Source organism: Mugil cephalus, chromosome 3 (genome assembly GCF_022458985.1).
Source record: "Mugil cephalus isolate CIBA_MC_2020 chromosome 3, CIBA_Mcephalus_1.1, whole genome shotgun sequence".
Lineage (NCBI taxonomy): Eukaryota > Metazoa > Chordata > Actinopteri > Mugiliformes > Mugilidae > Mugil > Mugil cephalus.
The window spans coordinates 6244001-6532358 of NC_061772.1; the positions used below are offsets into that span (position 1 = coordinate 6244001).

At 40.6% G+C, this 288358-nt stretch overlaps 8 protein-coding genes across 9 annotated transcripts; 4 read left to right on the forward strand and 4 right to left on the reverse strand.

Moving 5' to 3' along the window:
* The first annotated feature begins 43557 nt into the window (after positions 1 to 43557).
* lmo1 (LIM domain only 1) lies at positions 43558 to 66375 on the forward strand. Its single transcript, XM_047581492.1, has 4 exons — positions 43558 to 44336; positions 57533 to 57746; positions 64279 to 64404; positions 65864 to 66375. The coding sequence occupies exons 1-4, from the start codon at positions 44315 to 44317 to the stop codon at positions 65967 to 65969; spliced, it is 468 nt and encodes a 155-aa protein (XP_047437448.1). The 5' UTR covers positions 43558 to 44314; the 3' UTR covers positions 65970 to 66375.
* A 26786-nt stretch (positions 66376 to 93161) lies between these two features.
* Positions 93162 to 100418, forward strand: ric3a (RIC3 acetylcholine receptor chaperone a). The gene is made up of 6 exons (XM_047581477.1): positions 93162 to 93338; positions 95400 to 95617; positions 95819 to 95894; positions 96198 to 96294; positions 96842 to 96999; positions 97150 to 100418. Exons 1-6 carry the CDS (start codon positions 93221 to 93223, stop codon positions 97971 to 97973), a joined length of 1491 nt encoding a protein of 496 aa, XP_047437433.1. The 5' UTR covers positions 93162 to 93220; the 3' UTR covers positions 97974 to 100418.
* A 133-nt stretch (positions 100419 to 100551) lies between these two features.
* Positions 100552 to 142871, reverse strand: tub (TUB bipartite transcription factor). 2 transcript variants are annotated; one of them, XM_047581475.1, is made up of 12 exons: positions 142558 to 142871; positions 112419 to 112470; positions 111068 to 111230; positions 110187 to 110324; positions 108831 to 108983; positions 107731 to 107852; positions 105308 to 105499; positions 105109 to 105221; positions 103833 to 103947; positions 103471 to 103569; positions 103171 to 103342; positions 100552 to 102521 (listed from the first exon to the last, which is right to left on the reverse strand). In XM_047581475.1, the coding sequence occupies exons 1-12, from the start codon at positions 142611 to 142613 to the stop codon at positions 102388 to 102390; spliced, it is 1509 nt and encodes a 502-aa protein (XP_047437431.1). In that variant the 5' UTR covers positions 142614 to 142871; the 3' UTR covers positions 100552 to 102387. The 2 variants fall into 2 exon arrangements, with proteins under 2 accessions (XP_047437431.1, XP_047437432.1); XM_047581476.1 differs by lacking the exon at positions 142558 to 142871 and adding an exon at positions 121177 to 121621.
* Positions 142872 to 144683: 1812 nt separating this feature from the next.
* On the reverse strand, positions 144684 to 171861 carry rras2 (RAS related 2). The gene is made up of 6 exons (XM_047580679.1): positions 171289 to 171861; positions 151167 to 151254; positions 150870 to 150972; positions 148961 to 149069; positions 147717 to 147835; positions 144684 to 146710 (listed from the first exon to the last, which is right to left on the reverse strand). Exons 1-6 carry the CDS (start codon positions 171388 to 171390, stop codon positions 146623 to 146625), a joined length of 609 nt encoding a protein of 202 aa, XP_047436635.1. The 5' UTR covers positions 171391 to 171861; the 3' UTR covers positions 144684 to 146622.
* A 2177-nt stretch (positions 171862 to 174038) lies between these two features.
* copb1 (COPI coat complex subunit beta 1) lies at positions 174039 to 182851 on the reverse strand. The gene is made up of 22 exons (XM_047581467.1): positions 182692 to 182851; positions 181001 to 181153; positions 180653 to 180882; positions 180266 to 180435; positions 179960 to 180074; positions 179778 to 179870; positions 179548 to 179685; positions 179315 to 179434; positions 178944 to 179051; positions 178686 to 178832; positions 178420 to 178565; positions 177516 to 177612; positions 177243 to 177403; positions 177019 to 177139; positions 176695 to 176922; positions 176043 to 176222; positions 175527 to 175671; positions 175281 to 175400; positions 175048 to 175193; positions 174870 to 174959; positions 174548 to 174703; positions 174039 to 174285 (listed from the first exon to the last, which is right to left on the reverse strand). The coding sequence occupies exons 2-22, from the start codon at positions 181089 to 181091 to the stop codon at positions 174226 to 174228; spliced, it is 2862 nt and encodes a 953-aa protein (XP_047437423.1). The 5' UTR covers positions 181092 to 181153; positions 182692 to 182851; the 3' UTR covers positions 174039 to 174225.
* A 2649-nt stretch (positions 182852 to 185500) lies between these two features.
* Positions 185501 to 229231, forward strand: pde3b (phosphodiesterase 3B). Its single transcript, XM_047580311.1, has 16 exons — positions 185501 to 186538; positions 216764 to 216814; positions 217577 to 217825; positions 218106 to 218263; positions 219362 to 219462; positions 219570 to 219795; positions 219907 to 219998; positions 220494 to 220657; positions 221204 to 221338; positions 221666 to 221777; positions 221979 to 222092; positions 222691 to 222890; positions 224192 to 224395; positions 224519 to 224680; positions 225149 to 225407; positions 225670 to 229231. Exons 1-16 carry the CDS (start codon positions 185651 to 185653, stop codon positions 225870 to 225872), a joined length of 3318 nt encoding a protein of 1105 aa, XP_047436267.1. The 5' UTR covers positions 185501 to 185650; the 3' UTR covers positions 225873 to 229231.
* A 1045-nt stretch (positions 229232 to 230276) lies between these two features.
* LOC125005498 (vitamin D 25-hydroxylase) lies at positions 230277 to 234079 on the reverse strand. The gene is made up of 5 exons (XM_047580869.1): positions 233770 to 234079; positions 233081 to 233222; positions 232333 to 232965; positions 231893 to 232222; positions 230277 to 231306 (listed from the first exon to the last, which is right to left on the reverse strand). The coding sequence occupies exons 1-5, from the start codon at positions 234004 to 234006 to the stop codon at positions 231089 to 231091; spliced, it is 1560 nt and encodes a 519-aa protein (XP_047436825.1). The 5' UTR covers positions 234007 to 234079; the 3' UTR covers positions 230277 to 231088.
* A 10201-nt stretch (positions 234080 to 244280) lies between these two features.
* Positions 244281 to 246248, forward strand: calca (calcitonin/calcitonin-related polypeptide, alpha). Its single transcript, XM_047580971.1, has 4 exons — positions 244281 to 244380; positions 244778 to 244869; positions 245126 to 245257; positions 245791 to 246248. Exons 2-4 carry the CDS (start codon positions 244790 to 244792, stop codon positions 245966 to 245968), a joined length of 390 nt encoding a protein of 129 aa, XP_047436927.1. The 5' UTR covers positions 244281 to 244380; positions 244778 to 244789; the 3' UTR covers positions 245969 to 246248.
* The last annotated feature ends 42110 nt before the right edge of the window (positions 246249 to 288358 follow it).

Here is a 288358-nt window from a genome sequence, read left to right on the forward strand (position 1 = left end):
AGCCTTGTACACACAAAAGACATAAAGCACTAAGACTTACTAAAGAGTAAGCACTGAAAAAAGTTCAATTGATGAAAATATAAAGGTATCGAGGACAACTGCCTCTGGTAACATCACAAACAAAAAGCAATTCTTTTTAGGTCAAGGGCAGCACAGGGAGTGGCTCAGTGGTGTACCGCGACAAGTACCGACATTGAAATTGAAGTAGAAGGAAAATATTAGTGCCTCGTAACCATGTAAATGTTTTGGGGGATCTGATATCTTAACAGATCATTTTATTTAGTGTCCATGTAAACAGAAAATTGAACATCATTTTAAAATGTCTTATCATGTCTTGTAAGAATGATTTCAGTTGAGTTGAAAATGTATGGTCCATGTCGACACTTCCAACCGTAGTTACAAGATATCTCCATGAAAAAAAAATAAAATAATTCAGACTCCTGTGGCGTTGGGCCCATTTTGCTCACTAGAGTGATATGAATGCTATAACATAATGCACTGATTCTGCATTAAAAGGGACTGACAGGTTTCCTATATTAAAGCCATGGACTGCATAAAGATGGGCAGCGGACCTGCTCCTCAAAGGTGAATTCAAAGCAAGTAGAGCTCCACCTGCTGACTGGCTGCAGTACAGGTCATAAGCTCCACCTCCTCCATGTTAATGGATGGGAATGGATCAAAATAAAACATTAAAATACATATCATTTTTTTCAAGGATACAGGATGTGAACTCACAATGACTACCAGTTGCCAAGGCAACAGGGATCCCGTAGTACTGTACGAGTATAAAAATAAATAAACAAATAAGTTCAGTGTATAATCCAAAATGTATTTGTAAGTGGAAGAGGTAGAGCAGAGTACAATATCAATTAAAACGAAAACGCGAGTGAGGCTGGCAGAAGTGTGGGCAGGTCATCGATATCGCAACTTTGCGTGGCTTCACTCCCGGACGGTACTGCACAGAAACAAGATGGCGCTACCCATATCCCTGGGAAAATAGAGTAAGTTTCGCCAAGGAAGTGGGGACGTGTTGTCCATATTTATATACAGTCTATGGTCCATAGATGCAAATATGTGAATACGTCTATTATTGGTTCTCCAATTTTGTCCACTACACTAACTCTTCCATTGAGATCTGGTTTCTCTTTGTTGGATACTTTCTGTACGTTTCTTAAGATTCTCATACATCCAGGTTTGTTAGGCGCATTGCAAACACTGTCCGTTGATGTGCGTCAAGCTTGGCGACCTGTTTATGGTGTAATATGGTGCAGAGAGGTCGACAGAATGAATGGTTACGATATCTAATAGGTAGATATTTCAATTTTCTACCGAACTGTATTGGTTTAAATGCTGTCCACAGGAAATCGCTGGTAATTAGTGATTTTACTGTTTCTACTCGGTAGTTTCATTAGAATTTCCAATTCAGTTATGTTTTATTAAATTATTTTATAGTGTAATAATAACACCATCAAGGAAAGCAATAACTTAAGTGCTGAAGTGCAATCTACATTCCATACTCAGGACTGTGCCCCTACTGTATATGCTTTGCTTTGCTTTGATCTAGTTAGTCTCCTAGGGATTGGTAATAGACCCATCACTATTGGAAAAAAAAGGAAATTGTAACACATTTCAATAAAAGTAATTGGTCCTCATGCAGACAAAAACAGCCACACATTTGCTGTCACTATGTATACGAATGTGAATGTAATTACCTTGCTTGTAGAGTCCGACTCCCTCCCACCCGCCCTCTCTCCCGCACTCTCAGATGATTACATTTTTGTGCCTGTGTTATCTGTAAGAAAAGTGTGCTGCTGTGCTGATTAACAAATATGTCTGTGATGAAGCTCACAATGTCCAGTTAAGTCTAGTCAGATATGGTGTATTTGAGCGCAGAGCCATGTCGGTGTGAGAACAGAGGAAAAATGCTAATCAGTTTGTTTTTTTTTTTTTTTTTACGGCTGGAGGGCCAGGTTTTGCTCTCATGTTATACATTCTGTGCCATTTTTCCTTTGCAGCATAGTTTAATACTGAACATCCACCATCACATCATTTCAACATTAGGATCAACCACCATTGGTAGACGTGTAGCAGCCTATCCAGAGCTACGCTGTGTGACTCTTATAACATAATTAGTCCATCTCTCTAGGTGGGTTTTGCAAGCTTTACCTATATGCCAAAGTAAAGTGCAGTCACTTTGATGATAAAAGGGCTAAAAAGGCAGCGATAAGGTGGAATGTTGAGCAGAGTGAGGCTGTGTGAGCCAGCCAGCGGAGGTCTAATTGGATGAAGGAACCCTGTTGAATGAGGCGTTCTTCCCTGAGAGTGCAAAGACATTATGAAAACCTCCCACGCTGCTTTCAGTTGATTCAATTAATTTATTTTTCTGTTAAACTGATGGAAATATTGCCTCTTTTCCAATAAAAGCCTGACAGCCACAGCACTGTGCCATGACTTGAAGTCCTCAGCTTTAGGGAATTAATTGCAAATGCATTTTGCTCCCATCACCAGTTGTGCCCTCAGTATGATCCCAAAAGGATGACCAGAAATCAGCCTGACACCATGGCGGCCCTGCCCAGGCTGAGTCTGTGGTCGAGTGATCTCATTCAGTGTCAGAATTCCCATCCTCCATGTTTGGTGCTGTGGCTTTTGTTTTGACCAGGCTGAGAGTGAGCCTTAACTGATCGCCATGCCTCAACGCAGCTGAGGAAAAACACTGGTTCAAACAATAGGCAGAGGATCAGAGAGGTGGGAGAGTGAATAATGTGTCAGGTGCTCCGAATGAATTAAAGTGCAGAGCAGGGCTGTGGAAATACCTCTGTGTGAGGCCCTAATCAGTTGCAAACAAGGGAGGGAGAGAAGAAAAAAAGCTTTCATTCCTGTAACTAATCATTTGCGGTTTCCCAATGCAGTCAGCCAACGCCAAAGGCAGAGACTAATAAACTGGAAGGCTGTGTAGATTTATAAATGATTAATTAAGGGGCCTCTCGCGGGAGCTACAGCAGCTATAAGCAAAAATATTAATTAGTTGAGATGAGACTTAAACTAACAGGAAAACATTCCAGCCATGTTGGAAAGCACAGGGTGGGGGCAGCTTGTTTGACTCTGGGCTGACAAAGAGGGCCCTCACTGCCGCACCATAGTGAGGAGAGGGAGGGGGGCTGTTTTGAATTTGGCTGGAGGATAATGAAGAGTTACACAGAGTGTCAGACAGAGAGACACACAGGTCCTTAGTATTGAGTTGTAAGGAGAGATGACTGAGTGACTGAGAGGGTTAGGATTGGATCTGAAATGAGTTCTCAACTGCCTCAAGTACCCCCACCACCACCACCCCACCACCCCGCCACCCACCCACACACACACACACACAGCTACATTACCATCTCTGGTTGCCTCTCTTCATGCCTGCCCTTCAGGGAGGTCTCTAAAGCCTCTGCTTCTGTTCATGAATGTCAAGATGCTGAGTTTAAAGTCTGGTAGATTAAATGGGAAGTATTGAGTTTATTCTGCTTCTAATGAAAGAACTAGGTAATTTCATGCAGGAGATGTCAATGTCACAATGCTTTCCAACTTTCAAAGAAGAGCCTTCTGATTTCCTGCAATCCACCAGGAACGCGGCCACTGATTTGACAATTTTCGATCACTGGAGCATCATCCAGGCAGGAAAGCGAAGACAGAAACACCGTTTAGTGGGGCTAAAACAACTATTTTATACGTCAAATCTGATGGCCAATCCAAGTCGCCAAGTGCTCCAAGTCAAACAAGATTATATCTGCCATCAACAGTATCCCTCTTGATGAATCATAACAGGCCTTGCTTGTTCTTGGCTACATCCATGTCAAAAAGATGAGAAAACCCCAAAAGAATTTTATTTTATTTTTTTTGTGAAAAACTAAATATCATACCATTTAAAATCACATATCAAATCTCTGACATAATATGTTCCCCCCACAAATCTTCAGTCTGAAAAACACTGCGGCTTGCCTCTGCATATTTACACATGCTGTACAGCACAAGACGGACCGATGAAAAGGAATATCTGCAGATGGCAAACACGCTTCTACGAGTGAAACTTTTTCCTCCCTCTGTCTAAAATTGCAGAGTAAAAACAAAACAATAAAATGTAAGCCGACTCAGCACTGGGAAGCCCACATGAAATACAATTACAGGAATGTGAATTCATTTGTAAAGGTCACGCGTTCTTTTTGGTCTCAGTGACGAGATGAAGAGAGTGAAAACCAGTGGAAGCCCGTGCCAACTCAAATACTATCACAGTCAGTAAAAACTGAACCAGAACTGTGGGATAAATATTTCAAGCAATAATTCACAAGACCTGAAATAATCAGGACATTATAGCGAGGCTGCTAGATGTAGCATCTGGATGTGATTAACAGTTACCTGACAACACTATGGATGAGTCAAACGTAATCCAGGATTCAGCCCTAAAGTGCTTACATGAAATATCCCAATATGTCAATCTTGACTTCAGTTTCATGTGCAGGTAAAAAAAAAAGAAAAAGAAAGAACCGGCCTCGACTGTTTTCATGTTTTCAGCTCAGAATCAGATGAAAAGACTCTGAGATGAAAAATTAGGGCCAAGTAGACACTTGAAGAGAGAGTCAGACATTCCTTTAAGCCATCATAATTGACTCACTGGAGGGCCGGGGCCCGGTGGTGGTGAGGTGCTTCAGAAGTCAATGTTCCCAGAATCCAGTGTCAAGGGTGAATACATGTTTTTAGAGTTCATAAATAAATATTTCATTCAACTGTCAATGGTATGGAACTAGTGGGAGAGAGCCCTTTCATGTCACTCTGGTTTTTGGATGGGTCGGCGGTATGTGTACGAGAAAATTGAGGCTACTAAAGGCTACCAGCAGGAATCAGCCAGAAAAGACTCCCATTTGAATGATAGGCAAAGAGTTGAACTGTGTTCTCTCTCCCTCCCTCCCTCCCTCCCTCCCTCTCTCTCTCTCTCTCTCTCCTGTTACGGCTGCAGAGGGTGTCCAGCAAAATTGGAGTGACGTTTGACAACAATTAGTGGTGAAGCTTTGAGCTGTGACAGGCAGTCGTACGTACAACTCAAAGCAAAATCTGGCCGTGAACTCCACAGAGGATCAGACCTCCACATATATCAGCCACATCACAACTCCACAAAGTACTGAGGCGCCAAGGCAATATTCAGAATCAGTATGAAGCGCAACATGGTAAACTTCCATCCACACAAATATACACATTCATCTGAAGCTTCACACTGACACTCCTGACTAAAAAAAACAAAATACATTTGGATAACAATGTCTATCAATACCTTACACAGCCATTATCAGCGTTACACATATTGTTTAATTGAGCATTTTCCGATCTGACAACCATATAATTAGAGTTTGGTAAAGTTCTTGTAGGAAAAACATAATTTGAGGATACACAAGCGGAGCATGCTCTTTCTCGAGGTGTTTGACACTTTGTTTTTAGGATGAGTCCTTTTGAGCCAATTCCCCAAGACAACATCCATTCAAGTGAAAAGCAGCATAGCAGTAATTATCTCGGTCATAAAGAAGAAAGTCAGATGGCATTTTGATCGAGCAGATGGATGGATCAACAATATATTGGACGTCAAACTCAGTCACTGCTGCTTTTTTCGTGTTTTGTTTTTTCTCAAGCCTGACCATGATCGTTCCATAACCATAACCATGTTTATTCTTGTCATCAATTTTAACCAGTCACATTGTTTCCCTAAATCTAACCTTATTGTTTTTGTGCCTCCAGCATGAAACCGAATTGGGTTTTTTTTTCCCGCTATGTGTCAGTTCAGACAAATTTAGTCACTTTTCTTGGGTCTCAATGCAGTTGCATTTTATCGTTTACTGGATGTTTTCTTGCAGACTAGTGTGTGTCTTTGTTGTTCACAAAGTGTCACATATGATGCTTTGTCATGACTATAGGTTGGGGCCAAACATCTGCGGACAGCTGAACACATAAAACATGACCATTAATATGACGCAGTCTCCACTATTTTAAGAGGGCTTCCCTAAGTATTTTGGATAACGGATTTACTAGCCCAGATTAATCAATTCAGTTCAGAAAACTGCAGAATCAACATATCACTTAACAAGAGATTAAAGGTCTAAAATTTGAACACCTGGCTAAAATCACCTAAATACATCTGGTCCATATCATTTTGGTCACACTGTGTACAAAGCTAGGCCAAACTAGGAAGCAGTTACTGTCTGAATTAGTTATTATGCTTTGTAGTACCAGAAGCCAATTCAATCAAAGCTGACTGTCAGCACCACATAAGGGCCTGGATTTATTTCTATTATTTGTGCAAGTTCACAAGGTTGCCGCAACCCCCCTGTATTTAAAAACACGCTCACAAAAGCGTGCTGATGCTGTGTTCGTGGCGTAAATACTTCTGTCTTGAATAAATTGAAGGTAGCAGCGATGACTTCAGGAGCTAAAAACAAATTTAGGCAATAATTGAAATGTAGCATAAAATTGCCCCTGCAAATAACCGTGAGCCATTACGTGAACACATTCTCTCCCTTTCACTAAGAAACCAGCCTGCAGTATGCACACATGAACACACACACACACACACACACACTGACAAGGACAGCCACACAAATGCACACACGCATACACAAGGTGGGAGAGTTCTTTGAGGGTTTCACAATAGCACATTTATCCGCAAAATTAAAAATGGTGATTGATCCGTGGAATATTAACGGTCAACAATGTTTTTCATTAAGTTGTGAAGGGGAGCGAGGGGAGGCATTCTGGTAGAAGAAAGAGAGCAGGAAGGAAAAGGAGCAAAAGCTTTATTTAATGCTGATCCTGTACTGTAAAAAGGCCCGAAGAGAAATGTAAATACTAGACTCCAATAACACGACGGCACACTAATCATATTTACAAACTATATTAAATCTACCCATTGTATTTGCTTTGCTGAGGATTGGCTACCATGTAATTGTCACTGTAACCAGTGTTGGCTTATGGGAAAATTTAACTGAAGTGATATAAGGTGACTGGTAGGATTATTATTACTTTATTATGACCCAGTATATGTTTATTAAAACAATTTGTCATGCAGAACAGGAGTGGGGAATGGAAACATTAAATCTTGCTCCACTCTGGCCGCAGAAATGAGTTACAATAAAATTAATGGTGAGGAGGCCCGGCCTGACACCAGAGTGGTACATAATAACCCACTGCTTCGTTTCATTTGCCGATCATTTCCTGTTGGACCCTCACCATTAAACATACGTGCTGGGGATTATTGAAATAGTCCTGCGACAGCCATTGTAGTGCAATGTGTGTCTGTGTGTGTGTCTGTCTGTGTGCAAGTGTTTGCTGTGTGTGTGTGTTTTGGCTGGAAATGCTGCTTTTATGTGGCTGGGCATTTGATCTTAAAAACACCGGCGTCATGGCAATATGCCACGGTGTGTTTGTATTTCTGGTTGCTTCGTCTGCTGTTATGAGACGAGAGATATTAAGACAGAGAGGCAGCTGGGATCTGAAGTCTTGGAAGGAGGTGTCATTTCACTGAGTGCCTGGGAGGAGCAAGATTAGTCTCTCATTTCTGTCTAAAACGACTTTGAGGCTATAGCTACAGGGATGCAGCACAAGTTTAGCCAAGGAGTTAAGTGCATTTACACTGAACACTGACCTTCATTCCCCTCATTCCCCTTGTGGTCTGGTATTTGTGAGGACTGCCATGTTACCATCTCCTTCATTATAAGGATGCTATCTCCACAGCAAAAAACAAGTACTACTCTGATTTGATAAAGTCGGGTGAAGGCAACATCAGAGCCCTTTTCTCCATGGTCAACAGGATTTTACGTCCAGTAGATATTAGTAGAACCAGCTCACCTCCATTCAAGTGTTCATTGCAAGAATTTCATGGCTTTCTTTAAAACTAAAATTGACACTATTCACCAGCAACTGAACTCCTAATCTTGCCCATCTTTCTCTGCTCTACCACCACCCCCACCCTCTTTTCTGTTGTCTAGTTTTATCCGCCAAGTGCTGCAGAAGTTTCTCAGATTGTTCATCAGTCCAAACCATCAACCTGTCAATTAGATCTTCTGCCAACCCATCTGGTAAAAGCATGCCTCCCTTCTCTGTCCTCTCTAGTAACCAACAGTATACATTCCTCCCTGATGTCTGACGATGTTTCATCATCTCTCAAAACTGCTGCAATTATCCCTGAATGAACTCAAAAAACACATTGCAAACCCCAATATGCAAAATAACTTCCATCCGATCTCAAACTTGCCATTTCTATCAAAAATGACTAATGACCTCCTCATAGCAGCTGATTCTGGACTTTTAGGTATTCTGATTTTCCTTGATCTGAGTGCAGCCTTCGACACAATCTCATACACCATCCTCCTTGAACAGCTTGCCTCCGTTGGCGTCACGGGCATCTGTCTCAGATGGTTCACATCATATCTCTCCCATGAATTTGTCCAGCTTAAACATTTCAGATCCTACCCCTCACCTGTCACCAGAGGAGTGCCCCATGCCTCCCTCCTGGGTCCACTACTGTTCATCATTTACCTTCTTCCACTTGGCAATAACACAATCTGTAAACACAAGGTAGATTTTCATCCCTACGCAGTTGACACTCAGCTCTACTTGTCAATGGAGGCGACATCCACTACTGCCGACTACTACCTGTCCTTTCCACCTGTCTAACAGAAATCAAATCCAGGTTCTCTAGAAACTTCCCACAAATGAACAGCAGTGAAACACAGGTGCTCCTCATCGGTTCTAAGTCCATTCCGGTCAATGTTAACAGTTTCTGATGACTACTGTACTTCCTTCCCCTCAGGTTAAGAGTCTGGATGCCATCCTTGACAGCACTCTAGTGGACCAAGTCACGTTGACTTGGTATGCTTCCTTCCATCTTGGCAACATCAATTGACTTCGCCCATCCCTCACACACAACACTGCCACCATTCTTATCCACGCCCTCGTCACCTCACTGTGACATCACTACTGTAACACCGTTCTTTTTGGTTTACCGTCAAAGTGTTTCCACATACTTCAACAGGTCCAAAGCCCTGCTGCCCATATCATCCCCTGAACTCATCACCATATCGCCCCAGTTCTTCAGTAACTCCACTGGCTTCCAAAAGAATCCCACACTGAATACAAGATCCTGCTACTTACCTTCAAGGCCCTTCACAACCAAGCTCCATCATTTCTATCTGAACTTCTCCAACTATAGACCCTCACATACTCTCAGATCCTTCTTTTGCAGTGTGAACACATTAAATATCCAAAACATACTTAGAATTATTGTGTAATGTGGTTTTGGGACAAGCAGGGTCGGGCCTGGTTGGTACTGGATGGGGGACGGCACAGCGGTCCGGGTTCGAGTCCAGCTCTGCATGTTCTCCCTGTGTTTCCCTGTGTCTGCAGTGGTGTACGACGCCTTTCACCCGATGACAGCTCCAGCAACCCCTGTGACCCTAGTGAGGATAAGCTAAGAAGATGAGATGAGATGGTTTTGGGACATAACTATGCTAAACCAGGAAATCAATGAGACACTGAAATATGTTAAAACAAATGGTCTCGTGAGCCAGGTGGCGATCCAAATTTAGCAGAAATTAATTTTCTGAGATTCTGCAAAAGAAAATGCTAATTAACGTCTATTTCCATCCACCATTGTTATGCAAATATTAGGGGTTGAGTACTGTGAGATAAACAGCTGGTGGCACTAACTGTGAGGTGCCATAAACCAAAGCAGATGACAGCCTGATGAGATGATGTAGTTAGAGCAGTTAGAGCAGTAATTCAACTTTAAATAAAAAAATGACCAAAATGATGTGGGAAAAAAAACCCACTGGACCACGACGATTTTTAATTGTTTAACGATTTTTAATCATTTGAAGCATGCCTTCTCAATACTTTACATCTGATATTTTGGTTTGGTCCATGCAGAACCACCAGGGCTCGAACACAAAGCCAACACTGTTAAAAAAATTATGTTTTACAGAAAAAACAACCACAACCTTGCACAAAAAATGTTGTTGACCGACTACTACTGCTAATTTCCCCATTCACAACTGTCATCTCAGTTTGCTGCCCTCACTTTGGCAAAATGCTGGCCAATTTAATTGATGAACCCAGGCCTGAGCATCCGATGCCTCTCATACTGTAACTGGCCAATGAACATATCTGCAAAATGTGTCTATGATCTGAAGTGAGTGTCATTCTGTGTGTGTTCAGAATTCTTTTAGTGAAACACTGAATTGTTTATTATTACAGTAGTAGGGCCCTTTATATGGTCTCATTCTCTCTCAGGAATTTCCAAGTAATATGGAGAAAATAACTGGTCACAGTAATAAGATAGGATCCCTCCCATGCCATTGAAAATAGCCTGATCAAATCTGGGGTCCATGAATCTCAGAGTATTGTGTTGTGTTTTTGAATTTACTGAACAGCCGTTATGCCAACAAAACCTCATTTCTAAGATGTGTTTCCTTATTACACAGGATACACAAATAAACCAATCCCATCCTCTAATTCCTCGATAATTAAAAAATAAGCCTGTGCTCACCATTACATGACTCTGTGTTCTGCGATGGGATCCAGGGCCTCAAACAACTCACACAGAGGAAGAAAATGAAACCTTCCGAGTTTGTGGCGTAAATCCCATCATCATAAAGGGTTTCATCAAAATAAAGTGATTTCCTTCCAAATCTTTATTTACCATGTGACTGGTTTTACATATCCAACCTCTTTTTAAAATTAATGTAGAAGACAATTTTGCAGAGGATTACCCACAGAGTATCGTAGGCAAGTTTCAGTCCAGTCAATGTTTATTTTTTGTTATGAGAGTTATGCTACAGTATCAGTATGAGAATAGTTTTTTCTAAGTTTGGGAACGTAGACAACTGAGCTTTTAGCTGTGAATCTACAATCTATTAAAAGCCAATGAGGCAGTGTGAAAGGGAATCTACACAGGATTATCAACCCAATCTGCAGCTTCATAGCAACTTTCCTTGTTTAAACATTTTTACCCTTTTGGCTTACTCTCACTGTTCTGATTGTAGTGTTTTTGGCTTTTGTCTAAAACACACTACACGGTACTTAGTCCGCACCAAGTGGAGCTTTGCATGTTCTCCTTGCACTTGCAGTTTCCCTCAGATATTCTGGCTTCCTCCCACAGTCCAAAGACATGCATGTTAGGTCCATTGGTGATTCTAAATTGGCCGTGAATGGTTGCCTGTCTCTGTGTTAATGGAATGGCAACCACGTGTACTCTGCCTCTCGCCCAGTGCCAGCTGGGATAAGCCCCCCTCTGTGGTATAAAGTGGGTATCGCTAATGGATGGAAGGCAGTCGCACAGACATACTGGGCTGCAATTGGCTGAAAACTGAACAGAGCTGCAAAATAAGAGTAGTGGTAGCACTAATTTTACGTAGAAGAAGAAGCAGACAAATGTAAGATCTGGCATCAATGGACAATGTTTGTGCGTTTCATAAACAAAATAACATTCAACATGTAAGTAGTTTTTCCAAAAGATTTTACTTGCAGATTGACAGGGATAATTACAAATACAGCAAATTTAATGTAATGAGGGTTTGTCGAATGATTAAAATAACACACCACTGAGTGCTGTACTGTAAGGCAAAAGCCATTTTCACATGTAACCCTTAATCTCCCTGGCCTGAACAGGCGCTTTCAGACATGCAGTACACTTCGCTGTTATGATTACAGCACTCTTTAAAGAACTCCAAATGTAAAGCTCTATTTATGTTCTCTTTATTAATCATAAATGATCCAGATCATTAAGAAGTCAATAATCTGAATGCTGAAATTACACTTTCTTACTTTGGTAGTGCCATTTCTGACAAAATTACTGTCAAAAAAAAAGTGGTGGTAATCAAATGGACAATTACTCTTTAAGTGAGGTTGCCCTGCTTATTCCTCATTTCCTAACATCAGTTCACTGCCCCCCCACCACACTATACAAAGCCTCTTATGACCACATTAATGCAACTAATTACCATGTCAATCACAAGTAATGCTTATTAATTGCCCCTCAGAAAGGGGATACATCAAATGGTGAGAAGTGCCTTCAAAAGCCCACTGAAAGGCTGACTGTAGGGTAGGTTATGAGAGAGAGAGAGTCGTGTTTCAGCCCTACTGCTGGCATTAGTCAATCTGCTGTCCAGATGTCTTCCACAGGTGACAGCTGCAATAGCCTAACAAGCAAATTAATCACGGAGCTTTTGTGGTGCTTCATTTTAGGGAAACTCATTTCGTTTCATAAAAGGCTTCATCTCGTGTGAAAAATGACAAATTGCGGCCATGGAGTGATGTGGAGGACCAAGCAGCCGGCTCTCATTTCTGTACTATGCCTGCAAGGTACTGAAGAATAGAGAGGCAGAGAGATAGAGCAAGGAGAGAACTGGGCCAGAACCGGCGACACAGTAATGAAGCCCAGCTCTCGCCCCCGTGGGCTCAAGTTCTGACGAGCCTCACAGGTGGCTCAGTCAGATTAAAACCCCGCTTGGGTATAAGGACCAGGTTTTGAATGAGGGGATACACTCCGTGGTCTGTCAGTCATTGTCCTCAAATTGCAACATGGAGGACATTTTGAAAAGCTGGCCCTAACAAGTGTTTGGTTGTGGGGAGTTTTCTTTGATTTTAACCCAGATAGCTTGTTGTACATTAATGCCTCTTTTGGTCATGTGGTAGCTTAGGAAGCACAATAGGGTTTTTTTTATGTTGTTTTATATTGTTCACAAACGTATACATCATGACTGTTATTCCAATAACAGCAGCAGCATCAGTCGTTCCAGTGCTAAAAAATAATATTTCTTCACATTAAGTGGCAATATCCTCTCATTTCCATGGGCGTAAGGACTCTTCTTTTAACACAGTGCTGTTTTCAGCCCTTTTCACACCAAAGTCCCAACCAAGGCTTGCATATTCATTACATTATATCATTTTATTTTAATTTTGGTTTCACATCACACTCAGGCAACATGAGAAGAGCGTGACTGGTTTGTGGACAGATGCGCGTCAGCGACATAGGCGTCTCCCTTATACCTGGAACATTTTTGCATTGTCACAAAATATTGGATGAGGTTGGTGAGGTTGACACAGCAGATGACTGTTCATGACCCATTTCTTTAACCTAATACACATTTCACATTAATAGTGGCAGACCAGACAGTGGTTTTAGAAGGCATTGACTGGTGATGTTATCCTGCTGACTATTCAGAAAGCAGGTTTATGTACTGTTTCAGAGCACGATTACAAATTGTATGTTGTGTAGTGTAATGTATTTGGACCTTGTTGAGTGCGAGTGGGTTTTGAAATAAACCCATTTAGCTGCACAAACAGGCTGACCTCAGGACAAACCTAAAGTGTACTCCACATTTGGATGCTTTTTTTTGTTTGTTTTCTGTTTTTAGTTTTTTTTTTTTATGACAGAACATTAGGAAGAATGTCACATCACAACTTAAAGGTATTTCAAAAAAAGTATTGAAAATTGAAAACTCACAATGGCCACACAGAACCAACAAATTAAACTTTTTGGATTTGAAAGCTCCAGAAAGCCATTAATACAAAAAGGAGATAAATCCTTGAAAGCCGTCCAACAAAAACTGTAATTATCATTGTCAGTAGAAAAGAAAAGAGCACAGGGAGGCAAGAGGATTACATTCCTTCAGAACAGAGGAATGTTCTGTGTTTATTTCTCTTCATTTGTTGAAAGAAATTCTGGGGTGACAGATGTCAGCAACACTTTATAATTTAGCATAATTATCATGTTCTTCCCTTTCTACTGGCACATATTGTATTCCACCTTCTATTCTCCAAATTCTCACTTCAACTCACTCTGGCTGAGTGGAAATTCATAGTCCCTCTCTTGAATGTTTGACCATGGCACCCGGAGGAAGCCTTTTGCTTAATGGATTAACAAAAGCAGATTCCTTGACAATACAAAGAATGTCTTGCAGTTTTCATTTAGTTTATCTCTGTTGAAGTCTTCAACAAACTTTCTCAGTCGGTTTGTACTTTGCTATTCAGAAACTTTTGACGAGAATTCCCAGTAGTTCTTTGGTGTAGATGCCACCGTAAAGAGTACAGCAGCTATTAATAAAAACCTTTCAGTTTTCTGTTAAAATTTCCATGTTACTGCTTCTGACTGTTTGGTCTTTTCTCCAGTTAAGAGTTATTTCATCAGAGATTTTGACTAATGGACTAATTCTCGCTAAAATATGGCGACCGAGAAAACATTAAGAAGGAAGTGTTCTCAATTAAGTTATTTTCATTCATTTTAAAGGTTGAATTGCAGTTAAATACTAAAAAGTTCAAGAAGGTAACAGTCAGCTAGTAAATGATGACCTGATCTGCCTTTGAGACTGTGCATCAGGGACCCCAGACCCTGACGGCCAGATGCAATCCCTCCACACAGAGCGAGATAGGGCCAACCTCTGACTCTACAATGTGGTCCCACTGGCAGATACGCTCTTATCAGGATAGGCCGTAGCATACATCTTCCCAAAACCAAACACAGATATAGACAAGGAGCCCTATATAGTGTGATTGGTGAAATCCTTAGCAAAGGTGACTGTTATGCATGATTCGCTGAAGTGTAGTCTAGATCAGACCGCTGTAGGCAAACAGTTGACAACACATGTTTGCTGGGTTTATCATTTTAGTTCAGGAATTAAGATTAAATGATATATTAAACTTTATGTGTCATGTCAACATGTCCTCATGTCAATATCAATTCATATTTTGCAAGAGCCAATAAGGAAACATTTTTAATAAGAGGTGCTCGACTAGCTTAGCATATGCTAAAACATTCCCCACATTACCACCACAGTGTCATTCTTCATGTATCCATTCATCACTCCATCCATTACCTATAACTACTCAATAACCCATAGAGATTTTCTGGGGACAGGAGCCTATCTAAACAGGCATGGGGCACGAGGGTCAGGCAGGTCACCTGTCCTTCACAGGGCTATATGGATTCAACAAAATCAATATAGCACATGAATTTGTCAGGTTGTGGTATAGCCAAGGTTTCCTGTTTTTAAAGAGAACTGGGTAAGCTGCATCTTCCTGTTCCAAGTGTTTCTGCTAAGCCAAGCTAATGCTTAAACCGTTGGTAAGAAAGTTAATTTATGATATTATCAAATGTTCTAAAGAACCAGTGTGTAACATTTAGTGGTTATTCAACTGAAATAACCCTTTCCATGACCGCACAATAATAGTTGTAAAATGAATGTTGAGAGGCCCTTTCTCCATTTCACCAGCGCTCAGTCTACCAGTCTAGTTACAGGTGAAACCACTAATGAAACTATAATCTGGACTATATTCATTTCTGCTGATCTCCCTATTTTATGATGGAGCAAGAAACCTCCTTTTTCTTGTTGATGTCAATTTCATGAGAATTTATTTTAGGTTTCACTTAAAGAAGAGATGAATTATCTTTGTCTTGTACTTATTTGGTTTAATTTGGTCTTGCTTATTAGCTCCATGGGTGTTTCTTGAACCGTGAGTCAGAGGTTGTCAGTATGTGTGTGAAGGGGTGGAGTGAGAAAGAATGGGAAGTAGACTCGTGTTGACTTGAAGATATGACAATACACCGAAACGCACACACTCACGCACACACTCGGACACTCAACACTCCCCTCCCCTGAGGGCCTATGAGCTAATTAGCTCCCAAAGAATTTATTTATCACAGATAAACTGTCAAACAATCTCACTGGCACATCCCCAATGGAAATAAGAACTACTCATTAGTTTGTTCAATTAAGCTTTCTTTTCCCACTTCAGCACACCCTTCCCACATCACCACTGCGGTGAGAATACACTTTTTGGTGCTGCAGAAGTTGCTCTGCTTAAGTAGATTTCCTATGTATATGCCACAGTTAAGGTGGAAGCATGTCAACACGCATATTCAGCGCAACAAGATAATACATCTGTACATCTGTATATAGGTGATTCTTTTCTTGTTTTAAATTTTAATGTGAGACATTTAAAGTAGCAACCATCTGCTGGTGGGTGTTGAATAAACTCATGAGGTGAACTCACGTCTCACTGCAAACTTTTTCCACACGAAGGCCTATTCAGGATTATTTTAAGCTGAATGAACTGAATTCATACTGTTGACTCTGCTGCATTTCATTTATGCAGCATGACAACAAGCTGGGACCGGGTGGATCCAACTTGGTGCCGTGACAACTTGGTGTCAATAGCCAATTATTCAGTGTGCTGAAATAGTACTTTTAAGCTTCCATCTGTTTGGTATTTGCAAAAACATTTCAGGTCGGATGGTTTGTGTTTGAACTGGAGACTGGGATATATAGCTTATCTTGAGATTTTATATTGCATTTAATGCGCTCCACATTAGTTTTAGCAGTGTCAATAAAATGTCTTTCTTTAATTTTTATGTAGCCTAGATTTGATATGTTTCTTTCACCATAGGCTCATTATTAATTCATGGATGCTAAATGGACACTTTTGTCCTCCTTTGTCATATGCTGCATCTTAGTGTTGAGTCAGTAAAATGCATCCATTGGCACTAATTTCATTAAATTGTTAAAAACATATTACATTATAAGCTCCACCTGTTTTGGAAAGCCAGAGAAATGTTTCGATGTAACATTTTCAGGTGTTGCCATCATTTTTAGGGTCGAACCCCTATCAAACGTAAAAATTATGCCCATTCCCATTGATTTCAGCTTTTGCCTCGTGCACCAAGATGCTCTGTAGCACAACAGTCATCAACATTGCATGGAGGCAAACTTCTCTGGCCTGCTGATGAATGCACTGAACTTGGACAGGGGTTTTACTTTCCTCAGGCCTGAGTATCTATCCCCTTAAGACAGTATTGCACAGACACCACGAAGGCAATATTTGGCCCATTCCATCACTCTAATTCACTCCCTGCACATCCATATTTCATTCAGCCTCGACTTTAATGAAAGTCATGGCAACTTCACCTCCACTGGAGTCTCAAAGCGCACACATTGAACAGGAAAAAAAATCATAAATAAGGACATTGGCCTTCATACAAAACAATATGAGAGGGAATGAGGCCCTAAAGTTGGGTGGAGAATGAGGGGGTGCGTAAAGATTCAGCTGCACTGTAGCCGGGGAGGCCATCTGCCTGGAAGAGTCTGGCTATCTCCCATCCCCAGTCACCGGTTTCCTCCATCCGACACCCCCCTCCCTCTCCTCTCCCTCCACTGCACAGGCAAGTGCCTGTTTATCCCGGTGCCCTTCAGAAGACATTAGTACAGGTCTCATGTGCAGTCTTGTTATCTTCCACTGGCCTGAATATGCTCAAATTTTAAGTAGAGTTTGTTGTGTTGACTTCGGCGTCTATATCCCCAGGAAGCAAACATGACATCCTCACTAAAAGGCTGCTGGGACACTGGGCTAGGGAATACGACTGTTACCTGCATATGGATTGCATTTACGGAGTCCCCTCCTGCTGGAAAGCACTGCTGAAAAGCACAGGGCCCTCTCCAGGTTAGATCTTTTGATTAAAAAATTGAAAAAGTAAGATTCTGCCACTCATTGGATTACTCTAACTTTAATCTGTCACCAGTAAATAAAGCAATGAAAAAAAAAAAAAAAGATAATGGGGCCTTTAACCAGTCAGTAACCATTCTTGCATACATCTGTAATACTGCTGACTATAAACACGGAGAAAAATATGCAGAGAAGCAAAATAATACAAAAAATGTATACAAAGAAGCCGAGGCACATTGTTTGTTGTGCATCACATTTTTATTCCCAGAAAATATATGAAGGCATCAGCGCCTACTCCTGTTATAATCTGGCCTTCTGAAAAGAATTGCAGCTGTCACAACACAGTGCAGACTGGCAATATATACAGTATAAATCCTTGAAAACCATGTATAAAGCTGCAACAACATCAACATCACATGGGTCCTTTGTAGATATGTAATGGTTGAACTCTGTTCAAGGTTTGCACACATGCACACAGGCCCAAACAGTATATCAACATATCTCCGCTTTCCTCTGAGCAAGTTGAACTGCAATATAGTTGACCCAAGTTTCTATGATGTATTGTAAATCTAATTAAGTTTGACAGTAAGACTCACGACGCTGTGAAGAACAACATCATTTGCCCCTTTAAACTAAAGGGATTTTAGAATCTTCTTTCTGGCCAAGACCTAAAAATATATTAAGTGTTTATGATGCAAGTAAATACAACACCAGGAGATGGTCAGGCTCGCTTAACGTAAAAAGAGAGAGAGAGAGAGAAAAGGGCATTTTGTTATTTTGGTAAACTGTGTCCAGGAAAACTAGTGGCGGCTAGTGGTTACAAGTCTTACCAGGCTTTATACCAAGCTAAGTTAATATCCTGGCTGTATGTTCTGGAAAAGATCACCCGAACAACACGGATCTGCAACGTTGTGCATTAGAGGTCACACCTATGAGGAACATCTAAAGCTTAAAGCTGAATCCTAGACAAGTGTGCAGTTCATCAAATGACCACTTGAGGCTGACTCTAAAAGAGTTCAACAGAGCTGTATATTATATCCATTTCACAATGAAAAAATCAGGTTTACACAGGATTTTCAGACACAGATTGGCCCGTCTTTGGTGTGCTTTCACATTGCCAGCAGGTCTGACCTCCTACTGTGAGAGCTACGTGCCTGTTTTCCCCTCCCTCCCATACATCATCGCGTCAACAGCGTCATCATGTAAATTGGCGGATTAAATGCGGCATTCCTGTTCACATCGAAGCCGGGGCGATAAAATCCCTGGCCGATTGCCGGGTCATTCGAAAAAGGGATTTGACCGTATGAGCTATCGCACTATGCTGATTGGTTCTGAGCTGGTCACGTGTTAGATGCAATGTTAGATACATCTAATCAATATTAACCCAAAGAGATGTGACAATAACAGAATTAAATTGGATTAAAAGTTAAATTATGCCACAGTGCTCAGCCTACGGCTCCAGCACAGGATCAGGAAAACACGGGGGAAACTCCACCGTCTCCCCAGTGAACAAAAACTGAGAAAGTTATGGGAACAGAAGATTAAAATGAAGAACTGGATGTGAACTAATTTCTCCCTGTTATGTGAAGTAAATGTCACTGACTCTCTTTGATGTTTGTTAAGATTTTATAGATAAAGTCACACCGTCATTAATGTGTACCTTGATCTCAAAAATGCCCAACACCACTTTACAAAGTTTGAAGTTAACTTAGCCTTATGTTAGCTAGTTATCTAGACTAAAGGCTTAGAAAAATAGCACCTATTGTCATACTTTGAAACCCACATGTGCATGTAATTTATGTCCATATATAGAAAGTCAAGTCAGTTTAATTGACACGTAACTTTGCCTCGGCTACTACCAAGTTGTTATTGCTAGCATGCTAATGTTATAATGATAATACTAAATAACAGTAAGACTAGTTGAGTTTTCATTATTTCTGAGTATTTATAATTTTCCTGAGTAAATTCAAACTTTTAACTGCATGGATGGACAGACTGAGGAGAAGGTAAACACAGCTCCATGACTCTTGAGGTGATTGGGCTACAAAGCATTTTATAAGCTCATTTAAGATATTTAAAGTAAGTAGAGGCTGGGATATTTAAATGATGCCTTTTTACATATTGACAGACGTTGGCAATAACATTTATAGGCCCATTAATGGTGAAAATAAGACATTTATTTCAACATAGCACATCCACCCCATAGGTTAGACTGTTGAATCTTCCCTCTGATGTGTCTAACATGGCGCCCATGATTTGAGTTGGTTGAGTTGACTCCCTCTAATATACGGTTCTGGTGTTCAACTTAAACACATTTACAGCCTGGTGTAACAACTATTTTGTGTGGGGAAGTGGGAAAGTCTTTAAGGTTTTAAAGCATATGCACAGTGAAGGCAATGAATGTACTGCACTGTGCCTACTAATATTTCTAAAACATGCACAAATTAGTGGTGTCCACTAACGGGTTCTCTCCTGCATGATACAGCAGGTATGAATTTGTACCATCCCAGCTGAGCTTAATATAGACTTTATCATTATTTCTCAAAGTGCAGCTGAAAACTTCCTCTCCTTGCATTTGTTGATACACATGTATCAACAAGGTTTAAAGTCAATAGTCTAAAAACAAATACAGACACAGATGAGTCTGCTATCCTATTACAGCCACTCAGAACAGCATGATGCTGAGAGAGATAAAGAACGAGCATTAAATGGGGCCAGCTCTCGCTCTCTCCTTTCTCCGCTTTCACCGGGAGCCAGCAGGGCTACGGGCCGAGATCACCCAAGGCCTGCTGAATTACACGAATAAACTGCTGACAAAGTAAAACATAAACACAGTTTGAGTGAGGATAAACTGTTTTCTGCAAATTAATACAAAAATAAATGCCACGCGAAAAACAACAAACATGACATTTAGATTTCTTTTTACATGTCTCAAAATTGTCATTAATTAAAAAAAATTAATTAAGCGTCACTATTTAAAGGTGGAGCCTATGCCAAACATGTAAAGCAATGAACTGTAAAATCACCGCACATATTATACAACCCGTAATGAAAACAGAAAGTGGAGACTGTTGTTAGTCTGTAGGTGAAGACTGACATGTCATGACAAAGTGTTTTCATTTGAATTGTGTAAAGAGGATAGTTGCAAATGAAACGAGGGAGGGAAACGCGCACTGCAAACATCCCCCGAAGCTGCGTCTTTAAAGTAGCCTGCTCAGCATAAGGTATTCACTTTGCAGATAAAGGCGTTCTCTCCGCTCATAATCAAAATATACAGTAATGCATCATTTTCTACCAGATAGCAAGAAAAGAATTAGCTCAAATTATTTTAAGTTTTTGTTAATTACTTTTGGAGCCTGAAGCAGCTTATGGCTCAGAATTGCCAGAAAGTTTAGAATCGCTCGGTCAAATTAGCTGACTTTAATTCAAGCACTTATCACACAACTCTAAAGCAGTGCTTTATGAAGCATCCCAGCCTTTATCTGTATGTACACCTCCAATGTGATCACATGGCTAAATGATATTTCTGCTAACACTCATCCCTTAAATTAAAAAAAGCAGTGGGCGTGCATTTCTGTGGGCATAATCTAATACTCCTGATCTCAATGGGGCATTTATGGAGGGTTTTATAACTCTAACTCTAATTATCTTAGCCCATTACAGTATATCAACTTTTAGCGTTCCATTGTATTCCCAATATGCATCAACTGGACAGATGCCTCTGTGGCGTAGAACACTTATCTCAGCTTAAGAGGAATAGAAGCTAAACGTTATGCGGTGCTTTATTTTATGCGACTGTAAACATGGTATACTGAAAACATCCCAGCCTGCTGTTTCATCAAACTCCTTACTTTCACTCAGTCAGCTAACAGGTGGACCAGAGCAGCTTGAGGATGGCCTTCCTGTCAAAAAAAGTGACAGCCAAGTTTTATCGTCCATCTGTGGCTCAGGGGTCACATTTGCATGCCAACACTGTAGATTAATACTTGTAAAAATGTACAGCTCTTATGCCACTGGATATTGGCAAAACTGCCCATTTAACATGTATTAGCAGTATATTAAGAACTTAATAAATGATTTACGGCAGGGAAATATTCGTGCAGACTGGTCATATATATTACAGCTTCAGGAAGGTCAGTGAGTAGTATCATACTCACTTGACTGTATAAAAAACACATAGTGTGCATTTTCCATATGCACATAAAAACAACTTATATCAACAGCACTGGGCTTGTTTCAAGCCCAGTGCTGGAAGACAGTAACACCCAAAGCAAACGTCCAAAGTCCTGATATCCAGTCTATTCCTCAGTTTAGTCTTTGTTCATTACAGGAAAATTCCCTTCACAGGAGCAGGATGCTGGAAATGGAAGTAATGTTTCAGTAATTTCCTTTCTGGATTTTCTGTCTTGACTTTGATTCAAAATGCCAGTAGAGATATTAGGCCTAACATACTTTTTAGACCGTCGTCATTTCAGGGGGATTTGAGGAATCATATGAGCTCCTCACGGCCTGGTAGCAAATGCTTCGCGGCACCTGTCTGTGTCCTGGTAAATGGTGATCTATGGTTCGTGTGACACTTAAAAGCAGCAGTGAGCAGATGACGTGATAGGTATAGCTGTCAGAGATCATGTGAAGCATTTATAATGGTGGATAGAAATGTGTAATCAGCTTTGAAGCATTCTGGTTCACATCTGCCTGTGAAAAGATTTAAATGTATCATATCCCAATTTAAATAAAGGTTTGTGAATTTATTTGTGTAATCACAGCTGTCTGTCATCAACATTAACATTTTGTGAGGGGTTGTCACGTGTTTCTAAATATATTATTAAAATATATTTATACGTGCATATCACTAGTGCTAGTGTGTTATTCTGAGCTCTAAAATATTTAGTATGCTACAAAAAAAAGCTAAATAGGAGGAACTTGCCTCTCTATATTTAAAGTACACATACGATAGTGATGGACCGTTATTGTTTTGTGAGAAGTATCCCCTCAAACATGGGCCCCCTCACCACAGCAGCCGGTAGCTCAGCCCCTGACAAAGCTGTTAATGTTCTGCAAAGAATGTGCAAATTGCAGAAACGAGTCCAAGTGTGGGCAGAAAACACTTCTGGTACTTAGAACCAGTGATGGAACAAATTTGGTCAAATTGGTAAAGTGCCCAAAGGGAGGAGGGAGATGTTCCACGGAAAACCAATTCCAAGCTTGGGTGAGCTCAGGATTGTTTGGAAACTCTCCAATCTGGGGGCCTGCATTGAATTGCGTGTCAGGCAGAGACTGTTAAATAAGATTAGAATAAGGACCAAGAGAGCAGCACAGGTACCTCACAGGACGGCTGTGTAATGTTAAATCACAGTTTCTTTTTAACAGCCGTACATCAGCGTCGGAAAAATGTTACACGAGGTTACATGTAAACTCACTGGACAGTTGCAGGAAACATGAGAGGTTTTTAGTGCATTATGAGCTCTGTTTGGAACGAGTCCTGTTTCCTGCTTTGATTTATTCCTCGTAGCACCAATTAGGCTATGCCCACTCCTGGAGGAGTTGAAAAGCTGACGATGGATATGTCATGGGAGGCTATGATCAAAGCAGAGAGAGGAACAGAGAGAGAGAAAAGAATCTTATTCAGTTCCATATTTATTAGGCCTTCAAGAGACTTGTATTACAGCTTGTAAACGCAGCCACTTCCAAAAAAATGCAGCTTAAATCATAAAAAAAAAAGCAGAATGAAGACCTTAGAATGAAATGAACAGACACATTAACATCTTTTGATGAGCATTCCAGCGGGCTAAAGTGACAGGGAGATCTTGAAGCCTGCGAAAGCTGACTGATCCCTCTCTCCCTTCCCATTTGGTTCAGTTCATCAAGGGCAGTGAATCATTATGCGAGAAACATTTGAAAGGGGTTATACTTACGGCCAGTTTCTATGTTTTACACTGAATGGCTTTGGACATAGTAATCACTGCAATAATGGCAGAGTGGGGTGGATTTGCTCTAATCACATCTTGTAATTTCAAGCGAATAAAATGCAATGGTGGAGGTGATGCTTTAGGATAAAACAGCACACATTCACTGGGATATTTCAGCGGTAACACAGGAACCGTAATGCATAAAACAACTGTGGGACATGTATGCTAATTAAAACCATAGATGTATTTGAAGTCACCAATGTTTTGACTATCATAGGAGTGAACACAGTACTTGTGAATAATTGCTGGTCCATCTCATGAATAAACCAAATTACTGCACCGGCAACCGGATCTTCATAAACAAGGTCTCCACAGCCTGCGTGTCTTGGTGTGAATCCATAGTGCATGTGTGTATGTATCCATTATCCTTCACAGCTTAAAGGTTTCTGAAGTCACACAATTTATGTATTGCTCTTCAGTTCCTGTTTTACAACCGCAATTTGATCCATATCGCGTAATTTGTGAATAATATACTACATTAAATACATTCAATGCATCCAAATACTGTATTTATTACTATGACATTTCATTATTTTAATTTAAAAAAAAAACTACAGAACTTTACCTGGAATTAGTGTGGGGTAAAATCACCCAACTACATTTTAAACCAGTTTCAGCTGATGGTCACTTTCTGATCACTCTGTCCCAGCAGAAACGAGCCACAAACACGGCGCTGACGTATTAACGTCACGTTAGCAAGCGCTTACTTACTTACACATCTAGCTATCACAGGGCAACATGAGGATTTGAAATGCGTTTCCGGCCACTTGGAAAGTCCTATTTTTATTCATGCTTTCCTGGGGGAAATCACTAAGTTCAATCTGCTGCTTGGTGCCAGGCAGATAGCACACAGTAGAATTTTAGGGATTTTACATAAAAATAGGCGATAAGACATTTGAGTGAAGCAAAGCAGTAAAGTTGCAGACCATAAAGTCAAAATAAAAAAAAATTAATAAATAAAAAAATTACCCACACCTGCACAGCTTACTACCAGAACCGACCAGCTCCAGGCGGATCCATTTCACAGCCAGCACTTGTGATTAGACATACAGGCTAAACGGCAGCTCAGCTTAAAGTTCTTCATTATGTCTTGGGCAATTTAAACAACTAACTATTCTCTTTGACAGAATCCATCACATACGTGCTATTCACTGAAATTCAATTGACCTTGAGGTTGCTGTACAGTAACAAAAAAAATCTTCCAGCATTGTCCCTGTTTTACGCCGGCTTCTCCGTGTTTGAATCAGAAATCCAGCAAAGCAAACGTCTATGTAACCGGCCTGTACTGATAAATTAAATTAGTATATATCTTGTAAGGTTGCACATCAATTCCCTGACCGTGTGCAGCGCTCTACTGCAGAGACAGGTGATAATTTTCCATGTGTTCGTGACAAAGACGCGACCCTTTTTACATCACTCTCGTTATTTGAACTATTGTTCACATAAAAACATCGATTAGTGCAGATTTAGATGTTGAAAACCACAACATTCTTCTAATCTGCAGGTTGCTGCTAGTGCTAAAGATGTAAACCCCACTTTTAACATTTACTATAAGGATTCCTCAAACTACGGAATGAAACTGGAATCCGCATTTAAAGTGGGACAATAGTTTTTGTTCATGTGAAGCCGGTTTATCACTAAACTCAAAGGTGTGGAATTAACAGGCCACCTTTCTTCCAATCGTTCTCAACTTAGTGCTGTTTGACTGAGACAGATGGGGAAGGTAAATCAAGGCAGCTGAGTGGAGAGCACTGCTGACAGCACATTAGAGCCTCTCTCAATGAACTGTCACAAGTGCACAGTGAAAGTAAAGTTTGATCATACGTGGCTGCTGTCCTGTCAGACATCCTTAAAAGCAAATGGGGCCTAAGTGCTGCGCAGCTCTGAATGAGCCACAGATGACAGTTGAAGCTGGTGCAAAGGGAGGGCATCAGCACTCTATCTTCCACCCTGCAAAAGGACAATGAGGTGAGAAGGACTCTGGCTGCATCTTGCGCCCTGCACCTTCAGTCTCGCAGTGAAACCATCTGACAAAGTGTCACTTTTCCACATCATCATTTGCATCGTTAAGAAGGGGGACTCAACTTTAATGCTACTTATGCAAAATAAAAAGGTTAGAAATCTGTGAAAACCTTACGTTATTGGTTGTATATTTATTCATAGTGTCCTATATGGATTAAAGTAAGTGACTGGGATTTTTTTCTTTTTTCTTATTCTCTTCCAAGTTGCCCCATCAGCTGACCTTACAGCTCATCCAATCTGTACGTCAGTCAGTGTGACAACAGCACATCATAATTACCCTCCTAGTCAACACAGAAGCCATTTCTTTCTTCTTCCTTCCTGATTCCCTCGTGTGCGTACATGTTTTGTCCAATATTTTCTCCTCTACCATCGCTATTGTGTATTTGTTCATTGAGCTTTACAAATACACATGACAAAAGGTCACGAAGAGCAACGCATGATGAAATGACTTTGGTTAATTAACTTACAGCTGTGGTGGAAAACCGCGGTAGAGGTCCTATCTTAATTCTGCCTCCTTAAAGCCACATCATTTCTCACCTGCCACCGGTTTCTGACACCTACATAACAGACCATATTTTAAGGGCACTGCAATACAATCGGTGACAAAATATGAGGAGCAATGAATAGCCACTGACTGATTGCTTTGCCAGAGTAAATTTCTCAACAGGGAAAGTCCAGACGTGATGTGTCTCACTCGCACACACGTGAAGGCGTCAGCTGGATTTCTTCCCTCATCCCACAACACGTAAAACATGCTACTGCACTTTAGAGGGAGTGAAAGAGGCTGGCAACTCAAACATACTTAAAATTTCAAACGGCATGTAATTCCAATTTTTAGTTAACTTTTATAATTGTAATTGGATCTTTGTGATGCTTTAGCCTTAGGCAATTTTAGTAACCACGTCGAAACTGCAGAGTGCAGGGAGTTAATGTGACCAAAAGTAGACACCCAAATCACATGCAAGGCTTAATGAACGTCTCTCAAAGCCACCCATTCAATTTGTGATTATTACTGATCATTCCGTAACACAGATGCAAAGTGCATAATCATTTGCAGGTTGAGAAGATAAAGCTTGATTGTAGCTTTTGAAACAACTGAGCCTTAATTTGTCTGCTGGGACTGTAACAGTAAACACACTGTGAGTGTTAGTGAGGGACTCACTGACATCTTTAATAAATAACTCACTTTGAATCAGCAGTGGTAAGAGGCTTTGTTCACCTCGGCCCAAACCTGCACTCCTACATCATATGCTACTTTCCTCTTCCATTAGTGTGTGTGTTGAGGCCCGTGCCCACTGTTTAGTCTGGCGCAGAGGTGCTTCTAGCTGTAGGAATCCGGTCTCCCACATATTATGAAACCCACTTTCGCCTGCTTCCCTGTGGGCCAGCGTACCTTATTTCTGATGCAAAAGAACACTCTCATAAGTGCCCTGCCAGAGAGCGGAAACACACAAACAAAGAAATACTCAGACATAGATTGAACTTTGTTGTTCACAACCGATTTGTTTGGTAGGTGGTAGTGGGCAAAGGGGCTGTTTTTCCCAAATGGAATGCTTTACACACGTAAAAAATTCATAACATGTATGAGTAAAACATGTACATTCAATGTGGTATCATCATTATGGCATTAAAAATGTAAACATTTCTAGCGGCCTTTCAGAGTCCCATTGTGAGAGCATTTCTTCTACGCTGGTGCTCTGGGTGTTGACCATTTACCACTGAAGTCAAAGCTGTCCTCGGGGGGTTTTTCCTTAACAAAGATGATAAGCTAAGGCTGCGCAACGGACAATAGTGGAGGAGCAAAAATGGTCCATAAGATGGTCCATCTCATTTCAGCTGAATGCTTTTAACATCACTGTTCCTTAGACACACATCTCCCATGTCTAAAAGTGGGGCTGGACCAGGAGAAACAGCCATTAAGAGCAATTCAACTGCATGAAAGTAGTGTCTGACAGGTCCGCTCTTAGTGACAGATGCCATTATAACCTGTAAAATGTGATACTGGCACTTTAGGGTTATATCATTTTACCCTTCAACTGTAGCAACCCATCTGCTCGATAATAAGGACACGCTCCTTTGTTTTAGGTCATCCAGCTAATGTGTTCTACATCTTCGCCAGTTGTTTTTTTTTTTTTAATCCACATCAAAGGGATTCCTTTAGGTTGAAATCTGATAACGACTAAGGTTTGTGTGTTACATAATTTTTTCGCATACATTTTAAAGTTATTATCCTCTCACAACAGATAAAATCAGTATGTCCCTGATTCTGAAAGCAGTAGAGTTTCTTAAGCTTTGAATACACGCTCCACTTTGGAGCTCCAGCTCCTCCAAACAAAAAGCTGTGGAGAAAAAAAAAAAAAAAAAAAAAGCTGTCATCGTCACCACAGTTCAGATGACAATTACGACGGCCCAGGTTTAATCATAGAATCGGGTAGTTCATTTTCTCAATGTCAACATGAAACCTTGTCAAAAAATGAATTCTGTCTTTCTCTCGGGAGATAAGCAGGCTCCAGTGCACCGGGCTCATTCAGAGGAAAAAAACTTGCAGGTCACAAGGCAGCGACTTGCATGTTTTCTTATTTTTTTTTCACCCGCTCTCTCTCTATCCTCCCCCTCTCCTTTTTTCTGAAAACCACCCAAGAAGAGATTAATCATGAAGGGAAAACTCAACTTCACCCTCTAGCTGCAGGTCACAGTTCTTATTTCGTGTGGAATTGGCTTTCGGAAAGCAGAAGGCCTGCCCGGGGGGCAGGGACCTGATATGAGAGGAATTTGAGAATGAAGCAGAGGGGATTGATTAGCCCACTTCATATCCCACACTCCGTAAGCACAGTCCAGCTGCAATCTAACACACCGCTGAGCTGAATAGACAAGAGAAATTGGATTCCTTCCTAATATTTAACCTTCAAGTCAGCTCTAACAGCTGTTGATGGGTTGCTCTCCCAGGTAGTTACAAGAGGACTTTTTACATGTTACATAGAGAGGGAATGGCAAAGTGGGAATGTGATGACTTTTCTGTAGGTTATTCAATTACAATGGTGCAAAGAGCAGCTAGGCCATTGAAGCACATCATCTGCATGCCACTGCACTCAGGGCTTTAATTTTACACCTCTACTTGTCTGAACAGGCTGAGCGTGTGTGGGCACACACATGCACAACACTCACATAGGCGCCGGCACACGTTCACACATGCACAGTGTAAAAGAGCAATTAATGCCATGGAAGTTGAGTGTGCAGCTAATGGACGGATCATATACTGCAATAATGACTTACTTTGATGTTGGTTGTCAAAGTAGACCTATTTTAGACTCGGAGGGAAAGATGCTTGAAAGTAGCCTAATGCTTCCATTCTTTTTATCTCTTTCCACAAGCAGATGTTAGAACAAAGAGCTATGGCATCGCTTCCTTACGCCCAGATCTCAAGAGTGACGAGCATTTAGATTTCGGGTTTTCTTGGTCTGCGCTCGATCCCAGATCAATGTATAAAGATGAAGCGTTGATGGATAAATGGCACAACTCAGCGACTCTGCAGCCATATTAGACGCCGATGAATATGTAGTGGCCTCATTTATAGGCCAGTTTGATCATATCCACCCACCATCTCTTGTGCCAGTCTTGGGGAAGTGTTGATAAGAGAGCAGGATGTCATCAGGCTCTTTTTCTCAAGTCATTAAGCCATACAGTTTATTCCAAGCAAAGTGTTGCCCATTTGAATGAGCACATTAGCGAGTGTCTTATGATAATTAAGTGCTTGAGTTGCAGAATTGCAGAATCGGATTCATTAGTGGAGTCACACATTTTTTATTAGCACCTTATTCTGTTCCAGGGCTGCAGCAGCAATGCCTGACGACATGCAGTTCTCGCCTTCCACACAATGAAGAGGAATTTAAGTGCTGAACTTCCATGATTAGAGAGATTCTAAAACTTCACATCATGGACTTGAAAGCAAATTTAGCTGATTTTTAAGTTCCGCACGAGAATTTAGGTCAATTTGCTAAAGCATACTTCAGGGCGTAGGAAAGCAATTCAATAAAGTAGTCTGGTACAAATCTATAGATAAATGATGCTTCATGTTCAATTACAGTGAGGATTTTATCTTAACTATTCAATGATTATGTCAGTTAGTCAACAGTATTTCTTAATTCATCAAGGCCCCTGGCCTAATATTAATCAGTATCTTAGCATTCATTGAATTAGCAGGAGGCAAGAACAGCAGCATTATACATGACTGATGATTTAGTTAAAGTAAAGCCATTAATAAATACACGTTCTACTGACGATGACTGTATATTATTTGAGAATGAACTCTGTTTCCTTAAATGGGTTCATAGCAGCGAACATAAAACGACGGTAAACAATCCGCTCTTCCTTGAATTTTGACACATTGACTACAAATAGCAGCACACCCAACCAATCCACTTGGGATCCGCGCAGGGACCATGAAACTATACTCACAACACAAATTAATTGGGGAAAAAATAACTAATTCTGACATTCCCCGAAGAGGGTCTTTCATCTTATAAATACTGGCTGCAAACGTGAGTATTTTTGCTTAAGTAACACAACAGTGCAGATGATAGGATTCGTTTGGCTCAGCCCCAGGGGCCCAGCATGACAAAGAACACTTGTTTAGCAACTGCATAACCAGGTCCCAACATGGGCCTGTGACTGCGCCCAGCCTCACCTAGAAACCTGCTCCATTTGCATTCTGCCTCTCTAGACACCAGGCGACACAATCTAAAGGGACGCAGCATCCCAGAGATACCATTGGAAGCTCACACATAAATTAGTCTTTATTCCCTCATCTCTCCTCCCTCTGTTCTCCCGCTGCTGCTCCCCCCCTCCTCCTCCTCCCATGGCTTCGTCATATCACGGTTCATGCAAAGGAGAAAGTGAAATCCAACTTTAAAGTTCCTCCAACTAATTACAATGTGTATTTGTTTTCCTGAGGGTACCATGTGTCCTGTTTAATATTAAAAATCAGTGTAAAATAAACTCCAGTCTGAATCCAAACCCGCAAACATGCTTTTTCTGCTTCGTATTGTATGATGCACAATAAACATTGTACCGCTGCCTTTTATATGTATTTCAGATTCGACGATTTTACTGCTCCACACATGCTGGTTGCATATTGTGCTCCAGACGCAATCATTTCCATGCGAATAGTTCACTTTTGGAACAACTCATTAATTATTTAAGCTGCGTCCTTTAATCAATCCAGCTGTCTAGAGAGACAGCTCGTGTGTACTTGAGCTAAATGGGAGCCAAATTATATCTCAAGTCTGCTTTCCTTCTTTTTAGCTCATGACCACAGTTAGCGGTTATTGCTAACACTGCAGAAATTTAGGGGTGACACAGCTCACTACCGTGCCTGAACACCTGTTATGTAGAAACAGTAGACTTACATGGTCCTCATGCTACTATACAACTTTAGGTGCTTTTGGACTCAACAGTTCAGGGGACTCTGAGTTTGACCACCCATTGGACATCATACTTTCAATGGACTGCATTTTCACGGCCAATGGGTACACTGAAGTGTGGCATGTGGCAATATGGTAAGTACTTCACAAAGCCGGGATTTGACTGATATTTTTATTTAATTTTTTAGGCCTGGTTGTTTCTAGCTAAGGTTCAGCTAAGGTTTTTTCAGCGTTTACACGTTGCTGTTTTTTTCTGAATGGGGGTGTTCATCCAGTCAACCAAAATGTATGTCTGAACCAAAAAACTTGCACGTTCTAAACTTGTCTTGGAAAGTACCCACAGAAGTAGGAGCTAAAAAATTCTAACTCTGGCTTCAAAGAACTAGGATAACAAAAAAAAAAAAATCCACTTTCTGTAATAGTTGTAGGAATTATGAAAACGGACCAATGGAGGTGTTACAATCTCTGGTCAATAAGTGACCCGAAAGTATGGTGTCGTTTCAGATGTGAAAATTGCAGTCAAGGCATGGAAGTTTCCTTCAGGAAAAGGCACTGAACTGTTTATTTTGTTCTTTAAAAAGGAGTCAAATACAGTGCTACACCACAATAAAAAAAATGATATGACATTTAGCATTTTTGTTTTAAGTCCCCAGCTGACTGAAAGTGTTCTTGACATGTTTTTGCCATGAATTTCAAACTACAATTTGCAGATAGATGTAAAAAGTCTTGTGTCTACACTTATTATTATGTAAAAGACTGAACATGTCCTGTATTTGCCCCAGAAAATAGCCATATATAGCCATTTTTGATAATTGGATCATTACAGAGTATAGTATATTATATATACACATATAATATTGGGAGCCCTGCGATAGGCTGGCGACTTGTCCAGGGTGTACCCCACCTATCGCCCGATGCCAGCTGGGATAGGCTCCAGCAACCCCCCCAACCCTTGTGCAGGATTAAGCGGTACGGAAGATGAGATGAGGTGAGATGAGTATATTGGTATACGACTCATGCTATGGCTATGGCCAGTCAACGGCTCTGAACCCAGTAGGGTTTTAAGAAGCGTTGTCAGACATCACAACATTGTCTGGCATTCAACACTCCAGTAGACAATAAACTACTCTGCCAGTCTATGGTAGAAGGACACGGTACTAAGAGATGTTAGAGATGTGGTTTTCTTTTCATTTGTCACCCAAGTGTACTTGTGTGGCTGCATTTGTGTGCTCAACACACTAATCGTGCACGTTTTGCAGGGACTGTGTTTTTGCATCAGCACCAGGAAGCTCTTGACAGCAAAGAACCCACAAGAACCCACAGAGCAGGGAAACTCCATCCATCTGAATCGGGAAAGGGAAGATAGAAGACCACAATGGCGTTTACTTTTTGAAACCCCACACCCTCCCAATTCTTGACTTTCCAGACAGCCGCGCTTTTGGCTGGCACATCATTTGCTATTGCCGCAAATGCGATCATTAATTTACTCTTCCCAGTGAAACTTCATATACCCATGACACATTTTTTTTTCTTTGTCTAATTAAATATAATTTTGAAGCTCTTTAAATCCAACTTCATCCAAATGCACAATCTAATTTTTCATTTGCTTTTGTACATGATATAAGACATCAAGTCAATAATTTATTAAATTACTTTCCCCATTCATTTTCTTCTATCTATAATTGATCTCTCCAGTTGAAATTCTGTTGTTCCTCTTACTCAGCCAGTCTGTGGAGAGTCTGCGTGACATCACTGTGAACAGGGCTTGTACCCCACCATACCCTCAGTGGAAAACACACACACACACACACACGTTTACGATTACAATATGTGTGTATAATGCAACACATTCCCAACTCTGTGTGTTTAACCATTCGATTCCTGCTCTTAAGATATATGTGCTTTATGTATGCGTTTATACACAATTCATTTTGTTATTGTATTATTGTTACATTATTTTTTTATCGACAAATATAATATTTATGGAATAATTTACTTAATGAAACTTGGTATCTGAATTTTTTTTTTTTTTAATTAATTACACTGTGGGATGGTACGTTGGAGTATTGAACCACATAAACCCATTAAGCATGTTTGAAGATGACAGCACGGAGCAACAAACAAATGAATGTAAATGAATGTGAATGATTTGAGTGGTTGCAAACAGTCACAGGTAACTATTAATTTAGTTTGAACGACCATTCCTCTCTACCACCACTGGCAGAGCTTTGTCAGTACAATGAACAGGATGAACGGCAACATCCTTGGATCCTACATAATTTCAACGTTAAAATGTGTTGAAGTGTCAGAAATGAAGTCTCCTCTGAGAGAAATCTATCAACCGCTATTCGATGAGGTTAATTCAACATTTCCGATATCTAGTCTGGCTATTTCCTGGTTCCCACAAAAACAGGGGTTTGCTTGCAGACTTGAAAGATTTATTCTTATGTTACAGCAGTACCTTGAAATGAAAAGTCCCTCAGTGTGACTTTCTAGAAAGAGGCAAATACAGCATGCTGCCCTTGAGCTATGGGTGCAGAGGTTCTTCTTCTAACCGAAATATCCTCAAGATTATTTTTGGCCTGGCCTCCAGAGTATTCCACACAGTATAGTTGATGCTACACCTCATTAACTAAGAAAACAAAGGAGAGCTTCAAATGGGTCCTCCAGCAGGTTCTTTAAAGGGGACTACATGGAGCTCATCTCTTCCATAAAGTAAATATCAGACCCTCCAAGGTGGCATGTACAACTCTGTCAATGGTTTTCTTAGGTCTCCGGTATATGAGGTGCACGTTTCAGTATATTGAGTCCCACATGTATGCATCACACCCGAACCATTTCCCCAGCAGTCGGCCAACTCTGGTCGGTAGGACGGATCCAAAAGTTCTCCCTTTTGGGAGAGTGTTCAAAGACAAGGTCCTGATAGAAAAGGGCTGAACTTAGTCCATTTTATTTGTGTGACCCCACATGATTCTCTCTAACTTCGCCCTGCAATTTCAGCCGCTTCAGGTGCTTCAGTGAATATTGTTTATCTTTGTTGCTGAAATGTGTTTCTTCCTTTTTGGAAACGCATAGAGTATATTTCAGCGTTACCAGTTAATGCTGGTGCTATGATGTGAGAGTGTCATGTTCTCCCCTAAGAGTCCATTCCTTCCAACTGAAGTTTTCGTCACATTGCTCCTGCATAAATTAACAAATCAAGAAACACCTCACCTATACATTTAGACAGATACACCTCACCTGTATAGGTGAGGTGTATCTTGATTTGGTGAGCATCCACATCCACACAAGTCAGTATGTTCACAGTGGCAACGTATCTTGTCTGCATGAAAGACCAGGGGGAGAACTGTGTGTGCCTTAGCAGGATTGAACTGTGATCCAAGAACCAGGTTGAGAAAACACAAGCTTTGGTGGCGATTTAAAAATCTGAATCTTATGTACCGAGTCACTGCCATTTACTGTATTACTTTAAGTGTAAAATGGCACACAAAAGTGATTTTAGACAAGTGCACATCTAGCCAAAGGTAGAGTGTGATAAATAAGCTAATTACCCCTCAATAGCTCTGCTGACAAGAAGAGAGCACGGTTCAGCAAAAGAGACAGACAGGGAATAGTCTCAGAAAATTGGACTATAATTAAATGTTTACATAATACAATGGTTCATTTTGATTAATTTTAAAATTCCACTGCTTCACTGAAACAATTTCCTGTCCCCAATTACAATTTTCTTTCTGCTGGCATTTACAATGCAATCTTCAGATCTTAGAGAATGTGTTTTTGATTTATTATTTCTTCATTAGTTTGTGTCAAAAAGAATGAGTTTATGAAGTAAGCGCTCAAATTATCAGGGCCTTTGACCTGCACAGCTGACTCATTAGCGCATGTCAAAGAAAAACTGAACATTTTTGACAACCCCTTACAGCAGGGGAAGATCAGAGGAAGAAATAGGTTGTTTCAATTTTCTCAAAATGGCTTTCTGTTATTGAAATGAATGGAAGGGACATCAAACATTCTTGGCTGCGCGGCTCTCAGAGGGAAGACAGACAAAATTATTTGATGCCATCTGAGGCTCACCAGTGGTGAGGATCACAATACAGCTAGCTGACACTCTGGTGATTATTCATGGCACTCACGCTTATTATTGTGGAGATACTGAACAATGGTTTTCTGTTGTGGGAAGTGAATAGTTAGAAGTACTAACCTCTGCCAAAACAATTGTCCAATGCATTTCTCTCAGCAGCGAAACAACAGAGGGCTGGAAGGATGCAGACATCTCGCTCTCCCTTGGGTGTAATCTGACTTAGATAAATATTTCCCATGCAGTCTGAACATCACACAAAACCACTGTGATGCTCTTGTGAGGCTTGCTGTGATTGCTTTACTCCACCGCAGAGATGGATTTTAGCCTTCAAGTGACTTTCACTTAAAATGGTCATTCTTCACTAAAATGCATACAGCCAGGTGGGACGCACAGATGAAAGTGAAGTGAAAATCTATTTAGAAAATCTATGAAAACCAAAGGTAAAGCATCTTCAGCAATTTCACAAATATATGAACAGATATGTTTCCTCCCACCATTCAGACACTGAAAGCAACGTGAAGACGACTTTTACTTTGTAAGACAGAGGTTTTTGTGTTCTCTTTTAAAACAAACAGCTGGACAACTGGAGTATTGGCACTGACACAAATGATATTGCTTTGTCTTTGAGGAGCACCGGTAAAGCTTTTCTTTGAATTTCTGCTTACCCCACAACAAACCGGCCCATGTAGCTCGTGTTTTACCATCACACACATCCATCACTAAGTCAGGAATCATATCAATACTTGCCCATTTTCCCATTTGGGGTGAGCTGAGTAGATCAATTCATTTAAAAGGAACCACGGCCAGACATCCGTTTTAGAGATTAGTGCATATATTGGCCAGTCATCTGATGGAGGGTTGAAGGTTCATTAAGTCAATGGAATCCTTAATCAATAGGCAAACTTTAAGTTCAGGCTTTTATGGAAGACTTTCCACAGCATATGTAGTTACACTGGTAAGGCATAAAGCACGAAAGAGCCTTGGTCTCGTATCACAATGTTTATATTGCATTTCCCGATGCTATGTGGGTTTTATAAACAGCTAGTCTCTCGCAAAAATGCTCAAGTTATGTGTAACAGGATACTTTAAGTCGGTATTTGGAAAATCGTGACATGCAATCTTGGAGAAAAGGTTTTATATAAATATGTTTCATAACCTTGGTGCTGCTGTGAGGCTGTAGACAATAATAATGATAATGACGAGTATTGATGGACAACAGCAACTCCAGTCTCAATGTCAAACAACTGTTGATGTTGGATAATCAAACACACATGATAAGCATCAGTCTCATGCCATCATATACTTACAGATGTGTCCGTACGGCAACGGGGGGAAAATTCACCAGGGCCCCTCGATTGCTGGGTTTATGTAAATCTGGCAACTCAAGTTTCTGTCTACAGTGCAGTGTATCCCTCTCCAGCTAAATCATGGGGCATACTCTGGCTGTGATTCTTAAGTGTCACTTGTGTCCACCTGAATTATTGTTTGTGTGTAATGCAGGGGAAGAACTGGGATGCAATGAGAAGTGGTTGTGCCCTCTGATTGATTGTTAAGTGTTGTCCAGGAGCCCATTGCCAGACTCCACTTAACGGCCTGCACAGCAGAAAGCAATCAGTGGCTGTTACTAAGGGTCTCGTGGGGATGGGCCCGGTCATGATTGATCTTCAGTGGATCTCTGAAGATGTCTAAGAGAACTGGGCTTCACCAGAGCCGCGCTCAGGTCAGAATGAATGCCCTCAGCCCTGAGTGTGTGGCATCACATCAACTGGAAACTTTGGTTAGTTCAACACAAACAAGCTGAAACTATTTTTTACTCATGTTCTTTCTTTCTTTTTTTCTTTTTTTTTTGGAGAAAATGAAACATCTTGGTAGGTCTGGTCATGAGTTTTACTGCCACATGAGACTTTTACTGACAGGAAAAATTAGGGGTATTTACATAAATCATTTATATGGTACAGCATGTCAAATGCTAATTACTGCATGAAGCAGTGTATTATAGTAAAATACTGAATCCCAGTGGATAAATCGCATGTCTCCGGGCGCTGTTGTACCTGAGGACACACACATGCACGCACACAGCCACCTCAGTAGTACCAGGCAGTGGAGCTGTCAGCTCTCCGGTGGGTGTGTCAATGTGTTCAGTGACCACAACGCCTGGTGTTAGTCTCATTACAGAGGGATCAAAGGGACATGAGCTTCATAGCAGCGGGGACTCTCCTCAGCCCCCTGAGAAGCATCTCCTCCTCTAATCTCAAAGGTCACATTTAGTCATTCAAATATAAAACAGCATCACATCACTCGTGGCCATGTTGCTGCTCGAGTCTCCTCCAGGTTCACATGAAAACGGTAAAATAAAGAAAGCAAAACTTGATGGTATATATTTATGTACAATCTGTACAGAAACTGCAATTTCAGTAACACTCTCCAATGAGGTGGCTTTCTTTTAACAATAAAACCCTTACATGGGAAGAATGAAACCTCACAACCATGAATTCAGGTATATCTTCCCACTTTCCTCTTCATCTTTCTTCATGCATTATCTTTGTTGCACGATTATTTTTATATACACTTATATATATAGACATTAAACCCTTGCGCGTGTGTGGATTGTGTACCACTGCAGACACACGGACACAAATGCCAATGCAGACAGCGCAGTTCTCTGACAATTAAAATCACACCAATGATTTTTGTCACAGAATACAGTTTTCATTCTTTAAGTGACACAGCGAGTGGACAATGATGGTGGCAGCTAATAACACTGCAGTGCCAACAGCAGTTCCTCGGGATCTGAGCAGCTGTTCTGCAGTCTATATTGGCCTGTTCTTCAAGTGCAGGGGAAAAAAAGAGCAACCTAGATGAGAATTTTGTGCTTCAGTGGCTATTGAAAGATGAGGCAATAAACTGCTAAACTTGAGTAATCACACACTCCCTCAGGAATTTCTCAAATGGGGATGGTCAAAAACCTTGAAATTTGAGCCCGTTGCACACGACCCAAGCTTTAACATTTGATGAGATTCATTATTGCAGAGAGCTGAATACAAGTGTCTTCTGATTACTGGGCCCACCATTAAAAGTTCCTACCAGTGTGCATTTCCATGCTAGAACGTCAATGGGATTAAAATCTCAATTCATTCCAGTCAATTCTCCAGTAACAAGATTTCATTAAAAGCAGGCAGGGAGGAAAATGGACTCGAAAGCACTGAAACAGCTGGACTATAAATTATAAAGATGTGCTTTCTGCTAACTGAACACACCTTCAGCTTGCAGATGCATTATTATTTAATGTTCAGAGGAGCTGGTTTTATGTAAATTTGAGTCTTCTATTCTCTTCAGCCCCCTTCTCAATGCCAGGTACTTCCAAACCAAGCAAAGGGAGAGATTATGCAAACCAATTAACATATGAAAATAACGTATTAATATACTGTCTCTGAACTGTATCCAATCAGTTCCTTTTCACTGGCGTGTGTACAAAACAATTAAAATTAAATTTATACTGCTCTTCCTTAACATATTCTGCAGAAAATGGAATCAGTGAGCAAATGCTGACAAAAGTTTTACTGGCCTGTGTTCTTCCTTAAAGGCACACTGACTTTAAGAATATTTATAAGAAGCCATGCTTATAAATTCCAGTCTTTGTTTCTCCCTAATGATGTGTGCATCTGAGACAAAGCAGTGAAATCCATAGCGGTAGCCAGGTGCTAATGAATGGCTTACATTATGCTGTCCACTAATTACTACTGCACCATAAATAAAACACAAGACAATCAATTAGTGGTAGACGTGTGTTTGTTAGTCACGGGTAGTTCCTCCAGGCCAAGGCTTTCCAACAGACCCGACTCTTCGGGGTGTTATTCTGAAACAGATAGGGCGAGTTCAGATAAATCATGTTTTGAATGTTAGCAAATGCACTTCTGGCAATCTGTTCATACAGATTACAAGTAAATCTACGGCTTCGCTCACGAGACGAGTAAAACGTTGTAATGCACATGGAGCAGCAAGTCCTTTCCGCCGAATTAGACAAAAGAAATCCAATGGGCAGCTGTCATCTCACCGCCTTTTAGTGTAGTTTTGCAAAAGGCTTTCTCCTCCACTTTGTACAAAGCTCCTCCAGTTTCCCAGACACCAACTGGCTGACGTATCACACTTGATTTGAACCAGAGCAGGGGAAATCAGAGTGCATTAACACTGCATGTAGAAGGCACTAACTGAATGATCCTAGCATTATGTGGCCTCTGGTCTGGCCTATCTACGTAGCTTGATGCATAATTTGAGCATTAATGTAATTTACATTTTAACACAGTCCCAAAAGTAAACTGATTAGTTGATAGTTATCTTCTAATGTGCCAAGAGGACCCACATGTCACTTGCATCCAGGCAGAGCGACAGGATTACACATGACAAGGTTGGCCTTGCAGGAACACAGAACAAAGACACAATGCCTGCCAGAAGGACAGACAACAGAGGGAGGTACCACGCACAAATACACACAAAAAGACATAAAGTCTTGCTCAAAATCTTGTGAGGTAAATGGCTGTCGTTCAGGTTTGCTAGTGTAGCAATTCTGTCTAACAGGATCCATCTTTCTTCTTTATTTTCAAGGACCTTTAAACAGATCATACCAATAAGGAGGGAGAATGGTAACAATAAATCTGGAGGATGTAACAATAGGCTCTCGGTTGTGTTTTCAGTCTTTAGGCCTCTTTGCAACACCATCAAATATGTGTTTTTGCAGAATTTCAAAGGTAGTTGACTCGCAGGACATGGTATTAATCAATCTAAACTTCAAATTAAAAAAGTAATTTAAAGTGTTTCTGAGCCATCAAACGTCTTTTATCTTTGTCTCAGCTGAGTTTCTCCTTTTTCATGGGACAAATTAGTGCCCCCCCAGATGACAGAAGCACTTTAAAAAAAAAAAAAAAAGAAAAGAAAAAAAAAGTGCAACACAGTTGCAGTCCCATGATGCAACGCTCCCAGTGGTTACATCTGCTCCATTCTTTCATCTTTCTCCATTGTTAGGTGGGAGCTGTCACATTAGGAGGAGAATCGTGGCTCCTTCCCACCCCCAAGTACCCCCTTTTTTCCCATTCCAGCAGTTGGCAGGGTGGCAGGCCCATACAAAGGAGCATGCACCAGGAGCGCAGAGGGGAGCACCGTTAGAGGAAAAACAGTTTGGGAATTAAGGTCATTAATTTTCCACTTTCAAGGGCTGCCACACAGACGGAGATAAAGTCAGCATAAATATTCTGCCGAAGTTTCTCCTGTTTTTCTCCTCTCCCCATTTTCATCGGCAGCCCATTTATCTCCATGCTGTCAATTAGAGGCAAAAGCAAAGAACTAATTAGGAACTGTGCAATTTTAATTAGCTGTTTTGATAATTAAACTAATTGGTTCCCTTGTGTTTCTGCAATGTGTGCTGGGAACTTTTTTGATATCTGGGCAGCAGATTTCCTATCCGCTGGTTAATTAGTCACTTTTGCATTAAAAAAGAGCCTTCCTTAATAGCCTTAATTTGCAGTTGAAAAGAGAATCTACCATCAATAATTTGTGTAATTGGTAACCGTTTGATTGTAATTTAGAGGCACGGCCGGACAGCTCGGCATGTCTAATTCCTAATGACTAGGATTAAAGTTGGATTAACTGTTTGGGAAAGGGATTCACTCTCCCCTCTTCCCTACCCACCAAATGACACCTTGTCTACATTTGATTGGTCATGAAATTCAAATTGACTAGATGAACAGCAGGGCTTATACAATTTCTATTAGTTTCTATATGCTGGGCCTGTCAGTTTACATCAAAAAAGATTCAGATAATTCCTATATTCCACCCTCTGTCTGGGGAGCCGCGCAAGGAAGAGGGAAAAAAAAAGTGGTTACAATTTATTATGTGATGTGTTAAACCTCTGCTATCAAAGCCATTTGTGTGCACCACTGAGGGGGAAACATGGCCAAGATCAGCCACTAGGAGGAGCAGAGCCGTAAGCCTCAGAGTAACACAGTGGAGTGGGACTGACTGTTAAATGAAACATTCATTTTCTGTCCTTTTCTTCCCAAACACAAACACTCTTACATTCTTAATTACTGACTAAATATCTGGCTTTTAGGTACACACCTACTAAAGTCAAGGCTGATAGTGACCAGTATAATGGGCACTGTACCACGACTTAGATACAGTATTTAGGGTATGGGAACACAAGAGGAAATCACACTGCAGGTGTTTGCATAATGGTAGAACGCATTTGAATATTGGCAGAAGCTGGGAAGCTTGGACTAAAAGCATATCACCCAGCATCTTAGCTATCCGGCACCATCTCTGTACTTTTACAACACAGAGCCCCGTCAGTAGTCTGATTAAAAAGCACCATTCATCCCACTTAGCCAGAATACAATTAAGGGACATGGCTTTAAAAGCCCAGCCCTGAAGCCTCTCCCCATCCCACATAAAAGGAGCACTCTCCACTGAGCCTTGCCTGTAAATATCATGTTTGATATGAGGTTTTAATCTGCTTAGCCATTCTGAACTATAGAATGGGCTCATCCTCTCTCTGAAACCCCTGTCCAATGGCTGTGTGCCTGAGGACGAATAGGAACACAACACTAGTGCGCTATCTGATTAGGTGGGGTTAATTACAGAGCACTGTTTTGTAGTGGCTGCATTTGAGAGCCGCCCATAAATAGATGGGCATGGCTAATGCATGCTCAGAAATGAATTTTAATTAACAGTGTATCAGAGAAGCCCACTCAGGAGCCTGTTTCTAGTAGTCACTGACCCAGCTGTTGGACGTGGAGTAGGGAAGGCTGCTGCAACCAAGACACTGTGAGGGGCTGAAGAGGTCAGCACGGCCTACATGGACCACGTATCACGGATCTCAACACCGCCAGTCCACGTCTCCACGTATGATCATTATACATGCTCTCCACACATGCTTCAGCAGGTCCAGCTGAGGATCAAATACCGAAGACTCCATCAGCTCGACATATAGACCAGATATGGTGGCGAGGTAATTGTGGTAAATTCACTGCTCCATCCATTATTGTCCCTCACACACACAGTTTTCATTTCCTCACTGAATGGTCTTCACATTCAAATGTCAAATGGCTATTTGAAGTCAAGGCCTGATGATACTGAACCATTCTTCCCCTTTCCTTTCCACTTTTCTGAGTGATCGGATTAATTATGTGTCACTCACTTTGCTAGAGGTCAGCAAACATACATTCTTGGTCATAAGTCATCAATCTATGTGACCGTGGAGATGAAAAGTCAAGCATGTCAGCCAGAGAGCTGTACAGAGAGGGATCAGCCCATTGATTTCAGGGCCAACCCAATCTCACCACAGCCTGCTGCCCTGAGAACTGAAATTATCCCTATGGGCTATGTACAGTGAGGTTTATGCCGTAGATTTGTAGCACATGATCACATTAGAAGGGCCAATAAAATGTTTACTTCAGATGCAGAGTTGGAAAATGATCAGACATGTGCGTGTGTGTGGTCCGCGCACTGTAGCAAGCGGCTGTGAAAACACGGCATTGTGGTTGAACTCAAATTAATTTACCTCCACTACAATTTGTACAAAGTCTGCGGATACAAGAAAATCTTCACAGATGTGGTCCCATTGCAGTGTATTTACGTATTTTACTGAAGGTCTTAATAGAGAATAATTATCACAATTATTTAAGCTGCCACAATCATTTGATTATGCAGAAGCTAATGATAATGTGCTTAGAGAAGGACTGTAATAACTGGTGCAAAATGTAACAGAAGGCAAGGACAGACTGAGCAAGCTCACACCACAGACAGCCTGCTGGCTGCTGACGAACCAGCATTATTGTAGCTATACTCCACTCCACTCTCCTAAATGGCTAATCTTTGTTGGATCTCACCCTTAATTGGTTAACAGTCTCCGCAGGGCAAGTGAAAGTGGTGCTATTTAAGGCTCCACCATGAAACAGCAACACTTTCATCTTGGCAATAACAGGCAACAATTATATTACCAGATTCGAAACTGAACCTTCTATCTACCCACTAATCAAAAACGCAGCCCATCTGTTGTGCAGTCTCTTTTGAAACGGCTGTTTATCTGCAGCCTGTATGATAACCATGTCTGGACACTAATTAACTGCTAAATAGACCACAATTAGATGTTATTTCTATTAAATTCTGTAGATAAAAAAAAGAAGTAAAGAGACGAAGAAAACAATAGGCGCATTTTATGTTTACCCAAACTGTACCAGGCACCGTCAGAGCAGCATCACTCACCCTCGATGTCTCTTTCTCTTTCTCTCTCTCTCTCTGTCTGGCACGCGCAAACGCACCAACACAACCTTGCGTGCATGCGCGCTCTCCCCTGCTCTCTGTCTTCTCTCACTATCGCGCACATTCAGACTGGCAGGCGCACCAGTCTCTCTCTCTCCCTCTCTCTCTCTCTCACACACACACACAAGCACACGCACACGCACACACACACACACACACACACATGCGCGCACACACACTTTCCCTTAGCTGTGCTTTTGTGTTTTGTCAGAATTAATGAGAAAAGTTCCCTTGCCCTAGGGGTAATTAGTGTCCTTGGAGTTAAATAAGCTAATACTTAGACACCTCTGGCACAAGCAATTATGTTTGTGTATTGAATAATTGATTCAAAGAGGGGGGAAGGGCTGCTAATCAGATCTGAGCATAATGAATTGATTTAATTAACAGGGGAATCCGAGGGTCTCTGGAAACTGCGCGCATTTATTCAGTAGCAGCAGAGGCGAGCGCGGCACATAAACTGGGAGAGAGGCGGCGCGAGTTTGCTTTCAGCAGTTGTCAGATTTGCAATTGGATTTGTTTGAATATAGTTGCTGTTTCGGAGCAAATGAGAACGGGAAAGAGAGAGTATTAACAGCGAGGGGAGCTCAGCCGTTCAGTCTGAGCGTCTGATCCGACCGTGTGTGCACAGTTCCAGATAGGCGACACTAGATTTATATCGGTTTTCATTGTTTTGCCCTTTTCTTTTTATTCGCATGGAATTTATCAAGAGCAACCAACGCCGCTTGATCGCCGTTTATTTGCGTTACAGTTCAGCCCGGATAGGGGGTTCTCGCCGTGTTTATCGCCGTATTCCGTGTGTGAATTATTATTGATAGGGGGGAGAAAACGTGCGGACGGCAATTCATCTTTCCAGGGTTTTGGTTTATCGAGGCGTAGGCTAGTCAACCGCGCGTTTCAAAGCCATTTCCAGGAGAAGGTCTGAGCAGACCGAGCGGTGCAGCCTGCTGGAGCCGAGGACGGACCGCCCGGGGAAGGACTCCTCGTTCCTCAGGACGATGGTGTTGGACAAGGAAGAGGGTGAGTAACATCTACAACCGTGTGATGCTGTAACCTGGGGAGTAGCACGGTAAACTACTGACATTTTTACACGTTAAGTGTTTCCCGTCGCCCCGGACCCTGCGCACCCGCAGCCTCCGCTTTACATCAGCCTTTTCAACCCTATTTAGTCACGACAGGGTCCGTGCTTTCGCGTCAATGTTGTGGCTGTTTTTTTTTCTTTTTCTTTTTTCCCTTTTCTCCAACAACGAACTTAAGCAGCTCCTCCGCGAATAGACTGCACAACCTGCAGTTTAGTTTGGAGGAGTTGCATGTTTATTTCGACCCGATTCGCCTTTTGATGTGTAACCCCAGAGTTTGAGGATAGTCCGCGGACTGCAGTGCATGTGCCTCCTCTTTTCTTCCCTCCTCTAAGTGCTTTTTGCGTCTGTGAAGTTGGCGAGGCAGCCTTTGACATCACCACGGGATGGGAGATGACAGCAGAGTGCTTTTAACTTGATTGCAAATTATGGATAGCGCCGTGCAACGTTCACTCACTTTCCATCCAAATAGGCCTACTTGCATTACTTATCTATTTCAATGTATTTAGGTTAATGGGTGAGGCAATCTAATTAATTTTAATTTAAATCAAACTCGCCTCTAATGACGTCCCATTTTGGATTAAACGATGTTGAGATGTGCAGTGCATTCATCACATTCAGGTCTAAATGGCTCCCGGTCTATATGCACAGAACACATTTGTACAACATGATAGGAATATTCAAATAGAGACTACTAACGGCAGAATACTAAAGGAATCGTGTGGTGTGAACTGAAGTAAATCTCGGATGTTTTTCTTCATTCTGGCACTTCTCAAAGAGTATTTTGGAGATTGATTTTCTAACAATATAGACCACCTGCTGGCATGCACAACCACAGCCTCCACCAACCACACACCACATTTCTTATTTTGTGTGTGTGTGTGTGTGTGTGTGTGTGTGTGTGTGTGTGTGTGTGTGTGTGTGTATGCATGTGTGTGTAATATTTCTCTAAGTACAGCAAATTTCTGCTGTGCACTTGACTTTACCCAGGGATCCTCCTCCCTCAAAAGTAATGGACGCATTTGTAACCCATTATTTATGTTTGAAAATGGATATTTCATTTATCTTAGCGGAGCATCTTTTCACTTACACATCCAAAAACCAATAAAAGGGTTGCGGCAGAGACATAAATTGGTCTGTCTGGCTGAATCCATGTTGTCCTGCTAATGTACTCAAATTAACTCAACTGTAAATTGTCTCCTTTAGACGTCTGTCTAGCTAAAAGTTCCCTATATGATTCATGATTCAGATTGCTTTTAACAGTTATTGGCTAAGCAATATGGTAAATGTACAAGGTGATGCAAATGGCATTAGTGGGAAAGGATGCACAGGAGCATGTAATGCAGTCAATACTACATTAACTACTGATGCCCAATTACAGAACCAGGGAGAGAGGCTTTTAGGAGCATTAGGACTTGCAGAAAAGCTGAGATCACCTGCTGCTCATTGCCTAAAAGCTTCACCCTTTATTTGCTGGGCCCAACCAGCAGCTCCAGCATTTTGGCCAGGTTGTCAACAGAGCAGGTCAGATCTCCTCCACTATGGAGCCTCTTAGCGTTTATTGGCTCTAAAGTTATAGGCTTGTCAATTCAACCTTCTTGTCTAATGTATCCACTTAGTGCCTGCACAAATAAGTGCGTGTGCATGCAGCACATGAGGGAGGTGTGGGTTAGTGTTTTGGGCGGCCACACAGGTGTATGTGTATGATCACTCTGTTTTCCTTGATTGATTTGCCATTACGCCTCCGTGTGTGTGTGTGTGCGTACGCGGACAGCTTAAGCGTTCGTATTTAAGTCCTTACGTGGCCTATAAAACAGATCATCAGTGTTTCTGGTCTTGCGTTCAAAGCCTGCGATCCAAGTTGGCAACAAAGTAATGATGCCGCCTGGTTGGCAGACTGTTTTTGAACTCTGACTTCTGTTAGAAAAGTCTGAAACAAATTTGCGCTGCAAAAGCAATTACCAGGAATGAATCTCTGCGCCCCCTTCATCTTAGCTCCATTGAGGAAAATCTGCCTGATACAAATCATTTCTCACTGTATCAGTCGATTGAGAGTCGTACATTTATACACATTTCAGTCACACTGCAAACACACGTTTTTTAAGATCGAACCTGAACAACTGCTCATGTTAGTTTGATGTCGAATGTAGGTACCTGAGCACGCTGCATGTTTATTTTTACATTACGTGTTAGGTGCACACGACCGCATCACCTTACTCTCAGATGTTAAGGCCATTAACTTGTAATATACACTATCTGTTAGAGCAGTGAGTCAGAGAGTACGGAGGAGGATTGGAAAAAGAATACAAGCACTGCTCAGTGAGATGACCTAATATGGAGGTTATAGTTAGCAATGAATAGCAACACATGTACCAAAATATTCTGTGTCAACATTTTATTTCACCCTGTGATATGAGGTTCCAATTTGCGTCTAATTTGAGGGGAAAAAGCAACTCAGCCATTTTCCTTTTCTTCGTACCAACTGCAGGAGAAGAAAGTGGGTCCACGCTGAAGGCACATTTTTGCTGAATACTAACACAACTACAGTGTACTCTTTACAGACCTGAGAAAAGGAGGAGCTGAAAAAATCCTTCAGCCCCCGTTAAATTTCTGGTTACCTTCGCTTGTTAATTTGAGATCCAGTTATCATCCCGTCCAGTGAAATTTGTACATTGGTAAAGTGTGTGATTGAAAAGCAATGCTTCAGATGAATACAGACTGGCGATCTGTCGGCTCCTGTAATAAAACTTGGGCTTCAGGCTCCGATTTTTATTTTGAAATAATAAGAATTGCTTTATTCTTTACCAGTGTTACCATGGTAATACTGTCTTGTAGCAATGTTATATTGATTTAGAAAGTGGACAGTAATATTTCTTTTCTGTTATTTGGTTGCTGAGGGTTGATTTCTAATTTCCAGTTGGAGATTACTTTTATATGTTCCTTAAGTCTGTTCACTTTTACAAAGGAATGCAATTTGTTCTCTCGTATTTGCTATTTTCTCAGCTTATTGGTTTGCTCTTACTTCAAAATTAAACTTGCCCATTTCAAATATTGAAATTACATCTGGTTTTTGCGCTCAAGGGCTTGAACAATATTACAAACACATTGCTCCGTTTGATATTTCACAATAGCTTTTTTTATTAAGCTTTATTTTAGGCACCTGCATCGCCTCTGCTGTACTTTTCCAAATATTTCTTAAACACAGTTTGTGAGGAGACAGTCGTCCTTTTTTATTTGCATACACACTGCAAAATAACATATAGTGCGTATACACATTAACTTTATTTACCTTGCACTGGCAGGTAACGTGCCACGCGCCCTCAGTGTTGTGTCCATCCACATCATGCTAAAGCTGTTCTCCTTATTCATATTGGCAAAGCTCAGGGAGGAAAAAAAAAATCACATTAATACCATTTTCAGCGGAGAGTGTTTAATTCCACCTAATCTGAGCCTGATCTCAGAAATGCAGAATTCTCACCAGAGACAATTTCGCCTGTCACCACTAAACCTCTAGATCCCTATCAGTCCTGATCGTTTCCCATTTACGAGTGCAGGAGATGCGTATCATCTACCACAATCAAAGAGGAATTCAAAGGGTCTGAATTGAGACTTAAGAGACACGTGTTAGCGAGCGCAGCCACCTGCCTCCGATGTAAATGGCTGCACTCATCAGTGTGGCGCACAAACTCAATTACGCACTCTTGAGCTGTAAGAGCATCCCTTTTATTATTGCCGCACGCTAGCCATGTCATAGAAATCCTCGCAACGAGATCTGGGCCCGCCGCACGCATCGCACAGAACACACGATCTCTGTTGTGTTTGTCCCTACTCTGACCTTCTGTTTTGATTCACTCCAAATATTATCTTCAATGTCAAGAGGAATTTCTGGCATGAAACCGCATTGTGTGTGAGAACGGTGAAATTTGAGCAGTCCCCAAAAAATGTACAAGTCGGACAAATTTTACACAGAAACCTTATTATTTTTAGCAAATATGCTGCAGAGTTGAAACGAATCATTACTTTAAAACTTCAGGCTTATTACGAGACGTGCACAGAGGTACAGTACAAAACGAACGAATAAATAACATTTGCTGGATTTCATGTTAACATGAGCATCTAAGAATAGGCAATGTGTACATACATAAATATGTATATATAGTTTACATTTATGAACTGCAGGAACCTATTCCACCTGTCACTGCCAGGCTGACTCCCTCAACATGCAGTTGACTACACTCATGAATTTATACACTGATGCCTCTACAAACACATGTACGCGGCAACCTCCTGCAACACCTCATCAGTTTCTTTTTTTTTTTTTTTTTAACATAAAGTTATTTATTCACCTGTTTACCGATTTCATGCTCTCAGTTGTTTGGCTTTCTGATGCACTTTGTAATGCGTACTCTTTGCTCTCTGGGAAATCATCTCTGCTTTATTCTGTCATCTTAGAAAAGGAAGACAGGAGGCATGGGAAAGAGGAATGACATGCTGCAAAGTTCTTGAGATGAGCAGATGTCAGAACTACAGTGTTAAGCAACTATGGTTCCTCGGCGGCAGAGTGCCCTGTTAGAAAGGGAAATCTAAATAAATGACACACTTGCAAATGTTTCAGATTCAGAATGAACACGAATGTTTAGCTCATATTCACTGTTTGTTTGTGTGTGTGTGGGTGTGGATGGAGTGGGAAGGGAGGAGGGTTGTTGTCTAGTTAGGAATCACGGTAATGATGTTATGTAAAAAAATTACTTCATTAAAAACTTCTTTTGGAAATTTAGAGAGAAAATGTGTAGACATGTTAACTATTGCTTTTGAAATCATAACACTGCTGAGGCGGCCAAATGCTCATATAATGTACTACCAGCATTCATTGCTTTTTATTAATGCTGGTCTATGCTAAACACCTGGACACATCCAAAAATTCGATATTGCATTACTGTACTAATGCTTTTAGGAGTCTATATGAACAGTTGTGTTGTACTCTCTCTTTAGTGCACCTCTCACAGTGCCAACAGGAATCGTTGCCAGTGACATATTTCCCATTTGGAAAAGCCCTGATTGTTGTTGCTTAGTATTTTAATTAGTTTTAAGCCCCGCCGTGGAAACGTTGGTTGGTCAGTGAAAACACTTTATTTTTATGGGTGTAAGGAACAACAGAACCTCTAGGGGCTGCTAGTGGGGCTTCTAGATGTCTTCACCACTGTTGAATTCCCATTGCTGCATTTGATTTTCTGCAGGTAGAGCATCAAAAGCAAGTTTGGCCGTGGATTGGAACGTGCGGATTTTGTTTCTCTGATCTATCTCGCTGTTCGCTGATTCTTTCGTTTCACCTTCACCTGCCTTTACAGTCACAGTATTATTATACTAAGCAGCATGCCAACATAAATATGAACCCAAGATGTTTCAGTTTTGCTGAGCAACCCTTGTTACACAGACCTATATTGTGCAGTTCTTGTATTTTCACAGACATTCATATCCAAAAGCTCGGGAACATTTATTTTTAATCCGGCCTAAAATGACATTTAGTTAACTATTATTGACATAAAGAAAACATTGTCACATTAACATTTTCATGGCAGTCAAAACATAATTAAAAGCCTCCTTGGAGCCCAAAGTACGAAACTGCAGATGAAGGCTACACACTTTAAGATATTACAGTTATCTTGTTGGTAAATAGAAATGCCTGGGGCGCCTTCTCTTAAATAAGAACCAACTTGCTGAGAACTAATCTCTTATTGGATGACCTTCAGTAAATGAAATCTTAAATAGCTAATTAAAGCCCATGATTAAGGCGGGATAGTCCTTCTTTGCCCCTTAAAGCTAATAGATTTTGGATATTGAAGTTGTTGATTTAATCAGGGCTTAACTATGACGTTTGTAACTGCAAATTTCGGCGGCATATGACAGCTGCCATCCACGCGCTTTCCCAATAAACTTAACACGAATTAAACTTGCTCCTCAGACCTTAGCCTCCCCCTCAAACCATTCCCTTTACAATACTTTTCATTTTCATTTTACTCCACTTCATTTGACCAGTTGTCTCTTGCTGAATTGCCGTTTGATTCCAGCAGAATTACTCCTTGAGGAAATAGGATTGGTCTTTCTATTATAAGGTAATATAAAAGTGTTAAATGGAATTCATTAAAGCCATTTTCATAATGAAACATCAAATACCATCTATACTACTTCTCTCTTGAGAGCCTTAGTTTGCCATCTGACATGACATCACACCAAACCTCTGCAAAGACTTCTTCTCTAATTGTGTACCCACACAACCTCCCCTCATTATTTACCCCATCAGGTGTGGGAGTGGGTGCTTGAATGACATTAGAAGCCCATGCTGCCAAATAACTGCCCCCTGTGGGGAATTTGCATTATTCAAGATTAAAGAACCTCACACAGAGCACCACAGTATGGTGTTCCTTCTTCCCCTCCATTTTCACCACACTGAGGAGGACCCTGAATGGCACACCTGTCTCCTGGCATATCCTTTGAAATAATAAGTGTGCAGTAATTACTTGGGAGTGGGGAGGATTTTGTACATCACTTCCTGACCTCATGAGTGACACAAACTTTGAATGGCTACATTTATTCCTCTCCAAATGCATTTTTAATGCGGACTAAAAAAGTGTTTGTGCATTCTGTTCCGGATGGCGGAAAGTGGCGGTGACAGGTCTAATGGTTTGATTTCTCTCGTTTCTTCTTCTTTCTCTCACTGAAATCTTGAAGTGGCAGATAAGATTGCCCCTTCGCTATGCATTTAAAAGTATATAGTTTGAGAATAGATGGGTTTTTCCTTTATTCGATCTAAAATGCATACTCTGGAGGAAATGTCAGTCGATCGTACCTAGTGTATGAGGACTGACGATGAAGATACATTCACCCTCTCGGTTATTGACAGTTTGAACTTAAATAAAAAAACGGTAAAATGGCAGGTTTCAAGAACTAAATATGCCAAACCAACAACAGTCAAAGCCCAGAAGTGCACCCACATTTGATTGGCTAGATGAAATATCCAATCTTCTCATTGCTCCGTCAACACTCTGACAGTCCTCTGCATTGAGGAGCTCTCATGGGTTAGTTTGTGGTAAATCAACATGATAAAATCAGGATTTTTTTGTGTGTATTTTCTCCTCCTCCTCATTCATCTTATTCCGTCTCCCTCACTTTCTTCCCCAATACCTCCTCTTCTCACTATGTCTGCTGCTGACAGCTTAGCTTACAGAGCTCTAGTGTCAAACTACTACTGACCAACCAAGTGTTGGAACAAGTCGCCTTCTGTAATAATCTAGAAACTCTGCCAGTTTCATGTCTTAAAAAAAAAAAGGCAGCAATGAATTTAATTAGAAAGCTGTTGCATATCTCTGTGATACATTTCTTTTAATTAACCCCATGTGAATAAATTAAAAATAATAGGGGGCTGAAAGTGTGGAAAAACACCCTAATGAAGTTTTCCGTTAATTGGGATGGAGTCTGCAGCCAAACCACAGTGTGTAGCGAGCACCGGGAGCTAACAATGCCTTCTGTAAGCCTCAGAAAAAGGCCCAGGGCCTTCGTGCTGACTTCAAGTGTAAGAAATGCACCTCTGACGTGATGGAAATGACCGTGGGCTGGGAGAAAAGGCAGTCCTGTTCCAGGCTGCTCTGCTGAGACTCCCCATGCCGCGCTTGAAGCTGGGCCAGTGTTATTGCAGTCCTAATGCGGCTGACTCATTTGGAGCGGATCAGGAGTAATTATGGTAGGGAAAGTGGCTGCCGACCGTGGGGGTCAGGACACTTGTAACATGTGAAAAGAGCAATTATTCCAGGAGACAAAACCCTCCCTTATCCTGGGCAGTGCCAGGGTCAATGCAAGGGACGGCTGGGCTCCGTTTCAGCGGGGCTTATTAGCCACAGCAAGCTGCAAAGTTTGAGAGAGTGCATCTTGTTAATGAACAGTCCCCTCCTCAACTGCACCAGCCCTGTCTGCTCTCTCTCCCACTTACTGTGGGTGTTAATTATGTCATAATCATAGCATGCATACAGTCCCAGAAATCACCTCACAGACCCCAGCATTCATACACAACCATCTGGAAAAGTAGCATGCTGTACAGTAATATAGAAGGCTCTTAGAGCAAATTATAAGAGAAAAACACAGCCAGTATGAAATGTAATATTGACTTGGGCCTTGTATGAAACTACCTAATTTGTGAGTGAGAGAGAGTGTGCATGCACGTGTCTCTGTGTGTATGTGCATTTCTTTTCCTTTACCCCATGCATACGCTCGCTAATGACAGAGCCATGAATTGGTCTTTATTTTATTTATCCCCCAGAATAAGCTCATCAGACTGCTTTCTACGGACATGTGTATTCCAGCCGATATTATTACCAGATGTCTTGTATTTTGTCTTCGCCATAGAAAAACATGTCTATGGGCTCAATTACAGCGATGATGGAAGCTGAATGAAAGGGGCTGATTTATGCGCACAATGGCAAGACATCTGCATGAGATCCCTATTAACCTTAGTGGCAGACTGCTTGGACCAGGGACAAATTTTATTTGGGACCGCCGCAGCATGTACCATGGTGGCTGACACACAAAAGGCTGAGGTAAATCAGCCCCGGAAGGCTGTAAACTACAGATTCTGAAAGACAATGAGAGTTTGTCAAATGAAGAATCAACACATTAATATTTAATCTTTTACTATGCCATACTTTTATTCCCATTGTACTTCTCACCATCTATAGAAGGGATAATATAATATAATATAATATAATATAATATAATATACATTATTTTAAGATGTTCCAGTTGCTCCGTGTTAATGTGCAGTGGTGTGGTTACATCATGCAGCAGTTTATAGATTCACTGTAGCCCATTAATGTCTGGCTGATGTCTTGTGCAGAAGTGCTTTGAATTGGTGGTGGTGGTGGTGGTGGTGATGATGATGACAAATGCACTTGTTCCAGATAATTACAATCATTGGTAATGCAGTATCTAATTTCCCTGAGTCCCTGTCTGTGTGTTCACCACAGTGGTGGCTAACACTTCCTTATTTAGTGCAGCTGGGAGTTGGAATTATAGGGGCCCCCGAGAGGAGGCCCACCCAGGGCCTGCTTCCACTTCCTTGAAAGCCCACCTCCCCTCCCCATGTGTCAGGAAGGCTGAGCGATTCTAATCAAGATCCTTTACCTCCCCATGAACCAGCAAAGTCTGTATCCCACCATGGCGTCAGTGCTTTTAATTGATCAAAAGACATTTAACAAAACAGAAGCAGATGTAACTGTCCTTTCCGCCATTAAGACTGAGTGCCTGCGAGAGCAGCTGCTCCACTGGGATCGTGTGCGTGGTTGTGTAGTGAAGGATGACGTGAATTTTGTTACAATTTCCCACTTCAGAAATTAATTAGTCAATCAGCATTTCACAGTTTTAGAATATTATAAATTGAATACAAACTTTAAGTGGAGATTGTGTAGAATTTAGCAAGTGATGTGGCTATTATGATAATGAGAATTATCATAAGACATAACCAGTTTTTATTTGGAAATTTAGTAACACGGGAGATAAACAAGAAACCTGTAAACATTGCTGTTCACAACGAATACTTATGATTTTTGAATCTTGTTTTAAAAATAGCAACCGAGTTTTTTAGTCATAATGAGAGGAAAAACTGGTTTGGGTCACATCATCTGTCTTGTCAATCTTGCCAGGTCTTCGCGTCGGTTGTATTATTCTATTTTCTTTTCCTATATTTCTTTGAGTGCACCATACAGCATATTTTCTTTAAAACCTTAAATATAGCAAAACGGTTAGTGAATGGATGTGATTTTCGATCGCTGTAAAGATGGAAGTGTAAATGGGGTTATGCTATCTTTAATGGAAAATACATGCTCTGACAGATTGCTTGGTCTGAGTAAAACTAACTGTACATATTCTTGAAAGATACAATCTTACAGAAGGAGAGAGAGATGACAGGCCTTTACACACAGTACTACTAATGGCAAATTAAATTCCTTCTTGGGAAGGATATTTGGCAGGGCAAGAGCTGTCTCCCCACTTTGAGGAGTAAAATGCATCCCTTGTTGAAGAATGAATCGTGATGTGGAGAGGCATGCTTTTGGTGACATCAAATGACACTGGAAGGTCAGTGGCACTTGTATCTGTTAAATGGATTGGATTAAGTGGAGTCTGCCTCCTAGTCTGCTGCTTCCTTTCATAATGCAGCTTTTCTTTCTGGGAGGTGGTAAGCATTGGAGGTTTTGCTCTACTCTACTCCACCGTTTCACAGAGTGCCGGGAGTGGTGACAGGTGCAAGAAAATGTCTCATGGCATTAGGGGAATTGAAAAGACATTTACTTTACACAATCATTTTTTTTCTGTCACTGCTCTTTGTTTAGCAGGTCTTAGCAAGTGTGTGCTACACTACTATTAAAGCTGTTTTCCAGAGGCTGCTTTGGTAGAATACACCAAACCGATGTTTGTTCACGGCAACAGCGTCGAGCAAGAAGCATCAGTCGAATGTGCATGCTAGTTTCCCAGCCAACATACGGTGTTCATCCACTGAGACGTCTCTCTTACAGTCAGGCCTGAAGGACCAGGACATAGGCACAAGGAGCGAATGTGAGACTAACTGCAAACACAGAACCTGGGTCACACAAAGACACTCGCTGTTGTTACTTTAATGATGCTGAGCAGGGTTTTAAACAATGTGCGCATCCAATTGAGAGGTTGAGCAGCATACAGTGACTGCAGGATAGGTTAAGCTCTGGCCTTTTCAAGTGTAATGTAAAACACACGCACGATACGTTTAAGGAATGTGTGGTGGGTGGTGGTCTCGACCAATTAGGAGTGGTTCTCTGGAGGTGGGGGATCGACCTTTTTGTATAATTAGTTCTCTTATTTAAAGCAAAGATTCTGAGTAGAATAACTAATTAGATGTCATAAAAGGCAAATTAAAGATTTTTGTGATCCCCGAAGGAATTGCGGCAACTTCTTTCTTTTCCTTCGCACGGGCTCTGAGGCACGCACGCATACACATGTGTACACGCACACACGGGCATTTTCTCTCTCTCCTCATTAAGACTGTTTTTAGTTCTGTAGAAGCCTGTCAAGCGAGCACAGTTGGCATACCTGCAGAGAGCTCCCCTAACAAGCCATGAAATACAGGTAGAAGAGTCCGCCCTTATCCAGTGTAGCTTGAATTTGAAGCTTTTTAGCTTCATTTACACTGAACATTGGTATTTATAGCAGGTTTTCTGATCCTAATGCGCCAGCTTCAAGGGGTCTGTTTTGGGAAGGGAGGGAGGTGAGGGAGCTGGAGGGCAGGCAGAACACTAATTGATGGCTCCCATCACCAGCACTGGACCAATTAGCCTCTCCTTTCCACTTCTGATAAAGAAATAAGACGGCTCAACACCACTGGAGCACTTACTGACATATAAACCAAAGCCATAAATTTGACTAACAAGCTCTCCTATTTCTTTCACCTCTTTTTAAAAGGGGGGAATGCTAATTATACTGCATTTATAGCATTATTGATGAGGAGGATGGCCAAAAAAATGCAGAGCAAATCTGGATCCAATAAGGTACTTTGTGAGTCAATTTATACGTGTGTGTGTGTGTGAAAGAGGAAAAAAAGGAGAGAGGAATGGCAATTTTCAATTCCAAAGTTCCTCTGAAAGCAGGTATAAAATCTTTTGAGCGAGAACAATCTTGAAAGACTTGGTGGAGAAAATCAACGGACAGGAAGAAGCAGTCCCTTGTTACCGGCGAAGGTTGTGTTCATCACTCGGCAAACAGCAGGAGTTGAAATAAAATAGCAGATCTAACTACAGAATGAGCCTATTGAAAATCACACAACTACAGGGTACACAGGCGTGCTTTCCTGCTAAAGAAAAGTAGATAAAACCGTTATCGCGTCTTGCCAGAATGTACCCTTGCGCGGCTCTAAAGTGCAACGGTAAAACAGTGAAATTTCATATAGAACTCTGTATAACATGTCTTTCAAATGGGCCTTTACAGATACCCACACATACAAAATGTTGGCCTTGCCCCCTGTGATGCAAAGTGTCCAGTCCTTTTTTTTTTTTTTAGAAAGAGAGAGAGAAATGTGTTTTGAAAGTAGAGTGGCAAGTGGCGTCCACTGTGTGTTCTTTTAGACGGATCAATAGCTCAGTGTGTGAGAGAGTGTCTTAAGAGCTGTTGTCTTGTGCTTTCAGCTGTGGCAGACCTGTTAGTGCTACAGAGGGGAGCTGCGCGCCCCTGCCTCTGTACCAGCAGTGGCCTGAGGGGGGCTTTTAGTCCAAACACAAATGTCAACCACACATAGACTATTAGTGTTTAGTGCAGTTATTAAATGGACTTTATTTGTCCTTTAGGAGGCTAAAAGGCGCACTTAAAGGGGACCTGCGTGACAGCAGGGCAATTTGCGAGTTTGGTAACTTAGGCCCGCTCATTGCAGACACATGAGTACAGATAAGTGTAAAAAGAGGAACGGCTGTAATGCTCCGAGTAGGGAACACTGCGCGCGCGTGCGTTTGTGTGTGTGTGTGCGGCCCGTGTGTGTCACTGTGTGTGTATGTATGAAACACACAGAGTAATGGTGTATGCTAAAAAGCACTTAGGCCATAACATATCTCACTGGGGTCTGGTAGCAACGTTTTTGTGGTCAGAGGCTTTTTAAAAGGTTAATGTTAATCTATACCAAACAAAGCCCATGAGGAGCTTTTACAGCTGTGGACAGTTGAGTGAAATGGGCTTTGATGAAATGGTAGGTAACTAACGTGCTCCACAGCTTGTAAGTACCACAGTAAGCAAAATAAACATTGTGTCTTCCCCCCCCCCAAGAAATACATGAGGCACACACCTTCCACTGAAGCCGACTGCCAGCGATCATGTAACTTCTGTATTACAGCATGTTCTTAGTGGAACAAGCAAGTCAAGGGTTTGTGGTCCAATGTGACCCGTGTGCCTATCTACATGGAAGAATGTTTTCTTTAATGCATATGAAGCAGGTAGGCAGTGTGCTGTGTCCGTGTGCGAGGCCAGGCTTAGACGCCTCGAGAAGCAGCCAGCTTATCAAAAAGAGAACATGAAAAAAGTCACTCGTGTTCCTGGGCCGTAAATCACGCATGGCTGTTTGTCTCCTTATCACTACAGGTGTGCCGATGCTCTCCGTCCAGCCCAAAGGGAAACAGAAGGGGTGTGCTGGCTGCAATCGCAAGATTAAAGACCGCTACCTGCTCAAGGCCCTGGACAAATACTGGCATGAGGACTGTCTGAAATGTGCCTGCTGCGACTGCCGCCTGGGGGAGGTGGGCTCCACCCTCTACACGAAAGCCAACCTCATCCTCTGTCGCAGGGACTACTTGAGGCAAGAAACACACACAGTCACCTTTTCTCCACTCACAACAAACACAAAAGCCGTGCCACTCAAACTGTGTTTTACCTCCTGGAAGAGTTTGCTTTGGGTTGTCCCTGGCTCCGAGACACAGTTAAAATCAATGGAATGTTCTTTTACAGCGTGTTTAACAGAGGGTAATGTGGCTGGACGATCACAACCACTTTGCACTGACAGACAAAAAGGTAGTTCAGCAGCACATAACCACGTTTGTAATCTATGAATTGCAATTTACACATGAAAATTCATTCGAGTCATTCAGTCAGGCCATTTTTGGATGCACAGTGTACAATTCATCAGCAAACAGCATCGACGTTATTCACATGGAATCTATCATAGAAACCTACTTTGACTTCTTGCTATTGGTTGTTTTCTAACAATCCTCCATAGAATTCTTAATTTTATAACATTAATAGATACGAATTGATGTTAATGTGACAACTTAAAAAAAAAAAAAAAAAAAAAAGCTTGCGGGTGCTCGCGTCCTCTGTGTTTTGATGATATTTTCCATGTCTATCTGTGTTTACATGAACACATAGGGCATGTGTCAGGAAGCAGACATGCTCTCAGTTGTACCAGAGCTGTAGGCTGTAGGAAACCTCCAGGCACGACTGTTGCTTCACCAGTGCTCCCCCCTCTTCTTCAGATGCCCCTGCCATCTGCTTGTTAAATTAAACATGACCATTTCCTGGGCGTTAGGTCACATTCTCTACCATTTATTTGAGAGGGAATCCCCCTGGGGCCGACTTAGGGATGCCGGTGCCATAGCCCCCCCCCCCCTGCCCCCCTCCCAGAGCACCCTGTCCTGCTCTGTCCTCCCCCTTTCTCTTTCTTCATTTCCCTCCTGTCTACTCGTCTCTCAGCTCCCTCACTGTTATCTCTTATTTGCTGCTACCTAATTAGCTTTTGAGCTGTTTTTTTTTAATTCTAATTATATAAAGCAAATAAAAAAAATAGCATGATCTCAAATCACTACTAACATCCCACATAAATGTAATATATAGGTAACATATAGGGTTTCGTCCAGCCTCACACACAGCTTTCAATGATATTTCACTTTCATCTCAGCTCTTCCTCTGACCTGGAAGAAGCCTGCAGCCCACTTGAGAGGTGCTTAGGGACGTTACATTGAGATGGGCCATTACCATCCATCAGCCCCCACCCACAGTTAATGCTTTTAAGATGCAGTGAGAGGTCCACTAAGACCTGGTGTTGCCCCTAGAAGGGGCAGATGGTACAGATGAGGTAATAATAAATGGGCAAACGACCAAGAGAAGGCAAAAATGATGAAGTTCAAAGTTTCACTTGGTAAAATACATCAGCTGAAAGGACAGCAACCCCAACCCCGAAGACATAAGTACCTAGCTGGCACAGTGAAGACAGATGGAAAGGCTTTCTCGCACATTAGACCGGTAAGACATAGAGGTCAGAGAAGGGATGAAGAAAGGAGAATGACATATAAAATCAGGAATAAGGGATACTAAAATAAGAATAAAAAGGAAAAATGAGTAGAGAGCTTCCTGTGCTCCTCTGCTGCCCCAGATTGTTTAATGAAATCCATCCCACTCGCCTGCTCTTCAGCCTGCGACAAATGCAGAACACTTAATGGCTGAGATGCTTGAGATGAATTCTATTATGAAACAAATTAAAAACCTTGCCTTGCGTATAGAGAAGAGGCAGTTTGAGGGACCAGAGTATTTGAAAGTAGGTGATGCAGTCTCTACCGGGCACCGGTTTCCTTTTTCCTCCCTTCTTTTTCCGTGCAGTAAGACGTCGGCTCCCCTCACCTGCCGTAATGAAGTTAAATCTGTGCACTGAATTAGCCTCCTGCACTTCATTAAATACAAGCAGTGGATCAAACACACGCTTATTTCCCAGGGTTTGGAATCCTGCCATGCTCACATTAATTATTATGGGAGCTCCATCTGTGATTGTCCTGCCGTGGCATTAGCAACTTATTGAATGCGCTCACACTTTTCTGAATCTTTTCTGAACACACACACACCCACACACACTATGAAAATGCGTGCACAGAACTGTCCTCCCTTGCCCTCCAAAACCATGCATCAACATACAGTTCAGTCCTGCTCTACCTGACGTTCACGTTCATCTACCAGCACAGTGTGTTCTGGCCACTTGGTCACATTCTTCTTCAAGAAAGAATCAGAGACTGATTGTAATGTTTCAGAGGGTCGACAACACAATCATAATATGATCATCAGCAACTGAAGCCTGAAATAATTTAATCTTCAATTCCATGTATTAGAGAGAACATAATAGTCCTCCACTTATCAAATGGGGTATAATTAAGTTTAAGAGGAAAAGGTTTTGAAGATAATGAACATTATAAGTTGTCCACAAACTGATGAAATAGCAGGGGGGAGATGATAGCTAAATCTGGATGTGACTGTTTTTCAAATCTGTCCTTTTCTCGCTCCTTTAGGAAGTAAAACAGTTGCTCTTCTTTTTTCGGGGAGCAAGACAGATCTGAACAGAAAGGTTTACACTTTCTAAAAAGACACAACTGCTGGGGAAGGTCAGAACATGCGATGCATGCATTAACAGCTTTCCCTTTTATGAAATCTGACAAACCCTGTGCAGGCGGGGATGTCTCAGAGAGCTCAGAGAACAGGTAAAAAAAGAAAAAAAAAAGAAAAGAAAAAAACTTCAAGAGCCACGGCCCAATCTGAGAGAAGCAATACAGAGAGGCAGATGATGCACTGTAGGAGCTTTAAGGGTTTGAAGTTAGCAAAGCAGCAAGTTGAAAGGACTAAAGAAGGCCCTCTTTTCTCTAAAGACCCATTGTAATAACTCAATAACAGAGCAAGGAGAGCTTCTTTACATTCCTGCCGTCCCATTTGCTCGCACCATCCCGCACAAGCACACAAAGTTACACTTTTCACTACTAAGTAAGAACTATTTTAAGGAGAGTACACAGTACTGTTGCTCTGCTGAGATATATGTCGTTATACAGAGAATGACAAAGCTGGCGTGAAACATTACTTTATTTCCAGATTTTGGTAAGACCCCAAAAACGCAACTTAATTGTTTACAAACTAAATCAATATGTCCCAAGAGCTAGAGGCGGTCAGATGACGGTGACAGAGAACTGTAATAATTTCCAAATGTAAGTGACTACGTGAAGTATGATCTGGTAATCACATACATTATATTTGAAACATATTATTAGCCAGCTGTCCAAATGTGAACCTGCGATTTCAAAATGTGAAAGTCTCTAAAATGATACACTCATTCAATAAATAGCCAGCTACCCTTTACTTTAAACTGCCTGTTCCTATTGAGAAATCCGTGCCACAATTCCTTACAGGTTGTGCGGAGCAATCCAATTCAGCACTTCTAACCCTCAAATCCATTTAAATGAACCACAGAAGCGTTTATTTTCAAAGAGCACCCTTTGTGCTCCAAACCCTGCAACAATGCCGATGATTGACCGGCAAAAACACGCAGGGCTCGGTGTATTACAGGCATCTTTGAGCAAGAATATTTTAAAGGCATTTGCCATTCACACTCACAAGTTAAATAGAAATGGTGAAACATGTTTTCAGTTTTTTTTTCCCACTCTCTTTTAGAGAATATTGATTTATTTAATCCAAATGGCCAGGGAAATTGAAGTGCATGAGCCGCTGCACTCCCACAATACTGGACATGTGTCAGAACAATGTGTGGGATTTCTTTGAGAAAATAGTCTTTCATCCAAAAAAAAAGAAAAAAAAAAAAGAAAATCTATTTTAAATGAAATGAATTATTGTCTATGACATGTAATTTAAAGTTTATATAATATGAAGGCACTGTTTCAGTACTAGGATGCACGTCAAGTCTTTTTTTTTATCAAAAGAACTACATTAAGCTAGCTTTCTTGTGTGGATGTATAGACGTGGATTCGCTGTGAATCCATCTAATTGGCATCTCATTTCTGTCCATGACATTAGCTCTATTGATTTTTAATCAGAGTGTTTTCCATAATTTGAGACGAGACAAAGGTGAAAATATAAACACTGGCTCGTATCTTCTGTGTGGTAACATGTTGAATACTCTTAGCTGACGTCACGTTTTAGAATAAAAATCATCGCGGACTGTGCGCAGCGCCCCCTCAGCTGTTACTCATGAGACGACTGCAGCGGTGGGTCCGTGCGGCTGCTTTAAGCTTCACAGGAGCGGGAAGAGGAGAGCGCGTTTGAACGCTTCTCTCAGGCTGTAATCTCCTCTTAGCACAAGGTGCTCAATTAAGCCATATGTTGATGCCACATTATAACCCAGACACATCAACTGCTGGCTGAAGAACTGTGAGTGGGGACACAGTCATATCCAGAGCACTTTCTTATATTCCAAGTCCCCCGTCGCCAAATGTCTGCCTCTGATTATAAATGACAGAGCTGATAAGGAAATCAGGTTAGCATGAAAGAGGCAGACATTCATAATTTGAAGACGGCTAGCGTGATAAAGAAGGACCTGTGTCAGTTATGAGAACATGCCTCCGCAGCGTAGCTTTAATTCAGCTCACTCTGCTCCTACCTAGAAGGCCCGTAAACATTTTGTACTATTAGCAGAATGCACTCGTTTCCTCGCCGCTATCAGACTCGTGTTGTGGAGTCTGAATAATATTCTGCAGGTGCTCTGTTATAAATTGTCTCAAATACCGAACTCAAATAACCCCAAATAATAAGGTGGAAAAGAGGTTATGCCCACAGAATTTGAATGGTCGGTGTGAACGCGCAGAAGATAAAGCTGTAAGGTCGAAACTAGCCACAGATGGAGCACGCTGCATTGACTGAGGGGAGAAGTTAGTGTCAGCAGCAAGCTGGGCTTCCCCGCCGGGCGTTTTTACAACCTGTATGTATCAACTGAGCACCATGTCTGGAGCCCAGCAGGGTGTAATGGAGATGGGTGAGAATAATCCTACTAGCTCTTATAGGTGTGTGCATGTCTGTCTCTTGTAAGTGGCCAAGGCTCTCTAGGCTCTTTTATAGCCTCGGTTCCCTGAGGTAGAGAAAAGGACATTGCTGTGTGACATGAAGTAGAGCTCAGGTGTGGTGAAAGCTCGCTGTTATTATGACACCAGTGTCTGTGTTTTTTTTCTGTGTTTTTTTTTTTTTTTTTTATATCAAATGAGGACATGGTTCTCATGAACTGAAAACAAAATGTAGAAAATAAAGAATATAAGAATAGTTGCCGCTATGTGTGTGTGCACAACTTTATCTCTCACGATATAAATGATGGAGAAGAATGATAACAAGGTCGCTGCTATTTGGTCCCTTCTGGATCAATACGGAACATGTAAGAATTTCTATCTTTTTGTGTGTGTGTTTACACATTTGGATAAACACTTGTGTCTGTGAACTGATTTTTTTTTTTTTGTGTGTGTGTGTGTGTGCGTTACAGAGCTCACCCCGTGGGTGGCAGATGTCTACTGTATGAGAACATTCAGTTTTTACTGAAACAGTAACCACTTGTAACAATGTCTCAGTTTAACACCCTGTGAATCCCTCTCATGGAACATAACAACCTTTCTCCCTCTGTTTCTGTCTCTCCTGCTCCTCTGGGCCAGTGGCCCCTAATTAGAAGCAGAGCTGCTGGATAGACATTTTCTTTAACAAGGTGAAAGCAACTGAATGGGACTAGCATAAACGAGGCAGAATATCAACGCTGCGACTCCTCTGTCTGAGCTCTACAAGTTTGGGGAAAAGTGTTTAACATAGTGTTGGGATGACAATCTGCTGTTGCCTTATCCCCTCTTGCAAAGCTGTGAAGCGGCCCTTTTCCTGCCGCAGAATATATAAATCTATCTGCGCCGCAGAATCTCCAAATTAAACACAGGGGCAGGCGTTTGGAAAATGAAAATGTAAATCTGACTGGGAGAAGCATTTGAGGTTCCTTGGCTTTGAGGAGAGAGATCTACACGAGGGGACTTCTTGCTGTGTTTGTGACCTTTATCACTTGGCTGCTATCTAATACGCCTAAACAATCCACAGCGAGGTTTGAGCAGCAAGTCTTTTCACTGTGAAACAGTTTGTTATCTCTTAAGGGCTAGAACTCAATAGTACATTATAGAATGCAGCCATTTGTGTAAAAACACAGCTGGCTTTAGTTGGAGACAGGCTCATTAAGTACTTTATTTTTGAAAACTTTAAACTGTTCAAATTGTTTTGCCTCAGACCTGTTTTCATTGCTTTTGCAATGAGCAAGTGGAAAATCCTTTGAAGAAAGAGATTAAAACCATGTGATCATTTTAATTAGATCATTAGCCAAGAATTAAGATCTATGTTTGTAGCTCTCATTAACAAAAATACCAACTGGATGCCAAGAAAGATTTGTGCATTACATTCCGCATATTTCAATTTTGTTCCATTTCCTCTCTCATTTCGGCGTGTTTATTTTTCCGCGGCGTTTTTTTTGCTGACACTTCGCTACGATTTTGTTTGCTCTTTTATTGCATCAAGGTAAAGGGAAGGTGGGTTAATCTCGGTCTGTCCTCTCTGTCTTCCAGGCTCTTTGGTACAACAGGGAACTGTGCAGCCTGCAGTAAACTGATCCCAGCCTTTGAAATGGTGATGAGAGCCAGAGATAACGTTTACCATTTGGACTGTTTTGCCTGTCAGCTTTGTAACCAGAGGTAAGAATGGGGATCATAACTGCAACAACACATAGCAACACTGCCGTTAAAAAACAAAACAAAAAAAAACATGAATGGAGTGTTAAAATGGCCAGTAGCTTAAAATAGATGCTTTTGGGGGGTAGGAGGAAAAAATCTCTGGTACAAATGGATTTTTTGTTGTTTTATTACATTAGTATTTATTACGGTTTGCAAGTCTGAAAAAAAAAATAGGTTGTTGTTTTGGAAGAATAAAGGCTGTTCTGCATTTGTAATGCCCTGCTAATTATTTTCTATTATGACACACTGCCAGCAGTTTGTCCTTGTTTGTGGCTAGATCTGTAAATCTTCTAAGCCAGCGGGATGTAAAATTAGCTCTTGTTCTTGTGTGTGCGAGGAGGTAAAAGAGCTGCAAATATGTCCACAAATCCTCCAGAGGCGTGCTGCTGCATAAGAGAGAATAGACCTGCACAGGTGTGAACTGGTGTTTCCTAAGGGATAGCAACTATTATGAAATTGGAGTGAGCACAAAGCCTATGGTATGATGTACATCGGATATGACATACCCAAATATTGCTTTTCCCCATTAATATACTTTCAGTAATGGCACCACTCTGAGAGCAGAACGTCCTTTGCATGCTTGTCAGGGGTGCTGTGACCCTGTTCCTCCACACAGCACAAGCCCATTAACCTTCTGCAGGCCAGATTCAGTTACCATAGTGAACACCTGCTGTAAGGGAATTATGACTGCAGTCTCTTTTCTCAGCTGGCAGACAAGAAGCCAGGTCTCATCTGGCACAGTATTGCCATGGCCGTGACTGCTACCAGCTTTATTTACTGTGTTACCAGCCCGGCACATTACTAAAGCCAGGCTATTTTCGGCTATATTCTTATCTGCGCTCCCCTTCAGTCACATTATGGAGCTGTGTCCACTGTGTCACACAAACAAACAGCAGCATAGAGAAGAATATCAGCAGGGCAGGTGACTGGGTGTTATTTTTTCCTCTTCAATTGACTCTGAGACTTTAGAGGAAAAATGTTCTTGAGGACTGGAACCAAACCGGAGTGTGAAAAGCTAACCCCGTGGCAGAGTTTCTTTGGAAACTCTTGCGGCGCCACTGCCGTTTTGCCAGGCCAATGAGAGTTGACCTGCCTTTCATTGGGTGCCAGTGCTCGAGTCTGTTTTTCTTTGAAACAGGATAGGGTTTTAATCTACTTTTATTTCCAAGCCACGCTTTTATGATGACCATCAAAACAGGCTTTGAATCTGACAAGGCACGGCGAGGTCAAACGTCTCGAGCCAAATATGTGCAATCAAAGAGATCCGTCATTACCTGCTGATCTTAAATAGACCAGTTTCACAGCCAGAGCGGAGCGGCCGTCCAGTAAACACACGCGCCACCGCGTCAGGATGCCAGCAGCAGTCGCGTTTGTCTTTATAACAATGGCTTCTTCGCCGTTTGTTTTTCTCTGCCAACAGGTTTTGCGTGGGGGACAAGTTTTTCCTAAAAAACAACATGATTTTGTGTCAAATGGACTATGAGGAGGGCCAGCTGAACGGGAGCTTTGAGACACAGGTTCAATAGTTGGAAACTCATGGCAGCAACAATCGGCTCCACACTTTACACACAACATGGATGTTCTGCTGCACTTGGAAAAAGACAAGCGTCTGTCTGCTTGCCTGCAATACTTTTTAAGACCCCTTTATCAGTCCCTAAGGACTCTATTGTAAATGTTCAACTTTTTGCCCCTCCCACACCCCAACACTGAGCAGTTACAAATTTTGATGTACAGTTGTGCCTGCTTAGCTGAGCACTGTATTGCTTGTATGTTTTGTGAAATTTGTTTCAGGTTTGTTTTCTTTTTCTTTTAGAAATGGTTCACTGGAGGGTATGTACAGTCTGTTTTTTCTGTATATATAAACTGGAACATTTATTTTATGAAATGTAATGCAATTTTATTACTAGTGTGAATTAAAGATTCTTAAATGTTCATAGTGAGTTTTTTTTTTCCTCTTACCAAAGCCAAAGTTGTTGGAGGAGGCTGGCCCATGTGTTCATATGTAATCATGTATCCAAAAATTGCAGCGCTATAAAAAGCCCTGCAAGAGAAAAATATATTTGAAATCCTCTTTAAAACGTGATGCAACAAATCAAGTTTTATTACATTTTGCAGAGTTCTGATGGAATTAGGAATGCTGTTTAAAATGAAGTAAAGATTTTATTTGGAATAAAAGAATGCTTCTTCAAACCGTGTTGTTGTGAACGTGCAGGTGTCATGAAAGGGAGTGACATAAGCTGAGCTGCGCTCCGTGATTCATGCTTCACTAATTGCCATCTGATTATGAGGGTGAATTGGCCTGGAAATGAAAATAAATTAGAGAGAAAATAAATGCTCATTGATTTGAGCTCATTCAAAGTCATCAGCCACATGAGCACAGAGCTGTATTAAAAAGTACTTTTCCCAGAAGACTCTGTTAATGGAGATGTGTGACACTGTCTGTTTATCTGATGAGGTTTATACCTGATACACACCTCAGGAAACAATAAAGGCTGGTACAGCTGTCAGATATTCAGCTGATCTGTCAAGCGATAATCCACTTATTATGAATTCATCTTTACATTATATGTATAAAAATGGCGACTGAGAATATTTACCATAAATATTATACATTATATTATATAGAGTAGGTGAGAAATTGCACTGTGAAAAGTTATCATAAAATATCACCATAGTATATAGCTGCTGCGGCGCCGCCATAATGCTACTATCAGCATCATTTAAACAGCCATGTTTTGAGAGAGTGCAAATTGACATGACTTAGGAAAAAAAAAAGTTAATAGCCTGTCATCCATTTTATTTATGTTCTGTAACAAGTAATATGTTGTACATCAGTCTGGATGGGGGTCATTAACCTTTAATTTCACTGCGGTACAATGACATCACATGTTACCAGTCATATGTGACATGTCAGACCATGAAGAGCCAAAAAGGCTGTGGCTCGCTTTGATTTGGCAGAATCACCTACCTCGCCAGCATCCTGTATGTAAGTTTAAAAGTGTTGTTGGAGGCTTATGAAAATTGTACTAAAAACACAAGCTGCTCATCCAGTTGCAGTTTATGCATGTTTGACATAAGGTCCCCTGATACATAACATATGGCAATATGGCACAGCTGGTGCATGAATGCCTATGCTGCCAGGGGGTATGGTCCTTTATTGCGTTTAACCTTCGTGGCTGTATAGTTTCTTACTAATCAACACAGTAGCCTTCTTCATTTCATTTTTTTTGAGGGGGGGAGGGGAGCAGGCAAACCTCAGATTTCAAACCAGGTGTGACATTCTGTGGGCACTTTCCTACCAGCAGGACACAGAACCGCAATATAATTTGCTAACACATAAATCAAGTGTGCAAAGAGCATTAATTAGAAATTCATTAAAAATTCAGACTCACCGGCAGGTGTGCAAATAAAGGATTAGGTAGACATCAATTATACTACATAAGAGAACATTTTAATTGCAATTCCTGGATTGATTTACAGAGGGAAACAATCAGGCTCCATGCAATATGGCTGATTGCTCATTTTCCTGAAAAAATAATGAGGAAAAACCTCACCAGGTAACGCTGTCCCCAGCTGTAAGTTCACGCACACAAAGAATATTAAGAGTTGCTAGTATTCTGTCATGCGTGCACGCATGCAGATTCGTGCAGGTTTCAGGTCATTTATCCATCTAACCATCTTGGTATATACACGCGCGCGCATTACAATACCTCATGACTCATGTATACAAAAAACACAACATTAGGAGACACGAGCGAACCAAGAATTAGAAAACATGACACACACACGGGCATACTCACACACAGCCATAAATACACATCCACTGCAGCTTGGCATTCCCATCTGCTTGTGTTGGTGGAGAAGTTCTTAAGCACCAAATGTTGCGCCGTTATGACTCAAGTTTGTGAATTCTCCAACCTCCTCTGTGTTCCTGATTACTGCATTATGGCATCTGCTTAATTAGCTTGGCTGGTGTCATATGTTGCACACGAGGGGGTGTTAAAAAGTGCCCTTCCCTCTTGCTCATTATCTGCCTCGATTCATGTGATGTATAATCTCTCTTGACAGGCATTCATATTGACATAGGGACAGCTGTCAACAGAGCATGGCCATAAATGGTGCACATAGAAAGGAAACTGCTAGGAGCACCGATAAGTAGAAACTCAGCCAAAAATCTTGAGAAACTAGTGATTCTGTGTTGCCACAGTTCTAATTGCACTCAGTTTAATTTTATGGTTCAGAGTTTGTTTTAATTTTCTGAGAGAGAAGGAACTGATAGTAGGCAGTGTGATTACTACAGGTAATATTCAATGTATCCTCCTGCGAGTGTATTTTCTAAATTAGTGTGGCGTCCAACGCTTGGCAAGGAATCAACCTCATTACTGCCATATGGGAACTTCTAATCATTATCTCCATAGCAGTTCTGGACAATGGTGGCCTTCCAACAATAAGCGAGAGAGAGAGAGAGTTTGTAATTTTAAAAATCTCTACAAGTCAAAGTATCACGTTCTGTTCTCCTACAAAAAGTGTTGCAGTACTACAATAATGTAAGCAATCAAACATGACGTGTGCAGGATTTAGATGTGGGTTATATTGCAATGACAATACCTTATAATTTGACAGAGCACCGAGTCAACAATTCTACCAAACCCTGGACTACGTATAGCACATTTTCCTATTATTGTTAATATTGTTGTGTGATTGTATTATTGTGATTTCAGAGAACGTTTTCCAGTGAGAAACAGGCTGTCTTCACACAGTGAGTGAGTATGTGACGGGTAAGTACAGAGACTGATAGAAAGCTTCAGGCTTCACCAGTGCAACAACAATCACCTGAAGATCAGTACCAGCAAAATCAATACGTTTAACTCTCCGTCTGGTTGACAATGATTGGCAAGCAGAGACATGAAGTGAACAGGGTGGACTCCCATCAGATATTTGAGTGCAACTCTGCCATAATTAGTTTGTATACTGTTGCTATGACCAGAAAGTCATGTGAGGTTACAATGATCTTTGATCACAAAATTAAAATCATTTTAACTTTTACTCAGGGCTTCACTCAAGAAGAAGGGGACAGAAGGACACATGGCCAACCTTAAAAAAACAATGTTGCTGGCAATGGCTACTGTGGGCATGGAAAAAAAACAAATAGGATGAAAACTCTGATCCTAAGACCTGGACCTGGATCCTACAACCATCCAACACACCATCCTCCACACCGCCCATGCCCCTGCACTACGCCTTGACACAATAAATCAAGGATTAGGTTAGATTAGATTAGATTCAACTTTGTATAGAGTACAGGTACATGGCATCTAACCAGAAGTGCAAATAGCAAAAAGTGCTAAGCCTAAGAAACAAAGTACAACTATTGAACTACTTTGGTAACTAAGTAAATTAACATTTTACAATAAAAATATATATTTTTAAAAATGTAATATATAGATAGATATATAGATTGGTATATGGATGAACTAGTTCTTATACTGGCATTGAACATTAGCACGGGGCGGAAATTCCCATGTGAGAATTTGTTCCACACTGACCTGTGTGACAATATGAACTTGTTTTACCTTCAATTTCCGTACCTTGAACTTTAGCTCACATGGTAACACACACACAACAGTCACACTGGGTGAAGTTATTCAGAACGTTGTGAGTGTAGACGATATGAGCGTTATCCAACTCATCTACAAAAATATAAATATATTTGATACACTGTGCGGCGTTCACAAAAAAATAAATAAATAAATAAATTTGAATGGCCAATTTAGAAGCTCTACTCTTCAGTATCTGGTTACCTTAAATAAATGAAAATATGTGCAGAGATGCTAGCTGTGGTCAAGTGATTATTATTCCCCTTGAAAATAAACACATTTTCCTAGCCACTCAAAAGCGCCAGCATATGTTCCATTGATGCCTAATGATGCCTGCTTGTGCTATGAGCAAGAGACTGGAGAGGGCAATTAGTTACACGTGGCTTTGATTAGCACTGATTCCACAACAGTGCTGGAAGGAATATGGAAAACAAAATGCTAAATTACCGTTGAAGCGCATTTTGACAGAATGCAATAAAATGGGAGAAACTATTTAAATTCGTGGTAATAACAGGTAAATGTGAGCATGTTAACTATAGCATAGTGCCCATGGCTAAGATTATGCATATTCTACCTACAAACAGCCTGTGCCAAGCAATGCATATAAAACTGAAATAAATGGCTACAGATGCATGAACTTGCCCTGAAAGAGGTTTGCTTACTCTGTGATCTCATTCTTAAATGAAACCAATTTGCCTAGAAATTGGTTCTGAGGCCTAATGTTGAACTCTGCACATCAGCTACACCACACACACACACACACACACACACACACACACACACACACAGGCGCGCGCACGCTCACACACACACACACACACACACACACACACACTCTCTTTCACAGTCACACTGCTTCCACCCCTTCCCTCGCTGCAAATCATGTTTGACTTTGAAGTGCTAATTTTGGAAGTTTAGCCAATTTTTATTTGCTGCTTTGAAATGTATCCCCTAAGCTGCTGCACCAGCAATGAAATATACAGACCTTTACAATGAGGGATAAGTGACCAAAATGAGAAGCGCCTGGTTTTCTCCCTAACATTATATAACTGTGAATAATCCTCACATAGCATTGCCTCCTGTGCCATCACAGCCACAATTTATATTCAAAAATATTATTCACACATTTTACTGTTTGCTCTTTTGCTCAATCATACCTACCTTAAGTTGCAGCTAATTTCAGACATCTATAATAGAGAAGCTGTGGCGTATTATACTATATATATATACACACACACACACGCACATACACACATATATATATATACATATATATATTACATTATTGTGTCTTATCAGTGTTTTGGAACACAAGCTAAAATAACTGTAAAATTGTGGCTGATCGTTTAAAAAATATCCAACGTCTATTGATAACAGGAACCTCGCACTGCAGGACATTTCATACATACACTGATCCACTATATTGACAACAAATCACAGCTTAGAAACACGTGCGTCTGATCATAAATAAACACATAATTTTGATAAAATGTCTACTTTTTAACAGTTTATAATTACATTATAGTTATGGCTATTGAGCTCGTTCTCCCTGTTACACAAAAGTAAACCCTAACACTGAAAATGGCCTTGGTAATAGACATAGCAATGTTTACCGCCGTGATGGATGCAAGGATGACCTCAATCACAAGCCGTTTTGAACAGCTTTCAGCGGGAGCCGGGGCATTGTATAGTAAAATAAGTTGATCAGATTGGCTCCTCACCAAGCAGCACAGCTAATAACATGGCAAGCAAAGAGCTTGAGGGAGAGAAGATTTGGAATGTGGGCCCCTCCACTTTCCAGCGCTGCTTTAACACAGTCCCGGTCTTGGCAATAAATTGCTTTGGTAATCAGCTTTTTGAAAAGCTTATTTACTGCTTGTTTTGTGTTTATTGTAGTTCTCAGAATAAAATATAAAATTGGATTTTATTACGTGTGCAATTTTCTTCTCTCATAAAGAATACCGAGAGCGTGCATCACCTTGTTGATTATGGATGATCCAGTGAAGGAGTGTACAGTATATTATTTTTATTATCTCTTTTTTGATGCGTTTTCCTCACACTCCAAAGCATAAACGCTATGGGCATGGATGGAAAGATTTCATGTATAATATGTCCAAAAAATGCTACCAAATCAAATATTCTACCACCTACACTGGGGGTGAGCGTGTATGAATAGAGAATGAAATAAAATAAGGGAGGTGGGGAGTAGTTTGTGCTGTATGGCGCGTACTGGTTTTCTATTCTGACAGCAACTGAGCAAAAGTGCTTGTTCACTGTACAACTGGAAACAAATGAGACATAAGATAAAAGTCTACATGACGAATGGACAAAGCGTGTGGTTTGTGGTCCTTTCCACATAACCATCATTATCTACAATGCAGTACGCTGGCACAAACTGCAACTTAATTCACAACTGAAAGCTAACACAGTATGAGCTTGCCATCTCCCCAGTGGATTTTTTTCAATCTTTGCTGTCAGCACTCAGAAACATTTTGGTTTTCGCTTCATCTCATTTAGCTTTGTGACTGTATTTAACTACAAGCTATGGCAGAAAACACAGCACTCTGAAATTCAACCAACCCCTTCATCAGTCTCAAATACTTTTTCCAGTCCTCACAGTACTGGCACGAAAAAAAAGGGAAAAAATGTACAACTTCAAAGAATACTTTCATTTTCCCCACAACAACACCATTTTAACCATAAATTACTCCAAGTCAGAAACGCCGTTATGAGGAACAACATCTATTGAGTGACTCCTTAACAGCTCATTGAAAGTCTCTGATTTCTGAGGCGCGAGTCTGTCAGCTGAAAGCATTTTATAGACGTTTGTCAGTCGTCTGTTAAACGCATCTGATGGAATAGACAGACGTCCACTATAAATAATCCATCCTGCTTTGTAATTGTTTGAATTTTACCTATACTACACAATATACAGTATAGAGTGTATTTTGACATTTCAAAACGATTGTCTTCAGTTTCATACACATAACTGCAATAATTCCTGGGCTCTGAAGGCTGCTTAAACATGTGTGACCTACAACATCTGGGTCCTACACTGACACAGAAAAGCTGCTGCTTTGTTAACAAGCAGCTGATGCTGCACCTCCTGCGTATATGATGTCATAACCTGATGATATGTCTTGACCTTTGAAAATTAATCTATGAAATGCACACGAACCAGTTAAATCCCAATCACTTAAGGTTTTTTTTTTATGTCATTTACACAGAATCTAATATTTCGTAGGGTCCATCCACAGCCTTTTATTGTGCTGTAGTTGGGGTCTTACATACAAACATTTCTTGGACACAAAGGTTTAGAGACAGTGAATTTCTTGAAGTCGAGTAACATCTGAACTGTCTGGATCTCCAGTGGTTAGCACTGTCACATCAGACCAAAGGTTTCTGCAGACCAGCTTGAGGGTCTTCTGCAGAGGTTCAATATTCTCTCTGTGCTTGCATGATTTTCTCCTGGTGCTCCAGGATTTCCCACCACTGTCCAAAGACATACTCATTAGGTTAATTGGTGATTCTAAACTGTCCGTAGCTGTGAGTGTGAGTATGAATTGTTGTTTGTCTCACTGTGTTTGCCCTTTGACAGACTGTCAGCGTGTCCAGCGTGTATGCTGCCTCCCACCCAGTGATGGCTGGGATAGGCTCCAGCATCCCCAGGACCCTCTACTGGACTGATGACTGACCTGTTATGTAACTGGTGTACCTTGAAATACAGACGGATTTACCTGTCGATGATTAGCTTAATTTAATCTCTTAAACCGTAGCTTTAAGTGTGAGAGCTAATTTTCATTCCCTGTCCTCTGAACTATGTCACTGTGCATTAAAGAAGAAGATAGAAACAATGGCCTATAAATACTGATCTGTCTTTTTTGAAATCTGCATTCAAGACTGAGTTAAAAAGCACAAGATTCACATTGATACAAATTTGCATCAGTCCCATCTATCCACTGTTGGATGTTTTTTTTTTTTTTTTTGCAAAAGAGTTGAAGTAGCTACTTAGCTTTGGTATGCCACGTGACACGTTACATCGGTGTGTTACACACTTCCCTCTGCATCACTCTGGCCTTGCAGTGGCAGACTAGTGAAATGGTGGATGAGGCCTGAGTCAAGGCCCTCTTCAGCTGGAGAAGCACACCAGATCTCACCTGTCGCCCGTTTATTGAAATAAAACATTCCTAACACGGTTTTCTGTTTTGGCCGTCAGGTTGGGTCATAGCAACACTACGCTGAGAGTTCTCCCAAAGATTTTGCCAGTCTTAATAACTGACCTTTACCATGCTACGACAGAAAAATATTGACTGAAAACAGTATTTCAAATTCTGACTATAGTGTCCAGAATAACATCCTAAACCAGTCCCATTCATAATCAGCAATTATTCTGGTGGCACATAGTTACAATGAAATTCAAATGAGATCTCTGTAGCACTGACATACTTTCTGCTAGCAGGTACAGGATGCCTCATATATGATTAATTAATTGCAGCAGCCTGCCATCTGTGTTTTAACTGATTAAATAGCTCACAAAGTGGGATGCACCTTTTGATGTGAACCTTTGGGGAACGGGCTGTGTCTTTGTATTTCTACCTTGATTAAGCACAATGCACCGGCACTTCCTCCAGCCCTCTGTTTCAAAGTCTCTTTAATTTGGGAGGAAAGGACACAAAGGCATTTTGTTGGGAGGGGGGTTTGCCGATTTCCAGTAGTCAAGGGTCCATCTCTCGCTTCCACTCTTTTGGGTTTTTTTTTATACTGTGAATGTTTCACACAGAGCTGGGCTGGTGAGCAAGCATCGGGCTTTCAGATAAAAATTGATTCCAGTAAATTCTCACCTGAGATCCATCACGGTGAAAGGCTTTAAAAGGTCACACATGTAATAAGTTCCTATGGTCTCAGTCCTCCCAATAATAGGCCTTTAGTCTGCCATGGAAGGCTGGTATATAGAAATAATTGAGTAATCTGTGGACCATTCAATTCAATCGCGAGACTCAGTGACAGTGCAAGGCCTGCTGGGCTGTGAAGAGGTTGTTCTGGGGAGTCTTACTGCTGGCAGGGAAATGGTTTGTCCCCTAAAGCCATGCACCTCCATCTTTGCAACAGCACAGTGGATCACTAACATTTCAGCTCTTCCAGGCCTAAACCTATGTCATAATTTAAGCTGCAAACAGGAAAGAATATGACACGCCAGAAGATGCCTTGGAGCACTAATTAATTTAAAGGTTCTCCAAGCGTTTAAAGTAATAAAATATGCATTCACAAAATATAGAGAAGTGTGTTTGAAGTGTGTTTGTAAAGAGCCGAATTAGTGGATGTTTTGCAACTAGTATCATATGAGGTTTAACAATTTAAATACGACGGCTCAGTATGTGCTTCTATGGTCGTTATTGGTAATAGACCGCATAAGCACAAACCTTTCTGGTAACCCATTTGCCAACCACTTCCTGATGCTACAATCAAACTTTGTGTTCTCGCATGGCACAGATTAAGTTGAAATTAGCTGCGTTTCCACAACAGTTTTTCGCAAAATAAAACCGATATTTCTGAATTTGCGAAAGCACAGTTGCACTTCGTAAGTGTTTCCACTGAAATGGGTTTTGCAAATGATCTGCAACTCATCTCACGATATCCCATAATTCTCTTAAATTCTCGTCACGCGAGACGTCACTCTAAGGAGGACGGACTTTCAAATGAACTGGTCACATGAGCCCCTGCGCTATGTCTGGTGACAGTTTTATATCTATACGTCTGAAAATCCACCTCACAAGAGCGTAAAAATGTTTTAGTGATATTTGAGAGTTTTTTGAAATGTAGCCGTTTCCAATATCTGGTTTTTATCGCGATATTTCAGTTTTGAGCATTTCTAGGGTTAATGGAATTGCAGCAACTGATGAGGACTTTCAATGCAAAGGTATAATTCCAGATAAATGTTGGTCAATCTTAGCATGATTGCACCACAGACTTCAGCAGAACAGCAGACTCAAGATCTCAGATGTTTATAAGAAGTGGTATCTAATCTGGAAGCCATATATATCTGGAAGGTGTGGCATGTGTTTACTTTTTCATGGGACTTCTCTAGATTTTTTATGTATTTCAATTATTAAAAAAAAACATGTGTTTCATTTGTTTGAGTATATCTTTTTTTATAGTCTGAGGGGCTGTGAGTAATTGGCTTTAAAGCAACGTCAGATCTGTCAGATCATTCTGACAGCTCTCGCAGCATATGAATAATCTGTTTCGCATTGGAATTCAATTTAAGGCTTCTTAAACTCCAGCTTTTCAACTACACTGCTCCATTACTGTCTCTCTGACGCTATGAAGAAACTATTCGTTTGTATCCTTCTGAATCTAAGACAACAAACAAACCCTCTTGTGCTACAATGCAAATGTAACGTCTGTCCAGTAATTACTGCTACTTAGAATAATTTGTTGTAGATGTTACCATAGTGCTGATGGCATGGAGTGTCCTTACTTGTGCTTGAAAACAGCGTTGCCATGCAAGTTACCAATGTCACAATAGTCTTTACACATCATGTTATTTTCGGCGAAAAACTGTTACCACTCATCAAGGAAGTGTTCTCCACACACCCACGCCCACACACAACATGACAGATTTAGAAATATGAATTAAACCAGAACAGATGGCCCTTAAAAGTAAAACACAGTAATTCAATCTGGCTAATGGGAGGAAAGCCACAAACTGCTCCATTCTCATTTCTCTGACTGAGAAACCCAGCTGAATTGCTTCTCCAGCTTTAATGCTCAATCGCTCTGTCATAGTGTGTTTCTATGTTCCCCATGCATATTATAAGACATTTAAAAGGAAAACAGTGTATATTTACTAGACATGCCGCTCCATGTGCACAGACAGGAGCTATTAGTGCCTAGACAAAGGGGGAAATGTATCGTAATTGATTGTTACAAAAGATTACCCTCTTCAAGAAAAACATCGAGCTATTTCAGAACTACATTTGATGCCTTAAAGTGCTGCGCAAAGAAGGCTCTTTTACTGCCACACATTCATGCTGACATGCAGTTTGCAAAACAATTACCATGCGCTGTTGTTCGATCTTTGTCCCCACTTTGGTTCTTTATAAGTGTAAGTACAACTCACTTGCCAGCCATGTGGGCAATCGTGGCTTCCATCAAGGGACGTCGGTTATAGGCAAATGGAATGCATATTTCCCACATGTGTCTTGCACTAAAATTGCGCAGTTAACATGATAATGAATTGCAATTGGAAAGTTGTGGCTGGGTGTCTTTTTGTAGTCATTTATGCACCACAATGAGCCTCCGCAATATCAGTGTTCAAGCAGTTTGAAAATCTAGAAAGCATGGTAAAGGTCAGGTTCAGGTTTGGTTCCTAAAAGGCTTGGCTTCAACGTCAATACATAGCGGCATGACGAAAAGTTGTTTTTTTTTTTAGGTTGATTGATGAAGACAAAAATTACCGAGTCCAGAATTGATTTCATTTCACTTGTTACCTCTATGTTTGGGGAAAATATCTTCAGTTACAGATGTTCCTCAGACCATACTTCCTCATGGGGTTTATCTACTCTCCATGTGAATGTACATAAAAGATTTCAACTTGACAAACAGATCAACAGCAATATACAATCTGTACAAACATTATAGGAGTGAAACTGTAAATTTGATGGCAAACAATTATGTATAAGTAATTTATGTAATGGGGGGATAAGTACTGAACCTAGAATTCTTAAGAAGCAGAAAATTGGTTTCTGTAAAGCAGCAATACCGGTTGGCCACTTGTAGTCAGGATTTGGAACGAAATATATTAACCTGCTGGGTCTACACACAAACTTTCCAACCTTATTGTTGACAGGTTTTATGAGCCTAATGCACTTTGTGATGTATAGCATAATAACCCAGTCTATGACTGTAGGGCCTTACTCTTAATATCAGCTGCCGAGTGGATCAGGCAAAATTATTGTAATGAGACAAAATTTCCATACAACAGCAAAATGAGTTCATTACTCTAAGTTATATTGGTGAAGTAACCAAAAGAAATTGATGGTTTTATTAAGCTAGAATTGAATTTCAGCCATAAACAGAATTAGGCACACATGCAGACTGCAGAATGTAATAATAATTGCGTTAGTGTTATCCTAAAGGTTATCAGAGTGGCCCCTGCTGCCTCTCACTCGCTGCTTTAAAACAGAGGAGCTGTTTTCAGTTCTAGGATAGCTCTGATTTCTTGACTTTAGCATGCTGGCTGGAATTTGCACAGCTGGTGATCATAATCCTAAAATGCAGGTAGAAATCTAATACATACTACTCTTCAATTCCAGTTTCCCCGTTTCCACACGCTGGATCAAGAGAGGCTTTATCCAGCGTGTGGAAAAGGGCAGCATGAACCACTGCATCTAACTCGTCCTTTTACCCACAGCTTATTTTGCTCCATCTGGACCCTCAGCCATTTAACTGGGAGTTGTAGTCCCTTCAGCACATGCTGGGCATCAGTAGTAGGAGGAGAGGAGGAGATTGGGGACAATTTTACATTTAAAGCATTTCGGACGCGTTCGTGTGTGGCTTTAAAACGGACCCTGTATAGAATGGCAACACTGTTAATAGTGCACCGGGGTTAATTAGCATAACAATAAGACAATTGAAAGCACAGTTAACAGTTTACTGAAGCTTCCGTCCATGTATCCATGAAACAAATTATCAGTACTCATTCCTCTCAAGGTTACCATCTCTCTCAGTAGCTGGCTGTACTCTCCAGCTGTCCACTGAGGACTCTACATCAGCTGATTATGCTATCTATCAAGCCCAGCTGTCATTGTCCATTCAAACCTTTGTCAAGTCCTGCATGCAGCGCAGCCTGCAATAAACCAAATAATTGCACTTTTTGTAATCCAACACCTCAGCATCACTTAACCTATATTTTTCTGAAACGGACAAACAAGGCGGTGCACTTAAACAGCGGTATTTTGGGAGCTATTTTGCGTTGATGGGAAGCGGCCCTGATGATACGCCGATATCGGAAAAGGGACATTGTTTTGTTTTTGTCATAGTTACAGCACGCTAAAAGAAGGAAAAACAGATGCCAATTGCTTTTTTCTTGTTGCCAAGGCACAAACAGGATGCTGGCAGCTACAAAGATTCAATTATAAAAAGTACAGAAAATAATTAGAAAAAATAATAGCACTTGAAAAAAAATGCCCCTCCAGAAATTGTGCATAACAATAAATCCGTTAATTAGCTCATTAATATTCAATTGGGGTCAGTGGACTTAATGGAACCTTTTTCATGGGCCAAGGAAATGTTTAACACTCAGTTTTTCCTCTGCCTGTTCTCATTATCAACTATGCACAGGCAGGCCTTATCAGCCCTCCAGATGGTGAGGAACAATGCAGCACCATTATCGTCTTACAGCAGCGTGTGTGCCTTGTAACCGGTGTGTGCCTGGGACAGTGAAGTATAGATACTGAGGCATTTAGTGTAATTGATATGTGGTATATATCGTATTGTTTAGGCCTGTTTGTTTGCTCTGCTGGTATTCAAGGCGAGAGGAGAGGCGAAGATTGATTTTCACCGCAGCCACTCCCGCTCTCACCACAGGTCACAGATAACTTGTCAACGCAGGTTTTTGGGCTGGTGTAAAATGCATCAAGGCTAAACTCCCTCGGGCATAGTGGAGGATAGGGAGTTTCATCTCTGCAAACACAAGCCCTCTCGCTGTCGTTACCTTGCGCATGAGACAGATGTTTTATTCAACAAGTACATGGGACGGAGAGATGTCCAAGCAGAAGCCATCTTGCATCTCTGCGCCGTTCTCCGTCTATATAATTTCTCTCTTCTGCAAGCACAAATGTCATACACTGTATCAATATGTACATATATATATTTTTTTTAACTGTAAAATGCGGGCACATTATTTGGCTACAATTATTTGAAAGGCATCCTCGTCATATGTATATTTAAAAGGGAATGATCATAGAAAAAACTACTTGAATTAAGAGCTGTTTAAGGTCATACCAGTCAATTCAATGCTTCTTCCTTCATTAAGACACCTCGTGTAGCAGTACAAAGGCTCCGTAAACTTACTATAGGTCCATGCCTCTGCTCTCCGTATATATCCACATTAAAAGCTTCTCAAAGATTCAGATTACTTCAAGCTATTTTAACCAACGTATGATATCAGCCTATCATCAGAGAGCAGACCCAGGCAGAACCACTCATGCAAATACAAATGACTGTATCAAAGTGTATGGTAAAGGCAAGTTTAATTAAGGCAGGTGATGAAAGTCAAGCCGACACTATGGGGCATTTCAAACGTATGACATTTGCATTGTCTTTTTCGGGATCTCTCACAGAAATCGAGAACACAGAGAAATATCCTAGCAGAGATTTCACAGGCCTGTGATTTTCTCCGTAAGGTAAATAACACAATCTGCTGAGAAATCTTCATTCACTGACAGTCAAAAGAAAAACCGATGCCACTTGTTACAAATACCCGGCGCATTTAGTTTTTATCAGCATTTTCCATAACAGTGTCAGATTAATGCGCCTGAATTCAGAAGATGAACCGTGACATCGTCATTTTCCATTAACGTGCTCCATCTCTTGTATCCATCATAATATCTACAATAGTTAAATGTCAGCCTTTTGAAAGGCAACATTTTCGGTGTCAACCAGGGTTAGCCCCTTCTAAAAAATAAGGCACAACATAAAAGCGGAGAGTTTGTTTTTTGTCTGCGTTTGAAGCAAAGGCTATGAATTTTCACCAAGATAAAGGCGAGCGCGTTTGTTATTAACGTGTCACTTTATTGACACCATTCTCCGGGCTAATTGGAGATTATTAGAAATGATATTTGGAAAAAGTGCGATTTCTGTCACAAATTGCTGGTGCTGGAGGATACGTGGAAGGACTGGGAGGGCTTTCTCACATCTTCTTAAAGGGAAATTACCGTAGATCATAAAATTTTATGTGCCTGGCTAAAACAATGAAGGTGGGAGGGTTTAGCAATAAAAATGTTTCTAAACAAATAACTGACAATGGCTTTCAGCTGTGAGAGCGCGCAGAGCACAATGGCTCAGACTGAATGTGCTGAATGTGCTGGGGCTATCCCACAAATAGAGGTGATCCTAAATCATGTGCTTAAAGGTTGCAGCTTGAGAGCCCAGGTGTCATGGATAATTCCCACTCAGATATCTATAGCCTTCACTATCTCCCCCCACTCCCTCTCTCCGAGCTTTACTTCACCTCCGTTAAACAGACAAGCTGCCATCCTATTGATCCTCCTCGGCCTCCAAATGCCCTCCCCCCTCCTCAGGCCCAGGCGTAAGGGCAGTCGCTAAACCTGTGAGGGAAGGGAAAGAGGACACTCCCCACTGAGTGCAATTGGGATTTGAGAAAGTTAAACACTTCTCAAGCACAAAATTCCAGCCTGGGCAGCAGAGAGGGGATTCTGTCCTCAGGCCCCCCTCACACTCACCTGATCAGAAGGTCAGTCCCATCATCATCGTACTTCTTGCCCATCTTGCACTCTCGCTGCCTTTCAGTAACTCTGGAAGGGCTCAGCTTTCTCATTTACTTCAAACACTGTTGTCAACAGTTTTTGCCGCTGTCCTTGGCTCTGAGATGATAGAGAGTTCATGTTTTGAGAATGGCGCGCTGCAGGGGTGAAGGGCACGAGTGCAACAGATATGAAGAGGTCTAATAGGTAAACATGGACATTCTTTGTGTTTGGAGGTTTGTGTAATCCGTCCAAAATGGCGGATAACACAAAACTATCGACTATAAATACAAAGAATAAAACCATTCACAGCGCACTTAAAGCGCCCCATTTGAAAAATCCCAAATATGTCATTAAATCTGGCCCCCTCCGGGGCATTTTAAACAGATAACGGCCCTTTATTCAAAGATGCGTTATATACAGATACTGAACATGGACATTATTTCTGTCTCATGTGCACTCAATCACAGCAGAGACATCAGTGCCTCTACAACAACAGAGATGGATAAATCTGGAACAATGTGTTTATTTTGAAAGCATTTAGAGTGATCTTCTCCGTGTGAGTAAAAACCAACCTCATCCATTACAACGTTACTAACAGAAATAGGATGAAAGACTCCACGTCTCTCACTACCCTCGGCACCATGTCACCGGACCAAAATGTACAAGCTTCACACGCATCACATCCTTCAACACGCTCACGCATTTATTCCTTACAGAATCTTTCTCGACCCGTTTTGAAATCTCTAGCAACGCCGCACCGTGTTTAGCAACACGAAGCGAACACGCTCTCAGATAAAGACTGCAACTAAATCTGGAGATATGTTGTAGGACAACCTCAAGATCAAAAATCTTCTTATGAGCATTCGCTTGTTTTGTTTTGTTTTTTTGCTTTTTTTTCAGCAGACACCGATGCCCTTGTCACTGTAAAATCTGTGCTTTGTGCCATTGTGTCGCAGCTCTTGTACAATGACTCCCTAATTATAACCGTAACCTTTAACAAGATAAGGTTGACTCGGAACATTACAGAGGCGGCACAGGACAAAGTAATGGTAAAATGTCACAAGATTTAGATAAAGATTCATAGATACGTTGTTGGGCGAGAAGATTTGATGATTTGTCTTCAATCAAATATGAAATATGTCAAGAGCAACAAATGTTTTTTTTTGCTTTTTTTTTTAATTGGACATCCGTAGAATATAGTGACAGATGAGCTACCTCTAATTTGTAATCCTTTGACTATGTTCTTTAAGGAAATATTTTGGAATGGTTCAGACTTTCATACCAGTAACAGCAACATCACAGCAGGGTACTGTCAGAAAAAAAGAGATTTTTTATGATCCATCTTAATTACACAAGTCAACTGGAATAAACTCTTAACAAGGCCGACACTTTGCAGGCATGCTGGGTATGTAAGAGGATGCAGCACCACCTCAGAGTGAAATATTTATAAGAACTATATCATGGTTTGCAATGTCCTTGTCTTTATTATTAACAGTTTTTATATTTTCCCATTCATTGAAATGGTTGTAGATGTAGGACTACAACGTAAGCAATAGCACCGATTATGGAAATATGTGGACTGGTGGAATACGTTGATGACTCACACTGTTTACATTCATCCCCATTTATGGTGGCTCCCACTGCTGGCCACCATGAAAATGGGACCCAGGTATCGGAGGAGTTGGAATTCTTTAAACAGAGATCTAATAGCACTATGTACAGGGAAAAAAAAGGGCTTCATAAGCAGCATGGCCACTATGCAACAGCACCTCAAAGAAAACATCCTGTGGTTGTAGCCGCTGCCCTGAAGTAGCTGTTGTCTTTGTGTTCTGTTTCCTTTCCGACTAAATCCATACGAAGACTCTGTAGAGCAGATGCTAACGGCTTATACAGCTGCACTCCTTTGAAGAGCATTCACATTTTGTGGGCTGCAGTTTTGGCAACTATAGACTTAAACTCAACAACACAGATTTGCAAGTCACTGCAACCTGTAGCAGACGAATGGTTCCCAGCTGCAATCGGCACTCGCCTCCGAAGTCAAATAATAAACAATACACGCTAATTACTGCAGAAGTTAGTCAACAACATCTATCATAATTAGGTCTACACTGCATAAATCTTACATTTGGTGATGAATAGTAACATTAGGTAAAGGTTATAGCCTGACATGGTTCCTTCAATCACGAATTCCATGTTAAAATATGCCATTTCCAGCAGATGTTCGAACAAAAGCTCGGAAGAATAACTGTAGAAGTTGCCGTTAGCTAGTGGCAGAGCTGACCAAAGGATAAATCATCTACTCAGAAAATAAGCAGTGATTGTAAATGCAATCTATAGTTTAATGGATAATAATAATAATAATGCTTAGTCGCAGCCTCAGATGGAAAGCCACTCATCAACCTGACAACGTGCCAGCATCACAGGCAAAGCCGTCGACACGCCATGAATGTCAAGTGCAGGGAGACACAACCCATAATATTGTAGGTCATGACAAAGAGGATGTACGTCTGTGGCGTGAAGCTGTTCACATATCTGCAACGTGAAACATTCAACAAATGTGACTGATGTATGGTGAAGGAGGCCTCACACAACTGCGCGCGGTTTGTTTTTCCTCCTCCTGAACCTACAGTTTAAACGTTTGCCTCACTTTAGTTGATATCAATGTCACTCTTTATCTATCCAGACCTGTGGGTCCTCCGTAACACAACACGCGAGAGGGAAGGAGGGTGTTTAAGGCCGTATCACCGCTACAAAAACAGCCACATGTTTACAAGAACAAGACAAGCACATTACATTCAAACAATGTGGCACTGCCTCCAATCCGGTGCTCTCTTTCACTCACTACATCTCACCCCCTCGGGGTTAGCAGACCTTCCTTCATGTTCAAAGATTATCTGTTAATCCAAAATGTGCAGGAGCATGAGACGACAGGAAAGGGACCAATACTCTTGGGGGAGGGAGGGATGCATGGCTTTATTTGTTTGTTGGCTTTCATATTAATCCATTGGAACACAGCGCATTTTCCCCTTCTTTTTCTGGGCATGTGTAAATGTTTTAGAGCCATTAAATGGAAGACGAAATTTTCAATGGATAGCATGTAAAAGTATTAATTGTAAAGACCATTATTTGGTGTCCATGAGGCTGAATCAGCTTAGCCACTCCATTCCCCCATTTGCATACAAAATGCTTTATTTTGGCAATCAATGAAAGTGCTCCACTGTATGTGTGGCTTATCACATGCTTGCAGGAAATGGATTCCTTAGCCATCTCGTTAAATTCTGTTGATGCAGAACAATTTGAAACATGGCACAGGCAGCAATGACATTTAAAGATGCCTCGGCTTAATTATATTTTGCAAACATTTGGGCTGTTTGTCCTCAGGGATAAAGCGCCTCCACTACAAAGTTAACTTGTTAATAATTCAAAATGAATCTCTCTTTTTGTTGAGCACTAATCATTATCTCCTATTAGTGCTGGTTAAGGGCATTCAAGGTGCCTCAAACACACAGGGGAGACATGCTGTTAAAATGAAGCACACGCATGCCATGCACCACAATGAACTGAGGAAAAAAAAAAAAAGAAGGGAAAAAAAATCAAACCACTAAAACCTCCTTGGAAGTTTTTTAACCTTTGGAGGCTTATTCAAACTTGAGGAAAAGTGAATAAAGACACTATACACTGCTGTAATTTATGCGTGATCCGTTTGTGCTCACAATGACCAACCGCACAGTTAAAAAACTAAATTTATTGTTTGGCCTGTTTATAATTTCATCACCATCATAGAAAAATGTGTGTAGGAAGAAGCTACAAATCAACCGGACGTTTTGAAATGAATGAAATGAAATGAGAAATGACAAATGAATGAGGAAAGGAGTTGTATTTCTGTAGGATTGCTCATTGGACTTAAGGAACTGATGAAGCATACAAACACTAAAGGCCCTGGTGTTAACTGGTTTTGGCTGGTTGATCAAGGTAATATCCCAGCATTCATGTGATTGGTTGATTGGCTTCCAGACCACAAACAGACCAGGCATTAGGCCCCTATTGTCAGACATAATGCTCGGATTATGAACTGAGACCTGGAAGTATTCATATACAGTAATGTGGCAGCCTGCTGTGAGATGTGAAAGGGAAAATGTAAATAAAGCAAATAAAGGTCCTGGTGACTATTGAGAAAACACAGTAATTTAAGTCCACATGGATACATGCACACAACAACATAAACACAGGGCTACAAGATGTTGTTACAGTTCATTCATAATCAGTAATTTGACTTATTAATTCGCTCTTGTTTACATGGATGGTTGTTAAGTTAGGAAACAGTCACTGTGAAAGATATTAAGAACCCCTCCTTACAAATAAATACACCACATTTATGATGCTTTTTGTGGCGCAGCATCTTTGTGTTTTGTCTTTAGTCGCAGATTCTCGGTACAAGCTGCCTCTTTTTGTAATAATTCACAAAAGCCCAGTACTCCAGTACTTTTCAAAGTAATGTGAAGCCGCAGCGCAAAATAAATTAGGCGACACTCCGCTTAAGCGGAGGACGGCGGTTGAGTAGGCTTTTCTTTAGTGTGTACCAGCGACCACAAAAAGCATGTGGCCAAATGCAGCCGGGACCACCTCCCAACACGGTGCGAGTAATGAGATCCCGGTGTGTCCTCGGTGAGTTTTGGGCGTTCAAAAGCTGTTCACTTGTGATCTGACCACCCAATGTGCGCGTTCGTTTTGGGCGTGTACAGGGCCAAAACGGAAATCCGGTCTTGGTTAAGTTGTTCAATCTACCCAACACAAAAATGTTTCCCACTATGGCCCAAATTAAGAGTAACTGAATTTTAATCTAACCATACATGTTAGGTGTGAAAACACCCCATGATATATTACTGAATTAATTGTTTAAAAAAGAATGCATACACACACAGCCATCTGTAAAGTCTGGAAACAAGATAAAGAGATAATAGTCGAGCTTATGTACCTTTGGCACTAAAAGTCATGATACAGTGTGCATGAAATGAAGTACTACCACTACTGTAGCTGTTGTGGGTTGAAATGCGATGAATCATTCAAACCATATCAAATCATTAGCTAAGACTGCCCTACATGTGTACATGTTATTTATGTTAAAATAATATCTTTCAAAAAAAGTCAATTTGGACAAAATATTTTTAAACTAATGCAACTATTACAATCATTTGTTGAGCAGCAATGCACTGAGCCAACTTTCCAAGTCGTACAAATACATGAATGCATATTTCGTATGCATGTTTTCTATGAGCTTACATTCCATAAGTGTTCATGTTTTGTCCGCAAATGCCCCTAAATACAGCGCAGATTTAAACTGCATCCGTTAGTGATGGTGTCTGTTCTCATAAATTAAAGTGCGCAGACTGGTAACCATACAACTAAAAGACAGTCAAGGTCTGGCCCATAGTGTAAAACATGCTACGACTGCATTCATCAACTTCATTCACTTTTCCCAACTGTCCTCCTCCTATGAATAAGGGCTCACATTTGTGACAGTGTGTCCTTCATGACACTCAAAGCCAGGTGCATCCCCATCAATATCAACAAAAAGAGAAAAAAAATAAAAAATTTATACCTTTTCACAATATATACAGTAGGAGAGCAGTGATTTAATATACTGCCATAAGCCCTTGCTCCTACACTCGACATGCAATTTGGAAATAAATTGACTGATTTAGATAGAGGCACGGGGAAGAGAGGGGGGAAAAAAACTGATGTAAACCTGGTTCGCTACTGTTGAGTAAGGTGACATTGCGCAACAAATCACTTGCATGAATAGAGAAAGAAAACGATTTCATTTCTATTTCTAAAAAGTAATTTTGTTTGGGGAAGGTGCGTTGATTGCCATGTATGTGAATCTATTCCTCACTCGACTCGAGGAGCCTGAACATTTTATAAAAGTCAATGTTATATTTTGCTGTTAGCATAATAATCAGAAAGGCCAGACTTTCATCCAAAGAATAACAGAATCTCATTTATTCCAAGTACATAATAGAAGGCCAACTGTGGTGGCCCATCTCCCCCGTTCTTTGTATATCTTGGTGTGCGAGAGCAGGAATAGTTGACTTTTTACAACGGCAGAGTCCATTGCGTTTTAACTGAGCCAAATGAAGAATAATTAAGTAATTAAAGGGTTGATAAGAGGAAACAGATAAAAGACAAGTGCTAATATTAACCGTGCTGGTCCAGGGCAGAGTGAATTGGCCATACCTCCAGTATGGCATCACCAAAAAAAGACAAAGCATCAAAGGCACCACTCAAAATGGGCCAACAGCCTGTATGTCATTTCTTTAAAGAGCTTGTGGCTGTGAATATGCACGTGGTCAGATTCAAAATTTAATACTTCCCAGCTGGATTTTGGGAATGGGAGTGCACTCTTGTATTTTCACCACTCCGACATTAGTGGGTTTTATTTTTTGAGTAATTGCACAGCTTGATGTGTACTCAGGGGTTTCCATGAGAACGATGAAAGTCTTATTTCAACAATGCAGCAATTATGGGGAAATATGGAAATACATTTTGAGCCAGTTCACAGTTGAGTTGCCTGGAATAATAGGAATAGAAAACAGAAACAGGGAGCAGGGGTGAAAATGGCAATTCGAGACTCAACTGTGTTTAAAATACCATCCCGTTATGAAAAAGAATCCTTACAGCTGAAATCCCTAATACCCTCTATGTGTCAAATGCTGTAGTACATGCACATTACCTTGAAGTAGTTCATGGTGCCACAATTTCCCAAACAGTGGTATCTGCTTTATTCAACATACAGCAGCCATAATCTCTGTTGGCATCATATGCTGGTTGGCAGTGATAATCTATAATCCATTCATCCAGAGAGGGTACACAAATGCATATTTGTTTCCTCGGATTAAAAGCTTATGGAGGGTGTATGGCATGGCCAATAATGTTCATCCATGCCAGCTATGACAGTATTTTCTGCCGTATTGTGGATACAAAATTCTCTTTTAAGTCAAAAGGCAGTATCCCAAACATCTGATCACAAAGAACAGGACACAACGTCGAACATTTCTAGAACGGGGCCAATCAGAAGAAAATATTCCGACATGACGTTATCTCCTCTTCTGAGGATGATTCGACTGTTCAGCAGATTTTGAAATAGTCACTTGATACACCGGCCCGTCTTGTGGTCAGGAAACAAAGCCGTCACATGAAGGTCACCAGGTCGTCAACAAAGGCTGGAAAGGTCTACAACCATTGTTTGACTGAAATGAAACCCTACACCGCTGCAGAAATAAGATGCCAGTCTGAAGACATTTTTCTCAAACCAAAACACGGCCATGGTTTCCACAACAAAACTCAATGCACCGAGCCTTCTCGCTATTTAAACAATTCACCATTTTGTTTCTGCTGCTGTGAATTTACGACTTCTTTTAAATGAAATGTACTGTCAAAACTATACTAAAGCCACATACAGAAAAGACAGCAGGCTGCATGTTTTGCTAGGCAGGCAACACGCATACAATATGCAGTATTGTCCATTATGTACTCACTAAGAATTTTCAGGTGTCATGGACCTTGGCTCAGTCGGTGCACTACAGGCAACTATAGAGGAGGCCTTGATGGCCTAGAATTGTATATCTTTTCATTTCTTACATCCTTATTGGTAGAGTGAGTCTTACAGACCATCACTGTCAGACACATTTTCCTCTGTAGTGGTATATGTGAGAAACCCACAGAAATCATAGTAACAGGTAATTTGATGTAGGTGTAATATGAGTCTATACGGCAAGTGATTAGTTTGTTCCCTCAGTCTCCAATTGAGGACAATGAAATAACCTGTTACACCCACCACTCAATCAGGTGTCATATATAACATCCTATAAAACAGAAAGACGTTTCCTTCTCTTTTCTCACCTTCTTTACAACAAACAACCGGAAAAAAATAAAGATGTGGAGGCCCTAATCATTACATATGACTGCACAAAAGTTGAGTCACATTAAGACGGGGTGTCCAGACAAACCTAGAGGCGCAGATTCCTCTGGGACACCTAGCAACAGACAGGCAGGAGCCACAGCTCCAAACACCTCTTAATAGCTTTCTAATTAGCAAATGGCTCCTCACTGTGAAACAATCATGGCCTTCATGGCCACCTGCAATCGCCAACATCACATACGTCAAACATAGGGCAACACAAACTTTGTGCAGCATTTCCTCCAGAGATGAGCTAACAATATGGTCTGTCTGATACACAAGCTTTATTTTAAAGACTGGTCGTTCAGGAACGCACAAATCTGAGTGTCGCTGGTACCAGATAGATATTTAACTGATGAGCAAAAGGCAATGAAGACTGCATGATTCTAGCAAAGCATTGTGCTCGACTAAACGAAGACGTAAAAGAATTCCATTTTCATATTGATATTTCATAATGACAAACATTTAAGCATTATTAACATTGTATGGGAGAAGACATGGTTGTGATGACGGCCATGTGGGACTATGCAAATAGTACATAGCAGGTAAAGATGAACAGAATATTGACAGTGTGTCTGTGCTCTAGCCTAAAAATCACACATAAATAGAGAACAGACACACACCCCTCCTTCCTGCAGGGCTAAATACTATACTGAGGTCAATAAAGCTTATCAAATATTGCATCAGAGTCCAAGTAAGCTCCATTTTTTTCCACTTGGCAAGCCCAGAAGTGTGACAGGAGAGGGAGTTTGGTCCAGATATAAGATATTTGGATGCATATCCTTTAATAAATCCAATCAGACCAGTCCCAAATTGATTCTGTAGCATAATATCCACCAAAAGCCAGAGTTAGCGCTCGGTGATATGACCAAAAACATGTACATTTTTATGCGTATTGATTGATAATCATAGCAAGCATTGAACACTACTAATGACGATGAAAACACATTCAGGCCTCAAGGTTACTGGCAGTGTGCCTTAGAGAGTAACACTGAATATAAACCTCACTGGTTTGTTCACCAGAAAACTCTACAGGGGATCTTTTAATTAGGGCCAACATTCACCACAAAAGGATTCTGAGCTAGCTCGGCTGCTAGCTAGTTGTAGCATTCAGCCCGAGAAATTAAAAGACCAGGTGGGACTTCACAAAAACATCCCTAAAGAAACCAGAAGCTTTGTGCAACTAAATTTTATGGATGGATGAAAAAAAAAAACAACCTTTATCAAAATGATGGAAAGAGAGTGGTAGAGGGAAAAAAAGAAAAAGCTCATAGCCCCAAGCATACCACCTCATCTGTCAAATATTGTGGTGGCACTGTAATGGCCCGGGCATGTACAGTATGGCAGCCAGTGAAACTAGCACACAGGCATTTATTGATGATTTTCTCTACTGATGGAAACAAGCAGATGAATGCAGAGGCAGAGCATTATGCAGACTGAAAAAAAAAAATATATGCATCAAAACTCAGTGGGCGACATTTCATCATTCAGCAGGACAACGACAACGAAAGATGCAGCCAAACAACAAACAGCACTTTAGTGTAAAGAGACGGAACTATCCTTAACCAGCCAAGTCAGTCACTTAATGTCAATCTAAAAAACACATTTCATTTGCTGAAAACCTGACTAAAGGCAGGGAGACCCCACTATAAGCGTGAGCTGAATGTGCCTGAAGGAACCCTGACCTGGCAGAGCAACAACGCAGCAGAAACAAAGAAACAGATTATTACTGTAGGATGCAAACGTCAGGCACTCATTTACAAAAAAAGGACTCTCTGTACAATTCTAAACAGGATTTTTTTTTTGTGACTTAGTATGTATCTGCCTAATTACTTTTAAACCCCTAAACCTTAGGCAATTTGTATTAAAAGCACTGTATCTCTCAGACAACTAATGCAAACATTGGTGTTAATCCACTCAAATTAAAAGTGAGATTATTTGAATTCAAACTGAATGAGAAGAAGCACTGAGTCTGAGGAAGAAACTGTTCAAAAAGCTGACCATCTACAAGCGTTCCTGGCCAGCGAACCCTATTCTAATCCTGGCTAAAATGAATTGTTGCGCCTTTACAGCGTCAAAACATAATAACACTAAAGTCACAAAGGGATGGAAACTATACCTACTATTTAAAACCCAATAAAGCTAATCTAGTTATCTTTGCTCTTATATTATTTCCAGTTATTCTCATACATAAATGACAAGAGTAGGAAGCGAATCCTGCTCAAATATCACAAAAAAAGTCAAACAGAATACAATAATAAATTATAGTATAAAATCACAATTTGCAATTTGAATCTGCATTGTTCAGTCTGTATCTTTTACACACTGAACTACATCTGAAAACATGTCCTGCGATTCACTCATGTTCTGTTCTTTACATGTGCCTCAGTTTCATTTGTGCTTCACTATAATATAAGCAAGACAATCATTACGCTCTGTATTCCACGTTGTCGATAATGAATTTCAAAGCTAAATCATTCACTACACTTAACTACAATAATTACAAGGTCTGTAATACTGGCGCCCACACAGGCCTCCTAGTGGAGAAGGTGAAGTGACACTTGGACCGACTAAAGGAGAACCTGAGCCGAACAGCGTATAGAGAGCTGTAAACATGAGAAACCTGCACAGCATCGTACATTATTTATTTATTTTTTTTTTTTACTTTATTTTACCAAATACTTCAGACAAATCTGTTAAATGGCATTTTCACACTTCAAGTTATTCAAACGTTGAGATTCTGAATAGCGACTTCCTACCACATCATACCTTTGTACCTGAGCCTGCACTGCCATCTGCTGCTCCCTGGAATAAAATACACTCCAGAGGCTCTAAAGAGGGGATGGGTTGAGAGGTCATGTGCTGCATTCAAGTACTCGCAGTAAATACCTAATACCTGTAAATGTTTGTAGATTGTGTATTCTAAGCCAAGACCTCAGAATAATCATTGACTGTAAAATACAAAAAATATAAACTGGTGGTGTGCATAGCCGGAGTGTATGATCTTTACATTTTCTACATTTTTTGACTATAAAAATCACCTGCTCTTTACTTTCTCACTGTCTCTGTATGGATGGAACAGCCCAACCTCCAATGAGAAATGTCAGCTAGTCGGAATAACAATGCTAACCGGGACAACTTACAGGATCAACATCCTTCTGACAAATCACAGCGATGCACTCTCAATTTTGAATTCTGACCACCTGAATGAGAATGTCAGTTTCCACGTCAGTCAGCAAAAACATTTGTCATGTCATCAGTGCTCAACTGATCGACAGACACGTTTGATTAAACCTTTGATAAGAAGCAGTCACGCTGTGACTTGTCTTGCATTAAACCGTGTATTTTGTCAAGCAGTGTTTTCTAGGAAAAAGGCCTCTATGACTTCATTAATATTGAGGTATTTTCAGAGCCTTTATCATGACTGAGACAATCAGTTTTAAAAGAACTTTAACTTTTGGCCAAGTTTGAGTATAATTTTGTAGAGGTTGGATCAAAATAGGAGTCAGCCATAATAAAAATAATAACAACAACAACAATAATAATAATGATGTTGTGCCAGTTGATTTGCTCTCTGGGGATTTGTAGTAAATATTTCAAGCAGCACTTGAACGCAGCTGGTTTAATCTGGTCTAATCTGGGTACGAACGTCACCAGATGAGCGATAACATCTGTGGATACTGGCTTTACTGCTAAATTGAAATAAACGCATGACTGTTATTTTCTGAGACAAAATGTCAATAACCACTTGCCAGAAGGTTACTCTTATATCATGTTCTGTTCTCTGCGTTTCGCTCTTCCTGCCCAGGATGCTGTTACCCAGAGGGAAAAAGGAGATGGGGCAGCCTGAGGGTAAGGCAGCTTATCAGATCATCGCACATCCATCTCCATCCTGCTCCATCTCCACTGTCTTTTCTGTTGCTACTGCTGTTGTTGCCAGCTGTTCCTCTATACGGAGTACGCCAGGCCTTCTGGAGGCCCCAATATAGTGCAGACATGTTCGTCATAATGTTATAAATTAGGCAAGCTGTTTAAGGAAATACACTTACATTTCACATGTTTAAAAGTACATTTATACGGTCTTTAATCTTATGTCAGAAAATCTATGTATTTGTATCTGTGAGGTCACTTTAAGTGTGAAATTAACTTTTTTGCATTTCACATTTCAACATGTCATGTCAAGCATCACATTAATAAAACTGCTTTGCCATGTCATGTCATTTCTAATGATTGCATTTGAAAACTACTGTAAGATTTCAAACCCTACAATGTACATTTTAAAGAGAAAACCTAAAAACCTCAAAATAAAAGACATTATGCAATTGCGTAATACTGATGTTTCATCTGAATATAAACAAATTGCGGTTCCAACTAGCAGAACATTTTGTATTGTCTGCATAATATTATTACAGCCATTACCCACAGAGACGGGCTGTCTACAGAGGAATTTGAGTCACTGTGAATAACAGCAGTGTCTAGCAAAGCACAGCTTCAAACCAGCTGGGTAGTGGTTGGATTTTAGAGAGCAGAACACAGCTTAGCATCCAGACTGAATCACAGTCTAGACTTATTGTGTGTACACTGATTCAGTCAGAAACATGCTGGGTGTCGAGCACAAATCTAACTGCTTAGGAAGTAAACAGAAACTAAGAACTGATCAGAAGTGATCAGAAACTACAGCTATTATACTGATCAGCAAACAAAGCAAATGTTAGAACTGTCACACTTTTACACGTGTGAAATGTCCTGGCAGCGTTTCCTGAATGTTGTATGCCCCACACCAAGTTTTGTTTTATGGCCTGTGTGTGTCAACACAAAGATAAATGTGTAGAAAACAAAGCATTCGGGTTCCTTACCTTGTAACTCCAAGTCGTGATTAGCCTTTTCTCTCTGCCGGCGTCCACCTGAATTTCTACAGTTCCTCTTGATGTTTGGCTAGCATCAATGTACGCTTTGATTTATGATGTGGATTATTCCTTGATAATGGTGCTTATCGACCAGAAAAATGTGACCTTGATCTTAGTTTATCACGGGGAGGATTCAACGATTCTCTGTGTGGATTTTGACCTTACTGAGGCTACATTGTCTGCTAAGGTTAGCCACCAAAGGCTACGTTTACCTGCCCGGTGTGTTCACAGAAAACAGGCGGAGCAATCAGTTGAGAATTAATATGAGATGAAACAGCGACACCTGCTGGAACATCCAATTATTCCAGGGTAAAAGGAAAAATATGCAGAAACTCATTTCATGTATATGAGAGTTCTAGTTGAACGATTTTTTCATTCAAAACTAAAGATGTGCTTATAAAATATGGTTCCACAATATACATTAAGTTATTCTTTGTGGTGAAATACCCCAAATTATATAATTCTGACTTTCATCATTTTTTTTTTTTTTTTTTTTTTACATTTTTAATGGATTTAAACACCATTAAATAATTTACCAATCAAGAGAAGATCAGCATAAATTCGACAACACGTATGTAGGATGCATAATAACAAGCCTGCTAAATAAAGAATTGATTACAGAAAACTGTAAATATATGATCATAGTGATGTATTAATTCAGGAAATCCTAAATTAAATGTTTAGCTAGCTGGATGAAACACTAATGTTGCTGCATTGTACAGCCCCCCCATTTACAGCCCTATTTAGCTTAAATGAGTAGAGCTGAAAAGACTTGATGATGCTGATGTGACAGTAATTGGATAATGTTAGGTTTGGGATAGTGTTATGATAGTGCCATGGCTCTGGGAAATCTTACATTAACATATGCAGATGAATCAATTATGTAAATGATAAATTACACAACAGCCACAATAGACAAGAATGTACCACTGATGTAGGAAGTACCCTGTAAAAGAATGAATTTGAATCATTGCTTGAGTGAATGACTGGTTTTTGTCCCCTACAGTTGGACCAGGGTTCTACCCTTCAGGGATGCATCAGCTGTCGGTGCCAGAGGACCAAGAACAGTGGGGTGTAGACCCTTCATATACCGTGACACACAATGTTGAGGCCATGGTAAAAGTAAAAGGCATTGGAAAAGGCAAAAAATACAACCTGATGGCTCAAGTGATACCCATATATGGCTTTGGGATCCTTCTTTACATCCTTTATATCATCTATAAGGTAATTACTATCAGTACTAGTGCTGCATGGTAGACCAGTTGAACGGAAATAACACAAGAGCACCATGTGTGATACAAACTGACATAAATTGGTATCAGCTGTATATAAATGAAATGTAATTTACTTCCTGTTTACTCAATTAAATACAAGATAGATTTTTTTAAAAAGATTTAAATGATTACTGCATGTTTATGTCCACAGCTGACATGTAAGGGGAATACTAATAAATCAAGGAGCTACACTAGTGGAACCAAAACACACATGGAACCTATAAAAAGTAAGTACATTCAGTAATTCAAAGTGGACAGTTAACACATAATATCATTACACTACACATGCTAATAGAATTTCACTGGATATTTTTCTTAAATCAAACTTGTGGATAAGTAGCACGGAGCTTTTCAGTAGAAAAGTTATCAAAACCAAACATAACACAGCAAAACATGTTAATGTGGAAGGCCTTTAGCGTGTGAAAGGTAATCCCGCAACAGCACGTAGCACACCCCTCATGAGTAAGAGTGAACATCACTGTACACCATATATTGGTATTAAAATAATATTTCTCTTGTGAATCACGTAGTAAATGATTATGAGCTTGCCAGGCTTCAGGAAAGGCTCATACAAACAGAAAAGATGATGGAGAGGATTGTTTCTCAGAAGAGCCATTGTTCTGGGAGGTAAGAATACTTCTTATTTCTTCTTATTTTATTAACAGCCTACATTTCACCTCGCAGAGGTCTGAAGCAGCAAAGAAATTATTTCACATTGGGATAAATCAGGTTAGACATGGTGTGAAAGAGAACATTATTTGGTGGAAGGTGGAAATGCCGCTGGCACATTTCACTTAAGTACAAGTGCTGTAAATTTATTATTTAAACAGTCCGTAGGTCATATAATGACAAATTAATGAATAAGGAATGGGAACATTATTTAGTTGCACTGTGCCCATTTTAATGCTTTTGGCCTAAATTATTATTTTAAATTAGCAAAGACTCAGGCTCAATAATATGTAGTGTAATGTAGTGATGTTTATAAATCACAGTTCACTGGTATACAGGGAATGTAAGCAGATTAGAAACATAGAGGAAATATGCATCGCTGTGAAGTATGGCAACTGGATGTTACAAGATGTGACTCAGAAGGAGGTATCTGTTAATCTGGCACAGAGTGATTGTTGATTGCTGTTTCACTCAACTCTGCTTCTATCCATGTGCTGCCTTCTAGTGGCAGAAGGAGGAAGAGTAAAACCTCAACGTCAAAGAAGGAGGAGAAATTGTTAAGGCAGCTCAGACAGATCACACAGCTGATTCAAGAGAGCCGCTTGGAGGGAGCTTCCCCGGAGATGGAGGCGGAGGAGGTCCCCTACGGTGCAGACTGGGAAGGTATATGCCTAATAGTGAATCCCCAAGCTCCTCGCATAATTTATCTCTCCTGTTAATCAGCTGCTGTACATTTTCAGTGTGTGGACATATGTGTGTACATAACACCAATGCTGAATGTCAGATGGTGTCTCCTTCTGTAAACTGATGCAGGCTACCCAGAGGAGACCTTCCCCGACTATGACGATCACTGTAATAGGAGTAGATTTGAGACTATTAGGCTGGAGAGACCCCCAAACCAGCCCACTGCCGAGGCCCTGGCAGAGAGTATGGTGCAAGAGGAGGAAGAGGTCATGGCAAGGAAACTCTCCATAGTGCAAGAGGAAGATGAAGATGAAGAAGGCAGGGAGGAAGAATGTGAAGAGGAGGAGGAGGAGGAGGAGGAGGAGGAGGAAGAGGAAGAAGTGGAGGCAGTAGAGGAAGACACAGTGCCGGAAGAGGAAGATGATGAGGATGAGGAGGTTGAGGCGGAGAAAAGGCTCTTGCTCATTCCCCCTTCATTCCAGCCTGCTGTTGAAAGAAAGCCGGAGAGAGTTGGCTTGGAGGTGATGAAAGAGCTGCAGTGTCACAACGGAGGGAAGAAGCAAATAACCTTCAGTGACCACAAAGATGTCTTCCACTACCCCAAAGAGGACACTTATGAGGATGAGGATGAGGATGAGGATGAGGATGAGGATGAGGATGAGGAGGAAGAGGAGGAGGAGGAGGAGAGGGAAGATGAGGTGGAGGAAGAGGATGAGGGGACAGAGGTGGAGGAGGAGGAAGTGGATGAAGAGGATCCGGTGATGGAGGCAGAGAGTCTGCAGTTCGGTTGTGCAGGAAACGCAGAGGAAGAAGCAGAGGAGGAGGCAGAGGAGGACGAAGAAGAGCACCTCTTAACGTCAGCGTCTGTGGAGGGCGAAGGTCGTATCCATGCAGAGACGCCTAAAGAAGTCAGTGTGAGTGGGCTGAGGATGCGCAACAGGAGAGAGACTTAAAGGACTTTTCCTGTGTCCAAAACATTTAAAACATTCTAAAACATGTAGTGAACCCAGTGCTCCTTAAGTCACACTAATACATTGATCAGCCATAACATTATGACCATACATTTTGACCATAGTCACTGGTAAAGTGAATAATACTGTTATAATGGCATTGGCGGTGGCACTGTCAGGGGTATATCTGGTAGCAGGTTAACATTTAATCAGCTTTTTTTTTTTTTTTTTTTTTTTTTTTTAGCCCCAAAACTGCTGTTCTGTTTCCTGTTATGATCAGTAGCTTTCAAAACTAGTTCAAGGAAGGACGCTCATATTGCTGACAAATAAAATGCTGGTTCTGATAGATAAATGTCAGAACACACAGTGTATCACAGTTTGTTTTGTACTGGGCTGCAGCCACAGACCCATCAGGGTGCCCACGCTGACCCCTGTCCTCTGCTGAAAGCACCTACAACAGCCATGATGCTTTGTTTCAAAGTAACGATCATCACATGAATGCCAGATACCGGGTTTCCCAGAAGAACATTACTGAGATCATCAATGTTATTCACTACACCAGTTGGCAGATTTAATGTTGTGGCTGATCAGTCCATGTTTAAACTACAGACCTCAAGCTAAACACAGACATGCAGATATTTTAATCAGACCTTTTGTACACATAAAACTCTCCTTTAGCTTAATCAGTATTGTAAGAGCTTCTGGTGCTTGTGTGTTTGTTTTACTCAAACAGAAAAAATGTTTCCAGAAGCTCAGCTTTAAGGAGCATTTAAGCCGTTATCATCTGAAGGGTTCACCACATTTTATGTTCTTGCAAAGTAAATCTTATAAGGCTTTATAATGTTGAAGGCCAGGATGTCCACAGTTCACCAACACAGGTGTGGCCACATGTTTGACTGATTAGACCTCTTTTCAAGCCTGTGGATTTGAGAATAATGAATCCTGGTTAATTAAAAACATCCATGTGGGTGTGAACTGAACATCATCATGTAGCTTTTCTACAAATTAAACATAGTTCCAAGTGTGCACTACCTCATGTATCTGGCTCCTCCTGGTGGTTCAGCGTGGTTCTGCTCATGGGAATGATTGTTAATGCAGCAGAACAACTCACTAGATAAAGGCATTACAAATACAAATGAGCTAAATGTATGGTGTGGAGTATGCTGTAAGATAGCTCTCAGCTGTCACTGCCCTGCATATTTTTTGCATTAGCTGCTTTGTGCATTGCTGCCTTGAGAGATTGATATAAATGAATTAACACTGCAGAGAAATCCAGCTTCTGCAGTGTGTTTATGTGCAGTCATGAGCTACAGCTCAAAGTCCAGGGCAGGGACTAACTTAAGTTGTGAGCACTTTGGGCTCGGAATCAACAAAGAGCAAGACCCCCTAAAAGTAGCTTTCTATTGTTTGCCTGTGTCTTCCATAATTTCTCTATTCTTATGTCTTTTGTAGCTTGTTTTTTTGTTTTGTTTTAAATTTTAGGCCCTCACATCACCCCCAGCGACCTCAGGGTTCTTACAGCACAAAACACACACTTTCTTTTAACCAACAAACCTGGATCAAGGTGGACATTTAGACCTGTCACATACAGTGCACGTGTAACTAATAACAGTCCCTTCAGATATTATAATTCTAGAGACCTGATAGTTTATTATCCCACCTTCGACTGTTAAAATGTTCAGTTTGAATAGCTGTAAATGCAGCACAAAAAATGTAGTAATTCAACTGGATGATCATTTTGGAGGACGTAGATTGTGGTGTTATTAAAATGGATTGAATTCAACAGAGGAGCGTTTCTGTTATTTAGCCTAACACACTGACTTCTTTTCCTGTGCTTCTTATGGATGGTAACTGTGCTAATTTAAAATAATTTATGTTTTGCTTATACATCACCATAACCTATTGCAAGCATGCATAGTACATACTCATTTTATTTTGGGGGTTATGGCTGTTACACTGCAACATTTACATCTGTTTTTCTGTCTTTATTTATTTTATTTTTTTACCCCAAGCAGCATTTCATTTATTCCAATCAAAATTTGCTGCATAACCCAGCTACACTTCCTGTCTGTGTAAGAAAGTAAGTAAAATGCACTCCTTATTGTGAGTGTAGAATAAACACGGATAAACATATTGACCTTGAGACTAAAGATGTGACACAATAGTGACATCAAGCAGAAAGAAGGCGAACAAGGCAGAAAGTTAGCGTTAACCAGTCAGCACCATAGGATTAAACATCCCTGTTCCATCCATGATTTTCCTCCCAGACACTGGTGAAAGATTTTGCACGTAGGCCATGTTGTAAGCATGACAATTACTGTGAATAATAATAATATAATAATATTTTAAGATCCATAAGGTGTTGTTCATCTTGTTGTAAAAAATGCCAGACCATGAAATCAAGACAAGCATTGTTTTTCATTTTCAAATAAAGCATTGTTTGTTTTATGTTCTTTTTCCTTCTTCTTCTTCTTCCATGCATCCATACAACACATTTGACACAACTAAATAACAGCATGACTGTGAATTTACTTGCTTTATATATATTTTTCCTTTGGGAGAAAACAGGAGAATGCACCCGTTGACTTACTTGAATTTTATTTTTATTTTCCATGAACAAAGGGCTGTTTCTATACCACCACAGTAAATTGTACACCATTTACTGTACATTACAACAAGAGCACTAAAAACAGAAAGTGAAAGAACCTTTGGTTCTTGGACACATGTATGAAAAGCAGACTTTACAGCAAGAGTATCAACAGTTTTAAAATAGAAATTTAAAATAGTTAGAACACAATTGAGTACAAGAATAGCACATTTGATAAAGATTTCCTCATAACCCACAGTAACAACAGCAGTATCAGAGATTGTTCTTTGCCATCATTCAGCATTTTTTTTAATGGTCATAAAATACAAAATACTACTATATATTTGAGAAAGGATACTACCCCGCAGGGGGCAAGAGGAATAATAATTTGAGTAAAAACGTGAACAGCAATAAACAACGTGATATAGAAACTTACTGCCAGTCATGAGGAATGTATCAAACTCCACCTCTGTGGAGAATCTCGTTAATCAAAGGTGTAAAGCGAGTGATGCAATATGTGTTTAAGCTGTGGACGATTCACACTGTAGCTGCGTGTTTGTTGGCAGTAAGTGTATATGTGGAATATTCGGTATTCTGTCATTTCCTTTCCTCAAGTGAACATCTGAATATCTGGGCTCAACTTTAAGCCTGAGTGCCTTGGATATCTGCTGCATCTGCTGCCTGATTCATAGTCCGTTGTAAATAAATATTCATCTCTTTAGTGTAATGCGTTGTAGGCCTTAAATACAATTTACATATCCCTGGACAACAACTGAAGTGTTGTCCTGTGATGCACACATTGGAAATATTATCTGCCAGAGATTTTTTTCACTCCAGGTATTCAGTGAGCGAACTCTAAATGAAGTTTGTATTAGATTAATGAATTTCAGTTGCTACAGTAGTGAGGACAGTAAGTTACCAAAGACCAGTTCAAGCTCTGCTTATTTTTACAGCCAAAGTGTAACACCAGGATTAGTCCTCAAAGGCACAATAAAGTATGTACAGCTATATCTCATCCACCACAGACTTCAAAGTAAAGTGCACCATCATCCTATACATTCATGTATATGACACTGTGACACAACATTGTACATGGTACACAGCACTGTGTAACACGCCTTTTCCCTTTTCACATCCAAGTGTTTTTTTTTTGTGGATACAAGTCTTGTAATGATAACGTATGTGCTTCTAGCTCCATTGAGCCAATACTGCAGTAGTTTTTTGTTGTTGTTGTTGTTGTTGTTGTTTGCAAATGATAGGAGAAAAGAAAATCACAATTACATAATAAATATGTAAATAAATACATTGTGGCGTGCATGTTATTTTTAATTCAGTAACTATACTATAAGCAGTATTCATGCTTAAGGAAAAGTGTGACCTTTTGTTTTTTTTTATGTGGTAGACGACATAAAATCCAGTCAACTTTTAAAACTTAGCGTTGTGTAACCATTAGTTAGAATTTACAGATAAAGAAATGTTAAATTTCTATAACTACTACATAAAGGAACAGTGTCGGTTTTCATAATGCCATTACAGTACAAAATGACTATAGGTATCAAAACAAAGGAATTGGACTTTGAGAGTGGATTACACTTGTGCTTGTTTTCCTCCACTGACCAAGACCATCCTGAGCCCCCCTGACCCATGCCCACCCCTCCCACATACACACACACACGCACACACATAAAACTTGAGGCCCATGAAGCGTTTTGGGATATGAAGGACTTCCTGGGCACAATTTGGAAGTCTCAAGATCAGCCCAGGGATACATAATCAGCCCTTGTTGCGAGGACAGACGGACCAGTTCGCTAATGAACTTCAGACTGGGGTCTATTCACAGGCTAACTTGCTGTCAAAGCTGGAGAGGGCAATAGCAAAGGCTTGGAGGGCACACATTGGGTAGTTATAGTCCATGGTGAAGACATCTTCTGCCACACGGCCAAACTGCATCACAATGTAGTCAGCTGTAGACAAAATCTATTGTTAATTATGGAGATCCAGATTTCAGTGTTAATAAACAACAACAAATAACTTATGTACAATACAGATAAAATACGCTGATCAGGCATGATCTGGACATGGGCCTTCTGAGGGTGTCCTGCGGTGTCAGGCAACAGTGAATTTGGAGGCCAGGTCAACACCTTGTGCTGTTTTTTGTGTTTGTTTGAGTTGTCCCTAAACTGTTTTTGTGTGTGTGTCTGTGGGATGGCTGCTGCCATCAAGGAGTGTCATTGCTATGGGGTGGGGGTGTCTGGTCTGGTCTAGGTGGATGATATATGTCTAAGTAACATGCATATGAATTCCAGGGCCAAACGTTTCCCAGCAGAACACTGAGTTATCACAAGATGGCCAGTGTGATTTACTTCTCCTGTCAGTGGTCATAATGTTATGCCTGACTGGTGTACATATGGGATGGGCATAGTAAATCAGAGATTTTTCTTTACATACTGGACACCAGCCCATAAATACACATTGTATTGTGACTGGCTCATCCTGACAAGTGGGATTGTAAAACAAGAATACATCTAGTTTCTGACATCGTAGATGCCATTTTAGATGCTATTGCCCATGTTATAATAACAAACCTAATAAGAACAGATAATAGGAACTCACGGTCATTATCGTGAATAATCTGAAAATTCTTGACGGAAGCCTGAGTGACCCTGCCGTGGAAGTTGAGCACATAAGATTGCGTGTCATCGTTCCACACAGGCGTCTTGTTGTGAAGTTCAATCACGCTCTCTGTGTTCTTGTTCTGCCACCTGGCCAGCAGTGACTCATGGTCCTGTAATGAAGAAGAGCGGAATAGCTTTGGACATGTGCATCACAGATATCAAATCAATTATGTAAGAATTAGAAGAAGTTCAATCGGTCAGCACAGGTGCGGCTGACGAGGAATTTGGAAACACATACATTTCGTGGCCGGATAGACACTCTCTCATGGTCCATGTTCATTCCAGGAATGATGACGCTCATTTTACGAGGCCCCTTGAATCCTAAGACATTGGTTTCCTAGATTACAGAAGTTAAATTGATGATAAAACATTCATTGCTTTAATATTATGTCGTTGTATATTATCACATGAATATCAGATATTTTCCTTTAGACCTGATATTGTAAATTACTGCATTAAGGGGGAATTACAAATTATGGATTACATCAATAACAATAATTGTATTGTATTTGTAACAGTATTGTTTTGAGAATTGTATCTCTTTCACTGCACTAAAACCTAAGTACAACTTTGGGGTACAAAAACTTTTTTTCAACTCACATAGCAAATGGCTGCTAGCTCCTGACGCAGATTGCTAGCTTCGAGGCTGGTGGTACTCTTCATGGGATTCAGACCACTGTCGTATACAGTGAACTTGGTTCCCATAAGGTTTGATCTGCAAAGGTGTCATAACACACTAAAAAGTCAGATATCTGCTCTGTGAGTGTGAGTGTGTGTGTGTGCGTGTGTGTAATAACATGCGGAGACCATTTTAAGGGTGTCTCTGCATTACAGAGACACCCTGGGATCACACAGGTCATCATTCATAGCTGAAATATTTTCACGCTAATATTACCACTGAAAAAGACACAAAGGATAAATCTCAGTCAGTGTAACTGGATATTTAGGGTTTTTTAACCAACTTCCTGATATACATTATCATTTAATTTTTTTTGGATTGCTAGGTTATATTCATATTAAGGCAGTGGGTGTGTAAAATGCAGCTCAACTGTATTGCTACACATGTACTCTATGCATGCATTATAGGTAGGCGGTACTGTTTTACAATGGTTTTTCAAAGCCATAGCTTTAAATAGCTCCTTTGTGTACAGTCCCTCTTATGGATTATACCTCATTTAGTCCAACCCCCTCAAGGACTCTTGAGAAGAAGTAGATGAAAGGTCACTGTTCATTTAAATTTAGGTTTCCATCACTCAAGCAGGACCGTGATTGCATCAACCAATGGTCAGGCCAGCTCTGAAGATTAAAAGGCTACACAGAGCCATATTTGATTAAACTCTAGAGGAGTTTCCATGGAGCCACTAACGCAGCACTGAAGCCGTCTCTAAGGGTTATATCACTACTCGCGTTAGACACATCTTAGCATGAAAGTTGAAAAGAGGTTTAAATTAACAGTTTTAAACAATCATTTGTGAATTTAGGATCACAGAGTGTTCATACAGTAATGTAACAGACTGGGTTACTCTTTCTGTAGTGACACTAAGACAGTACAGGACATTGAGTGCTCTTACCAGTGAATTGTTCATAACCCGTATCTTAGACTCAGTAGGCACAGTTTTGTGAGTATTACTGTAAAATTGTACATTTATCATAGGTCTCTCTGGAAATCATAAATTAAGTAATGGGGTTAAAAAAGCTTTATCAACGATAATGTAATTAAAAAATAGTTTTAAAAAATGGTATGGCATTCAATAGAAATGGCAATGCCAACACAGTAATTAAATGAGGAATCATGAGCGTTTAATACTTAAATATGTGTGTAAGTCCTAGTGGGCCACCAAAATCTTCCATGCAGCGAAAACCACTAAGGACTTACCTCAGTTTGCCAATGAAACTTTCTCCACCTCGAGATAGATCAGTGGGATCAATGGAGATGAGGTAATTTGATGTTTTACTCTTTTTCCTCTTCCTTCCAGCTAACAGGAACACCTGTGACAAATCAAACCAAGCCAGAAAAATGAGCACACTTGGAGGTTATTTCATAACGTGTTATAGCTGCTTTTCCTCCTTCTCACCTTCTTGCCATCCTCTCTCTCCAGGTGAAGGTAGTAGGTGGGGTACATGCCTCTGTCCATGCCCTTCTTGTCCCTGGTGATTCTACATTTCACTCTGACACCCTGTGGCGCAGGTCGCAGAGAAAACTCCTCAAGATCATCAACATCGATGGCAGGCTCGCTGACTGGCGGAGTGGGTGCTGAAGCCACTTCCTGTAAGAGAAAGACAGTCTGCTCAGGTCGAGACCTCTCATGAGATGGTGGACTGGTCGGTGATGCATTAGAGTTGACTTTCATTAAACAGAGTAATGAGTCTGAAGATCAGATCGTCCACTGGGACTGCGAATCAGTACACTGTGTCTAAAATAAGAACCTGGTTTAGAGAGATTAAGTTGAATGAAGGGAAAGATTAGAGTGGGAAGGGGAGCAAAGAGAAAATGTAATAATCATAATGATGTGTAGAGACTGCAAAGGCTGTCTTTTCTCTTGAGTGTAGTCAGATCTTAAAGTGTTTTTAAAAAAAAAAAATTAAAAAATCCTTTCATCAGCAATGCACAAATCATTGCACTGTTCTTGTCTTTATTGAAAATATCATTCCAACATTAACAGTGTAGCCAGAACCATAAACGATGTCTCTAAAAAAGATCTCAGAGAGGTTATGATCATTGCTGATATGCATGAAAAGCTGAAAATAATTACAAAGTAATCTTTACATTGAATATCCACATGACTAATTTGCAAACAGAGATTATTTAGTACTTTGTCTACTCTCCCTAGCAGCGGGCACTCATCTACACTAAAGGAGTTAACGAACGCCAGAGGAACAGTCATTGTTAAAGGGAGTCATTGGAGCTGATTAAAACTCACTGTTCTTGAATCTACCACCTACAAACCATTGTGTAATGACTGAAAACATAACAACATGCCTGAGGTTTTGACAATGAGCACCATGATAATGAGCACAAACAATGCTACTGGAAAAATATTTTGCAGGCTGATAAAACTAAGGGTGAATTGTCTTAGAAGAACATTATGGTTTTATGCATATCACCACATTATGGAGCATTGTGAACTGGTTCTTCTTCACAGGCTCTGAGCCCTAAAATGGCCATCTCCATTTTCTGATTATCCAAAGTTAATGCATGGTTTAGGCTTCAGCATCAATTTAATGTCGTAGCTACTGCGAAACCCCAGATCCTACACGGACCCTAACAATGTAGCCTGGCTTGCGCCTACCCAGGAATGAAACTACACATTGCAGCAATACAGACTGAAAGAGCTGTAATTAGCAGCCGGAAATTTTATATTTCTGGCTGCTTCTCCATCTCCACAATTTTCAAACTGATTGTCTTGGATGAATAAAGATGTCCCCATGGAAAGGTTAACTGAGGAGGTTTGGAGATACAAATATTGTATGACTTGTCCTGTCGGTCCCCATTGTTGAAAGTGAAGTAGGAAGTGGATACAAAAGTTTACCTGACTGGCAAAAAAGACAAAGCACCAACTAGCATTTAGGTGGTGTTTTCACAGAGTGAGCCAGACTGACAAATAAATGGCTCGTACCAGCGTTGGCTTTGTGCGGAGATTATGGCATCTGTGTACCGCAGAGGCTTACATTGCGATTAAGTTGGGTTTAGCAGCTCAGTAGAAGTTGGGTGATACTGCAGGATAATGTCCCTAAACATCAAAGTAAATCTGAATGACTTCAAACTAATAAAATCCGCCCTTCGGAGCCAACACATTCTAGATACTGTGGAAAGACCACGAGAGAACTCTTCACACCAGACATCCCAAGAATATGGCTGAGCTGAATCTGTTCTGTATGAAAGAAAGGTCCAAGATTCCTCCTGAACTTTGTGCAGGTCTGGTAGCTTCTTTGAAGTTAATGTTGCCAGGGGAGGTTTGTTACTTAGATGTTACTGCTTTGTCTTGGCATGGTTATCCCAGCTGACATGGTGACAAAATGAAACTAACATTTTCGTCCTGTTAAAGCTGCTCCCAAGATTAAAGTACTAAATATTAAGACTCATAAATATACACAGTATGAGCTCAACTGCTGAGTGCAAGGCATCATCATCACAGCCCCTCAGCGTTTCAATCAGGCTCTGGGCCTCAGTTGCATATCTTCCAACAAAAGAATATTATGTCAAATTTCTCAATTTGCATGAGGTATGAGATTTCTGACCCATCCACAAGTAACACCATACCATGCGCTCCAACATTACTTTGAGATAACATCTGTGTGGCAAAAGAATAGCGGGAATATAAAAAGCACTTAATTTGTAGCACATTAGCAATAATTGTCTATTACGGTACTTCCAGCCATGAAACAGTTTTACATGGAGTCCATCTGTGCAACAAAATTAAACTACGTTTCTTTTTGGTGGTTGCTGGGCAGAAAGACCCACAGAGACTGCAAATGTGTGCTGTGAAATTAATTTCACCTTGCATGACTTCTTGCTCGTGGCGGAGCCCGGTCTCGTGTTGCTGTTGAGCTGTGAAGAACTGGAGCTTATTTCGTCGTCGTCATCCTCTTCTTCATCAAAATTCATACTGCTGGATATGCCTTCAGAGAAAGAAAGAAAGAAAGAAAGAAAGAAAGAAAGAAAGAAAGAAAGAAAGAAAGAAGCTGAGTTTTCCCTGCTTCTGTGAGTGAGTTGCAACGCATGTTCGTGTGCAACTAGGTCACACACTTCCATTAAATGATGTCCAGGTGTCAGAAATAAGTGGAGACCCACTGGGATTTAGAACATTTGAGCTCAGTAGTAACTGGTTATCCTCGCTGTGATGTTATCCGCTGTCTATCTTGGCGTTTCTACAGTGCAGCACTTTCGTTACATGGTGACTGCATACTGTTATCGCTGCAAATGTAGGTGATCACGTCACTGACTGGTCACAGGTTTTGATATGTGATATGTATATAATTAAATGTTTTCTTATCATTTTCTAAAATAAAAATCAATGAGTAAAAAACACTATTTGCAACCTAGTGCAAATCCTACAATGGAAGCAAAGAGCATACTCTTCAGCTACCCTCACAAGGCCGTGTTGTTGAAATCAATGCATTTGATGAATTTATGTATTTATTTACTAAATTACAGCACACTGTACCAGTGAATGAGGCTGAAACAATTATGAGCGATAAGTGTCTACAATCTCACTTTGCTGCTCACTAGAGTGAGCTACTGGATGCTTATTAACTGAATGAATTAAAGGATAATGAGTGTACTAGTATTCAGCGTTTATGGAATGAACAGTGACAATCAGAAGCTGGGTTTTTAAAAGGCTTGCCTACTCATTGCTGCAAGTTTTAACAGTGCTTTTCGTCCCCCTGCCGTGCCCCACAGTGACGAACAGAATGCCAAGGGTGAATATCATTAGCCTAACAGCATAACTGCCTTCATGTCTGAACATTTTCAGAAAACATGAAAAAAACACAATTTTTAGCGAGACGATTATATTTTTTATTGATAGTTTATCAAAGTCAAAAAATGACAATTATGATATCAGGCTAACGATATGGAAGTGGTGCTAGTGACAGTACCTTTCTTGAGCATGGTGACGCGCAGATCCTGTTTACTCTGCGACTGAGTGCAGCTCACAACAGAATCTGCCTCGCCCTCCTCTGTGGTGGAGTGGCCCACTGTCAGGATCTGGATTTGACTGTCATCCTGCTGGGAAGTCAGGCCATCTATCGCTGCAGCGCCACAATACCCACAACAACAACAATGACAAAAACAACAACAACAGCCTTGGTCAGAATGTAGGACCACTCTTGAACAATCGGCATTTCACCATAAATGACAAACTTGTACTATCTAAAAATGTAAAACAAAGGAGGCGGTCTCCATCAAACTAATACAAGAATTTAGGAATAAATCACATGTTCAGAAACCTGCATCCTACATCTCAGCCTTTGTGCATTGTGTTATATTTAACTAACACCTAATGTAAAAGGAGGAAAACATCAAGCACAGTATGAGCTCAACTGCTGAATCAAGCACAGGTGTAAGTGTAGGAGGACAGTTTTGAATTTTCCTTATTTTGTTTAAAGGGTTTTGTTTTTAGTTCGCTATTAAAGTTGGGCGTTTAATTGCAGATGTGGTCATGCTATTTTTTTTATGGTAGCTTGATTTACTCCCTCTGAGCAAACCGAAGAACCTCTAATCCATTCTGTACCTGCGTTTGTGGCGAGAGCATGCTGCGCAACGGTGCTTGAAAGAATCAAGTGTGTTAGACGTTTCTGTGAGTGGTGAATTTGGGACCGTTGACCTGGTTAATCCGTTATCCCAGTTGAATTCCATTAACGTGCTTTTCTGGGACAAAGTCATTCCAAAGATAAGCATCAGCGAACATCTCTAATGTCAGACAATGGTGAATTGTGTGTTGCAAAGATGGGAAATGTTTTTTTTTTTTTTTTTTTTTTGCTTTGCCTACTTTTTTATAATGATGGCTTTTGGTCATGACACACCATAAATGTCATAGAGCACAGTGAAACAGTCAGTACAGATACACTATAGCACTATAGGAGTACACAGTTTCAACACAAATTTTTAATCTTCTATAGTATGGCTGCATTTGTGTTGCGTCAGCCTGTCATAAATCATTGCAGACATTTCAGCTCTGACAAGAATGGCTCCGTGGCGGGGGCTTAGCGGGCAGCTTCTCCAGTCGTGTTAGTCGCAAGATGTGGTGAAGCATTATCTGGGGATGGCAGAAAAGGCTTGCAGCCGCTGGATAATAAGGCTTTAGTCTTTCCTCTTCCACATTGTGAAGCTTCTAAAACATTTAATCTATTTATGCAGCCTTTAAAATAAGTAAAGTCAGAGGACAATACTTCTTTCCAGTCTTCACTCAGTCCGATTTTTCCATTTTGTCTTAATGTTTGCTTATAGCTGACCTTTGTGTTTCCCCTTCCTCTCCTTCTTGTCGCTGCCTGTCTGTGGGGTGGAGCTGGCTGAGGCTTTGCCCTTTTTGGCTGAGCGAGGCGGCTGCGTGTCTGATATCACCTTCACCTCCTCTTGTTCAGCTTCTTGCACTAAACAGAGGAAAGAAAAGGCAGGGTTATCGAGTAAGGTGGAGAGGAAAAGAGGAGAAATGAACAAAAGGCTAAGCACAGTTCAGATCACGCAGAGGGCTACACGCAAGGCAATGGTTATAATAAGGCCACTGCCTATTGCCTGATATTGTTCATGGAATAATAATATTCAAATATACTGGCGTGGCAGTTAGGGCAGCGGTTTACTTTCATTATGTACTTCTTTTGAATACTGAAATAAAACGTTGTTCTGTTACATCAGTGAAGACGTACAATTTAGATTTGGAGCACAAATTTAGGGCGCAACCACGAAAGAGAGAAACAGTGTATAAGGCCAACAGTGAAGGGAAGCCAGCAGATTTATTTCTTTATTTTTAATTGGCCAGACTGGCGAGGTTATTAATTTTGTTAATTCCATCAGAGTATTACATTATTGCAGAGAAGCATTTTGTCAACATTTTCCTCTTCTCTCTGAAGAAATCTGACAGTTCATGGCTTTGAGCCCAGAAACTGACAGAGATGCTGTGCTCTGGACTCTGTGTTTAAATAAAAGGAACTCACCAATCCCAAAACAATTTCTGATCTCGGGTGGTTTATTCCAACTGGTAAACTAAGAAAAACTAGAACTAATCCTTCCTTTAAAAACAGACAGATGGACCAAAATGGAGCTGACGTCTTCATTTGTCCAGCCAATGTGTTTCTCAAATCAACCGAGGCCCTGGATGATCAAAACTCTTACGTACCGTGGTAGATGGTGCTGCTGTTGCTGCTGAGGTAGGATTCCACCAGCGGAGCCTGTTCCTCGCTCTGTTTGGTGCGTCGAGTGCGGGACCTGCTGTCCACATTAGACTGGACCATCAGAGGCTCTTGCCTCTTCTTCTTCTGCTTCTGTTCGAGGAGCGCTCGCTGTGGTTTCAAGCCCACAAACGTGCCCAGATAGAAAGAAATGGAACAGAAAGGCACAGTTTCAGTAAATGAAACCCCTGTGATATATACAGTGTTAAGTCACTGATACCAGGTTCTGATATTGATTATGATGTGATTATGTTAAATAAAAATAATAAAATAAAAAATGTTCATGAACACCTCGGTTACGTCCAGTTTTAACATTTAAATCATTATGGTCTTATCTTAGGAGGCATTACATATTTCCATGTAAGCTAATGTTCAGCGTCAATAACACCATCTCAGATACATCTTGGAAGCTCAGAGAGCCATGCTAGGTGTTTTAATATATGCAGCCATAACCACTTGGACCTGAGGCTGGATATAGCTATTCATCTGGACTAACTGTCAGCTATATGCAAGTCTTCAAGCCAGGGCTCATCAAATATTGAAGGTTTCTATTAGTGGAGGATTGAGGCTGCAGAGCACTGGAGCTCCACAGTATTCCATGTAAAGCTCTCGCATGTGCAGAGACCGTGGTGGCAGTACCAGCAGATAGATTTACACAGTACATGGATTTGGTGGAAGGGTACTTATGGGCACAACTACTGGCATGCTTCTGTACCTTTGCCTAATGTGTTACATATAATCAATGAGAAAGATAACCACTGAAAGAGGTTTCAGCCAATGAAGAGAAATAGTATTATATATAGAATAGTATTCTTTATGAACTTTTTTTTATTGACTGGGACTTGTGCATGAATTAAAAGGACTTAACTTGAATGTGAAACAGGCCAGACGAAGGTGTTCCCATTGATTGGTTAGGACAAGTCTACAAAAGAATTTACTACGTCGACGCTTACGCTTTGAATGTTTTTAGTACAATACTCTTCTCACATAATTCACTCCAGAAATAAACAGAACATCCGAAACAGACGTCTGCACTTCGCATATAAAACAAATGAAAATGGCTGTACTGCAGCTTGAAAGAGCATTATCTGTTTTCAGTGTCACTGATAACAAACAATAACAGCTGCAGTATCCGTTAACAGAGTATGAGAGAGCAAATCTAAATAACAAGTGTTAGCTGGCCATATGTGTCCCTCTGATGGAGCATTACAAAATATAATCATCAGTCAGTTACAATTTATTTTGCCTCTTTTTTTAACTTAATAACCAGAATTGCGGGAAGAAACAGCCAACACCTACCTGCCTGTCCAGTTTCTGCTGTCGTAGGTTGGTGCCCTCATCGTCTAAAGTGCTGGAAAAGAGTGAGAATTAGATTAAGAGACTAAGAAAAAAATTATGACAACTGCAAGAGAACATTAAGCGCTTAATGTATTGGGCTGTATTTTAGCCTATTGTTTAATATAAATGGTAATGAAGCATCAGGAAATAGAGAACTTGTTTCTGGAAAAAAAATGAACAGGGTCATTATTCCCCCGCCCCAAAAACTAATTTGATATCTCATGGAACCAACTAATATGATTTTTGGAACAATTGCCCTATATTAAAAGCAAAAACTTTTTTTCTACCTCATGTGGGTGAGAATAACAAAAAAAAAAAAAATGTTGGAAGACGTCCATCCTGAGTTGATAAAATCCAAAACATCTATTACAGAGTTTCTAGTAGTTTCCAATAATTAAATATGATAACGATAATAAAGATGCAACTTGATTTCCCTACAAGTCACCCTACACAGAGTATAGAATGACAAACAGCCCATTAAACAGCTTCAACAAGTCTTGCATATGGATGTCAGCATAAGTGAAGGGAAAGCATTAGAAGCCAGTCTGACTGTGACATGAGACAGATATCCTCAGCTCTGTTGAGTTCATCTAGAACAAACAACATTTGGAGAGCTTTTCACTGAATCCATGGCTCACACTCAAGAACACTTCAGGAACTGTATAAGTGAACGTATGGATATTAGTGTCTGTCACATGAAGGGCAGAAACAGAAGTTTGATTCATGGCAGGTGCAGTTTGTGCCCCACTTATAATTTTGCACAACACAAACCATTCATTGTAAATAAAAATGGACGCTGAACAACTCCTCAAAAGTGAAGTCAAAGCAAATAGAGCTCCCCTTGTGGCTGGCTGCAGTACACATCATAATATCCACCTCCACAATATTATTGGATGGGACTTATGTCTGAAGTGTACATCCAACATTTCTTTGTAACTGGTGGAGGTAGATCAGAGCATAGTATTAATTGAACAAAACCCCAAGTGAGTCTGGAGGAAGTGTGGACAGGTCATCAATACCGTGGCTCCATTCTCACACTCAGTACTGATCAGACTCTGGCTCCAAACTCACAAGATGGCGCTGCCCATATCCCTGGGAAACTAGCATCAGTTTGACCAATGCAAGGAAGTGACGATGTGTTGTCCATATTTGTTTTCAGTCTATGGTCTGGAGGTATTTGTAGTCGAGTTTAATAAAGAAATTCATGCAACAAATCAAGTATTCTGGGCAAGTTATCATTCGCAATAAGAATATGGATAAAGCAGAAAGAACGTCATTCCCCATGATAGATATTCGAGCGCGTCCAAAAAAAAAACTTCTGTACTAAGCACTCTGGCTGTGGTGACAGGTGTCCACATTTATATACAGTCTATGAGATAAATATGACTAACTTCTCTTTTACACAGAACACTGAATAACCAGCCTCTGACCCCTAAAAGTAGCTGGTTTCTTTATTCAGTCAGAACCGTTGCTGTCGCTGGCTTTACAGCAGTCACAGTTTCCACAATGGAGGAAATATCAAAGGGTTCTTCTCTCTGCTGCCATTGCTTATTATGTTCCAGTTTGATAGTTTGATGTGTGGCCTTAATGGAGCATCTGTGGAAGCTGTTTCACTCCACTTGCAATCCATCTAAAGTCTTCTGAATGGATGGATTGCATTAGATTACAGACACTTTTGTGAATTACATCACTACAAACTAGATCAAGAAACTTCACTGCTGGCAACAGTTTTTGGTCTCAGTCCGCTTACTATAAAAGTATTTTACTAGGCTACCATGTTGATGTTTCAGAAGGATGTGACAGACGCTACTCTCTAAATGCTTTAGAGAGTTTTATGTCACTCTAAAGCATTTCTGCAGCAATTTCTAAATCTGATAAAATGCAACGTGAATGACAGGACAATGGAAATCATGAGGCCTCTCTGCATGAATATTGGCTTGTTCTAGCAGCACAGAACCAAATACACAATATCAAGTACACATTTTATCTCTGTAAAAATGAGCATGCTTTGCGGAACTTTCTGCATTCCCCAGAACACGTATCTTTCTCTGTGTGAACACCACCTTTGACTAGAACAGTACTTGGTTTAGTGGCATACTTTGATATAATGTTACCTTTCTAAGCAAATGTTTGCAGGTCAAGATAGGACAGACAGTGTCGGTCTGTGCTATGATTTCATTACAGAAAGTTGGCTGTGTTTCTGTCTATATCTGTGAATACACATACAGATAAAATGCAAACATTATGATAACTAACAGCTCTCACTGACAACCTCCAACCTGCAAGCTCCGTTGTAGCAACCATCATCTAGTCCCTTAACATTGTAAAATGTGGACGATTAGGCTTATGTTTGATTTGAATATGAGTAGAACTGCAGCTACTTTGATCATCTGTTAGTCTGTTGACATTTAATTTGTTTTAATTAACCAGTTACAAAAAATTAACCTGAACGGGTAAAAGCAAATTTTATGTTTTATGTTATTTTAAAAATGACAAACGTGTAATCAGTGGACTAATCATTTCACTGACTGATCAACTGACACATTGGGAGAGACACTGTTCCACGCTGCTGTCAATATGAAGAAAAATGTTGATGATTAGAGCATTGTTACTCAGGAAAAATGAGCCAATGAAAAAACTGCAGACAGAATTCATATCCATCCATTTTGTGCACAATTTATTGTGTTATAAATTTAATTTAAAAAGGGCGTAATTGCTATTTTCCCATCAATCAACATGCAATAACCTGTAGCGACAAAATGTTTAGCAGATTTATTAAAAACCTAAACCTAAACTCTGTCATTTCTGGAAGTATTTGATCTGAATGGATGCAATTTACATATGATGATGTACAAAAGGCCCCACAAGTCACACTTCATGTCTGGACAAGTACCAAGTCGTGCAGTCCAAACAATTCTCTGTAGACCTCTGTGATAAATTATGGCTATTCATAATTGAGACCAAAATAATTTGCAAAACTTTGAGTGTCCACAGGAGAACAGTGGCCTCAAAAAACCTAATGGAGATTTTCCAGCACTGCCCAAACTGAGTAAACAAATATCCTCGGTCAAAGAGGTGACCAGGAGCATGACAGTCCATCAAAGGTTAAGACTTCTTTCGCACTGTGCATAAAATTTGTAATACATCCTTTCAGTAAGCATGGAGATGATCAGCATTGAGGACCATATAAAGGCAACCAAATACACAGAGGCTCTTGAAGAAAATCTGTTACAGAGTGGAACAACCTAAGACCGGGGTAACGATGACAGTGACCTGAATCATAAAGAGCACTGAAAAGTGCTTTCCTTGAGTACAATCAGCGTCTCGACTTAAACACAAAGTACTCGGCGGGAAATGAGGACGGCTGATGTTTCCCATCTAGTCTGAGAATGGGATAAGCTGCCCAAACATAGTTGTACGAATCAAGTAGAGGCTTCCAAGAAGCTGCAGCTCAAAGGGACATCCCCAAAGCACTGAATTAGGGGTCTGAATACTTTTATGAATACCTTAAATGAAATATCTCAGAACAAATGGGCTACTGAGAGGAAACTGGCAGGACAATTACAGAATATGAAAACCCTCAACAACATAAAATTCTGAAGATGTCTTTTTGTGACCGTATATACATTTTAACTTTTGGTATGGATATAAAAAATTGTATGACTGTAGTTTCAAATTACCATGAACATGAGCATTTTTTATTTCTACTATTCCCCGTTGAAGCATCTTTGAATTTTAAATAACCTTCAATCAGCCTGGGGTACGCTGTAGGGGGAGTTTGTCCACCTGTCTTTTTCAGTTACCGTGCACGAAGGCCAAAATAAAACTCATGTAGCGTAAAGACCTACAGATCAAGAGCAAAATGACAAAAAAATCTAATCAAGGGAGTTTGTGTCCCACAAGCAAAGATGCCAGTCTTTCTCTGTAACACTGTTAAAAGTTGTCTCCAAGCCTGCAACAGCACTATATTTCTATTTAACCTTTTCTTGTATTTGTGCTGCTGAGAGAAGTTTTTAAGTCATTTTTCTTTGTGATCGATCCAAGACAGGCTTTGACACTGCACAAATTTCATGGACTACAAACCTCAGAACTTACTGACTGTACATCTGCTGCTGCAGAGGCTCAAACCCTACTACAATCTACATGTGTGTGCTATTTTGTTCTCCGCTCCCCAACTGTCTGCGTAAAGTGCGATCACTAAAGGCGAACAGAATAATCACTCTCATTAACAATGTGGCAGGATATTTATCCAGTGCTAGTGATTAGCTGGTTGCTGTCTGTTTCCACTTTGCACCCAGTCTGCCATTTTTTGCCACCAGAGCTTTTAAGAGCTGGCGACAGACTCACTGAGTGGTCTTTAAGCTTTAGTGGCTGGGCATCTGAGAGACCTCTGAGAAACCTCTGTGGCTCCTAATTAAAGTGCAATGAGAGATTTCTATTGGCCAATAGGCCACAGCAGAAGACAAAAGGATGAAAGACATAGTGAAAGTTGTTTGCTGATGTGTGTGATTAATAGAGGGTATGCATTGACGTCACTGCTGCCTGAGGCCACGCACCCTGAGTTGCAAAAACATGGTGAAACTTGGCAGTAAATACAGCGAGACCGGGGAAAATGTGGATTATCAGATCAAATTAGGGACAATTGGACCTGACAATGATCCATACAAACTTCCAAATAACAAATGGTCCAGGAACACAGACATGTGGCCAGAAATCATTTACCCTGATATTTATATGGACCTGATTTCAATGTCGGGAAATACTATACTGGTACGAAAGTATGACCTTTTGGTACTTCATACAACAGAGATGGCTTTGTACTAGAGTACCCCCTTATTTGGAAAAGTGGCCTAGCCTCAGTTTCAGTTGGTTTAAGTTAGTTTTCAGTTTTCAGTTGCGATAAATGTAGCTAAATAAGAGATGCAAATGCTAAGAGCTTTACTGAGAAGTAACAATAGCAATACTGTAGCGTTAAAAGGATGATGAGGATGACAAATATTCCATTTATTGTTTTATTTTTATTTATTGTTGGAATTGAAACAGTTACTGTCGGCTGACATCCAGCCACATAAATTATCGACAAACTTATGACAGCCCTCTGGAACGCAAGTTAAGAAGTAACTTAAGGTCTGACTATAATTAATATAACCTGACACTAAATGTGAACCACATTTAGTGCCTGAATTCTAGATGTTTCTTCGTAATGCAGCGGTTCATTTACTTTTCTTTTCTTTGGCAGACAGAGATATCTGTAAAAATATATCTCCGACTGCTTTTCAAATCTGTTGGTACAGTCAATCGCACAACAGCTTTTCACCTTTTTTTTAAAAAAATAATTTTACAATTTAGATGCCATTAAAGCCAATGATTCAAGCTAATGTGGCTAATCTCCATGCTCAACTGTCACTTTTTGCCACTCACTGGCCACGGAGACATCGTTAGCTGTGGCATCACGTGCATACCCTGAGGTATACATAAAATTACAGACTGGGACAAACTCTCTCCTAATGTCTCGCTTTTTCCATTTTATTCAATCTGTCATTTAAGGAGTATTGAGTTACTACGTGCAGCTGAAGACAGAGCACCTATGGATTTTTGAGATTTCTCAATATACATTCTGTCACATTTCCAGTGACTTAGAAAAATCAAGTGCATTTTTAAAGGTCAAGTTTTCCTCTCAACAATTTAAAAAAGGATACAGTCTCACAATTTAGGCAAAAAAAAAAAGTTTTGAATTTCAATTAAAATCTTAAATTTCATGCTTGATTTAATGTCTCTCATATCGCTTAATGCCAATGCTAAATCATTTTCCGTTTCCCATGGGCATCTTGCATGTCCATTACAAATAATTGGTTTGTCAGTGTGGTTAATGAGGATTTTTACACTCTTCACTCCTGTCAGAAGTGTGACAGTGACAGCGCGATCCTGCAGAAACAACATCATAAATATTCAGTCTTGCAACTGTATATCTCTTCCCACTCTAATTTGACGACAAAGGCCCACGCATATGCAATAAAAAACTATTTACCTCCCACTCTCTGTCAGATACACAGACAAACAAAGCACTCCATGTCTGCAATCAGAGTAATCAAGTGTGTGAATAGGCATCAGACAGGAAGATAATGACACAAACAGAGCTGTTCTAGCACAGGTCAAACAGCTCATTATTGCTTGAAGAGTCTCCGGTTACTCTTGTCCTGCAACACGCTCATGTCAAGGTGTACAGTACGCTTCATGATATGCTGAAGAAATATATGCATTTGATGTTACGCAGTGAAACCGAAAACCCAAGGTGCAAATTCACTCTGTAACAGGTGAAAAAATGACAAGCTGAGATTGTGTGTGTGACAAAATGAAGCGGGGAAAACCTGAATTATGCGACAACATTTCATTTACAAAGCTTGTATTTATCACTGAAGGACTGCAACTCCTATATTGCCATTAAAACTGAGCATCTAGGTTGTAATTTAAAAGCTGCTGGATTATTGCTGTTGGATCTAAATTCTCTAATTTAGTCATAAATTGCCACTTCCACTTGTCACCTTTGTAAATACGCTGTAAATTCTGTCATTTTGTTCTAACATTATAGTCGTTTGGTTTTTGCCCTTACTGTTTATGACTGAGTTGACCAGTTTTCTCATACACAAAATTTCATTGCTCTGTAAACCCTGTGGTAATCCTGGACATGATAACTAAACCTAAATCTGAATATTTATCTTTAATATATATTTAAAGGTAAATATATATTTAAAGGTAAATATATATATATATATACTTACTTTGCCCTTGTCCTTTTCAAACAATTAACATTTGGTTTTGCATCCAAACAGAGTAGATTCCCAATTAAATAATTTGGCAGTGGGGGGGAGGATGGGGTTTGATTGTTCAATCACAGAGGCTCCTCTCCACACTTTTACAATAGTTTTACGTGCTTCATAAGGTTTTATATGTGTGACAGTCACTGGCTGGTGATTCTGCAGAAGCAACACTGGAGGCATGCCAAAATGCACACAAAAGCAGGCTTAATTTTGTTCTTGCATGGTGTTGTCCATGAAATTTTATTGTGGTTGAGGGAAAATTAATCTGATGAGCTGTGCAGAGATGCAAATTGACCTTGCAGGTAAAAATGATGAAGCTTACACTGTCACACCGAGCATGACACTCTCACACTAAGCAGCCTATGTGCACATTTCTGAATTATAACTGTAAAAGGACGATTCACCATTTCCTTTCTCAAGAGCTAACGATTCAATCGTTCCTCCTCGAGTCTCCATTTCAAAGAAAGGAAAAAAGAAAAAAGACAGAACAAAAGATTTAACCAAGTAGTCACTAAAGTGCTAATCTGCTCAATTTGCTCCTCGCAGAAATTATTACTGCTACTATTTCTTTGTGTGTTTCAGGGATACGCTCCCTTCGTTTTGTTGATTTCTGTGAATGCATCCACAGTATATCTCTAATGAGATGACAGAGCTACACAGTGCAGCTGTCTCCTCCAACTCTGCACAGAGACCCATGCATTTTTAATGGAAGCTTCACCAGATGAAACAAAAAATGCCCATTGAGAAACCACTAAGCTCTGTCACTGACACTCAAATTGCATACTTCAGGAGATAACTTTGAAAACTGGAAATGAATAATGGTGTGCTTTATGTTTGGCTTTTCTGTTGCCTTGCATTGATTTCAGCCATTTTAATACATCCTCTCTAAAAAGGTTGACAAATGAGGAGGCCAAAATGTGGAGTTTCCAAGAAATACTATACTTTGATCCAGTTATTTTATTTACCGACTTTTGGATTAAGTTGTTATTTCATGTGGCAGATACCACAAGACTGAATGAAATAAGTCTGTCTACAATGTTAAGTTTAAAATAAATTCCACACAGACTGCTGTCTGTTTGTCCTGATGCAGTCTCATTCTAAAATTTGTGGATTGCCACTGTAACTTATAGCAACCGTGAACCAATGGCATCAAAGCAAGCAGGGGAAACCATGGCAATGGGTATTCAATCAGAGGAAAGAGCCAGCAGCATTAGTGCTGCACTTGAAATGGTTCGAGCACATATAGGTTCTAGAACAAGAGACTAATGGCAAATAATAAAGTATAATCTTTATCATTGCTTTTGTTTGTCTGTTTTTTTTTTTTTTTGCAAAACTTATTTTTGACTGGACAGTATCCCCTGCATCATCCAGTACACCTAAAAAAAATAAAAAATGCAGGTACGCACGTATAAAACACTCACGTGTCAGACAGGAACTTCGTCGCCAGTTGAATGATGCACTAATAAATATTTGCTCTGATATTGACGTGATCCTACACCTTGCACCCATGACATCCTAATTAAACAACTACTTTTAATCCAGTATAACAGCACATAATAAATAATGACAAAATAGGTATAATATTAGGGAAAAACAATATTTGTATGCAACTGAATTCTGCGGTTCTCTTCGCATTATTATTTTTTCTTCAGGTACTTTAGTCTAAAATATTAATAATTATGAGCTGCGGTCTCTCTTTTAAACATCCATCATTCTGCCCCAACCCCCTAAAAATATTCTGTTGCTTTCATAGTGTCAGTTCAATGTTACAGTTACAGTCTGATCTCCTTGTCAGACACTCAGTTCTGAACACCAGCTCAAATACACACACACACACACACATGCACAGTGCTTCAAAATGCTTTGCCCTTTAGTGTGTTCTCAGGAATGTGTTACAGTACCTGTAGGGAATCCAGTCGGAGGAGTGCTTGGAGCTCATTCTGTATCAACTGCTCTGACTGCTGCTGCCAAAACTGCAAGGCTAACGGCCTGCAACAGCACCAGTGCAAGTGGCTACGGGGTCTGAGGACAACGATCAGAGCCAGCGAGCCTACATCGCCTGTTCATCCTCTGCACACAGCCCTCTATTCCCAGCCTGCCTGTGTTTCTTTGTATGTCCTTTTGCTGTGGGGCAGCAGATGACTAACAATCCAGCCAGACAGCCGCACTCTGCAGTCATGCACGCTGAGCACATGAAATAGCCGTTTTCTTCTCGTCCATGTGTATGCTTCCAGTCAATGCCTCTCCTCTCCTCTTCCCCATCCACCGCCTCTGCTCCTTCTCTGCGCTGGCTCTCTTCCCTCGCGCTCACTCTGTAGGCTCTATGTAAATCTCCCTCCGTTTCTTTCCCTTTAAATCTCCCCTCCCTCCCTTATCCCCTGTCCATATCTCACTCTCTGCCTCTTTGCCCAATCTACCTCTTGTTATCACTCGTGCAGAATAACCTAAAGCATCGGCGAGGGCAAAATCTCAAGCAAAAATAAAGGACGAAAGGTTATAAAGAACCCTCGCTGCCTTGGCTGTCTTTGATGCTCCTTCAACGTTATTTCTGCACAGTGCCACCCACTCGTTTCAATGCTCGCAGGCACACACACACACTCTCTCTGTCGGTCTTTCCGCACACTGTTGTCTGTCTGCGTTGCAAGAGGCATGTAAAGCAGGGACTCAGATGTGTTTTCTGGACCATAATTTATTTATTCTCTCAGAGTAAGAGGCATTAGCATATGACTGCGTAGACTAGCGTTAACAGCCTTTAATTCAACACTCTCCACAGCCAGACAAAGGCACCCTGTGATAGTGCCACAGCTCTGAACCTCTCTCACACACATCTGCTTCCGCCCTCCGACTGCCGCCCCTCACTGTCACCACACAAACACACATCACTCACTGTGCTCCCAGGGTTATTCAGGACTCTATCTATACACAGTTAAACCAAGCAGCTTCCTTGTATAACGAACCTGCTCGACAAGGAGCCAATTCATGTCAAGTCTATCAGCAAGCAGGTATATATTTGTGGTGTGTACAGATGAAAGCATGTGGCCTCTTACAGGCTCCCTGCAAAACATCCTCAGGCTGCAAAGGTGTTTATTTAGCTGGAAACTTTCCTTTTATCAGAGACATTTGATATGTGCGGAGGCTTACAGTGCTTCAGAGCTTCACTCCCCCAAGGTCAGGACTCAGCACCACGTGCTGATCAAATTAGACACACTGTTGCACGGAAAAGATGTACATCAGTGTTACTTCAGCAAAGACGTGACAAACAGCGGAGTCACTCCTTCCCTCGGTTATTTATTGCGAGCGTCGTCGATAGAGTCTAGTGGTGGAGTTCCAAAAGCGAACTAGGAAGAAAATGAAACAGCAGCAGAGGCCTGAGACCAAAAATGTGTCAGATCAATGTGTTAAAATAACTACGGCAGACCAAAAATATCAGTATAATGTAATTATATTTCTTACCTTTTATTATAACACACACATTCTTCGCCTGATGTCGAAGGAGAGAAGGCATTTCAGACATTTTCAATTTGAGAGGCAGAGGTTTTCTTTGTGTTGCTTTTAAATGGCAAACATTACCCTAAAGTAATAACTGCCAGACAATCAGATCTTTCTCTCGGGTAAACAGGTCTATCCAAAAACAGACAGAAATTTGATTTGTTTCTCCCGTGCAACCGGCGTGGAACATTACAACCACAGGCAGATGCTTTACTCAAAGCACTAATGGTATTTACTAGTGGTATGGCCTTTCAGAAATGTCAAAGGCGGTTCTCTCTGACTGAAACTTTGAGAAAAGTGTTGAAAGCACAGAAAACAGTGAAACAAAACAGCTTTCAGGAAATTCCTAACAGATCAATCCTTTAAAATGCACCAGATCAGAAGTGTTAGAGAGAAGGGTAAAATAAATGAACAATGATTTGGTAAAAATCGGGTTGTCCTTTCTTCTGCTACCCCATTTAATATAGAGATCTGTTAACCTGTCTTGGAAGCCGAATCTTATGTTACTTTGTTGGAATTCAACTGCACAGGAAAAGTCCAGGTCCCAGGAATGCCCACCTGTAACATCTTCCCAGTATTACAGTATTTCAGAAGCATACATACTAGGATGGAGCTTGAAGGTCCTAATTCAACGAGCATGGTCTCTGCTGGCTCCCTGAAACAACGCCTCGATTCTCTAGCCACTCTGTCATACGCCGTTGAGGAACATAATTCTTTCCTGAGATTCAAACAAACATTGCTAATCCCTGGCAGTGAGGTGAATATCAATAACTGTAACCGTTAACTCGCTCTATGGATAATGAAGCGTGACCTGCATACCAGCTGGTGTGATGAAAGTCGAGGTAAATGGAACAAGCCACTCCAGTGACGAACAGGTGTAAGCACAGCGCCCTGCTTAATATCTGATGCTGAAAGGAGGACTTTGAAGTTTGGCTTTGGCCATGAGGGAATTGAAAGCGGGCGACAGGCTGACTTTATATGATTTTATGAGGACATAACTATAGCAAGCAGTGCTTTCAATGTTTCATTCTTTTTTCCTCTTCCTTCCTTCACTCTTGCTCCCTCGAGCCTCATGACCACTACAGCACTGAACAGCAAATGATAAACATCTTCTTGACAAATTTAATTTTCCCAGACCAGAATTTATGCAGCATTTTCCCAGAGGCATTTTATTGATGGTAACAACAGACGAGCACTATCAGTAATTATAATAATGTTTCTGGCATAGAAAGAACACTGATGTGAAAATGGATCTCTGGGTTGTGTCTGCCCGTTTCAGTGAGGCTGACCGAAGCACAGCTGCAGAGCACACAGCCTTAATAATATAGCAGCCTGATGGAGCATGCAGGTCACGTCCCAAATGATGAGCGACGTTTACCTTTGGATCAGCTGGCGAATGTATATTTTTTCATATACAGCCATATTACACAGGTGCAGAAATTCACTGAGTGAAAATTCTACGTCCAACAAGTAAAGGCAGCCTGTCATTATCTGACCTTAAGTTATTCCTGCAGCTCTGACCGGCTGGAGGCAGTACAGGAGCTATTTTCTGCTATGCCTATGCTATGCCTCCTTTGCTGGAGGTAGCCTGTGGCTGTTGGTTGATTGAAGTGTTTTTCTGCTTTTTAGAATTGCTGTTCATCAGACAAGATGTGATGATGATTACCGTAAGTGAGTTTACTGTGAAAGAGAAGTACGCACTTTCAGGACATAAAAGCAAATAAAGGGGCCAATGGCGAGATACAAGGACAGCACAAAAGGTGACATTTAATTTGCCAACACAGTAGACACTTGACATGAATTACACCAGTGTAAAGAAAAAAAAGGAAAACGGTAGTGTATGTACTTGTCACTTTCACTTTTCACTTCAGTTTAGAATAGAATAGAAATCATGTGATAATCCCCATTTCATATAAAGTAAACCTGACTTAGGACTTGCCAAGAATTGGCCAAATGAACCATTAACAATCACATCACTTCAAGTGATGTAAGCTCCAATGGATAGGTCACAAAACTTTATCTCTTAGCTGCATTTGGAGACTTTTATGCCGTATTCAGCCTTGAAATGAGGACTTTAAAAGAGGCAATTAGGGCACAAGAAGTGAGTCACTCACTGATCCATATTACGTCACATCTCACATGGGAGCTGCTGCGTTTCAGAAATGCTGGACCACAGCCAAAGGGGCTCTGTTAGCAATATGGTAGCGTAAGCTGCAAGAGCCCTGTCGGTACCTGGATTAGCAGGATGGATGGCGTTTAATAATGCTCACCTGTTTAATTATGTATACACAAAACAGTTGCGTATCCGAGGAGTGAATGGGCTACGATGGATATCAGACGGTGCAACATCTTGCAACATGATGTTGCATAAAGGGTTTTGGAAGCTCGGGCGTGTTTATCTGCATGAATCTCTCGATTGCGTTAGAAAAATAAGAAACTGCTGCGTTTGCACACGAAGGCCTGAGTGGCAAAAGAAAACAGAGCTGCACAAACTGACTCTAGTGGTGCATACTGGAAAAATGTCTTCTGACAAATAAAAACATGCGCTTGAGCTCAAGCTCTGCGACTACATTGTGTATTCAAAGTACTTCAGACCGTCTACTTGAGCAATCTCATAATCAGATAACATTTGACTGTTCAGTTTTACAATAAACGCAGGAATGGTGGCGTACACCGTGTAAAATGCAGTATAGGAAAAAGCTGACTACACATTTCAACTAACCGGAAAATAAAATGTCAGTCAGGAGCAGCTCAGCAAGGCCCGAAATGAATCAGCAGGAGTCTGCTACGATTCAGTGCATGATAGCTCCATTTATATTTGGAGATTATGGGAAAACTCTTTCAAGAAAATAGTAAAAGAAACCTATTTGAGAGTGACACAGTTCAGTTAAAAACCTGTGAGACATTTTGTATGAACAGTATAAACAGTGGCATCCTTATTTATTTGCTTTGGGGGGCGACTGTGTCATGTTTGTGAGTGACAAGTAAATCTTACAGCTTCAGAAACAGAGCTTAAGCATGTAAACAATACAAACAGAATGACAACAATGGCTTGTTTCCAGTATTGACTGACTCTAGTGTATCACGTTTATTGATTCACTCTAAAGTGGGTAACGTGGTGTTTGTCTGTGAAAGAAAATTACGAACAATTCGATTCAAAATTCAGGTTCAATTTTCAGGAGCTCCTGACTTTATAATACCATCGGGTTAGACTTAAAGACCGCCTGAGACATGCTAATGCTCTGTCTTTAAGACTCAAACAGAAGGAAACTATGGTAAATGGTCAGCAGGTGGGCGATTCACACACACAGGCCAAGTACACACGTACACACACGAATACACACACACATTTCTTGTATCAACATAAATCCCTGTATCTCATTGCTCAGTGCGCATCAGAGAGCATGCATAAAACATGATTTGGATTAGAAAATGTCACGGTGGATGAAACAGTGTCCCAGTGTCCCAGTGAGGCAACCAGATGGACTGCTTCAATACACCAAAGTTCCTTTCCAGTCCTCCGTTTCCTAGCACAGCTTCATCTGTGTGTATAGCTTGCGCATCTGTAAATACTACACAGAAACGGACACATTCACATGTTTTGGACACATTTCTGCATTCGATTCCTGTTGGGAGTCAAAATTAAAGATGTCAATAATGAATCTTTGGCTTATTTTGGTATAATATAAGAGTTTTAAAGATGTACTTGGTTCTGATTACTGACTAATGAGGGACAGAAGCTGCAGAGTAGCTCCAGCTAGATGACCTATATACATTACTGTGGCACTGATTATCTGTATCTAACCATTTTAACTGTATCATTCCAGGAAGAATAAAAAAAGATGTTTTGCTCAAAATTACATAAACAAGAAATCTGGACAAAGACTATGTCCGGAGCACTGCTAAATTAGTGTTTATGGCTGGGTTTCAATTTGGAAACCACTTGTATCCAGGGGCAACAGACGAAGATGCACAGCTCAGTATAATAAGAAGCGGAAAACCAATATGCACTGATGAGTCACCTCCCACATTTTCTCTCCGTACAAACAGATGTGTTTAGATTTCAGGACGGCCAAATTAAGGCCTTAAATGTAAAATGTGATTTGTGGACTTGTGATTAAAGATGCAGTGCATGGCTTTTCCCCTCCAGCTGATGAACGCAGGCTCCCGGGTAGGATTAAACAAAACCATAATCAAAGCATATTTCTTTTCCCTTTCAGCGGTAATACCCTGCCCTTGGCTCAAACAAAGGATTAAAAAACTTCAAACTGACTGACACACACTCACACCTCACACCCTGCTGACAGAAAGATGTTAAATGAGTGTGTTCTTGTCAGGTGCCATGGAGTGCGTGAGTCCTGCTTCTATCTTTAGAAGATTATATGCGCGTGACTAGCTGTATGAAAGCTGTTTCTCTACTTACTTCTCAGCCTTCTTTATGACTTATCTTTAAGTCTCCAACTGGGATTTTACAGTGCCACACATTCATAACGATTAATTTCTAGTAATTACATACAGCAATTATTGTAGATAAACACAGGAAACAGTATTCAAAGGATACACAAAATTAAATGACAAAGGCCGGTAGCTTTGAATGGCACAGTTTTTGCTCTCCTGGCCTTCAATCTTCTCCTCATGCACAGACCACAAACAATCAGCCATGAGACATCACAGAGCAAGTGAAGAATAAAGCTGACGATATCATTCTTCACATTTAGTCATTTTTATTTTTGTGTGCACATAAGCAGAGAAGCGGGCAGCGTTGTGGTGTGACCGCATGCTACTGTTAGCACACGTCACATCCTAACTCAGCATCTTTGTGAGGAGGCAGGGGCTGTCTCTCTCTCTGTATGTCACGCCGCCTCCTCTGACACACGCTCCTCGGCTGGTTCGCTCCCGTGACCATGGCAACAGCTGGTACTGATTTTCATTTTTGAAGCTCACCGGCAGGCTATTTAACCATTAGGCCTACGTCAGGAAAAGACACACGTGCACAAACACAAATTCATTACCACCCTGCCAGTTGCCATAGCCTCGATCAAATGAATTAACATCTGCCAACGCCTGCCTGCAGTGTGTGTTGAGGTGATGCTGCAGTAAGTGGCAGTGTTTATTTTTCTTGACCAACAGGGGGGTTGAGCAGTGACAGAAATGTGTAGTGATGACTCATGGACACATGGAGGTGCTGTACAACAGCATAAGCTTTGCATTTTCAATCCAAAACTGCCCCCAGCGTCGGCCTCATGCGGAGGAGGTGAACTCAGAGTCGTAGCCAAAACACTTATCTGCAGGAGCTAAATGGAGCAACGAGTGTGGGAAATTAGATGCTCAGCAATGCCTCCCATTCTTGTATTTATCAATGTTGCAAATGAACATAAGTAATCATTTACTCACATTTATAAAGATGCCCTTAGAGAGCTGGACCAGAAAAAACGTAGGATGTGATTATGATGATGATGATGATGATGATGATGATGATGATGATGATGATGATGATGAAAGTCAGTTGATCACAAATTTGAGCAATTAAAAACCAAAGGCCCCTCCTAAGAGCATCATGATGGCATTTATTGTGGGATGTGGAACCTCAGTTAATTGATTAATTTTCACTCTATTTGTGGAGGGTAGGAAAGGGTAGAATTTAACATATTTTCTGTTATTTTGTACTCTGTGTTTGTCATTCACCGGTAGCTTGTAGTTCACCATAGTCATAAATCAAATTATTAATTTTCCTACCCATTTCATGCCATGAATTATTACAGATGACTCTTCTATGCTTTTGGGCCAGACTGTGAAAAAGGTATTAAATATTCACTGCGGTTACAGTCAGTATAAGACCGCAAGTAGAACATGTTTAAATGTGTTTGTTCCCAGTATTAATCAAGACACCTTTTAAGAATGCTTTAGTTCTGATGAAGGGGCACCACCTTGTATTTATTTCATATGTCGCCATATTGATTTTCAGGAGGCCATTTCGACCAAATAACATCTTGGTGAAACAAAACAGACACAGTGGAAACGGTAAATCCATATAAATCAATGACTGCATAACAGAGGTGTTGCTTGGGTCTAACTCAGATGATTGATGGACCAATCACAGGATTGCTGTTTGTCAGTTTGTTTTTCCTTTGGCATTGAAAACCTACTGAAGAAAATTCATGGTGAAATTAGATGCAAACTAAAGTTTCAATAGCAAAATACATATAAATACAGAAATATTAGGAAATATGTATCTTTCAGTCTACAGTATATCTAAAATCATTAATATGATCATCAATGTTTTAGTCATTCATGCAACACTCAGTCTATGAGAATATGTGCACTGTGCTCTACATGTTTGTTTTGTCCGTCTCTCTATTAACTATGAATTCATCTCAATAAATCAGCGTCATTAAAAACATGTATATAATGAGGGGCAGAAGGCGCCACTACAGTCCTCTTCAGACCCAGGAAGCAGCCATCTGATGCATATTAAAACAAAATTTAAATGGTTATTAAAACAGTACGCCTTATTTTCTTCCGTGTGATGAAGGAACAAAGGGGACTGCATGTGTTCACACCCCAGCGTGGTACTCCGTCGATACTGCATTGGTGCAACACGCTGTGGCTTGCTGGGGGACTGCACGCAAGCTCTGCACAGGCAAGAGCAAGCAAATGGACACCAGTGCACGAGCAGAAATCGGCCATGACAGGCCGCTTTTGGGTGGATGATGCATTACTTCATGGAGTAAATGTGTGTCGTGTGAACCTATACGTGTGTGTCGTGTTAACGTCATCAGGTATCACATGATGTAGAAATGTGTTCGGGTGTAAACATGCAGTCCCTGGCCGGGTCACCCTGCATGGCAAACTGTATAGTAACATCACTCTTCTCAAGTGTCTGTTAAAATCAGAGCCGCACAGTTGATGCAACTGAACTTTCTAGATTAAGAGCTAAAACACAAACTGAACTAAATCAAAAATAATTCCTGTATGAATAGTGCAACCTTTAAAGGTTATTTGCATTTACTCTCTCACAGAGTTGAACACTATTCACCATATGGCAATGACAATTTTAAACTGCTCTTTCCGTGACCCTGAAGGAGTGGGTGATGTGCTTCTGCAGGTGTGGCTATGTGGCAGCTGTGCCAGGCTGTTTGGTTCCAGACTGTTGCCTACGCATTTGGTTTAACTCTGGCACTGATGCACTTGTTTGTGCATAGTTAATAGGGAGAGAGAGGCTGTCACCATTCCCTCCATTACCTGTTATAATTTTGTTTTTATTTATTTCACAGGTGCGTCCACTGATGATTCTAAAAGCAACGTTTGAGAAAAATAATAATGTACCTTTTATGTGAGCTAATAAAAAACAGTTTTAAGGAATACTATAAAAATGGCAAGCAGGTGATGAAAGCACGGGGCTACCACAGAAAGACAAACAACCATTCATACTCACATGCATACATATGCCCAATTAAAAATCACCAACCATATCCTTAGAATGTGGGAGAAAGCTGGAGCACCAGGGATAACCCACACAGGGAAGACAAGACAAGGAACTCGACACAGAAAGGCCCCAACAGTCTGACGGGCTTGAGCTCAGAGGCTTCTTGCCGTGAGACGACAATGGTTACCAACTGCACTACCTCTGCCCATAAGAGCTATAGTAATGTATAATGTATAAATGCAGAATTGTGATAATCCACAAGTAGCACTGACTTGAAGGAACATTTCTTATTCCTACATTACAGGGTTAAATTGGAGAATAAAATGGACAAGGGAAAAAGATGGGAAAAAAGTTCAAGCAAGTAATTAACAAGGATAAGAGAATGATCTCAGGAGAAGAGACCCCTTCATGACCAATGTAACTGTGACGTCACAATGTTAAGTGGAGGCAAAACAAAAGGACGCTTGAGGCAAACACTGTCACTTCAACTGTTTCATCTTGACAGTTTCATCTTGTATTTTCAGTAAGGAGAAAAATCAAAAATACTAACTTGAAGTTTTATCACACACCAGCCACTGCCAGTCGTAGACAACTTTGGTTTGGCTTTGGTGATTAAAAGAATGATTGGAGTGAGACAATCAACAACAAGCACAATTCAGGTTGGATTAATATGTAATGCATCATCAGTTTCAGCCTGGATAACGTTGTGGGTTAGAATAAATCGTGACTGAAATTACATTAAGTTAATGCTTATTTAGGGGATTCCTGTTACATGTTAATGGTAATGCTAACAGCAAGCTAACGCAACGTTAGTTCTGTGTTTCACAGGTGTCCAAGCAGAGGTTGCATTTACTACATTACCCTCCACAGTGGTTCCACCTACTTATTAGGTACTTATTACTTATTAGTAATTTCTTTGTTGGAGAGGCCAGACCAGACTTTGTCCCCTCTGTGTCCTCATTTGGTCAAATTGTCCATCCAGTGTAAGGGTCGGAGAATATAGTCAATAGTCATCAGTCAGAGTCAGCTTTTTAAAATAATACTCACAGTCTCGGAGAGTGGGTGTATTAGTATATTGTCTAAAATATGTGTTTTCCTTGTCCATTCCTGCCAAAACATACACTGAAATATGCTAACCGCTATCTACAAGCTACAGTGTTTTTATATGTTTGGCATCCGTTAAGCCCCACCCCTAAAAAAAAATCACAAACACTTTTTTTTATTATTATTCTATTGTACACATATATATGTATTAATTATTACTATGTGTATTTGTAAAAAATGTATGCTTCTGGTATTATCTTCTTAGTTGCCTTTGCTTGCTTCTTGACATCTTTTGACATGATACCTGTCAGCAAATAGTGGGTTATTCATATATTTGCCTACAAAGAAAGCAATGACATGGTTCATTTGTGGCCTGGCCGCTCTGTGAAACTGACAGAAATATGTCCACCAGCTAATTGCCAATCACGTTTCGCTGAACAGGTGGTATACAATTGCTTTTTAGATATAATGTTCACTGAAAACTGGTGCCTGCTGGGAGCAGAAACAACAGCTAAGTTGCAGGAGTGAGCTAAACAACAAGCTCAGAGCTGCAGATTCAGGTGACAGTTGTCTGTGAGTTTATCATCTCAACTGGCATCCACACAATGGTTTTATGCCAATATCTGTTATAGTTATTTTACCACTACATAAAGTAAATGGACAACACTAGCATTATTTGGAGCCTTGTTCCAGGCTGCTGGATGAATACAAGCACTTCTTTTGGTCTAAACCAACTCCCAGGGGAAATATCTGGCTCTTTAGTTGCTAAACCTCTGTTGACAGATGAGTGTCTGTTTGATGCTGGGCAGGTACACACCTGCAGTGGGGCTGTCTGCCTTTTCACTGAAAACAAGCTGCCTGGTACAGCTGGAAACTGGGTTGATAAGAGCTATGAGAGTAAGCTTACACAGTATGGGCACTAAAACAACGTGCTAAAAGAAGCTAAACACTCCGTAGAGACGAGGGGAGGCATTGAGTTCAAAGATAAATCTCTGGATTTGCCATTACAACTAATATCAAGTGGACAAAACTTTGCCAGCTGGCAGCAGAGCAAACTGTGGTTTTAGTGTTACCTCCTCAGTTGCAGGAGATGTTTATAATTATCCTTCAATACAACAGTTTTAGGATGATGTATTTAACTATTCTTGGCTGGAGAAGCCACTGTGTGAGCACACGTTTTCAGTAGAGTTTATGGAAACCAGTAATACACGTGCCAAAATGACCAATGAAAGTGAGTGAGGCAAATGTAATGCCCTTGCAGCTACAGTTATGCCTGGCAGTTTGCCAAGTCTTATTGCAAATACTTAAAGATGCTTGTAAAGTAGAGGAGAGCCGTGGTCATCATTGAGTAAGTGTTTTATCTTCTAAAACACAATTCTGAAAATCTGCCTTTTGAAGAAAAGCCTGAGAGTGCCAGCACAGAGGCACTTTGTTGTAAACCAAAATGCAGGTAAAAACAGCTGGAATTAATACAGTGTACTACTCTGGGAAAGAAAAACAATCTAGTAGCAATTTTGTCAGAATCCGGTGACTGCTGCCTCCACTGGATAGATTGATAGTTGGTCAAGAACTGAAAGCAGCTCATGAAAGCAGCAGAGGTTATTTGGACAATGCAGCTATGCCTCCTCAACAGAACAAACATACCAACCTGAAAGCACATACAAACAGAACAGAGAAGAATAAAAAGAATGTGTACATCTGCTCTCATGTATTACTGTTAATTAATAAAGCTAAATTCCTAGGTTGTGTGCCAAAATATTGTGATTATAACTCCTGTTAGTTGCCTGTGAATGTTCTCAGTCATTCTAAAAGGTATATTCAAAAAGAGTTTGAAAAGTCCAGTGGCTTTTCTTTAACGCATTTGGATATCCTATCCAAGACGCATTTAGTTCATTCATTCATTTACTGTAACCGCTTTTCCTCTGGAAGGTTGCAAGCGTGCTGGGGCCTATCCCAGCTGTCACTGGTTCAGAGGCGGAGTACAACCTGGACTAGTCTCAAGTCTGTCACAGGGCTAACACAGAGAGACAGACAACCATTCACACTCACATGTAACAATTAACCTAACAAGGATGTCTTTGGATGGTGAGAGGAAGTCAGAGCACATGTAAAAAAAACAAACAAAACAAACACACAGACACAAGAAGAGCTGGTGGGTTCAAACCCAGAGCTTTCTTACTGGGAGGCATCAGTGCTAACCGCTACAGCACTGTACTACGCTAACTTATCAGGGTTAGTCCATTGCGAATGTAGTTAGTGCAGCGTCAGTGCTTTTTGAAAATTTGTGTTTTCAGGCACTCGTACTGGAGCGATGCTCTATGTTTGTATTAAAATAAATTAAATGAAATCCATATGTGTGTACAATATGCCTCAGCTTCCAAACCGACTCTGTGTTTACATGTGCACTGGCATCGAGAGCATTCTGTCGACCACCATCACCATCTGGTTTGGAAACTGCACAGTTTCTGATTAAAAAAAAAAAAATCTACCGTCTACAGGTCGAGGTGCATCAGGAAAGTTTCCAGCATCCTCCTAGATGACCTCTCCCACCATCTACACGGCCTGTTCCCCCTTCTGCCAAACATTGCACAAGTCACTTTCCGACAAGATGGACACTTGCATGCACAGTCTTTAGAGATACTGTCTATGATCTAGCTTCATCTAGCTGTGGCAATTTGAACTCGTTAGCACTGTCATCGGTACAAATACTATTTTTAGCCTGTACAGATGAATCTACTGATGACAGTATTAATTAATTAATTCCTTCATTTATTGTATAGGTTGCGCTTAAAGTGGCACTTATTCTGTGTAGATGCACATATCGACAATAACTTACAGTTTTTCTATACATTGCACCATTGCACATACCAATCAGTTATAACTTTACCACCACCTGCCTAATATTGTGTAGGTCTCCCTCCAAAACAGTTGTGACTCATCAGAGAACACAGGTAACACTGGTAACACAGTGTTGGTGGGTCCTATGGGTTGAGGGGAGGGGACTCTGTGGATCATCACACAGATACCTGATCAGTTTGGGATCTAGTGAATTTGGAGGCCAGAGCCTGCTGGGGATGGCTGCTGCCATCAAGTAGTGTCATTGCTGTGGGGTGGGGTCTAAACATTCCCAACAGAACACTGAAAAGTCACAAGATGGTCAATGTTATTTACTTATTCTACCAGCGGTCATAATGTTATGCCCGATCGGTGTATATCAATAGTAGTGTATAGCGGTGTATATTTACTGTATAGTAAAAAGTTCCACTTCTTAGATTCTGTATATCTTCTGTTCAGAAAATCATTGTGTAGTCCAGGTTGCCATAATGTTGTAGAGTTGTAGTAGATAGAGTAGTGCAGCAGTGCAGTGTGTGTGTGTCTTGTCAGTATATATGTAGCAGAGTCGGACCAGGAGAAACACTTTACACCTTTGCATGCTTTTAAGAACATATTGTGGAAGTGACAATAAACACGACTCGAATCTAGAGCAAATGTATGACTGTCACATACACAGATAGCTCCTTTCAGAGTGGATCTGATAAACATCACATAGTGAAACAACAGAATAATGTTACATTTGAGATTACCACTAGCTGCTGCCCATCTAGAAGGTAAGAAAACTAAAAGAGTAAAAATAGTCTTACAGAGGAAAAGAAAGAATGAATTCATAAATACTCAAGGTTCAGTATATTCACATTTGAAGATAATGAATATTCACTGGCAACATAGCTGCCCTTCTATCATAAAGTACATTTTTTTTACGATGGGACAAAGTGATGGTTCCTAATTTACATGAAGTACTAATAAAAGCAACGCCATTCCGCAATTTTTACTACCACTTTTTATGTAAAAAATTTTTCTTGACCAACCCTCTTTGCAGACCCAGGCCACAGCTGGATTGTCACGCTGCTCCAGATTCCTGCTGCAAAAGCACACCTGCTGCTGAAAGGGTAATTCAACACGAATCCACTTTGATGTGAAGGAGAACCAACAACCTCTCCTGTTTTAATAAGACACTGAAGGCATCAAAGTGAGGAGGCTACAAACACTGTCACAACACTTAATAATGATTACCATTTATGAAGGGAGGCAATGCTATTTCTTCCATGACGCTGGCTTTCCAAGCCCAAGAACAGAGGCTTTGTTTTGGTGAAAAATGTGAATCTGATCACAAGGTTCATTCAGTAGATCTGAATCTGCACAATGGTTATAAGTAAATTAAATTCCACTGACTCCGAACACAATTTTCTTTTTTTTTTCTTCTTTTTTTTTTTTACAATCTCAAAAAGACATTTTGAAAGCCAGGATTAAGAGGTCACTGTGTGTAGATGTTTCATTTTACTTTTAAAATCCTTAATTATTCCAATTCAGTTCTGGGGAGAAAATGGGGAGAAATTGTAACCTTTAGACTCAGAATAAAACAGTATCACATTTTTCTGTTCACATGAGATATCACTAAGAAATGACAGAATCCCTTTAAAATTTTTCCACACAAACACCAGCATTCAGCTGCACCACCGGCATACTCTCCCACAAAAGTGATCACCTTTTCAACCACTTCAGAGCTAAGATATTCATCAAGAGACGCTGGGGGATGTTTAAGAGGCCCTTTGTCATGAGCGTCTAAAATGTTTGCTGAAGGAACAAAGGAAAAAGCAATATGTTCAAACTGTCTTATTTGAGTTAGACATTTTAGAAAACATATAATATAATATGAGATTTCGTAAAATGTATAAAACATATAACACATAATAATAATTTGTCAGTACAAAAAAAAAAATGTGTGTATAATGTATAATGGGTTCACTTGCCAGAAAATTTCATCAATTAGCACATATTTGGAAATCATGTGAATTGCAAACATAGCCACTTCTCCTCTTTTCTCACATCAGACACGTTCGCTTTTAAAGCTCATAGCCTGGCAGCCTCTCCCCCACAGCAGACGCTGTCAGCAACAGCACGCCAAAACACAGAGGGAGATGTCAGAGGAGTAGCTTCTCCACCATTGCACCTGATGTCAGCCGCTACTTGTGAGCGGCATGGTAAGCGATGCGGCCTCAACCACGGAAGCGAAGTCATCCCTCATTTTTACCTGCGGACGAAGGATTGTAATGACAGGCTGTCAGCCTTTGACATCCTCACAAACTCTCTCTGTTATCTCCACCTTCAAGTTCTTTGCGCTTCACTTCACCCGCAGCTACAGTCACTACATCCAGTGGTTTTCTCGCCGACTGATTTCTGTACAAAATGGAGTTTGCATGTTCTCCCTGTGTCTGCGTGGGTTTTCCTCGAAAGACACGCTGCTCAGGTTAATAGGTGACTCTAAATTGACGCTAGGTGTGAGTGTGAATGGTGGTTTGTCTCTGTGTTAGCCCTGTGATAGACTGGTAACCTGTCCAGGGTGTACCCCACCTCTCGCCCGATGACAGCTGGACCTAGTGAGGATTAAGCGGTATGGAAGATGATTGTACAATCTCAAAAATACGGTAGAAACTACAATAAATTGATTTCTCTTTTATTAAATTACAACATGTGCTCTGTTCTCTCAGCCTGTGCTTCTGCGCCTTTGGTTTGTTGTCTTAAATTACCTTAATCAGCCTGCTTGCTACGTATTGTAGAATCTGCAGTCTGTTGCAGCTTGGGCCATTATCTTTATCATTCATTTGCAAACAGAAAACTCACCATTATCCCAGAAATGGGATTTTGCTTCCTTTGCATTCAATTGTAATGTTGACGGAAAATAATATGTGACAGTTGAATGCCAATTGTGCCACTAATGACAATCAAAGAACATTTCTTAATCAGGAAACATCTGATATTGACAATAAGCTTATTCAGCTCCCGAGAGGACAACCAACATAGATATATGAGAACTATTGACAGATTCTTTGCAAAATGCAGGTTTTCGACACGGCAAATGATCACAGCCATTTGCCACCCGATGGCAGGCAAACCCCAAAGGTGTAGCTATATACACAAAAGCCTGCTCTTCCTTTCCTCTCGCTGGTTACTACAGAAACAACTGACAGAGCCTCAGCTGTGAACTACATGTGCAATGGGGGGCTGTTAAGATGAAAAGTCAGTGGTCTAGCAAATGAGCAAATGACAACATCTTTCATCCATGTCGGTAAAGTTAAAACTACAGGGATGTCACAGTATTTGCTTACTTTTTTTTATGCTACATCAACTTCTACAGATGCTGCAATGTACCCCATGCATCAAGCTAGAGAGATGAATTGTCCAAAACTGATCTTTGTTGTGCACCGTGCACAGGCCTTCACAGCACGTGGACGTTTCTGACACTCTATGAACTCAGCTGTCACGTCAGCTGCTCTTGTGTACTATACTGTGGCAGTCGTAGACAGCAGCTTCAAGGCCCTTTTTCTACTAGCACTGAAGCAAAGCAATTGTCATCATACCTTTGCTAAGAGCACTATACCGTACATTTCTGAAAATGGAGAGACCTGTGGAGATCTACCAAGTCTGAAAAACTCAAGTCACTTTGCCTGTTCAACACTTCGATTCAGAGCAAATGTATCTCTTCAAACTTTGACTGGACTGTCATGACAAACACATTCAACATTTTCTCTGCCTCTGGCCCACTCTCAAATCTGATGTTATTTTTTTATTTTCTTCTTTTATTATGAAATTATCATCTTCTTGGATGGACATTGATGAATCATTTTGTTTCCACCTAAATTGCACGATTCTCTAATTAGTCACCTTTAAAGCCACCCACAATGGCCCAAACACTTCAGGAGATCTCCATTTATTTGTTACCACCGTCTGAAATCGGGTACTTGGCAACAGGTTAATTTTTTTATGCTTTATTCTCTATGTGCTCAATGCTAAAAATCACAAGCTGAACAGACAACACCACAGAAAAATTCATTTTCAAGTTGAGTTCACCTCAGCTGAATTCATCTAATCTCATCTGAATTCAATTTCTCTTTATCAGAAGATGAAAACAATATGAGAACGTCTCCGAAAAACAAATTCTTTCGAAGTGCTGGTTGCATATTTTAATCAGTGGTTATTGTATGTGGATTATAGTCAGAACAGCATATTAAACTCCTCAGTCAGTTGCACAGATTTCAAATTAGCCCACTTGAATGTTATCCATTGATAATAATACAAGCTTGACAGTATAATCCACTGAGCAAACCAAAACAAAACTAATGAGAATGACTACAGGTGCATACCCAATAACACAACACATTGGAACAGTAGGGAAATCTCAGTGTGTTCTTCCAGTAGTTTCAGCAACACAGCCGAAGTCTGATGGGAACTGCTGAGATTAAAAACCCCTGCAGACATGCAAATGCCAATTAACTTGGAAATAACACGTGATAATACACAGTATTTGTGAAACGTCATCGATGTTAGGAATCAAACAGGGGCAATATGGGTCAAAATCATGCGCAGCCAGAGGAGTGTCATTTAAAATGACTTGATGCAGTGAGGCTAGTTCAGTTTGTTGTAGGTACATTCTGCAATGGATTCAGACAAGATAAAATAAATTCTCCAGAACAGAATTTAGGGCAACAATAAGACTAATTTCATAGTAAAGAAGTAAAGTAGTAGTAAAGTAGTGAAATTGACTTATACACAAACAATTTAGTTTAAAAGTGGACAAGACTTGATTCTAAAGCCAAAATCCATTTTTATCTTCAACTTTTCCACAAACACCTGAATGTGTAGATCATAAGAGATGGCCAGGATTTTATAAACGACTGATACCGGACAGGAAATTGTCAATGTGATCTTTTTCGCCATAAGACCCTCAGCTCGGTGTGTATGCAGGTCTGAAGCAGACTGAGACAGTCCGAGAAAAGACGTTCTCTTCCCTCTATGCAAATAAAATAGGCCACTGAGCCTGCTCCCATCTGTCTGTTGGATAAATCACTGTCCAGACTGACACCACTATAATATATTTATAAGAAACAAAAGCACAGGAGGAGATCTGCTAGTGTGCATTTGATTCACATTAATAAGAGAAGAGAAGAGAAGAGAAGAGAAGAGAAGAGAAGAGAAGAGAAGAGAAGAGAAGAGAAGAGAAGAGAAGAGAAGAGAAGAGAAGAGAGCCTTTGAGGTTTAACTAGATCTTTATTCTTTTATCAACTGTGGCTTTCACCTGGGTCAAATGTCTATCCAACTCAACTCCAAACCCCATGATGAAATTAAGAAATATTTTATTCATAAAGTTGCACTTTTAATCTTTATTCTTTATTATCTGTCCTATGTTGAACATTCAAACACAATGTCCAGCCATTCGTCCTTTTTGCATTACTACTCATCATTAGAGGATCACAGGGGGGAGCTGGGACCTATGTGAGCTGTCACTGATCGAGGGGCGGGGTACATCCTCGTCAGGTCTCTAGTTTATGACAGGGCTAACACAGAGAGACAAACAACCACCCATAGAAAACCCACACAGGCAAAAGGACAACATGCAAACTGTACACAAGGAAACTGAAATGAACCTTTGTCTTTGGCTGAAAACATGAAAATGTTGAGGTCTGCAGGCGCTGAATTGTATCTTGTCAGACCACCCTGCTCCTCCATCTCTAGGATACAGTGTTTACTGAGTAAGTGCCAGGACACCGTGTGATTGCACCGTGAACAAATAGGCTCCTCCAGCGCCTGCAAAAGCACAATGATACAACATGGTCTTAAACCTACGAACGCATGAATAAGCTCATCCTGGCTGAACATCATCTAGTATCAAAAGAAAATGAGAATAGATTCAGAATATTTTTTTTCAGCAGTGGCGTAGGAGAGAAAGTGGAAGGTGCATAGTAAGGAAAGGTACGAGTGTACTAATGATGGCTTTGACAGGGAAGCATCACTAGAAAAGGAATACTGTCTCTTAGTGGAATGCAGCCATCATTATTATGTGGCATTATTTATGGGGGTCATATTTCAGCTAAAATATGAATGGTCAGTTGTTATCTGTTTATGTAGTAGTTAATAATAGTCTTCCATAGCTTCACATTCAGTGATCAAGTAGCCCTAGGCAGTTTGTGGGCTGCTCATTTACTGTTTGTCACCTCAGATGAGACGAGGGTGGCTGAAAGTCTTCTACTTTCAGCATTAGTTATACCAACTGAACACCATGGCTGATTAACATGACAATTAAGCCAATGAACCATCCAAAGACACATGCACTGTCACTGCAAGGCCAGCTGGGCTGCAGAGGGACGTAACAGCCACCCTGCCATACTTTTCATGTTTACACTTGTCTGTTACAGTTGTTACTCTATTGTCATGTTACAGAGTTCGACCAAACCACTGGATGACATATGTACATCTCCTCTACCTCCTAAATTCCATGAATATATCATGAATATATCAATATGCAGAATCTAGAAAGGAACAAGATTTTGAACCCTGCAGTTCTTTAGTTTGTGTTGACACATGGTCAATCATTTTGGAGTGCGCTTTGGCTGCATGCAGGTAAACAGTCCAGGTAGAGGGCAAAAGAAGAACATCCTGTCATACTCTGTCAGGAACCAAACCAACAGGTTCTGTCTCTCATCATCAACTACATTTTCACATCTCAAGTTGTTGTTACTTTGACTGTAAGGACTGACCGCTGCACAGAACGGGAGGCCCTGGGCTGACTGTTGCCCCGAGTCCTCAGATGATAGCTGATGCAGAATGCGGACACAAACAACTTCACAGATGTCACGTAGGCAGCGTTCGGATGGACTGAGCACGGCACGTTATGTGCGGGCTTTACTAAGGATTTTTGATTACTAATGCAGTAGGTAGCTAGATATGCCACTGACTTAAATTTGACCTCTGATGCTAATGTCTAGCCTGCGAAAAAATGTACATTCATAACATGGTTTGGTTTATTCAATTCGATCCTAAAGAAAGATTTAGCAGTCTGTTCAACTGGTCGATTCTAAGTTGCGTTACTGTGATGAAGCAGTTCATTAGCAGATAGGCTGTTTGGGTGCAAAACAATCTGTCTCTGGCAAATAACTGGTTTCCTGGAGGGAAAACATTAGATGGTGGAGAAGCAAACGATACTCGTTCGATACTCAGACTCTGGCACATCTTGCAGCGTAGAACTGTTTGCTCACAGTAAACACTGTCGATACTCCAACATGTCTGAGGAGGCTATGAGACCACTGGCTCGGTCAACAATCTCTTGGGATGTCCAAGCACAGATTCAGAATACCAATTATGTTATCTGAGCCAACATATACAGCGCTGTCAAGGTGAAACCTCCTCTACTGTACTGGTGATCAATCAAGTAACAAGCACTCCCAACCATGCACTGAATTCCAATATGCTGCCTGAGAAAGGACTCATTTTGTTACCCAGTGTTTCTTGACTAGAAAATTACTTCTGTAGACGTTTGTAACAATCGCCCTGCTGGATAAACTCAGATCAGTGATCCCCCTCCGCCCCCAATGCTTCCTCCACGTTGGAGCCATTTTCGCCAGTCATGACCATTCAGAGTGACTGACTCATTCACACTTATAACTGACATTATGGCGGCGACAGCACACAAAAGTGACATTTGGCTGTTTTCGTGTCCAGCCTTTGGAGGGCGGGTGTGTCATGAACAATCGGACAGCTCACGAATCTGTTCCAAACAGAAGAAGTTTTCAAAAGAAAAAATAAATAAATAAATAATAAATTGCTGCTCAGAACCACCGCGGCTATACGGGGAGGGTTTATCAGTCCTCTGTGCTGTCTGTGTTTGTGCGCCACATGCCTGCTTGAATTTGCACCAAATGTGAGGTCTTGCTGACAGTCACCCCTGCTGAAACACAGTGTGCCAACTTCCAGGCTAATTAGTCCAGGAGTGGGGAGGAAGCACCTCAGTCTGACGTTGCTCCTTTAATTTCAAAACATTTAGGGGATGAACACTATCACTTTTTCTGCTCATAGTAGTTGGTGTGATGGTAGATAGATAGATAGATAGATAGATAGATAGATAGATAGATAGATAGATAGATAGATAGATAGATAGATAGATAGATAGATAGATAGCCTTAAAAGTCAAGAAATATTCTAAAATATCAACACTCCAGCTTTTCCAATGGGAGTGTTTTAGGGAGGCATTTTGTGAACTATACCATGGCTATTACTATACCATGGAACGACTCGTATATCTGCCACATACTAACACACTCACATCGCCCGCACATCTCCCATTTCCAAACCCGGTGCACCTGCGAACTAATTGCGCAAGGGGGGGTTCCCACCGGACTGAGCCTCCACAACACACCGGCCTTGACAATAAACACGACACGCAACAGCCTCCTGCATGACCGCACAGCTGTCACTGTGGAGAAATATCGCTTACCTGTCATAACTCCATCTGCTGTAAGACATGCTCCTGTTGCTGCTGACTCCCTCCATATCCGCCGGCTCACTGCGAAGGCTGGACCAGGTGGTGAGGCGGCGATGTCGAAGCTCTCCTCTCTCCCTTCTCCCCAATGCAAACACGAACTAATGGGATCGCCGTTAAGTGGAGGAGGAGGAGGAGGAGGAGGAGAAGAAGAAGAAGAAGGGAGGCTGAGCGCAGCCAGACGCTCTCCTATATGGACTATACCACTACGGAGAGGGGAGAGCGAGTCCGTCCACGGACTGCCTCCGGTGTAATTCATTCATTAACGGGGATCCAGGAGTCTGGCCAATTCCACTGCCTGGCTGTGCCCTGAGTGTCACTAGCTTCATGTGAAACAGCCCGCACCACTGGATGGATGACAGTGTGATTTGTCCAAGGCACCTGAACAGCACAACACTGAATCTATTCACTCATTTGCTGACCGGTGCGAAAGAAAACAGCAGGGAAAAAGCTGGACGTGTAGTAGTGTGTTCCGTGGAAGATGTGTGCAATCGATGGGTGCAATGTGAAAAATGTGAATATTTCACAGCAGCAGGCGGACGTCCAGCTAATTGATTCGTGCATGTAGATTTAAACTACTGCTCCTCTTACATCAGAGGTTTTGTGCTAACACAAAAATCAAAGTCACTACACGTAGAGGAAACAGGGCAAAGGGCACGCAACAAAGCTCCCCGAGCTGCCATTTTCATTCATTTTCTCTCTTTATTCCAGCCAAAGGCAATAGAGCTGGTCCTTCATCCTTACCTTTTTTTTTCTTGGTCTATCTTTACCACAGATGAGGGTGAATAGAAGGAATTCTCTCTTCCCATCCTCACTATGCCACAGCATAGCAGTTGCAAACACGTATTGCCTACTAATTATAAAATGTTATGCATCTAAATGGCTGAGATGTCAAGTGCACTGCCATCACTGGTTCTCGGTTTCCACTTAGTCACACAATGTTTAATAGTTTATTCACAGCAGTCACCTGCTCATGGGCCATGTGTCTGAATGGATGGCTACACTGATACAATGACTGAACCCACAAAAGTGTGTATGCGCTTCCATGTAAATCTCTTTCTGGATTTAAAATCTGTGGAGAAGAATGCGTTTCGCCTTCAAAAGAGAGAAGCACTGGTTTCCCGGAATGCCCAGAGTGGCTTTAGTGTGGACTTCATGCTCATCAGATCTCCGATTAACCTGAATGGGAAATTTTTGTTTCCTCAAAATATGAACCAAGTATATAAATTCATTTAGTTATCTATATACTTATAATACTTGACAAAAGATAGTGTCTAATTCATTACTTTACCTGACAGAAACATAAATGCTAGTTAGGAGGCTGTAACAGTTACAGTTACATTTGGCCCACGTAGGGCCTGCATAGCACTTTCCAGTGATGTAACTCAACCATAAGTGCCAAAAATTGTTCGGATTTGGCCTAAATACACCGGTTATCAGGGACTTCTGGATCTTTGAAACGTTTGTGATGGTCCTTCACTTTGCTAAGACTCATTACGCAGAATGACCTTCCTAATTTAAACGCATCCATATTTATATCCACAGTATGTGCTGTCCATTCCATAGTTTAACCCCGTCTGATTTAATTTGAGGGCAAACATTTGTGCACCTGTTTTTGGTGTGCAGATTTTACTACTACAACATCTAAATTAGGTTCATACATGTCAGCGTATCATAAGAAAGGTGAACATATTGATACACAAGATGGTTTGTTCTATGGCATTCAGTCTATGTCACATTCTGTAGCCCCCCCCCCCCCCCCCCCCCCCCCCCCGCAGAATTAATTTGTCACCTTTTTTTTGGTTATAAAAATAAAAAAGAAGGCTTTTACTATGCAACAAAGGATGATAGCCAGAACTGATGTTTCATGTATGATTTGGATGAATGCAGATCGGGACCAAACAACAGCTTTGTAAGATGGTCCCAAAACTGGATCAGGTCTAACACATTCTTCTGATTATTGCCTTTTGATCGCTCGTTTGTTCTTTGAGAATATGACTGATTCACATTGGCTATAAGGTGCCAGTTGGAGACCTGAATCCTGTCACAAACTGAGTAAAAGGAAGATTCTCTACCCCATCTCGCTAAATGACAGATTTTATTTTAGCACCAAAAGCTAGACACAGGGCAAAAGACACTGACGTGGAAGAAAAAAATAATCATATGATTTGAGTGCACACTAGGATTTGCAGTAAGATGGGAAGTGGGTATTTCAAATCTCAGTGATTAAAATTCATTTGTGATTTAAAGCTCCTCTGCAAAGACCCTCTCCTACTTGATCAGGCATTTCACACTCCAAGCTGGTGGCGAATGCCTCAAGATAAATATATTCTCCATTACTTAAGCCACAATAGGAATAAACACATTCTTGGTCACACCTGGAGGAGGAATCCAATTTTGCAAATTTGGGCCAACAGTCATCTTCAGTTTAAAATAATCAAGAGAATTAAATACTCTTCTTTACATATATACACAGCCTCGCTGTGAACATGTATTCACTTATAAACATATAAAAATACTTGTCAACTAGTTTGATAAGAAAATAATGTATAAAAGTAGAGTAGAAACAAGTCCATCACTCCCATCATCTGATTTTTCTTGTTTATATCACAAGATGATGGTATGAAAAACAAACTTCAGTACTTCATTTGAAAGCCTGAACAGAAGTACAGAAGTGGGAAGAGGAAGGCAGAACATTATTTTGTGTCTGTGGTGATGATTGATCCACAGGTGGCAGGTCCGGTGAGTTTTGTGTCCCGTTGGAAACGGGGCGTCTTATGATGTGCGTCTCCATGCGTCCATCTGTCGTGGTTTTCCGAATGGCAGACGATTGTGGGGGAAAAATACGGAATCATTCAAGGACACAAAACAAATACATTGCCACTGTGTTACTGGAATTGCGCCAACAGTTATCTATATCACAGGCTAGATGTTTGACAGAAATGATGCATTACACAGGAATGATCTGAATTGAATTCTGAAAGTGTCTTGATTTGCAATGATATCATTGTTGTTGTTTTTTTAAGTTGAGTACAGAGCATACAGTTTTCAGTGTTTCAATCAGAAATCATGTTAGTTTTCAAAGCTATACAATAATCTACCAATAACGTTACCTCTACTGCTTTTTAGCAACTCTGAAGAAAAAAAAAAAAAAAAAAAAAAAAGTCCATTGCTGACTGAACCGCCACCTTAGACTAAAGAATTCGGGCAAATTTGCTACTTTGGGTACTTTAAAAGATGGTATAAGAGAAGAATCAGTGAATCTATAAGACTTTGCCAAATGAAATACAGCAGATGCTCCATATTTGGAAAATTAAATGAAAAGCAGGACCCACAAAAAAAAAAGGGGGGGGGGAATATCCACTGCAGAATGCCAGAAACTTCTATCATAATAGCTTTAAGGTCTGTCTAGGCATATTTATATACATACTTATAGAATCACTTTCATATATGTAAAACCAAACTCAACCTCACACACCGTACTGTGGTGATTTAATAGGTCATTAGAAATACACTTTGAAAATCACAACAAATGTCACATATGTACAGTAGCAGATTAGCACATGGGCGTAACGGTGGATATGGCACAACATACACAAAGCTTCATAAGGTAATCTCTCTGCTCTGGTCAGACCACTAACGAAAGTCATTAACATTCTGGATATATAGTTTTCATTCAATCTCGGTAGCAAGTACAAACGTCACTACAAGGCAAGAGAAGTCCTTCAGAGTACAAAACATTAATTTGTCAGGCTGATTTAGAAGGCAATGTTTAGTGTTGGGACTCTCTCGTGTGAATTAGATAACAGCTGAAGGTAGAGTGGTGTTAAAATTTGGCATTGTCAGTTGTCCATAGCGATGTCCTGGGGACAGCAGTTCCTGGTCAGAGTATCTCAGAAAAGGCTGTCTGAAGTCATGCACGTGGAGAAGGCAGCGGTCAGTCATCCCGTAAGGATGTGATGTCAGGCAGAGTGGGTGGGGTGGTCGAGTAGCTGCATGAGTTACAGTGATAAGGCCGACTCAGACGATCACACAATGGCAGCCGCTCTTGTCTTTCTCTTTTCTCGTAGGCTCTGGCGACGGTGGACATTCCTGTTCCTGGAATTTCCTGGGAGTCGGAAAAGAGCACAGCTATCAGGACTCAGTGTGCTTTTGTTGTTTCTTTTGGTTTGTAGGTCTGCCGTCATGGCCCTTTGTGACTCTACTCGGTTACTTTAGACACATGTTACATTTCTTTCACCTAATGCAGTCGAGATCTCTTGAAAGCCCTTTTTTTTGTCTTTTTCTTTCCCTTTCCTCTGTGCACCAGCATGCTGTTCTTACATTCAGATGAATAAGAATGGCACCTGATGAATAATGCAAATATCCTACACCTAAAGGGACAGCAACTGGAGACAAGCACAGAGCAGTCAATAACTGGATTCTGACCTTGAATAAAGGGGGGAGGACCTACTGTTGCAAGGTGATGAGATAGAGTACAGGCTTATCAACATATGGAGGTAAGACGTCTCAGCTTCTAAGTCAAATTAAATTGTCAAAGAAAGCTGTAGTTCTTACAGAAAAGGTAAAAATCTCAAATGTTATTTTTCCTCTCATACTGTATGTAAAGTTTGAAGTGATTATAAAAAGATATTTTCATCATTATTATTATTAGTAAAAGGAATAAACCACACTACTTTTCAGTCACATTTTGTAAAAGGCGTCTGACCGAATTTAGAAATATTTGGATTATGACGTGTGAGTTTTTATCCAAACGTTCCTTGTTGCGTATTCAGTCATGATAACAAACAATATTACTATTATTTTACAGTGTTTTCTTGCTTCTGTTGTCTAACTGACAGCCAAAGATAAGAGGAAGTGATGGTGGCGTGCAGCCAAGGTCCATGGAGGACGCGTAGGAGTAAGGAGCACTGTGACCATGGGTGGCAACTTTCACCCAAACTCGTGCACATTTATCGTTACAGCAACAAGTGTAACATGTAGTAAACCGCAGCTGTACGCCACATTGTTAACACTTATCATAGAAAATGAGGAAGTTATCTGAGCAGCCGCAGCTGTACGAGAAACTCCCACATGAGGACCTTACGTAAAAGATGGCTTCATAAATCACTTACCTGATTACTCTAACCAGCTCGTGGAAAGCCTGATCTACGTTCATTCGGATTTTGGCAGATGCCTCCATATATGTTACCTTTAACTGTCTGGCCAGCTGCTGGCCTTCCTCCTGGGTTACCTGAAAAAAGGGGGAAAAGAGAGTAGCGATAAGCTGAACCTTAAATGTAAACCGAGGTCTAGCATTTTCCACACAAAAGCTTATATTTATGAAACCCCAAGATCATTTTCCAAGATTTAGCTCCTTTGCACAGCCAGCACACGTACTTGCAGAGTTTTATACCCTCACATTTACAGCAACAAAAAAAACAAAACAGACGCAGTTTCATTTCATTTAATTATTTTCTAATGAAATGAAAATGCGCCTAAAATGTCCTCTCCATTTTTCAACTCTATGCAGTTCCATAGTTCTTCCTTTTTTAGATCACTGTGAAAGAATATTGTCCATCCACACGAGAACTGAAGCAATTTAATTAGCTCAGTATGTAAAGTAGAATGCATTTGGGACACTGCTGAAATTTGCCTTCGTCCTCTTTGTGACTAAACTGTGCATGTAATCTAGGACAAAACAATGCAGTGTGTTAGGTCCATAGCAACACTATGTTTATGTATGTGTATATATATATATATACACATACACGAAGGGCGTAACATGTTGATCAACTCTTTAATGCAGTGGTTTAGTGATGCTGCATAAGGATTGTTTGATCTTGTTCTCTTTGCTCCCATTACTGAGCCGCCATCTAGGCATTTATGTCATATGCAGCAAATTATCCTCACGATATGTAATGTAATGTGTCCAGGGTCTGAAGATTCATGGATAAAATGGAGAATATTGGGCAAAAAACAACAACATTTGTGTCACTAAGAACTGATCTCAGGACAGAACCCACTGACAGCAATCAGCCATACACACCTGCAAGATTCTTGCTCACCATTAGGGGGTGATGTGGGTTCACTGGAGGAAGTGATGACTGCATACCAACAGGCAGAAAATTCATCATTTCATCACACTCTCTATTCAATCCATCCTCCCCTCCCGGCACCACAGTTCCTACAGCCTCTCTTTTATTCTTTCACTCTCATCCTGTTGTATCTTAGCAGCTAGCTGCAGCTGCAACGCTTCCACGTTCAAGTATGCAAATGTGAATCCTCCAAACTGCTTGATATTATCTCTTTAGATGAGCAAAGCAAAGCGCGTTTGTCAGACAGCGAGGCTCCGATTGCTGCAGTCTGTCGGACTTACTTGTCTCTGTAGTTCCAGGTCTGCTTTGTTTCCTACAAGGATCATCGGAAATTCATCTCTGTCTTTGACTCGGAGAATTTGTCTTTGGAATTTGTAGATTTCTTCAAAGCTGTAGGGCACAACGCACGTTTTCTTAGCGAACACAGTTCCTTCATTGAGAGCCTTTGTTGTCATTATGAGAACATAATGAAATTTTGACTCCCGGCTTAAAAGGCACACATAAATTACACAGACATTGAAATAAAACGCTTATGAAAAAATATGAACACCTTCATAAAAAAAAGAAAATGTAAATAATGTAATCATGTACATAAAGAGCAGCTTAGTGCACTTAATGCTTTTCTAATGTGTAAGTGCACACGTCCATCTAAAAATGTGCACGCATCAGACCGCAACAGCGATGGAACTAATGACCTCCCAGCCACAGTTCAACACCCACACGCGCAGAATAACCACCCGGACGACGGGACTTCGTGCATCAGACTGAAAGGTTGAACGTGTCAGAGAAGGAAAAAGCCAGCCGCACTGTTACAGAAACATGAAACGTGTTTTTATCTGAGACTCTGGGCAGTGCACGGAAGCCGCCCGCCGTCCCACTACAATGGGCATGTGATGCACGCACATTTTGGAGAAGAGGGAGTATGCCGCCACAAACCCATGACGGCATTCCAGCCTCGGGCCCACAGACAGCTCGGTGAGCACATAGTAAATCTGGAAAGACTTGACTAATATAAATGGAGGAAGGAAAGACTGTTTACAACATAAACACTGGGAGGGGGTTGTGGGTGGGGGCAAGGGAAAGCGGCTCTGCTGGGCAGGGACACGGCAACAGGGGGGCTGGGTAGTGACCGACTACAGGGGGAAAAGATTAAAAGGCGACTTAAGCGGCAACACACTACAAATCAAAGCACGCGTCCCTTTATTTTTGGCGTTTTGACTTTATTTCATAGAATCAGTGGAGCTAGACATAACCGCAGAGATTTAAGTCATGCGGCAAACGCCTTCACTATTATCTGCTGCTACTGACCCCATTTCGGTGATCAAGATAACCTAAATAAGCACGAAGTTTGCACGGGGAAACAACATGTTTTATCTACTGGTGATAACCTCACCACTGATCGTTCACTTCACCTGACTGAAGCTAGCTGCATTCGACAGCGGCGCAAACACTCCAACATCCGTCACGTTTGTGACAAAACTGGCAGGTGGAATAAGGCATGTTGCAGAATTGAACCGGGCGTACTGTTACCATGGCTACCACAGGTGTCAATAAGCTGAGCTGGGATGAAAATGAGCTCGGTTCTAGCTCTGAATTATACCCATTGAATGAGGCATTTAAATTAAACGGAAACATCCTCAATATCTAGTATTTCATGTTTAAATACACACACGCGACTCACGAGAGAGTCGGCGGGATTTGAGAGGCCACAGGACTGTTTGTTCCTGATAGTGTTGTTAGTGCATACATACATACATGTTGTTAGTACATACATGCTGAAATGGAAAAAAAAAAGAGAAGGTTGCGCAGGGTTTAAAAGCTGTAAATTGTTGCTCCAGAGTGTTTCCTTCGTCTTAAGATTTATCTCTGCTAGCCCACAATGTTTTTAAAATAGCACGCGGGCTTTAATTAGAAAGCTAAGGTACATGAATAGGTGAATTTAAGTGAACAGGATGAGGGAGGAAGTGTTGAGAACAAAAGAAAAATGACAACAAGAACCAAAGCAAAGTCCGGAAGTATAGCAGCAGCAAGTGAGAGTATGAGCGTAAACTTTCTGGTTTTAGTAGTCAGAGGAGAGAACAGTAAACACGGACCCGCAAACACGAGCGAGGCGGAGAAGAAGAAGGGAGTGTGCGGCTGTATGTGTGTGCGTTTTTTTTTTTTTTTCACATGATGAAAACTGTCACTTGCCTCCCTCTGTCAGTGACTGAGAAGACGAGCAGGAAGCCCTCCCCTGTCCTCATGTATTGTTCTCTCATGGCTCCAAACTCTTCCTGTCCAGCCGTGTCGAGGACTAGATGGCAAGAACACGTGCGTTGAGGCAAACACACAAACACGCACAAAGTAACTTGCAGTAAAGTCAGCTCCCCAAGTGCAATGTAACACAATAAAAATTTAAAAAAAAACAACAGACAAATGACCCATGTGTGTGGGTTTATGTGTGCGTGTGTTTACTCTGGTTGTGTTTGTTCAGCAAAGTGCACTTACTGTCAAGCCTGGCCGCCCTCTCATCAATGACACACTGCTTGGTATAGGAGTCTTCAATAGTGGGGTCATAGTCAGTGACAAAGTAGGACTGCAAGAGAGAAAGAAAGGAGCCTGTAAATACTTTCTGTCAACTTGGTCAATGTACATAAATGAAACGCAGAAAGTGGGAATTCCTGGGTTGTGCAGCTGTGGCCTCCATTACAGAGCCGCGGCATTGTTACAAACAACACGCTAAGATTATTCTGTCGAACCAGTTCACAAGAAACCAGCCTACTCCGCTTTGCTATTCTAACAGGAAATGAAGCAACGCTGGCAGTTGGACAACAAAATGTGTTTTTTTTGTTGTTGTTGTTCTGAGGTGTTCGCCACAATCCACCATTTATTTCTTCTAAGCCGAGAGAACATCTTCCATTTCCTTGAAGTGCGCTCGCCAGCAGAGGTTTTAACCCCCCCTCCCTTTGCGTTGAGTATATTTAGTTATTTTCTAAACAGAAAGACTGATCAGGACGGGACGACAAACAGCCACTCTGTACTCGTGTTTTAGGTGACAACAGCACAGACAGCCTCACTGACCTCTACCTTTACTACCACACTGCAGACGGCAGGTAAACACGCCGCCTGCAGATACCAGCGCAAAACACGTGAAGTAAATATTACCTCACACAACGGCTTTTATGCTAGCAGCACATTTTACAAGACGTTTCCTCAGTTGCAACCGCCACTCAGTCCTGAAGGCTCTGAGTCTTTCATTCTCGGGCCAGCGCGTGGTCTCTTAGTAACCTAAACTGGAAGGGTGGGGCCGGGGGAACACGGGAAGAGGAGGAGGAGGAGGAGGAGTCGTGCATTTTTTACATTTTTCCCATGTTTTGTAGTTCTCGCCCTCCTCTGGGACTAGTTAAGTGGTGACAGCCGAGGGGAGTGCTCCAGGAATGTCAAACCAACACCCTAAGACACGAGCGATCACAAGAACCCGAGATCCAGACAAATTTCCCTGTCATCCATCCATGACAGCGAGCCACCGTTAAACCTCCACGCTTGCCGCCGTGCAGTGAGCGCGATGCAGGCTGCCGTGCTGCTTTGTCGCCGTTGTGGGGAGAAAAGAGGCGCTTGCACTCCCTGTACTGAAAATCACGTCTCTGAGTAAAGCGCTGGCAGCTGATGCAGACCAAGTGAAGAGGCAACTGAATCACTTCCTTAACTGTGACTGACACATATCCATGACGCGAGTTATCGACCAGTCAGCTGACACAGCATATCCACACTGGGTTATAAGTTACAGTTTAGATGCTGTTGGCTAGTTTTATTTGACAGAAAGTCCAAAATCTAAAGGTCTCATATAATCTCAAAAAAAAAAATAAAAGCATACCGTACTTGTGTGTCAAAGAAACGAACCAGAAAATGTTTGGTAATAATAACTGATCAATTAAACACTATCATAATGAATCAACGCACCTCTGCTTCACAATACCTTAGTGCATACAAACCTATTCATAGAATCAGAACTGAAAAAGGGATTCACTAAAATGAAGTCTTTACAGTATGGTAATGCATGTCTCTTAAACTGCACATTCTTCCCACCTGCAGCTTTCTGCCGTAGCACGAGATACAGGTACTCTCATCCCTCACACTCCACTGTCGCTCTGCTGCATGCAAGTCTGCTGGCCTGTGTCACATCCAGCCATCACTGTTCAATAATTCATCAGTATTACTGTGCATCCCCAGAACGTGCTCGACTGCGCCGCCAGTGTGCCTTCAGACGACAACGACGCGACAGACGCACACACACTCACACACACACACACAGAGAAAGCTGTGTTTCCGTCCCGCCCATACTCACTACCACTCTCCCAGCTGTAGCTTCAGCACATGACCTCGGCCCATAGTCAAACTCTTATTCCCATTCTGTCAAGCTTCGGGCGGACGCACACAGCACCACACTCCTCCGGCTATTCCTCCCCACATGCACCGGCGGTGTAGCTGCTGATTGTCTCATAGTCGTTTCCCGTGATAGATGAGGCTGTTTTGCAGTGCCAGCAGCACCAGAGCCAGCACGAACAGGGCCGTAGCCCTGCTAGGCAGCAGCACAGTGATGTGCAGGGTGAGGGAGTGCAACATGACTCAGGAGGGCTACCAATAACTGTGTGACATAAGCCAGTCTGAGTCATATCCAGTAATATGACCTATAAATCCTTACACCAGGGCCCATGACTTCATCAGATGTAACAGACACCTGAAACACAACAAATCTGCTCAAGAGTCAAGGGAAGCTGCTCCAGGGTTTGGGAGAACAGTAGCACCCACAAGCTGGGACTGCACGATTCAAGATTCAAGATTCAAGATGTTAATTTCCCTGTATGTTCACAACATAGACACATAGACACAAAAATAGAGAAAAACAGCTTGAGTTTTACAATAAGGCGCAGTAAGGTGCAGATCTTTATTGTGCAAAGAAGGCAGGTGACAGTTCATTAGGTACACCAATGAAATGCATTCTCATATAAGAGTCCTGCTTCATGAATGTTATGGTACGCAGCACCAGTTTAAAGAAACTGAGAGAGCTGTTGATTCAGCAGAGTTTTCATTTAGGAGGCTGTGGTCTGTAGTACCATTAAACTGTATGACACATGTTCCTATTATTTTGACAAACCCATTTTAGTCATTGGGCTAGGCTAAATGACAGAAACACTACATCCTCCAAAATGACCACACAGTTGAATTATCACCTTTCTGATGCTGCTTCAACCCAAACATGTATTCTAACAATCATGAAGGCGGATTTAGTGCAGGACATTAGAATCTATTCATTTTCCCCAACGTAACCAATGTTTGTAAGTGTTCACCACCCTTTTTGCCACTTTATAAAACATCAGTCAAGTATTAAAAACAAACCACGGTTTGACTATGGAATGCTTTGTCACATACTGTTTGATCAGATACATTTAGTTTTATTGGGGTTATGTTCTTATATGGTGGTTTTTGTTAAAACAGAATTAATCACATTAAAAAAAAAGGTGTTTAAAGAAAAGATATTATTTTGAGCTGGAACTGCTGATTACGTTCACTAACAATTTGTCTGACTTTTAGTTGTACGTGAAAAAATTCACACCTTCTGAGATTTCAAGGTCTTCTGTAAAGATAAATAAAAACAGTATAAAAACTGAAACATTCACATCAGAAGCTGTTTAAAATAACTGATCGTAAAAACTCCTTTTTGATATCAGATATCTAGTTATTGAATTTAATGTTTTGATACCAAAAATGGACGTAACTATTAAAAACATCAGCACGCATCCAACATTCGTCTAAAACATAAGCGTACGTCGGTGTGTTACCAGTAACACTAAATCACAGCTCCATATCAAGGGTGCGGATTATGAGACACGTGTCTGTGAAAGCACCGGACTGCTGACTTGAAGGGAGGGCTAACACTCTGGTGAGATCAAATACTCGATTCTTAACTAAACGTCCTCGCAGAAAAAGCGCCGAACTGCAGCGCAAGCAACTGAGACATTTACACCAGAAATGTAAATTGCTATTTAAACAGAGCCAACTTGAGCAACTTATATAACTACTTTGCACGGGCCTAGGAATGATGCTTCAAAAAACAAACTCCATCCCGCCACTAAGGCAATCATTAGGCCAGTGCTGACACGACCACCATGTGGCTGTGCGAATTAAAGAGCTGTAAAACTGCGATTATCAACATCTTCGGATTGTTGCCTACACACAGCTGCAGTCAAAGTCAGATTGAAGCGAATTTAACGACGTAGAAGGGGCTCAGAAGGTATATAAACACTGCATAAAGCACAATTGTTAGATTGTTAAAAGAACAAAGGGGCAAAATTAAACAATGAGGAGAACAACCCGAAAGGCGGCAAAACCGAGCCACAGCACAGCACAATTTGGATGTTGATGGCAAGGTGGGTCAGGCCACACTCATTCCCAGTCAGCTCTCCAGGAAGGAAACTCCACCTCTGCAGCAGGCAGCCGGCCTGGCCGAGCCTTCGGGTGGTGGTGATGTCACAGATGACATGTTCGGCCTACCAAAGTGCAGACCTGTCACTCAGTTCCCCGCTCCAGGATCCCAGCTATACATCCCCCTGCCTTATATATAAACACAGACTTAGCACTTAGCTTAGACCAGGGAAACACTAAAGGCCCGACCCAGATATACATGCCTGGCTTTTAATGCTTCCCCGGATGAGTCTCAGCTGCAGTGCAGCTTTTCACGCTGACCAGTTCTACATCCAAGACGCTTGTGAGAGAAAGTCAGACTCTTCTCAGCTACACAAAGAAGAAAACTAGACTAATTATGATTTCTAGATTTTAAATTCTGCCTTTAAACCGCCTGCTTGGTTTAGTACATTCGCTTAGTTTATTATCCAAAGAAAGGAACACAAAACGTAAACCTGAAAACCAACAAGAGGCTGCAAGCTATTTTGTTATATATAACGATTTTCTTTGCATTGTTACAGAAACTTCTGTGGCTTAACAAATCCATTCAGAGTGATAAATAAAACGCCCCCGGAAAGACGTGCTGCAGAACACCTGAATGAGAAGACGTCGGTTGTGGATTTAAAGATGAAAAAGGTTCAGCGTGATAAAAAAGTAGTGTCAAATTGGTGAGTAGGTGTATTTGTCTGTATGAAACCGTCTCATGTTCAGGTTTCCGCTACATAACAAGTCAAGACACTAAGCAGTGGATGCTCGTCGTTACAACTGCTTGTTGCCGGCCTCAAGGAAGGCAAGAATGGGTGATATGTGTAGGTGTGGAATCAACATCACGCTTGCACTATGCACCCACTTCCTCTCGACAGCTTTACAAACCCTAAATTTAGATCCTTTTCCATCTCTGACAGTTATCCTGCTTGTATGGTTAGCGCCGCCTCTTTGACTGTTCACCAGCATACCGTTGTTATCGACACAAAAGTCAAAACCAGTGATTAACCATCAACAACAATCTGAGATTTCCACGACAAGAACAAACAGCCTCTCATTGCTCCACAATGTAGTGACACAGACATGGGTAAATGGTGTGCCTGCCTACTAGACTGTCATAATAAGAGGACATGCTGAGCTAAAACAAATAGTCCTCAGCACAGTTGGGAGTTAATTACCTTCTGCATATAGCCCGACGCTCAGTGATAATTCACAGACCTCGACTTAAAAATCATCAGCCGTGGTCGTTCCTTAATTAAAGAAAAATGTCGGCTGAATACCATTAAGCTGTGTTGTTCTAGGAAAAATTCTGTCAGCGTCGGCATATTTATATATTCCCCTACCTCCTCGCTTCTCGCACCAGCACCTCGGAGCCTACCGCAACAATTTCCACCGCTCAAACTGATACATGCTGTACGTTTGGAGTATGGAAGACCTCACACGTAACAAGCATTTCAGCTATTTTGTGCCTCTAAGTACACATTTCAGCAACAGCATCTTCAGCTCCAAGGCAAGTTGGCTTCTCAACAACCCCTGAAGTGTCACTCAAACTCACTTTTTTTTTTTGCACAGAAATTAGGGGGAGAAAAAAAAAAGATGCGAAAGCGGCTCTGGATGGAGAACCTTGTGTAAAAAAAAATGAGCCGAGCGCAATTTCATGCATTTGCCGAAATGAGCTGAAGGTGAGCGACAGCGGTGCGCGCACGTTCTCAGGGCCGATGCCGCCGTGTACTTTTTCGTATTGCAGGACACGTGGGAAGTATATTGAAGACGGCTGGCCCAGAAACAGCAGCGATAAGGTCAAGAGCAGCTATTATTCTCTCATGCTGAGTGGCCAGCTTACTTCACCACACTGGAACACTTAGTTCTGCTGACAGAGCAAATACAAAGTCCTATGTAGACTGAGACATCAGCACCAAGTCACAGGACATATGTCATCTCAGCCTAAACCTAAACCTGCTGTAATCTGTGTCTATCTTATCTTGATTTCCTACGCACTATATATCAAAACAGCGGACCACGTGGCAGTGATCTAAGAAAAGAGAAATCTGGCCTGTGCAACATTTCCTGTTCCTAAACCCACACCACTTTAACCTTTGTTGGACCTTCGGGGCTGGACTATGAGCAGCTGTCTGCAATCAAATAGACACCATCAGGGTTTAATGTCAAACACATGGAAGTGAAGGCTGATTCCTTTGCATCTTTACGCTGCCTGTCCAGCATTATCGCCTTTCTGCTCATGCTCCACGAAGTTCCACACACTGAGTGGGTCAGTGTGTTATCTGTGATGCAGATGCAGTGTTTTGTACCTGAGAGTACTTAAAGTGAAAAACAGGAGACATAATAAGACAGATTTAAGGGTTCGAGGGTGAGGGAGACCGTAGGCTGCATGGAGAGGGAGAGCAAAAGTAAAAGAGGGGGAGGGAAAGGCCTTAACTTCCTGTGGAAACACCCACTTTTCCCATGAGCTCATGCTAACCAAAAAGGTCACTTATTCAATACCTAATACGCATGGAGAGAAAGAAAGCACACAATGCATTCACTGCCTTGAAGGGCCACTGGGGAGCATTCTGCCGGAGCTGGGAAAGCTTCGAGACAGTACACACTGCTGCGTGGAGTAGCCTAAGAATACAAAGTTTTTATTTTATTTCTATATCACCACCGTAAAGCCGAACATTTACAGTCAAAAATGCTGTCTGTGTACAGCACCGGACTTTGGCTTCATGCCGAATTAAATGAAGCCATGCACATCACTCCTGCAAGTGCTCTTCCTCCTAATGAGCAACAGATCAATAGCCTTTTTCTTTAATCATTGGCTTGTCCTTAAATGCCAGTGAGGAGCAGTGAGACTCTGCCCAACCAGGCGAACCCCTGGCTCATGTCCACTCACTACGACCTTACTGTAAATCCAGATCCTGCCGCTCTCAAGTCAACGGATAGTTCTGTTTTTAATAAGCAGCATAAATTATGGCCGAGGCTGTGACAATATGTGGTTAAAGTTGTTGTCATCTAATGTGGTTACATGCATTCTGTTACCTTGGAAACCAATGACCTTATTCGGGGCTCTGGTTGTCAGGAGCCATGTCACCGTGTTGTACAGTGTACAGCATATCCCAACCACGCAAGCATATGGCAAGGATAAAACATAGCTTTTGTATGAACAGAGCTAGCCTGCGCTTCAACAGTGGCACCTGCTTTTATTACAGGCCACAAGCAGGTCTACTTGCTGTTAACATCTGGGAAACTCTGTGTTTGCATTTTATGTCAATGAACTGCACCAGCTGCTCCCACTGGTCGCCACGCCAACGCATTGCCTCAAAGTTGAGAATAGTTCAGTAGGTACCTGCCCACTTTGTGTCACCAAAGGTTGTTGTTTATCTTTCATCCCAACGACTCGGGAATTTTATTAAAATTCCCTGGTCTCATGTCTCCACATCTCATCTCTTTATGGTCAATATTTACAATACTGGCTCTTCATTGCTGAGATCATACAAGCAATGAATACAACAGGACTGAAATGGTCAGGTAATCAAACAGGTTGAGAGCAAATGACAAATTCAGAAAGCTGTTTGAAAGCAACAGCAACAACTCATTTCTCCAATATGCGTTAAACTGCAACTAACATACCAGTATATGCAGCCAGAAGCCACAATAGTGGCCATATCATGGACAGAGATAACCAGCCAGTCCTCATTTTTAGGAAGCTAAAATAAGACAGCCTTGACATTTTTGCTTGAAAAATGAGTCAGATGATTATTAAATGTCAACAATCTACTTGACTGACTAATCGTTTCAGCTCTTTAATGCCACTGTAAATTAAGTTTCCGCATTAAGTTTTGGCCTCCTGGGTTTGACCTACTACACTTCCAACAGCTTTACATGCATGCAGTTTCCGGTGTGTTCCCCATTTATTTTCACCTCCCATGTTCATTGCTTGGGCTGCTTGCCCAACTAGATATCTACCTTCAGACAAATAGCCACTTTACCTGATGCTTGTGGTTAAGCTGAAGAGTAGAATGACATTTTAGAAAAATCTTTCGTGGGCATTTTCCCTTGCCATTAATCATCTCGACTGGGTATCTGGCTTTGTTTCAACTACACTGGTGTATTATGATAAAAACAAGGACAGTATGCTGACGGATGGCCCAGCTAGTGCTCAAGGCTGTAGAGTTGGGGATGGCATTCACGCAGAGAATAAAGCACAGGATAAATGTCCCACCAAGTAGGCCAGCTCCTGCTCCAGTCGACCCCCTGCTCTCCTCTAACCTCTCTGGCATTAAGACTTCAATCACCCTCCTAAATATCAATGTGAGCTGGACTCTGAACACTTTTGAACCCGCTCAAAGGCACAGAATCAAAGAAGTGCCATTTAAAGGCCTTTTTCCACCAGATCACTGGGCTCAAAGCTGCCTATTTGCTTTATAGTGGTCACACTACAAACTGAAACCTACTTCACACGTACATTTTGTTGAATCATAACCGAAGAAATGCGTAAATACTTTAGAATCTGACAAACTGATTAATTAATTAGAACAAAACGGAGATGTTCCAACTGATCATGTGGCATCACTAATGATCCTGTTCCCTGTATCAACGCCGCCTGGAGTGCAGACATTGATGAGTTATTGATGGAGTTTCCTCTGCGTCCCTTTGTTGTTTTGCCTGAAGGAGCGGAAAATAAAGGCTTATACGGAAAAGAGTCACTCTCTTAAAAAGATGTGGTGAGTCCCCCTGACTCGCTTTGGCTGTGGTGAATCTTCATCAATGCCTTCTTTTGTGGAGGTGGGTAAACCTAGGACCATGTGATGCTGTTACAAAATCCACAAAACCGGCTGGAATATATGTAGTTATATGAAGGTAGGAGGAAGACCAGTGCTGACAGAACTGGGAGTAGTGCAGATGTGGACTTCATATAGTCAGAGAGTGAGGATAATAATATATACCAGATACAGTACTGTACAACGAGCTGACCCAGAAAGCACACCGATATGCTAATATATAACACGTACCTTATGTGTTATGGTGAGATATACTGAGATTCCGAAGTCTTTCCATAGCCTATCGTGTCCCACATATGCATATGTTTTCGGTTCACACTGGGCTTCCTTCAATCCTTCAGTTGTCTTTGTGTAGAAGTAGCGCTGCACACACTCTCATCAACAAAGCTGTACTGTGACGACTCAGGACACCAGCACTGCAGTAGGATAAAGAAACTACTGTGTGTCTTTCAAAAACCCAAACAAAGTCATTCAACAGAGTGTGGCGCACGGTCTATGGTTTTCAAGGAAACCATATGACTGATCGGAGCTGAAAATAAAGAGCAGCCAGTGAATCCAAAGAGTGTGAAGACTGATTAAGAGCTCAATCGTTTCTTACTAAACACAATGGCCCATAACTGACGTGTGGCAGCACGAGGAACGTTTCCAACTACGACCTGCTTTAAAGTGATCATTTCTCTTCCAGAAACCGTGCGCAGAAATGCTGTTCGGCTTGTGCACGGATGAATTCATCTTCTCCCTTTCTCTCCTCCGGTACCAGTGCTGAGTGTGTGTTTCTGCACCAGCGTACTCTGCTGCAGACTATAATTCTTCTTAGCATGGGGTGATATGTCAAAGGAAATGGGGCCACTCACTGGCATCATGTCAGACACAGCAGTATTACTGTTGTGTGCTTTTAAGCCGGCAGTCCTGGAACACAGGCAGCAGAAATGTTATTACTTTAGCAGGCAGCTCCTCATAAATAAGTCCTAATGGACACCATCTTCTCCCCCTGATGGCTCCTCCTTGCCTATCTTGTCACCATCACCACCAGGTCATAATCAATTATCATATATGTCATGATAAGAATTTTATTAGTAAGAAGGCCTCTATCCGGACAACAAAATGCCAGGTGGTGTAAACAACAAATAATACAGAAGAAGTTGCTGGCACATTTGACACCAATGGTTGCAGATATTAGTGCCAAGCATTTTGCAAAGCATGAGGGTGAATTGTGCCGGGCCGTTTTGTAGTGGTACATGAAAAACACAAACAAAAAAAACCTTTAAGGGAAGGATGTTGGTAACTAATCGGAGACAGCGGAGAACCATCTGTGCCAAGGTGCAGTGACGCTACTCCGGAGGCTTGTTGGAGGCCTCCAGAGCAACTTCAAATTCAGCAACTCTTACTGCTATCATTTTGTTTACGAGGGAAATATCTTTTGTGCGTCCAGGGGCCTGGTCTCCACGTGCACTGATGAACATCTACAGGGGCCCGGCTGTGAATGTTTTGGTTAGGCATACCGAACAGTTTTTAGGCAGCTGTTGACGTGGTGAGCACTGGCGTGTGCCAATTTGAAATTCTACGTCGGGTTAGGTGACACCAACTGGAGCTGTGGACAGAGTCTCATACAGTTGCTCTGTGCGTTAGATCTGTGTCACGCAACAGCTGCGCCCCTGACTCAACCATACCCTGTAGTGTACGTACACATACACCTGACAGACCTCTCTTCCTGGTTGTGACCTGGTATTCTATCAATGGGAGAGACACTCAGAGGCTCATTTGTTGGGGACATAAGCCAAACTTGGCCATTGTCCTCAGCACATTTGGACAGTGAGTAGTGCTATACTGTCACCTGTTGAGGGGCTGTCTCATTCCATGCCTCACCTCCCCCTGATGGACAGCAGGTGTCCCACAGGCTTCTGGACACTGTCTGCATGAGACGTGCCAAATGTCCACCAGCTGCCTGGCAGGCAACACAGGGCCCGGCATCAGCAACAAACACAGACGTATAAAAAGACCATTCATAGTACTCTATCAGGAAAGATGCATGAAAAATAGCTGCTTGTCAGACCGCAATTCTGCTTCAAAGGTCTCGATTTATTTTATATATAACCCCCAAATCTTGCCAGTATGCTTAGTGGTAAATATAAATATAAATAGACATATTACAGAAAGGTGCACATACATTTGGAATGCTAGATGCTGGAAGACGGTGGGAGCGGGCTGCTAAAATAAGCAGCCGGCATGTCAGATTCCCATAGAAAGAGTTGTTGTTATACGACTCTGAGATGCGAGACCCGATACTGTGACCAGTTATTCTGAAACAGACAGATGTGTGAACACGAAACAATAGCCAAAAACAACATGGTGGAACCCGCTGCCCTCGCCGTCTGTCTGACTATGTGAGCGGCAGCGACTGGAAAACAGGGAGGGTATATTGCAGGTGAATAATAGTTTTTATGGATAATTCTGTTTGCGCCAGTCACACGAAGATGCAACATGTTGAAAATGTACATAATCATTTGTTAGTGTCTCAGTGCAAAATTGTGTTGTTTAGAACAGTTGTTGACCTTTTGATAGGTCTGCTGACCACCAACCAACACCAACCCCTTTGTCAAGTGACAACTTCCCATCTTACTGTTACCGCAGGTTGGATAAAAAAACAGCTACGATCATAGAGACAATACTGAAAAGGTGAAATAATAGAATCTAGAGGTAACGTGGAGGCAATGTACAAGCCAAGGCAGAGGCAAAGATGGCGGACACTGTAAAACCAATCTTTTAAGCAGCTTTCAGTTTTTACATTTGGTTATTTCCTCCTACCTTCCAACTGTTTCTATGCTAGCAACGCCTGCAGGTTTTCAATGTTTTTCTACAGGAATGGACCCTGCATTGCCACTATTTGTCTTACCTAGCAATAGTAACATAGGGCGCCAGGACTTGACAAAGTATAGGAGCCCTCTGGTTAGTGGTCAACAGACCGATCAGGAAGTCAACAGACGACCTCAAAAGACATGAAACATTTAAACACATGTGTAAATGCATTCACATGTAGCTAAGCCAGAAGGAAAATACTTTCATTTTCTTCTATTAACACAAAAAACAATGATGGGCACAGTGATAACTGTTCATTTTTGTAGACTGAGTATCAATATTCAATGTCTTTATTCGCTGACAGAGAAAACAAACTACAACATATAGACTACACAAAAGTGTGCATCCTGTGAAATAAATATTTAAAATAATATATTATAAAAATAAATAATGAATAAATAAAACTCACCAGAAGCTGTATAAAAACTCTATTAACCTATGTCAGTTAACCTTTTCAGTCAAATCCACCAGTGTTTTCTATGCAAACAACATAAATGTACATAAAGGAAATGCGGCTTAAGGTGAAATCTGAGACAGCACCAGAAAGCGCCTCCTATCACACTCTGCTTTGTGGCAAAGATCACTTAAAAACAAGCCCACAAGTGCCAACATTGACTGGTTTCAAAATCAAATCAGTCAGGCACATTTCTGTTCGTACATGTTTCCATCCTTCTAAAGCACAGTTATCATCAACACCTTAAAAAGAAACTCTTGCAGCACAGGTTGCAGTACGGCCTATAGATCCTGACAACGCAGTGACTATTTACATGCACTAGTTTTTGGTCACTGAAAAAAATATGTAATGTAATATAATAAATATGACTAGACATTCAAGGCCAGCTTTCAGAACTTTCCGCATTGTACTTATGTACAGTTCCATATTAGACATACAAATATACACACTGTTAATCTCTGTTCATTTCTTTTCTTTAAGCTCGACTTAAGCATCTGTTTATGCCATGTGTCATTCTACATGACTGCCACCCATTCGATTGAGCTATCGCCAGCTTCCTGTTGTTGGTTCAAGAACTGATCAGTGCAGCTGAGTTCTGCCTTGGTGGGTATTTACAAACACAACCACATTTACTGGGTATTACTCACTGTTACCACCCACTCACCACAGCATTTCTTTTCTCATAGAAGAAATTCTGATTGGAAAAGCACCTTTTCTTTTCATTGCTCGTTCGTTAGTTTCTTCTTGTCTTGAGAGACAGACAGACAAAAATGACTGTAAGTGTGCTAGGAAACATTCTGGATCACACATTTGCCTCTAGCTAACGTCACAGAAGAAGATGTGAATAAATAAATAAATAGGAACTGGCTCATAGAGCATCTGATCACGGACACCAAAGAAGCTCATAGTTTTTTTTCTGTCTCATGGCACTAAGATTACATATCCATTTGAGACACACCTTACAGCGCACAATAGTTTACTTGAGTGCTACAGTAACGGTTTTCGCACCAATTCATTTCATTACTGTTCCATTCAAGGCCACAAATGAGTCAGGCTGTGACTGGATGAATACTGGCTATTACTTGCATTTCTCTTGAATTAGCGAGGGCATCATATGTTCAACCCCCGAGATAAAGTTCTTCTTTCACCGAACAAGGAAATGACTGTGTAAACAGTGATTTGACGTAGAACTCATTTCTAACAAATGCACATGATAGCCAATATACAGAAGAAGCATGCAGAATGAGGAAGCTCGCCGACAGAGGAAGGTGAGCGACGCTGTCCATTGTTCAGGTGTTGGAACAAAGGACAGCGCTCGCCGTAAAGTATACGTGTGCGTAACTGTGTGTGTGGACAAACATGTCCACATGGACCCAAGCCAGCTTGTATAAACAAGCAAAGGCCACTGAAAGTCACACAGGGACCAGACGTACCAAAGAGTGTAACAGTAGTGAACTATGGGATTTGTGTGCGACTGCGCTAATTAACAGTGGATCTTCGGTTCTATTCTATCATAATGACTATAAAACATTGGTTGAAAGTATGTTTTAAATACAAATGTGTGGAATATTCCAGTGGTAATAATACTGATTTGCTGCTGATGATTAAGAGTGAGCTTCCTCCCTGGATAGTCATTAGAGTCTTATTAGCTCGGAGCGAAGGGAGCGACCTGCTCGTCTCTTGAGAGTTCCCACATGGGTGGGAGTGTGTTTGCGGATCCTAAACTCCCTTTTGCATGAACATTCCAGCGGTGTGTTTCAACGCATTCCGCCAGACTTAAGTAAATTACCTCAGCAACAGGATTCCGTTGCAATATTTATCACAGCCGACGCGGCCACTGCTTCACGCCCTGCCACCGTCGATAAACTCTGCAGGTACTCCTCACATCCAGCAGCCAACGGCACATAACCCGTAACATGCTGCGGCGCATTAACCACTCATCAACCACACTGATACCACTTTCTTGTCGAACTTCTCGCAGTCTTTAATTAGCACAAATGAATAAACAAAATATGAGTCGCTATAAATTACCGACACACACACACTCGAGAGCTCACCACTACACAGCTGAATAACAAGATAAATGAACACACGTACAGTTATGTATGCTCACCACAAGGCCAGCTGACTGCTTCACACCTGACCGGTCACACTAAACTGTTTTTAGAAACACACGTATGACAGGTTATATCTGGTTAGAGTTTGACCGAGGTCAGACACGCGAAGAAGACATTCCTTGTATATTTACATAGCGACAAAGAGCAAAATGTACATACAAAATGTTAAGGTCAGCTGTCGATTTAATTTCTAAAGAAAGGGCTGTTGCATTTGTTTTCGGCGTAAAAGCAGGGTTGCATAGGGAAATAGGATAAAGCTGCATTTGCGGTCAATACTGATGGGTCAATGCAGGTTACCCGAGCCTTCTCATTGCGTATGAGAGACAAACGATTCTATATATATAGCAACGGGGTACTGTAATTAGACTCAAGATCTATTAAAGTGTTTTACAACCTTAAAGTCTGAACCACGCAAACCTAAAAACAAATCCTATAGCATTACAGGCCATAGGTGGCACTTGGATCAAATATCTCACAAAGGATTTGTGGACTGTAACCGCTATAGACTTAGACAGACTTAAATGATCCACGAGGGAAATTACTTGGTCACAGTAGCTTAGTTGCTCATAAAAAAGACACTCAGATCGACCGAAGTGCTGCCCATTTTTCTGGGCCGATATCTGGAGCCGATACTGCCTTTTCTTTTTACCATTTACATCATAAAAATGACACGTTGAAAGCAGATGTTACAAGTCTTAATTCGACTAAAAACATAAACATTTATTGAACTCAAAGAATATTCAACACTCTTCTGCATACAAAATAAACAGGTAAAAAGAAGTAGAGCACAAGCATTCTCCAGCTTGTGCTGGGAACATGCGAGTTAAATATCTGCCGGAGAACACCAAGTTGAAACAGGTACAGATGTGAGATCAGAACCGCACTCAAGAGTGACGACTGTCCAGCGCTGAAGGAGAATTTTGCATTGCAGGATGAGTGATTCACAAGAAAATACATAGTGGCACCATTCACAAATCAGCAGCTCAATGCGTATTGGGTCCTGGAGGAGTTTCACCGGAATATTTGAACAGGGAAATCAACAGGTGACATTTCTGTAGAGCTAAACAAACAGTGTACTCTCATCACCTACACCCATGGGTACACACGCAGTGTCACACCCTGCACTGAGAAGAAGTTTACTTTCATGTGGTTCAGTCTCACTTTACCGATAAAAGACATTAACTTCTTTAAAAGAGATGGCAAAACATCCGTGAGAATGGAAATGTATTTATTTGCACTCAGCAGTAAGGCTTGTGAATATATCACTGAGCCGCAGAGAAAGGAATGGCCCGAACCCTAAACATTCGCGGAGGCATGGTGGCAAACACAGCGCATGACTACCTGTGGCTGTTTCTGACAAATGCACGTGAAACATCCACCCCTACATTTTACTCAAACACTACCAGCGCCAAGCCCTGCCTCCGCACGGCCAAGGAGGGCTGCCCTCCTAGTCAGCGCTTATTCTTCTAACCTGCTACTTTTGGCAGCATCCCTCCTGAATGACCTCATACCTTAAGCAGTCAAAGCCACGCTAGAAAATATGTGAGATATGTGTAAAAGTGGGCGTACATGAGAGAATCAGAGAGAGAGATATATAGAGAGGGAGGGAGGGAGATCACTGGTGTGCTCCAGTTGTAAATCTAACTGAGGTCTTAGAAGATCCTCAACTAATCTGTCTGGACTTGATCAGTCAGGGTGGTTCGCTCGCGTGCATGAATCAGTGCTGCCGAGGGCCGAGGGCAAGCATGCTTTCCAGCACCCCCCAACATCTCATTTCACAGCACACCAGCAGCTCCTTTGGTTACACTGAGAAAATTAATCTTTGTTGTTTTTTTTTTTAGATGTGATTATCATTACTATTATTATTATGATTATTTCTTGGATAAAACACAAACTTACAGGCACATGGCTCACACACACCGCCCGGCACGCAGGCTTCATATGGCCAAAGTGAGTCATGTTTTCCCCTACTTGGGATGCTTCCTCCCTCACAGACGTCACATTAAACAACACACTGTGTCCTACAACATTTGTCAGATGACTCAATGTTATGTCATCCCAGTGCTATTTCAACTTGAGTCAACCGCTTGGCACCGGCGTGGACAGCAGCTTCAGCGACCTGCCGCTCCGGTATTGCTGACAACATGAATCTTTTGTCTTGTGACACCTCAAAAACGTCTGCTTTTGTGACTCTGCTCGGACAATGTGCCTGCGGAATCAAGGACCGGCACACAACAGTTCTCAGTCACGTTTGTGTATTTGGTCACATATTTCCTTATCCAAGTCATGGCTTTGTTTCAGCTTCAACACCAAAACTCAAGCACAATATCGGCTTCAGTAACATGGAAATGGTCCTCAGTTAATCTGGCTGATTCTTTGTTGATCCAAACAATCAATTACAAAATTGGAGAAGCAGCCGGAAATAATAAAGTAGACCGATCACAACCTAGACCAAGCACAGCTCTGCGTCGCCGCAGACACTTGTTACATTTCTGGGGAGGTGCGCGTCACCTTTGCACCGTAGGTGTCTGCGTTAACGTGGCAGCCTCTGTAGCTGACCTGGGTGCAATGTGAAAGGGTTGGCCCGGCAATCGCGCAATATTTTATCGTCTCGGTTCGGCTCAGCTCGGCTTCAATGTGAACAGAAATGCAACCCGCTAATTAACACGATGATGTTGATGTACAAACTGCGTCACTGTAGAAGCTCCAGGGCTGCGAGCAGCTCGAAAACAGATTTTTGTCCATTTTTTCAATCAAACAAATCAAATGTGTTGTTTCACGATCGTTAATGGAAGCACACAGGTGAGACATTGTGAAGCGAAGGCAACAGAGAATTCATCTTCTCCGCTAACTCAATTCTTTCCTGCTATCCTCTGTCATTTTTATCAGTTTTTTCAAAAGTCTCCTGTGATTCTCTCTCATCTGCTGGTTTCCCAGACAAAAAGAAGCTTGTACAACATTATAAAAACATGTTCCAGTATCACAGGATTGACATTTCAGGCCTAGACCATCTTTTGTGACCAACAAACTCTTAAGACAAGGCAACCAACATTTTGTCTTCTCCTGGTCATGTGCCCTCTAGTCGTCGGTATGCTCCACCCGTCTATAAGACAAACGGTCTTTTAAACTATTTTATTCACTCTGCTATTCATCTCTTAAATTCTATATATTATCTTTATCTTTATATACATTATATATGTTTTTTTTAAGTCCAGGCACTCTTTTTATATATGTTACTGGTGAAATGGGTAACCTCCATTATTTTCTATTTATTCTATTTATTGACCATTGATTCCACTGTGTGTTTCTTGTCATTTTACTTGCTCTGTTGCTTTTTTTAAAATTATATTTGTATGTGTTGTTATTGTATGTATTTGTGTATAATAGTACGCAAGCTGTCCAAACTTGTTGCATCTGGAGGGATTAGTAAAGTTGTCTGAATCTGAAACTGATGGGTCGCAGTACACAAACACATGTCACATGTTCAATAGTAGTAGGAGTAACACTACCTCAAATTACTTATTTTTCATTGGTCTATTTACTACTCACCCACATAATGGCAAGATATTAATATGAATTAATCATATTTCTTGGTAAACTATTTATGGAAACAGAATAAAGAGAACTAAACAGAATTTGAAAAAAAGTGTTTGTAAGTGTGTGTAAGAGAGTTTCCTGGTTAGCAATGGCCAATAATCAAGAAACTTTCTTGCAGCACTTTTTATTTTAAGAGAGAGAAAGGTGTTTCAGCTGTGGAGACACACTTGCTAAATGTGTTGCATCTAATGGCGTATGTTATAACAGCAATATTTCATACTTGGATGAAGATCATTATATTTTTAGCTAAACACAATCTAACACTGTGTCAAGATTATCACTAGCACACACACATCGTTCCAGTGATTCAGGAAGCAGGTCATGTTTTTCCATGCAAAACTAGGAGGTCCTAAGAGCAGCAGTAGAGGGACTTCCTTTGCCATAGGGCCAAATTCCACATGGTCCATGACCATTAACCCACCCAGGCTGACTCAGACCCCCCACACCCCCAACCTCACAATCTCCAAACACTCAGAATACTTTTGGGGAAAGCTTCCACCTCACAACCAGCTGTTAGGTCTTTTCCCCCTTGGCAGGAGACTTCTAGAGATTTCTGAAGCCGGCTCTCCTCCTCCTCCCGCTAACAGCATCTGAACCTTTCTCACTTTCATGGCACCAGATATGCTAGGCGGCAGCGAGAAAACAACACGAGAGGAAATTAACTGCGGGCGTTGCTCAATACAAAATGCACACAGCAAGATCTCAGCGCTGAAAGCAGTAACGGTATACACTGATACTGTCCAAACTAAATCTATGGCGTGAGAGAACAATGTTTGATGAAGCAGTCTGATAGCGCTGAACTCACTCCTCACCCAGATGAAATAATATGCTTTAGGTAATTCAAGAATGAGCTATTGAATGAGCTGATCACTGCTATGGTTGTCAATTATCCCGGCAGGGGACTTCTACAAACGACTCAGTGGAAGCTTTATGGCTCAATCTCTGTTAGCATGTAAAGACATCTCAGTGCATTGATAAAACAATCTCCGCTAACCGGTCTGTTGAGCTACATTCTGATCAGACCTTTTATATAATGTGAGCAACTGTGTGTACTGATTTAACATTTTGTGTGTTTCGTATTCACGTTTAATTGCGGCCTCACTTCAGGTCACTTGCCAAAAAAAAAAGAAAGAAAGAAAGAAGAAGAAATCTGTGCCACAGCTATCTGATCCCCTTTTCCTTGGTATGCAGTTAATGAGCTTTTTGAACCCTCATTAGACACAACTCTCCCCCGACTCAACACACTCGCAGGCCTCTCACCCCCACTTTCCAAAGCGTGTGTCAGCCCCACTATTGTCTGACAGTGTGGAGACATGCAGCTGCCTGCAGTCTGGTCTCCTGGACAGCCAGCATCGCTGACACTCGGACAGGAGACGTGGGGAGGGGGACACGCAAGGCAAAGGGCACAGTTTGTCATCTCTTTCATATGGTCTGTGTGCGTGTGTGGGTGTGCGTGTGTGTGGGCTTTTACGGAAAGGAGTCCTAAACGATGAAAGCCTGGAAGGTCAGAGGGAGGCAGGCTGTGTCTGTAGCGTGCTGGAATGCAACCAGGCATGGAGGGAGGGAAACTCTTCACCTTTTTTTTTTTTTCTACGTGACACTCGATTTGTTTTCCTGCATGGGCTGCAACAAAACTGATGCGAGTTATATTGTTTGCCAGCGGTTGCTGGGAGTTCTTGGAATGGGGTTAAAAAGCAGCTTGTCTTGGGGAAATCTGAACACAAAAGTTAATCATCTTTCAATGGACATTTTGTGCTGCTGCTGCTGCTGCTGCTTATTCAGCCCTAACGGATTTTCTCTGGTCGGTTCACATATTTCCATAGGGTCTGATGCCACTCGGATTCAAAAGTATGCTTCCTGTGAGGTGGTTTTAATGTCATTCTAACAGAGCAATGTGATGCAGCTTTACTCCCCTTCTTCTGGAGCTTTCACACTGTCTCGCTTGTGTTGGCTGGCTCGGTAGGCCACAGCAGAGTTGTAACGACTTAGCGTGAACTCTAAATCCGCTACTTTACTTTGCAGACTTCATAAAATAGGACAACTCGAGAGCTCCGCAGACCCACTTTCCTTTCTCTTCTGACTAGCGGCTATGAACTGCAAAGTGGAAGTGGTCCTCTCGGAAATCGTCGCGTTAAAGTGACAGCAGTCTTCCTTCGTTTAATTCTCCCCCACCTCGTCCCTAAAAAGCTCCCTCTGAGGACAGTTGCAGGCCTCCGCAAAGTAGTGAAGAAATCAGACCCCGGTATATTTACGGGGTTCCCGTGTCTGGCCTCCCCCGTCTCTCTCTCTCTCTCTTTTTTTTTTTTTTTCTTTGGCCGTGCTTACAGATAAGCAAATCAAAGCAAGGCTAAATTCAAGAGAAGCTTTCTACCGCTACTGACCTGAATAAACTGGATGGTCAGGGCTGATTTCCCGACACCGCCGCCTCCGACCACGACCAGCCGATACTTCTCCTGCACCGAGCCGTCCTTCCAGCCAGCCATCGAGGACACGCCGCTGCCGAAACACCAGTGAGAGCAGCAAACACCCACTTTTCCTCTGTAAACTGAAGAAGAGGCCCTGCAGCGGAGGCACCGGAACGCAGAGAGAAGGGGGGGGGCTCAGATGTGTGCCGAAATGACTCCGATGCGTAGTCCGTTTTGCGCACGGGTGGAGATAGCGGAGGACCCCGGAGCTACGGCCGCCTGTCCATATACGCCTGACCGTGTTTGAGGCTCGACAACACTGCGCTGGTCGAGATGTGGATCCGATAGTAGGAGTGATCAGCCAGGCCAGTACTAATGTCTGGCGCTAGGGGCCCTTCTACAGGCGGTTTGTGACTGCCTCAACACACACACACACGCACACACACTCCCCGCGCACACACAACCCTACCTCCAACCTACTCTCCAGCCCCGTCCTGAGACTAATGTCATGCACCCCTGCAGTCGCATTCCTGTCCTCAGACTCAGTCTGTAATCTCCGCACACTGTAATTACAGCCAGTCATGTAGTGATAATAAACGTGTCCTGCAGTCTTCATCACAAATGCAGAGGTCCTCCTCTTGAAGTTGGTCTGTCTTTCCCTCTCTCTGTCTACAAAACATTCACGTCTGTAGCTCAATGGGTAAGAACTCATTGTTAAAACACTTTGATGCTGACGCAGCAAAAGCCCATAAATTATAGTCCAAAACTGTAGATCCGCCTTCTTCAGCCATTACTCAAAAACTTGCATCCTGATATTAAAAAAAAACGTGTAATTATCAGATTAATTGGTTTGTAGTCACGCCCTGAATCTTAGGTATGATCATAAATAATGTCTATCTAGTTATTTCCTCCAATAATATTTGTTCAAGTAGGCCTATCTCAGGTGTTCTACCGACTTCTCATGTTATTCTGTTCAATATTTGATTTTCTCTGGTTTTACTTTTTTACTTGACAACTACATTTCCTTTGGGGATCAATGAAGTCTTGTCTTACCTTGTATTATCTTAAACTGGACTATATAATTGAGCAAAGAAAGCATAAAAAAGTAATCATCACTTTAGTAACAATGTACACAACATATCTTTGACCCACCCGCTACATACAGGCATGTAGAAATGCTAGGATACTATATAGTCATTAGGGTACTTATTGCAATATTATGAACATAACTACAACCTCAACTCAGATTTAAAAGGAAGGAACCTACATCATAAAGTGTTCTGCCTTTTATTTTAAAGTGCACATTTTATATCGAAGTATGACATTTTATTTGGAAGTCTGTGTTGTCACAAGGCATCACCCAGGTGAACACAAACACTGTGACTTTCTGTCACTGTCACAGACAAACATGGCCAATAGTCTGAAGACCGATTAAGATTAAGACTTAAGACTTGCTTGAGTGTGTAAAAGCGTGACTTGCATTTTCATCGTGTCAATTATACAACAAGATGTGACAAGTCCTGCTACTGCCTTTAAGAAAGCTCGGCACGTCACAGTGTCTGCTTTGGTACTTGTGGCGCCACCTAGTGTCAAGAGAGGGTAAGCGTGAAACTCCACTTTAGTAGAAATAAAATGATTTCTGTTGGTCATATGGTTATTATTTATATTTACACTGGTAATGTTAAAAAAAGCCATATTTATGTTTTTTAAGTACTGAGGACAAGGTGGTTAACAGTTAAAAAAATAATACAAAAACATCACAGTAAACCTGCAGGTACACAAAGAAATGTACTGAAGTGAAGGATGTCACTTAAATACCAGCCTTAAAACAAAATATTATTTAGTCACCATAACCACAGAACAAATCCCCATACAAATATGAAATACAAGCTTGTCAAAATAGAAATATCATTACAAAAACTCTAACGCTCCGAACGCACATTATGGGGTTTACCCATGATTGTCATAATTGTGAGTAATATCCGCCTCCGAAGAGGCTGCACGCAGTAGTCGGACCGCCACAGTGCTGCCAGTTATCCAACTGTTTATTTTCACAGCTCAAGGGCTGACCTCAAAGCCACCTTTTGGCCTTTTTCCAACCCCCCAGAGAGACAGATTTCACAGATATTGTAAATGTATGACCAGGGTTGTGACCCTTTAATCTGGCCCATTCTCAGAAATGTCCCTTTACTCATTAATTATAAACAGGAGGGCAAGTAGAGTATGCAGGACTGTGCCAACACTAATCCATCTCCATCTCATTATCACAGTCGTGATTAAAAAAACAAATTATATATATAAGAAATTAAATTTGAAATCATAACAAAGTGCATTTTTTTCCGTACATGAAAACATATCACGTCCTTGTCTGGGACATTTATGTATTTTAGTGTTTTCCTCGTAACACTGTCAGTTTAGAGGTGCTGACAGAACAAATTCCAATCAGTTTCACACTGGGCGAGGTATCACAAGAGACATCTGAGGAATTCTTATTAGAGCTGAGAGCTGCCAAGCTGGACACAGCAGGACCTGCAGGAAGGACTCCTTTCGCTTTGAGACACAGCAACCTTTAAGAGTAAGAGGAACTTTGAAATCGTTTACTAAAAATCTATTGTGGCACATGCCAAGTTTATAAAGTGCAACTTTCCAGGACAAGGTACTCAAACTTCAGACAGGTATTTAATGAGTGGTTATTACTCAATGAAAACAGCATTCACACTCAGTTGTCATTATTTTAATATATATGTTTATTGAAAATTAAACAGGGAAAGATCACTGCGAGATGTAGTTTTCAGAAATAGGTCGTAAAAAAAAAAAAAAAAAAGAGCAGAGAAGCAACTGACCATATAGAGTTCTTAAATTGCAATGATGGAAAGGTGGTAAGATGAGAGACATAACAGGACAGGAGCTGTTTCAGACATTTGCCTTCTTTTGGGAGAGGTTGATCTTGTCTCCCAGGCTCAGGGCCATCCCCTGTGGAAAAAAGGAATAACACGTTAACATCCAAGATCCATTGTTAACAACATGAAGCTTTAGTGCAACATCAGGATCTAATGGGTTATTCCAGCCGTTCACTTTTCTTGTCCCGTAAGTCCAATTCTTTCAATAAGGTATCAGGTTGCTATCCTGCAAAATGACAAATTGTCCGCATCGCCTGAACTGAAGGCAAATAAATTCAGCTTCGCCTTTACTTCTCAGTTTCATAAGGGTTCATGATGCGGCAGCTGTGACCCACCTGACTTTTGGCTCTAATGCGTATGTGTCCGTTGACAGGTGCCTCGGGCCCCAGGTGGATGGGTTTTTCGATGCTGACATTAGCCAGGGCGTCTTCTCCAAAGATAGAACGAGCATAAAGGTTGGCAGCCATGAAGCCGCAGAAGCCAGACAGCGCCTGGTTTATGAGAAAGAAAGAGGACAGTTGAGAACACAACCGCAATGATTACAACACTATTGACAGATTCATCTAATAAACAAGGGTGTGGTGAAGACTTTTGCCTATACTCTAAATTACTAATATGCAATTCAACAAGAAAACAACTGATGAGTCTCACACCAACCTTTTCAGGAGTCAGACACTTCATGTTAGTGGACTTGAGGATATGTTGGAGGTACTCGTTCAGATCAGTGATGTTGGTGTTTACGGTCACCTGCAGTAGAGGAGGAACAAGTTTTTGATCATTTCAAAAATGTCATTTTAAGCTTTGTAGCTTCTAGGAATTGGTTCTAGCAGTTTACCTTGTTTTCCCACTCAAACTCTGCCCACATCTGTCTGAACTCTGCATCGGTGCAAGAGGCTGGCTGGATGTAGTCCATAATGTCAATGTGGATGTCACTGAGGACAACGCAGTTTCTGTCGCTGGCAGCTCCCGACACATCGTAGACTAAAGAGGAGGAGTCAGAGATTCCCACAAATAAAACAACCACCAGCTGAATTACAATGTGAAACTGGCACAGAGGGATTCTCTTACCAATGTTCCCGAATATAATGCCATTCTCGGTAGAAGCCACCTTTACGTTGGCCTTGATGTTAGCAAAATCATGTGGAGCCAGAGTTAGAGGTGAAGGCTTCTCGACCAATTTTAGATCCCCTGTAGAAATGAAAAGGTTCAGTTTGGTTCAAAATGCAAACATACGTACGACTGGCTTGAATTATCATTACAAGAAGAGAAAATCTTCACATTTGTCCAGTGAGGTAGAAAATCAACTAGACTAACCTAGAGTGGCCAGTTCAAGGGTGCAGTTCTGAAGAGTATCACTGGTCTGGTTGACCACCAGCACATCCAACACAATGTCATACTGGTTGACATGAACGTAGGCCTCGGCGTACACTGGGTCTGAGAAGCCAGTCAACTGGGTCACCTGGATTGGACATAATCAATTATTAAATCTAATACCACAAAATACACATTTTACCTCAGAGAAAATCAGGGTTTTCAATCGCATTGTAGAGTGATAACAAAAGTAAATTAGACTCTGAACCATTTGTAACACACAAACAGGAGCGACTGTTATCTTTCTCACTGCACAAGCAAAAACATTATCCTCTAAGGCAAATGCCAAAACAAGGTCTTAAATTATTTATACGTGATCACTGCAGTGATTAATGAGCGTGCTTTTAGCACAATAAAATCCCATCTGAAAGCCGACAATCTGTCGCCGACAATTATTTCTTCCCAATTTAATTCCCAATTTTCTTGTATCGTAAGATTTCTGCAAGGTCTGTCGCGTACCTTGTTGAGTTTTGATGCCAGAGGATCAGCAGCCTCCTTCCTCTGGGTGTTGCCCATGGCAGCCAGCAGGCTGAGCTGGAACTGGTCTTCTTTAGAAGTCATCTCATTTTTAGCTGTGAGCTGCATGAAGGAGATTGGATCGTCTGCCTGCACTGTGACGTTACGTTTCTCCGACTCTTTCTGTGGTAAGAATAGCAAACACACTTGATTATTAGAGGGGAATAGTTAACCCCCCAAAAAAAAAAATTGTGGACAAATAAGCCAAATACCAAGATATAAAAGGAAACTGATTAAAGAAAAATATTAATGAAAAACAATTATAACAACATTGAGAAACTGAAAAAAATAGGTGCATTGTGTACAGTATATTGGGTGTGCACAAAGACAAAATTTGTATAATAAAAATGATTCACATAATGTAATAAGTAATTGATCTCAGGTGGTGTTTCCCACACACACACAACATACAGAAAGAATACTGGCCTGTATTTTAACACATGAGTATTATTATAAAATTATTATAAATATCCTGTCCTGGGTTTGACCCTTAAAAAAAAGGGCCATCAAAAACGGTCACTTCTCTACGTGTGATAAAGGTTCAGCTACATCAGGAGGTTCAGTAGTGAGTGTTGACCTCTGACACTGTCATTACCTTCTGTGACAACTTCTCTTCCTCCAGTCTGACGGTCAGCATATGTGACAGGGATTTGCGACACTCCTTGTTGAATATGTCATTCATAAGAGGTGAACACTCTGACAGGACCTTCAGGCAGAGCGAGATGCGGTCCACATCATCGTCTGTAATTGGCTTCTTGGGCAGAGAGGACTTACCCAGGTGCAGCACAGTGACCATGAACAGCATGGCCTCTGCAACGAACGACTAAAGTGGGACAGCGAGGAGCAAGGATCAGGCAAACCAGCACAAAGGCAAATGATGAAAAGGGCATTTTAGTATAACAAAACATGGACAACTTACATTTTGCTTCTTTTTGTCTTGAACAATAGCAACATAGCGCAAGGCCACCTTTGTTAGTGTAGTGGCCAGAGAAGCTGCCACATAGAAGTCTCCATCCATGAGGAAGCCTCTGAGTGGAGGTCTGGTGTAACAAAATGAATGAGTGAGGTGGGCAGAAAACTCCGTACAGTCAAGACCACATTATGGACTAATAATGACATTCTTGAACAGTGTGTAAAGCTTACCTGTCCTCCTCTTTCTTTGAGGGTCTGGAGGAGCTGAGCGCACTCTGTGTCACATAGGTGCCCATCTCCGTCACCAGCTTCTGAGCTGGAGCTGCACTGACTTCATCCTCTGCCTTCACCTCACCAGTCTCTTTCTTTATCTCATTCTCTACAATGGGGATCTGTTCAAAAAAATAAAAAAACAGTCCAGATATTTGTGACAATTTTAGAGAAGTTGGAACAGACCAGTAAAATTGTGTTACATTTAATCCTGACAAAGATAAAGAACCATACCTCTCCCAAGGACCTGCGTACTTCTGTCATCACATTCTGGATGTCGTCCTTGGTGCTGCAGTACTCCCCCAAGATCCAAAGTGCTCCTCTGTAAATCCTGAAACAAAAAACAAGGTCACAAACATAGGAAACACTACATAGACCTGTTCCCATGACGCAATTTATGAAGCAGTTAAGAAATAAGACTACAGAAAAACTTTGTACAGTGACCAGCTGTTCCTTGTGAGAGGAGACACAGTTAGTGAACTGTAAACGACTGAAATGTCCCAATGTGTCCCAGGAGTCACTTACGCTGTATCATTTTCAGAAAAACAAGTATCCATCAGACAATGCAGTATGCTAAAACAGGCAGCCCAGCCTCACTTGGTTTGCAAAGCTGACTTCTAATTAGCGAGCACTGAAGATACAACTCATAGGGAAAAAATGAACACATTCTAATATAACAGCCAACATTCTAATATAAATCCCTTCATTTCATGTTGTCGTGTTGAAACAGTGCAGGAAATGTAGTGATTCAATTGTGTGATCATTTTGGAGGATGTAGTTTGTAGTGCTGTTTAACTGGGCTGAATTAAACATTTAAGTGTTTCTGTTATTTAGCCTTGTCCACTCGATAAAAAGGGGTCGTCAAAATAATCGCAATGTGTCTGTACAACACAATTCAATAGTTCTACAAACACAGCCTCTAAAATAAAAACACAGATAAATACATGGCTCTCACATTTATTTTAATGCAAATGCTGCAGTGCTGCACTTTTTATACTTGTGTACCTGAACTGGCAAGCGCTTGTATTATGATTTAATTTATTGCTGATTAACATTGACCTGATTTTGTAACCACTAGGAGAGAAAACAAAAAGATTGACTGCACAGTCTGCCCCTAAATATGCCAACAAAGACTTACTTGACAGTTTTTATGGCGTGGAAGACTTCCAGCATCTTCTCGATGATCAGGGGTCTCAAGTTGTCAAACCTCTGAATGGCCTCACGCACAAACTCCAGCACATCAGCAGCAGCTGCCTCATTAGTGTCACTCAGGAATTCCATCAGCTGTAAATCACAGCAACACACAGAAAAAGTCTTAACCTTTGGCTGTCTGTTAGAAACTATATAAGAATTTAAGAACAAATTCAAGACTTTTCTTTGTATTTTTGATGTGCGCAGACTCACCACAGGTATGACATTGGCTGCCATGTCAGGAAAGCGCACGCTGCATGAGTGAAGAGTGCGCACCAAAAGCTGCCTGTACTTATCCGTGTCTTCATGTTCCGATACGTTGTTTGTCTTGATCACCTCTTTCTTCAAAACAATCACCAACTGAAAAACAGATAGATGACATTAAATTCGCATCGCATTCTAGTTCCTCCTTCCGTCCATGCGACTGCAGTAAATCAATAAGAACATGGCTATACTGCACATGCAACAGACCTCCTCCACATTGCGAGATGAGACAAGGTCCAGTGCCAGCTGCAAGGTCTTCTTTCTGACTTCCAGGTCGGGAGTGCTGAGAACACGCAGGATGTCCATCACGAGGTCCTGCATGAAAATGCAGTGATGTGTAAAGTTTCCCAACTTCCGATATTTTTCTGACTTCTTCTGCTATTTTTGACTCTATAAACTAAACCATCCATTCCTATATTTTTTATTATTTTATTTTAATAAAAAAATAAAATAATAAAATACTTGCATCATAAATACAGTGATTAACATTTTTTATTTGCTCAAAAACCTTCAGAGAGAGAGGCCAAAATGTATCTGTGAACTGCAACTAAAACTAACCACTGTCATGTTCTACGTACCTGGAGTACACGCTCATGTGTGGGATGCTCCTTCAGTTCAATCAGACGATCGAGAACAATCAGCTTCACATTGTTGTCGCTCTCCTTGATGATTAAATCAATGTAACATTGGGCAGCAGCCTGAAAACCAACAAGCACAGAATTATGGGGTGTACTAGACATCCCTGCATCAACACTGTATAAACTCCACATATGACAAACACACGATCACTGACAACACCTTGATGATGTACCTTAATGGCTGTGGGAGCGCTGGAGAGGGTTACAAGAGTGCCAGCAGCTTCGTACTTAACAGCTGGGCTGGAGGACTGCAGCAAGTTGTAGATGCAACGGATGAAACGGGCGCGCTCAGAAGGGTTGGCATGACAAACCTAACAAACAAAAACTCAGATGTTAAATTCCCTCCGATTGCATGCTGTTGTGCAACAAAGATTAAATGGGGCTAATAAAAGCCTTGGCTCACCTTATAAATCAGCTCCACGATGACCAGCTGGAGGATGTCGCCAAATGTGTGAACCTGGTCAATACATGTGCTGAGGTAATCCAGAGCTCGATCCTGAAATATGAGAATATGTGAAGGACATGATATAAGTCAGGCCTTTAAGGTAGATTCAGTGAGAGTAATGCTGACGGTAAGATACAGACCTGATCTGCATGAATCAGCATCATGAAGGCGTTTCTCTTACAGCTGGCATCTTTCTCATTGACAAGAAAATCATGGATCAACTCTGGGGCATCTGGGATGAGATGTTCAAAGTTCCTACAACAAAAAAAGTTGCTTGTTTTCATTTTTATTTTTTTGTTGCATTTTGTATTTCATCTGCATTTTAGCTCATTGTAAAATGACCTTGAGGTTCTTAAAGGCACTTATAAATAAAATGTATTATTATTATTATTAAAACAAAAGTGTTATGTGGAATGTATGAACAAGAAATGCTTAAGAGCTTTTACCTATAGATGGTGTAAATGGCCAGGACAGCATTGCGGCGGACATAACTGTGACGGTGCTCCAGGCAGGCTCGGATAGCTGGCATGAGAGGCTCAAGCAGTTCAGACTCCTTCAGCTTGCACAAGAAACGCAGAGTGGAGCCACGGATGAACTCATTGGGATGCTGCAAGTCCTGAAATAAAAAACAAAACAAAAAACATTAACAACTGAAATTATCCCTTCCTATGTATGCTTCCTACAAGCCCATTTGACCAACCTAAAGTATATTAAAATCGACTGCATCTTCTCATTTTTGTTTCACACTATTACTGTTATAAACGTCTCTTTCTCTGTTGTAACACATAGTGTATTATGACACATACTGTATGTTTAAATGTCAGACAGTTTACCTTTCTGTAGGCATCACAGACCAAGATCATCTCCTGAAGCAGCTTGCCATCTGGAGTTGTTTTAGGAACAATTTCCCAGAAAACCAGCAATAGCTTCTTGATGGTGTGGTCTTGAAGTGGCAGCACAAAGCGAATTATGGTCATCAGCAGACCAGGCAACTTCTCACCATTCAGGATCATGATGATGACCTTTTTCAAGGCTTCAGTCTTTGCCTTGATTTCCCCCTTTTCTGTTGAAAGTTGATTATTTTATAGAAATCAGTTAATTATATCTTAATTCATTTTCACCTCAAAATTTTCTAAACAGAAATTTAGTTAGTTTTGCATGTTCACAATGAGAAGGGTTACCTAGGTCTGCTTTCAGGCTGACTTCAGACGGGGGCTCTGAGTCAGATGGAACATTGATGAGAGTGTAACAAACGTTCTCTGCAGCCGTCATTTTGCTGCTGGGCTTGTGTCCACTTAGAAGAAGCCCAATGAATAATTCTCACCGGATAAGACCTATGAGAAAAAGAGGTATAGCAGATCGAGTAACTGATGGAAAAAACAATTACACAGGTGAACAAATACAAGTGCAGCAAATGTGAGATATAATTATGCAGGGCTCCAGTACATGCACTGACTGAACACAATGCAGCATCACATGAAAGAGCCTTCAGGTTTTCTTGGCTCTACCATGACCTGGATGGCCTACAACATTCACATATATAACATTGTGTTAAGTCTAAATCACTTTAAGGCTACATATCTTTTTCCTGGCAGCAGATACAGAAGACTGGGAGACTTTAACAAAACTGTTTTTATGAGCTGTGTAGAAACCTAGGCCTGCTGGCATCCAGGTATCAACCTTATTGCCTCTATTTGCTGTATGTTTTATTTTAACACAAAGCAAATACAGGCAAAAGAGTCTACAGTTTAAATATGACAACTCCCCGCTTAAGGATCTTAGGTATATAGATAGAATTCCTGTAGTGGATGAAGAGAGGAAAATAAATCTATGATGCCATAAAACATATGCAATTTTATTTTATTCATATTTTTGTGACAAAGACGGACTAGAAACTTTGACGCACATCAGGACATCTTAGTGGCCAGCAACAGGAATGAAAAAAAAAGTTTCATTGTAGGCATCTGATGATTACTTTAAAAACAGCTGTGACCACTGGCAATCATTTCCTTTCAACTGAGCTGTCAGAGCAAGAGGCCTCCTGCACATTTTAATGCCAATGAATACAAGCATCCACTAAATTTCGATTGACTTCTGACTTTTCACCAATTTTTACTCCTTTACAAAACACATAACTTGCATTGCATGGTCGAATTTAATCAACACCCAGACAACACGTCCAATACTTATCATCTGTCTGGATTAAGTCATCTGGCAATGGGGCAACATTTATTTTACTGTAATAATAGAAAGTGTCCAGAACAGCAGCATGGTATAGGTGGCCTTTATGCCAGTGTAAACCGGAAATCTAGACATTAAAGACACATCAGAGTGAAACGAAATCAGGTGCGTTTGAAATATACACGTCCAATAACATTACGAGCAGCCGCGTATAACAGTTGGATTAAGTTAAAGCACGACGGTTTTTATGTTTTCTTTTGTTCGCCGTTAAACTAATCGGCACAATACGCATGAATCGGTCGTTAATGTGAAAGTAGAAACAGCTGAAGTTACGCTATTTAGTTAAAGCTAGTGAAGTGACTGACACGCAGCACACACCTTTCTTCCTTCAACACTGAAGCCGCTGCCGTCGCGTTAAATGGCGTTTATCTGCATTAGCACCGAACAGTTGTGCAGCAAATCCCAGTAAAACGCGAACACCTATTGGTCAGCCATCTATACATAGAGTTAAATAACGTTAAAATGTTCGGTCAATTGCGGACTAGCTGGCGTTAGCCAACACCAGTTTAGCTTTTGCCCAAGCTAGAAATGAAATGGAGGACAGTAACGTTAGCTTAGTGTCTCATCAATTACCACTGGTCACAAAAGGAAATATCGCTCATACAGGTTAAAACTAAGCTACGTAACTTACCGAACTGCACGACTATTATCCTCCGAGGTGGCCTTCGATATCCAGTTTTCAGTATTTACATGTGAAAAGCTCTCTTTGACGAGCTGTGTCTCCCTCGGATTCCCACTACTTCCTAGTGACGTGGAAGAGATCACTGTGTGAGCCACATCACTGCTACGGCACGGCCGAAGGTCCAAACGCGAGAGCGAAAATTACGATCGTGAATGGCTATTTGCTAACAGACACGACACGGGCCGTAGTTGTTATTTATGACACTTCAGCAGTGTTTTTAGACACTTGTCGCTGTTTGTAGTCAATCTGTAAAATTCAAACACCACAAATACATCCGACATGCTTGTACGGATTCCCCTGGGAATTTTGACTCATTATTTCCTTTTCTTCACAAAATTAATTTAGGCTTAGACTTTAATGATCCACAAGGGAAATTACTTAGTCACAGTAACGTTAGCTCAATTGCACATAAAAGAAACACTCTTTAAATCCACTAGTAGCAAGAAAGATAAAATAAAATAATAGTAAAATATAAATATTATTTAGTAAAACATTTGTTTGCTAGCAATCTCTAGTAACGGGTAGAGGTGTTTATTTATGTCATTTTAACATTTTTTAACAGTTTTTTTTAGACATACAAACTTGCTGTTAGTGAATCTGTCAAATTACAATTGCGAATTTTTAATTTCTTAATCCCCTGCCCTTGTTCTTCACAAAATTAACTGAAAAGGAAAGAAGATCTATGCAACTACAAGCAGCCTGTTTGCCATGTCTTTCACAATCGAACGCCAAACAAAATTGGACAGATAGGGGATTGCTGCTGATTTTCTGAACAGTATGCCTATACAAAAAGGAATGGTATTATCAAATATGCCTGGAGAGATTATAGTGGCAAACTTTCACTCCAATCTTGACTGGTTCGTGGAGCTTTTGTGTTTGTCTCTATCTTCTGACTGGCCTCTGTATCACAAACAAAAACAAATCATTTACAATGTTATGTAAAAAATAAAGTACTGAACCAAAGCTTAATTTCTTAATGGCTTTAACGCAATAGTGGAGTAGATTTTATTAGTGTGCAGCACCCTCCAGTGGAAGCTTTTAGCATAAGTGGCAGAGTGGATGCTCAGCAAATTGAATGAACTGCAGTCTTAAAGTGAATATCTGAAATCCTTTCATCCAGTCCCTATCTTCATTCTTCAATCACATCATAATAAAACAATAATTCATGGCAAATGGCAGGATCAATATCAATAAAATATTATCTTTTCCGGTCATTTTATTCAAAATGAAAGTGCAACACACATGCTCACGCACACAGTCCATCAAAAGATCCTAAAAACAGTTAATTGACCCAGTTAACAAGTATTGTTCATGCAAGAACAAACACTTGCTGTGTGCACATGAAAGACAATGTACACTTGCAAAACAGTTTGGTCCTGGGACTGTGTAGTAGTTTTTTAAAGACTGTAGAGTTCCATGGCACATGACGTCATATGTAAACCAACACTTTCAATTGTGAACAACTTAAATTCACTTAGACAGACTAATGTTGCTTCCTTCTTAGGAAACTTCTTCTCACAATAAATTGCCATTTAATATGGGAAAAGAATTTATATTTTATAGGAATGGCTTCTTTCAGGTGATGAAGGTCATACTGAAGCACATCACTCGCACTGCCTTAAAGAAATAAATCAGTCAAAAGAAATTGAAACTTGTATTAAATATTGTGCAGTGCAGAATATAAACAGTGACTTTCATTTATTTTGTATGTTAATTGTTTCTCTGCACATTTAAATGTGAGGCATTTGAAGTTTACATCTAATGAAAAGTTCTATATTGACAAACTGCCTTACTTCCACACTTTTTGCAAAGCAGACATTTTGACGCATCAAATCAACAAAGACACATAGATAACTAATTACCGCAGAGATGGCCCTGTTTTAACAGTGAGCCAACATGCACAAGTCAGAGGGAAATTGAATAATAGGTGGTAATCACTAATTATATCAAATAGAAGTATGTCTTTCCTACCGTGCCATGTCAAATTTTCAGTATCAATATCTGTATTTAAGCATAACATGTTTTGGTTTATCATTTATAACTAAAAATAAGCAAATTTGTGACTTTTAATCATGCTTTTCTTTCTTATTTACATTTTACTATTGATCTGTGGTACCAGCAGTGTTTTATAGAATTGTTGCTTGGACAAACAAATGTTGCAGATTTTAAATAAAAATAAAAACTGTTGTAATAAAATTTTAACGTGTTTTTCACGTTACAGTTTTGTAATTGCAAAGGATGTGTCTCAAATGTTATTCTTTACCAGATTGGTTGCTTCATTCTGATCGGCTAAATCGACAATCGTTCAAGCTCAAAGCAGGCCGACCAAACGATCACAGAGTGATCACATTTTGCTCAAAAGGCCAATTCGTTCTAACGTGGTAATACATTACTTGGATTATAGAGCTAATACGCGCGCAACTATTCTAAATTAAACTATATGCGTAAAAAAAAAAATCACGACAAACTCTGAACGGTTGCCTTATTAACTTTCCGCGGTTTGAAGACTATATTTTAATCGAGTAAACATAATTCTAAATGAATAATACAACAACTAAGGGATGGTCCTGAAATATTAAAATGTAATCGTTGTATTTACATTTTCTTTTTACAATGTTCATAGCCACCTTATACAGTGCATTGATAATATTAAATTAATGGTGCAGCTCAGGCTTGGTTCAGAGCTCCACATCACAAAGCCCTGAGGTGGGAGTAGTGGCCTGTAGGCGGCGACAGAGAGCCCCATTTCTGTAAAAACAACATCTCACCTTCTTTCTTTAGTCCAAGTGCTGGAGCACGTTTGAGTGACCATGGAGTGCGTCTGCTGTCATGTAGTTCAGCGTTAATACGGCGTGAATAGTTGAAGAGGGGGGACTTTCGTGTGGATACGAGGAGCCACAGTCGAGCCATGGCTGCACGGGAGGAAGGAGAGGCTCTGCACAGCAAAATAAGGCACCACGACGGAGCTGGAAGTGTAAACAGCTCAGAGGGCTTCAGGAACGGCTATGTGAAGAGCTGCGTCACCCCCCTTAAACAGGACCATCAGAGGGGATTTTTGTTAAGCGTGTGCAGGTTTTGCAACGAAGACATTCTCAATTCCAAACTGTTAAAGGTCTCTGCCCTCTACGTCGGCGCGTTTGTAATTTTCGCGGTCTCCTTTCTCATTTCTAGGAGCTTGCAAAGTGACTCGCTCTGGGATTTGCGGACTTTTTTGTCGGGCTTCTCCCAGTCCGTCAGCCCCCTGTTCAGCATAGGATGTGCTTTCTTTTTCCTCACGTTTTACCTGAGGAGGAAAAAGAAGGAGAGCAGTAAATGTTGGCTCGTGTCACTGCCGGCGTCGTGTTACCTCGGGGATTTTTTGGTTTTGCGGTTTTTGCAATGGGGAGAGGACCAGCACCAGATGCAAATGGTGGGCAGGTTGTTATTCGTGTTGGGATGTGTGGGTCTGCTCACGCTGATCCCGACGCTGAAACTCAAACACAGCGTCCTCATACTGGTCTTCGCCAGCATTGTGTGGCTTGTCTCTTTCACAAGTTTGAGCGGTCTGCCCGCACTGCTCAGACCGCTCTTCGCCTGCTTTGCGGGGGTTTCTGGCTCCCTGTTGGGGCTCTGCTTCGACCGATACTACCCGTCGAGGGAAGCGCCGAGTGGGATTTCCAGCGCCGAGGAAAAGGTCCCCGTGATCAGACCTAGGAGAAGGTCCAGTTGTGTTTCACTGGGGGAAACGTCGACCAGCTATTATGGCAGTTGTAAAATGCCTCGCAGACCTTCGTTACCCTGTATATCCAGAGAACAGGTAGGTCTTCCCCTGCAGGACCACGTCTCCTCCTGCTGCTCCTGCTGCTGCTGCTGCTGTTGTTGTTGTTGTTATTGTTGCAAAAGTAGGCCCACTGACCATCCACAGCCATGTGCATGAATGCAAAACACACGTCTAATGTCACTGAAAAAAGACACGTATGATCAATCACGTTTAGCCCTTTTTTAAACTAAATAATCAGCCACACGTTTGATAAAAGTTATCAGTGATATAATATTGTGTTTGGTTATTGTTAAGCAATCTAATAATTATAATGAGTCTTATACATTTCTGCATAGTTTATAACTGTCAAGCCAGGCCTTTATATTTCTTTTATTTTTTTGTGTGTGTGTGTGTGCAAATTTACATAAAATATAACGTTGCAGCTAATTATTAAAAAGTGCATTTTACAGCCTGCAAATACTCATAATATCATATATTAAAATGATATCGGTCACTTTATTGTTTTCATTTATATTTTTTTTCTACATTTTGCTTAGAATATATCAATTTAATGGCTTCCAGAGCAGATAATCTATGCAGTGGCCGTCTACATCCTGCTGGCAGAATAACAACACAACCAGCAGCAAAGCAAGTGATGTGGCCTAAAGTCCCGTATGACAACATAAAATGATGGCGAGCGCATACGAGCCTGGATCTTCGGTGTTCACAACAGAGCATTTTTTTAATTTTTTTCCCCCTCAAATGTCTTTCTTGTGTAGTGCAGAGCTGTGCTGAGCCGGTGTGTTCATACAGTCTAGCTTTCAGGGCCGCTGAGAAGTGATGCTTCATTCTACTTAGCATTACTTCTGGAAACCAATACTCCTATATCAGATGATACTCAAACAAAATGAAGACTATCTTGTTGCAAGCAATGCGCTGGACTGGAAGCTGGCGGAAGCTGTTGCCTTCATTTATGTGCAGGCAAATGTCAGCAGTATCGTCAACAATGTATTTAAAAACAAAGCATGCTGTTCTTTAGTGGGTGCCAAGCCATCAGTTCACGCACATTGTTTTTGCGTCCTTCAGGCTTTGTTGGAAATGATAAGAGAACTAAAAATGCATATCCAGTTTGTCTCAGTTGTGCTATTTCCAGCAGTTGTTTTTCACTTCATTGTGTTGTGTCCTATCAGCAGATTAGTAGACACATTGCATTAGGCCTTAAACAGAGCATGAAAATGAAAACAGAAAAAAAGGACAGAGTGGATCATTCAATCCAGTGTGTGTGAATATGATCACATGCCCTTATTTGACTACTTGACCAGTCCGCCTGTTCCTTAATCCTATGAGATGCAGAAGCTTTGTGCAGTTCCCAGAATGCACCTATGCAATATTGAAAATTACAGAGAAGAAAACAATACTATGTGGAGGGTGTAATATATTATTGTGTAATGAAGGCCTCTCGCATTGGCCAGCCTTTCATTTGGTGCAGAAAGATGTTAAAGACTTTCTTAAGTTGTTTACGTCTTAAGATTTGATTGTACTTTGAATATGCTGCTGTAGTTGCAGAAAAGTTTAGATTTCTATAAAACAGAGAATCACCACCCCTTTATTTGCCACGGTTTGTTTAGCTAAAAGTGCTATATATTATTGTTGTTTTGTTTTTAGAAAAAAGTACAAATAATTATTTTTTTTAATAACGATAATTGCTGGCAGGTGCTGTGTTTATCATCACTCTCTCTGCAGCTGAACATTTATGAACATATATTTAACAACATATAACAACAGGCAAATAACATTTGTGAACTCAGTAATATACCTGTTTGCATGGATCTGTGGTTGTCGTTGTCAGTCAGGTGATTTGCCTGTTAGTTGCAAATGTGTGAAGCCAGTGCATGTGTTTATTATGTGTAGGTGTTAAACTTGGTTATCCTCTCGCAACAGGTCTATTTGAGGTGTGCGTCGTGAAAGTATTTATGCTTGTGTGCTGGTGTGTCGGAATTGTTACACTGAAGCGCTGGTTGGCGAGTATGGCGACTGGTCAGTCGAGTTGACTCTGTACTTCACGTAGTGGCAACTGGAACTGAGCAGCTCATGTTGGAATTACATTACATAAATATGGATTAAAAGTTACTTTCAATAGACTTTGCAATAGAGAAGAAGACGTCACAGTAGTTGGTGCGTAGAAGACCGAACAAGGGAGAGTTTTCTAGCTCGTCCAGCTGCTGAGAGTCGAGAACAAGGGGATGCAATTTGGACCAATCACTGGCTTGGTCGGTGTGGCTATGACGCTTAGTTACATTTCTGTGTCGTGCATATGAAGCTACGGTGCAGCTTACAGCGTAGAAGTGACTTGTTATTGTAAACCAATCTTTTGTCTTATGATGCAGTTTGGCCATGTTGCGACGTATCCACTGGATACCGGGAGACTGAGATAGCCTCACAATATTACGACATAGCCCTTACTGTAGAGGACAGCTGGCATAGATGTAATTTTATAAAAAGAAATGCTATGGATGGCACAAATACGTTCTTTTCTTTTATGTAATAAACATAAATGTAGTCAGTGAAGGAGAAATGTAAACTGAGCACAAGCAATCATGATTGGTAATATAACTATGTAAGAGACACTATTTGCAAAGCATAAAATTATTATTTATAGCAGCACAGCTTGACTCCATGCGCTTTATTTGCCATCATTGTTCTAGAGCCTTTCCCATTGCTGCTACCTACCGGACTAGAGCAGGTCGCCGTATAAGATTGCTGTATAATCTGTCTCACAACTCTCATTTTGTCCACGCAATTCACCCAACTTGTGTCTTAAGACCTTTTGTGTTCCTTTTAAAAAAAATTCCTGTGACTAAAATCTCCAAGTACTTTAAGAGGAAGCCTGACTAAATGAGTGACTGTGGCTGGCAAAAAAGCAGCAAAGAGAAGCACTTTGAAAGGAGTCACTCAGGGTTCACTAGTGATGTTCCCCACGTTCTGTCTTCACACACATTGTGCACAAAAAAAAAAAAAAAACGGTCACCCTTTCTGTTGTCAGTCTGACAGGATCACTGGTTCATGCTTTTCAGTTGCAAAGAGCGGGGTTGTTTTCCTGAAAGCTGCAACGTGTGGTTTTACATGTTCACCATGGAAAAATGGTCATGGAGAGTTTCAGTATTATATACATTAAATAAGGAGGTTTTGGTCAGAATAACAGAAACAAGTATGGTGCATAAGCCAGAGAAGATATTGATCAATTTTAACTTCCAAAACAACTATGATAACCCACAGTTTTTGAGATCATCCTCTGTGTTTTGATAATTGTCAGGCTGCACCATGGGCATGAAAACTGCTTGTGGTTGAATAACTGTGATGTACTTGTTGGAATCAGACAACATCTCAAACTGAGGAGTTTATCCGACATCCTTAATTTGTGTGGTTATATATTTTAGTGCAGGTAATTGCGGCAGTAGTACTCTTGGCTAGTGGACAGGACCTAACTAGGAGTGAAACCCATGACTAACATTCTTTTAGATAAACAGATAATGATGAAAATACAGCTTCCCCTTTTTATCTCTTGTAAATGACCATTATATAACACTGGCAATAAAAAGAGATAATAATAAAATACTGGCAGAGGAAATGCCAGTTGAAACTTAAACATTTTCCTGCATGTTCACATCTTGTGCATACTTCAGAAAAAGTGCACAATTTCCTGGAGCCAGCGTTTGCTTAAAGGATAAGGAAGAAACTATAATCTAAAGTAAGGCATCGTTCTACACAGCAATAACATTGGATGAAAAGCCACAGTTGATCCTTGTCGTATTTGCTTACATTGGAGCTGCTACTTCCTCAACGGTGATGTAGCCCGTGCTATTAATTGATCATTGATAATCAGGCTGACGTTTATTAATAATGACTGAACCATCACGGTGATGATTGTTCACAGAGACACGTAATAAATGAGCGGTCCCCAGACGGTCCCCAGACGTGTGTAATTCAAAGATTGTTGGAGAACCTTGTTAATGTGACACAAGTTTAAATTATATTGTTTGCGGCTAACTTCAGAGTAGACATAAGGGTCATCCACATGTGCCCAGTGCTACAATGATTGAAATGGAACCAGATGTACTGAGCTGAAATAGTGGAGTGAAAAACACAAAAAAACAACAACAGCACGGTGTCTGAAAATAGTGCGCTGCCCTTGTCCTATTTTTTATTTTTCATATTTGTAAATAAATTCTCTGAGGTGACATTGAGAATAAAGTCCTGAATATATTTTACATTTAGGTGGCCCACAGATTGCTTTACTACCTAATGGTACGATAATGGTCTTACAATGTTGGGTACAATGTCAACAATTGAAAACTATAAATAAGACCTTTAAAGGTGCACTGAAGCGTTTTGTTCCACTAGAGGTGCTGTAGAGCAACCGATGAGCAGGTTTCTGTATCGTTTGGACTTTTCCGTCTAAAAGCATCAAAAAGCCTTTAAAAGCAAAGTTAATTCTTCCTTCAAGAATTATAGAGCAATATCAAACAATAATGACAGTTGTAAGTTCTTAAAGCCAGAGGCCCATAAATTAGGAAAACGAGACACAGAAAACAAACCCAGAGGACATACCTCCCAAGTTTGTAAAGCAGGGAATTTCAGCTTTCATTTTATCATGCAAAGTAGACGCAACGGCTAAACTGGACAGTAGAACACGCTGAATTCAAAAGCAAGCTCTGAAAATTGCAATTCCTAAACCTATACAACTGAATGCGTTATAGGCTTTAATGGGACTGGGTGTGACTGCTACAGAATAGCACATATATTTAATTTCCCAAGAAAATCTAATTGTCCATTCCGAAGGCCGCTTCTTTCAGGAAATTGCTGTTGTATTTTTTTAGTACTTGTATTTTGCCACAGACCATAAACTTCTCATGAGTTTCATTTTAAAGGCTTAGTGTGCTGTGGATTTAGAATCCCTAATTTGAAGATTTACAACACACTGACCTGTTTACTGTATCAATACATTCATCTAAATTTACCTTGTTACATTATTGTTGTTATTATGTCACGGTATTCTTTGAAATGTTTGTATTTGATGCTAAGATGATGTTGGAATGAATTCCTTAATTAATGTTCACAGTGAGAGAAAATACTACTGAGCGCTCCTACATTGTTTTTGTTTGTTTGTTTGTTTGGCTGGCTTGTTTATTTGAATTTTTAAATCCCATGAGCTAACGGACAGCGATAGCAAGCTATTAATATCCTGATCCAACAGGTTTTCTGTCACCCTGATGCCGTGGCTTTACGGCAAAATTATACAAATCTACGTAAACAAAACATACAAGCGTTACTTGTTGTCTAAGCCAGAACCAGCCCATAAAACACGATCAAGACTTTACGTGGAGCCATAAAGTTTCTGAATGTCAGCTTCTCAGTTGTCCTCGCTGGTACGCGATGAGGTGCAGCATGGGGACAGCCTCTGAAGCTAAATGTGTCAGGTCGACTAGGAAAGAAACCCCTTTGAGGCGGCTGCCATCTTAAATCCACTAGCACACTATGAACAATGTATTTTGTGATGTCAGAGCTGGTCTCATTTAGCCTGTTCAGTTTCAGTTAATGTTAATTTGTGCTCTCAGTTTTGTGTTTCCCCACCACTGTAACTCAAAACCTCCTGCACGGCCAGAGCTTTATGGATTAACTGCTCCTGCCAGGGGTCCGGTTCAGTGAATCCCAGATTTACTGCTTTAACCGTGTCTGTTTTGTTAAGTTTTTCTTTGCTTGTATCTAAATAAGTGAGTGAATTCAGTGCGACTTTGTGAAGAAGCCGTACAAAACTTTGTATTTGCTCATTTTCTTGCAAGATTAATCTTGCACTTAGAGACTGTAACAAATTAATACCGGGAATTGGGTTAACGTTGTTCACAAGTGAGAAATATATATTGCGGCTGTGGGTTCCGAGAGATATGTGTTTTAAATGAATGCTTTCTAGAACAGCGATTTTACTGTTCAACCTGAATAGCAACCTATTTTTCCTTGAAAAATGACGTCAGCATGTGTCTCAGAGACCCAGTTAGTTATTTTAAGATGGAGAGAATAAAGTGGAATTAATATTTTTTTTCTAAGTAGGATTATTGTATTTGGTCTTTCATGGCAGAAATCTAAAAGCCTCGCTCCATGACTAAGACCTCAGAGGCCATGCTGGCAGTGCACTGTTGAATTCAGGGAGAGGGCCCTCTTTTTGTGCAGTGACCACTCCACGGGGGCAGGCGGGGGTAAATAATACACTTAACTAACCCCCCCGTCCCGACGAGAACAGAGAAGCAGGCTGCTTAGAGAAAGGGTTGGAGGGAGAGCAGCGAAAACGCAGAGCAGCCCTCAGCTGTCACGTTAGCTCGCTGTAAAGCCATGTGGAATGATATAACATTGACGTCACAACCGAGTGACGTACCGCGGGGTGATTGCAAAGAAGAGAAAAAAAAAATTAGAGAGAGTCTTATTAACTGCCCTGTAGAATAAAGTGTCCGCCTCCAGCAGGGATGAGAAGGGCCGAAATTGTCCGTCTTCAGACGGTGTGCAAAAAGAACGAGTGTTTAGGTGGAAAAAGCTGCCGCGGGGAAAACGTCAGCTCATTCACTCAGAAATTCAGAGTAGCTTTTATGACTTTATATTTAAAAATCACACACTTTAATATCTTATAATTTAATATTTTTTGCTAAAGGGCTGTAGCGTTCTAAGCCTGTTATCCTATAAGCACAGTGGTGTAAGTGTATTTAACTTGTTATGCAATGTTTGCTTTGAACAGATCCTCCTTCATCTGTATTATAGTAGTGCAGAGAGAATGCAATTGCTCTAAACCCTAATAGCAGATTTTTGGTTCAGAAAAATAAGTGTGTGCAGTGAGATCAGTACCTACAGTCAGATGGAACCTAATGCTGGAGGTACAATAAATATGTGGTTGACTTTTTAGTCACTCATACCTGTGCATAGTGATTCAGGATCTTCACCGTACGTGTTGTCTGTGCAGATGAAGGCCTCCATGCATTCACTGAAACTGCCTTTGTCAGAACCAAACTACACACAATATGTTCAAAGTTCAATCCAAAAGTAGCGTGTGAGAAGTGTGTGCTGACACGAGCACCGTTTTCTTTTCCAGTATAAAGTTAGTCCGTCAACGTCTGGTCGTTACCTTTTTTTTTTTTTTTTTTTTTTTTTTTAGCCTGATAAAAAAAAATAAATAAATTGAAATAAGCACATCTTGCTTTTAGCAAATCAGATGAAACCTTATTGGTCATGATTTGCCACTCGAGGCTCCTAACAGACCGAAGATACATTATGACACACTTCAGAGAATAACTTAATTTTCACATTAGCGCTCATAGTCTGTTTTTGGCCTGCTTAAAAAATAAAAAATGTTTTTAGTTCATTGCTGTAAAACACACATCGTCAAATTACACATTTTATCTCCAGGAAAGAGTATGTACGTGCTTTTTTTTTTCTTTTTTTTTTTCTTTTTACATACTTGATTTTATCAATGCCATGAACATTTTCTCTCAGTCCACGTGAAAATAGAACCGCTTCAAAGTATCTCACTTGCATCCACTATTGGCGTGTAATACAATTTGTTGGTTATTAATTGAAATATGGCAAGCTTTAGTGGAAGTCTAGTTAATGTTCATTTGTCTTTGAACTGATTAGTTTAATGCTCTTTGATGGGACGTGACCTAACCCCAGCTGTTGTTTAGCTAGAGCAGAATGACGTGTGAAGTTAACCTCAGTATTTAGGAGCTTGTGTTGCGATATCAAGACCAAGATGTTCTAATTCATTGCTTAGCAACTCCTCGCTGATGCCACATGTAGCTTTGATAATATAGTTGAACATTTTATTAATGTTAAATCAACAGCTCAGACAGCATTCATGGTTATTGCCTTTATGTTTGATTAAGCTTTTTCAGGTGTTTCTAATCCATTTTTGAAATGTACATAATGCATTGTCTTATAAATTGTGCTGGTTAATCATTAGCTCATTGTTTTAGTATCCAGATGGGCAGCTCACTGCACACGCCGTCCGCAGTTGTTCTTCCCCTTGCACGTTCGTTCAAAAAAGGTCAAAAGTAGTTTGCTTAGCTGCTTTTTAATTTCTCATTGTGGAATCGGAGCCTTGTGAAGGGGTTAAGTTGAGCGAGGCACCGTGTTTGGCTGACTGCAGAGTGAAACAGGATGCAGCGACTGCATTGTCAGCCTGCTGGTGTGAGTGCAAACAGATGAGGAAATGCTGGAGCGGGTACTCCAAAACTCGGGTTACCCTGGAAACGGTTTGCGTCATGATCACCAGCAATTAGCTTGCAGCTCTTTAGTTTTCATGATAGGTCTACCAGAGCTTAGCCTAATGACTCTGGTCGCCGTCAAAAGAGTGCTCGCGAGATATTAACACACAGTTTTATTTTTCTTTTCCCTTTTGCATTTTCTTCACATACTAGTCGATAAATTACTGCTGTGTGAGGACATAGTTGGAGTTACGGCCGTTTAGATGCTTTCTTTTAAACTGCTCCTAAAACATTGTGCAGCGTGTTCCCTGTTTCGTCTTTTTCTCTAATGAGCCTTGACGTGATGTGACGTTGTCTCCGATTGTGTCGTTATCTGCACAAAGCTCATTTGTGCCCGAGTTTGTGTATTGTCGAGGCCCAGGATGTTGGACTAGAGTGGGGCACGCTGAGCCATTGCCATTAACTAAGTTTGGGCTAATTAGACCTTTTTTTTTTTCTTTTTTTTTTTCTTCTCTGCAACGGCTGTATCAGCCTCTTAGACCTCGCCAGTTTCCACAGCACGAAAAACTGGCAAATGTGAAATTCCCAGATAAGTAATGACAAAGTGCTCCCCAAGCTGCTGGCTCTGTTTGCAGCTCAATCAAGCTTTTGCCGTTTGAGGAAACGGTGCAGATTTTTCTGCTCAATTTGTCTTAAAGGATTTTAATTACGCCACAAGGCTCCTAACAATGCAAACATTTCAGGTGGCTTAGCTTTTAAGTTCAGGACGAGGTTGTTGAACCTTTCATGTGCTGACTGTTTGCTCAGTGCAGTGACAGGGTGAGTGAGAGCTGTGGGAGAGAGCGGTTCGGTCGAGGGGTGGTACGGTTAAATGCGACTGCTCTGACATAGATGGTGGGAGCCCTGGTTTAAATTGCTGCTGTGGAAATTTAAGCTTGTAGAAGTCGGAGTGAAGGATGTAGTAAATTTAAGTTTTATTTAAATGAATGCATGCCATGGATTTTACTGACTGTTAATAGTCTCCAGACAACTTTATTGACATAACATAATCCTTTCCGTCAATAGTCCTAAAGTGTTTTCAGCTTGAGTTTTGTGGTGCTTAAAGCGATTACAATTATCATTTTTGCATTGCGTTCTCACCAAAACACTAAATGCAATCTCACCCAAATTTTACTCGCTTTCTCCTTTCTCTCCCTCATTTTATTCTGTGTCTCTCATTCTCTCTGAATTTCTTTCTGTCTGTTTCTCTCTGCGCTTCTTTTGAAAACGGTGTCAGCACTGCTGCTTTTACACCAAAAGGCTGTTGCTAAGTGACGGTTGACGTCAGCCGCAGCTACAGAGGAGGGCTTGTGTGTGTTTAGCAGCTGAGGGCAGATCCCACTGAAAAGGGCAAAACTGTGAAGCACTATTAGTCACTGCAATGAAAACCCTAACTCCGACCAACAGGAATCGCCATTTCCAATAACGGTTCACAATTTATTTGGAGTAAAAGTAAATCTTCCGAAGTGTAATGGTGAGGTTTAGATCATTTTTTTTTTATTTAATTTTTTTTTTCTTTTTAGGATTGGGGGGGGGGGGACTGCCCCCGGCCAAATCCCCACCCCCTTTTCTTCACTTTTTCTTTAGTCTGTCGCTGTCTCCTTTTCTTTCTCACTTGAACCCCCACCCCTCACCCCCCCACCCATCCGCCCCTCCCCCATCACAGACACACACTCAGACTGAAATGTCTCCCCTCCTTCCCTCCCTCCTCACATGATGTAAGTGAGATTTTGTAGGTAGATTTTGTGTCAGACGAACGTCTCTGACTCACAACTTGAACGTAATATCTCGCCATCCTGTCAGGGCTGCTCTTGATCTACTCGCCGTTGTTTGGTGTAATCAGTTCGTATAGAATCGTCCCTGTACCCTCCACAGCAACACCCTCGTAGCCCATTTCCAGAATTTATCCTGTTATAGGGTATATCAATCCCACAAAGAATTTATCCACATTTTTTATTTAAGTAACAAGTACATCTTGTGTTCCAAACTCATGAACATTGTTACTTATTTCTGTTGCAGTGGTCTACTTGCTTTGTCCGCTTCAAAGCTACAGCACTGAGCCAAAACCAAAATTTCCTTGTGCTTTCTCGGTTCACATGAGACAGCATCCTTGTGAGAAATATTAGAGTGCGGTAACGCAGTAATTTGATAGTCCATATACAGCAAAAGAAATGTCATGACTGTTGCATCTGTGCTCAGGAGGCTGTAATGTAAGTAATTATGGCTGATAGAGGCTGCTGCCGGAGATAAACCGGCTCCAGCAGAGACTGGACGTCTATGGGAAGAGATAGGTGCTCACGCCAGTCATATGGAGATCATTGATGGCAGAGTGAATGAACAGAGAGCACAGGGTTTTAATCACACGCCCTCTCTGCAGCTAATGCACACTGTGCTACTCAGATACAGTCAGAGCCAGTGGCCCGCCCAAAACTGCTCCCTGCGGAGGCCTTGATGTGCTCGCAAGAATTTTTCAAGAGCGATATTGAGGGGTCAAGGCCTGATGGGCCGTGGCTTGGTGGCCGAAAGGACTTTGCTTCAAGCAGTAGACGAGGTTTTAGTAGTGTTGAAAATGTAATTTTGCACAAGTCCCTCTAGACTTTAAGTTGATGCCCGACAGTGTGGAGGGAATCAAGCCAAAGTCTCAATCTTCATTCAACGACACGTATTAAAGTATTAAGAGACTTATTAATGTTTTTATACACATGAAAATGTTTTTAAAGCATAAGTAAAACATAACACAGATGGATTGTGAAATGAGCTAGATTGCCTGCTTCAGCCTGACCCTCCTTTGTCCTTATCTGTCCCAACCGTGTATCAAAGGATCAACTGGATCAACAGTAGACTTGATGCCACGTATCAACAGCAGCCACCCTGGCATGGCAGCGTAGACACGGGGCATTAGGCACTGGATGCTCGACTGCATACAGTAGCAGTTGGCTGGGGGTAGGCCTAGATTAAAGATGCAGCATGTGCGTCATCAGGTGAACTCTGCCGAGCTCAGTGATCATATAGAAAGTTTTGTGTTACGGTTGCTAAGTGATCTAAAAGTGCACTCAGGTTGGTTGGTTTGTACAAGTAGCTAAAAAAAAAACAAGGGGCTTAAATCAAATAGTAAATGAGAATTTATGTTAAATGCATTTGTCAACTTTCCAGTTCAGCTAGTTAGTTCCTTCCTTTCTCATTCCCTTGTGTTTTTTAGGTGGCAATGGCTACAAATCACTTGTTGGGAAGATGTTCAAATTGAGACTTCTACTTTGTATGCTCAGTATTAAGATAAACTATGCATATTCTTTTAGTATTGTGTCTTTGCAAATGTGCAGTTTAAAAGAAAACTGCGTAGTTGTCTGGAACATGCTTGTAAATGGATCAGCAGAATAATTGCTGATAGTGAAGTGCAGTTAACTTAGCATATCATGAAGCAAAGGGGGTGAAATACGCTAAAATCCACATCAAGGAGGAACTACAGGGGATTTTACTCTTATCAGACTGAAAATGACCACTGTAAAGTGTTCAGTGGATGTCCCTAAGTATATATATATATTGTGACCCTATAGTCTATGTACGGCAGATGTTTCATGATAATGATTTATTTGATTTATTTTTATTTTTTTTTAAATATGCAAAAAGCAAAGGTGAAATGGAGGAAATTAGACTTGTTGAGTTTCTTGAATACATTTCTACACATATCTAAGTGGACATCTGTGGGCAGTGTCCTCCCGAAACTCACATGTAATTGAAAGAAATTACTTTTGATCCAGTTTTTCTCCATTGAATGTTAATGTAATGAATGTTACTCTAAACAACCCGTTAATGGGCCCAAGGTTTGATCTGCGGTAAAACCTTTTGGGGACAGCTGTGTTGAAAATGGATAGCAAATGTATCTCAGTCCGCCTGCCCTGTTTACATAGGGGTTCCAGTTTGAAGTAGCTTCCTTTAGCTTTCTTTCAAGGTGTCTGTAGCTAAAATGTGTGCATTGTTGTCGTCATTACAGGTGAGTATCTGGTCGTTAAAGACCATGGCCACGTGGGTTTCAGGCGGGCACCGCACGAAAACGGTCCTAAGAAGACCTAGACTCCCAGACAGTCATTTAGAAGTACGTACGTTACTTGGATGTTACCTGGATGACCGAGGGTTAGGGTTACTCAGTTAAGGCCGTCTTTTTCCGTGTTTTTATTTAATGTAATTTGGAATGTGAGCGCTCAATTTCATCTTCATGCTACAACATTTTAATACCTAGAAAGTTCCTCAAAAATAAATAAACAAGCAAAGTTGTATAGTACACAGATGTTGGTAAAATGGGGACATGTAGGCCTCACCTTTGTTCTCCTTAACGCTGTTTAGTAAACCTACTTCAGGTTTGTTTGTGTGACTCTGACTCACCTGACAGCCACCCAGCCAGCATTCCAGTATTTATGCCATGTGCCTTCATGTTTCAGGAGATGTAGGTAGCTCTCGCCAAGCTCCAAGTTTATAGTTACACATGTAAAATGCTGATGTCCGGTGCTTCCGCCATGTTATGACCCACACACTGTCTGCAGTGCCTGCTGAGTCTGCTGCTGATCCCTGGTGGTATATTGAGGTGAGGATAATTGACGCTGTTCCTGACTGGTGATTCTGTGTTTGTACTTCAAACTGCTGCTGCATTTGTAAAGAATCAAAAAGACTCTCTCTATATTACGGTACTTACATTGATTTCATCATACATGTCAACCATTTTTTCCCAGAAAAAAAATAAACACTGCATGCTATTGCTGTTCATACCTGACCCAAGGAAACTTTGAAATAGCTCCAGCAACTGTAGATATTTCTTTTGTCATTTGTTTACATTTCATTTTATTACTGTATTACACTTGCCAAAATTTTCAGTGGTTGGAGAAATGTTTAACGTCAAAAACAATAAGGTCCCTGCGTAGGTGTCTGTATCCAGAGCTACTGTACTGTGAAAAGCAAGGCCTCTGATTTCCTCTCTAGTTGTGCTTATCAGAATTTTTGTATATATTTATATATATAAATATAATATATATTATTTATTATATTATATGTATATATTATATATAATATATATGTTATATATATAAACAGTAGTGCCCTCTTCTTTTTTAATTAAAAGTACAGTAAAGGAAGTAAAAGTATGTTACCTCTTATCGTAATCCAAAAAACTTTTGGAGCTGGTTGATTTTAACAATATAAATAAACAGCTAATAAATATCTCAATATAAATATGAACTAGAGCACTGATGCCTCACAGCAAGAAGGTCTGCAGTGGAGTTCTCCCTGTCTGCATGGGTTCTCTCCCGGTACTCTGTCTTCCTCCCACCCTCCAAAGACATGCTCGTTAGTGGTGATTCTAAATTGGCCATAGGTGTGAGTGTGAATGGTTGTCTGTCTCTGCATGTTAGCCCTGAGATAGACTGGAGCCCTGTCCAGGGTGTACCCCGCCTGCGTTTACATGCGCAGCTCAATTGAGCTATGCTCAAAATTCGACTTTCTGACCTTGTCCTTGTCCCTGTTTACATGCAGCGGAGAAAATCGAATAACTGACGGGAACATGTCCACCTCCGCCCCACTAGGTGGCGATATGTGTCTTTTCAGCGGGTTAATACCATGTTAGTACGGCCCCCTTTCCAGTTGACCCATTACGTTCCTGTGGTGGACATTTCAAACAACAACCAGATGGATAATAGTTCAGCTTTTTTAATCTCGTACGTAATGTGTGCACTACTTCTGTGCGACCGACTTTCTTGGATGTATTTATTGTTTTGAGTCACACGCCGGCGCAGCCGTTGTGGAGCATGCGCACACGCATCATCCTGTTGTAGTCCGATTAAGCGTATACATGCCGGAGGAAACCGAATTCCAATCGCATTATCGGGGTGTCTTAATCGGATCAAGAGAACTCTGATTTTAGTCAGAGTAATGTGTTTACATGCACTTAAGCTTAGCTTAAACCTTTACACAATTAAAACTAAATCACAGTTCTGCTTACAAACAGCATTAAAACACCATACAATACAAAACTCTTCTCAGTTCTGTAAAGTATGTCCAGACAGCAGACATGTAAGGTCACATTTTTTTACCGTTTGGTTTACAGCAGCCATAAAACAATACAAAACATCGAGCTTGGCGTAGTGCCATCTGATCCAATCCTTTTTAAAATGGCCTGATCTGCCCCGATACCGATCAGGACATCCCCACAATCAACCCAGAGTCAACCCAGGTAATCATGGGCATCTAGTGGACAACAAACAACAACAAAAACTTTTTTCTGCAAGGAAAAATTAATTATGGCATAGCATGTATTTTTGCCTTTGTCAAACTGCGCATGACACTGCACTTTCCTGCACACTGAGCTTACTTTTCCCAAAGCAAGCAGACAAGCATTAGTTACTAACAGTCTCTTCTGGTGCATTTCCTTTATTTTTGGGCAGCGCCGTCTCCGGCAAATATACTTGTTGAATGCACCACTGGCCGATGATAAATATCTACAAATAAATTAAATATCCTGTGCTCAGTTGTTGAGAAAGGAATCATGTGAGTCACCCATCCAGTAATAAAGGTCATCCTCAAATATTTTCCCTGGAATGCCTTTGTACTAAATGTCAGAATATTTAAATTCAAATAACGTTGATGACATTATTTTTAAAGGCAACACGACAATGTTTTTTGCTTTCTTGTTGTGCCGTCTTGTTGAACGTTTTGAGAATGATTTTTGCCACTGGCAGTCATTGGTTGGAGTTACAGCATATTAATATGAGTCTCTTTCCCTTCAGTAAACACTGTCTACTATTTAAGGATGTAAATCATTTAAATTTTTGCTGTTTTCCATCATTCTTGAGGTCATCTGGCTCTTTCTCGTGTTTGTCCTGTCATTTAAAAAACTTGTTGCCCCACTTGCAACTTGTGTTGCTCCAATGGTAGCCTCCCTGTGGTTGTCATCGGGGGCATAAAAACCTTGTGACGCAGTGACTGTCACGTCATTGTGTGTGTGTGTGTGCAAAACTGGGGGACTTCACAATGTGGAATACTGAAACGCTGCATATGAATGTATGAAGCCATGGTGGATTATTCTCACGCTCTCAGACATCGCTACAGAAGCCCTTTTTGTGGCCTGTAGATCTAGCCCATGACCTTTTGCAGCGTTGGAAAGTGTCAGATGGGATCCTGCAGGTGTTGTTTTTGCCACACCAAAGAATTGGATTGTTACACACTGAACAGTTCAAGTTTGACTTCTGGTGTTTTCTCATTTCCAGAAATGTATGAAATCTTAATATTCGAGGGGTTTAAATGTATGTGACAAGAGAAAAACATACCTTAATGCAGTGGTTCCCAATGTGGTAGGCACTGCAGAGGGGAATGAATGTGAGCTGCTAGCATGCCCTGAAGAGGTCTGAGAGGGTTCCTAGCTCAGTGACAGGAGAGGATGAATCTTAATCAACAAAAAACACAACTCCCATCGCAAAGAAAATATGATGAGCTAAGTATCCTGCTCTGTTTTACTAGTACAACGATGGATAACAAGGTGAGGCCATAGCGTGTCGTGTTTAAATATATTATCTTGTTTGAAACAGGAAAAGGGAAGCATTGTATAAGCATTGAATAAAAAACTTTGATAACCACTGGTTCTCAGTGGCAACAGTGGCCTCTGTGGCCTTCAGTTGCTATTGCAGGTAATTGAGCTCAAATGCTGTGGTTGGATGGTCCAATTGTTCACTCACCTACTATATAGTTTTAAAGACATGGAACACACTAGGAGTTACGGGCAGACAGCTGGTGACACGTTTCAGTCTTTGATGTAATGCTGCTACATAATTATGTGCCAGATATTCTTAATTATCTCTGTCAGATAAACAATTTGCACCACATTTGAGGCAGTGGAAACCACAACGTGACTATTTTTGGACATGTCCTCATTACAGTTGGCGTATCTCTTCACAACAATGACGCAAAACACAAATCTATGTACTTGTAAGTTTATTTCCAGCATACTTTAAACTGTACCTCTTAATGTTTGCTTACTGGCCTCGGCCTCATTTTTAATTTCTAGTTTCACTAACAATCTGAGAGGACCTCTACCTGTCACTCAAAGCAGCTTTGCCCCTGATCATGTAATTTTTAAACCGTAATATAATTTAAACAGTCGTGTTGTATGAAATTTATTTTCCCCATACAGTTATCATGAATAAGGAAATTAGCTGTAGAAGGTAAAAGTAAACCTGGTTTGTTTGTGCGGGGCATTTAACGTGATGGTTTATTGAGATTGACTCACTTTTGGAGGCAGCCTTGAAGTGCTCGTTTGAACAACTGAAATTTTTTTACACTTCCAAGTTGTGTTAATGTTTCAGCTCTCGAGGTTGCATATTAGATGTAATTTACAATGTATACAAAATACAACAACAAAAACAGCAGTTGTCTCCATATTTGATGGTTCTTCTTTTTCAGTCCATGTAGGGTCCAGTTCATTTTGTGTGCCTCACGACAGTTTTTTATACACAAATGCACATATACATACATTTGGTGTAGCTTTTCGGTTGAAACCATTTCCTTCTGCTTTTAAAAAAGCTAATTTGGGTGTAAAACCACTCGAACCAGGCAAAATACGGTGAAAATTCACCCAAAATGTTGGTCTAAAAGAGGCTAAAGGTCAAGTGGGTTTGACTCCTCCTCTAATTTAAATGTGGGAGTGTATTGACAAATGCATTTGTAAGTGTTTTTAGCAAATATTATGTAGCCCTTAAAAATAATACCTACTTGGAATTTGCAGACCTGGGTGGTGAGTCACTTAGGAAAGCACATGTATTGGCCCTGTATGATGCTGACCTTTACCTCTGTGATCTAGCCCAGGCCTTCAAACCACGAGAAACACTCAGGAAGAGCAGGCTGACACATGTCCTTTGTTGCTATGGAGCACCAAAACAACCCCTCATTACAAATTTACCATGAAGAGTGAACTGAATTAGGTTAAATTACTCTCATACACTGTACAACCATTGAGTTATTTAAGTGTGTTTTCAAATGGCAACAGCTAGAATGATGTTGAAGTGCTTCAGAGTGGCCCATCCTGTGTTGATTTTGACTTTTAACTTGATATGTATACAACTTAGAGGTTCTTAAGCTCTCTTTTTTTTTATTCAACTCCCTGTCACCATGGCTGAGAATGCCGTAAGTAGGAGGAGAAATTAGAAGCTGCTTAAAGCCAGAGTTGGTCACTTGCCTGTAAATGATTTACTTAACCACTGTTGTGATCTCTTCTCTCTCTCTCTGTTCCTTCTGCCTGTCTCACTCTCTCTACTTCCCCGTGAACTCCTCCTACCGCTGCTCCGCTCTGATTGATGGCGTTTGTGTTCACATGCTTGTTATTGGCCAGAGCTCCGGGGCTCAGGCGTTAGGTTGTGTTTATGAGAGGAGCCTGCACTGATTCCATGATAAAACCAGATGTTCCCTTACAAGGCTTCGAGCCTCCCTCATCTAGCTCTCATGTCCATATCAGGTATAACCTTCCTGTTGTACTCGGGCCTCCCAGCCTCCAAACTATAGCTTGCTTTTTGTCTCCACATTGGGCAAAATAGGTTGTGTGTGAGGGTCGTATATCAAATGTTTGCTTTTTGGTTGAAATAGTTCAAATGACAATATTCCCAGAATAAGGACTACTTATTGTCTGCGTAAAAACATATTTTCCATGTTTGTTCTCAAATTTAAGAAGTTTGGAAACTCTGGGAGTTAGGCGTTTTTGTTTTTGTTTGATAAATGACAAGTGCTAAAGTGAGCAGCAATTCTTATAAATTACTGAAGCTATGAGTTTGATGGGAAACCTTTCAGTAAGTCCTAAATGGTCCTAGTTGTTTTTTTTTTAAGACCCAAAGATCCATAATCAGATGGTGCAACTGTCCCAATCAGGAGCAATGCATGGATGGGTTCTTATACCGTCGCATGAATCGCCCACACAAACAGATTGTCTTTCTAAGAATCAGAGACTCGAACCAAAACAGACATTACCATTATTTGTCGGCGTCATGTATTTATGTGTGATGGTATGAGAAAGCTACAGTAAGTTGATTTTAAATACACAATTTAAATACGCACTTTAAGTTTGGATAATGAAAAAAAAATATTTCAACTAAAATGGTTAATGCCTGCTAATTCCTGACTGATGAAAAAACATTGTAGAATGTAATAAGTGAATATTTTCCTCATTAAAGATGTAGGCTATGATTTCACCATCCACTATTTATCAGAATTGTAACCCACACATTATCTGCATGATGTATGGTGACTGTGGTCTGCACATCACTAACGACTAAATATGATACTTAAGCTTTCCAGGATTGGGACATGCACACATATTTCTCTTCACTGTTATCAAATCTGCTCCATGTTACGTACGAAAACTGAGAGCGCAGGGTCCGATACTACAAGGCAGACTTTTTCAAGTCACCACAGTGGCACCATTCAGTGTTTCGACGATTATGACGCACGCACTGCAACTACGTTGTTCACATTACAAAGTTAGCTACCTGGAATGTGAACTTGATTTTCTAATTTACTGTATGGCACTGCATTGATGTGGAAGATTTAGAGTTTCAAGAGTTTGGGAAGTGAAAAAACAAAACAAAACAGGCAGTCAGTCGGAGCGCTGCACAATCTCAGAGGCCTGCCGGTACTTAGTCCACTCCATTGCTTTTCCCTGAAGCTCTAGTGGACTTTACAATTTTTGTTTTATACGTCCATGTTGAATGGTTATAAAGTAATTCATATAAAATATACAAACAAGTATTAACCAAGGTTTATATTATATCTCTACGTGTGGAGGATGCTGGACTCTTGCCTTGAACATTGCAGCCTGGGCCCACTTACAGGAAGCAAAACACTGCCACTGAGATTACCTTTGTCCCCTGGCATATATGGAGTTTTTGATAACTTGAAATCACTTGTTGTAAAACAAACCTACGGACTGACAGGACAATAAATACAAGGAAATGCAGCTTTAAGAACAGGAAAGGCCCTTATTGCACTTTGATGAATAACTTATTTAATTTTATTTGTGACATAGAACCGTTTCCGCTCCGATTGTCCATCGTGGTGCATCTGAACGTCCGTTGTCCTTCTAATAACACTTGGTAAACCTGGGATATTTTTATGAACCTGCAGATCAGCAAATCAATGTCAGCAGAAAGGACTTTGAGAAGTACTATTTAGAGTATTTACACTTGGGCTCTCTGCCACCGCTCTCTAAAGGTCATACATGCCTATATTGTTGGCAATCTCTCGTGATAGCGCTGAATTGCTGCGTTCCAGGTCAACAGAAAATTTAAGCTCAGATAAAATGTAACCTGCATACATAGCCTGCGCTGCAGAGTGCCTTCAGCTATTTATAGGAGCGTGATTTACTGAGTGGTTTCCAGTAAATGTGGGGCCAAAGTCACGCATGGATTAAATCCCTTTACGTGGAATATGTTGTGTTGTGTATAATTGTCATCCCGCGACCTGTTAAATGTCACACTCCTTTTCTCTCATCCGTCCGCTTGCGGTGGCCAAACCTAACTGAGTTGTAAGTTTTTACTTAAGTCACCTTTTACAAGCTGAGCTTTGTCAATAAATATGCTACACACAAATATTTAAATTATGTAGACTGCACACTGACAAACTCTTCATGCAGCAGTTATAGTGGTGAATTACACTCTCTGACTAGCAGCTGTGAGTGTGAGGGACACAGTTTTAAACACCACATCCAAACAGTCCACAGTAATTGTGACCTACCTTCTTCTGCAGTTTACACAGTTCTATGTGTAAAATCTTCTCTTCCGTTTTGTTTTGCAGTTGAATTTGAAAGGGAAGGGAAATAAAATTTGCCACTCCGATTGAAAAAAATAGAACAAAACACTTTCATCTGTTTTTATTTTTATGGTTTTGCAGGTCCTAAAACCCAAACGGTGGTGTGCAGACAGTGTTTTGTCAACATTGGTGGGTGCCTGCTGAGTTTTGGTGCTGGCTACAGTCAAAAAGTTGCGGGCCGTTTGAGCATGAAGCATACCATTGTGGGAAAAAGTTCATCATTGACGTACTTAGGTTGACCTTACTCATATTGTGGCATTTATGTAGTTCCTGCATGTTGTGTTTGTCATTATGCAAGCTGCACTCTGTCTGGCAGGCAGCCATCTGAAGAAACGTCATGTGTGATGTGTCAATGCTAAGAACGACAGCGAGATTTCCTCTCGTTGCGCTCCAAATTGGTTTGTTATTGTACGTCTTCATTTCTGGTTCCTTGAAATCTTAAGGGTGTAGCAAGTCAGTTTGCTATTTGAGGTTAACAACTGGTATTAAAACCACACGTTACAGTCACACAAGAGAAACAATAACATACACACATTATGTATTATGTGATTTTACTGGTTACATTGTGCTATTAATGGCATTTTGCACAGTCCTATTTTAGAATTCAAGAAGTCACAGAAATACAGTTTCATGATTCAACAAGATGCCGACTAGTTCATGTCTTGTTAACATTTAAAAGTAAAGCCACACTGATTAGTAGAATAATGTAGCACAGCGTTTTTTTGTTTTGTTTTTTGTTTTTTTTTTTTTTTTTTTTTTTGTGTTTTTTTTTTTTTTTTTTTTCCTCCACCGTTTCAGTGGATTCTCTGCAACATCAAACGTGGCAGACACCAAGTATCTGCTGCCCCATTTCCTGGTGATGAAAAGGCTTCATGACCTCTTTGGCTTTAACGCTCTGCTAAAACTGATGATGGGACTATGACAGTTTCTACTTTCACTTTTTAAGTCATGGCTGTAACATAGTGTGAAAGAAATTACTGTAATTAAATCTTCCATATTGAATTGACCTATAATGCCTGTAACTTCAGTTTAAAGCATACGGCATCTTCTTTTTGATTATTATTAAACCAACTGATATTAGAAACTGATTAGGTGTAGTATCTACTAGGGATATAATGGTACTAGTGAATCTTTTTGCCCCCAAATCCGATAAGGAAGCTCCAACAGACTGTGTTCTGTTGTTCTCTCGTGGAAACATTTCTCTTCTTTTAAATGCAACGTTCAGTGTTAGTATGTATTTTTTTTTACAACCTTGCTTAACATATTCATTGCACAATTTATACATTTCTTTCGGACTGACTTAGTTTTCTACAGTAAAGTACTTCCACGCCATCCTCTTCTTTGGCAGCTTTGATGCTAGACAACCACCATTAAAACAGAAAAGGAAGGAGACGTCTTTTATTACAATGTGGTTTTGTTTTATGACAGACCTAAAATAATTAACTACAAAATTTTTAGCTCGCCTGAAAGTCGGCCCAGATACCGATCCCCCGACACTGGTCAGGACTTCTCATAATTTGCCATGAACCCTGGTTAGCTGTTCTCTCTGCATCAGGCAAAAATAAATAAATAAAACCAAATCAAAAAAATAAATTGCACACATTTTTTTTTTCTTAATCTACAAAAAAAAAAAAAAAAAGAAAACATCTCAAATGACTAATTGGGCACATCTTAACAACGACATCCGCATACACTCAATGTTAACGTGACAAGACTGAATTGATTACAGCATAAAACAAGGAATGACTATTAAGACAAGTGCAACATTTCTGTAACTTACTTACCTCAGTCAACCGTTTATATCAACAGTGCAATGTCAGCTTTAGAATTGAACCGACTTCCTCTCTTTTTGTCAGCACTAAGAACATAGCCATGTTGTTTGGAAAACAAAGTGTTCTTGGAAATCATCACATGTTCTAGCTGCACAGGAAACCCAAATAAAAGGGAAACTTGACGTGTAGTGTGAGTTCATATCTGTAAATATACTCCAAGAACTATGTCGACACACTGCCTTTGTACGATCCTGCTCGTCATTGCTGTTAAAGTTCACTTTGAGTGTGGAATTTTCTCACACAGCTGATTTGAGCAATAGCAGCAAAAAGGTCTTTTTGCTCCTTTGGGCCAGTTACACTCGCTATAGTGTGACTCAGGTAGATACTAATCATTTTGACCTTACATTAGATATCAGATTTTTGAAAATTTGTGAAATTTGGTTTCACACCATATACATGAGTCTTTGTACGGCTTATTATCCCTACAGTTGCATGCATTTAACTTTAAATTCCGTACTGTGATGGTTCGTAACTTTCCATTTGTAAGGTTTCTTTAAAATGTGTGGCCTGGCCAGCCATGTTTCAGCAACATCAGCAATCAGCACATTTGATGATGATTTCATGATGAAAGATTTTATTCAGAAATCTTAGTATCTCCTCAAAGCTGTTATAGAAAGCGTATTATTATTAAATAACTTATTTTTATTGTTAGTCAGTCTTGTTGCCTGTTTTGTGTGACTATGCACCAAAACAGAGATAAAATGCTAGATTGTCAATGAGTGAAAGTGCCTAGAATAAGATGAAGTGAAATAAATGGATGATAAATGGCATATTTCATGTGCGGGGGTATTGTATCAACAGGAACAGACACAAAGCCACTTCCTGCATCTCTTTTTGAATGCAGACATCATCTTAGGATACAGTAAATCCAACACAGTGGAAGGTCTGCAGGGACTCTTGAGTATCCTCCTCCACCACTTTCTATTGAAATGAGGACACACCTGCAGCCTTAGGGTAGCTTGAGTAATTTCTACTCATGCCTATCCCTCTTTAGGCCTCAGTGTGTTTTACTGTAGCTCCTCTGTAGTTCTTTGGCTTCTACAACTAAGGCAGATGCAGCCTTTTATGCCTTTATACCTTTTTATCCTTATTCAACCACTAGGGCACTGGTGAACTTTTAGCACTAAAAGCTGTTCCTTTCATTACAAATGGGTCAAAAGGGCCCATTTCTCATCCCAAATCCCCAAGTTTCTGAAGTATTTGGAGTTGAAATCTTGAAAGGTCACAACAATCAGTGATACATGCCTCGGGCTTGTCCACTCTGTTGGCCTTGACAAAATAATAATATTAGTAATTGGCTCCATCTAACTTGGCACAAATAATTTTCCTTCTACTTTCCAAAACTCATACTCAGCACAGTAGGAACTCTTCCGTCATGCCGTTTTTGCTAGCCCCGTGACTAGTCCATCTGCTTTTTCGTTTGGGATGCAGATAGCAACTACTATTTTCACTACTTCAAAGAAATTAGTGGGTGTGTGTCTATAGACTGTGGGCTGTATGTCTACTGGCACTTGTAAACAAAGCACCATAGTTTAAAGCCACATGCTATGCCCCTGAGAAGAGGAGAGACCAGTGCTGGCTACTCATTCTTCAGAAGCAAGCTGTGACCAAAAGTCAGTTTGTGGTAAGTGAGAGGTTTAAACCAGAGAGGCTCGGATGTTAGATTAGTGTTGCAGCTGATCAGGCATTTCATCTCAACCACGCACATTTGATTTCCAAATTTTTAATTCTATTTAAATAACTGATAATATATCAAAAGCCTACAACCATCTACGTCTGACAGCACAGGAAATCCTAAATTTGGAGTCACCAATTAAATTACAACATAAAATAATTAAAGTGCATTAAACTTTACAAATGCTGTTAATTTAAAAAGATAGCACACTTACTGCCCATCAACGCTGAACAGCATCTGCTCAACAGGGTTCTATGTACAAATGTATAAATAATCACTGTTGCCTGTTGCTCTTAATTACACTCTGAGCCAGTAGTCACATGAAAAGTCATCTGTAACTTATCAGGGAAACAAGAGCATAACGCTCAGAGAACTGCAAAATGAGAGACAAAAAGATGTTGTCATCGTATCTTGCATTGTGAGGGTCCTACACACTTTCAAAGCATACTGTGTGGTCATATGTCAATTGCATGTATTTGGTTTATTTAACAGGTTAGTGATAGGCAGGCAGTCATCGCGTAATATTGCGTGATTCTGAAATATAAAGAGGATGCAAAGGCGTTTCTTCCATTTTCTAGAAATTTAATTTCGCACTGCACAAGTGATTCACAGCAATGCTATAAAACGATGAAAACTCACTAGCAAATTATGCAAAATATTTTAGGCATGCAACCATCTGGATGGTTTAATGAAAAATGTAGTGCGTGTCTGTACCACATAAATGGATCAGCTGTCAGCTGAGCAAAATGCCACATTTATGCTCAAATGTCCCCTTTATTCTTTCACATTAAAATATGACACGGGTCTGTTTATTTTAGTCACACTAGTTTCTTCTTTGCTCACTATTTCTATTTTGTTACTCTCCTCTAGCATGTGAGGACATGGTGTCAAGTAACCTAATGCTATGCAGATAGGGCTTTAGGTCAGCTAATCTTATGGTGTCATATAACATGCAACACTTGTAGCTGGTGATACTATCACGTAGCAGGTACTACTACAGTGCAGCAAGGTTGCTAAAGGACCCTTGTTTGGGTCATTCTTCAGTATGGATTTATAAAACTTAAAGGTCAGATGTGGAGGATAGAGGGAGATCTGTTAGCATGAATATAATGCACTGTAATGCGTCATTATGTTTTTATGAGCATATAATCACCTTTAACTACAATTTGTATTTTGTTGGCTTAGAATGAGCCCTTTATATGTAAGCAGTTAGTTGACCCTGTTAAAAACAATGTAAAAACCAGCTCTAGAGAGGGCCTATCGTGGTTTTGCATTAAAGTGGCAGGGAAATGGTCCGCTAAGTAAGTTGGTTGCAATCTGCAACCTCACCACTAGATGCCACCACATGCTATATACCAGTCCTTTAAACTGTGGACATTTTCACAATAAGATCTGACTGACATTAACAGCTGACTTCACTCACATTTCAATTTGTCGATTTAGAAGATCATGAAAGCACAGCTAGATAGGCAGTGTACTGCTATCCAACACATACAGCGCGGTGGGAAATATTTTCTGAACAAACAGTAACAGAAAACTGTAAAGGAACCTTTCCCACATGGAGTCTGTATCTAACCGTTGGTCAGATTACTCCTTTATAGTTGTGCATTTCGGGACAACACAAGCAAGTTATGAGCTATAACAGACGTTAATGTGATCATGGTATAAAATGCAAAACAGAGCATGTTGGTTTATTACCTCAGAGATTAAATAAAGGTACAACTGACATGTTTGTGAAAGAGGTTATCTAACAGAAATATTTTTAACTCAATTGAATTAGCTTGTGTGACTTTTTTGGAGATGGATAAGTATCACTACATAAAGATAAGTTTCTAAGCTTAACTTTATTTGTTAACATAACAGTATACTAAACTCTTAATATTTGCCTCTGGGGAGCAGCTACAAAGTCACATAAGTGAAGCATAAATGACGCCATACTAGTGACAAACATGATAGGATGTAAACACGGTGTTCATGTTTTCTTTCTTAAATGGTAGTGTAGTCTGTTAAATGCAGTTTTACTTCATAAAAGCATTTGCTATCTGCCATTTCATTCTGGTGTTAATTTCTAAGCTTTTCTTCTTGTGGTTGTTCACCGGATATTTTTTTAATGAAAATTCAGCGATGACATGTGCTCAAATGAAACATCTCTCCTCTGTTCTGTTAAACTGGTAAACTAACACCAGTTGCTGACAAGTACGGCAGATCAGACCCAGAAATACCCTGAATGCAATGTGACATGACATCAATTCCAAAGCCTATTTCATGCTCTTCATTAGCTGGAGTGTCTCCCCATTGAGCACATGCTGGCTTCTATAAATACCCAGAAAATGTTCCACCGTGAAAATCTTGAATATCACTTATAGAATGTCACTATGTTGGTGTGAAATCAACACAGTATGTGCTTTTTGGTGTCATTTGTGTAACTCTGAAAACATATTGCATGTACTACCACAAAAAATTAGCACTTCCCACTTTTAACACTGTTAAGTTGTAGCCAACAGTGAGTCAGCAGGACTATGGGACTTTATGATCTTTCCTGCACCTTTTTCTTCTTTAACTCTTTTCTTTATTGATCTTTTTTAATGATTGTATGTCTGACAGTGCAAACAATAAAAGTAAAGTAACGAGGCCTCAGCTCTGTAACTTGTTTGTGGTTTTGACAGTTAAAACATGTGAACGATTTAACCAACATTTAATTCTTTATTACTGTTTATAGCAAGATACTGCCGTGGTAGTGTTTGCTTTATTAATTCACTTAAGAGGTGCAGAGCAGGTCAAACACCACAGATTAAAAAGAAACCGATCTTCTAGTTCTTAGAAAATACTCCTAATGACACTTACAGATGCTTGCTTGTGTAGGGCAGACGCTGAACAACACCGGGTCCAGTGAAGTGGTAGATGAGTGTGAAAGAGAGGGATGACATTTTGAACGAGCTCCTTTCCCTAGTCAAAGAATTTTCCATGGTCCTGCCAGGTTGCCCTGACGACACAGGTGACAGCCATTGGCTGCCATCTGTAGTGCTCTGAGTTTTCCTGGTGATCTGTGGGCTGCCGCCGCTGAGCCAAGCGGCACAGATGCAAAAAAAAAAAAAAAAAGAGTTTTACAAGCCTCTGTACCTGTAGATTGTCAGGCTGGGTCCACTGACAGGAAGTCCTCTTACTCTTGCAACCTTTCATGGGCAACTGCTTAGTCAGTTTATACGTATGTCATCTACAAACTTCATTTTGATATAGTTGGGGTCAGCTAGAAAACCCATTAGCATGATTGCATTGTAATTCCTCTGATGCGTTTTAGTGAAGTTACCAGTTTTCAGAAGTGCAGAATATTATCTTTTATATTATGTGTGTCCATTTTCTGTGACTTTAAATGTAGGATACATCTTTGCTGTCAGTCTTTTACGGTCAAAAGTTCAGAGACTGTTTTTTTTTTTTTTTTTCATCCCAGTCTGCTCCTTCCTTCGCCAGCCTTGGCAGTGTGCAACATAAAGGCACAGCTCTGTCCGCTCGCTTCAAGCTGTACTCGGCGGACAGGACACGCAACCACACGCTCTGCACACCTCTCCTCTGCTCAGCTCTTTTTCCCCTGAACAGTCAGAGCCAGCCTGGCCTGCGCTTTAGTGCCCCCTCTCCATATCACCGTTCCTTCCCCTGCGTGTCTTGAAAGCCAGGGCCCACTCCTCATTATCAGCGTGTGCATGTGCAGAGGGGGCTGCTGACGCTGTGTGTCGCTGCAGACTGACGTCAGCAGTGACCTGCTCCTCTACATACAAATGCTCTGCCCGCCTGCCATTGATACCTTTTCTCTGCCCCCCCGCACACTCTTATTAGCATGTTTTTATCAGTTTTAGCACCTCTCACACCGCTGAGCTGAGCTAATATGACACACAGGTGTAACTCACTGGCCGTCTAGTAGCTTACGCAAGTTTACTGTGTCCTATTAGGAAATATTTACAACCTATCTCTGTGCAATTAATTGTAAGGAATTTATTTTCATGCTTACTATTTTTATGCATGTGCATTTAAGTGCATATTTTATCATATAGGTCTCTTTTTGTTTTTCCCCATGCATGTGGATGTGCACATAGTTTTACACAGATACACAGGATGTGACCAGCTGTGCAGGTTGAAAATGCATTACCTGTGTTATCTGAGTTGTGATTTCTACGTATAATGAGCAGCTGCAAGCATGTCCCCATAAAACACGAGTGTTTTGTTTTATTGTTTATTCATATATTATGTATTTACATACTGTACCTGAGAAAAAAAAGAGCATTGCATTTGTATTTAATTTACAATTCAATCATTTTTAAAAGGAGTTGAATTCAAATATAATCTCCAAAATGTCTCTTTCACAATTGCACCTAAATGTCTTGGTGGTGAGACTGTACCGCTGCTGTGTGTCTGAGTAGATGTATGGATACAGGTGTCTGCCCTCATCCCGTGTTTTCATAACATCACTAAAGAAAATTTCCCCTGTTCTTTGACAGATTTAATCTTGTTGTTTTCAAAATGACCTCACTGTAAACAATTTCTGTCATTGCACAAGCTGTAACGCTGGTGGTAGGAGTCGGCAAAGAGTCTGTGTTTCTGTTCGTGGCGCACAGATTATGCAGAGGTAAAGCGAGGGTCATGGGACCGTACGCACACTGTATACATTTTATTGTGTCACTGGGTGTCAAAAGTGCACGCTAATTGTATCTTGCCTTCTTTTTTTTTATCTCCATCTGCAGTTCTCTGTCCTTTACTCCTCATCCCTCCTTTAATGGCATCCTCTCCTTCAGCTTTTACCCATCTCGCTATCTGTTTCAGCCCTTCTGCTTCTCTCTGTAAACAAGCAGAAGGCCAACAACTCTATCCTCTGGCCGTCTCCCGCCATCTCGTTGCCATGGTGTGTGGAGCATTGTTTGCTGGCCTCTATGTCGGGTTGCCATGGCAGGGCTTATTTGCCATATTAAATGTTTGGCAGCATTGTACAGATGCTGATGACAAACACCCAACATCTCACTTTGATCAATGAAACGGTTGCTGATTAGAGGGGATGAAAAGGACTCATTGATCCATAACCATAGTTAAAGATTTCATGTCCTATCTGTATAAAACAAAACAGTAATATTAAAGACGGGAAAATTGTGGTTTAAAAACATGTATATGTTTAGTTTTTGCATTTTGAATGTGGGACTTTAGTCCTAATATATTGTACTACTACTACTACTACTGCTACTACTACTACTGCTACTACTACTACTTGATGTTGCAAAATCCCAGACTGTCCTTTTAAACACACAGTTTAAAACTTCACGTTGCTAAATATGACTAAATAATTTCCACTTCTCAAATATGACGTGCATTGTTTATTCTCGACAGTGTTCTGAGGTGCTTCTCATACGTGAAGCTCAGTCTTCCGTGTCTCTCCCTCTTGTGGTGTGGGGTGAGACTGCATGAAGCCTCTCTGGATGCTAGTGCTTTACATGGTACACATACACCGATCAGGCATAACATTATGACCGGTGACAGGAGAAGTAAATAACATCGACCACCTTGTGACAATTCAGCATTCTGCTGGGAAACCTTTGGACCTGAGGATATGGATGTTACTTAGATATGAACCACCCACCTAGACCAGACCAGACACCCCCACCCCATAGCAATGACACTACTTGATGGCAGCAGCCATCCCCAGCAGGATGCAGCCTGACACAGACACACACACAAAACACATTAGGAATTCAAAAAACATGAAAAACTGCACAAGGCGTTGACCTGGCCTCTAAATTCACTAGATCCCAAATTGATCAAGTATCTGTGGGATGATCCACAGAGGCCCCTCCCCTCAACCCATAGGACCCAAAGACCCCCACTAACAACATTCTGTTACCAGACACCACAAGACACCCTCAGAAGGACCATGTCCAATCTCTGATGGGTCACAGCTGTTTTGGAGGCACAGGGGAGACCTACACAATATCATGATGGTGGTCATAATGTTATGCCTGATCAGTGTAAATACTTTTTTTTTTTTCAAAAGCATTTGGGGCAAAAAAAAAAAAGCATAACTGTTTATGTTCAAAAGCATAATTGGATTGACCCCCCTAGTTCATGTCTTTCTTAACTTACTCATTTCTGTGTCTGAGTTATGTTTATACCTGACAGAGAGGTTATTTCGAGTCCAACAAAATACCGTTACACAATGTATGCCAGCTCTGTCTCTACTGTGCTGCAGTGTGTTAGAGCTCCTGTGTGGTTACCAGCAGATAGCATGGAAATGCTGCCGATTGACGTAGTTTGAACCAGATAAGATCTCACAGCTCCATTGTAGACGCACCACGGTGGTTTTAGTGGTTTGCTTTTTTTCTTTTGCTTTCGGTGAAAGGCCCCAGTCTGCTGTCGCTCGGGCTGTGTGCATTAGCATACCTGTAGTAGACGAGTGCATCATGTGGCGCAGGAAATCCTTAATGTAAACTGTTACTCCAATGTGTGTTTAGATAACTGGCAGAATAGGCTAGCAGAGGGTCTGTGGCTCTGACCCGCCAGCGCACTCACTGAAACATCTGCTTCGAGTTGAACTCTTTCTGTGTCAATACGTTTCATATCCTCTGCCGCACAAAAACGCACAAACTGTACAACAATGGAATTTGACTGATAGTTGTTTTGTCTTTTTCAGATGATCTTATGGGACTGGGATCTGAAACACTGGTACAAACCACAGTATCAGGTCAGTACTGTGTTCATTTCAGCTCACATGCTTTTGGGGGGCTTGTCCTCATACAGTCATTTTCAGATGTTGGGGTCTGTAGTCAGCCAATAGCAGAGGCCTAAAGTCACCTTTAGGACATTCAGTTCTCACTTCTTTTTTTTTTTTCTTTTTTTTTTTTTTTGTCAGGCAAAATACACATTGTGTAAAGCCTTGCATACAATGACCTTGGAATCGTTGTCATGCCACATTTTTATCAGACTCAGACATTCTACATCTTGTTTGAACTATTTGTGTAATCTATGAAACAATTTAGCTCCCAGAGACCAAAAGTCATTATTTGTGCACGTTAGACGGACCTACCCCTGCCAGAACTCTTTTCCTATGAAATCTGCCTTAAAAATAATAATAATAATAAAAAGAAGCAAGGATTACACTCACTGAAAATATATGGGGTTTTCACTTTTTCACCTCCTACCTCAGTGGAGTGTTTGTCATTGCCTTGTTGTGTAAGAGGTTAGAGGAAGAGGAGAGTAATGAGGAAACAATGTAGAGGAATAACGTGGGAAAGGAAGTAAAAAAAAAAAAAAATTGGATTCCTAAAAGATGCCATCACTACCACCACAATACCCCAGATAGGTTTGCCTGGCCTTGGCTACTAGACAACACAAGCCTTAACAAACTTTCAACAAACCGTTCCCACAAACATATAGAAAATAAATAATGTGCAGTACTAAAAGTTCCCTTTCCTCCCTAAACCTTGTGCTGTGCTTCATATCGCAGGGGGCTGTGAGCGGCAACGGTGTGGATCTCTCAGTCATCAACGAGGCCAGGAACCTGGTGTCAGACCTGCTGATGGACTCGTCTCTGTCTCCACACACCATCTCATCTCTGCGCAGCATCTCCAGCCTCATGGGGACGTTTTCTGGCTCGTGCCGCCCCAGGGTCAATCCCTTCACCCCCTTCCCGGGTTTCTACTCCTGCGACGAGGTGGAGGACTCTGTGGAGAGGAGCGATAGGAAAACAATTAAGGTGGGCACAAGTTTTATCGTTTATCGCGATGAACTAGATACTGATAACTACCAGCGGTTAGTCGTGCTGAATTTATCGTGTGATTTATCATGATGCTCCTAAGATAAAGAAAAGACGATGTGGTTGATCGTGTGACTTTGTGTTTTTATTTTGCTGTAGCCTTTTGATACAGCGCCATAGTCATACACATAACTTGTAGGTGTGATAGTGTTTCCGTAACAGCATGTTCAGTTTGTGTATAAAACATACATTTATGCTGGAGACGTCCTTTACCATTCAGGGTTTGAGCAGCAGAAACAGCCTCCCCACCCCTCAGCCCAGGCGAAGCTCAACCTCCTCCTCCTCCTCCACCTCTGCACTCCCTCCTCTTGACTCCGCCTCTTCCCGCTGGGAGCGAAACAGTGGCAAGAGACCCCACCCTGACCTCAACTTGACCAGGTATCAACACAAACTGTATCAACACAAATGTCCACTCCCAGAAACACAGAGTATCTTCAGTATTTCTAACACACGTCATCTGGGCTGTACTTCAGCCTGAATCTACCTAGGTTCAGATCACATTCATGGCTCTACTTGCTGGATGTAAATAATGTGACCGTACTCCAGTCATTCTCAGGTGGCTCTGCAGCCTTTGGGCAAAAGAATAAGCCAGATTTAGCTGTAATTTTTTACTTACCTCGATTCTTTTAAAATCCCTCCTTCTCTCATACTAAGACTGTCCGTGCAAAACTGACTTGTGCTGCTAGAGAGAAACTAGTTGTGCTGCAAACATTAACATAAGTCTGATTTGATAAAGTTTGCCCTTATTAAACATATTGTCTGCAGTACTGTAATGCACTGCCCACACTGCAGTCTCTCATCTAACTATCGAAGATGTATATTTGTATTCTAAACCCTGCACAGCTACTTGCAGTTTTGGTCTGCTTTGCTGTGGTTTGAAGCCGTTGTGACTGAGAAGCACAAGGTTAAGACACCTAACCTTCAATTCGTGCTTCGTGGGACAAACCAGACCCTGCTGTCATTAGCTGAGAAACAAAGAAGGTGCATAGATGCGTAACATGCACTTTAGTTTGTTTTCTTAGCTGCCTGCAAACCACAAAAAGAGAAATTGGGAGAAATTGGCTTTCATCATTTCCTGTCATTGCGTTTCCATCCGGGGTAAAAACTGAGACGCGGAGCCGCATTTTTCACTATCACAGAATTGTGTGCATTAAAATGACAATGACAGACCTTTCTATTTGTGTCTTCTATTCCTGTTTCTACCGTTTAGACGTCAGTTTGCAGTGCCCATACGGTACGTGTCCACAGGATGGCAGGAGAGGACTAGATACAATATGTTGGCTGATGAGCTTCTTTGAGTTTAAGAACTTCATGTTATTTTTGTTCCAATGTGACCTGGCACTGTAGTGCTGTGTCAGGCTGTGTGAGATGTTATATGACAGAGACAACATTTAGTTATCACACAGTAAGTTTAGTAAGAGTTAAAAAGTTTCTTAACAGCTTGATTTGAAAAAAGATTTGTGTTTTGTCCCCCAGCTCAGGTTTGTCTAACGGGCCCAATGCTAACCTGCTCACCATTCCCAAGCAGAGATCCTCCTCTGTTACCCTCACATACCACGCAGGGCCCAGGAGAGCAGGTGAGGCTTAACCATAACACGTCCTACTACATTATTTCATTAACTGTTTATGATCTGACTCAGTCCTGTTCACTTCTATTTTTGCGTATTCCCTCCATCTTCTCCAGGAACTTCTCCCAGCCTGAGCCCAGTCACCTCACCAACCCACAGTCCCCCCGCAGTAGGTACGGGTTCCTCATCATCCCTCGTCACTCGGTCGCCTGTGGAGTTCCCAGACACGGCCGACTTCCTGACAAAGCCCAGTGTCAATCTGAACCTGCACAAGCCCCTGAACTACAACTCCCCCGATTTTCAGCAGGCTTTCCGCAGCTCTGCCTTCCCTCTCTGCACCGGGTGAGACCCGCTGCTGTGACTCGTTTTGTCCAGTATTTCATGTAAAGGGATATAACAGTAAATGCAAATGATGTACTGCAAATGACTGTGGTTGTCGTCTGTCCATTGCAGCTGTGGACGTCAGATGCTCAAGGGAGTTTCCAGCGGTGATACGGGAGATTCTCATCAACCATTTACCAGCGAGGTTCAACGTAGACGCTCAGGTACACACAGCTAAGTTTGATGCACATTTGACAGCGCAATGTTATTATGGAAGACAGTCTAGACCAGCTTGTGGTAGAGAAACACTTAATGCTGCCCTCTGCTGGACTCAAATGATAATACAAGTTGACACACACCGCTGATCTTTTCCCTGTCTTAGGTTATATTACTGGGGTCATTTAAAGTAAAACTGGCAAATGTTAACTTGGTTGTATAGCTACAATCATACACTGAAACATATATTTATATACTGTACATGAACAGATGCAGTGTTCACTGAATAAGTAGTTCTAATGTAGTCCTTAAAACTCTTGTTGAGTACGAAATGAATTGAGCAAATTTGAAAAACTCTTTAGAGTGTTTAGTATTCAGTGCAAATGGTCATACATTTCTTTTTATTAGTAGTAGTATTATTATTATTATTATTGTTAAGGTGAGTCCATACATTTCTGACATTTTGGGTGACTTATTGTTGTGTTGCATGTGTGCGTGCACAGCCGGTGAAGGGCTGGAGTACGGAGGGGAGCCTCTGATCAGGGAGGAGAGCGCAGAGATGGACGCGTCCGGAGACGAGAGGCCAGATGCTGGAGGAAACCAGGGGCTGTCGGAGGAGGAGAAGGAGAAGAGCTCGAGCACAGACCAGCAGACTCAGGAATCAGAGGTGTGCTTTAGCGGAGGGCTTCTACTAACAATATGATTATCCAATGCAGCACAGCGGATGGAGCAGCTATTTCATTTGGGATCTTATTTCTTATCTAGCCACACCAAGCGCAGTTATGTTCCAGACATTTAGTTCATGGTTTTGTCAGGTAAGATTTACAGTCAGTGAGCATGTAGGGATTCAGTTTCATTCATAAACATGTAGACGTGGTGAAGACATGAACCAACAACTTGTGAATTTAATTGTGTAGATGTCAGGTGTGTGATTATACTGTGAATTCTTTGCCCACTGTGTGTTTCACATGTAAAGAGGAATAGTTGGCAGTTATTGGGATGTGCTACTGTACTGGGACAGTCTGTTAGCATGGCACAGGCAAATGAAACTCTTTGTCAGCAATCTAGTTATGTGATAGAACAAGAATGTATCGCTGGTATTGTGTTCCTGTTTGTTTTGTCTTTTCATTATGAGTCCAGTCAATTGTGTATAGAAGAATGCTAAGAGTAAGCCCAGGTTATCTGTGGTAATCTGTGCTTTTGTTGTGTCCAGGGTGAGCAGGAGTTCAGGTTAGATGCTATGCTGGAGGAACACGAGGCTCTCATGGAGAGGATGAACACCTGGAACTTCCAGATCTTTGACCTGGTGGACAGAACAGGAGGGAAGACCGGACGAATCCTCAGCTACGTCAGTACAACAACCTGAAACCAGCCATCTGCTGCAGACAGACAGACAGACAGATAGACAGAGACTTTATTATCTCAAGAAAAGCTAGAAGTTAATTCCATTTAAGGAATTTTAGCCTTTAATGTGATGCCTTTTTAAGATTAAGTAGCATCAGCACATTTTAAGAATAACCAGGTTCTAAAGATGCTACATAGACATGGATTTTCTCATCATGAGTACCAGTGTGTATCGGTGCAAATAATGTAGTTTTCGTTTTAGCTTGAACATGTACTTGAGCTGTGAACTTCTTACGTGCATATTGATGATTTATAGTTTATTTTTCTGCAGGTGACCTACACCCTTTTCCAGGACATGTGCCTGTTTGAAATCTTTAAGATTCCTGTGAGGGAGTTCATGACATACTTCTGTGCTCTGGAAAATGGCTATAGAGACATTCCCTGTGAGTATTTTACTGTGTAGTGTTCAGGAGAGGCTTGTGTGTTCACCAAGTATGGCCATGTGTATTATTGTATCAGTGAAGTAGAACCTTGTGTGGCGAGGCTAAAATCTACATGTTAGTTCGCTCTAAACTTGACCTGACTGCTGGTTTGCATGTTGAAGCAGATTTAATCTAATTCTAGTTATGGTTAAAAACACACAGATCATAACCGGGTCCATGCTACTGATGTGCTCCACGCTGTTTGGTACCTGACCACTCGACCAATCCCTGGGTTCCAGCAGATCCACAGTGAGCATGTGACAGGAAGTGACACAGGTAAACACTAGTGATTCATACGCTCATTATGGTGTGTTCACAATACCACGGACAAAAGCTCCAACTCGGTCACCTTCGCCAGCAACACCGTCCCCGAGTCGCCATTGGACTCACTGTGTGAAAAGCCAACGCAGGTGATTGGTTGATGCAACGGGGGAAAAAAAAAAAAACGTTGAAGCCAGCTCAACTTAGTTTGTGGTCACATGACAGCCCGCACACAGACACTGTTATTCTTTGAAGAAAACAAATAAATGTCAGTTCATTAGGAATATGCATCTCCAAAGTAAGTGGGAATTCTAATACTTACTAAAGAAATCTTCAAAAAGCTTTTGCTTGTCTGTTATGAATTGTGTGATTTGATGTAGATATTTGGTGTTTTAAGTGCAGAGATGGCCAGACGTGTCTCTGCTGATGATATTTCAGGCTGCCATAACAAGCGTCGATAGGGGACGGAGGGAAAGAGGGAGAAAAGGACAGTGATATGAAAAAGTAGTGTAAAACAGAAGTAGAAAAACTGTAATCGTAAGCTGATTGGATTGGATGGGTGACCTCATTTTTTAATCTCTGACATTCATCCATCTTGTTTGTTATGTTCCAGATTCAGATAGTGGAATCTCTCCAGGCAGAATATCCTACGCCTCCTCCAAGAGCTCTTCAATTTCAGATGACAGCTATGGCTGCCTGGCCTGGAACATCCCTGCCCTGGAGCTCATGGCTCTTTATGTAGCAGCTGCAATGCACGACTACGACCATCCCGGTCGCACAAATGCCTTTCTAGTAGCCACTAATGCACCTCAGGTAACCTGCAGCAAGCCCTGGCCCTTAAAGCTTATGCAAATTGAATGGTCAAACTTGATAACATAAACAACGCTCGTGTTTACAGAAACAGAGGATCAGATGTTCAAAATAAGGGTTAATGCAAATTGCCATTTTAGTACAACTACTGAAATGGCATGCTGAAGATAGTGTGTAAACTAAAGGGTGGCAGTGATACCCAGTAAGATGATGACACCATCAACCTGAACCTCCCGTTTTACTTCTTTCATTTTAGGAATATTTTTGAACAGAGCAGCTTTTCACAAATAAACCAGGTGGCTTCTACTAAAACGATATCAAGTACTGGATGCAGATGTGTTGCAGGAACACTGTTTGCTTTAAGTTTTTCTGCTCAGAACTGAAGGTCATTTGCCACAGGTTGCAACCTGCCTTCTAACAGGAATTTATTTTTCTGTGAAGACCAACAGCCCAAGAGCAAATATCAACACTGATGCCTTGGCCCGAGACGACTTTTGTGTATACACACAGAATCACATGGCAGTGACTTTCTAGCTGCTGATGGATACTGTCCCTGATTCTGTCTGCAGACAGAAAAACTAAACATGATGCAGTAACATTCATTTGCATGTACGCATAATCATTTTGCACGGACACACACCTCATTGTCTCATCCGCCGCCTTGCGTTGAAGGTGCGGTCTGTCCTGATGCATCATGTCTCCAGTTTCACAGTCGCATCACTTTTCTACCCGCTTTGTAACATGAATGCCACTGATGCAAAGTCACAGGGAAGGATCTGCAATTAACTGAGTACGCTTCTTTACTGTAGTCGGTTATGCAAATGAGAGATGAAATGGTTAACCATTTGCCCCACTTCAAATATTGTAGTTTCACAACATGTCCGGTGATCGCACTCACACTGTCTGGGTTTTGTCCTAGGAAAGGACGTTAAAAGAAAGGAGAGGGAACCCTGAACCTATTGATTGCTAATGATATTGACTATCGCCATGTTTGTTAAAAATATCAGGATTGTTTCCTGGTATCTGACATCCCTTTAACGCCTTTTAACCTGTGTTTCCCCTCCGGCTACATGTGTGAGTGCTACATTTGTGCTTTCATAACCAGAACCTCGTGTCATTTTATCTCATTTATTGAGGGCCTGCTATTTTTACATCCAGTACGAGTTGTGTAACTCGCACGCAGACACATTATGTAAGCAAATGTCTCCGTAACATTTTAGAGGAAATTGTAGGAGTCCTCCTGGTGTGGGGTCTTCCCCTCTCTCTGTCTCACCGCGGGGGGTTGTTGTCTCTGTGCTGTGCAGGCGGTGCTGTACAATGACCGCTCAGTGCTGGAGAACCACCACGCTGCATCCGCCTGGAGCCTCTACCTGTCCCAGCCAGAGTTCAACTTCCTGGTCAACCTGGATCACGTGGAATTCAAGCGATTTCGCTTCCTTGTCATCGAGGCTATACTGGCCACAGACCTCAAGAAGCACTTTGACTTCCTGGCTGAGTTCAACGCAAAGGCATGAGATGAAGATTTGTGGATTCTTTCAATTCCAGGATATCTTCTTTAAAATGTGGTCGAGCTGCAGGCAACTCGTTGACCAGTTGTAACAGAGCGTCCGTCTTCGTTTGTTTGTTAACAGGTGAACGATGTGAACAGTCCAGGAATTGATTGGACCAATGAAAACGACAGGCTGCTGGTGTGCCAAGTGTGTATCAAGCTGGCAGATATCAACGGTCCGGCCAAAGTTCGTGACTTGCACCTCAAGTGGACTGAAGGCATCGTCAATGAGTTTTATGAGCAGGTACAGACCGTGCGCTCCTGCTGTTGAGTTTACATTAACTGACACAAAACGCTGCATTTTCCTGTAAATTTTTCTTTTTTTAATCATTTTCAAGATCACATCTCTATCACAAACACATACCTAATCAGTTAACACCAACAAACACATGACGGACATGAGTTATCCCCGAGATGCAAAGTTAAAGGTGAGAAATACAAAATGATCTGTCTACAGACCCACAAAACATGAGAGAAGACCACCCTCTTCTTTCTCTCTTTTCTCCTTCAATCAAAAAGAGTCAACATCCACAGCAGATGATGTCTGATTGGAGTGAGCCATATTGTTTTCGTCGAATAACTATACATGCTTCATATTTCCATAACAATCGCAGCAAAGGCCTTCTTCCAAAAAGGGCTCATTGTCATTTAAAGTCACAGACATGTCTGGAGCAAACAGCCTTTAATCTGTAATCTTTGTTTCAATCTCCAGGGCGACGAGGAGGCTAGGTTGGGATTACCCATCAGCCCCTTCATGGACCGCTCGTCCCCTCAGCTGGCCAAGCTGCAGGAGTCCTTCATCACCCACATTGTGGGCCCACTCTGTAACTCCTACGACGCTGCTGGACTGCTCCCTGGCCACTGGATTAATGAAGCGGGGTCAGATGAAGACGATGAGGAGGGGCAGGTGGACATAGACTCAGATGAAGAAGAGGACGAGGAAGATGAGCTAGAGGATGAGCTGGCACCAAGTAAGTTTTGATACCCACAGTTCTGCAATAATACCAGGCAGCAGATGTGTTTAGGATGCAGGTTCATTCAGAGATGTGAGGAAACTGCATTCTACTTCTACTTCACAGTGTTAACCGCCCAGACTTATTAAATAAATACAAACATTAATGAATTCAGTAATGGAACAACTCTTCAAGTATAACTTTTAAAGCTGACATTACTGTTGCATCATTACATTATGATTAGATGTCCTTGAACACGTTTTTCCTGTGTTCGCTGTAGGGAGGAGGAAAAGCCGTCGCAGGTTGTTCTGCAGCATCATGCAGCACCTGACGGAGAACCACAAGGTGTGGAAGAAGATCATCGAGGAGGAGGAGAAGAGCAAAGAGCTTGGAAAACAGCAGCAGCCAGACAGCCTGCCCACCTCACCGTCGGATGACATCCAGGTCATCCAGGAGGAGGAGGAGGGGGAGGAGCGTCAGTAGCAGGAGGAGAAAGGAAAGAACGGAGATGTGTGGGAAAAGAAACCGAGAGGCAGTATAAGGACTTGAGTTCCTCGACCACCTGCCTTTCACTGACATAAAGACAAACTGTTGACAAATGCACATAAAACACACTTTCCTCCCTCTCTCTGTCTCTCTCTCTCACACACACACACACAGACATATATTGAAAGATTCACTGTGCAGACACTCAGACGCTTAAGCCCTCACATTGTTTTTGGAGAAACAAAAAGGCCTTACTACTGTGAGCGGATCCTTACTGCAACGGTAGGGGCCCAACTCCTATGCACTTTCACCCCATGGAGAGTCAAGTGCACCCAGATAACAAAAAGCACCTGAACTGAGGAGGAAGGTGCAGAGGACGAGTGTGGACAGGGTCCAGCATTAACTTGGCCTCCATGGTAACCTGGCTGTGATGCTGCCTTGAATGCAAAGCGCTTAACACTTAACACCTCCCTTAGGTACAAAAACTATTTCTGTATATTTAAAAACGAAAGGTAGAGGAAAAATACTGAAGCAAGTGACGTGGATAGAAGCGATTGATACCCTTTACCAAAGTGAACAGTTCATACATGGAAAGACAAGAGACTGAAACAGTTTCAGCCTCAACGTCAGGTATATTTTTGAATTATATATATACATATATATAAGAAATGATGTGCCTGTCTGAACCTTTACTAAGTCCATATTGGCCCAGAGCCTAGGCTTGTGTAGTTCTCTCTCCTTGCTGGCGACACGAAACACTGTATCAGACTCAGTCACAAAGACATTATTGAAATGTTGACTGATTAATAGCATTATATCTGCATCATTTTTGATGCTTTTACTCATGTGTACCACCCAGTCTTTTTTTTAATCCTTTGTTCTTTATTTTGTTGGAGTGTGTGAATATTTTTTTTTGTTTTTGTTTTTTTTTTTGGCAGGAGTGTGATAGAGAGAATGAACAGGGAGAAAGAGAGCACATTTTTAATTATTTTAGGATGTAATTTTTGTGTGTATGTTTGTGTGTCCTTGTAGTCAGTTTCTAATCAGTCAGATGTCCTCTGGTGTTAAACATGTTGCATTCAGATCCAGAGTGCAGTTTCAAGTGAATGGATTCTTCATTTTCCTCTTTGATTCTAAGTATTTTTTTAAAGGTTACTCAGGATTCACGCAAAGTTGAATAATTATTTTGCAAGGATTTATGTCATTAATATGAAATACACTTTAAAAAGTAAGAAAATTAAAAATCTGGGTGACTGAAGTAGTTTGTAATCTCTTAATGAACAACTTGACTACAAACAAATTGAAGCAATTGAAGTCCTCTGGGACAGAGGAGCATACAGTATGTGCTGTTGGCCATCCATACACTGTTTGCATAACCTTTTACAGTCTGACTGGAGAGGAGCTTGTCTTGGTCGTCAGCGGACTGCAAATGTCTTTTCTGCAGCAACTCAACACATTGTGCAACTTTGCTGTTCTAAAGCAGTATATCTGGCTTTTTTTAATTAAGTGGCCTCTGCATTGTTTTTTGACAGAAGATGATTAGAGTCGCTGTAAAAAACAAAAACAGTATATCATTTTTTTATTCATTTGTCAGAGTCGTGACGTCTTTCCTGAATTCTGATTTTAAAGTCACAATGACGGCAAAGTTTTTTTCAAAATTCAGGGTTTTTTTGTTTTGTTTTGTTTTTGTTTTTTTTTTAACTTATTGTCTCACTTTTTCAGTTCTCAAATGTGAAGTGAGACTCAAACAGAAGAATCATAAACAGCATTGTAAATCCACACTTTTAATCTTCTCTCATAATTCTTGATTTTCCACAGTTCCACAGTTTTAATATAAATCCTGAAGTCAAACTTCAGACTTTTTTTTTTGAAGGGTTTCCAATTTTAATTCTTTCTTCAGAATCCTGACTTTTTAATTCATATTTCCAAAGTTCACTATTTAATGTCAGAATTCTAGATGAATTCAGATTACTGAGTAAATATACAAAAATACAAAATTCACACTTCTATCATAACTCTCAGTTTTCCAGAACAACAGTTTAATGGCAGTATTTAGATTTTTAAATAAGAAACCCAACTGTTTTTTTTCCCAGAGTTCAGATTTTTTTTTCTTTTTTTTCCAGAACAAGTGAGAAATCAGTTTTTAAAGTCAGAATTATGGAAAAATACAATTCCATTTTTACAGTGCATTTTACTCTCCCATAGTTTTTAAACCAACAGTATCTAACTTGCTTTTTTCTCTATTTTAAAGGTTTTTGTCAAGACCCATAAGTCGGCCAGTGTGTAAAGAAGGGATCCAGGGTTTCATGTCACTTTGGTTTTGTTTATATATATAAATATATATAATATATATTTTATGACGTGCCACGAGGCAGGTTAAAAAACTACTAGTTCTCTAATTTTGTCTCTAAGAACTCTTGGCATTCCACTAGAATAAGACATTTTATCAAAGGGAAGGCGGAATAGCTCCTTTATCACCTTATTAAATCATGATCTCTGGAGAAAATGTTAAGTAAGCAGTGTAAATTGAGATAGTAATATTTAAAGACAAAAAAATAGATACAGGTGTGCACATTTTAATACCAAACAAGTGTTTAGCCGCTGTACAAAAGAGTATGTGCATATAAATATATATTTTTTAAATAATCAAATGAATTCATCTGTTTTCTACACGCAGCTGACATTATTGTACATCCTGTAATTACCATTGTGTTTCCAGAGTTTTTATCTTCTTCTATTCACAGGCGTGGAACTGTGGGGACTTGGTGTTTTGATTTTGATTTTCCACTTGGTTTCAGCCTCTCCCTGTGCTGTACCACAACCACTCTTGTACTCTTCATTATCTCTCTATCACTGTCGTCTCACTTGACCCAACTAGTGCCAAACTATACCTACATACTGTAACTCGTGGGCTGTGATAATGCTGATCGGTGAAATCTCTCTGGGCTCCAGTACTGTTCATGCAAGAGAATCATCAAATATTCCACCGGGATCAACGTGACAGTGGCAGGAGTCAGAACTGGACTCGGGTTAGAGCCATATACGCTCTGACAAGTCTGTCGTCGGTTTTTTCACATGGACCCATGCTGGATCATAAAGCCTCGGTAGCTCCTGACCCGACATAACCTGGCTCATTAAGTTGTAAAAGTTTGTTGGCTTCTCACTGTGCAGTCTTTCAAACCACAGCGTCCGCTGATGATTGTGCCATAAATACATCTATGAATGGTTGTTACCCTTATGTAGCATCAATATACGTACGTTTGTCTAATGTAACCATTCACCCTTATCCACATTGTGCGGGCAACAGATTTTTTTGTTGTTATTTATAGCTGTCATAAAACACCATCCCTAAAGTATCAGCAGCTCTCGTTGATTTTTATTGGTGTTCGTCTGTGTCTGTTTGAACTTTCTTTTTCACGCCACTTCAGATAACGAGAAGAATTTCAATGCACCTACTGTACAGCAGCCCATGCTCAAGCTGTTTGACTAGCATCTCTGTTAGCCTTAGCTACGTTGATCATTATAATGGGACAACACGCCCTCCATTATCATTACATGAATGCGCAACAACCGGGTTTTGGTAAGTTCAGCTTGAGCAAAGGGTCTCAACTGCCCCAACACCAATGGGTCACTCTGTGTAACATGAAACAGTTTGCAATGAAGATGAATGTTTCGATTTCGCTTTCCCACAGCACTAAAACGCATCATTTCAGCATCTTTCAGTTCCCTGATTAGATTTCATGGATGCTCTCTCGGGTGACATTTTAGCTGCAGAAAAACAGCTGTACGCGACTGTAGCAGCCAAAAATCAGGCTGAAATTTAAACAGCCAGAGCCAATTTCCTAGGAGAACCTGGCAGAGCACAAACAGAGCTAAACGTAGAGGGAATACTGGAGGTTAGTCTGCACCAAGATTCACAGTTAATGCTGATGTTCTGACCAAACCACAGGGTTATGTAAGAAATATGTGCTGTCTTTGTCTATGTCTTTACCTGCGCTAGGCATAAACTCTGAACTGAATGCATCTGTCAGCATCTGACGGACGTAGCTGCCTTGGTGCACGTGCTGACAATTTAGCATTTCGTGTTCTTTATTTCATTTTAAGTTTGCCTCGAACATTACTTAAAAATGCCTTTAAATAAAAGCCAAATCATTTTGTCAGTCATTTTACAAAATGTATCTTCCCTCTGCTGATGAATTCATCCCCTTCATTTAAACTGCATGTAAACGCATTAAGACGTTGCGTGAAGGTCACGGTCCAGAAGAAGCAGTAGATATCTCTCTATATAACGATATCTGTATCTCTGTATCTGTCACATCCATCAAGTGACTGTGAGGTCTTGATACAATAAATCTGAGGTCAGTCTGATTTAGCAGCAGCTTAAAAAAATGACTAGTCACATTTTCAGTAAGAAAGCCTTTATGAATACACAAAAAACTCATACAAACGGTATTGCAAAAAAAGGGGGACAAACAAATGTTACACATAAATGCAGTACATTGTTAGTACTGATAAGCACCATTTAGCAGAAACCAGTGTTGCACAGTCCGCTTCTAGAAATTCAACAGGGTTGCATTTGCTTTCTAAGAGCAACTGTTCCACGGACCACTGTCCCTAGAGGAAAGGTCAGAGTCTGTGCAGATGACGTTGATCTTGGCCCTTGTCCAGCTCTAATACACAGCGTTCAGAACTTTCTTGGAAAGTCTGAGTCCCATTTGGCCCCAAAGCAGTTGAATTGACGGTGTCATTTGTCTGACCTGAAGCTGTCCTGTGAAGGCAGGGCTATGAACCATCAGAAGTGTACATACTGTCAATCATTGACACATATCTAACACATCGCACCAAGGTTCATAGACATTTCATTTTTCCAGGCCTGGAGCTCAGACAAATAAATCAATAAGCACGTCTGTGTTCAGGATGTCCTCTCGGATCTTGTTGCCTCTCTTGCTGTTTAAATGCTTTGTGCAAACGTGCATATTTTCCAGTTAAAATAATCAACGGTAACTTAATAAACTGGATCACATATTCAGATGTAGAGAGGCACCAAAAACCCTTTGGAAGGAATGTACTGCACTGGACCTGGACAGCACAGTCAGTACAGTACAAATATGATACAATTTCATACACATGTATCACTTGGTTGATCTGATGTGCAAAGTAGTGTAATTCTGGCTTGAATGGCCACAAACAAGCTAGAATCAAGGCCTGCTTGCCTACTTGTGGTAAGGAGTGTCTCTGCAGCAGGACGGTTTCTGCTGCCTGCGGACGGCGCAGATGGAGTAAGGCTTGGGCTGTAAGGTCATGCCAAGTTTGGGAGTGACGGTCGGAACGGTTCCTGGAGGGAACTGAAGATGAAACCTCTGCAACAAAGTGGTGAAAAAGAGAAACATCTCCATCCTGGCCAGCTGTTCACCCAGGCAGTGACGCCTCCCTGGAAAAAGAAAATGCACTGATTTAGAGTCACACACACACACAAGCCACGGGCAGGCCTCCACCACATCTGGCTAATTTGGAGGAAGTCAAGGAAGTCACTGGGGAACGCAGAAAAAAAAAAAAAAAAAGGGTTTAACTCAGGATATAGAGTGGTGGAGAAAATCACCCTTCAACATTCTCACGTATTCGACGTAGAGAGGCACTGAGATCATGCACAAAATGTAAAAAGAACATCAGTCTCAAATTTGATGTGAGTTTGAGGATTTTATGCCAAATTAATTTATCATCAAAAGAGCGTTTTAGGAAAAAGGAAGAAAGACCAATTCTTTGTTAAACTTAAAACAAAGCATTTTTAAACACTTTTTTTTTTTTGGCAGACATCACATTATGAATACACTTCTGCCTTCTAATGCTTATGGTTTGCGTAGACAAATTTTAACTGGTTTTGTGTAGTATTCTAAGTTTTAGTTCCCGTTTTTCAAAGATCTGGTTTTAGTTAAAAAATAATCTGGGGCCACTGCCAGCAGCCACGCTAAATCAGATGTGGAGTTTTGTCAGTTTTGAAGAAACACAAAAGGACTAACCGAGAGAGAAAGGAAGGAAGGCCTCGCGCCTCACAAAGTTGCCGCTGCTGTCCAGAAACCTCTGTGGTGAGAAAACGCCTGGGTCGTTCCAGTACTTCTCATCAAAGTGCACCGAGTAGAGGTTTGTGATCACCATGGTGCCCTTGGGAATTGTGTACCCGTTGACTTTTGCGTCCTGGGATGTAGCACGGAAAATACCAAGTGGCACGATGTTGCAGAAGCGAAGGACCTCGTGCAGGACGGCCTCCACGTAGGGCATCTTCTGCTTGTCCTCCAAGGTGGGTGCCCTCCCGTTGGCCAACACGCTGTCGATCTCCCTGTGCACCCTCTCTTCGCGGGAAAAAAAACAGAGCATGTCAGGTCACATTATATTATCACCCAATGAAGAGCAAATTTGATCATGTTCTCATAGAAAGGATGATGAATCTGCTACAACTGACCTTGTATGTTGGGGTACAGGGCCATGTACAGCATGGCCCAGCGCAGGGTGTTGGTCGTGGTCTCTGTGCCAGCAATAATGAGCTCACCCACAGAATAGATGAGGTTCTCATAAGAAAAAGAAGTATTTGGATCTCCCGCATTCTGCTCCAACTCATCCAAGTAGGCATCAACATAGTGCCGCGGAACGTGGGGCACCCTACCCTGAGAAAATCCATTTAGAAGCTCCAGTAAAAAGTCGTAAACATCTGCGGCATTGCGGAAAAGCTTCTGGTGTTTTCCAAAGGGAACGTACTCGATCCACGGGAAGGCATTGTAGAGGAAGGCCCAGCCGCTCACTGCGAGCTCCACGTTCTCGCTGAATATCTCGATCATGTGCTGGAAGTTGCGGTCGTCATAGGTGAAACGCTGTCCAAAGATGATCAAATTGGTGATGTTGGACACGGCGTTGGTCACAAGGTGTCTGGGGTTGAAGGGCTTGCCCTTGTGCTCGTCGATGGCGTCGACGAAGAACATGCACTCCTCTGAGATCTTCCTCTCAAACATTCTCTGGCCACTGCCGAAATAACGGAAGGAGTTGCAAGCCAGTTTACGGTGCTCAGTCCAGCCTTTGCCATATTTACAATTAAGAAGACCTTTGGAGGTTGGAGATAAAAATAAAGAAGAGAATTCAGTCATTTGAAATGTTAAAGATATTAAAGTGCTCTTCCCAAATAAGTGGCATTCGGTGTAGTCATGTCAGGATCTTACCTCCCATTTTGGTCATTTTCTTGAACAACGGTAGCGAAGGTCGATCAGCAAACACCTCGCTCTGATGGTAAAGGCATTCCCTGACGCAGTCATACCCGTTTAAAACCACAGTCAAGATGCCTCCCAGGTCAAGACTGAAAATCTGAAAGATAACACGCTGCAACATGAGCACTGAAGACACTGTGTTCTTTGGCACACGCTTCTTTTTTATCCACATGAATGTCAGGAAATCTAAACCACAAAGTGCGTGTTAAAACAATCTGCTGGGTCTGTTCTTCTTCGCCCAACTGGTTTATCGTGAGAAGAAGGAGTAGCAGTTAAAAATGCCATGACATTCAACAAGGCGATGAATGAATGAAACTTGGTTAAGGTTAACTCTCCACCTAAAGAGATATGCAGCTGTGCATCTAAATTGTGTTCAATTTAAGGAAATGCAGTGCATTAAAAGTATTTCTAGGAGTGGGGTTTAATTTGGCTGATTTGCCAGTCCCTCTCCTCCAATCAAGTGCTGCAGACAGCCAGATGTCAGGGCGAGTCTCTTTTGTTCGTTTTACAGCTATTTGCAAGGGTGTGTGCATGCGCCGTGCAAGCCTGGTCCCTCTTGTGCGGGGTCGTGCGCTGCACGGTTCTGCAGGGCGCCCTCGTAAAAAGAAAAGCGTTACAATCGTGCAAGCGGTCCGAGTCGTTACCTGTCCGTGAATTTCACTCTGCTTCTTGAGGAAGACGTGCGGCTCGGTGGCCAGAGACATGATGTTCCCTATCACAGGGATGGGAGATGGACCAGGAGGAAACCCCGGGGGTCTTCTCTGCTTGACGAGCTGGCGAACCAGCAGGAAAGCGAGGAGGGCGCCAGCCAAGCAGCCCACTCCGAGCAGAGCCTGTGCGCAGGACACCGGCATCAGCGAGGGCGATTTAATTGAAACCATCTTTTCAAAAGCCTCTCTTCCCCGCAGACAAACTCTGCCGACTTTGGCTTCTCTTCGGAGGCACTGAAGCACATATGTATCATCTTGCACATTTTCTATCCCCCGCCTCTAAGGCTAAGATTGGCCAGAAAGTCAGTCAACTTTCGGTGGACTTTGTTCCTCTCTTGATCAATAATCCGCTCCATTCAGATGGTTATTAGCTTGAGTTTTTTATCTGCCTTTAATTGACCTAGAGATGAGGTAGGGTACCGTAAAACCGCAGCTCATGTCGCTCGTCGCTGCTTTTAAAAATACTTTGGATGTTGAACTTGTAAAATGCCTTGATAACTTTGACTGGAGCACAGATGTACAGACTTTAGTGCATGGGTAGGGGGCATCACTTGTATAAGCACAAATGTACACCAGACAGTTATGTAAGTTTAAATCTGTCATGTTACAGTATGAGGGTCTGGAGACTGGACAGATGGATAACATTAAGGCTCACTGTTAAAGGGGAGACTGCACACTGTTGGGTTGCCTCTTTCTGCTTGCCAGCTCCATGGAGCATGTTGCACTGGTGTACTGGGAAAAGAAACTCAGCCCTGGACATGGGAATGGGAGCGTGGGTGGAGCAAAGGAAAGGAACTCTGGCAATGAGAATCAATTCAATGCTTAGTCAGAGTACATGGAACTGGAATGATGCAAGCAACCAATGAAACCGGCACTGTTCTTCACACTGGGGGAGATTCAAATGAAGTTGGTTCATTCAGAAAAGTAGTTCTGTTTAATGCACCTATCAGTCTCTGCAACGGTTATGAAGCCACTAAAATAAATGGTGGAGAAAAGTGTGACTCTATGACTAAACCCAAATAATTGCAGTCTGGGTCCAGACCTCAATACATGCTTTACTTAATCCACATTTTCACTGAGTACTGTGTTTTACCCATTTAGGTCACTCCGGGGCATGTAGACCATTTTTTTTTTTTTTTTAATTAAATGTTAAATCATATTAACACAAACTATTAGTTAAACAACTTTCTGACAAGCTATGAATTATTTCACTGGCTATATTACACCTCAGTTGGCACACACAAGTGCACAGTGCAGAGATCAAAACAGCGGCCGTGGCTTCTGGGAAGGTCAGTCAGAGGCTACTGTGACTACTGAAGTAGATCAGCATGTTAACTAACTAGCTACATGGTAGCCTCATTCATGCATCAAAAGTGAATTTCCTGATCCGACTCATGAGTCGCGGTACAGCGTTACCGTGTGTTACCATGTTTTTTTTTTAAGCAAAGAAACTTTGACCCAGTAATCTGCTGCAGGTTCCTTTACCTCGACAAGTTAAAGGTTAGGTTAAAGGTGAAGGTATGCACACTTCAAACCTGCATAGTTGTGTGAGATTTTTCAAGCGTGTGGACAAAACTGTTCTAAAAATGGGTGTAAACATGCAAGACAGTGCACAAGCCTGACAAAGTATTTCCCAAGATATTTGAAAAATATCCTTTTTCCTCAGTCACTATTAGCATATTGCCTGATGTTTTTTTTTTTTTGTTTAGTTTAGTTTTGTTTTTGTTTGTTTTTTTTACATATATATGTAAAAGTGCAGATTAGAACGCATGCAGAGTTTAACCCAGACAAATACATTCATCTCATTAATGTGGCTTTAAACTATAATCAATTTGCATGTTTGTAAAATCATGCTCTCCACTATGCTGCTGTGTGATCAGTTCATCGTGACTGGCTCCTCATTAGACATGAAGTTGTTTATCCAGCCGTTGCTTCCTGCTGAGGCAGCTGGTGAGCTTTTCTTTTTTTTTCTTTTTTTTTCAGATGCCTCAATGGCCTCTACAGACCTCTCCCAATCATTCAGATTTGTTAGTGCTACCTAATGAGGACATTCTCGCAAATTGCTTCTTTGCTTCCTGCCAGCTCCCCCGACTCAAAAGCTATTCTGGAGCCGTTAAACACATCTGTCAGATTTAATCAAAAAATCACGTTCTCACCGTTGCATTATCTTGTCAGTGGTCGGATTAATCAAGACGCCAGTCACAAGACTGCCCAGGTGTCTGCACTGTATTCAGACAAAGCAGGAACAGAAGTGATGGTATTAGAAATTTTGAAATTTAAAATAAAATAATTGCAATTAATGTCAACCTTTAATATATGTATATATATAGGGAATGTTCTTATGCCATATGACATTTATGTTATTTTATATTTAGTTCTGGGGGACAACCCGCTGTAGCCAACCCTACTGAGCCACAGACGCTCCTGGCCAGTGCATTGAGAGAATAAAAAGGCACATACTTGGTCAATTATGCTGATTCTCATAGAACCCAATATTGTTGTACTGACAGCAGGTGATGCTTCAAATCAGATGTGTCTGCAAAGAACTAAAAATACTAAAATGTGGATGCCTCCCACATCTTAAACCCTGCAGCACCCAAAATGTGTCCAAATGTGAAATGTGATCACAATCTTCCCGTGTCTCTTCCCATGTGGTGACATTAAACAACGGCCTGACACTATAATGTCACTGTGGCAGAGGATGACTCTTGACTTCTGTAATAACCAGATTGTGTTAAGTGATGTCACGTTAATCGCCATAATCTAATCAGATCATTCCTGTGTGAGTCATGTAATTGAACACGTGTGCTAAATTTGCAGAAATGTGTGTCAAAAGGTGAATGTTCTCTAAGTGGGAACTAGAAGCCATTCATACTTTCAGGAAAGGAATTAAAGATGTCAGCCTGTGTTCAGGCTTTTGTGGAAATGGGCTGTTGCAGTTTTACCTAAAAAAGTTTTGCTTGATATATTCCCATTTAAAACTAGCCTATTTCAGAGTGTTATCATATGCGCATGTTTACATATATCCCACTGAAAAATAAATGTTTGATCAACTGAATGTCTCTAAATTGGAGAAAATAATTAGTTGGCATAGGTGGATTGTTTTTTTTTTGTTGCAACATCCCCCATAATTGCCTAATACTATCCACAGAATTAAAGACGTAATCTCACCCAGCAGTGACTTCATTACTGTCCATTTTAATGCAGTTATGATATGTGTGGTAGAAGAGCATCAGTCTTTAAATTATAAGGTCATATGGAGAGCGTTCTTCCTGTTAAGCTATACTGTGTGCCGTTTTGCTTGGATGGCTCAACTCCCGTAGATGATAGATTAAGTGGAAGTACCATACGAAGGAGTACAATCTCATTTCTTCTCTGTCGATACTAATGCTGCACAGAAACTCCTTTTTTGTCTAACAACGTAATGACAGTGGACGGAACATCAAGAGGTCTCCTAATCCCTCTGTAGCTTCTGGGCAGGTGTTTAAATGTTAGCTTAGCTTTGGTAAACTTACTAATGGAAAGCAGCAGGTGCAAGTCCCTGTGCTGAAGAATAATTCACTTCATGTTCCATGACACAGACCAATTCTGAAACGCTCAAGCTGTTCTTTTCTAGACATTTTGTATGTTTATTCTTGACCACTGCCATGCACATAGGTTGAGGTCCACTTACTTCCTTAGCAGACCTATCAAAATTAAAGATGGTAGCCCACTTCCCCTTGGAATTGACTTTCATTCAAGTTTATTTCAGCTGAACCTGCATCTGTTAAGTATGAAGAGATTTATGCTAATTTGTGTTTTTCTCAACAGCGTGCCTGCCCTGAATCCATCTATCTAAAAACACAATGTCCCAACTTCACAACAACGTACTGTAACTCTTTATGTCCTCCTCATCTTCATGCAAATCCAAGACATACTGGTGGTCCCTTTGTTAGGTGCTAATGGCCTCTGTTCAGTTTTCCTTTTTGGTTTTGATTCATCAATCCCTGACTCCTTCAAAGAAGAAAACCTTGGTTTGAGGACGAATGTTTGGCATCACAATCGATCAAAGATCCATCCAAAGATTTACTGTAGTGTGTCATCATTCCGGCTGATTATCAACTCAAGCTGCCTATTCAAATAAAGCAAGTTGTTGGTATGAGGGAGCGTTAGAGGAACTTCTCATTAGGGCAGAGTTCCTGCGAAGAATGCTGTTGCTTCTGTTTGGGAGGAGATGCTTTCACACCAACTCAGCTGAGACTGTCACTGATGAGCGCTGCAGTGAGAATAATGCTGCCCTCTCGGTCATGAATGCTCTCCTGTGACGTAATTAATTTTCCAGGCCAATTCATGCCTAAAATTACTGGATGTGAACAGCGTGAGCTAATTGCAGTCTTGACAATAAACTTTTCCCCTTGGAATGTATTTTCTCAGCCTCAGAGTACATACCGTTATACAGCAGTAGAAGACAACATCTCAAGTGCTTGACACATTAAGCAGTCACTTTGCATTTTCCGTATCTGAGTAATTTTTGTAACGATATTAAAAAACTAGATTGTTTGACCATTGAATTCCAGATTCTATGGAAGCCAAGAAAGTCCATATCTATCTATCTATCTATCTATCTATCTATCTATCTATCTATCTATCTATCTATCTATCTATCTATCTATCTATCTATCTATCTATCTATCTATCTATCTATCTATATATATACATATTAAATGAACCCTGAATATATTGAATGAAACATTGAATATATTGTATTAATGTGTTGTGTTATAAGTAAGGGTTAATGCCCGACGAGGTGTCCATTATCAGAAATGAATGGACGACGCGGAGGCATCGGACGTTGCTTCCACTAAGTCCATTAATTTCTGACGATGAACACCTCGAAGTGCATTATCCCCCGCTTAAACCATGGTCACTTATTAAATAAATAAATATTAGCTCAATTATTAATATGTTGTAATAATAATAATAATAATGTTGTTTTTTACCGTTTAAATCATAAGTTTTTCACAAGAAGTGAAACATCTCTAACATCTTTAACATCTCCCGCCCGCAGGGGAGTATCAGGAGACAGCGCAGATTAACTTCTGATTTCTTTAAGTTTCGACTCAGGGGATACGAGGATGGTGGAAACTGGTGTCTTTCCCACTCTTCCTGTAACACTTCAGCACAGCCTTGAGAACAGCATTACTTGTCAACTGTCAACACTGTATTCTCCTCCTTCCTTGGACAGAGAGACATAAAACAGCTGCAAAATGTCATTGAGAGTAGTGGCAGTGTAGCTCTCGAAGTTGATGTCCATGTTTTTCTGAGCCAGGAAGTCTTAATGTTTTAATTGCTCATTTCATGGTTTTCTTTGAGTTAATCCCATCCTTATCATCCTCTAGATTGCCCAGTTCCTCCGGTGTCACCTCCTTGTGTCACATCTCCTTCTTCTTTTCATATTCTCTTCTCTCTTTTGCTTCTGCTTCATCCCAGTCTTCAAAATGATCAAATTCACCAAATAAGTGTTGTATATTGATGTGCTGAAGAAAGAAGTTATCACCGTTGACAAGTCTTCTCTTGCATTCAAAAAGGTTTATTAGTCGAATTCTTGTCGAATCTCAGAGAGCTTCCAGCCAATTGTCAAATCCCCTCTACTCTTCAGCTCCTACACACTCCTTATATATGGTTCTCAACTTGTCTCCTTACTTCTAGTAGTTTTACGAGCTAACAACTGGTAAATGACCTTTTAACCTTTAAACTTTGTACACATCCCAAAAACAGAAAAGAGACACTAAGAAAAACGCGAGGACCACATAGGTTAACTATAAAATCACTATTTTTTTGTCAACTGTATTGCCATTGTGATAAATAAACTGTGAAATAATGTATGTTCTGTGTTTCTGTTGCCACGGTTACCATAGCGTTTGAGCCAGCGCAATCATTTTGGGGGGTGAGTGCGAAGGGGTGAGAGAGAAGAGAGAGATGTGAAGGCAGTCAGATAAGTTTGTGTTTTTTGGCGTGGTTGCGGCAGACAGTGACCAGTTTTGTTCCAACAAATAAAAGGGAATATTTCCGACCGCTTTGCGTCATCCTTTAACGTCCGGTTCGGATGTTACAATATTAAACGAGACTTTGTATTCTGCCCCCACTACCACATCAACAGGTCCCAGGAAAAACTCTGACTCAGATGACCTGCTTAGAGTATTTACTTGAGAAACACTATAAAAGTGGACAAACAAAATTTACAAATTAGTTTTGCCATAAACAACGTTGTATAAACATAGTGGTGCTTGAATGTTTGTGAACCCTTTAGAATTTTCCATATTTCTGCATAAATATGGCCTAAAACATCATCAGATCTTCACACAAGTCCGAAAAGTAGATAAAAAGAATCTAGTTAAACAAATGAGACAAAAATATTATATTTGGTCATTTATTTATTGAGGAAAATGATCCAATATTACGTATTACTGAGTGGCAAAAGTACGTGAATCAATTTGAAAGTGAAATTATCAGTCATCAATGGGATGAGATCAGGTGTGAGTGGGCACCCTGTTTCATTTAAAGAACCGGCACCTATTCAGTCTGCTCTTCACAACACGTTTGTGGAAGTGTATCACGGCATGAACAAAGGAGATTTCTGAAGAAACCTCAGAAAAAGAGTTGTTGATGCTCATCAGCCTGGAAAAGGTTACAAAACCAAGAGTTTGGACTCCACCAATCAACAGTCAGACAGATTATATACAAAGAGAGGAAATTCAAAACCATTGTTACCCTTTCCGGGAGTGGTTGACCAACAGAGATCCCTCCAAGAGCAATAGTTGCGAGGTCACAAAGGACCTCAGGGTAACTTCTATGCAACCGAAGGCATCTCTCACATTGGCTAATGTTAATGTTCACGAGTCCACCATCAGAAAAACACTGAACGACAATGGTGTGCATGGCAGGGTTGCAAGGAGAAAGCCACTGCTCTCCAAAAAGAACATTGCTGCTCGTCTGCAGTTTGCTAAAGATCATGTGGACAAGCCAGAGGGCTATTGGAAGAATGTTTTGTGGACGGATGAGACCAAAATAGAACTTTTTGGTTAAACAGAAACGACCAAGTATACTATTTTTGTATCCTTTGTTAGGTTCTCTTTATCTACTTTTAGGACTTGTGTGAAAATCTGATGATGTTTTAGGTCATACTTATGCAGAAACACAGAAAATTCTAAAGGGTTCACAAACTTTCAAGCACCACTGTATACGTTATCTTCCGGCTAAGATTAATGGCAAAATGTATGTATATGCTAATGCTAACATTCGCCACGATCAGCGAATCCACAACAATAGACTTAGACAGACTTTAATGATCCACGAGGGAAATTACTTTGTCACCATAGCTTCGTTGCACATAAAAGTAAACACTCATAAAACCACAAGCATTCGCCAGAGTGTTAACAACAGCCGCAACCAAATCCCAAGCCAACTGACACATTTTTGCTACAGGTACAAGTACAAGATGGCGGCAGTACCTTCTCTTAGCATTTAGAGTGACCTACGATGACGGCGGTAAGAAAGTGGTTGATAACTTACGACCAACATGTCAGCTCATCTGTGAAGACATCATCCCAGTGAGACAATTGCGTAATAATTAATCAGTACTTAATTCCATTAAATACTGATTAAGTAATGATTATCAAGGAACTGAAAAATATCAACATTGTTTTTGAGTGAATTTCAGACAAAGCGACCTAATGTCGAATGCTATGCTTCTTTATTAAAGACAACTTTGCCAAATAAATGAAACACGTGTTTGAACAAGCAATGTCTCCTCTCTTGCAGTGCCAGAATCTCACCTACATTTAACCTCAGGCAGGAACAATGATGCATCAGATGTCAGACTGCCTCATTATTTCGGTTTTAACCTGAATATACAAGACATGATTGATTTTGCCAACAATCAACGTACGCCGAACCAAACCGAAAAACCGTGACTACAAAACCGTGAACCAAATCGAACCGTGCATTTTGTGAACCGTGAACCGTCCCATCCCTAATATATACACATAATATATATGTATATATTAGGGGTGTGTGTGTTTGTGTGAATGAATATAATGAATTAATTTGTTATCTTGTCATGTCTCAAAATTTGTTTTTTCTTACGATGACTTTTTTTGTTATGGGAAAAGTATAGGCTGTTGTTTATTTAAGTTAATGCAACCAAAACCCCACATTTATTCCTTGACTTGGTGTTAAGTTATGGACTCTCACTGATAGTCATGCTGGCAGGGCTCGGGGCTGAAATCAGATGTGATTAAAATCACAGTCACAGATGCTCTTTGACAGTCTTGAGAAAACAAAAGCTGTATTCTTGTGAGAAGTTTGGTTTTCCTGAGGTAATGAAAAAGTCAACCTATTATTATGGGAAAGCAATGTTTGTTATTTTGAGACAATGGAGTAGTCAACCTGGGATAACGGAGGAAAAATGCAGGCACATCCATTCTCAGCTTCCACAGGACAGTCATTTTCTGTCTTGTAAAATAATCTGCTCCACTGACACTCCTTTAGGGGTTTAGCTGTAAAGTAAATTATGTGTAGGGTGCTAAAATGAAAAAAAGAAAATGAACAATAATTGTAATCAGTGGAATCTTTTGCTCTAAAGTCCAAAGTCTTTCATGAGCAGTTTATGAAGCTGCTGGAGGCTAATCTAGTGCCTCTGGTCTGTGGCCTGCAGGTCTGCTCAATTGTACACTGTAAAAAGTTATGTGCTGGCTCAAAGTAAAAATTTAATGTAACAACTTGCATGGACATTTTGAAGTTATTTAAATTTAGCTAGTATTGAGTACATGCCACAAGACTTTTTTTATTTAGGCCGATTGAATCACTTTAGTGCACTTTAACATAGATAAACCATATCAGTAGTCCCAGCTGCTCTGGGGCAGACTGATGGCAACGTGGCTGCCAGTCCACCGACAACCAGACAACAGACAGACCAGGACAGGGTGGAATTGAAGTACCTTTCAGTTGTTAGACAACTGTGCTACCTCCTGAGCTACAGCCACCGCTGCTGCCCCCCTTTTGCCATTTTTTATTTATTTTTTTTATCAGAGAAAGCAGTAAATTATTCCTTCTAGTTGTTCTATTTCTTTACCTTTCATTCTACTCAAAAATGTTCATGCAAATTGCTACCTTTTTTTGTAGTAAAATAACGTAAGTCATAATAAATTCTGCTAACTGAATACACCTCTATGTTGAGTTAAAGCAGAAATATTAGTTGAAATTTCATGTACTGTTGAGTTGGGATAATTGATTTATTTCCATTTAGACCAATGTGTAATGTATGCACACAACAAATGCAGAAAAAAAGCTCTTGATTTTGAGCTACACTTACATTAACCCCATGAATCATTTTTTAGAGTGTACCAAAAGGCTCATCTACTCTAATGAGTTTCCATGTGGCGCAAAAAAGAACTGGGAGGCAGGATGGTTTACGATACATCATCCAATATTGTTGCATAAGGGGAATTAGAAGATGACCAGAGACGCACAGTCCAGCAATTACCTCGTAGAAACTGGATGGAAACAGAATGGATACAGTTCACTGTGATGCTATTCCTGTGTATGAAAAGGCTAAACTTGGTATTCAAGATATTCAAGATAGTTGTAGGAAAAGTATAGTAGCAAAATAACTTTTAATTTAAAATTGCATCTGCTTTCTTCTGATTCCCCCACCTCCCCCTTCTCTCTATCTGGTCGCTGTTTTTTTTTTTTTTCTGTCGCCTTTGTGTCTCAATAATTTGTTATCGACACTGGGAGCTGGTTGGTTACCACAGAGCACATCCAGGTCTGGGATCTGTACTTTTAGTTAGCAGATCTGGTACAAGAATAGTCAACAACAAATGCTGTGGTATAGAGTTGAGAAAAAAAAATAAAAATAAAAACTTATTAGAAAAGTTTTATCCAGTGAGGCTTCAAACTGTATTAAAAAAACAGAGGGTATGGGAGGTGGGGGAATAAGGATACAGTTTCAGTTGGACTGAGCTTCTAAATGTTTTGTCTGGGATTTTGGCACAAGGGATTCTAAAATCTCATCCTGTGTAATAATGAATTATAGGGCCTTTCATCAACCAGAAGATTTCAGATTTTGATTTCGCCACATTTTGTTACGAGCAGGTTTCTGTAAAGTTCCCTCACTGAACATTGTCTTCATATTTCCCAGAGTCACCAAACATCTGAGCTGAAGAGCTTCAGACAGCCTCAGTTAGAAAGTCCCATTTATCCCTCTTAAAGTCTCCCAAATGATCCCTGACGTTCTTCGTCAATGAAGTGCGTTTAGTCCACGCAGTGATCTAATTTGCATACAAGCTCTTTTACTGGCTTGCTGTAAATGACATAACACTTCTGATTGGCTCACTGTTTGAGGTAAAACATTTCACTGGCCAATAGTCTACGATCAAGTGCTCACCCAGTTCCATCATAAACCTCAGGAAACCTATATAAACCCCTGTACTGTGAGGGTGTTCAGCAGATTCACAGTGAATCAATCCTTTAAATTTCCAGTACCAGAAGATCTGTTATCTCACGGTGAGTAGAGATGAAAGAGTATTTTGTTGTTTTTTAGTCACTGTTAGAATGATCAGATTTGACGGAGTGGGTTTTAGAGATGGTTGGTAGATTTGAAAGGAACAGGTGGCTACTGGTTGCTGACAGAAGGGTAGTGCTCTGCTGGTTAGATTAGTTAGTTATGTTACACTATCTATGGTCTTAATTCTGCTAAGAATGGCTACCAGCAATAAATATTTTAGTTGCCTCTACAACTTCAGTGGCTCCAAGAGAAAAGGAGAATGACAAAAAAGAGAGAGAGAGGGGATCTGAGAAACTGTGGGTGCATGCAATAGTCTTTTGCATTGCCTGGAAATCAGCATGCTACGTTTGTAACTAATTTAATTGTCTTCTCTGGTAATGCGCATTACTTCCACAGGGAATTGTAATAATGCTTAAACTGTGGACGCTCCTTTTTGCCTACGCGCTGACCATTTGTCAGATGTACGTCTCACAGGCTGCTCCATCCAGGTAAGATCTGTGGCATGATTCCTACCATCATTCCTATTCCTACCTTTGTGAAGCTGTTCATTTTCGTCCCAGAGGTCATTCTGCACGTTGGGACCTTCATCACCAGTTAAATCACCATTTGACTCCCTGCTTTTTTTTCCTTTTTTTTAAGGACTAAATGGGCCAGACTGTCTTATTTTTGCCCTGTAAAACTAAAACTACTGATTCAATGTGTACAACAAGTTTCTTTGTGTTGTAATTAAATGTGTATTTTCAGAACTAGTAAGGAGTCCATGTCAGATGGAATCACACTATTGAACGATGATGCGCAAAGGTTGCTCAGAACCATCAAGGAGTTCATGCAGATGGCTTCAGATGAGCAACCTAATCAAACAGCTGATGACAGCAGGTATGATTTTTAACATTTTTAGGCGTCTGTCTGTCTGTCTGTCTGTCTGTCTGTCTATCCCGTATCTTAATATACACATCCAACAGCTCCAACTCAGGTGTCTATTAACTTTCAAGGTATAAAGTTGAATTCATGAACATCGTCTGTCTATCATAGTCTCTTAATGCATGGATTATTTATGCACTCATTCATCTAGTCATTCATCATTAACTGACATGCCTCCAGTAGAGTGTCCTGGGTCAGAAAATACAATAGAGCATGATATCAATCATGTGAGAACATGCATGACAGTCATTGTTGCAACAACAACAACAAAAAGAAGTTATACAATGCATGATAACTTCACTGAATATTTTGGTCATCAAGATCCCTTAATATGCCGGAGAAGATGCCATTGGGATATCAGATGGAGATTTTCAGTAAATGCATGAAATTTCAGAAAAAAAACAAAAACATAATGCATGTGATACTAAACAATAATGTGCATGTTACTGTAAGCCTGTTTTCTGCATGTTTGTCTCCATCTCCAACAGCTTGGATAGACCCTTGTTTAAGCGCTGCACCAGCTTAAGCACTTGTGTCCTGGGCAAACTCTCCCAGGATATTCACAAACTACAAACGTACCCTCGCACTGATGTGGGATCAGGGACGCCCGGCAAGAAGAGAAGTCTATCTGAGCAATATGAAAACTACAGCAACTCACTAGACTAAAACTCCCATCTGTCCTTTGTCTGTCTGAGTCAACATTTGCTTGTAAATGCAGCTTTCTCCACATACAAGACTGCCGATGCATGTGGATCCTATTTACAGTGTGTGATTAACTCCATTAACATCCTCTCTTTAATCATCCACTGAGTTTAACCTAGACCTGAAGAATCAGCTACAAAACTGTTGACATTCTGTGCAATAGAAAAAAAAATAAGAACAGCTAAAACTCATTTTTGGTATTTGTGTTTCAAGTATATAAAAAATAAATAAAAATCTGCTTTTACTCGGAAGCAGTTTTCATTCATTCAGGATTTATAAAATACATTGCGAAGAAGAAAATGGTAAGCAAGTCTCTCAGAATAACTGGAAAATGTTCATTTATTTTTCAGCGTATTTAATTTGCTGCTTATAAATATATGCAATATTATTTAGAGTGCATGTTTTGAATGATCCTAACTTATTGTCTTTTCCATTGTCACAAGCAATGCAACAGCACAAAAGCGGGCGTGCAACACAGCCACGTGTGTAACCCACCGCTTGGCCGACTTTCTGAGTCGATCAGGGGGACTGGGATACAGCAACTTTGTTCCCACCAACGTTGGTGCCCAAGCGTTTGGCAGACGGAAGCGGCTCAGCCCTGAGTGAGAACACGACCAGATACGGAGTATGTTATCATTCCATATTAATGTTGAACCTTTGAAACCTAAATGCACTTGCTGCGTTAAAAAATATCTGCTGTTTATGTACCACATATTATGTTTTTTACTGTCAGTTTAGTGTTATTTTAAGGTGTGTGTTCCATTATGTATAGGAAATTATTGGGGAATTCCTCTAATAGGTATCAGGGTACTGACTGAATAAGCATCCTGGTGGATTAGCAGGTCCGCAAGCAACTTTGTCAAATTATACCTGTTCTAGCTATATTTGTATGTTTTGCCCTGTTCCACTGACAAACCATTGAATCTTTCCAGCATTTCCTACAGATCACAACACAGTTTTCCTATTTTCTCCTCTCTTTCTCTAGGACAAAGTGCCTCTTCTCTGACTGACAAAACTGCATCACCGTCATCTACTTATAAACACTTGTCATTTAGAAAAATATCCTTCACTAACATGGACAGATATCTTGCTTACAGAATACCAAACGGCTGTCTGTAGTCACTGCTGTCTGTGCTTAAAAAAGAGAAATTGCTAGCATTAGTGTCATCATGGAACCTTAACTGGGACGATTTTCTTTGGCTAAGAGAGATGAGCATGATTTTCTTTCTCTGTCACTGGTTTAAAAAAACTGCACTTCTGATTGTTGGCTGTAGTACAGTGTGATGAATGAATCTTATAATGTACATCTGCGCTACCTGTGTACACAACCCGTGGCTGTCTTGTTCCTTGACTACATGTCATTATAGTGAACAATGTTATATATGACTCTGAATGTTGTAATGATGTGATTTGAAAGCAGGAATAAATTGTATTTTAGCTACACTGGACTCTTATGTCTTTATTGTATTGTTCGTATGATAGAAAAAGACATTCAAAGCAAGGTGCAGTCAGAAAATCAAACGGTGACCTATGGACCACCTCCAAATAAATAAAGGACACATTTTGAACTATGAGTTGCAAACTGGTATTTGACACTATTTTACTTCGTAAGCTGACTTAACACTGTTAGATCTTGCTACAGCTGGCTCATTTTGCCCTCCAGTGGTGACAATATGTCACTGCTTTTTCTATTGGAAGTTGAGTTACGTTTAAGAAATATCGTCTTACTGTGTTTGGGTTCTCCTGTAGCATTACATATCACTTTAATCTTTATATTATGTGATGTCAGTGAAAATACATTAAAATTAGCAACATACATTTGCCACTAGTACATGTTGTACTAGTAGTTACCAATACCAAATCATACCAAACAGTCCTGTAAAAAATCTCAAAACACTAGATGATTATGGAAGTATTCACTGTATGTTCATTTTTATACAGACTAGATGCATTAGTTGGTTGTAGAGAGTAAAAAAATGGTGACAGTCACATAAGCAATGTCTTTTGACATATGTGCTAGACGGGACATTTTCCCAATTTACAAGGTCTATATAGGTAAAAAAATAAATTTACCTACGTGTACTCTATGGTTTTAGAAACACACCCAATAATCTTATCTCTTAATAGATAAACTGTAAATGTTAGCAAAAAGGATCAATATCAATATCAAAACCAGACTTATTGTTTCAACTGACAGTGACGAGATGATATCACTGGAGGCACTTCCCTTTTCTCAGCTTAATACATTTGTTCCATGGCTGGAGATACAATACCATGGATAGTGGGTTACAAGGTAATCTACACTTGGATGATTTTTCGGCGGCACATGTGCTTCAGGTTTTTTCCACGAGGTAAGCCATTTTTAGTCAAGCCTATAGACAGTACAGGCAACCAAGATTGCAAGATGGCTGACTTCTATTTGCTGCCAGGTTTTTACTGTTTCTTTACTGTATTTCAGCATGGACCATGCACCCTCCCATTTGTACTGCCTGGGAAGCTCCCGTTTCCATGAATAACTGTTATGTAAGGCTGTGTGACTTCCTAAAGTTGAAAACTCGCCTTTGAAGCACAATCTACACACTTAATCCATAGGCATTCATGCAACTGCTCTTTGTGGAAGCTGGCCATTTGAATGCAATGTGAATTATAGGTAGTAAGCGTTGGCACGATGTCAGTGTAGAATGGCATTTCCCTTTAAAACCCAAATGGAACGTATGAAAGGTTGGACAAAACGGCTACAATTGTATCTGTCAGCATGACTGTGGCCTTGTCTTTTGCAAATAATTACATGAGCCGGAGGAACTCGGTAATCAACCTTGATGAAATAAAACTCCTGAATTTTAAAGCATTAGGTCAGCTGAGAGCCCTTCAAATAATGAACAACTTCTACATTTTCCAAATGGATCAAAATCTGATGTCAAAAGAGCATTAAAATCAGGTTTGCAACGCTCAAAAAATGTACTTGGTGTTTTAGAGTTGCCTCTTTAACAGTATTATATTAAGAAAAATATTTATTTAAAAAAAAATACAACACAAATAAATAAGTACATGTCAGTAAATAAAAAGTGGACAATTGCGCGGGCTAAGCAGGGCAGAGGAGGCGGGGCTTCGACTCGTTGCACCGACTATTACCGCTAAGCCCTCCTCACCTGTTCTGTGGAATGAAGCTAAAATAATAATATAAAAAAGGCAGAGCGGTAGAAATGACATAGCAGAAAGCCAAACAAACCGACAAATCACGCAGGTTACTCAAACTGTTATAAAAGTAAACGTAGAAAGCAGAGAAGAAACTCAGGTATCGGGACACACCTGACCCTACGTGCAGACGACTTCTGCGTGCTAATGTGTAAACGGCTAGCTACCTCGATGAATATTGGGCCTTAGCTACAACAACGCTACCTTAGGCTCAGGGAAACTCTGGACAAGGACCTAACGAGCTTACTTAGATAGTCAACGATGGAAATAACATCGGTGTAGGCTACTTCCTCCTGGCGGTGTTATTGGGAATTATCTGAGAAAGACAGCAACAGGCCGAGCCAGTGGGTAAATGGAGAAAACGAACCGGAGAAGACGAAGGACGAGCAACGACCAATTCACCCGAGCTGAGTAAGGGAAGGACGTTTCAACCAAAAGTAAGGAACTGTATTTTTGTACAAGCTTATCATGTCTCTGTTGTTAATTTATGCGCAATGAAAACTGGCCTAATTAGCTTGTTTTACAGTGTTAATAAATTAACATGAGGCCTTTAGGTGTGGCTGCTGATTGGTTTATTAATGATGATTTTATTTATTTATTTATTTTTAATTAAATTGCCTGCCAGCATGACGTTTAACTGTGCTTAGGTCTACACTATTTTTTGAAAGATTATTTTGTTATTTTAATATTACTAGTAATTACAGTAGCCCCCCAATGTTAGCCTAATGATAAGGACGTTTCCTTTGCTTTTTAGTAATAAAAATAATAGTAATTATTTTAATACTGAAGTACCAGGTGGAGATAAATGACAGTATATATTATGGATCGATACAAAATCTTATTAAAACTCTTATTATGTCACCTTAGAAAAGTATTTGTGGTTATGTTGACCTTTTCAATAGCAGCTATTTTGACTTTTGACCAAACCTTTGAATATGATAGATCACTGTAGCCTCACATTAGTTTATCAGACATCCCTTTATCTCAATAAGTAGGACTCTTGCTACTTCTCTGTGACATCTTTCTGCTTTTGGGTCCTCTATTTTTGTTGGGTTACTCTGTTTTAGCAACAGTTAATCTGACCTTTCTCTTCATAATGGAGGATATCCCCAGGAACCCATTGTTATCGGCCTAACAGCCCCCTGGAGCATTGTCACAATTTCTCCAGAGTTCCTGTGCAACAGACCCAGAGCTTCGAGCTTCATGGCTGCTAGTCTTTCCTAATTGACATGCTCGTTCTACCAGTTGTTTGACTCCTCTATTCTACTGCCTCTTTGGGGATAGAGTACTTTTCTTTTAAACTTGGAATAACAACACCAAGACATTGCTACAGTATTACACAAACACATGCTGCTACTTAAAGTGTTCATTAGTCTCTTGTTTGTTCGTGACGGTGGTTGCGATTTGCTGCAGTTCCATTAACCCTAGAAATGCACAAAACCTTAATATTGAAGTAAAAAACTGATGATGGAAACATCTACATTTCAGAAAATAACTCTGAAATAACACTAAAACATTTTTACGCTCTCATGAGGTGGTTTTTCAGACATATTGTCGCATTTCCTCATCACTGGCTTCACTGCAGATGACACAGGGGGTCATGTGACCAGTTCATTGAAGTCCATCCTCTCAAAGTGAAGTCTCGTGTGCCCAGAATTTAAGAGAATAATTGGATATCATGAGACAAGACTTTACGAGAGTTGCAGCTCATTCACAAAACATCTGGATACACGTAAGAAGCGCTATTGCACTTTATCTAAATTTCAGAAATATCGCTTTTATTTTGCAAAAAACTGTAATGGAAACACAGCTAGTGTTGAGGTTCATTGGTCAGTACGATGAGAAATAATGATGTTGGAATCAACCTTTAAACCTTCTCAGTGTGGAAATTTGAAGTGCTCATCGTGTGCAAAGATCATAATAACCCAAATCTTGGAACACTGAATTCAGTTTTTAATTTTAATGTCTTAAATGAAACTCGAAAAGAAAGTGTTACTGTTAGGAGTGGCATCTAGACACGTCATGTAAAGTAAATATTGAGTCTGCTTGAGGTTTGAGTTGAAAAGCACTAGATGCTGTTTCACAACAAGCTTTCACTCTCTCAAATATTCACTTCAGATATGTTTGTAAAGTGCAAGGCCTTTATGTCTGCTCTCTGTTTTACTGTGGAGATAGGATGACGCAGGGTATTGATCATTGATAATTTATTTCAATTCAGGAATTTGGGTGTATGATATCATTATAAACGAAGCAACTGAGTGTCCCTGATTGACGTATTTAAAGGCAACTACAGAATAAAAATAAAATAGTTACATTCTTCTCATAGTTTCTGATTGCCAGTGCTTGATCGTGAGGTGAAAAAAAAGTTTGATAAGTAAATGAATGGAACAAAGTACTCATAGTTTTTGTTAAAGTAGTGGCCTTCACAAACAATCTTGTACATGACCATGGAGGCTGAAACATGTGCAGAAGGGTGTTTTTAGAATGCGCAGTTCTTTTTTCCCCTGAGTGTTGACCAACGACGCATGTCTCGGTTGATTAGACAGAAGAACATGGCTTCTCTTGGATGTGAGTAGCCATGTGTAAACTCCCAAACAGAGCTAATGACGGAGATGAGGGCTGGTGTTGAAAGTTGGTTGAGATTCTCAGTGGAGCTGTTGGAGATGCCAGATCTGTTGAGTGTCTGGGGACAAGCATCTGTCACTTTTGCTGCATCACCATCTGGATGCCAAACTGGGACCCAAAGTTGCAGTATTTTACTTTTCTTTTCGAACAACAAGTCTCAGACTTTTGCGTGTTCCAGCTGGTTGTTATGTACAGAGCTCTTATATGAGACAATAGAGTGTGTTTTGCTTCAACATTAGGATGCTTTTTTTTAGCAGTTGTATTAAGTTGTCCAATTTTGATGTTTTTTACACATAAAAATAGAATTGATGACCCGTACTTTAACTTAAAGTCCTACTGAAAGACTTGTGGTCTGAAAAAAGGCCTGAGAATGATTCCTTCAGGAAAATCTACAAGTGCCATTGCCCTCTTTTGATGTATGTTAAGCATTTTTGGATATACTATGACTTGGATGACTGAGACTTTCACAGACATATTGATCATAATTATAATTTACACACTCCACTCAGCTGGACAGTTGTTTTTTGAAGTACCTTCCTTACAGTACTTGACAAATAGAAGAAGAATAGAAGAGTTGGAAGTGGCATCAGTCGGCTTCTCTCTTTCTGGGTTTAAAGGTCCTTCCTACATTGGAGTAGCAGACAACTCTGCCTTTCACTTCTCTGTGTAAAGCATCCTTGGGTGACTTGAAAAGTACTATATATTAGCATTAGTATTATATATTAATTATAATTATTGTTATTAAAGATATTTTCACAAAGTCGATCCTTTTTTGTTTTTTCTCGTAGTCTAGATGGACATTTTATTTTTTTATGTGGGCCTTCAGAAGGCTGCAAGGCCAAGTCTCATTTTTTTTTATATATATATATATAATTTTTGGTTAGCTTTTTTCTATGGGTTGAGGGAGAAGGTAGCACCAGTCCTCTGCTGGAAGAAGTGCTCACTATTTAGCTTGAATAAAATGCTGTGCATTATACCTGTCAGGGTTTGGTTTTAATTGATTAGAATGAGCTATGGTACTTATTCATACAATCCTCTGACAGCTATTTGGCAACATAGGAATATACGCGACAGATTGTAATATGCGTGTTAAAATCTGGATTTTAAAAATATTAATTTACACAATGTTAACATGTAAAATGGTTTACTTAAATACCAAATTTTGCTTGAGAAATCTGGAAAAAGTCTGGACCTTTAAGCTTGTAAATGAATATTGAAATGGGATATGTGTAGGAACTCTATAGTAATGATTGAGAGACCAGGTCTACTCTTTGTTTACCTGGACTGATTCTGCCACTGCAGGGATTGGTCAGGTACCCTCTGGTCACTAAACCTGTAACCACTAGAATGCATTTATTGCAAAGGGCTAATTGTAGGTATTTTAAATGTCTCCATACCATTTCTTCTCTGCATATTTAGTTTGTATGCATTAAAACATTGTCTTATTTATCACATGCATCTCAAAGTATTTAACATCAGTAATGATATACTGTCCTTCCAATCACACCAAGGCACACTTTGTAATGTTCGAGTGTGAGTCAACAGATGTTAAACCTTGGGGCAATGTATCGCCACATTCTAAAATGCCAATAACACTGTTGTCTGCTCATTTAAATAAAATGCCACCATGTGGCTAAATATCTGTGGTGATGTCATGCACAGTTGTGCTGTGTGAATGGAAATAGTGGAAAATGCTTGGATGATCCATGATATAATAATGTTTTGTAGTACCTTTTTGCAAACATCAGAGAGCAACAGAGTGGTGGTAAGGGAAAATACACTCATACCAGAAACGTTTTGATCGCCACTGTTTTTGTAATGCCTCAACTTTTATGCTGAGATCACACAGATATGTATAACATTAAGTGGTCGGACTCTTCATCTTGTTTTGAGTGTGTTGAACATTTGTCCATCTGTCCACATAGTGCGTTAATAATGCGTTGTGGTGATTTAAATTTACCCTGTCAGTGAGGCTGCCATGCTAACCAAGGTTTGGTTTGCCAAACACACACCAATAAGTATTCCTAGCTCTAAAAACATTCTGCTGACTTGAAGAGCCTTTTCAATAATACAACGCTTTCATATTATATTCATAATGCGCTATGGTGAACACTGCATTCAAGTCTGCTGGGTTTAATTTAATGTAATTTCTACGCCCAATTTGGCTTCCACCACGTCAGTGGTAATGAAACTTTTGTATTTGATCTAGATACCCTCCAGTTGGATTTTCCCAAAGACTTTCAAGATTTCAAAATGAACTTTGTGCATAGCATTACATTCAAAGAGAAAAATAATCCCATGGCTTTTAATTGTGCAATGGAAAAAGACATAAGAAGAAGACTTAAATATCAAAGGGGTGAAAGAAATGCAGCAGAGATCTTTCAAAATGTATAATAGCCTACTAGTATTATTTCTTGTCTTAGCATTGTCTGCTTTTTCTCTAGTGTTTCTGTAATAGCAGCTGTCTATTATATATATCTTGATCACTATCAACCTATTAGTATAAATTTAAGCATATTTTCAAGAGGAAAAAAATAGTCTATGTTTATTAGCTCTGTATTGCTCCACAGATTTGTTAAAAGCAATTAAAGCTTTTCTCAGAACTGTGTAATGTCACTTCAGATACTCTAGATGGCAGCAAAGAACCATACAACATTACCAGTCAATTCTTCCACGTTTAGATTTATGCCATATAATAAAATAGTTTACCGTTTCCTTTTATGCAGTGTCAGATTTAGATGTAATTCAAGCAAAAGCATTTTCTTACTTGTTGTGAAACTGTACAATCAAAAAAAATTATTCAAGCAAACAGATAGTAAAATGTATTTGTGTAGGAGAGAAACATATCGGATGTTTCCTCTGTGTCTTTGATGAAAAAATGTAACACCAATGGCTGCGTGTTGATTCATCCAATATTATCTGTTGTTTTTTTGTTTGTTTGTTTTTGAGTATTTATGACACATTTACTCTGACTACTCTTTGCTTGAACTGACACCCAGACCACTTTAAAAACTTCTGTCGCTTCTGCTTATTTACTGCGTGGAATATAAATTTCTAAAGAAACTATTAACATTTGCATGGCCTGCGTTACGCTCCGTCAAATATTTAGCTCCCCTCACTCTCTCGTTCTCTCTCTCTTTCTCGTTCTCTCTGAAAGCCCACTTTGTGAGGCTAGGAATGCCCCGTGTGTGTACTCTGAAATGGAAAGTAGGCCTTCTGTTCAGATATGCACGGTCCTGCTGATGATCTGTTTAATTGTAAGTGACGGTGGGATTTATATAAAAAAATGTTTGATAAAGATCTGATATTCTCTTAAAGGAGACCCACACACCATGTAGTCCTAATTGTAGGGTTTCTCATTAGGGCAGACCCATGGGACCATGTGGGATAATGAAATAGCTATAATGCTACGACATTCATCTTGTCTTGTGCGTCTACTGATCTTACAAAATGCAGTTAAAATCTTGCTGTGTTGCTCATGGCTAATATAAGTGTATTGACCACCTTTAATCACCAAATGGTGTGAAGAGCATCAGTAGCCATCATTTGAAAGATTTGAAACATAAAAAAATGTGATTTTACTCATTTACAGACCTGTAAATAGCTTGTGATTCATGAATAAGAGCCGGAATTTTGTTACATACCGTTGTCGATTTAATTTTTGAAATCTGTTAATTTGATTTAACAAAGATATAACAATTTAAAATGTAATTATTAATATTATTATTATTATTATTCAAATCTGTTCCCAGTACAAATTAAATTATGTAAATTAAATTATTTTTCTGCAATGTAAAAGTTTCTGAAAGCTTCTGAAATTAATCAGCCATTTAAATCTGCACTTAATCGAGAGGTTAAAGTATAAAAAGCCTTGGTCAGTGTCAAAGTCTGTTCTAGTGAGAGGCTATATATATATAAATACAAATATCAAAATGTTATTGATGCATTACTTCTCACTATTGAAAAACTCTTCTCTCAGTTGACAACATCATTCCCATATCTCTAGAAGATGTGAAGTTCACTTCACTCATCTTTTTTTACACTCACATAAATAAAAACAAACTAAAAAGTGAATTACTTTGCAGTGCTGCCGTATGGCTGATTCAACATCTTTGTAGTAACTACCTTGTGTTCCTCTCTCTGAAAAGCAAAGTTGTATTTAAAGCCTATATAAACCAGCCGTATAATGCGCTGTACTCTCAGTTCTTTTCACTGTACAGTGAGGACACCATCACACATTGCACCTTTGCCCTTACATTACACAGCACAGACCACAGATAGATGTTCACATGCTGCTCATATTGTCTTCCAGCCACACTTTTAACTTCAAAGACTTGCTCACCCTTGTGTCTCAGGAGACATGGAGGCACCATAGCAGCCAACCTTCGCTGCTTTGCCATGGTTAACTATGGCCGCAGGCGGGAGCACCTCCCCATGCCTCCTGATACTAGAGCAGGGGTGGTGGAGAGGGGGGGTGGGGGTGGGGGTGGGGGGTGGTGGTGGTGTCCTGTAGCACCACAGCACACCGCCCTGTGCCTCGCCACCACGTAGCGTGTCCCTGCGAAACAGACTTGCATTATGCAGCCTGTAACAAGACTGCGCTTGTTAAGACGAGCGTAATGAAATGTGTATTTAACCTGTGTACCGAGGTGTCCCCGACTCACTATGAATTTCCTTACTACAAAAATGCACTCCTCAGAAAAACAGATTTGAAGGTTTGAATTGCATAACTTTTTTTCGGGCTCATCAAACAGTCTAAAATCGATTAAATTTAAATTTTAATATTATTACCGTTACGTGTGATGCATTTCCAGGCACATCAATGCTTTTCTTTGGGCTGAAAAGTGTCCTCCCTGTTGAAATGGTGATGTTCAGCTCAAAGGAACAATGTGCTGGATTTACTTTATTATGAACAAAGCCTTTGTCTGAGGTGCTCACACAGTGAACGGGGGTCCAGGGTCCAGGAGCAGCTTTGAACTATCAGGTCAAAGACATCACAGAACCAACGCACTGTTTCGCATTCATCTTGTACCTCACACAGGAGGCCCGTCACATTTGTCCTTTTGATTGTTCTGCATTTCTTTAAAGGTCTCCGGCTGGAACCATAGGTCATCTGGAGGCTTTTATGTAGAGAAAAACAAGCGTTGTGTTCTTATTATTGCTCTTCACTTTAGGGGAAGGACCGTGCAGGGGTAAAGGATTCCACTTGTTAGCACGCCTCCCTGCCGAGGTAAAGAAAAACAATTGAAACCGTATCTAATATCAAAGAAGAGATTACATTTTGAAAGAAAAGACACAAAATTAATTGAGAAATAGAAAGGACTTTGCCTGTATCAATAAAAAGGTGGGCATAGATAAGAAATTCACTGCCATAAAATATGCAAAGCAAGCCCACCACAGAGAATAGCTGAAAACACAGGTTCTTTTGATGTTAAGTCCTTTGGTTGTGCATGTCTTCATTCAACTAGCCTGTGGATGTTTTAACCTTCTGTAAAACTTGCTCCAGCGCCGCGCTCTCCCTCTCTACATCAGAGTTATGTGGATCTGCACTTCTGCCCATGATTTTTATTTCATGAACACTGTATTTCTCTTTGCCAAGACTTATGAGTGCCCGCTATCGCATTTACTATTCTCTGTTCAGATGAGTGTTGACACCAACAATCTGTAATGGCTGCTATTAACATCTCAGGTGTCCTCTTTTCTCACGCAATGTTTTGATGGTCTCAGTTGTTTTATATTGACTGTTGTGTGGTGGGCAAAGTTGGCTGCCTTCACGCACTCACGAAAATTTGGACACGGAATGTTCTTCAACGAAAAAAGTAAATGCAAAGGTAATGTGCTTAAAAGGAAAAAACAAATATTATTGCCATTTGACATTTCTTTCTCAAACAAACAAGGTTAATACAAATAGGACTAATAATCAACCATGGAACGCGTATCCTTTGACTCCAGGCTATTATTGCTCACATGAGCCGGTGTGTGTTGTGTGGTATTGACTGCCTGAGTTTGATGATCCGTTCTCAGATGAGAGGAAGCATATCGGTGCACTGAGCCTCACAAAGGGGAGATGAAACACAATGCCTCACTTGCTAGAGCAGATAATTACAGAGAAATCTCATCTTCACTCAATCTGTGTTTCCCCCCTCATTTTCCTCGGGATGTACAGAAGTCTCCTTTTTGAGACTGTAAGGACCAGGCAGGGTCCCAGCAGTGAACTAGACACTGCTGGTCTTACTGAGGAGAAACTCGGGGTTAGTTAGTATTCACTGGACATAACAAGGCCTTTGATGTAGCCGGTATTCTCTTTACTCACCAGGAGCATCAACATTTAATGAGACCTGATATCAGCCTTTTTAGGAGCTGTGAATATTTCAGATAAAAGCAAATTGTATTCACCAGGATCAACAGACCACGAGGTGGTCAGGGGTTCATTGTCACCTGTGTGTTCTAAGTGATGTACTGGATGCCTTTGTGTAATGGGATATGTTCATTAAAACAGACCCATTTCACTCCCTCTTAATCAGCACCACATATGTCATGGGAGCATAGAGCCTGGAGCTAAAAACTAGTGCATAATTTATGACTTCAGGTCAGGCTGTGCAATGAGAGCGTATTATCTCAACAAAGATGCATTACTATCCCATCATGCCATATTTACGATTATGTCTTGATGCACGGTTAATGTAGCACACAATAGTGTAGGAATTCTCAAAATTTCGGCGTGCAGATTTTTTGCCACACGCTACACATTTGGTCCAGTCGGCGCGCATTTAAATTAAATCTTGATATAAGCACCTTTCTGTCGTCAAAGGCTAAAGCATCTGTCTAACGCAATTTATACGTGCGTGTGTGTGACAGAAAGAAGCGGAGAGAGTGTGAGAGTGTGCAAGAAAGTGTCACAGTGAGCTGTGACACTGCAGGTGTTTAAACTGTGGTGATGTAATTGGTCACAAGGGGAATAGAAACAAGAGCTTCACAGTCCTTGATTTGATCCCTTGGTTATTGATTTCTCAGTCTGCTTCTAACAGAAATAATTGCCACATGTAATGTATTATTCAATTACAAGACACTGCTCTCAAGTTTGGGTTTGATGGTCCTTTTTGAATCACTGAGACCTATAGATAATTCAACACTGTCAGCCCATTAAGCAGCGCGAATATTAAAAGGTATGCGTTAATCCTGCCTATTTATTAGCAACTGTGACATTCACCAGCACTCAAAGTTTCCCATTTTCATCCTTTGTATAGTTGAAGGGAGTGAGCTTAACTTTGGTTCACATTCAGACATTCTTTTAAATCTGGTTTACATGCAGTGGAGCTATTTCAACTATTGTTTGAAGCCAAAGCCAAAATAATAACATTGTGACTTAAATGAAGTAAGAATGTGGCCTTCTATGAGACAGAGCACATTTAAAATGCATTGTAATGTGTGACTGAGCTGTAAAATGGCGCAAGTGATTGTCCAGAGAATTGGCCGTGTTGAAGATGTTGACGACATTGAACATTTAGCAAACCCAACATCCAGACGAACATCCGCACCCACAGTTCTTCCTTTTGTGGCGGATGGCTGGTGTGGAACCCCTCCCTTACAAACTGATTGTGCCCTGGCAAAGACCAGGCCAATTAAATCATATATGTGGGTTCTCTGCAGTGATAAAAGAAAAGCAGTAGAAGAGTAACAGCGACTTATTCATACGCACCAACCGTGGATTCAATTTTACTTGGAACATAATGGCTTTTATTGGCTGTACTGTCCATCCATAGCATGCCATGCTACTTGTTTTTTGTTTTTTTACACTTTACACACGCCAGTACATAGACATCCACTTTTCTGTTAATATTGTGGATACATCCTAAAAAATGTAGTCTTAATATGAGCACAAACACAGTCATAGACACTCCCTCGGTTTCATTCTCTCACACACACGCACATATAAATTGTGTTAAACAGATGCTTTAGACTTTGCCAACAGGAACATGCTTATGTTGAAAAAAAATTGAAAAAATTACACTGAAATTGTGAGAATTCCTACACCATTGTGTGCTAAATGAACTGTGCATCAAGACATAATTGTACATAATTGACACATATCCTCCTCCTCCTCCTAAATACCCAGGCATCATTGGACACAGTCCGGACATTTATGTTCGAAAATGTTTTTTTTTTTTAATATAACAAGAAGAGTTTTTAGCTTCTTGTTTTTGGTCAAATCAGACGTAGACTTAGCAGTCTCTGTTGATGGCTCTATTTCACTTTGGATCACACTTTGTTACTGTAGATTCACACATCAAACTAAGAGTTCATTGTGGAGCAAGATGTATTTGATGTAATGTGTCTCTGCTCTCAGGATTAGTAGTTTTGGTAACATTCATTGAAACACACATACGTATATATACATTTTTGAATCTACACATCGCTACGGTTCATAAGAAAATTATGTTTTTGGAAGTTTAACGACACTTAGGTCGATGACATATTAGTTACTGAAGTTGTGATTGGCCACTTCCATAAGGCTTGTGTGTAGATTTATGACAGACAGCAAATGCTTACTTTTTATGGAAGGTGAAAAAATGAGTTATGACTTAGGTGAAAGTGTCCTACATTATTCCCCGAGATAATAGCCTGTGCTTATTTCAGCTCTGAAGAAAAATCAGTTGTAGTGTTGAAAGCGCCATCTCTCCATTGCTGTGCAGCACTGTGTGACACAGTTTTAATGATCAGCCATCCAGCACTTGTTTACAGCTTGGCTTCCCAGTCATGTTCTGTTAATACCCACTCCTGTTAATATTTATCGTCAGTCTTAATTGGTTTGATGTCACTACACTGGTGCTGCTGTCGGCTCGCTTGTTGAACTGGCCTCTGTGTTGTTTCAAAGTCTTTATTATCATGACAGTCGAGTCCTATTCATGAAAGTTTCACTTTCCATTTTCATCAGTGTAAAGCTGGTTCTACAAATGCAAGGGAGCTGTGGAAGAGTCAAACCCTGCAAGCGATCACAGGGGAGGCGCATAGTCTGTATAAATTATCAGGAATATGAACCCGATCGAAGATGTTAATTGCACGAATGGTTAGTTATGTGGGGAATTGCCATGCATTTCATGCAGCGATAATAAAAATGAATTTTTGAACAAAGGGATCTTAAAATAATATCTAATCTACAGAGAATATCCACATCAAACGAATAATTCAAAGCTTTGAAATTTATCTTTGTGGTCCGAAATGTTAAGCACTAGGCCTGTGAATATTGTACTCAATTCAAGTTTGTCAAAGGAAAAAAACAAAACCAGAGTTAATTAACAGTTATTACAGGCCTTTTCAACTTTAATTTGACTTTCAAATATTAGCTCTTATATATAAACTACGCTTCTGGCATCTGCAAATTAGCTTAGTGTACCTCCTCTAATTAGGCCTCATTGAACCCGTGGAAACCCACACACAATAATATTAATAATTCAGCAGTGTAAGACGTATTTAAAAGTAGTCATTACATTGCATTTTAGCCACATTGTATTACACGTTTGGTACGCATCACCTTTGCAATTTAGTAAAATCGTCTTAGGTCTGAACCAAATTCAGTGATGAGGTGATCATAAATATTAAAATGGGACCATTTTTAATGACTTTCACTGGGGTTTCAAGACGTTCTCGCTACTGTTTCAAGCCCTTTATTTTATGTGTTTAAATTAGGCTTGGTCATTGTCTCATTAGTGGCAGGATATACAACAAGATATGACTTTTACTTGTGGTCTATACTAGCTGAATAAAGAACATTGCAATACAAAATAATTCAGTTCCCAATAATTCATTGATAAATTTGATTTCTGTCAGCTGGTCAGTGAATAATCTTTGACAGAGTCATCACTTTGTCTTTGGTGTGCCTCTTGGCAAAATTAAAACGGGTGTAGTTTAGGAAAACCTGCCCCTCAGCCTCAGCCTTCTCTCCTCCACCCACTTGCCCTCCCTTCTCCATCCTCCTGCCATCTCTCTCTGTCAACAGTGATTTTGCCTCTTGCCACTGATCAAACGCACCTGCCAAACCCCGCTAACATTCCCGAGCATGTTCGCTAATTACCCACAAAGCCTTGCAGATTTATACTCCTAATAGGGGATTTGCCTCGAATCAGGGGCAGAGTGGTGCTGCATTACAATGGTATTTATTTGCTCATTTGAGGAAGAACCCCTAGGGATAATGTGCATTATAAATATTTTAAGGCGAATAAACCTCATTTTCACACTACTGTGGCACTGTTCTGAGTTAAGTGTCTCCCCCTTGTACTCGTCAATTTTAGAATGCTAAACAAATATACTTAAAAGGGTTCCAGACATTGTCATAATCATTCCTTGATTTACATCTAAGTAAAAGCACTTGTGCCCCACAAAGGCATTATCATCAGTGAGATCAACAACAAAGCTTAGTGCTGTTACAATCTCCTTGTTTCACTTTAATTAGACAAAAGAGCTTTTTAACTGTGCTGTTATGGGGGACATGATATAATAAGTGCTTAGCAAATTGCCAATTACTTTTATGCTCGATACTCTGCAGTTGGTACAGTGAAGGGGAGAAAACAGCGTTGCAAGGCATGATCAAACCCACCTTGTGATTCTAACATATTCAATTTGCTGTGCATCACATTGAAAAACAGAACGGATGATGTTATCTAAAGATGTTAGGGCCTTGCATGAGGAATTTGAATGTGTTTGATACTGCAGCGCCTGAGTTCTTTCATGCCAAGAGAATATAAGAATAATTTTGTGAGACTTTTAGGCCTTTTGTGTTTTTTTTTTTTTTATAACAAAGCTCCAAGTTTGTGGTGTGTGACGTGTGTGGTGTGTGGTGTCTCGCCTCGTGTTTGTAGCTTACCGTAATCCTTGTAATATCTGTGACCATCATTCCTGCCATCATTTTCTCCCTCTGTGTTCTTGTTGTTGGTACGTCAGTGCTGTCATGAGCACACTTTATACCTACTAAGCTGTTTGACAATGAATACTTTGATTGGCTCTGTTCCTATCCATCAGTCTGGCATGCGTGTCGTTGGTAAGTAGGTAAAATTAAATGTAATAATGTAATAATGTAATACTGCATTGAACATAATGGTTTATCCAAAACTTTCTGCAGAAATAATAGCTAGAATTAGATAACTTATTGCAAAAAAAGTAGTGGCCATGGTGGACAGTTTAAAGGGAGGACTAAATATATGGGTAAATGTACAAAATTTTCTTGTATCCGTAGCTGTTTCTTCTTTGTGTTTACGTTTAAATGTTGGGATTAGAAAAACAGTTACTTCACATCGAAAAAACATTTGTTTGTCTTATGAAAATGTGAAAGTGAGCCCCGGGTACGGCTGAAACCTTGCTATTGAAGGCTTCATGTGGGTTTAGTCAGTTGGTATGAGCATCAGATATCATTTTTGTCAGGAGAAAGCAGTCACTAGGGAGAGTGTTTACTGCCTATCCATTTAAAAGAGAAACAAGTTTTCCTTAAGCCTGCTGCTTTCTGCATGGTTAGTTCCCCAATGCTGCTCTAATGGAAGTCAGCCCACTCTGCCAGTTCTCAGCAGCGCTAACAGCAGCGTGGTGTGGGGAGAGGAAGAACGTGTTGAGGAAGAAGTGCTTGAATGCTCCTCAAAACAAACAAGCCTGACTTTCAGCTGAGCGCGTCGTTAGTGCAGAGGATAAGTGAGGCAGGGCCGACACGAGATAAACCACTATTAAGTTGGTGTCTATTTTCACGCTTTGTCAGATATGTCGCATGTTCATACTGACACGCAGTTCATTTCTATTCAACGAAATTATTACAAGACCTCAGTACAATTTTTTAAAAACTTTTTCTAAAATTTTAAATATACTTTTTAAAAGTGGAATTTGTTTTACTTTGTCTGACAGGTTCCTGAGGAATTGCTTTTTGGTGGGGCTGTTACAGACGCTTTGAATTTTACAGAAATGTACTCACGTTTATACGACCCTCTGTCTGAGGTAGTGACCATCATGTGACCTGCAGTTCAGACTGTGTCCACTGTTACACATTTGCCCTGTAGTCCGCTAGAGTCTTGTCCTACGCTATGAGACCATCATTTTCAAATGCACCCACATTGGGAATGAGTTCTGAAATACTTCCTTGTCATAGATTGACAGAAAGCAGGGGTGGGAGGAAATGTCCAAAATGGTGGACATTGAATATTTTGAATCCTTATCCTAAGCAATAAATAAAGACATATATTTTACAAACCTGATGACTATTATTTAAACATTTGTCACACATTGTAATGCGGAACGGTAGTTCATAATAAAACGCCTAAATTAAAATTCCATCTGATTTGTTTTTTACAGGATGTTGAATCTTGCAAAAAATAGAATAAAAAAAAAACATGCTGATATGTCATATTTTCAGATCTTATGTCATAAGATAAACAGTGTTGCTGTTTAAATAAGGGAAGGCGATTCTTTTATGTGTGATTTATATTAAAAGAACATCCAAAACTTTTTAGTACTACCTGAGTTTATTGGAACTTAAAAGATTGTGTAAATAAGTGTAAAGTTTTTATTTTTTTTTTTACAAATGTCTTGGTCTCTAAAAATATATTTATATCTTTATTTAGGTGGGTTGGCTTATAACAGATGAGACAGACGCAGCGTTAATTGATATAATTGACTCTGCTGGAGGTTCCTTAACAAACAAAAACACACACCTACCTGTAAATCACACACACACACAGCCTTTTTTTATTTTTTTATTTCAAAGGATGTTGTCAGTAGGAGAATAAGCATTGGAGACACCACATGTCTGTAACCTGCCACGACTGATCCCCCCAGCCTGTCTTCAAAAGCAAATGAAGAGCTTTAATAACAGCTGCCATAACATGAGATCTTTTTAAGTGAGACACCCTCCTTCCTTTACCAGTCTACCCCCCGGTGAGCAAAAACCCTCTCTTCACCAATCTCATTTCCACCAATCAATAAATGTAGTCTTCTGAAAACAACCATGCAAAGCCAGAGCTTTTCTTTTCCTCTTTGCAAAGTAAAAACAAACATCACATTCTTTTTTTATTCCACACATGTTGCTCTAAACAATAGAGACTCATCCTGCAGGTTGTTACCATTTTTATGGTATTTGCCTCTGTGACAGACATTCTGCATATTACATGTGTGGTGTGGAGTTTAGTCATTTGAAATAAACACCATATGTGTGTTTTCATTTCGCTAGGCAGAACCAAAGTCCGCCGAGGTGTGGTGTGATCAATTCTGAATTTGCTTGATTCTGTGTAATGCAGCTGTAATGTTTTTCCTTCCTGAGAACTGTGTCAGCGAAGACCAGATGGTGGAGCCAGAAACCCAGAAGAGAAACAAGTCTGCTTTCTAATTTGTCCTAATGCAAGTTCTTGGACGGCTCTGTAGTCTGTGAGCGAGTGTGTGTAGGTATGTGTGTGTGAGCGCATGTGTGTCTAAAAGCATGTGTGTGCATGTGTGTTTACCCTCGACTTAAAAACACTCACTTGAGAAACAGAGAACAGGGCTCATTTTCTAACCAACCCCATCGGCTGGTTCTGGGCTATGGATGAATAATGGCTGAATTCAACTGTGCTGAAACAGAAACACATTCCACACACTCTGCAAAGCTAATAGCCAGAGCAAAACAACCACATTTGAACATTTACAATTAAGAAAGCTCAGTGATTGAATATCTGGGTGACTGGTAAGTCACGCCTAGGAGTGAAATAAAATGCTGCTCCTGGATATTGCTGAATGCTTCACAAAACCCTAACTATGTTTTAGATGTGCCTCAACAACACTGGGAAATGAGTCAATTTGACAAGGAGTCAACATTTTGTTTGTGGTGAGGAAGCATTGGGGGTATTGGCATTGACATGTCTAGAATGCAATATCTTTCATGGCAACACTTGGTTTAAAAATTCAAATTCAACATATATGTTGCAGATAAATATTCCTGGTAGTTAACTGTATATTATTATAATATTTTGCAGTGTATGTTGTTATACAATACCATATTTAATGACAATTAACACTTGGACAATAACATTTATGTTTTTTTATTTTTTTTGTTTGTTTTTTCATCATTTTTCTTTCATTCAAATTGGATCTGAGGCCGTTTTCTAGACTAAAATTACAGTTGGAGCTGTTTAGTCCACTAGGCAGACACACAAAAAATGTTAAAATATTGACGTGCTCTTGGGGCACAACCTCATAAACTCAGCCAACGTCCACTGGGCATAAAATAGACATATTTTGCTTTAAGACTCCCACCTGAAAATTTTTCACTAGAGGAGAGAAGCCCCTGAATCACTGCTACCTGTAAGACCACTTTACCCTGATACAGAACGCCAAGCTTTTTTTTTATTTTTTTTTTTTTTTAAGTTTACCTATTATTAGTCAGCCATGCTGACTAAGCTAGAAATAAACACACCTAATTAATGACAACTCACGGCTATGCAGAGGATGCAATTCAAATGGATGGAAAAGAGCATCATATCTGCAAAGTCCGTATTTTTACAGTGAATTAAGCTAAAATTTGTTTAGAGACAGAGTGGAACTCAAGTGGCAGTAACCATAATAATCTTTTTTTATAATTAAGATTCCCACAGTGTACAAATTATTTCATTTTCATTTGCATTTATGTAAACACCCCTGACATTTGGCCTAAAACGCGAACCATCCAGAAAACCACTGAATTTGTTTATTTTTGATAGAAGCATTTCTCTCTCACAGGCAAATTCACTTAATGCTTGTATCTGAGTTTTTTTTTTCAAGGCCCACCATAACACCAGGTTCAGGTGGATGTCCAGGTAAAGCACGCGAAGGATCACAAACAATCAAGTTCGTGAAGAATGTCGAGAGAAGCATCTGTGGATCCATTCACCCGTGGCCTCTCAGATTGCTCTGGCCATCACAAGCCCTAATGGCTTTACCTGGTGGCCCCTCATTCACAGGACTGACATTTCATGTAGTTAGCTTTGGCAGGTGTTCATTCCGCAGAGCATTGGTAGCTTACTTCTCCATTTTATCAGCCCCTGGTTAGAGAGCTGGCCAGAAAATAATTCTGCAGCAATTACCATATGTTGTGATTGTGGTTTTGGAGCAACATTACAACATCTGTGTTGTATTGGCATCTGGGGCACTGCGAGAGAAACTTCCCCAGTCTACATTCCTTCCTTGCTTCTACTGAGCAGGTGCTCCCCACAACACTGCTTTCCTACAGAAGGGCTCTGCACTCACCGCACGGTTTCTCCCTGTTAAAGTTTTTATGTACACGCAGAAAGGGTAATTACCGACTTGTATAGTGTAATAGGATTGCACAAACGACACAGTCATCTCTTTGTGGTCAAATTGTTAGCAGTGAACTCATAACAGCCCGCACTTTTATTCTTTATTTTATTGTGTATCACAGTGGGTCCAGCCATGTGTACGATTTTGTGATTAGGTGGAACGAGGAAAATAATTGTGTTAGCCTTAAGACAGTTGCGTGTTTCACACGAGTGCACAGTCAAGAACGCACACACATATTTTTGTATACACACACACACACCTTTGAAGGCCCTGTCAAATGATGGCAAATTGGCAAATGAAAAACATGCCGTCGGTAAACGGTGTCCACATATGGGGATTCCCCGGCTTAAACAATCAATTATCTCTATAAACTTGCATCATCTATCAACATTTGTCACAAGCCATACAGCAGAGCAGGTGGTAAGTGAACGCACCGTCCGCCGGGGACCGGGTTGAGCCGCCAGCAGGCTCCCAGTCAGGGTGGTGTGTGTCCTAGTGTTAAGTGATGCCTCCCACGTGCAGGGCCGCGCTGGTCTGTCAAACAAACGCTCAGACCCTCAATGTACATGTCATTATTGTGCCACAGAATGGCAACTGTCACAGAAACTGTCAATCTGTTCCAAACCAGCTCCACGCTGTAGGTAGGTGAAATGCACACTTTGATTTTTTCTCAAATCAAAGGCTTCTCTCTGCCATCTCTCCGTATTTCCACACCCTCCCGGCTCCGCAGCCAACAACAAATATGAATCAAGTTATGGCGGCCGGTACAGTAAATCACAAACTTTACAGGGCTTCCTTCATATTTCAGCCACTGATTTATTGCATATGACAAGTACAAATGAGGGGGCGTTTAAGTCAATCATTCCAGAGATGTCACCTCGCTAATTGATCAGAGCTGAAGCAATTAATATTTTTAATCAACTGTATTCATAAAACCACTGACTCCATAAGACAGACACATTCTGCTTTTCCCTCCACATATAAACATAATGTCTGAGGCAGTCACTGGGACCCTAAATAAAATTACCTCCATTATGTAGCATTTTAATAGTTCAGTAAAACTGACAAAACTGCAGTTGAATTTTAATGAAGTCACTTTTCCAGAAACGCCACACACCGCCTGCTCATTTGCAAACGTTCCTTAACATTCCACTCTTTGTTTTCCAACAGTGTGACTGGATGATTCACAGTAGATTCTGAGACGCACAAGATAATACTGGATGCACACAAAGAACAGACAAAAAAATGAAATAGGCCAGAAAGTATGAAGGGAAACACTGCCAAGATGACAATCTGTTTTCAAGAAGTGTGTAATTAGGAGACCAACACATTTTAACATCAATGGAGCAGCACTTGGCTCTTTAGAGGAAGGAAACGGAAAGAATTAAACACTTAGAGCATGACCACAGCATCGTGTTTGAATAAATGGGGAGAATAAGTCAATTTAAAAAGGAGCTATTTCAGTTCATAAAAGATGGGGTAAACACTGGGGTTAGCTGCAGGAGAATAATCAGAATCACATTTTGTGGAGCTATAAATTTGTCAGGGGACTGCAGAGAAGACAAAGACCTAGAAATTATCTCAAAGACTATTCAAGAATAATTAGACTTTCATGGTTTGTGAAATAATTGAATTATCCATAGAAATGCAGTTTTTATAGTTGGATTTCTACCACAGTGACATTCATTATAAACACATGGAGTCGGTACTCGGGCGGTCTCATTCTCTATCCTCAAAATAAGCCTCAGCTCTCAATTCAGCTTATGTAGGTAAATTAAGTGCTCCTGAGCTAATGTATCGAGAACTCCTGGATGTTTGATCATTTCAGGCCGAGTCCTTGAAGAAAGTCTGCGGAATTTAATTTTCCTGATGTAGAAAGTTACATTTTTGTTGATTTATGAACCTGCCACTAATGCTTGTTGAAAAATATTCTGAAACTCAGTGAAAAATGTAGCAGTTGTATGAAAAAATAAATGCACTTAACTAAATCTTAATGAATATTTTAAGGTGTTTTGTTGTTATTTTTTCATATTGTAAGCAAGCGTTAGCTTTTTTGCTTCTCACTCTATAGTGACAAAGGGAATTATAAAAAAAAAAAAAAAAAAACAACTGAGCACAGACGAGAAGGAAAATGTTCCCATTCATATTCAATATTCAAATTCCTGTCTGTGTGTGTGTGTGTGTGTGCGCGTGTGTGTGAGTGCTTGGTGATCGCAGCGTACCGATTGCTGCTTGAAGTACTGTAGATTGCTGGCTTTGACATTTTCCCATTGTGCATGGTGGTGCAGCAGGCAATAATTAAATATCAGGTGCATAAGCTGCTCTTTAATTTGACATGTGTGCTTGAGGCAATAAACACATGTGGTGCAGTGGGGGCTGCATAATTGCAGAGGAATAAAATATCATATCAAGAGTGAGAGGATCATTGTATCAGGTACCCGATGACAGCTCGTTTGATCATTATGCCAAGGCTAAAGAGGTTGGCTAATTAGTTGTCATTAAAACTCACCCTCTAATCAGGGCTCGCTCTTGCATAAAAAATGTCCCTATCACATGGTACGCGAACAATGCCCTTAACCCTTTCAGGCCGATCTCAGCGCTCACAGCTATTAGCGATGACAAAACTGTAGCGTAGGTAGACGGATGTGACTGTTCTGTCTTTTTGGCTAAGTTGGAATTACATGTGCAACTGTTGTTGTTATTCGAGCTGTAACTGGAGCTCTTAAAAGAATGTCAGATATCCAGGCTTGAATTCACGTGTCATTTGACTTCTGTGAGCTGAGTTAAGTGTTTAATCTGATGGTACCCCAAATCCTAAAATCATCAGGTCAGCGTGTAGGTCGGTGCACTAAGCAGAGTGGAGACAACACAGAAGTAAATCAGCGAAGAGACATATAGGAGGCCGCTCTCCACTCGCAGCAGCACAGATGCATTATATCAGTTTAAGTGGGAATGACTTCTTCAGACAACACCCCGGTGAGAGGACCCATGATGTCTCGGAAACCATGGGTGCCTCTTGCCATGATTTTCAAAGATGGCAGAAAGTGCTCCAGTGAGAGCCCCATGCATTATTAGCTGACAGCCCCGTATAAATAATAAGGTACGTAATGCCAAGTGTGAGTGCATGTGTCTCCACAAGGACGCTCAACAGGTGCACCTCTCATTGCTACATTTCCATTTTGTTCAACAAAGAGCCTTCCTGCGCGAACAACTTCTGTCTGAAAGCTTTGCCTGATCATTCTTTTATGTGCCACTTCCCAGAATGCACAACATTCACAGGACCTCATGATAATAGGCTCGTCGGGACACAGAGAAAGGAGCGAGACGCTTGTCAGAGTGGATACATCCATCCCTGACCCGAGGGAGACGGCTCAGTGCACGACACATCAGCTACAGGACAGAGAGACCCTCTCCCCCCCCCTCCTCCCGCCTCCTCCCGCCTCCTCCCGCCTCGTCGTCGACTAATGGTTGTCAAGTTAGCGAGGGCCCCTGCTCTTGTCTGGGCCGGGCCTGTTGTCATGTGAAATCCATTAGAGGTCGCAAGCACACAGGATGGGCGGTCGATTGATAAGGCAGGAGGAGAAGTGAGGCAGAAGCAGAGGAAGAAAAGAAGCTTTTTATCTCCCAACTGTACTGTGCTCTCCATAAGGACTTGTTAAAGCAAACCCAAGTAGAGTGGAAAATTGATGGAGATGTCTTACATTATGATTGTACTTCTGAGGTGTGGCTTGTGAGTTTTTATTCTGAAATGGCAAGAAATTTGAAAATAGTCTCCTGTGTAATCCAAAGCATGTCAAATGGAAGGCAGTTCACAAAAACACACTATAGAATGATATTCTTTTTCAAACACACCGATGAAACCATTTCAGCTTGCATTTAAGGAGCATATGCTCAGCAATCAAGCTGATAATCTGTTTATCATTTAACATGTTTATGCCTTTCTGTGATTTCACTATTCTTAAGTTCATTGCCTGTGTCTCTGAATTTCAAAACATTTCTCAAGACTTGAAACGGCTACAAAATATGGAAGATGAGTTACTATGAGCTTCAGCGCACTGAGTCATGCTGTGAGATTCTTAATTACATCAATCCACAAACAATTTACTGGGGAGCCACTGGATAGTTGAGAACCCGTCCATATGCTACTCATTTGCTGCTTCTTTGTCATTTTATTAAACTTCTTAAACTGCACACAAAACAACTCTTCTGTCAGATAAATCAGTCAAAACAACAGCCTCATTTTCTCTTTTAGGTTCAAGCACATTAAGTTTAAATTAAGTTTCTGTGTGTGTGTGTGTGTGTGTGTGTGTGTGTGTGTGTGTGTGTGTGTGTGTGTGTGTGTGTGTGTGTGTGTGTCTCAAATATAATGTCAATGTGATATTAATAATGCATTTTGTATTCTGTGTTTCACGCTTGTTTCACATGATATATAAATAATTAGCATCTTTAACTGGGAGGTGGTGCAGTGCTTCATATATTTAAAACAAAATAAGAATCAAGACATATTGGCATCAGACAACATAATGCCTTTGTTCCACTTTAAGGTTGAGTTTACGTACACATCTACCTTGAGCTGTTTGGACCCAACTCTTTACAGTTTTATTAGCAGCATGTTTTTTACTATTGGTGAAGCAAACATAGTATTCCTGTAAAGCTGGTAGCTGTGGGTGTTTGAGAGAACTGTTCATTACAGCCAAAACAACCAGGTACTGTAGAATTACATTTATGGAGATTGTAGAGATAGATTGGATAATTATATACTATGCCACCAAAATGTCTCAACTTGTAGTTATCAAGGTAATTCATTTAAAGTTTTGTTTTGAGCTTAAAACTTTTCCATCAGGTTTTACCCTTTTTGTAAATTTGAGGAAGTTGTTTTCTCTGAAACATCTGCATTCTGTATTAGTTCTATTGTATTTGTGTGTTCATTGAAAGGCCTTTTTCTAGTATTGTCTGTACACACAGCTGAAAACATTAACTGATTTCTAGAGGAGCTGTTTTGAATCTTAGTTGACTCACAGTTGACTCTGTTTGAATCTGTCTGCGTCCGTGAGGTTAATTAATGTTTAAATACCGGCCTTAATAAGTAATTTTGTTTGTTGACGTCCACGTTTGCTTACATATGGGACCGAATATAGTCGTTTGTTGATGTCCGTGTTTGCTTACACACACGCGTGATGTGAATATAGCTGTTTGAGAATATTGTCTGAAACTGGTGCTCTCCTGGGGTCTTTTGAAGGATGCTACTGAGCTACCTATGATAATTAGAGAGCTATGACCTTCTCATTAGAGCCAGGAGGCTGCTCTTTCTCTCTAGCCCTCCCTTCTACCATCATGCAGGCCTGCCACAGGACAACCAGTATATCAAAGGAAAAATATTTATTAAAGCCAAAATTACAAAACACACAGCACAACCTTTGAATCACAGCCACTAGTAGATGCAGAGTGAAAAGAATCATTGTGCTTAGCCCACCTAAAACCCTTCCCATCCTGCTCGCTTGTTGCTTAAATTTTTCATTACGGGACTTCAAAGTGGCATCTCAGAGCTAATCCGTTTATTCTCCTCTCACAAAAATCTATTTAAAATGGTTCCTTTTTTGGACTTACTCTTTTCTCAGTCTTTGGCATCAAAAGGTCAAAAATTCTGGATTAAATGGAATGAGTCATCTGGAGAGACTGGCAGGACTGAATATGTGGAAACATATGGCACGGGGTGCCTAAAAGTTCTTTTATTAATCTTCCACATTTTGTTTTGTGTCTGATAAACTGTATGAGTCATTAGCGTCTCAGTGTTCACAAAAACACTTCAAACTTCCAAGACTTCCTCACAAGTAGTTTAATAGTAAAATAATGACAAAACTGAAACAAGATGGAGATAAATAATGTGGTAAATGATGTCAACATTTCAAGATGTTGTCTGCTTCATGTGAGGTCTCAAAAGAGGAGAAAGGCTGAGTTGTGACTTCTGTTGACTTCAGAAAGACTTTAGCATTGACATGTTACTGGATCAAGCTGGGAGAGGTTAAAGGTCAAGATTGACTGATACAGATTTTTAGGGCCGATACCGTTTTCAACCAAGTCCAACCAACAAAGTCGAAACACTTGCTTTTGTCTTTTCTGGTAGTCCACCATACACAATACGTTTTAATGTCAGGTCTGAACCATTGACTGTATATACTATATACTGGATATAACAGTCATGTTTGGGGGAGGTAAAGCAGCCTGGACGTTGAGACCCGGGAAAACCCTTAATTATGTATTATTATAGAATTTTAAACCTTAATAAAACATAAAAAAATGAGTTAGAAAAAAATTGACCCCCCGTACACTTGTCATGAATAGAGAAATTAGAATAGAGAAGAAACTATTGAGAGCAAAATAGTTTTCTGTACCAAGCTGTAAACATGTTTAATATAGCTGTAAAGTTAAGCTTTTTAACATGGGGGTCTATGAGGATTTGTTCTCTTTTGGAGCCAGCCTCAAGTGGTCACTCGACGAACTGCAATTTTTTGCACTTGCTGCATCACTCAGGCCTGGAGGTTGCCACCTGGTGTGAACAGAGCCTCTCACCACTAAATCTATGAAGCAGAATCTTAGAGAGTGGGTCTGAAGTTTGTCAGTTTCAAATAAAGTCACAACTTATCTTACAGGACAAACATGGGTGTACCAGTGCATGAGCATGTGGGTTGTTCCCTTTTCAGGATTTCTCCTTTTTGACATTTCATAGCAACATCCAAGGAAACGTAGCAATGCGCTAAAGAGAAGTAGAAGAAGACTTCTTCTAGCCAGTAATTGTGGCTTTAAACAAGTGAAATACTTTTTTAAAATCTGCACAGTTTCTTTAGGTCAGGAAAACTGAACACAAGGTGTTTAAGTGAGAACTGCACAGGGCAGTTTAAAGGAGAATTGTGTGCATCAAACATCTGGAATTTAAGAATAACATGATTGGATTATATCCAATACTGTAAAGGGCTGACAGATATACTAGGAAGTTCCACCGCCAAATCTTATAAATCCACTGGAAAACAAAATTAGATATATTAAAAGCAGTCATAAGAAAAACAGTATCCTCGTCATTCATGAGATTGTAACATTTAATGTGAAGCAATTCTGAAAACTGTCAAGGATTTTATAAGATGCTGATGATTTATTAACTAATTTCCTCCTTTCCATGGTGGGAAGATCATTATCATATATCACAATTTAAGTTTGAAATCATTATACAGTGTGAAAATGTACACATTTCTGAATTCTTCATTTTGATGCATTTTATCAGCTCACTTTGTGACAAAGTGTTTTTAACCCATTATAAAACCTAGACCGAGTCAGCTCTGTGTATTGGCTTATTTTTTAACCTTGTTGTGATGTCATTATTTAAATAATGAAATCAGGGTGTCGCCGATAATTGGAAAGCTGCCAGTGTTAATGTGAAATTATTATACGATAAAAGACCATTTTCCAGCTTAATTCATCATCCTTATTGTGGCTACATATGTTGATTGGAAATGACATGAGGTTAAAATCACTTATTGAATCTAATCAGGGCATAACTGATTGTCATTATGGAAAGGAGGGGATTTTTTTTTCCAGTTGTTTTGGATGCCATGTTAGTTGGTGGCTATGAGCGTGTAATCCTCATCCTCAGGTCTCATGAATCAGTGTGACAGACACATGCCAGAGCTGGCAGACGACATACTGTAGTGAGAATAAAGCCTCGGAGTCGCTGTGCCACCCAAACCAAGTCATTAGGCTCCTCGGCACCTGCAGTTTCCTCCTACGTAAAGAGCTGTATAAATTAATCACGCACAGCCTTATGCACTTTGATGCAATTTATAATGCACATTAATGAGGGCTGACAGCTGTAACTAAAAGGCAGAATGATCACTTACAATTCAAATAAAAATCACAGTGCAATAACAAAAGTCATTTGCATGACTTTTTTTTCCTGTCATGCTCTATTTTCATCTTTATGCGGCTTTGATTCCTGCTGTTTTATCAGAGGCCGAATGCGTGTGAAAAGACTAAATGCTCTGCAAATTGATGCAACACTTTGGCTGTGTCTCACTCCAAAGTATGAGCTCTAATTGTACATTGTGTGAAGGTATGGCACTGGATGATAAAAAGGCTTTTCTCCACACCTCATTTCAATCTCAATGTCTTATCAGTTGCCTTTGTTAACTTGCCGCTTGTTGATGGCCATTCATAAGTTATACACTTAGCACTTCATTACTAATTACATTTCTTTTGCATATGTTTCTACACAGGGGCAACTTTTCTTTTGTGGGCTGTATTCCCCATGAAAAATCAAAGTGGAAATAAATTCACAACCAAACATTGTGCTCGCATGAAAACATCAAGAGGAAAGCATTTGAGCTGACCTTCAGAGGTGCTAATTAAATTTTGGGCGTGTGGCGATGGTATAACTGATTTCATTCTTCATTATGGCCTGTAATGACATTTCTCAGCTGTCAAAAGTATTGCGGGCGACTCGCTTTGGGATGAATTAGCCATTATACCATCATAGAGACGGCATAACCATAGAGGGGGAGGTGGAGAAAAGAGTTCCGATTTCAGGGACTCGAGTTCAGTGTTCGCTGCAAGAACGCGTTCGGCAAAGCTCGCTAAAAGTGGATAAAATGTGCCTTTTGCCGTTCGGCTGCCTATAACGAGAGGACATATATGACTTCCCCGCTGCAAAGCAAACCCATATGTCTCTGCCCCAATAAAAGTCTTTAACAGGATCCTAAAGATTTAATTAAGATGTCAGTATGCATAGGTCATCTGCAGTGCAGAATCTTGAGCGGGAGCTATACAGTAACGGTAGAAAGAGCCCAGCTGGTTCTGCGATGACCTGCACAGAGAAGAGGGATGTTCCCCAGCTCTGATTTACATGCACAGCCTTGTTGTAAAAGCAATGGCATTTTAAGTGCCGGTTCATTTGCTCACAGTAAGCAAAGGTTGCATTAGTTTTGGACTGGAGGAAGAAGAAAAGGTTTATCCACAAGATTGTCTTTAATAGCCAGAATGTCTAACAACATTAGTGCCAAGTGTCAGCAAACAAATTGATTGAGCTTTTGGTGCATGTTGTACAGATGGAGACTGAGCAACATAGGATTAGCTATAGTGTAATAATAGGGTACAGACAACTGATTACTGTAATTGAACTATAGTTCAACAGATGTTTAAATATAAGCCGTCATTTGGATTAATTTAAACTGTTCCCTGTTGGGATGGATGGATGGATAGATACTTTATTTAGATTTTTAATATAGAATTACTATTTAATCTGAGATTTCAGATTCAGTTAATATGAATCCTGTTAAAAAGATGCACCTTTATAATAGTAAGTAGGGAAACACGTTTCTGACATTGAAATAGTTAATCACAGCATGCCAGCAAGTCCATTATGTTAAGATAAGAATAAGGGGATATCAAAATGAAAACTGTAAAATAAAAATAGTAACTGTTTGTTTTCTCATGTCACATCGGCCTTTCTGAGAGATTTTGTGCGTTTCACAACAGATAACATCTGAAGGGCCACTCATCTACAGACAGAGTGGAGGATAAGTAGATGGGCTGAGAAAAGGAAGGGTGGCTGACAGTTAAATGGTCCATTCCCTGGAGGTTGGATGTAGATCTTGTTATTTCTATTTTCTGCCACTCCTCTCTATCCATCTGACTGTTGGTCTGTCTTCTTTTTTGATTGTACAGAGGGTCTGATCCCACAATGTCCAGTAAAAAGCAGTCTGCCAGAGTTCTCTCTGACGGACAGGATTTCATTTAAGAGGCCGAGTTCACAAGGCTCATCCATTAGATCTTGCAGTAGCTAAGGAAATCAGATTGGCTAACATCAAACTTCAAACCCCATTGAGTTCGATGGAAACAGTGCTGGCGAGGAACATTCTTGCAGACAGCAGTTTCTCTCAAGTTTAAAAAGGAAGTAATGTCATTTCATAATGAATCCATTCAGTTTCCTAGTTATAGTGTGCACTGTATTTGCATGATTGTAAAATCAGCGCAGCATGTGCCACTTTTCAAACCAAAAGGAGCAGCCTAAAAATCTCTGTAATTGGTTAATTTTTAATGGATTTGTGTACGTTTAATAAAAGGTTTCAAGATGGAAATTGAATTCAAAATGACTGAATTATTTATGCCTTCAAGTCCACTCATCCGTCCATTTTTGGGAGCGCGATATCTCGTGAACTCATTGAAGGAATTTCTTCAAATTTGGCCTAAACGTTCACTTTGTCTTAATAGCTGATTTGAATTTTATCTGATGGTCACAAGTCAAGGTTACTGTAACCTCAGTCACAAAGCAGGTTTTCATCCATAACTAAAGAATGGATTCATTGGATAAAGTGATTACATGCTGTATCCAAAACGTCAATGACCTAGATGTATTCAGGACTAATGCTGAGCTTCAAAACTTCACTGAAGGTTCATGTTTTGAAGAATGCTTGTCGCATTGCACTGCACACCGAGGCCAGTGCTTCTCGGATGGACTTGCTGGGAAACCTGACTGAAATGGCTGAAATGTATTGAGAATTGGGCGGCTTTCTGGGTCATGGAGACCTCGTGTCCTCTTTAATATTACTCCGCACGAGGCCAACCAAGTGAACCACCAGTGTCTTTGTTAAATATTCATCTCCTGTCAATAATTAAATGCTCATTATTTGAACCTGAAGAGTGCTGTCATTCCAAATTTAATGTGCTTCTAATGCACGGGGCGATAAGGCACGCCTAATAGCTAGGCTGCATGATGAAAGCTGGATGCGCACGGTCGTACCCATTCTTTTTCAGTCGAACAGGTAAAAAGAATCCGTGTTTCAAATGAAAAATTTACCACCGTTGTCCAGACTTTTTTGAAGAACATCTGAGGTTTTGTATTCTGTGACTGTACAAGATTTTGAGCAAATGTCAGAGAAAGGAAGCTTGTTATCTCGCAGCCTTTAAATTGAATCCTCTGTGAGAGCAGAAGACTTTTCAGGAGATCTGTTACTGGAACTGCCACAGCACAATCAACCACCCACACAGAAAATAATGACACATGAGCCAATTTAGGTGATAAGATACAGGCAGGGCATGAATACACAAATATACAATAAATATGCTAACAACAAGATCTGCTACCCAAGGGCAAGGGTTCACATGATAATACAAGTATTGTCCTGCAGCTATGCAGCACCCAGTAGCGCTATCAATTAACTCGCGGAGGAAGCCGCTGCAGCTACAGTTTTTTGCCGCTTTTTTGAAACTTTAAAGGATTTTTAAATACATAATAATTCCCTTCTTTGATGTGAGGCATTTTTCATTGTTTGTTGTTATTATGATCTGCACCAAGAACAACTGAGAATTACCCCAGCTGTTTTTACAAATGTCTTCGTTGGTGTGTGTGTGTGTGCGTGCGTGTCTGAGTGTGTGCAAGCATGTGTGTTCTCATATGGCTCAAGGACCTGTCTGTGGTGTAAACACAGGGAGGGTAAACACACAGGCAGCTTGTAGTCTCCATTGTTATTATCCTGTTTGTATAATTAGCATTATAAATTGCTCACATCAAAGGCTCTGTCCCTTGAAATACTTCCATGCCTCTGTTGAAGTAAAGGGGAAAAGAGAGAGGGAGGGGCGGCGATGGTCCCCCTCCAATTGAGCTGTTTAGCTTCTACAAGGCATAAGGGGTCTTTAGCAGTTCCGGTCTTTCATGCTCACTTCAAACTCGTCCTCAGACACACCCTAATCTTAATAGGTCAACTGCTTCCAATTCCTTCAGCATCATGTGTGATGATACAGGAATTACACCCGTCAGGACAAAACTATAAAACCACTGGCAGGAGACGTAAATAACATTGACCATTTTATACCAGCAGACACTGATGTTGGATGAGAAGGCCTGACTCACAATCTACACTCTAATTCATCCTATCGAGTTGATGTCGGGACTCTGGTGCAGGCCATGAAAGTTCTTCTTTGTGGACCTTGCTTTGTGCACTGGTGCCCAGTCATGTTGGAACAGGAAGGGGTCATCCCCAAACTGTTCCCACAAATTTAGGAGCATGGAATTGTCCAACATCTCTTGGTATGCTGAAGCATTCAGAGTTCATTTCAGTGGAATTAAGGGGCCAAGCTCAGCTCCTGAGAAACAACCCCACACCATAATCCCCCCTCCACCTAATTTCACACTTGGCCCAGTGCAACCAAGACAAGAACCTTTCTCCTGGTAACCACCAAACCCAGGTTGGTCCATCAGATTGGCAGATGGAGAAGCATGATTGGAACGTCTCCATTGCTCTAGAGTCCAGTGGTGGCGTGCTTTACGCTGCTGCATCTGACGCTTTGCATTGCACTTGGTGATGTATGGTTTGGATGCAGCTGCCCGGCCGTGGAAACCCATTCCATGAATCCCTCTGTGCACCGTTGTTGAGCTAATCTGAAGGCCACGTGAAGTCTGGAGGTCTGTAGTGATTTACTCTGCAAAAAGTTGTTGACCTCTGCTCACTATGTGCCTCAGCATCCACTGACCCCGCTCTGTCATTTTACGTGTCCTGACACTTCAGTCGCTTCCACTTTGTTATGATTCCACTGACAGTTGACTGTGGAATATTTAGTAGTGAGGACATTTCATGACTGCACAGCTGGCATCCTATCACAGTACCACGCGTGGATTCACTGAGCTCCTGAGAGCGACCCAGTCTTTCTATGGGTTTCTATGGGTTTCTACTATAATGTGAACAAACTATTAGTTCAGAAATATATAATATATAATATAATATAATATAATATAATGTAAAAGGTGATTAACTGTAAGTATAAAACAGGTAAATCACCACAGGAAGAAACGTGTTATTTTTTGGCCTTCCCACACAGTAGCAACTGGCACCATGGTTAATTTTGCAGTGCCTTCAGATGAATTCCTCCCTCTCAGTTAAAAAAATATCTTCAGTGCATTTAATGACCTGTTAAAAGTGTACGGGTGGGAAAGTGCAGAAGAGTACAGCATGTGCTGATTCTGCTGCACTCTGAGACGCTGGCGTGAACAATGATGGCTTGGCAGCTGGAAGTGATGAGAGACAGAAAGTGTCAGAGGGGGTTTGCACAAATTTGATTGACAGTACCCAAGCTGGCTCTGCCATCAATTTAATGGCAATTATTATTTAATGCATATTACTTAAAAGCATATGCAAAATTAAGATTTTTTCGCACAAAAACACATTTTATATGGTATTTAAAGAATAATATGCATAATATATTGGTTGTTAATATTTATGGCATAGAAGTTCAAGCATTTCTTGTCTTGAACTAGTCCGAGAACTGAGTGCTGAAAGCACTGACTCTCATGATCTCAATTAATAACTAACAAAGTAAGAAAAGGAAGAAGCAGCACAAAACTGGAAGCTTTTTACACAGAGGAGAAAAACCTGCCAGGGGGAATTTATCTCAGATCTAGGTTCACTTATGTGTAAGAACAAGAGACTGGCCTCCTTCAGGGTATAATTCAAGAAAGCACACTGAAGAAAATCTTTATTCATGATAGATTTGAAAACAGACGTTATTTGTCAAATGAATGTTGAATGTAATCTAACAGAACCTCATCTTTTTGGATAGAAATTGGTTGATATTTGTTTGAAGTCTTTATTTTTCCAAGCAGAAAAGAAACTTCAGTGTATAAATCCTGTGATGGTTAAATTTACAGTGAAAAAGTTTGTCAAACAAATATGCTTTGCATGAGTATTTACTTCACAAATATACTTTATTGTTTCCAGTTTTAATTATAAGGGAGAACCTTACCGTAGCTTATCTGATAACAACACTACTGAAGATTAGTGTCTAGGTCTGTTCCTACCGACATAAATCACAGCCATAGAATCACAGATAATTGTGTGTTCTCAGGTAAATGTGTTTCATTTTCCACAAACAAAAATGAAGAAATCGCACAGAAAATGTAGGGTCTTAAAATTTTCACCAGGTCACTGGGTCGTAAACGTGTCGTCTTTCTATCTTAATTCTGGTGCAAAAATGGCCCCAACAGGCCTCGCAAGTTCAGGACTGGTCACATAAGAAATACATCAAGAGGCAATAAAATTCTGCTGGCTGCTACCTTGTAAATATTTTGTTGCTCCGTCTCTACTGTCTCTTTGTTGTGGTATTGCCAAGATAAGGATTCTGCTGGCGAATGTGATTGACACTTAGATAAGGGTTTGATGGTCTGTCATCACTCGCACTGAAACCCTGTGTTAATATAATTAAATTATAAATGAGCGCATGAATATTATAGCAGCACGGGAGGGCTGTCAGGGAATTCAGCGTTGCTTTCCAACATCAACAATTCTACCATTTTAGTCACCCCTGTTCATCTCCACCCACAGCTGAAACAATCCAGGAGAATTCCTACATAACTCAGTAATGTGAGTGTGAGTCCACCCCTCCGTCCTCGTATAGCCTCATTCAGGATGGAGGTCACTGCGGTAGCCACGGGGACCAAAGTGAAGCCCAGTTTAGACGAGGACAAGGACTGAGGTTAGAACTCTGCTTAGTTTATTTTCTGGCAACCCCCTGAGGGAGAGAGACCATGAACTGACAGGCCCTATGTAATTCTTGACAGAGGAAAACTTTGTATACAGACAGTCTCAGCAACATGCTATTAAAAAGATGAGCATGGCTGTGGAAAATAAATAAATAAAGAAAAAATACTGATTAAATTTTAAGCAGCCGGCGGGCCGATAGTTTGCCCGAGGCATATTTGTCAGTTTCAAAGGGTGTTTTTATTAATTTTGTATTTTGCATTTTGTTAGTGGAAAGAGCTTACTCCACCGGGAGCGCCACAAGCTATAGCCAGCAGAGCCTATAGCAGGGAGAAAGGAGATGCAGAGCATGCCAAACAGATCCTGCTCACTTAAAGAAAGAAATCAGATCTAGATCACCAGCATAACCCGTAGACCCCCTACCATCCAGCCAAAACACACAGACATGTTCACAGAGAAGTAATGAATACTCCATGTACACGCATACTAATCTTTATAGGAATGTCTCCACCTTCGTATTGTACATAAACTTCTTTTGCAACTTATACTATTTTGGGTACGTCTGTATGTTATTTGGAAATGTTTTAACATGTGTACTTTATTTTAACTCTCTTCCTTTCACACATATCATCAGCGAGTGAGGATGCTGATTTTTTTTTTTTTTTGTCTAGGACCAGTAAACTTTAGTCTTTGCGGTGGCACGGTTTCATGATATCATGATATCACGGCCACCCGTAACCTTTTAAGCACTCTAGTCAGAAATCTCATTTGAATAATTTCATTGCTAAGGTCTAACTTCTTGGGAATTCATTTGCTTATTGCCAGCACAGATCAGTTTCTTGCTCTCCTTATTATAATCTACATAAATAAATGTTCATTTTATCACAAAAAGACTTGGGTAACAGAAATGAAATCAACTTGATTGCTGACTAACTTAACCATTGTTGTTATGTCTACTTATTGTTGTCCATCTGTGCATAGATTTGTACTACACTATTTTACTATACGCCTCCAACTCTGAGCATTTGACCCAATGTAATATTTATATTTCTTTAAAAAATTTGCATAAGGTCTGGACTGTAAAATGATTTACTGCCATATACATTATATTTTTTTAAACACAAATTGACACACATGCCAACAATAAAATAAAATAAAGTAAAATAAAATTAATAAGATTCTCATGACACTGAGCAAATGATTTTCATTACATTTGAATTGTGTGAAATAGTCATTGTTTGTATGTAAAGACCTGTGAAAAGCAGTTAGTATGAACTGACTAATGGAAAGAAAAAAACTCAATAAGAGAGACTTGGAATCTCACAAACTGCAGGCAGACAGTATCAAACGGCATCGAACACTGAGCAGCAAAGGCTGCCCTGAGGCTATAATTTGCTGAAGTTTTACCTGCTGCTGGCTGAGACTGAACACAAGTGTGAAGACAAAGCTTAGCCAGTCTGTGTGTGTGTGTATAGATATATTTGTGTACACAGTTCACAACACTACAACCGGCTGCCTGATACGAAATTGCCAGAATCAGAGTCAGGTAAGCCTCCAAAAAAAAAACCCCCAACATCTTTAATCATCGTAGAAGAAAAAAGAAAGAAGTAGCCGTTGAGGCATTTGGTGGCTATTAGCAGCGTATGTTGCATCTTCAAAATCACCTTTCATTTCAAAATACTCATAAAGCATTTGTGTCAAATCAATCAGACGGAGCAGTTTGAAGTAGGTGCTACTTTGTTGTGTAAAGGTGAAGGAGTTAATTAGGTGATGGGAAGGTGACTGATGCTATGTATATACAGCAGATACGACAGGGAGAGGAGCCAAGTGGGCTGCTAATCATGCCCTCCACCCCCTTATTCCTGCATTCATCTCCAACTATATGCTTTTGAAGTCAAGGCTGTCAGGAGTTCTGTGACATGCGCTCAGTTTTATTGAATTTTATGGAGAAAGTGTGCTTTGTTTATCATATTTGATTTTGAATAAATGTCAAAAAAAATTCCTAAAACACATTTAAGTTATGTGTTCAAAGAAGCTCAATCTAAAAAGGACAAAGATAGAGCCCCCCCCCCCCCCCCCCCCCCCCCCCCCCACCCGCCACCCCCACCCCCCCGGTCTTTCTTGCTTTCTTGTAAATGAATGCATTTCATGAACAGTACCGGAGTTTGAACTCTGCATGGTAATGTGAGCACAAGGAAATGAGTAACTGTGACACTTCTTTTCCGCAATTAGGACTTTATATTATTAATATGCTCTTACTCGCCAGTTCATTAGGTACACTAGTGAAAAGTAATGCATTCTAATAAAACAGTCTCGTGCACTAAATCTTAGCTCCATGAAGGTTATGATACTCAGCATTTGTTTAATATAACTGAGAGGGCTGTTTGTTCGTCTGTGTTTTCATTTTGAAGGCTCTGCTTTGTAGTACTATTGTCTTCCATTTTTTAAATATTCATTTTAAAACAATGTCACACTTGCCACTAGCAAAAACACACGTCTATGGAGGCCGTCTGTTCTTTCATTATTTCAACTTTAATTTTACAATGATCTATGCTCTTTCCAAATCTAATATTCACTGGATTGTTCACTTGTGTTTTGTCAAGTCAGTGTTTCATCTCTAGCAAACTAGATTATACAACTCGAGTGAGATTTAATGTTACAACAACACACGTTATATTGTTGTAATTTCACCAGATGTTAGTTACTATCCTATCCTACTTACTACTATTACTTATTAGTACACTATTTGTATATCTTTCAGCTTTAGACCTAGATTTAAATAGTGTTGGCATTATATATTTGTTCCGCTCATCAGACCAGTGTCTTTCATTCTTCTTTAGACTAGGTGCTGTGGCTCTGATCCAGAACCAACTGCCGTGTATTATTTGAAAAATAACCAGATACTAAGTAAAACTGAAAACATGGCATTTTGTAAGCTCAGATTTTCTTGCTTAAGTAGTTAATTTAGAGTACAGTTGCATTCAGTAGGGTTTACTTTGATTTATTTATTTATTTTTGTGTGCAATAATAATTTTAGTGATGTAAAAACTGGAAAAGAACCAATAACATGTGCAAGTTGACAGATGGTTTTTAAATTTAATTCCTGTCGGTACCTTTGTCTTGAAAAGATATTCACTCGTCCTTATCACCATTCAATCTTCTAAAATAAAGAACCCAAAGAAATGAGCTTAGACGCCGCTACTTTACAAATTCATGCTCCCTTCCATACCCAGTACAGCGTTAACGTGGCTGTCCCTAACACCAAAACAGTCTCTCACTTCTCACTAACAAAAACCCAAACATGCACGAGACACGTCCGTGTCTATGAAGGCCATGTGTTCTTTCATTATTCAATTTTTACCTTTGCAAAATCTTCCCGTCTATTGTTGCTTTTTCCAGGCCTATATCAATGCTAATATTCAGTGGCTTGTAGGAGACAACTAAGTCGAGCCCCCATTGTTTGCCTTTGAAAAATAATTGCTTTGCACCGCTTCATAAAGCAATAGAGGGTCGCTTGCAGAAATTAGTTAATTGATCACAGGCTGTGTTCCAAATCAAAATCATAGCGAGCAATTAGGATCAAACCTCAAAAAAGATTATGAATTAATGAATAAGGCCTTCATGAATTATTAATGACAAAAGAATTACAGGCTTGACATGTTGTGGGTTGTTGATAAATGGATGTGCTGAAAAATGAACTGACATCGACCATTAAGTGATAATTTCCTTCATATAATCTTCAGTTAGAGTTGACTTCAGAACAGAATGAAGTTAATGCACAGTCAGATGACGGATACCTTTTACAGGTACAAAAAACTTGTAACAATATGCAATGGTTTGCAGTGTGCTCAAAATAATCCTGAAACATTTTTTTTTATTCTGGAAAGGTCAAATAAAAGTGCATTTTAACCCTTTAGAACTAAACGTGAAGCCTTTGGTTTTTGAATCAGCGTAACAAACAACGGTTTGCACTATTGGCAAAATTGAACGTGTGGCTGAACACTGGGAAGTTGTGCTTTTGTCTGGAAGACATTTTTGTCTTAAATGGTTAAAGGCTCATATAGAAACAATTATTTGGAGCAGCAAAAATCTGATAGCGGAGGAATCAGATGTTTCATAAAGGATTAAGACAATAACAACGAAGAGCCAAAAACTAGCCCTGTAGGCCTCCTGAACTTTCCCCACCCACAAAAGTTTTGTGTGGTCACTTGTGCATTGACCTAGAGTTGCTCTGAGGATGCAGTTCCTCGAACAAACACTAGAGCAGTCCTACCCCAAAAGCATCTATACCCACAGATCTGCATGTCGAGCCCAGTACATTTTCTGTCTTCTCCTTCAACTTTACATGGATGAAATTTTCTACAATTCACCTATTTAAATTATTTCAAGGCTTAAAGTCAAACATACTGAAGATCCTTAGGTAATTGTCTGTCTAGGTATCAGGAGCTCCTGTCAGCTCCGCTGCTATGATGGTGACAGACGGTCGTACCACAGGGGGGTTTGTCTATCTTCATGTAACGATTGTGATTTTGACCATTATCACACTCAAAGCTTAACTTTTTCTTTTCTTTTTTTATCTCAAGTATATGATGACATGGCGTCCTCTGTGGAGCATCCACACAAAATGACACTTTGGTGATGTACGTCCCTGTGTCACTAGTGGCCATCGAGCCAAGTTGATCAGTTTCCTAATTTTAGTAGGTTTATTGTGTATTTTATATTATATGTAATAAATGTGTGGACCATCAGTCGAAGGAAATGGTGAACATGTACATCTCTTAAAAATCCTTATTTCCTTTCTGGAATTTTTTTCTGTGGTGGGGTTGTTGACCTTCCTTTTAGTGCTGGCTTGTGCTTTCAAGTTCCCTGGTGAAAATGAGGAAAAACATGTACTGCGGAGATACAAGACCTTGTTTCACTACTGTGCCTCCCAAAGCCCTTCCACTGTCTGCCGAGCTCCCCTGCCGCCTCTCGTTCTTAGGCGTAAAATAATCCACGGATGAAGTGCAGAGTTCAGAGGCAAATACAGCGTAACAGCATTACCAGTGTCCTGACAGCAACTTACCATTGTCGTTGGCTTCCACTTAACCAAGCAATGCATCTGGTATAATAGTCGCATATTCTGTTATTTAGACAAGAGTGAGCCAAAGAGACAAATAACATAAAGAGCTGATGCTGCAGCGCTATCAAAGTTAATATGATGCACTGCATTTTCTCTCATCTCTACCCCTCCGCCACCTCATGCACATTAAACTCACAAATGCTTTTTGAGTTCCTTATTTTTGTCATTTATTTCAAAGCCAGGGGTTATTTAAACGTTGCTTTTTTTTTTTTTTTTTTCTTCTTGTCTCCCCTTTGCTGGATGAGGGAATTCTTAGCTTAATTCCATTAACTTTGTATTGGTCCTCAATCTTTGGTGCCCTGACCATCAGTGCTGTGGCTTGGCTGTCTTTTAGCAGTTCTGCTCCAGTGCTCTTGTATAGAACATGACAGTTACATTAATGTCTCCATGTAAATTGCTGTCTACATGTAGGAAACAAGCAAAAGGGGGGGGAAAAAAAGAAAGCGTGGAGCATTCATCGCTTCCATGACAGAAGGAATTACAGCAAAATTCATTGTGTGGCACCCCAGATGGCCAAGTCTATTACAGGCTGCAGCAGTCGCACTCAGAACCCAGCCAGTTGTGTGCTTAGATGTGCAGGTCACTGAATCATTTGCACACAAGCATGTGTCATAGACATGAGGACTGTTTCACAGGTTCGCAATTTCTCCTTACTCACGCTTCACACGTTACCTGTTAGACTGATGTTTTTAGTTCTTTTTTTTTTTTTAAATCTCACAATTATGAAATAAAAATCATGTTATTGACCATCCAAATAAAACACAAGGGTTCTGCTCTTGGCTCTGAGGATTGCTCTTCCTGGCTTCAAATTGTGCTCCTGTGGGCATTATTTGCTGAGGTGGTGGTAGTGAAAGCCGAGAATATTTTCTGCGGTTTGGTAACAGCATGGTAACCTCATCTTGTTTTGACGCCGAAAGCAGCAGAACAGGAAAGCTTGTGATCAGGAGTGGTGAAGACGGCAGAAAAAAAGAAAAAAAGAAAAAGCATTTCATCTCAAAATGTAACAAACAACTTGGACTTTTTATTGTACTATATGGGCAAAGTGTCCCTTTGACATGTTAATAACGTGCTGGGATTTGGCTCAAATGTGCATGACTTTCTTTATGGAGAAAGGGGTTTGCTTTCCATTACCATGTTGCATCAGATGTTAATGTCTGAGGAACACTACTTAGCGATGATGTAGCCTCTCATGGTACCCTTCTCTTTACCTCTGAGTACTGTACACAATGAGCAAATTACGTCGCTATCCAGATGCCATTCTTTTGATACTAACTGAACAAAGGACAAAAATACAGGGATGTACATTGAAAAGAAATTTAAAAAAACATACACAATAATTCTATGTTCAACAAACCTGAACACTGTCTAGAATAAAGCAAGCTGCTCACGTGTATTTCTTTTAGCTGTGACCTTTGTACACTTGGGTGATCGCGTTTTTTTTTCTTTGTTCCTTTTCTTTTCTTTTCCTTTTAAATGAAGAGGATAGTTCTGATCCACAGTGTTGCTGTGACTTGTGAGATGCAGACAAAGTAAAACCACCCAGGCCGTGTGATCTCAGGCTGTGCAGAGGGACTCTGATGAAGACCGTGGGCTTTTCTGAAGTGAGGTGGGCATTCT

What these genes read in the sequence shown, in the direction of transcription:
- lmo1 (XM_047581492.1), top strand. Translation starts at nt 44,315, where the DNA reads ATGGTGTTGGACAAGGAAGAGG. An exon ending in TGTCGCAGGGACTACTTGAG is followed by an intron (nt 57,747 to 64,278) that starts GCAAGAAACACA and finishes TCTGTCTTCCAG; the next exon opens with GCTCTTTGGTACAACAGGGA. An exon ending in TGTCAGCTTTGTAACCAGAG is followed by an intron (nt 64,405 to 65,863) that starts GTAAGAATGGGG and finishes CTCTGCCAACAG; the next exon opens with GTTTTGCGTGGGGGACAAGT.
- ric3a (XM_047581477.1), top strand. Translation starts at nt 93,221, where the DNA reads ATGTCAATAACCACTTGCCAGAAGGTTACTCTTATATCATGTTCTGTT. An exon ending in ACACATGGAACCTATAAAAA is followed by an intron (nt 95,895 to 96,197) that starts GTAAGTACATTC and finishes TGAATCACGTAG; the next exon opens with TAAATGATTATGAGCTTGCC. An exon ending in AAGAGCCATTGTTCTGGGAG is followed by an intron (nt 96,295 to 96,841) that starts GTAAGAATACTT and finishes GCTGCCTTCTAG; the next exon opens with TGGCAGAAGGAGGAAGAGTA.
- tub (XM_047581475.1), bottom strand. Translation starts at nt 142,613, where the DNA reads ATGGAGGGAGTCAGCAGCAACAGGAGCATGTCTTACAGCAGATGGAGT. An exon ending in AGAGAGAGGATGGCAAGAAG is followed by an intron (nt 105,222 to 105,307) that starts GTGAGAAGGAGG and finishes GATTTGTCACAG; the next exon opens with GTGTTCCTGTTAGCTGGAAG. An exon ending in AGTTTCATTGGCAAACTGAG is followed by an intron (nt 103,948 to 105,108) that starts GTAAGTCCTTAG and finishes ACACCTTTGCAG; the next exon opens with ATCAAACCTTATGGGAACCA.
- rras2 (XM_047580679.1), bottom strand. Translation starts at nt 171,390, where the DNA reads ATGGCTGGCTGGAAGGACGGCTCGGTGCAGGAGAAGTATCGGCTGGTC. An exon ending in ACCTGGAACTACAGAGACAA is followed by an intron (nt 147,836 to 148,960) that starts GTAAGTCCGACA and finishes CCCTTTTTTCAG; the next exon opens with GTAACCCAGGAGGAAGGCCA. An exon ending in GAGCTGGTTAGAGTAATCAG is followed by an intron (nt 146,711 to 147,716) that starts GTAAGTGATTTA and finishes TCCGACTCCCAG; the next exon opens with GAAATTCCAGGAACAGGAAT.
- copb1 (XM_047581467.1), bottom strand. Translation starts at nt 181,091, where the DNA reads ATGACGGCTGCAGAGAACGTTTGTTACACTCTCATCAATGTTCCATCT. An exon ending in TCTGTGATGCCTACAGAAAG is followed by an intron (nt 180,436 to 180,652) that starts GTAAACTGTCTG and finishes TTTTTATTTCAG; the next exon opens with GACTTGCAGCATCCCAATGA. An exon ending in CATTATATTCGGGAACATTG is followed by an intron (nt 175,194 to 175,280) that starts GTAAGAGAATCC and finishes CCTCCTCTTTAG; the next exon opens with TCTACGATGTGTCGGGAGCT.
- pde3b (XM_047580311.1), top strand. Translation starts at nt 185,651, where the DNA reads ATGGCTGCACGGGAGGAAGGAGAGGCTCTGCACAGCAAAATAAGGCAC. An exon ending in GGTACAAACCACAGTATCAG is followed by an intron (nt 216,815 to 217,576) that starts GTCAGTACTGTG and finishes TTCATATCGCAG; the next exon opens with GGGGCTGTGAGCGGCAACGG. An exon ending in TAGCCACTAATGCACCTCAG is followed by an intron (nt 222,891 to 224,191) that starts GTAACCTGCAGC and finishes TGTGCTGTGCAG; the next exon opens with GCGGTGCTGTACAATGACCG.
- LOC125005498 (XM_047580869.1), bottom strand. Translation starts at nt 234,006, where the DNA reads ATGGTTTCAATTAAATCGCCCTCGCTGATGCCGGTGTCCTGCGCACAG. An exon ending in AGAGTGAAATTCACGGACAG is followed by an intron (nt 233,223 to 233,769) that starts GTAACGACTCGG and finishes GTTATCTTTCAG; the next exon opens with ATTTTCAGTCTTGACCTGGG. An exon ending in GAAAATGACCAAAATGGGAG is followed by an intron (nt 232,966 to 233,080) that starts GTAAGATCCTGA and finishes CAACCTCCAAAG; the next exon opens with GTCTTCTTAATTGTAAATAT.
- calca (XM_047580971.1), top strand. Translation starts at nt 244,790, where the DNA reads ATGCTTAAACTGTGGACGCTCCTTTTTGCCTACGCGCTGACCATTTGT. An exon ending in TCACAGGCTGCTCCATCCAG is followed by an intron (nt 244,870 to 245,125) that starts GTAAGATCTGTG and finishes GTGTATTTTCAG; the next exon opens with AACTAGTAAGGAGTCCATGT. An exon ending in CAAACAGCTGATGACAGCAG is followed by an intron (nt 245,258 to 245,790) that starts GTATGATTTTTA and finishes CATCTCCAACAG; the next exon opens with CTTGGATAGACCCTTGTTTA.